The sequence below is a fragment of the Xyrauchen texanus genome, chromosome 41 (assembly GCF_025860055.1).
Source record: "Xyrauchen texanus isolate HMW12.3.18 chromosome 41, RBS_HiC_50CHRs, whole genome shotgun sequence".
Classification (NCBI taxonomy): Eukaryota; Metazoa; Chordata; class Actinopteri; order Cypriniformes; family Catostomidae; genus Xyrauchen; species Xyrauchen texanus.
Window position 1 is genome coordinate 19796084 of NC_068316.1, and position 241734 is coordinate 20037817.

The following is a 241734-nucleotide window of genomic DNA, read 5'->3' on the forward strand; positions in this document are numbered from 1 at the left end:
TTGGGGGACGGCAGAAAGGGAATGCCATCTCCAAACAGAGGCTCGCCCACTGGGTTGTCGACGCCATCACACTGGCTTATCACACCCAGGCCGTGCCCCTACCCTTGCGGGTCCGAGCTCACTCATCAAGGGGTGTTGCGTCCTCGTGGGCACTGGCCAAGGGCACCTCCCTAGCAGACATCTGTAGAGCCGCGGGTTGGGCAACACCCAACACCTTCGCGAGGTTTTACAATCTCCGCGTTGAGTCGGTTAGCGTCTCGTGTTTTCTCAGGTCCGAGCCCGTGAGAACTCGGTAACACGTGAGACCGACCGGCCGGGTGGATCGCTTGCGCCCAGCGCCCTTTTCCTGATGTCATGGTAAAGTAGTGCGCCTTCTTCCCAGGGCGCCCCACTCCGAGTCAGGCCCCTGGTCGATTCCTCCCCAGCCCTCCGGGTCAGCGGTTCAGCGGAGGAACTCGCCGACCCAAGCCACTGCGGGTACCCTGATGGCTACCCTGTACTGGTATAGGTGCTCCACAGGATGGCCTCCTGCTCGGACTCCCCCTGTGTGTAATTCCACGGTTCTGTCCCCTTACAAGCGGACCCCCGTGTCTCCCTTAGGCAGTAGGCCTCCCCCCTTTCGAGGCTGGATCTACCACCGCACCATACTTTCCACACGAGCCCTAAGACGGCCGTGTGACATGTCTACCACTTTTCCTCCCCAAGAAAAAGGGCAGGTGTGGTCTCCGCAGGGTCTGGGTAAGACCCCCTTCCCTATATGCGTGTAAGGGCCCCGGCCGTGATTGCTCTATGCGAGAAACATAGAGAGAAAAGAGGCCCAGCCAGGCTGGCCCGTTCCCATGTTGGCAAACATCGCCTTGTTCCCCTCCCAGGGTAACTAGAAGGACTCCGATGTTCTTATGGGGCATTGGGGAAGGGTACGTGCAGCCAGGTACAGACGATGCGTGGCACTGGATGAAATCCCTGCCCGCCTCTGTATCGGTGGTCCACGTACAAGGTTCAGCGCATGGCAAGATTGGAATGGGTCCCCTAGTGTCGCTTCTCCGACACAACGTGGAGAGAGCGACAGAAGGGGAACGTTTGGTTACGTATGTAACCTCCGTTCCCCGAGGGAGGGAATGACACGTTGTGTCTTTCCTCCGCCATGTCGCTGAACCGAGCCACTGTTGTGGCCGGACCATTTCCGGCTCCTCAGAAAAATCCTGAATGAACTCCCGTATTTGCCCCGCTTAAATACCCGTATGTCCGTGGACGGGGTATGCAAATACTGACTGCCAACTCCCATTGGCCCTTTTCAATAAGATCAGAGGTGAATATCGGCGCTCAAGAGAGACCCCTAGTGTCGCTTCTCCGACACAACGTGTCGTTCCCTCTCTTGGGGAACGGAGGTTACATACGTAACCAAAAGATTTCCTCACTCCCTGGGTCTCTCTTATCACACCCAGGATGTGCCCGCCCCCTTGCGGGTTCGGGCACACTCTACAAGAAGTATGACATCCTCGTGGGCACTGGCCCATGGCACCGCCTTAGCAGACATCTGCAGAGCGGCGGGCTGGGCAACACCCAATACCTTTGCCAGATTTTACAATCTCAGGGTTGTGTCGGTCTCGTCCAGTGTTTTGACAACCGCCCGGGTGTTCTGTGAGGTCCGAGGTAAATCCGAGGCCTTTAGAACTCGGTAATGAGGCACAACCAACTGGGTGTTCCACTTGCACACAGTGCCCTTCACCAAGTTGATCCAGTGCGCCTTCTATCCCAGGTTAGCCACTAAGCGTCGCTCCCTGGATGTTCTCCTCCCTAGCCTTCTGGCCTGCGAATTCAGCAGAGTCACCCACTACGAGTCACAGGTGCTCTGAACTGGGGTCAGGCTCCACTGGCTTAGTACCCTTTTCAGGCAAACTCCCGGTGATGTATTTCCCGCAGTATGGTCCCCCTGTCGGCGGAACCTGTGTCACTTAATTCGACACAACGTCAAGTGAGTGACAGAAGGGGAACGTCATGGTTACTGTTGTAACCTCCATTGTCCCTCCTGCCACAGCACTAGACCTACCCCTGTAAACTGTACGTTTGGTGTCCCAGGACCCCTTGTGTCCCCTTGTGTCACTTCATTCGACACAACGTCTCGTTCCTTCCCTCGGGGAACGGAGGTTACAACAGTAACCATGATGTTTTTCTTGGTTTTTGGCAGATAGGATGTTCCAAGCTTCTTGGAGAATTTGTCACAGTTCTTCAATCTGTTTAGGCTGTCTCAATTGCTTCTGTCTATTTATTTAATCCCAGACTGACACGATGTTCAGTGGGGGCTCTGTGGGGGCAATACAATCTCTTGCAGAGCACCCTGTTCTTCTATTCTAATCTTTTCTTTTCATAAAAGTAATGTTTGGGAGTCTAAAATGTATATTTCCTATTGACACATATAGCTGAAGATATAAATAACCATCTTAATACAAATGTTTTTGTGAAACTTTGGAACAGTACTAAGCAAAGGTCCGTATTTGATCTTCATTTCACCTAATTTCTGTCTAGGAGAAACAACTGAGGTGTTAAAGAGATCTCATTTGGGATTTTTCTTTCCATTGGTTGAGCAATGGGAAACAAAATAATCAACACAAGGATCTTGCTCTCAGCAAAAGGTATCTAAAACTTTCATCACATCAGTACTCCATGAAATACTCTCAAGTAGAGAGAAATATTTATAAGGTTTGGGCAAGTGCATTTTAGGCAGCTGTTCCTACTTTATGATTATTTATAAACATAAAAGAGAAAGCTAAACACAGAGGCATACTCATCATGCTTGTATTTTTTACCATGTCAGATAAGGACAAACAGATTTTGCCATATCCATCCATTCCACTTCATGTCCATTCAAATGTTTGTCCCTTCTTTATCATTTCAAATGAGCTATTATGATTGTTATAATAAACAGGATAATAGTTACTTATGCACAACCATTAGTATATGCTAAGGTGTAGAGACTTCTATATTCTATATTTCAGAGGCACCCACTACGAGTCACACCTTAGCTGGTTTGTATTCATTATCTGTTTTTCAGTTTTGTGGAAACACCTGTCCACTGCATGTGCAAAATCATCAATGAATGTTTGCTTTGGTCATATTTCAGCAATTTCCTCAGACAGTTTAATTACTCTACACTAGTATTCTTACCACGTGACATCGCAAAGTACACAAAATCATACTGGACACCATAAAAAGTTGTAATTTCCTTTTCATTATGCTCCAAACAACCGGCACTAGTCTGGCATATTAGAATTTTCTAAATCAGTTGTTTAGCTTCAGGACACAGATTTAACAACATGGCCCAACAATATATACAAATATTCACATGACATAGGCTAAAAATTATAATTGCACAATTTTATTTTGATGTTTCATGCTTTCAGCAGCCAATAATTCACTGCACTAAACAAATTGTGGTTTGCACAACATGATCTCAACCTGTTAACCTGTAATTTATGTAGTCTATGTGTATTTCCCCTTATGCAGAGTTTGTCGTGGACTATCTTCCTTGCATGCCCAGAAACTCTAAGCAAGTTTAAATGACTTGGCATTACCAGCTTCATGTTTAGTGTATCTCAAGAGAGCAGGGAATACTTTGTGGAAAGCTTTTTGCCTGCTTGGTCTCAACATGACACAAAGGCACAAAATGTCTAAAGAGAGGCTGGATTGTTTTGCTATTAATATGTACCAGGGGAGAGCAAGTATAAATGTAATATTGTTAATAATTTAATACACAAAGCAATAACCATTTTGTGCACAATCGATGTCATCTTCTGTTTGTTTTTCTTCCCAAAACATCAGAAAGTTTTAATAACAGTTGACTCAAAATATATATATTTTTAAATACCTGTTTGGAGTGAATAATATGTAAAAAGTGTTATGCAATGTTTAGTTTAAGATCATAATTGTATTTACAATGTATTTTACATTGATCATATCATGCATCATTTTAAACCATTATTTTTCCTTTCAGATTTGTATATGATTTTGTGTTCTTATCTGGTCTGATTTGGTAGCATGATCATATAAAATTGCCTCTTGGCCAGTGGCAATATGGGCTCAGTGCATATACAGTACTGCTGAAATTGGCATGGGAAGAATGCACAGGTCATACATTTGTCATGGCTGTTCATATTAAAGCGTGTTGATAGATAACTGCTGTCATATTCCAATTATGCTGTTGTGTGTTTAAAAATTTATTTTTGGGGTTTAAAGTTTATTCACATATGGGTAACACTTTACAATAAGTGATTAATCAACATTAGTTAATGCATCAGGTGCCATGAACGAATAAAATATTTTTAACGCATTTATTAATGTAGGTTAATGTTAATATATAAAAATACAATTGTTCACTGTTAGTGTTATGTATACCCTGTCTTGTTCCACTGCTGCCCTTTTGTTTACCATTTTTGTCACTTTTGTACTCCTTAGTTTTCACTTTTGTCCCTTTTGTAGCTCCACAGTCTTGTTTTCCCTCGTGTTCACTGTTCATTGTTTTCACCTGCCCTTGTTAATTTGCCTTTGGTTTCTGTTAATCACCTTGTCATCTAGTTTGTGTTCTGTTTGTTCATTGGCCCCTTTGTCCCAGATTCTTGTATTTAAACCCTGTCTGTTTGTTCAGTCTCTGTCAGTCATTGTTTGATTGTTTGAATGTGGTTGGATGTTCCTCCCAAGCCTGTGTTCCCGTGTTTCTAGTTCCTGTGTTTTCTAGTTTTATGTTTGTTTCCCCGTCGTGGGTGTTCCTTTGTGTTTGTTTAATAAATAAAGGTAACTGCATTTGGATCCTCATCCTTCGTCTGCCTTCTCCTACTTCCACAATTGTTACAGAACAACTGACCTAACAATGGATCCAGCGGTTCAGCGAGCTAACTACCACCTGCTCTGCTTAAAGCAAGAAGACCGCCCTATAGAAGACCACATCCGCGACTTCCTGAAACTGGCAAAGATCTCAGACTTCCTGGACTCAGCCTTGGTGGTCTTCTTCAGGGGCAATTTAAACACTTCACTGAAGGAGCGGTTGCCACAGGCAACGCGCGGCTGGACTCTCCGCGACTTCCTGGAGGCAATGTTGCTGGTCTGCGGCTCACTGTTCACCGTGGGCATCATTGAGGAGGACCCTACCTCTCCACCCATGGCGGTGACTCTCCAGTCGTCCCTAGCGCTTCCTGTCACGCCAGCCCCTCCGGTCAGAGAGCAAACCCCCACGCCTGTCGCTGTCAATGAGCCAGCACGGCCAACTTCGTCTGCTCGAAGGAGGAGGAGAAGACAGGCGTTCGCCTTCCGGTCCACGCCTGCCCCGGTCTGCGAGCCTGAGCCCACGCCTGCCCCGGTCTGCGAGCCTGAGCCCACGCCTGCCCTGGTCTGCGAGCCTGAGCCCACGCCTGCCCCGGTCAGCGAGCCAGAGCCCTCGTCAGCCACGGTCAGCTAGCCAGAGCCCTCGTCGCCACGGTCAGCGAGCCAGAGCCAGCGCATACCACGGTCACCCAGCCAGTGCCTGTCACCTCAGAGGTCAGTGAGCCAGTGCCTGTCGCCTCAGAGGTCAGTGAGCCTGTCGCCTCAGAGGTCAGTGAGCCTGTCGCCTCAGAGGTCAGTGAGCCAGCGCCTGTAGCCTCGACCGTCCCTGAGCCAGCGCCTGTAGCCTCGACCGTCCCTGAGCCAGCGCCTGTAGCCTCGACCGTCCCTGAGCCGGCGCCAGCAGCCGTGACCGTCCCTGAGCCGGCGCCAGCAGCCGTGACCGTCCAAGAGCCGGCGCCAGCAGCCGTGACCGTCCAAGAGCCGGCGCCAGCAGCCGTGACCGTCCAAGAGCCGGCGCCAGCAGCCGTGACCGTCCAAGAGCCGGCGCCAGCAGCCGTGACCGTCCAAGAGCCGGCGCCAGCAGCCGTGACCGTCCAAGAGCCAGTGCCAACAGCCGTGCTCGTCCAAGAGCCAGCACCAGTAGCCATGACCGTCCAAGAGCCAGCACCCCTCGAGCCTCCAAGGGCTCCTCCTTCCGAGCTTTCCAGAGCTCTGCCTTCTGAGCTTCCTGAGCTTTCCAGAGCTCCGCCTTCCGAGCTTTCCAGAGCTCCGCCTTCCGAGCTTTCCAGAGCTCCGCCTTCCGAGCTTTCCAGAGCTCCGCCTTCCGAGCTTTCCAGAGCTCCGCCTTCCGAGCTTTCCAGAGCTCCGCCTTCCGAGCCTCCCGAGCTTTCCAGAGTTCCGCCTCCCGAGCTTTCCAGAGCTCCGCCTTCCGAGCCTCCCGAGCTTTCCAGAGCTCTGCCTTCCGAGCTTTCCAGAGCTCTGCCTTCCGAGCTTTCCAGAGCTCCGCCTTCCGAGCTTTCCAGAGCTCCGCCTTCCGAGCTTTCCAGAGCTCCGCCTTCCGAGCTTTCCAGAGCTCCGCCTTCCGAGCTTTCCAGAGCTCCGCCTTCCGAGCTTTCCAGAGCTTCGCCTTCCGAGTCTTCCAGGGTCCTCTCGAGCTTCCCAGAGCTCTGCCACCCGAGTCTTCCAGGACTCCGCCTCTCAAGTCTCTCGAACCTGCCAGAACTCCTCCCGAGCTTCCCCGGGCTCCTCCTCTCGAGCTTCCTAGTACTCTGCCTTCCGAGCCTTCCAGGGCTCCTCCTCCCGAGCCTCCTAGGGCTCCACCTCTGAAGTCTCTCGAGTCTTCCAGGGCTCCGTCTCTCAAGTCTCCCAGGCTTTCCGGAGCTCCTCCTCCCGAGCCTCCTAGGGCTCTGCCTCTCAAGCCTCTCGGGCCTCCCAGGGCTCCGCCTCTCAAGTCTCTCGAGCCTCCCAGGGCTCCACCTCTCAAGCCTCTCGAGCTTCCCAGAGCTCCACCTCTCAAGCCTCTCGAGCCTTCCAGGGCTCCGCCTCTCAAGCCTCTCAAGCCTCCCATGGCGCCACCTTCATTGGCTCCACCTCCTGAGCCTTCCAGGCCTCCGCCTCTAGAGCCTCCTACGGTGCCACCTTCCTCGGATCCGCCTCCTGGGCCTCCCTCGGCTCCGCCTCCTAAGCCCCCCACGGTCCTGCCTACGCCTCCTTCAGCGCCGCCTCCCAAGTCTTCTACGGCTCCGCCTCCGAAGTCCTCCTTGGCTCCGCCTCACGTGGCTCCGCCGGTCCCTATCCTGCAGCCACCACCCAGGTCCCCCAAGCCTACCCACATCCCGTGGTCAACTCCCAGGCCTCCTGAACCTGTCCCTGCCCTGTGGCCAGCTCCCAGGCCTCCTGAACCTATCCTTGCCCTGTGGCCAGCTCCCAGGCCACCTGAGCCCGTCCTTGCCCTGAGGTCAGCTCCCAGACCTCCTGAACCTGTCCCTGCCCTGTGGCCAGCTCCCAGGCCTCCTGAACCTATCCTTGCCTTATGGCCAGCCCCCGGGCCATCTAAACCTGTCCCTTTGTGCCCCCGTGGACTGCCTAATTGCCCGTTGTGCCCCCATGGACTGTCTCATCTCCCTTTGTGCCCCCGTGGACTGTCTCATTTCCCCTCATGGCCCCCCCTTGGACTTCCTGCCTGCCCTTTGTGCCCCCTTGGACTTCCTGCCTGCCCTCTGTGCAACTTGGACTGCCTCCTTGCTCTTGTGCCCCCCCTGGTCTGCCTGTCTGCCCCCGGTGCCATCATTTTGTTCTTTGTGGGTTTTTTGTCTTTTTGTCTTTTGTCTTTGTTTTTTAGGATCGTCTGGAAGCCAATCCTTTGAGGGGGGGCTCTGTTATGTATACCCTGTCTTGTTCCACTGTTGCCCTTTTGTTTACCATTTCTGTCACTTTTGTACTCCTTAGTTTTCACTTTTGTCCCTTTTGTAGCTCCACAGTCTTGTTTTCCCTCGTGTTCACTGTTCATTGTTTTCACCTGCCCTTGTTAATTTGCCTTTGGTTTCTGTTAATCACCTTGTCATCTAGTTTGTGTTCTGTTTGTTCATTGGCCCCTTTGTCCCAGATTCTTGTATTTAAACCCTGTCTGTTTGTTCAGTCTCTGTCAGTCATTGTTTGATTGTTTGAATGTGGTTGGATGTTCCTCCCAAGCCTGTGTTCCCATGTTTCTAGTTCCTGTGTTTTCTAGTTTTGTTTGTTTCCCCATCGTGAGTGTTCCTTTGTGTTTGTTTAATAAATAAAGATAACTGCATTTGGATCCTCAACCTTCGTCTGCCTTCTCCTACTTCCACAATCATTACAGCTAGTTTGCGTTAGTTCATATTGCATGTACTAATGTTAACCTATTCACATTTTTTTTTAAGTAGTTACGTAATTAACATTGGCAAAGATTAATAAGTGCTGCAAAAGTATTGTTCATTTTTAATTCATGGTAAGTTAACTAATGAGTTAACTTACCATGTTTACAAATACAACCTCAATGTAAAGTTCAATGAAATATGTCTTGCTTGATTAATTAATTAATCTTCTGCTGATTAAATGTAGTCTGATGTCATATCTAACGTATCATATTCTGCCTCTTTGCTTAGTGTCTGATCCTTGAATTCACTGCAGACTGAAGTTACAAGTAAAAGTTTAGAAGTGTGCAGTCTACACACATTCGACACACACATTTGTGTTCACTTGCATAACATTATCAAAGAATAGACATACTACTGAGGTTAGATCAAAACTTAATTGGTAACACTTTACAATAAGGTTCAATTTGTTAATAATAGCTAAAGCATTAGGTATCATGAACAATGAACAATATATTTTTTATAGCATTCAGTAATCTTTGTTAATGTTAGTTAAATAACAAGTTAATAAAAATGCAATTGTTCATTACTAGTTCATAATTGTTTTAACTGATTTTAGAAATGTTTTACTATTTGTTGAAATGAACATTAACCAAGATAAATAAATGCTGTAAAAGTATTGTTCATTGTTAGTTTGTGTTAACTAATGTTAACAAATGGAAATTTATTGTAAAATGTTACCTCTTAACTAGATAAAAAGGTTTGTCAATACAAACTTTGATGTTGGTTTGAGAAAGCCTAGCATGAAAGTTTGAAGTATCTGTAAAAGCTTGAAGCTTGAAGGTTTTAAGTTTGAAGTAGTTACAAGATTAAGTAGTAGTTTTAAAAGTTCAGTGTTAAAAGATTATAAGACCATTCAGTCTATCAGACAGACAGACAGACAGACAGACAGACAGATAGATAGATAGATAGATAGATAGATAGATAGATAGCTCATTTGTTTGCTAGACAGTTTCCAGAGTGATACTAACAAGGCTGCTAGCTAGCCTGAGTCAAATGAATGAAACTGGAAGTCTCTACAGTGTTCTGGTGCAGAGATATGTGAATTGTTACTTGGTTGCTAGGGTAAACCGATCTCATTGCTAGGCAGTTACCAAGGTGAAACTCAAAATGCTCCTTGCTACCCTGAATCAATTGAATGAAACCGTAAGTCTCTACAATGTTCAGGTGCAGAGTTTTTGGTTTTGTTACTTGGCTTCTAGGGTGAGCTCACTTGGTTGCTAGGCTATCAGAGTGATACGAACAAGGCTGCTTGCTGGCCTGAGTCATACGGTTCAACAATTAAGTCTCGATGATATTCTGATCTGGAGATATCCGTCTAAGCTAATTTTTATGGAACTCAATGGGGTTTGGTTGCTAGGGTGCACTAAATGGTTGCTAGGGTGTGGCTAAGTATTGTCCAGCATGATATTTAAAGGGTCCTTGCTAGCCTGAGTCAAATAAGCCAAAGTTGAAGTCTCAATGATGTTGTGGTGCAGATATATGTGTTTTGTTATATGGTTGCTAGGGTTAGTCCATCTGGTTGCTAGGAAGTTGTCAGGGTGATCCTAAAAAGGCTGCTTGAAGGACTGAGTGTATGAGTCAAACCTGAAGACTCTATAATATTCTGATCAGGAGATATCTATCTAAGCCATTTTGAATGGCAGTCAATGGGTTTTGGTTGCTAGGGTGCACTTAATGGTTGCTAGGTTGTATGCAGTTGCTAGGGTGTTAAAGTGGTGGAGTAAAAGAAAGAATAAAAAGAGTGGAGTGATGGAAAGATAGAAAAAGAAAGTGGTGGAGTGATAGATAGAAAGTATGAATGGTGGAGAGATATTATAAAATAGTTATTACAGAAAAAATCAAAGAGTCATGAGGCCTTTTCGGAATACCAGAATTCTGATCAGTTAGAAAAGATAAAGCACACTTTTCAGGATTAGTCTAAAGATTTGTGCCAAGTTTAGTGAATGTAGCTTAAAAGCTCTAGGAGGAGTTAGAGTCAGAAATTTTAGTCTTGGAAGAATAATAATAAGTTTAAATAGAAAATCAGTATGTTGGCTACATAATTATAGATGAACAACTTATAGATATGGCACAGTAAAGAGAGTATTAGCTAACTACAAAGCAATCAATCAAATCTTTGCCAAGCTAATTGGAAACTGGAGGAACTGAAAGTTATTTAGAAACTGCTTATTGAAATATATTAAATGTCAAATTTAAATATATAATATCTTAGTAATATGATTCAAGGAACATGAATATAAAAGAAGAAAACTGAATTCATATTTATATTTATCCAATTATCAGAAACATTTATCCAATGCAGCTTACAAAAATAATACAACACAGGTGACTCATCATACAAGGAGACAATAACATTCGGTCAATTCGATCTAGTCCTACCAGTGAAAATATTTGCATAATTAATACACATATATGATTGTTAGCAGGGATCATAATATACACAATGAAATCATGAATCTTTTCACATTAAAAGGGGTGAATGGGTAAAATGAATTCTATATACATGAATACTGACAAAAAAGCAGATGCAGGCTTTTCTAATATTTCTGTTTCTGTAGCTCAACTGGCAGAGCATGGTATAGCCACATCAACTTCATTGGTTTGATTGATAAAGTATACCTTGATTGCACTGTTAGTCAATTTGGCTAACAAATTCCAAATGTACAGGATAAATGTCAAATTTAGCGGAACAAAACAAACAAAGTGGTGGTCACATAATGGTTGAGGATCTAAACTGCTATTACACAAAGGTTGCTAGCGCTTTTCCAAACAGACGAGAGTCAAGAACTTGAGACTCACAACAGGGTCAAATCCTACTAACTTCATTATACATGAGCATTAACCTCAAAATATTCTTTCGGGACCCCTGTACCTACAGTTAGTGTAAGTCACTTTGTATTAAAAGTGTCTGTGTAACCAACAAACTTACAAAACAATTCTTCACACTTTAAAGCTTTGATTATATATATACAGTCTATTACGAGAATGTAATGTTACAGATCGTATTGTGTGGAATTGGAACTCTGAGAAAGAAATAATGCACAAAGTCACCTGGACCTTGAAAATAATTTATTGAGAATGTGTGTATTGAACGTGGACTATTGTTGTGGTTAATGAGTGTTTGTGCTTAACACGGACATATGATGTAGAAACTACAGTGAATGTCAAGATTGGTTATGCATTGAAAAAAATGTAATGAGAAGAAAATCTATTAAGACGACATTCAATTAAACGCTGCCAGAGCTTGCACCAACTTATCGCCTCATGGTATTTCTCTCTCTTGCTACAGTTCATTATCCAACTTTAAATTATCCACTCATGCCACCCTGGCCTGGGGTGGGTAACGCATGCACTAATAATGCATGTCCCTTGAGTCTTTTTGTGCTTCATTTCCAAAACAAGGAGCCACATTAATTACTGTATCGATAATACAACTTTTTAATGAATTATTTGCACTAATTAGTGCATTATCATTTCATCTCCGATTAGCAGCCGCAAAGCTTTGTATATGCCATCTGTATTCAGTTGTGTTCAAAGCTTGGTTCACTTAAAATGTGTTGTATTGTCAGTTCAAATGTTTTTTCCTATATATACTATCTATATAATGTTGTTATTATACACCGTTTATGGAGGAATGGCTAGATCAGATCAGTAATATTACTTAACATTTCTGCAAGAAAAGACATTTCTGTCTCAAATGACTTTCTGCATTTGTCAGAGGACATGAATAAGTTAAACCCAATTTGTCAAAAACTTATTTTGGTTCCATCCTCAAATACTCTGTTAGACTATTCATTCTCTTTATGGTAGTAAATCATAGAAATATGGATGCTTACATCATTTACCCTATTGGCTATGCCTTGTAAAATCTAGCAGATTCAGACAGTGCAATCAGTGCAGGGGCGGGTTTAGAATTTCTGAGGACCCAAAAAAACGACCAACCAGGGGCCCCATTTAGAAAAATATTGCTTAAAAATAACAAAATGCATTTTAAATCATAATTTTACATTAATTCTATCAGAAGTTCTTTCAAAATGATTAATGAAATAAAAATCTAGTTAAAGATAATTAATGCATGTTTTCCAGTTTTCCAAAATACAGTGATAAAAAAAGCAATATTTACTTACACATATTTTTTACAAAACACTCTTCTTTTTTATGAACAGGGTGTGCAAAGCCTACTACACTTGCTAACATTTTGGAATTCAGTTTTTATTTTGTTATTATTAATTATTTATTATTATCCATTTTATCATTATACAGTGTTTTTGTTATTACTTTGAGGATTTGTTGTATACAATAGTAATATATTCATGTCTTATTTACTTTACTTTCAGAATGTCCTGGTGCAGAACATCCGTTCACATGTATTTGTGAGTGAGTGCACCTGGGTTAAACAAGTTCAAAAGATCTGTATATTTTTTCATAAATTACAAACCCGAACTAAAAGTCCTACTTGAAAAACTGACCCAACCCAGTGGACCTCTAGCATGAAATGCTCTGAGAGCGCTGACAATAGCATTTTTGCACATGTACACAGAACAGCATGTCACCCCACAGCATGTCACCCTTTTTGCAGAGATTTTCTTCCGGGGTGGGGGGGGCCCCCGACATCAGGGGCCCCACGCAATTGCGTGGTTTGCATGGTCGTTAAAACCGCTACTGACTCACTGAACTGTTTCTATTTTCTTTGAGCTGCATGTGGCTCTTCTTGCCTACGTTAGGCCTCTCTATGATAGTGTTTGTTTACTTGCTGTAAATGAGACAGGTATGTCTCCAAAGATTCTGTAAAACCACCTCCCTCCACTCTCTGACTGCTTAATCTTTTTTTCAAGACCTATCTGTGATATAGTTTGGTGGCCTCTCCAATTTCTATCCCAGGCCACTTACTTGAAAGAACTAGAAACAAAGAGAGTGACTGGTAGTACTTTTAGTGGCTTTATAACCTCTGCACATTTGATGCTTGACCTTATTTATCAGGAAAGGTAAGAATGAAGTGTAAGATGTCTTGCTTATGAATGGCATATTCCTACTATACTGAACCACTCATGAAGTTCAATATCAGAGGTCATGACTGAACTCAAGCGGATTATTCCCTTCAAGCTTCATTATGAAGAGAATGGTGTATAGTTTCAGGACATTGGATGGCAACTGGATAGAAAAATACTCCTTAAGATATACATATAGAGCACTGAGTGAAGCTTGGACTATTTATATATTTCTTTAGGAAACTAATTACAATCAGAAAGAGTTTTATTTGCCAAAATATAGCAAAAATAACATAACAAACAGGATTTATTCAGAGAGACAGACACAAGATAACATATGTACAGAAGAGTTGCTATGTAGAGAAATGTGAAAAGGTGAATGGATTTGCACAGATAGTATAATGTATAAACTAATATGTTTTTACATATAGAGTATTGCATATACATACATAAGTGATGTTTTTTAAATGTTTTTCCAGTGTGCTGAGTAGTAGCCTATACACTGAAATCATGCAGGGTTTTGATAAAAACATCACATTTTATTAACCACTTTAAACTATAGACATTAAAATCATCTAATGGCTTTGAGCTTTAAAATGGCTAATGTCAAGCTAATTGCTAATGGGCACATCTCCACCTTGTGGACGTTGCACAAATTTGGAAGAGGAGTTTGTTTTATAGTTATGAGAATAATTGAAAAATGTAGAATAATTTACAGTACATACAGTAAGTCTGAGTCCACATCAAAAAGTTGGGATTTAAAATCTAATTTAAAATTTGAAAAGAACAGAAAGATTGTTGCTGTTTGACATGCAGTGCATTTGGAAAGTATTCCCTTCATTTTTTTCACATTTTGTTATGTTGCTGCCTTATGCTGAAATGCTTTAAATGATTCATTTTTCACATCAATCTACACTCCATACCCCATAATGACAAAGCAAAAACCAGATTTTTGTATTCAGACCCTTAGCTCAGTACTTAGGTGCTTACCTATGGCAGCGATTACAGCCTCAAGTCTATTTGGGTATGTGCGACAAGCTTTGCACACCTGGGTTTGGGGATTTTCAGAAATTCTTCTCTGCAGATCCTCTCAAGATCTGTCAGGTTGGATGGGGACCATCAGTGGACAGCCACTTTAAGATCTCTCCAGAGATGTTTGATGGGGTTCAAGTCCACGCTCTGGACCAGGTTTTCAGTAAGGATATATCTGTATTTTGCTGTGTGCAGCTTTCCTTCAACCCTGACTGACACAAGTAATATTTACATATTAGGAACTGGCCCCCACAGTGAGTCTGGTTTCTCCCAAGGTTATTTTTCTCCATTAATCTACATCTTATGGAGTTTTGTGTTCCTTGCCACAGTCACCTACAGCTTGCTCACTGGGTATTAATACAATTATCATTTAATTATTTTTAAACACGATTAAGAATCGTATTTTATCTAAATTGCACAATGATGATTCATCGACTTTATAGACATTACAGTTTTATCATCTGTTAATGCTGATCTTCTGTAAAGCTGCTTTGAAACGATGTGTGTTGTGAAAGGCCCTCTACAAATAAAATTGACTTGACTTGACTGACCAGCCCCCCAGTCCCTGCCACTGAAAAACACCCCCACAGCATGATGCTTCCACCAACATGCTTCACCGTTGGGATGGTGTTGTGCAGGTGATGAGTGGTGCCTGGTTTTCTCCAGATATGAAGCTTGGAATTGAGGCTAAACAGTTCAATCTTCATTTTATCAGACCAGAGAATTTTGTTTCACACTGTCTGAGAGTCCTTTAGGTGCTTTTTTTATGTGTCTTGCACTGAGGAGAGGCTTCCGTCTGGCCACTCTGCCATAAAGCCCAGATCGGGTGAGTGTTTCAGTGCTGGTTGTCCTTCTGCAAGTTTCTCCCATCTCCACACATGATCTCTGGAGCTCAGCCAGAGTGACCATCACATTCTTAGTCAGCTCGCTTACCAAGGCCCTTCTCCCCTAACCGCTTTGTTTTGCTGGGCGGCCATCTCTAGGAAGAGTCCTGGTTGTTCCAAACGTCTTCCATTTAGATTTATGGAGGCCACTGTGCTCTTGAGAACCTTCAATGCAGCCAAAACATTTTTGTAGCTTTCCCCAGTTCAGAGTCTCAACACAATCCTGTCTGTGAGCTTTGCAGGCAGTTCCTTTGAACTCATGGCATGTTTATTTCTCTGAAAATAACTTATATAGACATCCTTTCCAAATCACGTACAATCAATTGAATTTTCCACAGGTGGTCTCCAATAAAAGTGTAGAAACATCTCAAAGATGAGCCAGAGACATGGGATGCACATTAGCTAAATGTCAAGTGCCATAGCAAGGGGTCTGAATACTTATGTCAATGTGATATTTCAGTTTTTTCTTTTTAATAAAATTTCAAAGTTATCAAAAATCTGGTTTATGCTTTGTCATTATGGGGTATGGAGTGTAGATTTATGTGGGGAAAAAAATATATATTTTAGCATAGGGCTGAAAATGAATAGAAAGTGATTCTGCACTTTTTCTATGTCACTGATAAAATAAGCAAATGTGAAACACTTCATATGTTAACATCTTTGTATAAAAGACGTTTGGCAGATTTCCTTGCTTACACTGAAGTACACAAGATGCTCCTAGGAACATTCTTAAATCATGTTGGATTTTGCACTAACTTGTTATGCTGATCATCTAAGTTGTAATGAGAGTAGCGGCATTACATTAGAACAATGCTAAATAATATATAAGAACACCACTGTAGGTTTTTCGAAACTTTTAAGGAAAAACTAAAATTCTCTCATCATTTTCTCACCCTCATGATTTTTAGAAGAAAATCTCTGCTCAGTAGGTCCATACAATGCAAGTAAAAACTCTGAAGCTTCAAAAACCACATAAAGGCAGCATAAAAATAATCCATAAATCTTCCGAAGTAATCCAATTGATTTTGGGTCAGAACAGACGAAAATGTAACTGCTTTTTCAATGTACATCTTGCCATTGCAGTCTCTAGGCCCAATCATGACTTCAAGCTCGAATACACTTGATGTATGAGCAGAGCGCTAGATGTTGCTAGGATGTGTAATCGATCTAGAAATTATGATTGCCAAGAAGATTGCTGATGTCAAGATTTATCGTATAAAAAAAAATTATAATGTCACATTGTGGGCTGTTCTCACCCAATACCAACTGGATCACTTCAGAAGACATTGATTAAACCACTGGAGTCTTATGGATTATGTTTATGCTGACTTTATTTTGCTTTTTGGAGCTTTTGGTCACCTTACACTTGCTTTGTATGTACCTACAGAACTGAGATATTCTAAAAATCTTAATTTGTGTTCAGCAGAAGAAAGAAAGTCATCTACATCTGGGATGGAATGAGGGTGAGTAAATGAAGAGGGAATTTTCATTTTTGGGTGAATTATGCTTTTAATTTAGTGGATCTATGGAGGTTTTCTGTGCATAAATATCTGCATGTTTTTCCCCCCCCATAAAAATCCATATCTGCAATTCAGATAGACCCTAAATTAAAAGTAACTTTTTTTTCTGAGTGCTGACTCAGTGTGGACACTTTGTTTGTTCCATCTGTGCACTCTTTCAAATTGCTGCTTAAACAGTATATGCACAAACTCATAAACACACCGACTGGCTTCTTAACATCAGCATCAAAGACAGTACGCGTGACTAATGGGTGACTAATCTCTCAAGGAAAAATCCTGACAATCTGACACATTTCAGTACAACACTTTCCAAAATAAAGAATGGAAATATTTTATGGTAATGTCTCAAAATACTGGACAATAAAAAATGGAGACAGCACAAAAATGTGACTTTTGAATTATAAAAGTTCTGAACCAAGATACAAAAACGCATAAAACAAATCCTTAGCATGTTGTAAATAATGAACCTGTTTGTATTTTAGGTATATTTACAGTCTTTCATATGTTCCCCAGTCCTGCAAAGGGGGGCATTGTGTTATTACTTCTTTTCATCACATAAATAATCACAAGCATTAAAGCAGCAGGAGATTACTGTAGACTGACTAGACAATTCTTGCAGAAAGTGTTGCTATGCAATAAAGTATGAAATGCAGTAGATCTGCTTAATTTTAGTGTTTTGGTAGGGATGGTACTCATCTCGATACTGCAAGCAGCTTCCCACATACAAAGACCAGGCAAAGGTTAAGCAAAGCATCCTGGTGTAGCATCACTATCCAACCCTGTAATAAAAAGCCTTATAAAATCAAAAGTTTAAGAAGATCAGTTTGTCTCTATGTGTGTGTGTGCAGTACGGGCAAGGTTGAGTAGATGACCTTTGTGTGGGTATGTTCTTCCTTGTGTGGGATGCAGTATCACGGGAGAAGACACACAACCCAGCTGACCTTGCAGTAAAACATGCAATAATTTATTCATTGCTTATTGCACTATTTTTGTACATGCTGATGCAATAGAAATGTGCTTTTTTCACTAATTTCTTCTACGTTTTATTGGGTTCCATTTGAATTGTTCCTTGACCCGGTGCGAGACCTATAGATCGCTCCATCACCATATCTTTGGTTGAGAAAACCCAGATAATAATCTTCATTTGCAATCTAATCTATTTGTTTTCAGTGGCTTTTCCTCCATTCGAGATTAGGTGAAAACTGCCTTTTCCCTTTAGCACACGTGTATGCTCACCCCATTGTAAAATCTAAAGTCACCTTTCGATCCAATTACATGTTTAAACTGCAGTACCTCATGGAACCATTAAATTGTCCCTTATCTGAGAGTGTCCAGCTGGCAATGTCAAATAAATGGCATGCCATGAATCTTCAAGAACCTTTTTTCACAATTTCCATCAAATGAGCTCTCAACCATGTCGCAGTTAAATAGAGCATAGCAAACGTACATTTTCACAGAATAATAAAAGTTATATAAGAATAAATGTATAACTTCCATAAATGCTTTACCACATTAATGCTTGTAATTAAAATGATTCCAGCTACAGCATCAGTTTCCCTGGTCAACATGGAATCAAAATACGTCCTATTTACTTTCTTAATGCATATTCCTGATCTCATTGTGCACATGTGCACAAAAAAATTATAATTTTCTCTTGGTAGTCTTTTATCAAACTATAATAAATTGCCCTCCTGAAACAAAGTCTGAAACAACTCTTACTTCTTCAACACCTCCGTGCCTATCACCTGTCATTCAGTACATTCAAGTCGGACTCCATTCTGATATAAAACGCCAAAATGCCACAATCCAATCAATTCTCAATGTATATAATATGTCCCAACATTTATTTTTTCTCGCCCATCTTGTTTTACCCAGATATATTTCAGAATATGAAAGCAAAATGGGTTAAGAATGTCATTTCATCTATGCCTTTCACATTTGATTTTTGTTTGTTTGTTGTTGATGGCTAGCTTAACATCTATTTCAGCATCAATTGTTAAAATAAAATGCAGCCAATTCTTACACGAGTAATGACTGTTTCCATGACTTGAAAATTTTATGATACAAGTCTGTTGCATGCAGAATTGAACACCAAAATAAACATTTGATTAAACATTCAGGGACACGCACTTTGTGTAATTAAACTGTATTAGGTTAATTACCTCTCCCTTGACAGCCTAATTAAGTAGACAGTGCTTGACATTCTTTCAGGTATGGGTTACACAATTAGGTGTACTCTTACAATTATGGCACAAAGTACACAGATAGGTGGCTTCTTGCAAAGTCTTTGATCTTTGAAACTGTCCTTGAGGCAAAATTTCCCAGAAGCTACCTCCACTCACAGGATGTCATCATAGATCACTCCAGGCAATTTCAAAATGTCCAGTACTTTCAACAGTGTTAGTTATAATCTTATTGCCCGATATGAAGGTTAATTCACATTGACCACTGAACTGTCTCTCTGCGTCACTTTTGTCAGTGATGACAATATAATATAAAACCATATAATTCCAGATGAAAGAAGGTTATTCTGTTGACTCCAAAAAGCTGTGGAGGTATTTCCTTTTTTCTAAGCCAGTGGTTCTCCACCGGTGGGGATACTCTCCCGGGGGGGGCGCGATACGGTGGAAGGGAAAAAAAAACTGGAAAAAAAATTTTTTGGGCACATTTTTTTTTATCACTAAACTACTGTCATAAAAAGTTATAGTTTTGTATATACATAACTCCTGAATAAAAATTAAAATGTGTTTGGACTGATTTAAAAAAATAGTTTTGAACAAATTTGATTGGTTTGTCGATAGTGAGTGCAAATGCAGGTGATAAGCGGTTTCATTAAGCGAGTCATTGTGTCGTTCATTCAAACGATTCGTTCAAACGGCCGATTCATCAAGAATGAGACAGATGTTTGTGAATGGGTCATTGAATCTTTGACTCAACCGATTTGTTCACAACACTGAATCATTCAAAACACGATTGAGTATTGCTTTGAGATGCGCTATGGCTATGCTGTGATCTTTGTTTGGATTCATCGGATCTATTTTCGCTGCTAAAATAGACCAAAACAGTCATTATTTCGTCTAAAATGTAAGTGACTTAATATTATTAACTTGTTTGTTGAACTGTCATATGAAATCAGTGTCACATTTTCAATCGTGAGGGGATGGTAAATTAAGTGATGGTCAGTTGTCAGCTCTCTTGGTCGTCAGGTCGTGTGATGTATGTTGCTGAACTGTATTCAAATGTTATAAATATAAAAACACCACATTTTGAAATTTAACTGCAATATGTCAATTTAGTTTATTTGTGTGTGCTGCGCTCATAGACTTTAGAAAATGGCGCTTATTTGTTTGATTTCAACCTGTCTTTGCAAGGGCGCGAAACTCACAAAGTGCACGCCTTCACACAAAATCTAGACCTCTGGCATGGCCGCATCAGTCTAGGGAACTGCGACATGTTCCCCAGCTTTTCAGACTTTATCACTGATGCAGTCACGTCACACGATTTCTCCTCCCTATTTCAATCAGCGTCTGAGCACCTGTCAGCAATGAGAAAACAATTTGCGACGTACTTTAAAGAGGATTATCACTCTTTTGCGTGGGTTCAAGATCCGTTTGTGTTCACAGCAAACAAGCTATCAATTGATATGCAGGAACAGCTTATTGAGCTGAAGAGTGACAGTAGACTGAAGGAACTCTTTAGCTCCTGCCCTCTTTCGTCATTCTGGGCAGCATTGATGCAGGAATACCCTGAACTCTGTGACGTCGCCTTGAAGATTCTCCTTCCTTTCGCGTCGACATATTTGTTTGAGGCAGGATTCTCAAAAATGACTGCACTCAAAACGAAATACCGCAATCGTGCACAAATCGAGGATGATTTGAGGCTATGTTTATCAAACATTGAGCCAAGAATTGAGGATCTTTGCAAGGCAAAGCAGGCTCAGGTCTCACATTAACATTACCTACCAGCAAGCTTCTGTAAAAAATGCAGATGATGCCTACTATTAGGCCTAGTAATAATAACATTAATAAAGCATAAATTAATATCAGAGGTCTGGTGCCAATTCCCAATTATATCAATAGCCTAGTAATGATAATAGGCCTACTGATGATGATGATAATAATAATAATAATAATAATAATAATAATAATAATAATAATAACAACAATAAAGCATGTAACCTCATATAATTATATAGCAATAGCCTAGTAATGATAAGAGGCCTACTGATGATGATAATAATAATAATAATAATAACAACAATAAAGCATGTGTTACGAATGAGGCAGACTTACTTTATTGATTAAGCAAACTAACAAACACAAAGTAAGGCAATGAAGGCAGACGAGGAGAGCGGATCTAAACGCAGACTTACTTTATTGATTAAGCAAACTAACAAACACAAAGGAAAAACCCTCAATGGGCAAGGATAGGTTCAGGAGGTCTCGGAGCTGGCCACTGGGCAAGGATAGGTTCGGGGAACCGGGGAGGAGGCCACTGGACAGGAACAGGGTCAGGGGGCCTGGGAAGAGGCCACAGGACAGGGGCCGGGTCAGGAGGCCTGGGAGGAGGCCACAGGACAGGGACTGGGTCAGGGGGCCTGGGAGAAGGCCACAGGACAGGGGTCGGGGGGCCTGGGAGGAGGCCCTAGAGGCGGTGACCTGGAAGGCTCGGGAGGCGGAGCCGTAGGAGGCTCTGGAAGCGGAGCCGTAGGAGGCTCGGGAGGCAGAGCCGTAGGGGGCTTGGGAGGCAGAGCCGTAGGGGGCTCGGGAGGCTCTGGAGGCGGAGCCGTAGGAGGCTCGGGAGGCTCTGAGGGCGGAGCCGTAGGAGGCTCGGGAGGCTCTGAGGGCGGAGCCGTAGGAGGCTCGGGAGGCTCTGAGGGCGGAGCCGTAGGAGGCTCGAGAGGCAGAGCTGTAGGAGGCTCTGGAGGCTCAGAGGCCTCAGGGAGCGGAGCCATAGGAGGCTCAGGAGGTAGAACTGAGGGAGGCTCAGGAGGCAGAACTGAGGGAGGCTCAGGAGGCGAAGCCCTGGAAGGCTCTGGAGGCGGAGCCGAGGGAGGTGGCGCCATAGGAGGCTTTAGAGTCTCTGGGAGCAGAGCCGTAGGAGGCTCGGGAGGTGGAGCCGTAGGAGGCTCGGAAGGCGGAGCTCTGGAAAGCTCGGAAGGCGGAGCTCTGGAAAGCTCGGAAGGCAGAGCTCTGGGAAGCTCGGGAGGAGGAGCCCTAGAAGGCTCGGGGGCCTCGAGGGGCTGACGCCGTAGGAGGATGAGCCGCTCTGGAGTCTCTGGGGACAGAGTCGGAGGAGGCTTGGGAGGTGGAGCTCTGGGAAGCTCGAGAGGCAGAGCTCTGGGAAGCTCGGGAGGAGGAACCCTAGAAGGCTCGAGAGACTTGAGAGACTTGAGAGGTGGAGCCCTGGAAGGCTCAGGAGGCTCAAGAGGAGGAGCCCCGGGAAACTCTGGAAGAGGAGCCCTAGAAGGCTCGGGGGCCTCGAGAGGCTGACGGCGTAGGAGGATGAGCCGCGGACGGCGGGGCCGCGGCGGAGCCCAGGAAGGCTCTGGGACGGTCGAGGCCACAGGCGCTGGCTCTGGAACAGTCGCATGCGTAGGCGCAGGCTCGCTCACAGTGACATGCGTGGGCGCTGGCTCGCTCACCGTGGAAGGCGTGGGCACAGGCTCGCTGACCGTGGAAGGCGTGGGCACAGGCTCGCTGACCATGGAAGGCGTGGGCACAGGCTTCTTGCAGTAAGCCGCTAGATCCATTTGTGGTTTTATCGTTCTGTTACGAATGTAAGGCAATGAAGGCAGAGGAGGAGAGCGGATCTAAACGCAGACTTACTTTATTGATTAAGCAAACTAACAAACACAAAGGAAAAACCCTCAATGGGGAAATAAACATAAAACTAGAAAAACACGGGCAGGGGAAACATACCAGGCTAACAACAACATTCACAAACATTCAACGATAGACAAGGACTGAACCAAAAACCGGGGTATAAATACATGAACAAGGGACAAAGGGGCCAATGAACAAACAGAACTCAAAACAAGATAACAAGATGATAACAGAAGCAAATGGCAAACTAATGAGGACAGGTGAAAACAATGACAGAAAATACGAACGCTAACAAGACTGTGGAGCTACAAAAGGGACAACAGTGAAAACTATGGAATAACAAAAGGGACAAAAATGGAAAACAAAGGGGCAACGGTAAAACAAGACATGGTCATACATAACAGCATGGAACCTCATATAATTATATAGCAATAGCCTAGTAATGATAAGAGGCCTACTACTACTCATAATAATAATAATAATAATGCCTGCAAGCTCACATTAGAAGTCTGGTGCTACTGCCAATTATAATAATAATAATAATAATAACAACAATAAAGCATGTGGCGGGGCGGGGGGCTCTGGGGCCCCAACTGCAATGAACCAGCTTTGGGGGGGCCCAGCTTGCAAAAGGTTGAGAACCCCTGTCCTAAGCCATTCACTTTTGTAACCATTGAGGCATCCACTCAGGCTACTAATTCATGTCAAGCAATTCTATTTTATAAAATGGATAGTTCCAACCATCAATTCTGACAGCATGTAAATTTACAGTCCTTTTAACAGAGTTAGTTTTCATCTGATTGCCTGATATGAAGGTTAATTCACATTGACCACTGAACTAACTGTCCTCTGCATCACTTTTATCAGTGATGACCTCTTAAATTGCAGTGTTCAAATTAGTCTTCTTTCATGGCTGATCTCATCTAGTGAGATATAGATTGGAGGGATGAACTAGGGTACAAGGAGCAAGTTGGCATCATGACGATAGATAGATAGATAGATAGATAGATAGATAGATAGATAGATAGATAGATAGATAGATAGATAGATAGATAGATAGATAGATAGATAGATAGATAGATAGATAGATAGATAGATAGATAGATCATAGATTTATTTATTTTGGTCATGTCATTTTGGCAAGCTATTGAACCATTTGAACCAGGACCACCACTGATGCCCCCTTAAAAACATTTTCTAAATGGCACCCCTGTCTCTGTGTAGAAGAATTATAAAAAATTAGATCAAGGACATGAACCTTTAAGGTGTGTGTCACCAGTTGTAACAGGATGATCAGCAAAAAAACCGCCACCATACAGGTATCATTACATGTGTTGTTAAGGCCATAGATCATGTGTGTTGGATTATATACGCAGAAGAATTCCACCAACATGATTTTAATCTATGAAAAAACCCAGCCTTTCAGTTTGGAATGTCAACGTCGTAAATCACCGGCCTTCAACAGAACTCCCACCCAGTTAAAGCAGACTTTTCTTCTTTACAAGATTACCATCAGATTTGCACAACTCTAAAACATTTTCATCTTAATCCAGGAATATTTTACACAAAGTCACAGTACTTTGCTGAATCAACCTTCTAACTTGTATAACTGACAAATGAATTATTACAGACTGATGGAACTCTTTAAAATGTGTGTAGTGATGTGCAATCAACTATAATTGATAAATATAATCTTTAATTCTGTATTATTTATCTCATTCTACTAAGAATGGTAAACCAGAGATGAATGGTAAAAACCAATATGATTTTGTCATGTTTAATTACCTACATGTATAACATCCATAAAAACATGTTATGTTTGGTATATAAACATTTGTCTGATGACAATGAATATCATGCCTTTTGTACCATTCTCAAGATAGAAAGCTCATGATTAAATATGCACTATTTTTTGAGCGGGAAATTCTTAAGAGTCTGAAACAAAGGACCATAACTCAACTGTCGGAAAAGACAGCCCAGTTGACCACGTGACTCTGAAAAGTCACTTCTGACTCAACATCCTGAGAAGGAGTGAGAAGGCCTCACTTCACAGCTAAAATCATCATCTCATACAGACATTACATTTTATCATACAAAGAGATAAAATCATCGACGGAACGAACTTTTGACCAAGAACCGAGCAACATAAAGGATGCCAGGACACGCAAGTAACACCTCCAGTATTGTGCTCAAAGTGCTAGTGAATTGAATATTTCAGCAAATCGATGTAGACTCAAAGAAGGATGAAATGGTTCTTAAGGCATTGTCAATAGACTCCATAGAGTTCATCTTCACTGTACTGATCAGTTATTTCACATTCTCTCACTTTTCACCAACCTGTCTTATGTATATAAGTGTTAGATTAGATTTATGTTTAGAATAGTAATAAAGACGATTTGACATATATATTTTGATAAATGAAAGATTTAGCTTCAAAGGTGTACCTTAAATACATGTGATATAATTTTCAATAAGCCATGAGAATAATATCACTACAATAATTGTTACCCTACATGTGTCAATATGCACGAGCAACCTGCTCACGTATAGACACGTTATCAATGTTAACGAGGTAAGCATTCAGCTCATTCATTTTAAATGTATTAATGAAATAAGTATTCTGCTGATTTGTTTTCAATTGCTTTACTCATTCTTGCAGTTAGAATGTTTTATCCAAGTTTAATGATGCTTGTTGCAAACAAAGTTTTTTGAGAAGATTCTGCTGAGATTTGATTTTTAAAGGTGAAGTGTATAATGGTTTCAATGTTAAAATACGTTCACCTGTCCCAGTTTAATGTGCAGAGACAAATATAAGATGGGACTACCTTTTTGTCCAAACAATGGTAAATGGGGGCTGGGGTGGTAAGAGTCTGTAAAACCTGTTAAAAATTATTATTAGTCGTGCATTAGTGGTAAAGAATAACAAGGCACCACTATTACTATTGATCTGGCCTTTGTTCAGGCATTTAAAGATGAAATGATGCATGATTTGTCCTCTATTTGTAAGCCAGGCCCAGACAGACCCTGGTCAGATGGCAAAAAATTCAAGGGGGACCAAAAAAAGAAATATCCTGTGTGATCTTACCTCTGGATCAGAATGTCAGGGGTAGCCCCATTGGACGCAGGCCATCAAGCAATCATTCAGTAACAACCTAACAACTGCCTGGCCACACCCTAGCTAATATTCAGAGCACACATACAACCAAATAACAACATGACCCAGTCATATCTCGGCACCAGAACATTGTAGAGACAAGGGACTGGGCATGTTTTGCAGTGTACTGAGGCCCTTGTTAGGCCCTGTGAGCCCCTGAGGGCCCCAGCCATATCTCTGCACCAGAACATTGTTGGGCTCTTTCTACTTTAGCAAGTGTACTGAGGCAATAGGTGGGACATGAGACAACAAGTTTTGACATGACAAGCACCACTCAAATTTTCTTCAGAAAATGTACCTAATAATTATTTTTGCAATTCTGTTAAAGTACAAGTATGTTTTGTTTAAAAAACAAACAAACAAACAAAACTCTTAATACTTTAATCTGAGTCATTTATTAGCATATCCATTTACTTTTGCAAATATAGGTAGCAATTGTAGGCCTTAGGCAATATTGTAAGTCTTTGCCTATTACCAATTTGGGTCCAAAACTGATTATTATTGCCGTAATTGATTGCTACTTACCCAGATGAAATGTCTGAGACTGAAATACACAAGTCATTTTCACCCTAATCCCCAGATTCAGCCATCATTTTTACAATAAGCAATTATCTCAAAATGGAGGACATTACTCAACTAAATTAGATAAAAATGAGAGATGACATGATCTTATCTTCATCTCTAATCCTTTTGTAGCCTAAAATGTTTTTGTCAACCACAATTAAGTTTACAAACAAGTATCTCACTGATATTTTGTCCCCAGAGATAACTGTAATTGCTTTTTGGTGAAAAATTAAATCATGAAAATTACTTCAAATTAATGTACCTTAATGAGTATTTAGAACTATCGCTTTCTTTTGAGTTCATGAAACTGACACTGAAACTGTTTTAATGTTTTGAGTTTAATGAACTTGTCTCTATAAATTTACAGGAACTTAAATTTAACTGAATCTGGGCAGGGGATTTCTATTTCCCAGCATGCTTAGTACGGCACTCGTCAGGGAGAGTAAATGTTAAAATTTAGTGTTATATATGTTATTGTCTTTTGCAAGATGAATATAAAGGGGGAGACTTGTTAGTGTTTAATGTTTTGTTGTGTTAAGACTTTAGAATAATAAACCCCCTATAGTGAATAGTTGAGCTTAGCTTGAGGACACGTACAATTTAAAGTTGTTCTTCAGTACATTGCTTTACGCAATGAGCAATTGCTATACTAGTCAAAGCATATTGTTTCCAATTAGTATGTGTTCAGGTATTCAGGTGAGGCTGAAAACTGCAGCATATTCATCTCACATTGTTCCCTGTTCTTTACGTTGCAACCCTCCACGTTTGCCTCGGACACCATGAAGGTAGCTTGTGTCATCACACTCCTCACCGGTAGGGCTGGTGAATGGGGCACTGCTATGTGGTACAACAGACATTCCTGCAGCAATTCATATCGGACATATATTTCGGAGCTCCGCCAAGTTCTTGATCACTGGCTCAAGGTCAGGAGGTGGTGAGGATTTTGTCTGGACTCTCCCAACGAGGTCGATGTGTTGTGGATTAGATCGAGTTTCGCACTCTTGCTGCTTCTTGTGAATGGAATGATCATGCTATGAGTGATCACTTTCTGCACAGGCTTTCTGATGACATTTTGGATGAGATTTATTCATATACGAGTCACATTGTGTCACGTGAGTGTACGCTGTACCTGTTTGGCTGCAGCTTTTCACTGGCGTTCCTGTGTTGTTCTTGTGTTTGTTTGTTGTTTTGATTATTGTACTGTTATCTCTGCCTTCTCCAACTGATCAACTTTATTGAACTCTGCTCTCTTTTGGATTCTACACTGTAAAGGATTTACTTCCTGGACTATACTGAACATTTGATCACTGCTGGCTGTATTTGGAACTTTTCTCTGTTGGAATCTATAAACCTTTCCTGCCCTGATGAGATTATTTCTTTATACAATGCAACAATTACCTCCATCTTAGATGACTATGCACCTGTCAAGTGTAGACTGGCTCCTTCCTCTTATTCCTCTCCTTGGTATACTCCTGAATTGCAGGCTAGGAAAGGAATGGGTCGACATCTGGAACGGCTTGTTTGTTTGTTTATTCTGTGGCTCTCTCTAATCATCTTGTCCAATACAACACTTCTCTTAACACTGCATGGGCAAACTATTTTTCTTCCATTATCAATAATACAAATTGTCAACTTAATACTCTCTTTTCAATGCTAAGAAACTTACTCAGTCTCCATCACTGTCTCCACCTGCATCTGTTGAGTTATGTGAATCATATATCCAGTTTTTTCAAAAACAAAACTGACACAATCTGCAGTTCCCCGTCTGTCACTCACGTCGACGTTGTGTCGAAGAAGCGACACTAGGGGTCTCTCTTGAGAGCCTTTTGCATCTCTGATCTATGAGAAAAGGCCAATGAGAAATTGGCAAACACAATTTGCATATCCCGTCCCTGGACATACGGGTATAAAGGGAGGGAAATAAGTCTGTTTCATTCAGAAATTTTCTTCGGAGCCGACCGGTTGTGTATGCAGCGAGCTGCAAATCCCACACTGTTCCTCCCATCTTTGAGCGATTGCTGTTGGATCTACGGCGCATATCAGTGGCTTTCTCCTTCTCTGCACGGCAGTGCAGCTTTGCCCCTGGGCGCTTCGACAGCGCAGTCAAAAGAGTTATTTCTCTAAAAGAGTATATAAACAGCTGGCGTTTAACATCCTTTTCAGGACGCATCTTTATAAAGATGCCCTCCCGCCCCGTGTAGTTCCTGGATGCGGTAGAGTGCTCTCCGCTCCTGAAGGTCACAGGCGCTGTCTCATGTGTCTGGGCAGCGATCGCACCGAGGCAGCATTTGTGGATGGCTCATGTTCTCATTGCGAGAACATGACCATGGCAACGTTGCGAGAACATGACCATGGCAACGTTGCCGTCGCGGCTTTCCTTCCTCAGAAGGAACGCCACTCCAGCCGCCCCCTGTGTCGCTCCTTCTTCCCACAGGATTGAGGATGACCCAGCTGGCGATGGAGGCGATTTGGGGATGGCAGTGGACGCGGTTTCGCCGGTACGTACCCTGTACTGGAATTGGTGCTCCACAGGATGGGCTTCCACATGGAATTTTTCCCCTGTGCGTATTTTCTGCAGTATGGTCCCCTTGCATTTCCCTTGGGCAGTCCTCACGGACCCCCGGTCGCCGTGTTTGTAGCAATTCCTCCTTCCCAATGAGATAGGATCTACCACTGCGCCATTCTCCACATGTGACCTAAAAGCCCATGTGATGTATTTCACCACTCTTTACCTCCCCCAGCTGGGCAGGTGTGGTCTCGGCAGGGTCTTTCCCCCATGAAAAACTGGGAAAGATCGCCTTCCCAGAGTGCGTATGATAGCGTTAAGATGGCCCCAGCCGCTTTAACTCTATACGAGAAACATAGAGAGAGAAAAGGCGCGGCTGGCGCGGCCTGCTCCCATGCTTAGCATGTCGCATTGTTCCGCCCTGTCGGAGGTAAAGAACCAGAAGGCTTTGACGATTTTATGGGGCATTGGGGTAGGGTACGTGCAGCCTGGCACAGCTGGTCACTTTGGCACTTAAAATACCTGCCCGCTCCTGTGTCATGAGTTATATGGATTCCTAATGTAGCTTCTTCGACACAACGTCGAAGTGAGCGACAGATGGGGAGCGTCTAGGTTGTGGATGTAATCTCCATTCCTTGATGGAGGGAATGAGATGTTGTGTTCTCCCGGCCACGTCGCTGAACCGAGCCACTGTTGTGGCCGAACCTCATTGTCGGATCCTCAGAAAAATCCTGAATGAAACAGACATATTACCCTCCCTTTATACCCGTATGTCTGGGGGCGGAATATGCTAAATCTGTCTGTCAATTTCTCATTGGCTTTTTCTCATAGATCAGAGATGCAAAAGCCTCTCAAGAGAGACCCCTAGTCTCGCTTCTTCGACACAACGTCTCGTTCCCTCCATCAGGGAACAGAGGTTTCATCCGTAACCTAGACGTTACATCCGTTACTTTAACCCTTCTGAGGCTAGTGAGTATTTAAAAAAATTTCAAATCCACCCAGTCACCAGACTTACTACTTTTTCCCATACCACCCTGTCTTATGTTGCTGAGTTGATTAATAAATCACTCTTCAATGTGCCAACTTGACCCTGCACCAACTTCTCTCCTTAAATGTTCTATTCATGTTATCACTACTCCTATCTATCACCTGATGAATACATCTCTTGCTTCTGGTATTGTTCCATTAGCTTTAAAAATAGATGCTGTCTCCCCTATACACAAGAAACCTGGTGCCTGCCCTTGTCTTTTGGAGAATTATAGGAATATTTCCGACCTTCCATTTGTGGCAAAGATCCTTGAGAGAGTATTGCTTCCCAAATCTAATAATCTTTTCGAGCACTTTCAGTCAGTTTTTTGCACACTATACAGCACGGAAACAGCTCTATTAAGTGTAGAAAATGACCTTCTCATTACTGCAGACACAGGTTTACTCAACATTCTTCTTCTACTCAATCTTAGCTCAGCTTTTGACACTATCCCCCATAAAATTTTTTTACTTGTCTTTTATCTATAGGCATCTCCGGCTTATCATTGGTTCGTATCCTATTTATAAGGTAGGCAGCAGTTTGTCTCAATACAGAATTAAAATCATCAATTGCTTCTGTTTTAAGAGGAATCCCAGAAGTGTCAGTGCTGAATTGCTCATTGCCCACCCAGCTCGCCGAGAATCAGCAGCCGTACCGCCCGCCGACAGAGCGAGGAAACTGCCTCCCGTCATCACACGAGCCCCGAGGAACCGAGTCGGAGTCAAACGATGGATGGACACACGTTCTACATGCATCCTCACGTTATCCAAGTAACAGGTTAACGTCTGGGCAGAGATAGAATATTTAGGTGTGTTATTCTTGTGGATCAAGTTTATTGTTTGTACAGTTTACGGACCGCCGAGTCCGCTCACTGTTGCTAATAATAATCAAGGTATTTATGTAACATACTGTTATTACAAATGAGAGTTTGCTGTGTTTTAATCCAAACAAGATGGACTGTTGTGTATTTACGCCATCGCGGATGCACACTGTGTTTATTAAAGGACCAAAGGCTGCGGGACGGGTTACGAGCCATTCACCGCGTCTCTGAGTGATAAACTAACAGCTGCTTTCTCTACCACGATCGCAAAACTGGCTTCAGCGCCACCACTTTATTCTCTCTCTCTCTGTCGTACTAACCACACACACACGCACACACACGCTTGACCCCTCACAAACATTTGGCTTGTAGATAACTTTGTGATAAAGCTCAGCTTTGTCCCCAAGTTATCGTACAAGCTGAGACATGCGGCAAACAGGCAGATGCCATTAACCGGCTCCTCACCGCCCACATTCGCGGCCATACTCTCTGGCCAGAAATCTCGCGTGACGTACTCTCCGTGAGAGTCACCTCTGTTTTGAGGTTTGCGTCACTCCTTACACACACACGCACACACATACCATCCTCTCATGTGTTATAGGCTTATTTTGGTTACCATGACCTAATCACATCACTGTTTAGTTTGTAGTTGTAAGGCGGAAGTTTATTGACTGCATTGTATTGATTATTAATTGATATTACTGAATCAATAAACTTTGTTATATTTCAAAGAGAAGTGTTTTGGTTTGTTTTGCATACACATGTGTCAAAGACTGGCAAAGGATGCCAGTGCTCGAATTCAAACCTTTGTTGTTTCCTTTTAAATTTTGATGATCTATTTTCCTAAGAGAACAATCTAATATTGAGACTGTTATACTGTCTGGTTATTAGTCCCTGATTCCAGGGTGGTGCCCCATCGACATTAATTCTTATTAATATTCTATTGATTTTGATAACTGACAATTATCTTTGATGATTGTTGAATTTGAAGGATCAATAAGCTAGTGTTAAGTCTAATCAATGTTCCGTTTATTTTAATAATTAATGATTATATTTGATAATTAATATTCTATTGAATTTTATGTTTGTTGATTTAAAGGATTAAAAAAGATAACATTGATTCTAATCAGTGTTCTATTGATTTTAATAATCTATGATAATTATTCATTATTGCTAATAACCAAACCCGCTCCAAAACTGTGAGCCTTACATAGTGTTGGGGCATCCTTGATTGGTAAAGCACAACCCACACATATATTGGACAGCCAACACTGTTCTTGCTTGGAGTCCTTATTGTCTGTCCCCTGTTCAGTCTTGTGTTTCATTGTTGGATGAACCAGCAGACTTATCCAGAGTGCCGTCGACATACCTTTATCTGAGGGTGGTGTTCAGCAAGTCCCGCGCCATTACCCTTCCTCCTCGTTGCCTGTACGACTGTGCTAACGAATTGCTCCCTGGCACATCTCCAGCTCGAGGATGGCTGATTCACTCTCGGATCCTGAGAAGGAGGTCATAAACAGGTACATCAATGATTCTCTAATTCGCCCTTACTCCTTGCCTACAGAGGCAGGGTTCGTCATCGTGGAGAAGAAGGATGGCTCACTTAGACCCTGTATAGATTATCAGGGCTGAATGACATCACGGTAAAGAATCGTTATCTATTGCCGTTAATGTCTTTAGCCTTCTAACTCTTGCTGGGTGTGTCCGTCTTTACGAAGTTGGACCTACATAACGCTTATCACCTCTGAATTAGTGAGGGGGATGAGTATAAGATGGCATTTAACACCCATAGGGGGCACTTTTAATATTTGGTTATGCCTTTCGTATTGGTCAGTACCCCCGCCGTCTTCCAGGGACCTGTGAATGATATGCTTCGAGACATGGTTGATCGGTTCATGTTTGTTTATCTAGATGATATTTTGATCTTCTCCCAGAATATCCAGGACCATGTGAAGCAGGTCAGACAGCTGCTCCAGTGACTGTTAGAGAATCAGCTTTTTGTCTGAGCAGACAAGTGTGCTTTTCATGTACAGTTGGTTCAATTTCTGGGGTTCATCGTTTCATCTGTGGAGTGGTGCTGGTGTAGTGGTCTAAAGCACATAACTGGTAATCTGGTAATCAGAAGGTCATTGGTTTGAACCCCACAGTCACAACCATTGTGTCCTTGAGCAAGGCACTTAACTCCAGGTTGCTCCGGGGGGATTGTCCCTGTAATAAGGGCTCTATAAGTCCCTTTGGATAAAAGCGTCTGCCAAATGCATAAATGTAAATCTTAGAGGGAGTGTGCATGGACCCGACTAAAGTAAAGCCTGTTTCTGATTGGCCAGCCCCATATGCTTGCAAGGCCTTGCAGAGGTTTCTGAGGTTCGCTCATTTTTATCTGAGGTATATTAGGAATTACAGTCAGCTTGTTGCACCTTTGACAAATCTCACCTCCACAAACACTAATTTTGTTTGTCCCCGGTAACCGAGGATGCTTTTTCAAAATAAAAGAAGTCGTTTTCTACCGCACCTGTTCTAATTACTCCCAGTCCTGTAAATTAGTTTGTGGTAGAGGTGGATGCATCCAAGGTTGGTATTGGAGCAGTCATGTCCCAGCACTCCCACTCTTTTTCACATCATTTAACCCCAGCTGAACGGAATCAAGATGTCGACAACCAATAATTTTTGATGGTACGATTATTGTCTGATAAAAAAATCACGATTTCACAATTTTTACGATTATCTGCAAAATTACATATTATGCAACAATAAAAACCTCCACAAACATTTCACAACTTAAGCTTTATTGCAGCATTCATTAGGACATGCAGTTAACATATTCAGTATATTCCTACTTTTAACTGAAAACAAGTTGAATACAAGTAGGTAAAGTACTTTTATTTAAGTTTTTGGAATTTTCTCTATCTGCCCTCTGACAACAAAACATACTGTACCTTTTCAACAAAAAAGTATGTATACCCTTTCAATAAATACAAATTCAATCAAATAAAATTTAATAAATAACCCCAAAAAAACTTAAACCATATGTTTAAAATAAAATGGTGTCAGGCTAGGAGAACCTTCTTTATTCAATAATCTAACGATCAGCCTGATAATCACAGCACTTTATGCTCACTGAAATCTTATTCAAGTAGGAAAACTATTTGGAGGCATCGCATTCAGAATATAAAGCTGAACTATTCCTCTTTTAAACTTAAAATAAACAACTCTTCAGATTTACAAAGGGTGCTTGCACCTGAGCTAAATTATTGTCTTAACACCTGTCTCTAATTCCAGTGAGCATGGGGAGAGTGGCATATAAATGGCCACGCCACCTCCAGAAGAGAGAGAGAAAGATTTACAGGCAGCTGTCCGAGACCTTTGTATGTTTGTCTTTTTGTTTAGTTCTTCATTAAACTATTATTTACAGTACATCGGTTTTCGCAGGCGTGCTCGACTGGCATGATTGGCGTTTCCATGGGAATATTCATTATTCGCAGGGCGGTGCCAATCAAGCTACTGATTGCTTGTCGAGCAACACCTGTTCCAGCCAGATTGCACTCTCTACATATGCCCTCATTGTTTCTCTGTTTCTTTGCCAGATTATTATGCTAAATTGAGTACTAACCTCGCTCTCCTTGTCTAGCAGGTCCTGTCTTGTCAATCTGTTGGTTTGCCCATGTTGTTCGGGTTGTGGTTTGCCTTCCAGTTTTTGCTGAGTTCAGCCTGACAATCCACAAAGGAATTCCTTTCTGTGCCCATGTGCCAGGGATCTATACTTTTGCTGTTGCACGCATTGTCCACTGGACATCTCTGAACAAATTTGACCCAACAGCTCAAAATACAATATATTTTGAAATGCTTACCATAGTGAATTGGGGCAAGGTAAGGACATTGTTTTGAACACTGATTGCTTATGTACACAATCAATAATGGTAATTTGTTCATTTTTAACCCCAAACAATTTTGTGCTGCTTTTACTTTAAAAATTATTTATTTAACTGGTTGCCTAAAACTTTTTGAGTTCTGTTACTTTATTAGGTTTTACAGTGTGGGGCACAGAACTGGCTGTCCGTACAAATGACAATTGCCAGCAAAAGAGCAGAGAGGGATGGCAGAATGTCAGGAAAAAAGTTGAACCCTGTGATATGACACTGATCTGCTGGCATACCGTAAATAACAAGATCTCACTCATCAGAAACCAGATCGCCCTTGTTTTGTTGCCTGGCCTGACCTTAGTAGACAGGTGAGATTCAAAGAGTGAAACTGGACCCTGTTGATTTGTGTTTACAGTCAAGCGGAAGTTAACTTTTTAGGGTCAGAGATTTTGATGAGTGGAGAGAAATTTGTAAACCAGAGCAGAGACTGAATACATGAATACATAAATAAAATTACATTCACCCAAGCACATACAAGTGCAAAATGAATGGAAGAATTATTTAGCACAGAAACAAGAGAGGACCCCAGGGAAAAAGATAATGTCAGGCCTGTAACTGCACTTTTTAGAGTAGCTTACGGTCATGATCTGGCAGTATATGGACAAAGAACAGTCAACAAACTGATTCGATCAACTTTTCTGTTTCTCTGTAACTTTTCTCTATTCCTCTCTTGCTTTCCCTTTATCTTCAAGCCTTTGAATGGACACTTAAGATACTTAAATCTTAGTCTGCATTCTGCTAGAAATACTTTTCATAAAAACATGCTCTTTAATTCCATCACTTGTTCTCACTACTTTAAACATTTTACAGTAAGATTAAAACATTGTTCATTGGGTATTATTTATTATCTAGTTAATTATCCATGCAATTGCTCAAGCGGCTGTTTATTCAAGGTTGAAACAAATTTATTTGCTTCAGTATCTCATGTCAAAGAGCCAAGCCACACTTTGCCCCTCTGCAGGGCATAATTTTGCAAGATTATTGCACTATTATTGTACTGAAAGTTTCGGAAACAAAATGCAGACTACACATGTGATCATGTTGTTTTTTTTCCCCCTAACATTTCTTGATGAAAACAAACTCCTTATCTATTATAGTGAAAACACATTTAAACTCTTGCACCACTCCTAGGCGGAATGGTAACTCAAATTCCTGTTTTTTAAAGTGCCAGCGTAACATTTTAGAACTAGATGATTTGTCTGTGCACACCGTATGGACTATAAACTTTATTATTTGATTATTTGATTTAGTGAGTTGTTTTAAGCTGTACATGATGAAATACAGTGAGGAAAAATTCATATTTTCTAAACTGTAGCATCAGTGAAGTTATAATGTAATTTTAGGGAGGAAAACGCAACCTTCAAATCGTGCTCTTCAGGTAACTTCTGCTTCAGGTTGCGCCACAAGAGAAAGTAAACACGTTTGAGCTGATGCAAACATGTCTAATGGTAAATGGTATAATACCATCATATTAATTTATCTTTTTGTAACCAGGTGAAAAAAAGACAATATTTCAGTTGTGAAGCTGTCTATTACAGCCCTTAATTAAGTGTATATTCCATACGGTGTGCACAGACAAATCATCTAGTTCTAAAATGTTACGCTGGCTCTTTAAAAAACAGGAATTTGAGTTACCATTCCGCCTAGGAGTGGCGCAAGAGTTTAAATGTGATCAGCACAATTTGCAACACGGTCCATGAGGTGCTGATGCGGTGAGAAATTACTGCGTTAAAAGTTGATAAAACAATAAAATAGCGAGTAATATGAACTTATAGTGACATATAAACTGTTTTGCAGTGTGTTTGTGACACAAATGGATATGGGTCTCGCCGATTGATGCCGATATCAGTTGAGATGCTTCTCCTCGTGTGAGAGCAAATATAATCATTATTTCTCAAAGAGTGTTGAAATATACATTTTTAAGTGACCCTGAAAGCATTTTGTGAACAAATGTGGAGTAGTGTGTTTAAGTGTATTTTTCTTGTTTGATTAAGAGGGTTGGAAAACTTGCTCTATAGGCCCTCTGTGTGTATTTCTGAGCAGCGGTGAAGCATCAGAGTGAGTTTTATTTAATTTTATTTGTATTAAAAGTGTGTGTATTCATTAAAAAGTGTATTTTCCTAAAATTAATGGAGTAATGTTCCTGTAACTTCATGTTTTTCGAAATGTTAAAGGAAGTTTTTGTATTTTGTTTTCTACTGAATGCAGAGAGAGAGAGAGGACTTCATCAAATGCTGTGTGTCAGTGTGTACTTGAGCCAATGTGTTGATGAACAGTAAGTGTACATTGTTACATTAATTTTCAAAGTGGCACTAGCGTGTTTATTCACTACTGTGAGTGTTTAAATAGCAATATGTGTGTAGTGCTCAAAATGTATTAATAAGAACAGAAAAATGGAAAGTGTGAAATATTTATTTCTGATTTATATATTTTGGTTGAATTGAAGCAGCCTTATGTGGTATGTCATGCATACAAAAGTAGTATTTTTTTATGTATGTTTTTCTTAGGATAAGAGGCTATTACATTCTCTATTCTGTTTTTGTTCATTTGTTGTTTGTACAAATCACTCTCAATTCTGTAAATCAATATAAGATACATTTTCCTGCCTGAGTTCCAAATTCCCCAAATACTGCATAATTAATTCTGCGCTGTTACAAGTGCAGTCTGGAATAAAACAACCCCAATTTATAATAATTTAACCTGTGCTCTGTTGTTGTCATTTCTTCACATTGCAATGTATTTTTATATATATATATATATATATATATATATATATATATATATATATATATATATATATATATATCAGGAATGCTGTTAGTATTCACAGAAACAAAGTTTGTGTGGGCAAATCCACGTGAGAGCCTTTCTGTGAGTGGCCCTCACTTTGCCTGTGTATTTACACACATGCATATTTGTGTGTGTGTGTGTGTGTGTGTGTGTGTGTGTGTGTGTGTGTGTGTGTATGTGTGAGCGTGTATTTATCACTTTGTGGGGACCAAATGTCCCCATAAGGATAGTAAAACCCGAAATTTTTGACCTTGTGGGGACATTTTTTTGGTCCCCATGAGGAAAACATCTTATAAATCATACTAAATTATATTTTTTGAAAATGTAAAAATGCAGAAAGTTTTCTGTGAGGGTTAGGTTTAGGGGATAGAATATAAAGTTTGTACAGTATAAAAACCATTATGTCTATGGAAAGTCCCCATAAAACATGGAAACACAACATGTGTGTGTGTGTGTGTGTGTGTGTGTGTGTGTGTGTGTGTTGAGAATTAGAAAGAGAAAGGGAGTGTGTGTTCAATGTGGTCATGTTACTACAAAAGTGAAACGTGTTAAATATGCTGGTTGGGTGCACCTTTCTGGTCCAGTGTTTTACAAATCACCTACATAAATGCATTGCTAATTATGTGAGGCAGGTCTGTATTCCCCATTGATTATTGTTGTTACCAACATTTGTAATATTTACAGTAGCAAACTTAGTAGGTACTGTATAAATCTGGTATGTTTTGATGTTTTAGCCAACCTTAGACTCCAAAATGTTTTTTGAATTCTTCAAAATTAATCTCAATATGCAAAAATGAGTGTGAAATAACTCAAAATGTTAATCGCATTAATGTTTATATTGCTTGTTACGTAACAGGTTATGATAGTACTGATTTGTAGGAATTTTGGTAATATAAATGTACATGGTATGGATTAAAGGGTTAGGGTACCTGCATAATTTTGAAGGGAAATTTACAATGGAAATTGTTGTGTTAGACAACCATTATAAGAAGGATAAATTACAAATAATTAGATTGTTTGTCTGAATAAAATTCTCCACCATTAAAATCGTAATACAATGGCTCATTATATCTGCTCACAATTTATATTGTAGGGAATTAGCTTTAATAAAGGAATTATGATTAATTCACTTATTGGAGTAATATTATTCTCATGGCTTATTGAAAAAATTATCACCAATATTTTAGATATGGTTCTGAGCTTTGAAGCAAGATCTTTTAAAATCAAATGACAAGAATATTTATCAAAATATAACACAGTCAAATTATCTTTGATTACAAACAAGACTTACATATCTAACACATACATAAAACATGTTGGTGAGCAAAGTGAACAGAGTGACTTGAATGGAAATTATCTATACAGAGAAAAGGAAATGTATGTAGATATTCAACTCGATATTCAATCAGGTAACTCTAATTATATTAATGAGACACCAGCACTTTCAGCAAAGTCTGGAGATGTACTTGCCTGTCCTTGCATTGCTTGGTTCTTTGGCTCTTTTTAGAAAGTTCTGGTTGTTCTATCAATGTTTTGGACCTCTGTTAAGATCGGTGATGTCTGTTGCTGGGATGATGAGGCGGGGCTTTGAAATGAGGACTTGTAACTCCCCATCACGTGGGTGAGTCATAGTGCAGAGAAGGGAAGGGCTTCCTCTGATCATTACTCCGATCCTTCCTCGACTTCTACATTGCATGGAACTTGAGAGGCACCAGGGCGAGGCTGCAAGCCATGAGGGCAAGAGCGTGGAGGATGCAGAGCTGTGGAGGAAGTGAAGAAGCAAGAGAATAGAAGAACAGGGAGCGTTCCTCTTTGGTACCAGAGTCTTGAGTGTAGACTAGCTGCACCTCAAAGGTGTTGAGCCAATCAGAAGTGACTTTTTGGAGTCACATGGCCAACTCCTTCCTTCCTTTACAAAGTTGAATTTACAATCCTTTGTGTAAAGGATTCTTAAAATTCCAGCTTGAAAAATTACGTTTTAATCATACAGTTTATATCTTGAAAACGGTGCAAGAGACATGACATTCGTTAACATCAACATTATATTTAAACAAGCAAGCATTTACATACTAAATACAACATACTTTCATGAATATTCATCATGTAAGTAACAAAACATGAAAATACCTGATTAAAAACATTATATATAACATTCATTCATTGGTTTAAAACATGGAAAATAAAAGATTATGGATTATAATCATTGTTTTGTTTTCAGTTAAAAGTGATTACAAATCAATAAACACATTGTAAAAGGTACATCAGGCTATAATCATTAAACCTTTACAGCCTGAGCCCAAAATTCCAAAAATTCAATTCAGAATATGATATCATATTCATATAACATCACACACCTGAAATGTATATACCATATTGAAAATAGGAACTAGGGCTTTCAAATTATGTAAATATATGTATGATTATTTAAGGCTAATCATCCTTTATCAATAAGATTTCACAAAGCAATTTTTACAAAAATCTTCTCCGGACACCATACTTCATCAGACAACTGTCTCAACCATTTTTGTTACAAGCTAGAGGGGAACTTATAGTGTATGAAATATACATAATTTTGTGGGCAATGTAGAATAGCAGACAGATTAGAACTATAATCTATTATTTAAAAGTTGTGACCATTCTAGTGATTAGTGGGAAACAGAATAAAACAAACATTTAGAATGTTAAGATACATTTCACATGATAACACTAGATACTACCACGGCAGTCATTTTGACCGTTTTTAAATTTTGCAATGTAATAACTTTGTTGAAATAAAACCCATATAACCATAGCGCCATGACTTTTCATAAATATGTGTATATTTTATTCTATCATTGTTATTTTCTAAAAATTTATAAAATACTAAGAGTTCTTAGTATTTCTACCTTGAATGGACATAACGGTCATTTTGACCACACACATTTCAGCGTTTGCTACTTAAAGGAACAAAGGGCGCTGTTAACCACGGAGGTGCTGAAAAGTGACAATGCAATGCTCTCAGTCTATCAGTGCACAAGAAGTAAAGCACTGTCCACACAGCTGTTGCCATCACAATTGGTCAAAAGGCTAAACCAGAGACAGACACATACTACTATAGAACCAAGTTCGGAGTAGATGTGCTAGATCAAATGGTGAGGAAATACTATGTGAAAGCACCCACACGTAGATGTCCGGTGGCTGTGTTTTATAATATCATTGACCTGGCTGCGATAAATGCTTCTATCCTGTTCAAGAAAAGCCCAAATGAGAGAATGTCACGGAGGAACTTCATAATGCGACTGGCATATGAACTTCGCTATGGCCATATGATAGTAAAAGCCACATAGCTGATGGTGTAGATAGCATAGGACCCAGAGAGGAGCAGTGGCAGATAGAGAGGAGAAGGCAATGTCAAGTGCAGAGAAACTGACGGAAAAACAAAACTAAGGACACTTGTTACAAATGTCAAAAGGTAGTGTGTGGGAGCTGCACATGGAAGGTAGAGATTACCTGTGTTGACTGTGAGTAATCGATCCACATAATATTTTCATATAGTTTTACATCATGATATTTTTGCTCACTGAAAAAAAAAATATTGCTTTTTAAATCAGTTCGTTTTCCCACAGTTTAGCGAATGTTCATAATCTTTATTAACTGTTTTGGCCATTTTGGGTTAGGCCTATATGTGTTTCATTCATGTCCAAGGTTTTTACTATGCATTGAAATACACATTGGTGTATGATGTTTTTATAAGCTATTGTATCCTAAGATTTGTTTTTATTTTACAAAGAAAATAATAGAATATAAATAATCAAATTTGTATCTGTAATTAGCTACAATAGCATTTTCTGTGGTTGTTGAACTAATACATTTTCACATTCACTAGAATTAAAATTTAGTCCTGGTGTTTATTATTAATATAACAGATTAATTTATTTGTGGATTTTGATTTACATTTACATTTATGCATTTGGCAGACGCTTTTATCCAAAGCGACTTACAGAGCACTTATTACAGGGACAATCCCCCTGGAGCAACCTGGAGTTAAGTGCCTTGCTCAAGGACACAATGGTGGTGGCTGTGGGGCTTGAACCAGCATCCTTCTGATTACCAGATTACCAGTTATGGTGCTTAGACCACTACACCACCACCACTCCGATTCCAGTGGTGGCTGCATAGGATTGTTTCCGATTCGTGTAGTCAAAACAATTCCAATAACTCCAGAGCCTTGTAACGTCCAAAAGTCAACATATTTTGAAAAAAGATAGATGTAATCATTTCCAAAATTCACAACATGTTTTTATCTAACGAAATATTCTGCCTCAAACCATGTTTGTTGGAGTTTAGACTTTAAAAAACATTTTCAATGTGGTAAAAAAACTTGCTGGACACAAAGCGAGACATGCACCTTCCGGGGCAGTCTAGCAGCTAATATAGCTAATATATATGTATAGTCTAGCACTATTATATATTACAAAAAAGATCATATTATGTAGGACTATCTGCATTCGCTTGGCGCTCTGTGCTCCATTTAATCCATATTATTCTATTTTATTCGAATTGAGGATTTTGTTTGAGGATTTATAAATTATTTAGGGTGATGACATCATAATATATGACGACAGACATTAGAAGCTTCCTTCTAAAACCTCAATAGAAGCTTTGAATGTAAATATGACATGAAAAAAATGACATTTGGTATAGTTTAGTATGAACGGTCAGAATGACCGCCATGGCCATTCTAGTAGTTATAGAATTCCGGTAGTTCAAGTGTTAAGCACCTGTAATAATAAATTGAGATTGCATCTGAAATTGAAGGACACAAACACTGAAATATACATTTTATGTGTTCAATAAAACACACAATTTATTTAATTTGAACATTAGAATTACAAATTACACAACAAAACATTCAAGATCAAAAGTTTAGTAAATACATTTTTTAATTAAGAGTGCATGAACAGAATATATATAAATTCATAAATACTCAACAACAGCAATACCTGTGGAGAGAAGAGAGGGAGAAAAGAGCAGAGGGGGAGGATGACAACACCAGTAAACACAGCCCAACCTAGGTCTCTTCGCAAAACTGGTCAAAGGCAGCTGAGTGCCAAGACTGAAAACAGTTGCTATCAAGAACCAAGCAAAGTTTTTTGCCATTACATTCCGGCACGCAACAAGCTACTTTAGTTTTATATTCAGTCCTACCTTTCCAATAGCATAGCCAACATCTCTTAGAGGACTCTTCAAATTTAGGGACATGGGCTGTGTGGAGTGCTGACGAAGGAGGGACTACAGGCTTTAGTGTATGCAAAGGGAATATCGATACCTCCCAGCTGACAAGCCAGGTTTTCTCTGAAATCTAGCTGGGTTAAGTTCACCTGTCTATGCTCATCCCCTGGTGCCACATGAATGTGTTGCCATTCTTTAAACTATATGAAACTATTGATGACGGCGATGTCTATGAAGTGGAAAAAAAAGGGTCTTCCACCACTTCTGAGTTTTTTGTAGGACGTCGTAAGATTTTATAATTTGGTCTGACCTATCAACACTGCCCATGTTTTTGTTATAATCGCTGATGACAGTGGGCTGGATGGCTACACTGTAAACCCAGATTTTGTTTCTAATTAAACTTACGAGCGATCATTACTTATTCTTTTATGTTTAGTAAAAACCTGCTGTCACTAAACAACATTAGTTGTTTGTACTTTTTAGCAGAAAGATTCATTACACTAATCAGGTTTAGCGGAGATAACTTGGTATGTTTAGTTTCAAAAGGAAGGGGAGGGGGCTAATTCAAAAACCTGCCTGGTCACGTGAAAAGACCCGCGTCGGTCTAACGTGCGTCCAAGGGGATCTACATCTACACCTGGCGGGACAAGCACAGGCCTCGACAGCAGACGATACCCTGACTAGGAAGCAGCCTTACTCCAAGTGGAATGGTTAGTATGTAAAATAACTGTTGTTGCCTAGTTGTCTTTGTGGGAATTCTAATACCCAAAAACTTGCAGATAAATTGATGACGCAGCTTTTTTTCCGTCTAATGTTAACGTTACTGTTTGAACCTGTGCATGGTGTTAATACATGCTTATTGCTAGTAACACTACTCAAAAAAGTGTCAGCTTAAAGTTAGCTTAGTGTTAACAGTCTGAGGACGGCTCACATACCGGAGAGTTTTCTCAACTGTATCATTTATATAAATGTCATTTTTTTGCAATAGAAAAGAGATTCAACCATTTTTGTAAAACAACTTCAACATGGATTTTTGGATGTTGTAGTTTAAATCCATGTTGCTTTCAGTAACGGTTTAGTTCATCAATAAGGAATAATGCCACGGTCCGTCTGATTCTTTCGTCTGTATATTAAAGTCTCAGATGTTTAAGATGCCGAATACGCAGTGTTCGCATACTAATAATAATCCTGTCGACATGGCTCAATGCTAATAAAATGTCTTTGTGACTTAAACCGAGGAGAAAGATCAGTTCAGTTAAATATGCCATGACTTTTCAGAGTTCATTTAGGCCTAGGCTATAACGTTACTGTTCGTTAAATTTGCCGCACCACTTACAAAATATGTTGTTTTAACAATATAATATCTCGTTATTACAAGAAAAGATGTCGTTAAAACGACATAACATCTCGTTATTATGGCATATTGATGTTTGAAATTCTCTAAGTTTTGACATAAATGCAGATATAAATGTAATTTAAAACAGTGACATTGCTGAAATGAGTCGTTGAGCTAAACGTTTTCTTGTTTTCGTTTTTTTTACAAATCCTTTTGGTGTAAGGATGCTGTGGAAGTGTAAGTACTGTGAGTTTTTGTGTGAGAAAAGGGGTTACCTTTTAAAACATTATCGGTTAAAACACAGAAACTATGGTAGAACTGTCCCATTTCCCTGCTTACACCAACAATGTGTGTGCACATTCAACTCCATTAATGCACTTAAGGTCCACTTAGCAAAGATTCACCAGAAAATCCAGGGTGCACAACTGAGTGAAACTGCCCAAGTAACCTTTCACTGTCAGTCATGTGATTTTTCTGCACCCTGTATGTTTAAGAAAGAGAACATAACATCTTTCTATTATTATATAATGTGTCTAGATGTATATATTCTCTTGTCCTGTTTAAGGAAAACATTGGTATTTTCAATTTGGGGCATGATGTTTTTCATCAACATTGCAGATGGCTTAGCTGCCTTGTATAGTTCAGTTGTTCTAAGTTCAGTTTTTTTGTTCTCTGTGTTTTTCAGGTGTTCATGGAGTTCAGCAGGATTGTGGGCAAGAACCTCAAGCTGGAATTCTATGATAGCATCGATCGGCACAGTCCTCGTCTCCTCGAGTTATTTCGATCCAAGAGAGGGAATGTTGGACAGTTGTTGACACAGATTTCACAACAGACCAATGTAAGTCTGTTTTTTTTTTTTTTCTCAGGTTTTGTTTAAACTTCATATCACAATGCTACTCTATTAGTTGTATAATTCAATCCAAACATTGCTTGTTTTTTTTTTTAAGCTTTATTTTTTTATAGATTATTATTTGTTTTTTATTTTAGCTAGCTAATTTATGGTACTGTGTTTAATTCTCAAAAGACTACAGAGCCAACTGCGATCCGGACACAGGTGCTCAGAGGGCTTCCTATCATCCTTGGGGACAACCCCACAAACTTCTTCAAAGCAGGCTTTGTAAGTAAGCTCTTGCTTTCTTATAATTTTTATCATTATTTATGTTTCACCATGACACTCTTATATTGATTAAAGTTTTTTTTTTCAAATGAGAAATATAATGTAATGATTTTGCTCTTCTGTTATTCTTTATTTAGGAATCAGATGATGATGATTATTTTCGTGACCTTGACGTTGGGATACTTCTTATTGAGCGTGAAGGTGCTGTGCTCACATCTTCCCAGCATCTCAGTCCAGCCTCGTTGAAAATCATCATTGAGGGAGAAGTCGTGATGGAAAATATTCAAGATCTGCCAAAAGCAATGTGCATTCTGTTTGGACTCATGTATGCACTCCATCTTAACTACCCCAAGACTATGAAGCTCACATTTCAGTTCATCCAACAGGTATTGTTAGGCCACACTGACCTAAAGCCAAAGCTACAGACTTTGAAAAATCAGCTTGCAATGTAAAGAGATGGCAAGTCTACTGTAAGAAGCTGTTGACTCCTTTTTTTTGCCACACTGGCAGGTGCGGGTTTATGATAGTAACGTGAAGAATCCAGAATATCTTTTGCCCCGACCAAAGATATTCTTAGTCGACTAGTAGTCGTTAATTTAAGCCATTAGTCGACTAGTCGTATCATGTTTATGATATTAATTTAATTGCTATTAATTAATTAAAAATCTATGTTTTTTAAAATACTTTCTTACCTGTGGGGTAAACCTTTTTATTTTCTGTAAAACAAGTGGACGAACAGACACACGTAAAACGCAGACACACACAAACAACAGACACATTCAGCACCCACACACAATATACACGTACAACACCCACACACAACACACACAAACAGCACTGACACACCTACACACACTTAAGTGCTGTAGGAAGCATGCTGTAGGATGTGACTTGTGGGAAAACTTGAGTTGTAGCAGAAAGACAAGACATTATTGTTTCAGTTCTTAATCAGTCTATGTAGATGGAATCAGATTTTGTTCTGATATGATAGTCTGTTGGTTCAAGCTCAGGCCTCTCTTCATTTAGGCAGATGAAACAGATCCTGTTTGTTTGCGTTTCTTGTACATTTGAGTGGGTGTTTCTGGTCAAATTTGTTTTGTTTATGGATTTACCACTTTAATCTCAGGAGACATCTATGTTTTTTTCTTGTAAATTTGTGACACATTCAACACCCAAACACAGACACGGACAACACACACAGCAACATCCACACACAACACAGACATGGACAAACCACACACACAACACAGACACGGACAACACAGACACACACACAACACAGACACGGACAACACACACAACACAGACACACACACAACACAGACACAGACAACACACACAACACAGACACGGACAACACACACACAACACAGACACGAGACAACACACACACGGATAACACCCACACGCAACACAGACACGGACAACACCCACACACACAAACAACACAGACACGGACAACACCCACACGGACAACACACACAAACACATACAACACCCACACACACAAACAACACAGACACAGACAACACCCACACGGACAACACACACAAACACATACAACACCCACACACACAAACAACACAGACACGGACAACACACACAAACACATACAACACCCACACACACAAACAACACAGACACGGACAACACATACAACACCCACACACACAAACAACACAGACACGGACAACACATACAACACATACAACACCCACACACACAAACAACACAGACACGGACAACACATACAACACCCAAACACACAAACAACACAGACACGGACAACACACACAAACACATACAACACCCACACACACAAACAACACAGACACGGACAACACATACAACACCCAAACACACAAACAACACAGACACGGACAACACACACAAACACATACAACACCCACACACACAAACAACACAGACACGGACAACACATACAACACCCAAACACACAAACAACACAGACACGGACAACACACACAAACACATACAACGACCACACACAATTGTTTCAATGATTTTAAATGACCTTTTTCAAGATTATTCATGGATGTGTTGATGTTGACCTGATGTTAAGTTTGTCATAACAAGATTGGCTGTTTTGCCATTTAAAAAAAATAAAATGCATGGAAGCATTAAGAAGTGTTTCTTTTTTTCCATACAATTTAATTGAAACAATGTTTTATAACGTATTTAAAAAAAAAAAATCAAAAGCTAATTAAATTATAGGAAAATAGAGTAATTGTGTTAAATTATGAGTAGCAATAACAAGTCATAATAGCTAGTTTTATCTAATGATTTTGAGAACACACTACTAATAAATATAAATACTAAATTAAGGTTTCATGTTAATACAGTTCAACATGTTTAGTTTCGGTTTGTGTAAAAACTAAAGTGGTATAGGGCAACGGGTTTCCACGCGATTTGCGAGTTAAGTCAACTAATTCGGGTTAAGAGTGTACTTCTTTTGTCCAGTAACCATCATTTTTTACAAACCTGGTAATTTCGGTTGAGCCATTCGCATTTTGGCTTGAAATTGGAGAGGCATGTAACTGCATGCGTGTCCATCCACTGAATTACAAGTATATTCCCCTCAATCCTACACCACCTCATATACCCACAAGCTGTCTTGCGTTCTCATCTTTTAATGTCTTTAAATTCTGTAGGAAACAGTTTACGATTCACCCTGCATGTCCCACAGGCATTAGTTCCCATTTCTAACAACTTAACCATAAGAGCTGGGGATGTGTAAAAGTTGTCGAACCAAACATTGTGGCCCTGGTCTTTGAATGGCTGCAGTAATGATTCAACTACATTGGTGGCCAAGTCAGTGACACGCCCATCATGACTACCTGTGTAAACAATAATGTCGAGAGTATACCCTGAGTCTGATGAAACAATTACCAATAATTTAAAACCCCACTGAGTAGGCTTGCCCTTCAAATCCTGTTTAAATCATGTCCGAGCTTTAGACTTGACTATACTTTAGAATTGAAAACCCCATATAAATAAGAAACCTAAGAAATTTCTAAAATTAATTGGGGGTCACTTCCATCCAAGCTCTATATGATGGACAGTTTAGGACGAGCTTGCACCCCTGATGGTTTGTAATGCTGCATATCTCTGAAACTACACATTTCTCGCAACATCATAATAGAGGTTGTCTGCACAGCTTGACGCATGCTACCTCAGTCAATACCGAATGGATAGCTAGGCTTAAATGGGAGAGGTTTTGGTGCATGTGAATCGATGTCAGAGTATGAGGGATAAGAGTCAGCTAACTTGGTACATGTGTGAGAATGCCTAGCCATACCCAAAATAATTAGAGTAACAGTGTTAGTGTTACTGTGACTATCAGTCATGTGAGAAATAGAAACAAACAATACATACACATTCATATATACCCAGTTGATGGTCTTGGCTGGGTATCACGTTCCATCTCATCCTTCATCTCCTCATGGTTCGGCTCTTCCTGCAGTAGTTCCTGGTCCATCAGATCATCCTCCTGTGTACTCATGCCCTCATGCCATGTCCCGCTCTGCTATGAACCTAATCTCATCAGCAGCCAGCTCCTCTTGAGGGTGCTGAGCACAGAGCCATAGTCTCTATCCAACTCTACAACAGAAAAAATTACACTATTGGTATCCAGCAGTGAGTTCTTCCCAAATCCGTACACTGATTAGTCGCCAAAGGTCTGAACAATGTCTGCCTTCTGCCTCACGTTACTTCAGGCAGATTTTTCACAAGCGACAAAATTGGCAAAAAATGTTATTGATATTTACTTAAAAATGTACATAGTATTGCTAGCTAATGTTTATTTAGCAAGTTTCACAGAAACTGCCAAAAAAAGGTTTATATAAAAAGAAGAGGCTTGCCAATGACTACAAATAAATGCTTCATAACTAAAAAGGTTTGACTATCTTCCAAAAGCGTCAAAATTGGCCAAAAAAGTTATTGATGTTTAGCTAAAAATGTACATAATATTATCATAAAACAGAAAATCCCTCCTCCGTCCACCATTTGGCAAATCAGACCACTTCTGCCTGCTTACAGGGAATCAGGCTGGACTAATCAGACTATGCTACAAGACTGCTTTGAACACGCAGACTGGAAGATGTTCTGGTCCGCCTCAGTTGACGACATCGAGGTATACGCTGATAGCGTAATGCGTTTCATCAGGAAGTGCATAGATGATGTTATACCGACCAAAACAATACAGATCTACCCTAACCAGAAACCATGGATTAATAGCGTTATATGTTATAATAATCTTCGCCAGTTATGCCATCCGCAACCAAATGCCAGTACAGGGACAAGATCGAAGGACAGTTAAACACCACCAACTCGAGAAGCATGTGTCAGGGAATTAATATAATCACGTAATTCAAAGTAAATAAAAACTCTGCTTGAACACTCTCTCCAAGTTGACCTAAATACTTGTCATGCTCTTTTCGAGGGAAATAACACCGCACTCGCGGAGAGACCTCTCGCGGCTGAAACTACAGAGGTTAGTTCACTCTCTGTCTCTGTAGCAGATGTAACCCGATCCTTCCTCTGGGTGGACATCCGTAAAGCCGCAGGTCCAGAAGGCATTCCAGGCTGCATCAACAGAGAGTGCACAAATCAATTGGCTGGTGATTTTACTAAAATGTTCAACCGCAAAGCCATATATACCAGGCGGTGTGTGAAAAAAGCTTTGAGGATCATCAGAGGCTCTAACCACCCGAGCCATGGGCTGCTCTCACCGCTACCATCAGGCAGGCTATATCGCAGCATCAGGACCCGCACCAGCCGACTCCATGACAGTTTCTTCCCCACAAGCTATCAGACTTTTGAATTCTTGATCTGTCAAAATCAAAATACATCAGCACTGCACTTTATTAATCTTACACTGGACTGTCATAAATGATATTCTCTCTTAACAACACACTAGCAACTGACTATCAACCGACAGCCTGAATGTTATTACAGCACAATGCAACCTACTATATATTTAATATATACTATTTTTATTGTGTATATACTATTCTATTTTTATTGTGTATGTGTATTCTATATTGTGTGTTTTGTATACTGTACATTGTATATTATTATTTGTATATTCTGTTGTGTGTAATTATGTGTATATTAGATTTGTAAAATGTGTAAATCTGATGTTTATTGTAAATTGGTATATGTCTCATCACTGTCATGACTGCTGTGTTGCTCGGAACTGCACCCAAGATTTTCACCCATTGTTGCACTTGTGTATATGGTTGAGTGACAATAAAGGGATATGATTTGATATGATTTTATTTGATTTGATTACATGGCTTAGAAAGGCCACAAGGTTTTTCCTCCAGAAGGTTTTGCTTATTGCTTTGTGTGTCCTTTGGAATGTTTGCTGCCTGGTGCACTTAAAATGCACCATCTTTGGTAGTCTCTTAGTTTTATGGCTTTGAGGAATTCCAGGGTTTAAAGGTTGGGTTCCCCTGGATTCAAGTTATTATGCACAACAATTGTTGTAATGCTTTAGATTACAGCCCGCAATTTACAGCGTAAGAAGTCCAAATTTACAGCATACCTTTTTGTAATTATAATGTACCTATTAATTACTTACGTGTAGGTGTAAAGGAACAATATGCAAAGTTTGTGGAATAAAGGGGAAGCAACCTGGAAAATTAAGTAAGTATTTGTATAGTATACTGTAGTATTTTATAACTAAGGTGTAACTATTCTAATATTACGTAGTAAGAATTACCTACTTTGCTAAACAACAATCTAAAGTTTGCGAACAATTTAGCAAGAAAATGCACTGCATGCCTTTTTGTATAATACGCCGGTATTACATATATATATATATATTAAAAACGATTAAAAACAATTATGTAATACATGGCCTCATGTGACTCAGTTTTTATTTTGTTTTGCTTTTTAATTCCTGTACAGAACATCATGTGATATCGCTAAGAATGAAAGAGTGCTGAGATTTGGACAGGTTCCATCATGTGTTTGTGAAGGCTTTGACCCCATATTAGCCTACCACTTTTATGGACACAAACTCATAGCAATCCAACCCAGAGCTGCTTCTTTTTTTAGCAAGAGGTCCTGCAGCGATTTGGCACTTGTTAGTAGAATTTAACTAAGCGGCTCCTCCCTCCTCTTCTTCCTGCAGACATTCACTTAAATTATAGCTATCCACCTCCTCCATCTAACCCCCCCACTCCTTTTCTTACTCCCTCCTCAGCTCTCTTATAACTTAATGCCATGCACACAAACACACACAAAAATACACACATACAATGAGTAAATAAACAGAGTGGCCCACTATCATCAATTGTTTTGTGTGACCTCACAAGCTAGCTGCACATTACTGAAGGGCCTCTGTGCTTCAACAGTGTCCGTATGGATCTGTTAGAATTTATGTGTATATGTTTAGCTGTTTGTTTTGGTTTCATAGATACGAGAATTTGCCCGACTGGGCATCTGGCATTGTGTATAATTGGCACGGATAGCAGAGCAGGCAACATTATAACAAATGTGAAAATAAAGGACTCGCTGGGGAAGGCACAACTGTGGACCAGGGAAGACAGCTACCTGTTACAGGGTTATGCTATAACTATTTTATTATATTCAACCATTAACACTCCCACTATAAACACCCACCCACAAACACACAAGCATGCACATGCCAACACTGGCATGTGTGTACACATGCATGACACATGCATGGAATATGAATTGCATATTCTTGCATATTTTTTTATATGCGTACTTGCACATACACTTTAATACAAACATGTATAAGATTCTTTGTTGCTTTTTGTATAAAATCAATCAGATATATTTATTGCATCATGCAATTCTAGCTTTAAGGCATAACCCTTTTGCTGTGCCAAAATGTTACTTTGCTCATGATGCTAGGATTGGTGTTTCTATGGTAACTGCCTACACACACATGCCCACATGATACTGAGTATTAAACATGCATTACATTCCCAAAATGTTTTGTAGTCTTGGTAACACGAAGTGTTTTGACACAATGTTGGCATAAAGTTTATAATTAAAGATGCAGAAGCTCAGTGTATTTTAATCATTGTTTACAAGGGCCCAAAGTGCCTCTAGACAAAAAAACCCAGCCTGCCTTATTTACATAATAATAATACTGATATAAACACAGGCCACTAAATACACATTGAGCTGTATGACTTTTCTGAAAGGATTGTGACATTTCTTAAAATTATTATCTCTTTTTGATTTTTATTTCACAGTGGTGCACATTCAGTGTTCTAATGAGTGGGAGTTTCGTTGTAGTTCAATACTGCAGCCAATAGAAAAACAACACTTTACAATAAGGTTGTATACATTATCATTACTCAATACATGAACTAGTAACAAACAATTACAGCATAATCTTAATTTCTAAATTTTGAACATTACAACTATTTATATTTGTTAGTTATAATTAACATTAACCAAGATATATTGTGTTTACTGTATGTATATTGTATGGTACATATAAAGTCAAGCCATTTTTATTTGTATAGTGCCTTTCACAACACACACTTTGTTTCAAAGCAGCTTTATAGAAAATCATGCATTAACAGAAATATCTATAAAGTATTAGGGTCATCATTGTGTGGTTTGATTAAATACAATTATGAAGTGTGTATAAAAATAGGTGATTAAATAATAATTGTGTTTAGAAATCCAGTGAGCAAGCCAAAGGCGACTGTGGCAAGGGGCACAAAACTCGTTTATGTTGGTTAATGGATAAAAATAAACTTGGGAGAAACCAGACTCACTGTGGGAGCCAGTTCTCCTCTGACTAACATCATGAATGTAATGCAATATTACTTATTTATGTGCAGTGCAAGTCATGGTTTAATTTAGTAAACTAAGTAAGTTTTAAGGGACAGTGTTTAAACAAAGATTTTGTAAGAACTATAAGATTAATGATTAATGTCTTTGAAGTTCATCCTGGATTAATTGCAGAAGTTCATATAGCTGCATTGTCCTTTGTTATTTGGCTGATGAAGGAATTTGTTGGCGATTTATTGATAATCTATGTATTCCATTTCAAGAGTGTAGTCAATCATTAGACCAATGTGATGAAGGCTGAGATCAGTGAGGTGTTTCGCAGTTCAACCGGCGGGTAATTTCAGAGATGTCTATCCTAAATCCAAGGTTCAGACAATGGCATATGAAGTATCCCATGTCTTATGGTTGGAGTTGGCATCAGTTCATCCTCTGAGGTCCATCGTAATAGACTGAAGTGATGTCTGGCTGGCACCGGCTGCAAGAATATGTTGACATGGCAGCTTTTAGTGCCTGTCTGTAGCTACAGAAACTATCCTTCCATGCACCATGAAATACCTTTTATTTTGTATTCTTCCACTAACTGTATATTATAGTGTAAATTCTTCATATTTTCTCAATACTGTAAATGCTGTAAAAAAAAAAAAATATTGTTTATTGACATATACAAGTTTATTGTTAGTGAAATAACATATCATGATTTTTAAGTTATGGAAATCATGTATGTACATTCACTTAGCACTTTATTATGAACACATTATGGTCCTAATAAATTGCCCAGTATGGGATTATGCTGTTGTAGTCCATCCACCTCAAGGTTCGACATGTTGTGTATTCTGAGATGCTATTCTGCTCAATACAATTGTACAGAGCTGTTATCTGAGTTACCATGGCTTTCTGTCATCTCAAACTAGCTTTGCCATTCTCTGTTGACCTCTCTCATCAACAAGGCATTTCCATCTGCAGAACTGCTGTTCACTGTATGTTTTTTGTTTTTGGCACCATTCTGAGTAAATTCTAGAGACTGTTGTGCATAAAAATCCCAGGAGATCAGCAGTTACAGAAATACTCAAACCAGTCCGTCTGGTACCAACAAACATGTCACGGTTGAAATCGCTGAGATCACATTTTTCCCCATTCTGATTGTTGATGTGAACATTAACTGAAGCTCCTGACCCGTATCATGCATTGATTCTTAAATCGATGTGCCTCCCAACATGAAAACCCCATGTTTTCCACTCGTAATTACGGCTTTGTGGTGCCGTTCATGCACCATCAGCTAGTAAAAAGATCCTTCCGATATGACATGAAGGCACCACACATTTGCGCAAACAATACCTGAATAGCTTTTTGAATATTGGTTAACATTATCCAATAGCCAGCATGGCTTACATGGTGTAAGCAGAAAAGTAAAATTTTTAAGAAGAACAGCATGTTATTACATGCTGATTAATGATTAAAAAGACAAACAACAACAACAACAACAACAACAACTATATGATAAACTGAATAACATACACATATGAATTGTTCACAATGCAAGAAAGTAAATTTTGATTTCAAATTTGACTTAAAAATGAAAGTAGGCTAAATGTAATGTCACCCCTTGTTTCCTTAAAAGGATTATTCACAGACATACACTACCAGTCAAAAGTTTTTTCTCATTCTTTATTATAATTTTTTTCACATTTTAGAATAATAGTAAAGTCATCAAAACTATGGCATACCATGAATGGAACTATGGGAAATATGTTGTGACTAATCAAAACCCAAAATTAATCAAAACTGTTTTATCTTAGCATCTTCAAAGTAGTCACCCTTTGCTTAGAATTTGCAGACATGTACTCTTGATATTTTCTCAACCAACATATTGAGGTATCAGCTTTTTAAACAGTATTGAAGGAGTTCCCATCTATGTTGGGCACTTATTGGCTGCTTTTCTTTATTATTTGGTCGAAGTCATCAATTCCAAAAAAATATTTTTATTACATTTTAGCTTTATAATGAAATAAATTACTATGGTGGAACAATTATATTTTTGTCTACAAAACCAATTTCAAACATTTAAGCATACACCTTGAGATCGAAATATTTTTAAGATCATGAGAAACATTTCAGGGCGGCACAGTGGTGCAGCGGTTAGCACTGTCGCCTCACAGCAAGAAGGTTGTGGGTTCAAACCCTGGTTGCCCCGGCCTTTCTGTGTGGAGTTTGCATGTTTTCCCCGTGTCTGCGTGGGTTCTCTCCGGGTACTCCGGCTTCCTCCCACCATCCAAAAGACATGCAGGCTAGGTTAATTGGTGTCTCCAAAAAGTGGATGCGGATGCGATGGAGGTGAGTGTGAGTGTATGTCTGTCTATGTGTGGCCCTGCGATGGACTGGCGACCTGTCCAGGGTGTCCCCCGCCTTTCGCCCAATGTTAGCTGGGATAGGCTCCAGCCCCCTGCGACCCTGTACACAGGATAAGTGGTTGACGATGGATGGGGAAACATTTCAGTCAAGTGATTCAAAACTTATGACCAGTAGTATATGTCACTGAGCTTCAACATAATGTCTATTGAAATCAAGCTATGGCCCCTTTGATAAATAAAGAATATATTTATAGCACACAGTTGTTCCTTAACAATTGTGTCTACTGTAATCCTGACACCTCATGTGGATATTGCTTCTTTTCATCTTTTTCACTTGGCACTGTTTAAAAGACAAAGCAGATGCATTTTTACAAGCTTAATTACTATTATGTAGGGAACTTTAATAGTATAAACCCAAGCAGGTCATCCACAAGGACTGAAACTCAATACAGATGCTTCATATCAAACCATTTCTGTGACTACATACTCTCACGTATTGTCATACATATTAAATCACAGTTTATACTGTACACATGATTCCCTAAGGCAAACTAAATAAAAATGGACCCACTGCATACATTGTATTGAAAAGTGTAAGGGGATTACTGGGTATGTTTCCTACCCTGTATAATATCTGCTTGCAAGGCACTGCCTATAAGGCCTGGTGCAAAGTCATGTATAACTATTGTCTGCTGTCAGTCGTAAAAAGACAATAAATATATATTGAATATATATATATATATATATATATATATATATATATAAATAAATCTGGCTGAAAATATTTGATAGTGTAATCCAGCCTATTGTGCTGTATGGTAGAGAAGTATGGGGTCCACTCAGTCATCATAGCTATACACGTTGGGACAAACACCCAACAGAATCTTTACATGCAGAAGATGTAAGATACATCTTACATGTACACAGAAGTACACAAACAAATGTATAGAGCAGAATTAGGCAGGTACCCACTGATAATTATCATTCAAAAGAGAGCACTTACATTTTTTACTCACCTTAAATCTAGCCCCGAGACACCCTTCAATCCAAAGCCCTCCAAATCCAAGAGCTGAGCTCAGAAAAGAATCCCCTACATCAGTTGGTGCTGAGACTAATTGTTCCCCCTCAAACACACTTTGACCATTCTCACATCAACACTGTTTTCCAAACACAAATTATATCACAATGCAAAGAAACCTATTTGGAACATTGGAAAGAAATAACTAAAAGCCAAAGTAGATTAGAATGTTATCTGGCCCTAAACAGAGAGTATGAGTTGGCAAAATATATCTTTACTGTCAGAGATAGAAAACAGAGACAGACCCTAACCAAATACAGGCTCAGTGACCACAAATTGGCAATTGAAAAAAATCATGGCAACCAAAAGAAAACAGAATATGTGGTCACTGTTCGACAGGTAAGGTCGAGACAGAAATGCACTTCCTCCTAAAATGTGAAACATTCAGTGAAATAAGGAATGTTTACCTAAACAACTTTAACTCTGAAACTTCAGACTTTAAAGACCTAAATTACCTCTCAAAATTAAAAATACTGCTAGGAGAAGGAGACAGGGTACATCTTGCTGCCCACTATGTATCAACATGCCACAACCTGAGGGACAGTGAAGGATCTGGACAAACACACACACACACACACACAATGAGATGTGGTGAAATAAATAATAATAGTAATTTATATTATATTTTTTTTATATATTACTAATAATTATTTGATATACTGTCCAAATTATTGGACAACATTTATTTTGCTTTTATTTAATTTAGCCCATTGAATTGAATTGAATTGAAATATAGTGCATCTTGTTGACACTGACTTTAGTAAAGCTGACATGGCTGGCCAAATCTCATTGCAAAGTGGCATTGAGTTCCCTGTCTGTCACTAACTCGACCTTGTGTTGATGAAGTGTACTAGGGGTCACTCTTGGGAGCCCGAGACACCTCTGATCTTTGATAAAAGGCCAATGGGAACTGCCGAGTGGTATTTGCATGACACTCCCCCAAACATACAGGTATAAAGGAGCTGGCGTGCAAACCGCTCATTCAGATTTTCTCTTCGGAGCTGAGCGATCGATGTTCATTGAGCTGAATTCCCATGGCTTCCCATTCACCTCTTCTGGATTTCTGATGGTGCATTACAGTGGCTTCTCCCCCCTCTGCACTGGTGCACTGCAGAAATGTCCCCTGGGCACTTTGGAAGAACAAACTGAAAGAGTATATTCTAAAAGAGTTTAAGTCATAAAAGAGTATATTCCAAAAGAGCGGCACACACGGAAACGTCTTTTTAAAGATGCCTTTCCATCTGTGTGTTATTCCTGGTTGCGGTCGTTATCTCTCGCCTTCTGACGGCCATGATCGCTGTCTCCACGTGGAGACATCGTTCGTGGATGGGTCATGTTCTCACTGGAAGAACATGACCATGTCAACGTTGCGGTCACAGCTTGCCTTTGTATGAAAGCAAGCAACCCCAGCGGTTCCCCGACTCGGTCCTTCTACCTATGTGTATGAGGCCAGCTAGCCCTGGGGGTGATTTGGGGACCTCAATGGGACCATCTCCGCCAGGCATTCCCCCACGGACCTCCCATTCCCCAGCATACTCGTTGCACTGATCGGTCTTCCGAATGAGTGCCCGAAGCTCCCATCCTGGGCCTGCAGGCTTATGTCGTCCCTGATGGCCAAGGCCTATGGTGCCACTGGACAAATACCACTCGCCAATTCCCATTGGCATTAATCAAAGATCAGAGGTGTCTCCCAAGCGTGACCCCTAGTGTCACTTCATCTACACAACGTTTCGTTCCCTCCATAAGGGAACGGAGGTTACGGAAGTACATTTTACAGGTCATTATCAGTATGGATGTATTCTATATTTCCTGTCTTGCATAGACTGATAAATGTAAATAACATAAACTTGAGACTATGTACTGTAGCTTTCTTTAAGACTGAGATTTCTTTGATATTGAGATTTAAGGATACAGTATACATTTTGCAGGTAGTTATCAATATAGATTTATTCTTTATTTTCTTTCTTTCCATGCATTGCATTGATTTATAAAAGCATGGAACATAAACTTAGACTACAGTAGCCTTTATGATATTGAGGTTGTAAGGGTTGTGCTATTTATAGGTAGTTATCAATATAGATTTTTTTCTTTATTTTGTGTATTTTCCCTGCCTTGCATAGACAGATGAATGCATGTAACATAAACTATTTAAGCCAAACTTTGAGTCTATATACTGTAGCCATTATGATATTGAGTTACCCTGCTGAGAAAAACAGCTTAAACCAGCCTAAACTTGTTTGCTGGTTTTAGAGGGGATTTGGGTACTTGTTAGCTAGTCAAGCTTGAAGACCAGCAGGCAAACCAACTAAACCAGCTAAATACCAGACTGACCAGGCTGCGAGACGCTAGATGAGCTTAAACCTGCCAAGACCAGCAAACTGGCTTAGACTGGTTTAAGTAAAAAAAATTCCAGCAGGGTGGACAGAATTTGACAGGAGGTTATGAAAATTAATGTAAGGTACAAAGGTGCTAAAGGCACAACTTAAGGAAAATTTGCTTTTTTTACTGGTCCCAAAGTGTACTGTATAAAGATTGAAAAAATGTATGTATTTTTATTGAAAATTAATGGAGCAACATAATTTGTGTGAAAAGAAATAATAAAGAAAGGTTTTTTGATTAAAATAGTTTTTTTTACGTGTGACGAGGGAGCCTTTCACACTTGTGTAAAAGGCCCCCAGATTTGGGGTAAAAGGCCCCCACATTTGAGGTAAAACGCCCCCACACTTGGTGTAAAAGGTCCCCACATTTGGGGTAAAATGCCCCAACATTTTGTGTAAAAGCCCACCACACTTAAGGTAAAAGGCCCCCACACTTGGGGTAAAAAACAATCACATTTGGGGCAAAAGGCCCCCACACTTGAGGTTAAAGGCCACCACACTTGGGTTAAAAGGCTCCCACATTTGAGATAAAACACCCCCACACTTGGTTTAAAAGGTTCCCACATTTAGGGTAAAAGGTCCCCACATTTGAGGGAAAATGCCCCCACACTTGGTCTAAAAGGTCCCTCATTTTTGGTTTAAAGGTCCCCACATTTGGGGCATAAGGCCCCCACATTTTGGGTAAAGGGCACCCATACCTTGGGTAAAAGTCCCCCACATTTGGGGTAAAAATGCCCCACATTGGAGGTAAAACACCCCCACACTTGGGGTAAAAGGATCCCGCACTTAGTGTAAAAGACCCCCGCATTTGGGGTAAAAGGCCCCTACATTTGAGGTAAAACACCCACACATTTGATGTAAAAGGTCCCAACAGTTGGTGTAAAAAGCCCACATATTTGAGGTAAAACGCCCCCCACACTTGGTGTAAAATGTCCCACATTTGGTGTAAAAGACCCCCACATTTGGGGTAAAAGGCCCCCACATTTGAGGTAAATGGCCCCTCACTTGAGGTAAAAGGACACCACACTTGGGGTAAAAGACCCCCACATTTGAGGAAAAACACCAAATTTGGGTTAAACGGTCCCCACATTTGGGGTAAATGGCCACCACATTTTGGGTTAAATGGCCCCTCGCTTGAGGTAAAAGGACCCCACATTTGGGGTAAAACACCCCCACATTTGAGGAAAAACACCCCAACACTTGGTTTAAAAGGTTCCCACATTTTTGGTAAAAGGCTCCTGCATTTGATGTAAAACACCCCCACACTTGGTGTAAAAGGCCCCCAAATTTTTGGTTAAAAGGTCCCCATATTTGGGATAATAGGCCCCCACATTTTGGGTAAAAGGCCCCCACACTTGGGGTAAAACGCCAGCATACTTGTGGTAAAAGTACCCCACATTTGGGGTACAAAAACACCCCACTTTGGAGGTAAAATGTCCCCACGCATGGGGTAAAAGGCCCCCACACTTGGTGTAAAAAGTTCTCCACATTTGGGTTAAAAGGCCCCCATATTTTGGGTAAAAGGCCCCCACACTTGGCGTAAAAGGCCCCCACATTTGAGGAAAAATACCCCCACACTTGGTTTGAAAGGTTCCCACATTTATGGTAAAAGGCCCCCGCATTTGAGGTAAAACACCCCCACACTTCGTGTAAAAGGTCCCCACATTTTTGGTTAAAAGATCCACACATTTGGGGTAAAAGTCCCCCACGTTTTGTGTAAAGGGCCCCCACACTTGGGATAAAATGCCAGCATACTTGGGGTAAATGTCCCCCACATTTGGTGTAGAAAAACGCACTACATGGGAGGTAAAAGGCCCCCACATTTGAGTAAAAATGCCCCAACACTTGGTGTAAAAGGTGCCCACATTTGGTGTAAAAGATCCCCACATTTGTTGTAACAGACCCCCACATTTGAGGTAAAATGCCCCCACACTTGGGGTAAAAGTTCCCCAGGGTGGTTAAAATAATACTGTGTAAATATAGAGACAATAGTTATAGGACAAATTTGCCAACTTATGCAAATACTTTTGAGACAGGAAGATGTTTTTTTGAGTAACAAATTAAGATAATACTTATTCAAATAACCACTTCAGAAAAGGTTTAACCATTTCCTACTCATTTCAACGTCATTTGGCATTTTGTAACATATCAAGTATTCTGTAAACAAGTTAATCTACATTGTGATTAGAACAGTCCATTTGAGCCCACTTTGATTTTTCAGAACAAATCTTTTTGGACAGTTATTAAAATATATATATATATATATATATATATATATATATATATATATATATATATATATATATATGTAATCACCTTACACAAAATGTAATCACAAAATATTTTGTCTAAAAATACATTTTACAATTTCATGGATTCTCGTTAGCTACATACATTTGCAATAATTCAAATACTCTGCATAATTTTGCATTTTAAAATGTATTAATTATTACTTCATTACTTCATGTATTAAGATAAACGTACCTCAAAATCAAACTTTAGACATTGCACACAATGATCTCATGTTGTATAGTGACAATCAAGTGTCAAAGAAAGTAATGTGGTGTATGTTGATGTTCAGTGTTTTGGCAGAAAATAAAATCAAAAGTGCCTTTTACCCCGGCGATCTTCAGCCCTATTGTACCATTATAATTTGTTTTCTTTCCTTGTCTTGTAAAGACTCACAAACTACTATTAAAGAATATCACAGGTGCTTTTAAGCCTAAATTTGGCATAATACTGCAGAACTGGGAGTTCTCACTTTTGTAGGCTTGTGGTCCACTGAACTCTGAGAGAGGAAAAAAAAAAGAGAGAGAGATTTCTTACTGAAGTTGATCTGCTGCTCTCCTTGCTGATGCAGAACAATCCAATTAGGTTTCACCTCTAGGCTGTGATGCAGCTCGCGCTTCACTCTATCCACACACACTAACACACAGGCGCGCACAGTGTAACTCTGCACTCCGCTCCTTACACAACGCGCGCTCCCTCTAAATTTACGCGTCCGACATCTGCATACATCCCGTCTCACCATATCAAGCCATCGATTGAGGCAGCGCTCTCAACGAGACACCCGGACCTCTTTTAGTTGCAGATATTTCCCAGTCGACTGTGAGATCTCCTCACCTTTTAATGTATTACAATATGTGGAACACATGTCCAGTTTTAAATGAAGCTTCCGTAGAGAGCTGGGGATCTTGAACGCCGGGCGAAAGGGGAAACTCGCAGCCGTCTTTTCTCCCGTTTGCGCACAGAGCGGTTTGTATATGCAAAAGGTGGTTTATTTCAGAAAGGTAAGAAATATAGCTTGTTGTAAAATATAGCGTGTTGGTTTAAAACATGTGTAAAACATTGTTATGACAAGTCGTGATGCATGTCACTTGTTTGAGTGGAAGAGCTGAGATGAAGTGAAGCTTTGTTTTGTTTTTTCACATTCATCTTTTTACACTAGTGAAATTCTCGGGGGGTCAGGGGGGATGATGCGTTTGACAGCTCATTATTATGAGGAATGTAGTGATAGAGACGCACTGGACACGACAAGAAGTTGTAAACGTACATCATTTGGGGAAATATATTCGTTGATATTACTTTATGGCATTTGTATTTCAACTTCTTACGGGATATATGGAAATGCAATTATACTGCAAATAATGAGAGAGATAAAAGTGCCATCATACACAAATATTATACTGTAGTGAAGTATACAGAAACCAAAGTTTGTTCTTGATTTGTTTGTACAGTATGTACTGTAAAGGACATGGTTGGTGATGTAGTGATGTAAATCAGATTTAAACGTGCCATTTAATTGTGCTTCCATATATACTATACAAAACCTTCCAATCTGACAAACAGGGATCCTTAATTGATGTCAGAGGTGGGAAATAACATTTTGGTTGAAACAACAGGTGTCTATGGTGTTGACAGTGACATTCATTCTTACAGTATCTTATCAAAGCATTTGAAAAAATATTCCAGTCTTTCTTTTGTCTTTTTTTTTTTTTTTTTTTACAGTCATGGAGGGACTTGTCTAAGGAGGACCCAACATAATTGTCCTTTTCACAATTCCTTTCCGGTCTGGTTAATTTCTATTTACCACTTCCTGGCAAGTGCTGCCTATTTCCCTGCACACAATGGCAGAGATGGCTGGTCTGGGGGTTCCGAAACCAGGGGGCAGATCCACGACTTTGCTTCCACCTGAGCCTATCGAGATTATCCGGACCAAAGCCTGTTCCCGGAGGGTCCGCATCAATGTCGGGGGCCTCAACCATGAGGTCCTATGGCGGACTTTGGACCGGTTACCCCGAACCAGATTAGGCAAACTCAGAGACTGTAACACCCATGAGTCCCTAATGGAGGTTTGTGATGACTACTGCCTAAATGAGAACGAATACTTCTTCGACCGACACCCGGGCGCGTTCACATCCATCTTGAATTTTTATAGAACTGGAAAACTGCATATGATGGAGGAAATGTGTGCTCTGTCTTTTGGGCAAGAGCTTGATTACTGGGGCATTGATGAGATCTACCTGGAGTCGTGCTGCCAGGCACGCTACCACCAAAAGAAGGAGCAGATGAACGAGGAGTTGAGGAGAGAGGCAGAGACTCTGAAAGAGAGGGAGGGCGAGGGGGAATTTGATAACACCTGCTGCCCAGACAAGAGGAAGAAACTTTGGGACCTCTTGGAGAAACCAGGTTCTTCTGTCGCTGCTAAGGTAAAGTGTCGTAGTACACAATGTGTAAGGGGTATTTGACAGCTCTCCAATAACCATTTTCATCTAAATCCAGGGATTTCAACCAGGGATCTATAGGACTGATCCTGACTTTAGGGGCCTTTAAACAGATTGTATCTGTCTAAATATATCTATATATTTCAAAACGTAATGATCTGTTAAGTATTAAAAATGTAATAATGTTTGTTCAAGTCATTAATGAAAGTAAGGTTTCTGAGAAATTCTAGTGCTGAAATATTTGGGGCTCCTTAGTTGGCTTAGAGTCCATGGGTCTGTAGAGGTCGAAATCCCCTGATCTAGATGTAAAAGTGCAGTTAAACTTTAGTGTGTTGCCTTTTTTCTCAGTACACTGTGTTATCTCAGTTTGTGTCTGGATGTTGTTAATCCACCGCAATAGTGTAGTTTGGCAAATCGGATGTGAGGTTACGTTTAATAACAGGGAACGCGAGTGGTACAGCATGATCAGTGTTAATGTAAAAATTTAATAGACCTGTTGAAGACAATAAAAAGTTGTGATCCTGTATTTGGGAGTAGCTGGAAAGGTTTTTGTCGGTTTATGAAGGCCTTGTTATGGATCACATTTGGCAATGATTGGCAGTTAGTGGTTGAAAACAATGTGCAAGGGCAGCATTACTCATTGAGTTTGCCATGTTAAAACTTGAATATACTATATTTAAACATCATGAGTATGATTTCCATAGTTGCTTTTCAAAGGTGACAGATATTCATTGCTTACTTAATTTTTGCTTTTTCATTTTGTGTTTGTCATGATTTTATTGTTGTACATATGTCATAAAGGTCACGTTCTTTTGAAATGGTTCTTCTCAAACAATACCACATCTATCCTACTACATTAATTTGACCATTCATTGTATTTGCGTACAATGCATGGAGAACAACTGTTTTTATGTCCCATGTAGCTTCAGTTGTGCCTGTATCTAAGTGTTTACAGTGTGCTCCAAGTCATCCATTGGCTTGAGGGAATGCTGATGAAATTCAATCACTGATAATTTACGAGGAGCATCCAGGATAGAGCTCAGTGCATGGAAGGATTATGTTTCATGTCTGATATAGTGTATCATAAAAACATCCTCTCAAAGAATGACAAAAGCACAAGGCCATATGAAATGTAAGGTACATACGATATCCAGAAAGCAGATATGCCGATACAATGCCGATATGTAACACAATTTAAAAAAATAATCATAATAATAAACTCTTATTTAGCACTATATTTACTCAATTTCCCACAAAACTTTAAAAAAGAATCTAAATAAAATATTTTGCATTGACTACTAGTTTGTAAAAACATGAGTGTGATTAAATAATGGTAGAATTATAATTGTTAAATGGACTATTCCTTTAAAATATGATAGAAGTAAAAAGCCATGTGAGACGTATAAGGAAAAATATTGTTAGACATCCTGTAGTGAATGTTAGTGTTTTAATTTGTTAGTTAAATATTTTTTTACCACAAATGCAGTCTCATATGTTTTGTTGGACATTTTCTTGACCTATATGGGAGAAATGCGTTATTCAGTTTCAGCTTGCCTCCACCCTTTTAATTTATGTCACTGAATGAGCAAGAAGACTGTGATAGTACAGAAAGCATTGCTTGTTTCCAGCATTGGGTGTGTAAATTATAAGAACTGAGCCACTCACTGTGGTCTGTGAACGCTGTGGTATTACCTTGATTTACCTCACAGGCAACTGAGGGGAGAGTCATTTGTGATTGTCAGTGTACAAGGTTTTGTAAATTGCATATAAAGGCACAAAAAGAAGCAATAACATGCACAAATTGTAATGTTTGTATGTATGTATGTATGTATGTATGTATGTATGTATGCATAAATGACTGCTTCTGCAAAGATGCTTCATGCCGTTTGAATTTGGGAAAGCCTCTTTAAATTCACAGGAAAGACCTAAAATCAAATATGTGCATTTTGCTGCTGAGCAACCAATTTAAAGTTGAAGGGTATATATATAAATTGTGCACCAATAGAGTCACCAAACATAATATACGCTCACCACACACCAGCTATTGGTTGAGAGGAAAGAATAGACTTATAGAGCCAATGTATGGATGGGGATTATTATGAGGCCATGATTGAGAAGGGCCAATGAGGAGAATTTAGCCAGGACACCGGAGTTACACCCCTACTCTTTACAAGAAGTGCTCTAGGATTTTTAATGACCATAGAGAGTCAGGACCTCGGTTTAACATCTCTTCCAAAGGACGGTGCCTTTTTTACAGTATAGTGTCCCCGTCACTATATTGGGGCATTAGGATCCACACAGAGCACAGGGTGAGCACCCCCTGCTGGCTTCCCAAATACTTCTTCCAGCAGCAACCTTAGTTTTCACCAGGAGGTCTCCCATCCAGGCACTGACCAGGCTCAACCATACTTAGCTTCAGTGGGCAACCAGTCTTGAGCTACAGGGTGATATAACAATAAACAATAAACAAGAACAGAATTTCTTCCTTACTAAATTGTATTTGACTAACACGAAACCTAAGCCAAAGGAGAGATTTTGTCATAAAAACCTTATGAACTACACCTGGGCATAGCAGATGGACTAAGAAGTGTGAAGTGTAGTTGTGTAAAAAAATGTATTGTTTTGCATTGTATTGTATTTTATTCTCATATTCTATTCCATTTTTTAAATATATTAAAGTTACAAACCCCAACTCTAATCCACCCACCACAGACACAAACCTGGTCCATAATATCCTCATTTTAGACAACCACAATATGGTCATCCTAATTTAGAATGTAATAACATGGCACATACCTGTTCAGTCGTGTAAGCTCCAGTTTACATGTCTTGACAAGGCTTCAGTAAACAACATCCATTAGAATTTTTATCTGAATGTGTGCACTTAACAGATAAATATTACACACTTCAGTTGTTAGCTACAGAACATATACTGAGAGAGAAAGACACAAAAAAAGAAGAGGAATAGACATGCAAACTTTATTAGGAAATTGTCCTGTCTTTTCCTGGCCAGTTAAGGGCCATTACATGCTCAAATCACTCTCCCACCACTGCGACAGTGTTCCCAGCATGCATACAGAGATCTCATTACATCTCCTCAGAGTAATCTCCACAAATGTGTCCAAACATTACAACATCGAGCACTCATTCACCACACGTCCATTGCAGGGAACAGGGTTAAAAATGGAAAGGGGATGACTTGACTGACACATTGTTTTGGGGTTCCACCAAAGGTAATATTGCATGAGTACACTACAGCGTGTATTTTAAGAAAGTGATGAAGGTGAAGAGAGAGAGAAACGGAGAGAGAGAACTGTGGTAATCTAAGTGATGCCCCAGAATGAATCACTTATTTAACATTCATCATGAATAATAAATGCAATGGTCAGTTCTTACACAGGAACATATTCATATTCAGTACATTCAACATGATCTTGTGTTGTGTTAGCAACTTTGGGGGTTTTTTGGCACCCAAATTCGGTACTGATGTGCTAAATTACCAGAAACAGAAATTCTGAATATATATATATATATATATATATATATATATATATATATATATATATATATATATATATGCAAGATCTCTCTGATTTCCCACTAGATCATTCATCTATAGGGTAGAGATGGGTAAAAAATATAAATTTTCCTATTAATCGCAATCTTCCTTTGAATGATCCCGATATCGTTTCTTAAAATTCCATGATTGATCTTTTACTCTATGCTCAACCCTCAACAATTTGAGTAAATCACTGCAACCAAATTTTGCACTATGCAACTGACAATGTCTATGATTAGCCACTTGCTGTTCAATTTTCAGATTTCATTTTCTAGTAATTGAGAAATTTAGCACCGAGATCCTTTCACTATATGTTGAGAGTAAAAGTTAGTTTTTTCTCATTCAGTGTAATGTGTCCAAAGATATGATCCATGCAATCCATTTTTCATTGAATAATTTCTCTCTTAATATCCTTTCTGTTCTTTGCACTCAGCTGTTGATCAATGACAACAACAAAAAATGGAAACATTCAATTTTAATCGCACATAGCATGGATGGGGTAAAGAAGCCATTCGACTCCACTCGTTAATGAGACACTCCTGAACTGCCTATTCTTAAAGAGACGGTTCCATTTTAGCACTTACAAGTACTACATATCAATGTAAATACTTGTAAATAGTATTTATTTCATATGTAAGCAAAATGGACATAACTGAATACCCAAATTAACTGGAATAGAATAACATCGGAATCAAATCCAATCGAGGGCCTGTGAAATGGAATCGAAACTAAAGGTGTAATCAGTATATATTTAAACCCAGCCCTACTGTATACTATTCATATGTTCACTATTCATAGGACATATCATAGATGCAATTATTTTTTATACAGAGGTGATGATATTTGCTATACCACTAACGCAAACCCACCCCTAAACCTAACCCTCACACAAATCTTTTAATGGCATTTCATATAGTGGGGACCATTGAAAATGTCAAAAGTTGGTTTTCAACAATATTAGTAAGGACATTTAAAAAAAATGGCCCCACACAAGTACTGCCAAACCTGTCTGCACACTTATCTGGATGTTGTGTTGTGCTACTGACTTTAGAGGTCTGCACAGGCCTTAAAGACCCTACCCGGCCCGAACGATATCATCAGATTTTAAGCCCGAACCCGACTCCTAGCAAGTGTGTGTCGTGGAGACGTGGTCATGTGTCGGTCTGCGGGAGAGAGAGAGAAGTAAGGCTTCTCACCTGGTTTGTTATTAACCCTAACACCTGTGTCTTGTTATAGTGATGCGGAGCGAGACATAGGTGTTAGGGTTAATTACAAACCAGGTGACAAGCCTTATCGCTCTCTCTCTCTCCCTCAGACCGACACATGACCACGTCCCCACGCCACAAAGTACTGTTTGCAATAGGCTGTATTTCATGTAAGCATTTAGGCAACATTCGTAACAGTAAACATACACAGTTTTAACAAGGCCTGGCAGCCCTTAAGTACACTAGAACAGAAGGGAAAAAAGTATTGCCTTTTCATTTATACTCTGAAACTTCACTTGGTGCAGAACAGTCTGGAATAATATGAAACAATGTAATCATCCCCTCTATGCAGCTTGAACTTGTTTAGAATGTTGAATCTTTGTGACAACTGCACTAAAAACAATCTAGATGCAGAACAAAGAATGAAACAGAGTGCAGGTGTCTCAACATATGTTTTTGAAAATGTGAAGTTCTTTTTAACTTGACACAGTGTTTAAACAGTGCCGGTCATGCACGAGACGCTGGAAAAAAAGGCACTCGTCCAGCATGTGTTTACATAGGAAAACAATGGGAAAACAGAACACATGCTTCCAAAAGTTCGGTAAACCTGTTTATTTTTTCATTGATTACAAACCCGACCCAAACCCGAAGTCCTACTTGAAAAACTGACCCGAACCCGGCCCCAACCCCGTCGGGTTCTCAGGTCCCATTGGGCCCGGGTCGGGTTGCAGACCTCTAACTGACTTACAGAGGTAACATTCACAGTGTAGAGAAATTCCTTTGAGAGAGTTGCTCCTTGGCTCTATACACCTATAAATAGGCAGCCTGCTAAAACAACAGTAGCCTAATGTGAGAGTACAATGCTTTTATTCGCTATGGGGATTGTACCAAAGGATGAAAGCTATAGGAAGTCCTTCACAGGATAAACTGAGAAGGACAGTTAAATACAAAAGATGCATTGATCCCAATGAAAACAATAAATATTTATAATGACTCTCTCATTTGTAGATTAAATAAAACAGAATAAAGATAATATGAGGCTACATCAATAAATCAAGGTTGAGGTAACTGAAATATTGACACAAGGGTACACATATAGTGGATCGCTTGTGTGGTGTTACAGTACATGAGGTCATGTGTGTTTAACAGTATGCTTATGCACATCTGCTAAATTTTCCTTCAGGAACTAAAGCACATGGATTGACAATAGGTATGGAGAAAGTCTTCTATTTTAAAATTTTTTGTATCAAAGTTAAGAAGTTGTTTTTACAAAAGTAAATACAGTATGCTAATTGTTGGTAGTCACATCCTTACTTGGGATGCACCGATGCGATACCTGGATCTGTATCTGCTCTGATTCTGAAGCTTTTAGATGGATAGAGTATTGGTCCGACGACCCCAATCCAAATCCGATACTGTGTGTTAGTCATGGTCGTTACAGTCATGCTCCAAAACATAAAAGAACCGTTAAAACACCATTAAAGTAGTTCATATGACTTGTGTATTTTATTCAAAGTCACTTGAAGACATGCAATAGCTCTGTGAATCACAAAAGACTGTGTTTAATAAGTAAATATATAAAATGCATGCGCATCTCCTGCACGTCAGTTAATGGCGCTTCTCTGTTTACACACACACTCGCAGATATTTTTAGCCTTCATGCGGTAAGTAATATTTTAGTGCTACTCATCTCAGGTGTAAATGCTCAAAATTTCGGGTCACTTATAATATGCATTTAGAATGGCACCGGAGGTGCATTTAATTTTTTTACCAGAATTTGAATAAGAAGCGATTTAAACTACTGTGAACTTGCCTAAAAACAGACACTTACAGGACTTCCTGGAGAGTTCAGAATGTCAAAATAAAAGTGTGAGGGTTTAAAAGTTATTTACGCGATTGAGAAATATTACTATATATTATTATTATTATTATCATATCTTTACAAATTATAATAATATTTAAGTTGAATGGGTTCCAAAAAATAAATGAGTGAATGAAAATTGAGCCGATGTCTTACAACTTAATTAAACCAAAAAGTCCAGATACAAGCTGAAAACATTTTGCAAAATAAAATGTACTGATGACTTATACTGGAATTCCTGTTAATATTGCTGCTGCATTAACCAGTATACTAGTTAACAATAATGTTTTTCATAATAAGCTATACATTTATATTGAAATAATGTGTAGTTAGAGTACACCCAATTAGTTTCACACAATAATGTGATAAAGATATTCTAAACTGCATAAACTGATTATGCAAAAAAACAACACTGGCCTTGGATCGGGATTGGCCGATACTGAGATTTCCAATATCAGAATTGGATCGAAAGAGAAAAAATGTATCGGTGCATCCTTAATCCTTACCAGATGCATAGCTTAAGGTGTTCTTCGCAAACGTGTCACTGAATCGTTTCAGTTTCCACTTCATTTAACTTGTCTTTCGAGGCATTCTTTGCCAAGTACATTTTTTTCAAATGCACCAAACTGCCTTTAAAGACACCATTAAATCATACGTGGAGTTGTCTTTCAAACCATGCACACAACTCCTAGGCCAATTGTGGTCCGTTTTTCATGTATACATGCTAGATGAAGCCGAGCTGCAATCGCATTATCTAGCTCTGTTAGTACGACATCATAAAAATCGTACTTTTAAAGTGCATGTAAACATACTGTGTGTCTGTTAGCTTTGATGCTAGCTTATGCTAGTGTGTACTTCTTGACAAAGCAAACTTTAGCAGGTATACACAGATTTTCTTCTGGGGAAAATGGACCTGAAATATTGATGTATTATCCTGTTCGCAGGGGAGTATTCACATTTTTGTCTAATAAATTATCTTTAGAAAGAGCATAAGCAAACTTTCTGAATACTAGCAATAGCAAGCAGCAAATGCTTTTTTCTGTGCTTTGACGTAAACATAAGGAACTAAAGGACTGAAAGAAAGAAATTGCATTTTTAAAATGAATTCACTATGTCTTTAAATAAATGAAGACTGAGATCCTGAATGAAGCTCACACAATATTTGGTTGGGTTACAATATTTGATTTATTGAAATTTTCAGCTGTTGTCTCACATGCGAATGAAAGAGTATCTTTGTTATTGCAGTGACTGAAGCAGAATTGTAGAACTCATTCAAATTTAAGATAATAAAGTTATTGAGTATTCATGCTAGAATTTGCATTTTTACATGTTCTGCTAATGGTCCTCTTGTATTTATATTTGTGTTTCAAACAGAATTATGGGGCTGAAATATGCCACATATCGCCCAGCACACTGGAGCTCACGCTCAAAGGCTGATTTAGAGGGGGTTTAAATGAACTGGTCTGATTTAAAAGAGTCCAGGCCCAGTTAATGTCAAGCAACAGCATGTTTGCCACTGCTTTAAATGTAAGAAATTAGAAAATCTTTACTGTGTGAATGAATTTAGATCAGGTGATGCAGGTACACATCTTAGAGTTGTCGTTATTTACTGTGTATGTACAAGTGACTGTGATCTGTCCTCAAGAGAGTTCATTCAGAAGTCAAAATGGTTCTTCAGTGTTGTCATGCTGGAATAGCGGAGGGCGTGACTGTTTCGTGATTCTGCACACCCGGCTCCTAATTAGGCTGATTAAACCTGAGATGGATAAGGTCAACCGGAGACGGCAGTGCGACAGAGAGAGAGTTACAGACAGCTGTCCAACCCCTGTGTGTAACACTGCTCCGGTCGGCCTTATCCCTCTCAGGCTTAATTAGCCTAACCAGGGGCCGGATGTGCGGAATCATGACCCGGCCCCTCCCTCCGCCCTGCCACACTCACATTTTAACCCTGTGTGAATTTTTTGTTTGTTCTAACAAAAGCTAATCTTTTTCAGTACATGGATCTTTTCTACCACCTTTTCCTGCTGTTGAATGAGCTTTGATTGCTGAAGTTTGATTGTAGTTATTGTGTTTTGTCAAAGTCATTCATTTTATGTAATGACTAAGATCATGTTACATTATGTTTAATTAGTGTTCCATTATATAATTGTGTTAGATATTACATTTCAGTTCCAGAGGTGGGTAGAGTAGCCAAAAACTGTACTCAAGTATACATTTATTCAAGTAGAGAGTAACTTGTTACTTACACAAATGACAAAATGGACATTAACACCCCTATATTCCATTACATAATACACATTTAACATGCATTACAGAATTATTATTATTATTATTAATGTAAATGCCGTCATTGTTTACCATCATGTTGTTCCAAACTCTTATGACTTTCTTTCTTCCATGCAACACAATAAGGATATTTTAGACAGATGTGTACAGACTGTGTGTAGATCACTAAGGGGAGGAAGGTGGAGTCTGTCACCAGTCGTGGGCGAGGCCTGCTCTGACGTCACTTTAGAGCAGAAACAAAAACCGTTCATTTTGACACACAGATTTTGATAATTAGAAATATAAGAAACAGTAGTGGGTGGACTTTTAGCATTATTAAGTTGTGTACACACACTGCCGACACACATTTATGTACAAACACCATGTAAAAGTGAATTTTGCATAATAGGTCCCCTTTAAAGAAATAGTTTACCCAAAAATGAAAATAATCTCATAATTTACTCACCCTCATGCCATTGCAGATGTGTGACTTTCTTTTTTTCAGCAGAACACAAATTAAGATTTTTAGAAGAATATTTAAGCTCTGTAGGTCCATAAAATGCATGTGAATGGGTGCTGAAATTTTGATGCTCCAAAAATCTCATAAATGCATCATAAAAGTAAACCATAAGACTGTTCAGAAGAGATATGATATGTGTGGTTGAGAAACAGGTCGATATTTGTAATTTTTTTGCTAGACTTTGTTCTCCCTGCTCAGTAGGGGGAAATATGCAGAGAAGAATGTGAATCACCAAAACACAAGAAGAATGTGAAAGTGATCTGTTTCTCTGTTTCTCATCCACACATTCTCATATCACATCGCTTCTGAAGATATTGATTTAACCACTGGAATCTTATAGATTACTTTTATGTTGACTTATTTTTTTTTAGCTTTAGAATGTTGGCACCCAAAAAGAGACCAAAAGAGCTGAGAAATTCTTCAAAAAATCTTCATTTGTGTTCAGCAGATGAATTAAGTCATATACAATGCCATATGATGAAATAATTAAAATTTTTGGGTGAACTATCCCTTTAAGGGCTCTTGTCAGATCTGGATGAATCTGTCAATAAGAAGAGAGGTTTGGAAACTTTCTAGTAATTAATACTGTAAAAATGTCACACAGGGACATTATACATAATGCTGAAATATAAACCAAAGCAAAATCGTGTTTTATTAATGCTTACTTTTGATATTTCATGGCTTTTAAATGCCTCCGCTGATACTTATTTTACAATAGTTACAGTTTCAAGTGTCAAAAGAATGTAGCTAATTAGTTCTGTACAGTAGTACCAACACTCTCTAAACGCTGAGTACACAGCCTGCGTAGGGCACCAGCCCCGGTCGCAGAACACTCGCTGTGTCTGAAACCACCCCTTATCCACTATATAGTGCACTAATTTTGGTGTCTGCCATTTTGTAGGAGTGTCTGAATTGTGAGTGAGCATCTCATTCCCTACTTTTGTTCACTCATTCTTACCCACTAATCACTCTAATTATGAGATGTACACTCAACGACGGTTAATTGCCCATAATCCACTGTGGGGAAGATGTAGGACGAGAGTTTACTGCTTCCTTCACTCCTGCAATGTTTTGTTTCGTGCTGAATGTATTAAATTACTTTTTGACAAATCATTACTTGATTAAAATAACATTATATCATATAGACAGGCAAAACATACAAATACATTTTAAAATGACTTCTTTATTTATATTAATACCAAATTTTAACATTAAGCTGAAGAATTCTTTATTTACTAAATAATTCACTGAGGTGATGTTATTTTAACTCAAGAGACTGCACACAGTGCAAGTGATAATTCTGTGGATGATTTAAATATTCTGTTATAACATATAGGTTATGATAACTGGTGCTGTTTATGGTCAGATGAGTTTGCAAAATCTGTTTAAAATACTTGGGCCTTACTTGTTAATCTTATTAAATAATGTATTAATACAATAAATCTTCATTTTTAATATATATATATATATTAAAAATGAAGATTTATTGTATTAATACATTATTTAATAAGATTAACAAGTAAGGCCCAAGTATTTTAAAAGTTAATCTGCGACAGCCCCAGAGCTCCGACGCTCAGTGTATACGTCAGCATCCGAATTCACTCATTCATTTTGTTCAGTCAATGCTGAGATATAGTGCACATACTGCCATTCACTATATAGGAAATAGTGAATAAATGAACGATTTCGGACAGCCACTCACCTCACGTCTGCACATCTCTCACTCGTGTGCCTCACTGTGCACGCGCAGAAATGCTGTCGGTTCGTGCTCTAGTTGTCAATTATGTGAACAGCAGAGCAAAAGGCATTTACAGTTAACTTGGATGTTTACATTTATTTATACTGTTAATCAGACCGAAGTAGATACGATAGTTTCCAGTATCCCCAGGAGAGCACGGGGTAAAATGTGTAAATATTGCTCATGACATGCGGTACGTGGGACAAAGCTTACTGATATATTGCTGCACTGATTTAAAAATGTACACTTAAAAACTGATGTCATATGTGCCCAGTTATAGAATAATTCTGATAATGACCATCTCATTACACAGAAAAGCCCACGTTAGAATTAGAGCCAAAACTTTACTTGATGTGGTGCCTTAAGTTGAAGCTAATGTTTTAATCTTGAAATACCTGCATGTCATGATGTTAAATGAAGACATTACATGACAAAACTATTCTTTTTCACTGTGTGGGGTGAAGAAAGTGTTTCATTTTGAAGAGCATGATGCTGCAGCAGACAGTGATGGACTCGAGTAACAGTCAGTGACAGCATGCGCAGCTGTGTGAACTTCTGCTGTCGTAAAAGTCCCATTCATTAATCTCTCAATAAATTAAGCATTAATTAAAATTAAACCCGGTAAAGTAACAACAGAAACTTTTTTCTTTTTTTTTATTAGAAAATAGTGAGTGTAAAATGCACCCCCTTAGTAACCTACTATAAATGTATTTGTTTTTTCCAAAAAAGTAACTCAAGTAAGTGTAACTTGTAAATGTAGTGTGTTACTAAACACCTCTGTTCCGTTCCGACCAATCTTCAGAGGATTCATTTAGATTTCTACATCTCTAGTGATATGTACGTATGTAAAAGGTTTTACATTTTAGCTGCTTTCAATACAATAACGTTGTACTGTACATTTCAGTGTCCAACCAGACTTATGTGCTCACCTGCAAATACACATGAGATCTCCGCCAGATGTTCAAAGGGCTTTTTTGTGACACTAAATTGACTTTCAGCACTGTGCTGTCTTTAATTTTGTGGACCTCTCAGGTCCAACTATCATTTGTAGAGCAAAGTCACCACCATCTAAACTGCAGGAGTCTAGTTGCATAATTCTTTCTTCAAAGACCTAATCAGCATAGGCTAACATTTAGGTGCCGTGTCATAAATCCTTTTTACCCCACATTCATAATCAGATAAGAACTCTTTGGATTATGTGTAACTTTGGTTCCTCTGACTTTGTATTGGTTGCTGAGCATCTAGCTTGAAGGGGATGTTCTAGAGCACTTTGTCCTTTGTTTGATATGTGTTCAAAAAAGCTTGGATTTCACAATGCTCTTCGTAATGTTTTTTAATTCTTTGGATAAATGCATTTACAAACATTTAACATAAATTATGGATATGCAGTAATCCTGTAATCCAATTTATGTAGTGCTCACATATCCATTTGATTTGATTATAGCCATAAAATCTTTGGCCCTAATGAATAAATTAAATATTGAAGCAAAATGTCAAACTCTTACATATTTTAAAGGAATAGTTCTCCCAAAAATGAAAATTCTGTAGATTAACTCACCCTCAAGTAAAGTGTTTCAGCATTGCACAAAAGTAGACATTTTTTAAGCGTCATTACTTAGCTCTGGCATACAACAGCAGTTCATAGTGACCACATATGTCAAGCTCCAAAAATTATAAAAACCAGGCACGTTTATGTCTTTGACACAAAAACAACAATCGTGTGTAGTAACCGAATATGACATGTCACTTTTTAATTTTGGATGCAAAAATGAACTAGAAGCGAGCTTTAGGAGAGAGTTTATTATTATTGTTAGTCAATAACAAAAAAGCTCACAAAAAGCTATAGCTTATGACTTCAGAAGATTTTAAAAAGCCCATATTATACCAGCTCTATCCCGAGTCCTATAATAAATAAAATAATTAAAGTTTGAAAGAACAAGCTGATCAACCCAAACTACCTTCACAAGCATGACTTGTGCAGGATGTTTAGCAGTGGTAAGTTTTAATTTAGAAGCTTTCTTACAAGTACACTATTGATTATTGTGAACCTAACAAAGCTTCAAGTAAAAGACACGTAGTGCATCTAAATTAGTCATATTTGCTGGAATGGCTGTAGCCGAACTTTTGTTGCCAGAGCTATGAACGGAGAACAGAGGCCTACTCCCTGTTAGTGAGCAAGATTGCAGTGAAAAACAGTGGATAGCGGCATTAACATTACAGCTTGTAATTTTATAATTATATAAGACTGTTGAGATCGACCATTTTGTTACACAGTTTTAGGTAAATGCCGGCCCACAGCTGAATAATAAACCCTTACTTAGCAAGTTAGCAGAGCACTACCGTGGATTGCAGACGAAAAATGACCATGCGTAAAAATAAATCCATCTCCACACTTAATCCCCATTCATAATAGTAAGAACGACAAACAATCTGCATAATTCTACACAATTGTAGGTAAAAGTGGGCTCGCAGCTAATTATCAAATCTATTTCAACACAATAACATTAGCTAGCAGGTTAGCAGAGGCCTACAGCTGTGCACTGGGTGTACACCATAGCTACAACACAAAACTTGGCATTTGAACTCTCGGAAGCAGATAAATCCACAAATAATCAAACTTACATACAAGTTGTGATCCTGAAGGTGCCAGATTGTCCCAACAAACTGCACCATCTTTCAGGAGTACCGTAATTTCCGGACTATTGAGAGCACCTGAATATAAGCCGCACCCACTGATTTTTAAATAAAATATTATTTTAAACATAAATAAGCCGCACCTGTCTATAAGCCGCAGTACATTGAAACAAATGAACTTTACTCAGGATTTAACGAAACACGGCTTGTAACAAAAATAAATAGGCTTTAACGAAACACGGCTTGTAACAAAAATAAATAGGCTTTAACGAAACACGGTGTGGCAGTGGGGGCGTGGTCAAGCGCCCGTCCGGGAGAGAAAAGCGGTAAGGGCGCTTATACCTGAGCTAAATTATGTCTAACACCGGTGTCTAATTTCAGTAAGCATGGGGAGAGCGGCATAAAAAGGCAGCAGCCACAGAGCTGAGAGAGTGACACACGTCAGTCTAGTGTTGGCGCATAGAAGAATTGAGAAACTTTATCAAATTGATTGTAAACATTGCTGTGGCCATTAAAAGCCTTACCTGGAACGTCAAGTGCACTTGAAATTAGACACCGGTGTTAGACATAATTTAGCGCAGGTGTAAGCGCCCTTACAGCTTTTCTCTCCCGGACGGGCGCTTGACCACGCCCCCGCTGCCACACACGGCTTGTAATAAAACATTTGCAGTAAACAGTAGCCTACCAAGAAAGTCATTGGTCACTATCTTCCTCGTCCTGTGCACTGAAACCACTGAAGTTATCTCCTTCGGTGTCGGAGTTGAATAGCCTCAGATTTAGTTGTCTTTTTGCACTGAGTCAATTCCTCACGCTGCTGTTTCCAGTGTCTTATCATCGACTCATTAAGACCAAGCTCCCATGCAGCAGCTCTATTTCCTTTTCAACAGCCAGATCAATCGCCTTCAACTTGAAAGCAGCATCATATGCGTTTCTCCATGTCTTTGCCATGGTGAGGGTGACAAAATTACTACCGTAATCAGAATGATCGGAAGTTTGAGCGCTTCGATTTAATCTAAACAGTAAACAAAAAAGTTGTTTTGACCTTAACCCGTTCGGCAATTTCATTGGTCTAATGAAAGCTTCACGCCGCCAAAAAACTGAGCACGTCACAGAATGTTTTTTTTGGTTTTTTTTTGTATAAAATTTGAAAGCGGGAAAAATCCATATATTAGCCGCGTCATTGTATAAGCCGCGAGGTTCAAAGCGTGGGAAAAAAGTTGTGGCTTATAGTCCGGAAATTACGGTAACTGTCTTGAAAGTCCGGCATTGTTTGTGGTTGTACTGCTGAGAAATAGTGGTAAAAATACATTTTAACTACTGATTCTTCAACTTGTCTGCCTTTGGAAGTCAAAACAAAGAGGTTTTTCTTTTGCAGTGAAGAAAACAGCATCTTCTTGACATGGAGACAACATTAACCCAACTTATCCTGGCCTCGGCTATAGCTACCATTGTTTGAGGACAGGCCAAAGTAACCCTTAGGTGGGCATTATGCAAATGTGTTACATAGTGATACTTTAGATACTTTACGGAAGCAATGGCTGGACTACAATCCAGCCATTTCATGTAGTTCTTGAGCAGTGTTGTCTGTGGGAGAGAATAACTCTTGCACAAAGAGCTATGTTACACACTGAAAGAAAGATAAAATCCCAAAAAGCATAATAGGACCTCTTTAAATAATGCAAGAATGTAATGACTGCTTTTTTATATGATTTTTGTGCTTTTAGTGCACATGGATTGTCATTGTATGGCAAGAACTGCATAACGATTCTTCAAAAAATTCTACTTTTGTGCTTCACTGAAAAAATAGCAGCATGTGAGTTTTGAACAATTTGAGGGTGAGTAAATAATGGCAGAAATTTTATTATTGCATAAACGATTTGTTTAACCATATATCATTGTGTAAAGATTCTTAGGACAAGTAGTAGAAATTGCAGAGTATTTATAAAATGGTTCTTGGATAATGCCAACCACCACAAAAAGCATTAACAAACAAATCAGTAGGGCTGCCCCACAACCAAAGATTTTCCTAGTTGACTAGTAGTCGGTAGTTTAAGCCATTAGTCAGCTAGTTGTCGCATGTTTATTACTTTAATTACTTAATTCTCTTGGACAGTCAGGTAAGCAAATAGGTCGATTTTTCAGTAGGAGGTACTTTTTCATATTGTAACCAATAAAATACATGATGCCTTTAGGCAATTAAAAACATACACATCATATTCTGAAATGCATAACATATGATCATGCATATGTTTTTGTATCTCGTATCACTTCTTGCATGATGTGAAACGTAATTTGGAGTCCAGGCAGAGTCGTCAGGGATTTGTCAAAAGTGAAATGTTTTTAATGTGTTCACCCCTATCGCCGATTCCTCGTGTAATTTGAAAAAATCTACGACTTCCGTGACAAGACAAATAGTTGTGTAATATGAACGGTACCCCAATTCGATGTCTTAGAAAGTCTTGTAGTGTGTAGGAGGCATTAGCTTCCAAAGAGATGTTGCCCTTCACAACTGTTGTAAAGCCATCTTTCAAAAAGTTGAACAACACACATTTGAATTGCACTTAATATTTTTCTAGTTTAAATTATAATTTTTTGTTGTAATAAATAAAAAATTCAAAGTTTGAAATTAAGGTGCCTTGCTTTATTGTGTAGGCTTAACCCTAACCCTGCTTAACGAAAATTACCCCATATTACCACCTAGTGTCCAACCAGCGGTAATACCGCTGTTCGTTGGTTTCCTGTGGAGTTTTGTTTTCTGCGCCCAACCGACCAATCAAAACTTGGTCGACCAAGACTCTTCTCATCGACTAACGTTTGGTTGAGAAATAGGGGGCAGCCCTACAAATCAGTATAAATTACATGGGGATATGATTGAGGATGCTAAGATTATCTCAGGAGCTTAAGGCATCTGAGATGATCCCACTTGGCCCATACAGGACAGGTATTTAAGGTAACAGAATGTTGAATGTTAAAGCTGAATAGTGTATTTTTTTTCTGTGTTAAAATATTTTTGAAATGAGGAACATAAGCAATTTGTCATACCACAGCCAACAATATCTGTTGTATCGCACTGCTAAGTACTAATCGTATCAGGAGAAGTACATAAGTTAGAGCAGAAGAAAGTAGAAGAAAATATTTTTTTTGATATAAAATATAGAATGCAAATGCTTTGTGTCAGTGGAGCCTAATGTTCAGCTGTTTTTTGAATGTTGAGTAGGTCTCAATAGATTGGGTGGGGGTTGGAAGCTCATTCCACCACTGAGGAACAGAGAATATGAATGATCTGGAGAACGACTTTGTGCCTTGTTGCAATGGAACCACCAGGCGTCGCTAACTATTTGATCGCATGGAGCAAGAGGGGACATTGACCTGGAGGAGTGAACTGAAGTAACAGGGTGCGGTTCAAGTGGAGTGAGATCAAAAGGGGGGTGTAGGCCCTCTTTGGTTGGTAAAAGGCCAGACGCACTGCTGCATTCTGAATCATCTGCAGTGGATTAATTGTGCTAATGGGGAAGCTGGCCAACAGAACATGGCAGTAGTCAAGTCTTGATATGACAAAAGTTTGGACCAGGAAACAATCACTATTTTTAAAACTCCATTTGGTGACATTAGTCATGCTGAACTTACACTTCAGCTTTAGAAAGACATGAATGTACAGTACTTGATATGAGGAGTATGTGAGGAAAAGTGTTATTAAAGTAGAGAAAGAGTGGAAATATCACTTGGGAAGAAAAAATTGAGGAAGTTCTTTTTCCTATTGACTTCACTTATTGATTTGCACCAATTAAATACTTGGCATTTCTGATTTGCAGTTTTAATTATTTCACACATAACCCAGAAATCAATGGCCCTAGTAATTACAAAAGCATGGCATTGGAAAAAAACAAAAAACTTTTCACCCCAAGCTCAACAAATATGCTTCATGCTTAGTGCTTTGTTTTCATGGCCCTACATCTCTTAAAGATCTTGCAGTCGAGAGACATCAGAATCACTAGTCGAGGTTCATAACATCCCCATGAGATGCCGTGGCATTGCATAGTACAGCTTCATTTTATGTGCTGCCATGACTAAAGATGCCACAAAGAGGAGCCGACAGTGAAAACAAAGCACTTAAACTGTGTCTAATGTGGATGAAAGACTGCTGGTAATTTGCCGATTTGTCAGAGCAGTATTAATCTGCCAAAAATAACATTAAAAAGATGTATTAAGTAATATGTGATGTAGATTTCCCACTAAAAAAATGTTTAAAGGTGCTGTAAAGTCAAAGGAGGAAAAAGAGGGAGGAAAACTTTTAGAAAATGTGGGAAAGTTGACAGAAAGTTCTGAAGTGTTTTGGGCTGAGACAGAGAGGAATTTAAGAAAGTTAAATCTAAATAAGGAGATGATCTAGTAGCTCAATCGAAGCCCTAAAGAGACCCAGTATTGAATTCACTGGATCCCATAGTGGGAATTGAGATCAATGATACATTTTGAATTCTAAAGGGGTATTTCACCTAAAAATGGCGTTGTGTTAATAGTTGTTCATGTCACACCAAACCCATATGACTTTCTTTCTTCTGTGGGTAATTAGACATTTTTTTGATATTTTGAAGAATCTCATGTATTTTCCTTACAGTGACAGTTCATAGTGGCATACAGTAGCTACTAGGCTTTAAAAAATAACCAAAAAATCAAGTCAAATGTATTAAAAGAACTGGCTCATAGGAATGTTTCGTTCAAGAATCATACTGACACAGTTCTTGAGTTTAAAGGAATAGTTCACCTAAAAATTATAATTTTCTCATGATTTACCCACCTTTAAGCCATCCCAGATGTGTATGTCATTCCTTCTTCAGCAGAACCCAAATTAAGATTTGCGAATGGTGCCATGAGGCTGCTGGCTGTTGGACGGTCCAAAAGGCATATTTAGGCAGCATAAAAGTAATCCACATGGCTCCAGTCAATCAATTAATGTCTTCTGAATAAATTAATAGGTTTGTGTAGGAAACAAATCGATAATTAAAACTATATGAACTTTTTAAAAATGCCTCCTGCTACCAGTCGACCCATCAGGAAGCTGTCACGTGACGTAAAAACCTATCGATTTGCTTCAGAAGACATTCATTGATCGACAGGAGTCATGTGAAATAATTTTATGCTGCTTAAATATGCCTTTTGGACCATCAAACAGCTAGCACCCATTAACTTGCATTGTATAGGCATACAGAGCTGAAATGAGCTTATAAAAATCTTAATTTTGGTTCTGCTGAAGTTCTGTTGTTTTATCGTATGTGTGGCATTGTAATTGTATCTGTAGTAGATTTCTCAAAACTCATATGTTAAATTTATTACACCAGGTTGGTTGGAATTGATGAGTTTACTTCCGATCGACAAAGCCCTGCCATCCATGGCTGTTGCTTAGAGTCCCCCTATTTGATTTTTGGAGGGGAACTGTCATTATACAAAAAAAGAGAAAATTCTTTCAAATTGAAAATTATACAGCTTTCTGGTTTGGAAAGACACAAGGATGAGAAAATGACGGAAATTCACTTTTGGGTGAACTATTCCTTAAAAATTCTAGCAAAAACTGCATTTGAAAGTAGTGAAAGCATTCGTGGTTAGTTCATAGTTGGCCGTTTGTCAAGATTATTTTTACATTATTGCCCTCAACATCTTCACCCTCAAGAGACACAAAAAGTGCTCTGGAGAGTGAGACAGTCATAGCGATGCAGACTTTTGAACTTTTCTTTCATATGGTCTAACACATCAAGACCAAATGTCAGTCTGCAGCTTCCCTCTGAACTTAATTTGTCTTGAGGCGTGGGCAGATATGAAATCTTGCGCGCCTAGTCATCTCTCATGCATGAGAAGACACTTTAGTATATTGGCACCTGATGCAGCTCTTCTATATTTATCCGGTAGTCAATCATGTTTGTGATTCAGATTGATGCGGTGTTCCTCTCAGGTGTCTCTGCTGGGATTGGACACCTGCTGTTGGTCATTGTCAGAGGGCAGATGGTGTGTCATTGACTCATTCCTCACCGAACACTCGCAGTAGGAGTGATGGGGATGATTGATGAGTTAATTGACTGGGGAAAACATCACGTTAGATGTCAGCAACAGTCCCTCTGATTGTTTCTGTCCTTACTGGCAAAATAAAATAGAGGAAACAGCTGAGAAGGAAGTGAGAGGGTAAGAAAAGAAGGAATAATAATTGACTACATTTTTCACCCCTCTCTGCGAAGAAAGCCCAGTGTTTGCAGTGTTGCCATGGAAACTGGGAATGGTTTGGAGCAAGGGTTTTAGTGGTTTTGCTAACACCCTATATCTTAAACTAATGACTGGGCAAGATTCAGCTTACAAGCTTGAAATAAAAAGAGGAACATTTACAACAATAAAATGGATGAAACAGAAAGCAAAAGGATAAAGTGACTGATGCTTGTTTTTTATTCTACTTTATACCATTATAAGATTTTTAATTAGGAATCAAAAAGTTTCTGCAGCCCACTTCTGTTACAAAAGGGCTTGTATATTTAAAGGTGCAATATGTAATATATTTAATTTACTAAAGCATAAAATTATCATAGTATGTTATTAGAGATTTAGGAAATACTGTTATATATGCCAATATTCATATATATAATAAAGTTGAACTACTGGCTTCTCCGAATTTTTTTTTTTATAAATTTACAATTTAAACAACAGCCAATTTATTCTACTTTGATATGTCTGTTCCAGGCCAGAATTTCTGTTGGTGTTTTGGCCTGTGTGATTCCGCCCACTGGCGATTTCCTAATAATATTTCAACACCCTGGGTTGCCAGATTTGAAAAAAGTTAACGTGCAAACACAGTGCGCTGCAGCCATGGAAGCCAGCTATACATCTAGCTAACATTGAAAGAGTTTTAAAAACTTCACATGAACTGGCAATAAAAACATTTACAAACTTATACTGTCCATTAGCTTATCAACTTACTGTGTAAGGTTTGTCGCATGCCATTGTCAGTTTGCTCATTCCTGTTGCATGACCTGGCAACCCGTGTGAGCTTCGAGACTGGGGAGGAGGGGGCGGGGGAGACACCTCTCTCAGATATTTTGAATTTGGACTATTTTAAATGCTTGATGTCAATTTTACATATTGCTCCTTTATTTAAGCAATAGAGTGCTGTTTTTCTGGATATCAGCTATGATGATATTCACTCACTGAGCACTTTATAAGGAACACTATGGTCCTAATAAAGTGCCTAATGTGGTCTTCTGCTTTTGTATCTGCCTCAAGTTTCGACGTGTTGTGTTTTCTGAGACGCAATTGTGCTCACTACAATTGTACAGAGTGGTTATCTGAGTTACAGAAGCCTTTCTGTCAGCTCGAACCAGTTTGGCCATTCTCCACTGACCTCTTTCAACAACAAGGCAATTCCGTCCTCAGAACTCCCGCTCACTGTAAGTTTTTTTGTTTTTGGGACCATTCTGAGTAAACTCTAGAGACTGTTGTGTGTGAAAATCCAAAGAGATCAGCAGTTACAGAAATACTCAAACTAGCCCGTCTGGCACCATCAATCATGCAACATTTTTCCCTCATTCTGATGGTTGATGTGAACATTAACTGAAGCTCCTGACCAGTACCTGCATTATTATATGTATTGCACTGCTGCCACTCAATTGGCTGATTAGGTAATCACATGAATAATTAGAGGTACATGTAAAATTTGCAAAAACTCTGGTCTATGCACTGTACTCATCTGGTTTTGAACTAGTGGCGTTTCGTTCATAAACAAATCAGTATTTTTGAACTAAACGCTGTCATTAACTTGTGTTTTTAAACAAATCAATGATTGAATGACTCACTCAAAACACAGAAGACGATCAAATTGTTGCTACCTACTGGTGTAAATATACAATCTTCACAAATGGTCATTGAACAATTTAGGGAAAGAAATAAAAATGAACACACAATCTCTGTGCTGTTTGACCGTATATCAGCACTCTTGGTACGCCGTTTGTCCAATCAACATTGAGGACCTGATGTAACTGTTGCATAATTAACATTTTACAAGATTCCAACAGTCATGGCACAAAATTTAGCTTTCCAGACCTGGAAAATTCTTAGAGATTAATCAAATCTTAGTCATGGTAAATTCATAAATCTATGTACTGTGAATATAAAATGTAGTTATGTTGAGCTCTAAGCTATTTCTTTGGCTAGAAATTGCTGTTTGTGAGGGCAGTCTCTATACAATGACTTTAAAAAATATATATTATCTAGTAATCAGAAACAAATGGAAATGGCTGGGAACCCTGCTTTTTGGCTGGGAAAAAAAAAGCCTTTTAGAAAGCTTGGTGGTGGATGACAGCAGTACTTTGTGCTTTACATTTGATCATTTCTGCAATTTGATAATAAAAACAGAAATTAGTGGAAAGGGTCATTTTTGTAATCACTACTTATAATCATCTGCATGAGAGTCTGAAAGGGTGCGAGAAAATGAACAGCTGATGAAAACCAGCAGCCCCCTCAGACATACATACTGTACACGCGGTTGTTCTGTTTTCCTGGCACCTACACTGCCCCATCCACTCTATAACCCAGTCTCCATCTGCCAGGCAAAAACAGTGGTTGAGGCCAATCATCCTTGTGTAGGAGAGTGATTAAAGTGGGCTGATTCCTGTTCTGTATAAGGAGTTCAAAAAGGATTTTGAAGGGTGAAAGAGAAGATGAATTATCAGGTAAAATAAAATCCCTCATGGGAAATTCAGGAGTGAAGAAAGGTGAAATTGTGCCAATAGATGGGCACGTTGTGATTGTTGGGTGAGGAGAGAGAAATGAAGCAATAAAAAAATACAAGGAATGTTTCGGGTTAAACACAATACAAAAAATACAGAGGTATTTGTGGTGTAATGTAAATTAATTCGTCCCTCCATTTAAAAAAAAAGCAACAATTGCTGTTATAGTAAGGCACCTACAATGAAGTAAAAAGTAAACGTTGCAACGCAGTAAGTTTCAAAAGTATAGCTGCAACACTTAGACATACATTTCAACAAGAATCTAATAAAATTGCTTACTAACCTTGTCTGTGCAAAATGATACCAATATTTTTAACTCCTGTCCTGTCTACTGTATTTAAATCCCATAAAGCTGGAGCTTTCAAATGATATGCGCTAGAATTCAAGACAAGAATGTCTTGATAATGTCATCATAACTTTAGTGATGAATAACTGGAAGTTCATCCACCTTGAACACTAGTCTACAAAAATTATGACTTAGGCAACATATGCACAGTTAAAACATGTCACTTTTTAAAAGGAAGACTTCGTGGTTGCTTTTAAACCTCAAAGTGCTTGACCCTGTTTGGTTCCATTGTAAGTGCCTTACATTATGCGCATTTACAAAAAAACAAAAAATTGAGGGTTGTATTATCTTCTATTGTTAAATAATTGTTTTAATTACTTTAGTTTGTTACACCAAGGGACATAAACCACTTCTGTTTTGTGTGGGCCAATAGCGATTACTTTATATATCCTCACAGTTTTTTCAGTTTGAGCCTGTAGACAGCACTGTTACTCTCCTGGGTCCTGCACTCACGCTGCATCCAGACATATGCCCTGATCTGGTTAATGATGAGTATGGCCCTTAAGGAGCTTAAAGTCAAAGGTGCAGCTAAAGGCATGACATGGACCTGATGGAGGCAGAGAGAGTTGTCCTCAGTGCCCCCTCATGGTCAGAACACCATAACCTCAGTTAAACCGATAATATAATGCATTTTTTGTACCTAAGTGTTACTGAAAATGTCAAGTGGATGCAATGTTTGTGTGCCGTGATGGGAACGTTTGATGAGCAAAGGGAAAAATTTTGCCATCAGAATGTATGCCTGTTCTTTCTCTGCGGTTCATGGTTGTCTCTGTATGTGCACTTGGAGCTGTAGGTGCTATTTTCCACACAGGATGTGTTGCCCTTGTTGGGCTATTCACTTTTCAACTGCACGTTATGTTTCGACTCGACTCGACTCTACTCGCTTTACTTCTCTGAGCTTGCTTTTACACTGCTGTTTAGTGCCGCCTCAACATGGGTGGGATCGTAGACTGATCGTCATAGTTGCATCGCCTCTACTGCAGGGACATCATCTTAAACGTGAAACAAAACAATAAGCAATAACACGACTGCTAGCTGTTAGCTGCTAGCTCATTGTGCTGCATAAACCAGTTCTTGCATGGTGATTTTACACAAGTGTAACAGTTAAATTGGCCTGGTTTTTTTAGAATTAAACTTCCAGTTGCTGGTCAACTAAATAAAGTGAAGCTTTCAAGCATAGTATAGAGTTAACGTACCATCCTCCATCGTGGACTCCAGCCATGGCTGAGTTCAGGGCACTTTCCCTCCCATTGCTCGCCGGTCTAGATAGCGTCCATTTGGTCAAAGCACTTCCACTTTTCCTTGATGGTTCTGTAGTCACTTTTACGCTTTTCTTACACTGTTGTGCGGAAAACAGCTGAGACACTTCCTGAAATACTTTTTCTTGTCGTTCGTCGCTAACGAGAGGAACATCTGCACCCCGTTTATTGACCACGGTGTGGTTTTGCACACAGCCATTTCTTTTACAATTCGAATGTCATGTGAACAAATGATACTGCTATCGCTGTAGCTAACTTTAAAACTAGCGGGTTGATGTCCCGTGTCGACATCATCCAGTGACGCTTGTAGTGGCGATTCTCTCTGACCAATCAGTGATCTGCAGGGTTTTGACATCACATTTAGTATCGGCTCGGCTCGCTTGGAACCTCGACCGAGGTGGTACTAAAAAAAGTACCATGTACCAGATACTCTCCACAGTGGAAAACCCCCAAAAAGTGAGCAGAGTCGAGTTGAGTTGTATCGTGTGGTGGAAAAGCCCCATTAGTGGCTTCCAAAATATTGCTTGCTTTATTGACATAATGACAAAGGTAAGCCTTTACCATTATGTCAAAGCAATAAGGAAGGCAATGCCAAGGTGTGGAAGTATTGGCAATTCAATTTACCCATATCAATATCATCACAGGCTGACACTAGAATTCACTTAACAGTTGCAGTACTTTTTCATGCTGCATTTCGGTGCAAAAACCTATTTACTAACTACTTGCAATCGAGTTTAATGAGGCACTCTCTGCATTCCACCAAATGCATTTACATTAAATTAAGTTATTGTGAATATGGTGTTCAAATGATGGGCAAGAGAATTATAACTGGATATATATATATCGAGACGTGCCATGCACATATTTACTGAAAAAGTGAAAACATAGCATTTCAAAGACTATTTGGTTTTCTGGATTACAGTGGTGGAGCAATGCTGTACAGTCCAAGCATACTACTGTATGCCTAATTGCAGGGTCTGCATTCTCCACAATTTAGCACTCAAAATTGACCTGCAAACTGGGGGATTGTGCTGTGTAAATTGCATTCAATGCTTCTTTTGTTGAATGTGCTGGCACCATTACCAGATTTGCACAACATTCCTTTGTTGAATTGGGTGCTAAAACAACAACGACAGAAGAAGGGACAATTTATTATTTTGAATTTCAATGAATTCCAGTGTCACTGCTGTTGCTTTGAAAGGCATTATAGAGATAATGGAACCTTCTAAAGCTGTATCATATCATTCTCTGTTAAATTCTCTGTTAGACTGGTAAATTCCAGGATTTCATTCAATTTCCCCTTTTGACAAAGAAATAGGGCTTCATTCTTATTCAATGTTATATATTTTTAAAGAAATAGTTACAAAATAGACAAAAGCCATTATGGATTTTCCAAGAACAACAGACCAAATCTTTTGAACAAATAAAAACAGTTTTTATTCACAGACACATGCACATATATATGTGTACATAGTCAATCTACTGTAGGATAATGCGGATTATAGCAGGCTTTAAAATGTGAAAGTCCAAAAAGCATCTCTCATATTCCTTCACTGTAATTATTTCAATATATATTGATTCACATGTACATGAGTCACTTTCATATGGCATTTTCTTTCAATCTGGGCTGCAAACCAACCTGAACAGTTGGCATGTTCTGAAAATTACCTTGATATACGGTTTCTTCTTGTCACTCAAACAGTGGACAAACTCAGATTGAACTCATATTACAGATGTCATATAAAAGATACACTGGTATTTTGTTTAAAAGCAGATTGATCCTTAAATATTTCAAAATAATTTGAATGATTAGTGTTGCTATAAAAATATAAACTAACATTAATTAAAAAAACATTTATTAAACATACTTAAATGATATTAGTTAATGCATTAACTTTGAAATATCCTGAAAAAAAGCCCTGAAATACAAATAAAATTACTGAAATGCTAAAACTGAAATTATAAATATAAAAAATTATAATTTTCATGAATCCCAAACAAACTAAAATGTATATATATTACAGATACATTTTATGTTTAGTTTTTATACATATTTTATAAAATTTTAAACATTTAAAACCAGCCTTCATTAAACATGAATATGTCACTAGATAGTAATGACACTAGATGACAATGACAAGTTTAAATTATATTAGTTAACACATTAAAATTGGCAGCCCTGAAAAACGAAATATACGAAAAAACTAAGATTAATGTGAAAATAGAAAATACCGAAAGAAAACAGTCTAACAGTCATGAGCAAACATTTAATAAAATTGAAATGATGAATAAAAAATGTAATAGAAATAAAACTTAAAAACAAAATTCAAAAATCTAAACTATAATTTCCCTGCTGTGAATACAGGATTTCCATCCTATACTGCATCTGAATGACTGGCTGTATGGAGGTCGGGATTTGACTGGGGTCCAGGCTGGCTGTGTGGGTGGAGACACCCAACCACTCACTAGTCCTTATTTGCAGTATTATAGAGTCTGTTGCCCTTTCAGGTCTATGTGCCACATTGTTTTGGCTGGTCTGGTCAATCCTACAGTCTTCCACAGTGGTCATGAAATGTCCCAAACAAAGCTTTACGCATGCTAATGAGGCTGAATTACTCTGGCTGCAGATTGTCTGAGTTGGCCCTTTATTCCACCCCATGCTTCTTTATAAGGATAAGCTGCAGAGGGAACACAGAGACATGACCACAGCTGGGTTGCTAGGTTTAAAAAGTAGATACAGGCTCTGTCACAAATTATTGCGAGCTGCCTACATGAACAACATTATTTGGCATAATTGAAGCCAAATGTCATAAACTGTAGGCAGCAGTTTATTCCTTCTGTTGATACATTTCAGTCAACATTTGTGCATCATTTGGGAAAAAGTCAATCCCACAATGAACTGTGATGCTCCGCGAAATCAAGGTATATAGTTTTACAAAGTCCCTTTGAGGCAAGTCAGTTCACTCATTTGCCATTTTGTATGTATGGCAATAGGTTCCTATCTAATTGAATAGGGAAATAACAACATCTTCAAAATCGTTTGCTAGCTACATGCTAAGGTAATGAAATAGCTGTGTAAATGATCTCTTGTGCAAGTTGAGGATGTTGTTTGCTGAATTGATGTTAACAACATTGCTGCCTATGAAGAGTGTGTCTCAGATCAGGCGCTAATGTGGTTCATTTCAGTCAGATTGCTGTATATTTAGATGGATGCCTATATAGAAAGTAGATAGCAAGTCATCTCACTGAATTGTTAGACATGTAATCCTAAAAGAAATTGTGAATGGCTTTGAATGGTTTGTTTTAATTAATGCACATTCAGTAAGTCTCCTTTTGAGTGCAAGAAAAGACTTGTGGTTGCTTGTGAGAAAAATGTAAGCACGAATATGTCAAAGAGAGGAAAAGACTGCATACTTCTCACTGATTGAGAGACAACAAGTCTACATGCTTAATGGTTCTATAATTTGTATATATATATATATATATATATATATATATATATATATATATATATATATATATATATATATTAGATGACATAAGGGTGAGTAAATGATGTATGAATGTTGAAACTATTCCTTTAAAGTGTTTTAAAACTTTTATATTTCACAGGAATCATTATTTGTTTAGTCCAGCAAATCCTTAAACGTGTGAGTCTGCCACCATTGGCAAGATCTAAAGCAAGCATCTAAGCACTCTAAACTGAAATATTGATGTGAAGGATATTTACTTCACACCATTGAAGCACTGCAAGAGAATTTTTTGAAATTTATGAAAGTTTATGAAACATGGAATAAATAGAATATCAAACTGCAAGTGCATTAAACACAAGAATGTTTTCTGAGAAAATTCTTGAGAAATGTTTAGAGAAACTACGGTGGTTGGTTGTGAATGTTGCTTTCAGGACATGTTTAATCCCTGTAAATCCATGTTTAATCCTTGAGGGATTCCTGTAATAAGTTAATTGGTGGCCACAGACAGTAGTACACTATCAGCTCCATAATTCACAAGATCTTCCCTCTATACTGGGATAAAACATTTCCGGACAGTGTTATATGAATGTGATCCAAGATTTGTCTGAGGTTTATCCTGCCTAAAGTCAATGGTAATGTATTATAGTTTATAAGTTAAAAGCCTCCCAGACCGTGCTGAGTAAGTTTAAGCACCTTTAGTGAAGGTCATAGTTTTGATCCCTTGGCTTGATTGACTGAGGACAGACTTAAGCCTGCCATGGCCATGAAGACCAGAAAACTCATCTGCTGAATGAGCAAAAAGTGTGTTTGAGCAATTATCTATCTCTCATACATGAGGCCTATGAAGAACAGTTTAAAACTGTGTTTTGTACAGGTTTTATTTAAGTTAGAGGTGCATGACCAGTTTTGTCAGATCTCAAAAATAAAAATATGCTGCCTGTATTGACAAAAAAGCTCAAAATAAACATATTGCTTCATCAATATGCATTAATATGGGTCCCAGTTTTTTGTTTTTTTGTTGTTCATGTATCATTCATTGATTTGAGGTACAACAAAGTTACAATGCAACTTGTCTTTTCAATAAATTTACCCCAAAAATATTGACATTCATATATACAACTGGGCATTTAAAACAATGAAAAAATGCATACACACACACACACACACACACACACACACACACACACACACACACACACACACACACACACACACACACACACACACAAACAATGTTGGTGTGGCTATCCTTATGAGGACTCTCCATAGACATGATTTTATACTGTACGAACTATAGATTATATCCCCTAAACCTACCTTTAAACCTAACCCTCACAAAAAGCTTTTTTCAATAAAACATCATTTAGTGTATCATGTAATCATGTTTTTTTTTTTAAGTGATTTGAATAATGGAGACACTAGAAATGTCCTCATAAACCACATTTATAGCATAATACCCTTGTAATTACCAGTTTGTAGCCTAAAAAAATTTCCTCGTAAATCACCCAAACCTGTGCACACACATACTTACAACCCTAAAAAAAGGCCCATATTTCAATGCGACTTGAAGCAAAAACAAAGCCAAAAGCGTTTATATTAAACAGACATGGCAACACTGGGCGTCAAAGTAATACATAGTCTCATGACAACTTAATAATTTGTACAAGATGGGAAATCTTAAGATATCCTACATCTTTACTATTACAAAAAGGTATGACTTTTATTCCCATATAAAAACCAACCAATTAACAAACAGAATTTCAAATCTATACAATACAGGCATCAAATTTAAAAAAATGATGTTCTTTTAAGAAAGGAAACATTAGTGAAGCAATTTGATTTCTCACACACAAATGATTGATGTATATCAATAACCGGTAATACATTTCCCTTGTCTTGTTCCAAATTCTGATCTTTTCTTTTTTCTGTTGTACACAAAAGTTATTTTCTATTTAAAATTATGGGGAAGGGGAAGGGGTTAAACGTTTGGTTAGGTTTAGGTTAGGGTCAAACTTGTGAAAAATCATAATTCCATTGTTTGTTTGTTTGTTTATTTTTTGGGAGTTAAAGTTATAAATGCTTCTACAAGCCAATTCTTACAATTTCTTAATGAGATAAATATATAGTTTGCATGTGCTGCAAGCTTCAAATGTGAGTGCTTGTGAATGTGTGGAGCTGGTGTTGTGCAGATATACAGACACAAAGTGCTCATAACTTTTAGAGCTCCTTGGCACATTCATGGAAAACATCATCATGAGCATTGCACATTCTGTTTGTGACTTCAGCAGAATTTTGCGGTTTACTAATCACTTTGAGCCACGTAGAGATTTGCTTTTCCAGATTTAGAAGCTACCGTCACAAAAACAAAGAAACATTTCAAAATAAAAGCTCTGCCAAAATAAAAGCTACATTTAAATGGAAGAGAAATATGACAGAAATAAGGTATATCGCTATTGTAAAGTTATGTAATATTTACTGTAATACTACTACTACTACAAATATTAATAGTACTATTTCACATATTTGATGCTCTGTTGTGCAGCTCTTTATTTGACAAAAATATCTTAATGCTGTATTTAGAATGTGCTGTGAGGTCCTGTATAAAAGCAATTAATTTGATTGAAATTTATTTGAAATAAATTGTTATATTTTCCTTTGATGAAAGTTTTATAGAAAATAATTTCTTTAAACATTTTTATGATGCAATTGAAATTAACTGTTGAAGTGGAATTCAGAAAAAGTAAAACAAAACTAAAAGACAGGTATCAGCAAGTACCACATAGGAAGTATCGGTACTTGTGCTTGTTCTAAAAAAAAAAATGGTATCAGGACATACCTAATCTTAATATTGGATTGTTTCAGGTTAGGGTTTTAAGATGGAATTGTGACACCATTGCCTCTTATTCGTTGCCTTTCTATGTCTAAATCTGCGATTGTGACATATTCCTGCCAAGCATCACTCCCTCATTTCTCCTTTCTGTCCTCTCTCCACCCACACACCATCTTCCACTTCCCACAAAGCACTGCTCTACCCTCTGAAGTAATTTGGTGACATGCCCAAGACTCACCAAGAATCACTGACACACTACTAAATATTGTGCAGTGTCACATTGTCAAGCGCTCACAAGGAAGTAGAAGAGATCAAACAATTGTTGGTGATGTCTGTATGCTGTGCTGTTGTTGAAGGTAAATCGGCTGTCCTGCTGTATTAGTAAGACTGCTGCCTGCTTCTCAATAACACAGAGTATAGACGAAATCCATACATTTGTGTGTTTGAGAAAAGATTATGTATTTGAAGACCATTTCATCCAATACTCTCGTTTTTTAGTTGGTTGGGCTACCTTAGAAATCTCCATTCACCTCACTGAACTCAGAATTACAGATTCTCTGCTCACAAGTGCAAGTCACTTAACTCCATCTGATGACGTTTTAAGGCGTCGTAGGTAAATTAGGGAATGTGTAGTGTGTCTGCTGCAATCCTTCTATTTTAAGCTCAATTTCTACTGCAATAAGTCAGAATCAGAAGTCTGTAGTAAATAAAATTAAAACAATAAATTACAAGAGGCTGCACAATACAGTATTGTGAAAATAGTAATGAACAAAGTGCATTGTTGGCATGACACACATGCAAAAAACAAAGCTACTTTAGTTTAGAAACTCCTTTAATATCAAGTATTTTCACAGCATGGCCTTGAGTGCCTTTAGACAGGTAATTTGAAAGATGTACCAGAGAAACAGGCTCATTATTTTCAAGATTGCTAAACATGTAACGACCATAATGGACACTTGGCTTGCCGAAACTCTGTGGGACATTTTTAAAGATGCCAAAGGGATGGAATATCCACAACTGTGAGCCATGAGACAAATCCTCTCTTAGTCTCTTCACAATGTAATTTTACAAGACTTGTTTATTGCTGCATATCTCATATCCCATAAAGCCTCATACTCAGTGGAAATAAACACCAGCTTGCCCACTATGTTTCACTCCACTAGCCAAGACAGACAATGTCTAATGTGTTCTTCATGGTGTAGCACAATCCAGAAAGGGTCCATTAACGGGGCATTGCTCCATAATGTCCTTGCTATGTCATCTCGGCTAGGAGGACAGGATAGTTCTAACACAAACCAATTTGGAAGGCATTATCTATGATATCTGCTCCACTCCTGTGGAAAAAAACCCCATCTTAAACATGCCTGAGCTGGTTTGCTGGTCTTAACTTCTTCAACATGGTCTTAGTTGGTTTAAGTGGGTCTCCCTGCCTAATCAGGTAAAAAGTGCCCAACCCCATGCTAAAACAAGCAAACTCACCAGCCTGACCAGTCTTAGAGACCAGTTAACCAGCTTAGGTTGGTTTTAGTTGCATCATTTGCTCAGTGATATCAGCTTACACAAATGGTTGGCGCTAAACAGAGTCACACTTAATAGCAGTTGTCTTTTCAAGGGGATCCAAGACTAGCAGACACCATACACAACCTGTTGTTCCAATTAGAGCTGATCTGAGATCAGAGTGTAAAGGTAAGCTGAGCTACGTTAGGCATCCTGATGCTTATGCGTCAGCTGAATCATCACCTGCTGCAGCTGTGCGCCGCTACTTGCAAAAGGCTTAGAAGCAGAAAATAGCAGATATCGTCATCAGACTGGAAGGATTTTAACAACATGCTTCTGTCATTAGTGGCTATTGTTACACTCTACTACAGTAGTCAAAGTGAGGTTGTTGCAGGACAACAATTATATTTAATAGAGCTATATTTAACAGTATAACAAAAAACTTGACCTATTAGAAGACTGTTTCTGTTTCAGAATTTGCTGTTTCGCTGCCTACTGCCTACATAAGCAGCAGCCTTCTAAAGGGCTGTTCACACAGGGAAAAAAAAATCTAATTTCAATCTTGCTTATTGTTTTCTGATGCAATTGAAACTTTGCAGAACTTTTCATGTTACTGTCTCCTGTATGATGAATCGCTTATGTTGTATCCTACTAATTTTGTGAGTCACTTTGGACAAAAGCGACTGCTAAATGAATAAATGTAAATATAAAGCCCTAGATTTATTTACATTTTGACGTGAACGCTCAATGTCTGCATACATATGAATGGGAGCCTGTCAAAATATATTTAATTTAACTGTGCACACATACACAAGTGGTTGGTGTAGGCATGCTATGACTTTTATGAGACACTGGAGTATTTATTTTCTGGAGTTCCCCGTCTGTCGCTCACTTCAACGTTATGTTGATTGAAGCGACACTAGGGGACTTTCTTGAAGGCCTCGGTTAACTCTGAACTTGAGAAAAAAACATTGGAACATTGTCAGCAACTCCACACACCACAAAAATAGTGCTCTGCATCGGAAATTCGATTAGCTATTGATTTCAATTTAGTTTGACATTCGCATGTTGCTAAGCTAACAACAAAATACTCTAATTGAAATTTAATATATATATATATATATACCAAAAATTTGAGTCTGCTATTTATTTTTAATGACAATTCAAATTTTTTATCAATACTATTCAGAATTGGAAAAACATTCATGTCTGGAGCACGTCTATGATGTCTTTACAATTTTGCCTCCATAGACAGCTCACTAGATTTTGGACAGAGGAAATATGTTCTCTCGCATCACAACTGATCCCCAGTCTTATATTGAATGAAAGGAGAAAACTGTGATGTAACACAATGTTTATGTACAGCCTGTTTACAATACCTAGCTTGATGTAGAACTGTGTTTAAATAGCATTGTTGATCTCTATTTAAACCATGCTGGGGCTTCAAAAAAGAACATTTTCTAACGTGGACATTTGGATCAACTAATTTATACATAAATGGAAATGTTCCTGTCCACCAAACTGGTAATGCTGTAATTACCAGTTTGGTGGACAGGGTGCATGTAAGGATTTTTAAAATCATGGTGATGCAATGATTTAGTTATTATTTGGAACATGGTAAGGTGTCCTTCTTGATGAGAGCTGGACATTATATTTAGTCATTCAGGAAAGTGGAAAAAAGAAGTAACCAAGACAACTCTACAGGCAGTAGTAAGCAGTTGGCAATGTGATCACCTTCAAAACATACATAGAATACTTGTCATATATAAATTATTACATCACATACTATACTGTAGATAAATGCAAAACAAGATGTATCTTTGGTTGTCACTTGGACAAATGACTGTATGAAAAGAATTTACATTAATTGTGAATTCCGTGATAAACATGTGTTGCCCTATCTCTCTATAAGTGATATTTGACTAAATGAGCCGGAACCACCCCTTACTGTATATGCAACATGCTTGGCTAAAAAGCATGTGACTGGATGAAACACAGAGTGGGACAAATTTGTTTGGCTTTTAACTGTGGATGAGAATTGAAGGAGACGTATTGCTAATGGACAATGAAAAAGGTAGAAAAATTTAATTCGGGCCAATGCTCAAATGATTAGAAGACTGTTAGAAAAAGACTGATTATGCTTTTAATTTTGCAATTAATTTAAAGCAATCTTGGCAAATCACCTGTGACATAGAGAGAATGGGGATGTGGAGTTCTTAAACAGGAAAGTCCGAGCGACTGTACTGGACAGCAGCACTGCCGAGGTTTATGCCCCTGGCCTTTTATAGAGCTCTATGATCAATGCCAATCTCCTTATGAGGTAGGGCTCCTGGCATCTCTAAACATAATTGATTTCACCTGTTGTTATTGCATTTCGAAGTGGATTCAACAACCTCTGAGCCAAATATCTATTAGGTGGTGCTTACAGGGATTGGGTTAATGCATGTCCTTCTAATATGTATCTACTGTAATGTTCAACAGAAATGTCACAAGCTTTTTCAAAAACGATGTCTTTATTTCTATGTCTTGTTTTACGGTACCTTTGATTACAAGTTCTATCTAAACAAATTACATTCCATCACCACGAGTGCAACATCACTGTTAGGTAAAGGTTTTTGAGGAGGTGAAATAAAAGACGTTGTTCATTAAAACAGGCTCCTGTGGCGAGGATTCAGCTTCTCTTGCATTTAAGCTCATTTACAAGTCTTGAGAGAGAATTTAAGGTTTGCAGTTTTTGTCAGTGTCCTTGGCCCATCACATCCGATTCTCAGGCTTCTCTTTAGATAGTGACTGAGTTGTGCTGATAGTGCAGTCTTCATTGACAGTTGATTCCTCATCCAAGACTTCAGCTACCATTGGCCTATCACAGCGAGTTTATTCTTCGGTCTATCCTAACAGTTTATTTAAAAGAGGAGATTTTCGAAGTTAAACAGAAGGCCTTTACATGTCTTTGACGTCTCTCTACCTCAGCACACTTTCTGCTGACAGAAATCTACCCAATACTTTGGTAACTAAATATGCTTGAACAACCTTGTTTAGTGAAAGAATTGTTTTTCAAAGGCCTATTTTATACTTGACCCGTTCATTAGTCTGTGGAGTCAATGTGATTTTGTTGTCAAGTAGTACTGTAACATTTTTGGTGAATTTTTTGTAATGCAGTATTTATTGTTTGTTGGACTGTGAATGCAAATACACTCACTGAACACTTTATTATTAAATCCTGTACACATTTTTATGAATATGATTAACTTATGTTTCTAGGGCCTATTACGGATCTCACAAATATTCCAGATATTTCCATCTGTCCCATGAAGACTTCCCTGTGGGTGTTCTGGAACTGTGTTTATGCCGTCGGTCAGCTTTACCATACTGTGTTTTGAAGATATGAACAGTGTGATACTTCAAACACTCCTCTAGTCTCTATTTTCTCTTCTTTCTCTTCCTTTCCCTCTTTTATTCTTACACCTTATATCTGTCGCCCCGCCCTTCTTCTCTCTCACTATATTGCAGTGACCTAACCTTGACTCACCCTCCCTGGCCACATCATGTGGTGGTACCTTTATCATTTTGAAGAGTGTGAAACTTCCCCATATTCTGGCATTTCCTCCAAAGTCTTTGTATTGAAATTAGCTTGAACTGGGTGTCAAGGTAATATTCTTCCCCTGGTGAATGCAGTGGGACAAAGTCTACCCTTATTGTGATGTCATTACTGCAGCCCACTCTCCAGTGCTCCATTTTCCTGACATACAGGCTGTATGCATGCTTTAATGTGAGGTGCTGCATTAAAGGCCACCTTACTGGGGAGAAAAAAGCTGAAAAAAGCAGACATATGATTACTCTATTAATCAATATGGCTGGGAAATATTCTGTATGTAATATTCACAAAATATTTTTTTTTGATTTTGCTGCCGATGTAAAATTAAACAATGTTGAGAACATTGTAATGATTTTAATTCACTTAATTATTTGTTTTTGAAAGTTGAAAGAGTATGTAATTAGACTAGTTTCAAGATTGATCCTTGTCTTGCAACTCACACGTATGAGAGTATTAAGACGTCTGTTTCGTTAAGAGAGTTTCAATAGTATCTGTCATTTACCAGTAAAAACAGCATTTAGGTTGGTAAGTAATTTCAGTGAATTCGTTCAAACTGTCAATTTCTGTGAATTAATTCAAAACTTTGATTTATCTATTTATTTTTCATGTAAGTATCCTAATGGAATTGAATTAGTTTTTTTTTTTATAGCTAAATCACCTAGCTCTATAACCCAGTGTAATACTTCCCAAGGAAGGAGGACAGGAAACAGGTCTTCACCACAAGGTAAGGTTTTTAATTCCCTTTTGCTTCGTACAACTATCACACATACAATACAATACAATACACTGAGGTCGCTTGTCATCTCTCCCTCTCGTGGGGCCCTCTCGCTGCCTTTTCTAATTTCTCACTGAAATTAGAGACAGGTGTTAGACATAATTTGGCTCAGGTGTAAGCGCCCTTACCGCTTTTCTCTCCCGGACGGGCGCTTGACCACGCCCCCGCCGCCACATACCCCCACCGCCCGACAGGCCGGGGCGTCATCCGGCCTGCCTACCACTCCCCCCCCATTTCTGGAGAGGAAGTCGGCGACAGCCATCTGCACCCCCGGTCTGTGGACCACCTTGAATTTAAAGGGCTGGAGAGCTAGATACCAACGGGTGATCCGGGCGTTAGTATCTTTCATGCGATGGAGCCACTGCAGCGGGGCGTGATCCGAGCAGAGGGTGAAGGCCCGCCCCAGCAGGTAGTAACGGAGGGTGAGGACCGCCCACTTGATGGCCAAACACTCCTTCTCCACGGTGCTGTACTTAGTCTCCCTTAAGGAGAGCTTACGGCTAATGTACAGCACCGGGCGCTCCTCCGCCTCCACCACCTGCGAGAGTACGGCCCCCAGCCCTCTGTCTGAAGCGTCCGTCTGTAATAAAAAGGGGAGAGAGAAGTCAGGTGCATGAAGAAGCGGCCCCCCACAAAGTGCGGCTTTAATCTGCATAAATGCCTGTTGGCACTGCTCCGACCACTGGACCGGATCTGGAGCCCCCTTTTTAGTGAGGTCAGTCAGCGGGCTGGTGACGTCCGAATAATTAGGCACAAACCTTCTATAATAGCCAGCCAGCCCCAGGAACTGCCTCACCCCCGTTTTGGTCTTAGGTCTAGGGCAAGTCGCAATCGCCGCGGTCTTATCAATTTGGGGACGCACCTGGCCATGACCCAAGTGGAACCCCAGATACCGTACCTCCACACGCTCAATCGCAAGACTTCTTAGGGTTTGCTGTGAGCCCCACCCGCCGCAGCGATCTCAGGACGGCCCTCAGATGTTGCATGTGCCGCTGCCAATCATTGCTATGAATGATTATATCATCTAAATAGGCAGCGGCGTACGTGGTGTGTGGTCGGAGGATCCGATCCATGAGGCGCTGAAACGTGGCCGGAGCCCCAAACAAACCGAAAGGAAGCGTCACAAATTGGTGTAATCCAAACGGCGTAGTGAAGACTGTTTTCTCACGGGACATTGGTGTCAAGGGGATCTGCCAATAACCCTTTGTTAAATCCAAGGTCGAATAAAATCGAGCAGTACCTAACCAATCGAGCAGTTCATCAACACGGGGCATTAGGTACGCATCAAATTTAGACACCGCGTTGACTTTTCTGTAATCCACACAGAATCGAACAGACCCATCACTCTTGGGAACAAGAACAACCGGGCTGGACCAATCACTGTGGGATTCCTCTATTACGCCAATATCAAGCATCGCATCTAATTCCTCCCGTACTGTTTTCTTTTTATGTTCGGGTAAGCGATAGGGGCGGCAACGCACCACCGCGCCTGGCTCGGTCTCGATGTGGTGCTGTATGATGTCTGTACGGCCCGGTAGAGGGGAGAACACATCCGCAAATTCCTTTTGTAATTCAGAAACCTCTGTGAGTTGACGCGGTGAGAGGTGGTCTCCACAAGTAAGCGGAGTGTTAAGGTTGTAGTTTTTGTTTACCTCTGGTCCAAGCTCCGCCCTCTCCGGAACTACCGTGGCCAACGTCACGGAGGCCGCCTCCTCCCTCCACAATTTCAGGAGGTTGAGGTGATAAATTTGATGTGTGCCCCCTCTATCGGTACGTTTAACTTCATAATCGAGATCCCCTACTCGTCGTGTGACCTCAAAGGGTCCTTGCCACTTGGCGAGTAATTTAGAGCTCGATGTTGGGAGTAATACGAGTACCTTATCTCCCGGTGCAAATTCCCGTAGCCGAGCACCCCTGTCATACAGCCGGCGTTGGCGTTCTTGAGCTTGGAGCAAATTCTCCTGTGTTAGTCAGCCCCAGTGTGTGGAGTTTTGCTCTAAGATCGAGAACGAACTGAATTTCATTTTTGCTATTAGAAGGTCCCTCCTCCCAAGCTTCACGGATGACGTCAAGGACACCGCGGGGCGTTGCCTGTACAGCAGCTCAAACGGGAAAACCCTGTGGAGGCTTGTGGGACCTCTCGTACTGCAAACAACAGGGGTCTAGCCACTTATCCCAATTTCTAGCGTCATCGTGTACGCAATTTACTGAATCATGTTCTTGAGCGTTTTATTAAATCGTTCCACTAGGCCATCCGTCTGCGGATGGTAAACGCTAGTGCTGAATCGATTTAATGCCCAAGAGCTCGTAAAGTTCGCGAAGTGTTCGTGACATAAAAGTCGTGCCTTGATCGGTGAGGATTTCTTTCGAATCCCCACCCGGAGATTATCTTGAAGAGTGCCTCTGCAACACTACGTCGCGGAGATGTTGCTCAGAGGCACTGCTTCCGGATATCGCGTCGCGTAATCCACTAGGACTAACACGGCGATGTCCGCGTGCTGACCGTTCTAATGGCCCGACGAGGTCCATCCCAATTCTTTCGAAGGGGACCTCGATTAATGGTAGAGGGCGCAATGGCGCTTTTGGGGTGGCCGGTGGGTTTACCAGCTGACATTCACGGCACGCCGCACACCACCTGCGGACGTCACCGCCAATGCCGGCCAATAGAAACGGGCTATAAGACGGAGAAGTGTTTTCCGTTCCCCTAGGTGACCGGCCATAGGATTATAGTGAGCCGCCTGGAAAACCATTTTGCGGCGGCTCCGTGGAATCAATAATTGTGTTACTTCCTCCTTTGTTTGAGCGTCCTGCGTCACTCTATATAACCGATCTCTAATCATGGCAAAGTATGGGTATGCAATGGCGATGCCCGGCCGGAGCTGTTGACCATCAATTACTCTCACTTGGTCAAGAGCATGTTTAAGGGTTTCGTCCCGCGACTGCTCTAGAGGGAAGTCCCCCTCAGGGAATTCCCTGAGAGGAGGGGCGGCCTCCTCGCCCCTTCCCTCGTCATTCCGAGCAGCCGAGGACGGTCCCGGCTCCGTCTCCCCCGCCAAAGCATCGCACACCGCACACTTCTTTATGCAGGACCCATTCGCACAAATACCCTCTAAAATATCTTTAAAATTCGGCCAATCAGTACCCAAGATTAGCGAATGGGTGAGGCGGGAACTAACCGCTGCCTCCACACTATGTTTTTTTTCCCCCTGAATTTAATCGCCAAAGTCACCATGGGATACTTGTGAACATCCCCATGCACACACCTCACCCTCACCAGTTTAGCTAAACCCAAAGCCCCGGATTGAACCAAGCGTTGGTGGATGGTGGTCTGATTGCAGCCGGTATCCAGCAAAGCTTGGTAAATACCCCCCCTGATCCTTACCGGAATCCGGTATGCTCCAGCCCGATAGGGGGCAGCCTGCGGGACATCGGAGACCCGCACCAACGTCCCCACCTCCATTAGCGGACACTGATCCCGGAAGTGGTCCGGGTCTCCGCACCTCCAACAGGCCGGCCCAGGCGTTGCGGCCGCACTTGTGCTGGCGGGCGCCCCCACCTGAGGAGGAGTGCGGCTGAATGACGGGGAATGGGAGGGTACATTCTCCCAAGGCCGGGAAGCTGGTCTCTGGAACCCTCCACGCCTGCGCGGGGCAGGAACGGGCCCTGGGGAGAGAACAGAAGGGGAGAACATAGGGGAGGGGGCGAGGGCAGGGGCAGACACAAGGGAAGGGGAAAGAGAGAGAGACGAAGAAGAAGAGGGCTCGTCCGCCCTCGGGATCGCCGCCAAGTGGTCCTCCGCCAACCGAACAGCTTTCTCCAGCGACGCCGGGCGATGGCACTGGACCCACCCCGCCGTCTTCCGAGGCAGCCGTTGAACGAACTGTTCCAGTAACACCTGGTCGATTACTCCCTCGACGTCGCGGTCCCCCGCGAGCAGCCACCTCCGACAGGCGTCCCGGAGCCGTTGAGCGAACGCGAACGGGCGATCGGACATTCCTAGTTTCATGCCCCGGAAGAGCTGGCGATTCTCTTCCGGGCTCCGACCGACCCGCTGCAGAATAGACCTCTTCAGACTGGTGTAGGCCAGGAGGTTCGTCGCCGGCAGCTGCTGTGCCGCAAGTTGAGCTTCCCCGGACAGGAGGGGAATCAGGCGGGCTTCCCACTGTTCGCGGGGCCAGCCCCAGATTTCTGCTGAGCGCTCAAACAAATCAAGGAAGGCCTCAGGATCATCTGCTGCCCCATCTTCTGTAGCATGGGGGGGGCAGCGTAGCGCGGGTGTCCGGGGTCGTGGTTGTGGCTGACGCATCCTCCTGGCTGAGGAGGCTCCGGATGGCGAGCCGGTCCTCTGCCTGAGCCCGCATGATTTCGAAAAACCGGCGATCTTGGTCTTGCCGGAGCTCAAGCAGGGATTGTTGGTGGCCTTGATGCAGCATTGCGAGGGACTGGAGGACTTCTGCCAGCTGGGAGGACTCTATGGGATGACCACTTTCCATGTTTCCTTTTAAATTCCCGGGTTTCGGCACCAGTGTAATACTTCCCAAGGAAGGAGGACAGGAAACAGGTCTTCACCACAAGGTAAGGTTTTTAATTCCCTTTTGCTTCGTACAACTATCACACATACAATACAATACAATACACTGAGGTCGCTTGTCATCTCTCCCTCTTGTGGGGCCCTCTCGCTGCCTTTTTATGCCGCTCTCCTCGTACTCACTGAAATTAGAGACAGGTGTTAGACATAATTTGGCTCAGGTGTAAGCGCCCTTACCGCTTTTCTCTCCCAGACGGGCGCTTGACCACGCCCCCGCCGCCACACCCAGATGGTGGCTTTGTGATAAGTCTGTGGATCATGGGATGCATAGAATACTTAATGAGCACCAGGGCGTCGAGGAAAACTGGAATCAAACTTAAGATCTTGAAGCCTGACCTGGCTCTATCTTTACATGTCCTTTGGATTTAGTGCAAGTCTGGTTATTGTGGCCAGGATCGTAAAGGGCAATTGACTGTGATGGCTCTGTCACACCCCAAATAAAACCACCCACAGATGAGACTTCACACATTTTTCCTTGTCAAACACCACAATTCTTTATAAAGCACTAAATACTGGCAGGTATCTGCTAGATAGATACCATGGCCTTTAATGAAATGAGATTAAGGGTTTTACGGTAATGGTTTTACTCTCCACTGGAAAGGTGTGGGTGGAAGTGTATAAATGGGGTGGTGGGATCGTGGTTAAGTGCCGGCTTATGAATGGAGAGCGAGATCAGGAGAAGAGAATAGTAAAGATCATCACCTAGCAATGATTGTCTCTGGGTTGGATTTGCTGTCTCTCACTTTATGCTTCCCCTAACTGTGAACATTGTAACACTGGTACAGAACCCTTGGATTAAGGGAGGAAGAACACCGCCATGAATCCCTCACCTCTGGAGGACGTTGTCAAGAGCCTCACCAGCATCCACCAGACACAATATCAGGCCCTCCTCGAGCTGCAAATCAAACAGGAGCCGCAATTCATTGTCCTTCTCTAGGCCCAAGCGGAGGACCGGTAGATGTTCTGGAGCTTGCTGCACCAGGAGGGTGCTGCCACGGTGACCACTCGCCCTAGGTTCCACTAGTCAATATGGGCCCCCCTCTTCCTGGAGCTCTTTGTGTGAACGGCGGGGACATGTGGATTGCCGAGCACCCAGTGGGCCATCCAGTTAATTCCACTGCTGTCCGGGGAAGCCCAACTCCAGTTGCCAGCGGAGAACCTCCTGGTGTATGCTGACTTGAGAAAATCCATCCTGCATCAGGTTATCACTTGAATTCTGAGAGGTACGGCGGAGTGGGTCCACATGGGCATTGCTTTGTGTTGGTTCTGGTGGACTACGCAACATGAAAGCAGTGATCTCAGCACGTAGTATTGAGGAGGCACTCTTCAGAATTATCTCCCAAGTGTGGATTCCGAAAGAATTCCTCACTGATCAAGGCACTACTTTTATATCACGTATGTGAGCTGTATGAATTATTGGGCATTAAATTGATTCAGACAAGCGTGTACCAACCGCAAAGGGACGGCTTTGTCGAATGGTTAATAAAACCCTGAAAAACATGATTCGTAAGTTTGTGCACAAAGATGCTTGAACCCCCGTTATTCACAGTTCAAGAGGTCCTGCAAGCGTTCACGGGGTTCTCCCCATTTGAATTATTGTATGGGCATAAGCCTTGTGGTGTCTTAGATGTTGTGAAGGAAAATTGTGAGGAGGGACCTTCAAACAGAATTTTTTTTTTCAATACGCTCTTGACCTGAGAGCAAATCTCCACACATTAGAGAAACTGTCACAGGAGAATTTTGTCCACAGACCGGGGGCGCACTTTCTCTACAGAAATGGGGGGGGGGGGATTACTGGGCAGGCCATATGTCTCCCTGGCCTGAGACGGGCGATGTGTATTGTGGTGGTGGGGGCATGGTTGAGCACAAGCTCAATGTGAAAGGAGAGTGAGATCAGAGATGAGAATGTTAAGGATCCTCACCTGGCAATGATTGTCTCTAACAGCTGTTTATTATTGCAGTGAGAGTGGAAATGGGCTTTAAGAGTGAGCCGGACACCAGTGAGCAGAGAGAAAGAGTTAAGAGACACAAGCCGAAGAGACTGTACTGATCTGTGTGCTTTGAAAAGAGTGTTTTTGAGTGTGTCCGCTGAAATTGTGAAATGTGAACATTGTTACAGTAAGATTCAAGAATAAATGTCTGGTTCGATACATCTCAATCAATAATCTGAGCCAATTAGGTTCCTGTAGTAAAATCAGTAACACTTTACAATAATATATATATAATATATATATTACTAATATGTCCTGAAATATGTGGAACAATGTGGTCACTTAAGTCACATGCATGTTATTTAATAATGTAATCTATTAAGAATAGCCAAGATGATGAGCTAAAGAGGAGATTGGAATTTCAGGTAATCTTTTCCCATGCCAAATTTTTATTTGACATCATAGTCAGAGGGTGGGAGAGTAACTCACACTGATATGTCTTCTTTTTGCAGTAACCATCATTTTCCAGTTTCATTTGTCAAGCGAGGCACAGAGGACAGCGCTTGATTAATGTATGTTTTAAATGAGCGAACACGTGTTTGGTTCCTTTCTCGCTATAGCCCTCCCATCCCTCTCTTTCTCACTCATCCTGCTGGCATTTGACAGAGACACCTGCGTCCTCTGTGAGTTATGTATTTTTACCTCTTTCCCAATGACACTTAATACCCAGAGCTTCTCTTGATTTATGCCGTTGATTGTAGGCATGAGTGCGCTCCTGTCGCATTGGCAGACAGATGTTTAAATTATGACTGAGGGATTATAGAACTTGATGTGCCTGTGATACAGTGCTAATTGATTTTCCTCATAAAAAACTAAAATAAAAAGAGAAAGCTTGGCTTCTAATGAGTTGAGTTACCACATGCTTCCTACTTTTCTTTTTCAAAAACACAAGAGGAGAGCCCACAAGCCGCCCAGGAGAGCATGTCCCTTGTCTGCACAGCTAATGTTTGTGCTTGACACTCTCAAGCTTTTAAGTGTTGCCACACCCTTTGACATGTGTGGTCTAACCAGAGAAGACATTGTGGCAGCAATTATGAGAAACTGCAAGAGGGTAATTTGTTACCCATATTATTTATATGCAGTTCTGTGATGCTTGTATAAACATGAGAGAGTTCAAAACCCTGCTGAAAGGACCAGCAGAGCTGGTTACCAATATATTTAGATGTGACCGCAACCCTAAACTTAACAATTAATGAAGTAAAAATGTAATTTTAGCGCGAAAATGCCACCTCAAAATCACACTCACCATTATTTATATGAGCTTTATTATGTTCTTGTTCCCATGGGACCAGAACCCATGTCTCAGTAGCACTAAAGAGAAATGTGTTCATGCACGAATTGATGCAAAAATATTAAATGGGCCAAGTTCATATTTTGCTTGTCTAGCTGGACTCCCACTCTGGCCATGTTTAGCTGTTTTAACTGGTCGGCCAGTTGGTCTCCTTGCCTGACCAGCTGCTTAAAACTCCTCTAAAACCACCAAAACCAGACCAGTCTTACCAGCTAGGCCAGGTTTGGAGACCTGCTAACCACTGTTGGATGGTTTAAGGTGTTTTTTCATCAGGGGACAAGGTTGTTGTTTTCACTAGGAAAACCCAGTGACACACTTGCTGAGTATACACATATTCTTCTCAGTATTTACTCTGCTATTGAGCAGTACCCATTATTCTACACAAATGACTGCACCACCAAGGACCCCTCTGTCAAGCTCCTGAAGTTTGCAGATGACACCACTGTCATCTGCCTCATCCGAGATGATGATGAGTCTGCATATAGAAAGGAGGTTGAACGGCTGGCTGTCTGGTGCAGCCTAAACAACCTGGAGCTGAACACGCTCAAAACGGTGGAGATGATTGTGGACTTTCGGAGGAACACCCCAACATTGTCCCCCCTCACCATTCTGAACAGCACTGTGGCAGCAGTGGAGTCATTCAGGTTCCTGGGCACTACCATCTCACAGGACCTGAAGTGGGAGATACACATCGACTCCATTGTGAAAAAGGCCCAGCAGAGGTTGTACTTCCTTCGCCAGCTGAGGAAGTTCAACCTGCCACAGGTGCTGCTGAAACAGTTCTGCTTAGCAGTCATTGAGTCTGTCCTCTGCACTTCAATAACTGTCTGGTTTGGTGCAGCTATGAAATCAGACATCAGAAGACTACAAAGGACAGTTCGGTCTGCAGAGAGAATTATTGGTTGCCCCCTGCCCCCCCTTCAAGAACTATACACTTCCAGAGTGAGGAAAAAGGATGGGAAAATCACTCTGGATCCCACTCACCTTGCCCACTACCTTTTTGAACTGTTGCCTTCTGGCCGGCGCTTCAGAGCTCTGAACACCAGAACTGTCAGACACAGGAACAGTTTTTTCCCTCAGGCCATCCATCTAACAATTAACAATTAAATTGCCCCATTGAGCAATAATTATGTGCAATACACAGTTTAAGTATATTTATCTTATCCAACATATCCACTTCTGCCATTACTTACATTGCACTGTACATAATATACTGTATTTTTGTTCTTTATATAACAGATTGTAATAGATTTGCACTACGTGTGTATGTATGAAGGTGAGTGTATGTACGTATATTTATAATTATGTAATTATTTATAACTTTTTTGTTTTTAATTACCTATGTCTTGCTGCTGTTTTTGGTATTGTTTGTATTGTATTGTAGCTCCTGTCACCAAGACAAATTCCTTGTATGTGTAAGCATACTTGGCAATAAAGCTGATTCTGATTCTGATTCTGATACAGATGACTGCAACAGGACTGGTTGCTGTGTTTACCATTAAGCCATTGGAATTTGGGTGAATGGGGTTGATTTCAGGGTACATGAACTTTCGGAAACTATATGTCGATGTCCTGTGTGATCATGTTTGACAGCATGGCTTTGCTAGTTCAACAGCAAGATCATCACCAAACCGGCAATAACCAGCATGAAGCAGTCTGGAAATTCATGATGGGCTTTACAGTATGGAAACCACACAAATGTGGGATGCATGACTTACAATCTTCTGTAAGCTCTGCTGAAGAAAAAAAAACAGCTGAGCACACATGTGGTTTAATGGTCTCAACTGGTTTAGTATGGTCTATCTGGTCTTCCAGTCTGGCAAAGTTCATGATTTGCTGGTCTATCTGGTCTCCCAGCCTGACCAAGTTAATTTTTTTCTGGACTATCTGGTCTCCCAGCCTGGCCAAGTTCATATTTTACTGATCTATCTAGTCTCCCAGTCTGGCCAATTTAATGTTTTGCTGGTCTAGCTGGTCTCCCAGCCTTGTCTAGTTCATGTTTTGCTGGTCTGTCTGGTCTCCCAGCCTGGCCAAGTTCATGTTTTGCAGGTCTAGCTGATCTCCCAGCCTGGCCAAGTTGATGTTTAGCTGGTTTAACTGGTTGACCAGCTGGTCTCCTTGCCTGACCAGCTTCCCAAAACCCCTCTACAACCATCAAAACAGACCATTCTTAGCAGCTTGGCCAGGTTGGCCAAATGCTAACCACTTTTGGATGGTTTAAAGTGGTTTAAAAGTTTTTTTTCAGCAGGCAGTGGGACAGAATTGTTGTTTTCACAAGGAAAACCTTTGTTCCACCCCTCTAAGTATACACATATTCTTCTTAGTATTGACTCTGCTATTGAGCAGCACAGATGCACCTGGAGCATGTGTTATGTTTACCATTAAGCCATTGGCTCTGAGCACCGCCTAGCTCAGTGAACAATCTCATTTTCTGCTGCCGTACTGCTATCAGAATACAGAAAAACTGATGCCTTTGCAGATGAAACCAGCTGCAAAGTGAGAGCTGCATGCAGGAGTGATTGAATGAAGGCTGCAAAGCGTGTTCCTTGCCTTACTGTTGCCATGTCCTCTTATTATACACGTTTTTGGGCTTGTTTTTTCTAGTCCTTTAGAAATGTTTCCAGAATAAAGTCATGTATTTGTGCTTGTTATTGTAGACCCCCAATGAATGCAAATGCACATTTTGTTTGAGTGTGTGTGTGTGTGTGTGTGTGTGTGTGTGTGTGTGTGTGTGTGCGTGTATTTATCACTTTGTGGGGACCAAATGTCCCCATAAGGATAGTAAAACCCGAAATTTTTGACCTTGTGGGGACATTTTGTCGGTCCCCATGAGGAAAACAGCTTATAAATCATACTAAATTATGTTTTTTGAAAATGTAAAAATGCAGAAAGTTTTCTGTGAGGGTTAGGTTTAGGGGTAGGGTTAGGTTTAGGGGATAGAATATAAAGTTTGTACAGTATAAAAACCATTATGTCTATGGAAAGTCCCCATAAAACATGGAAACACAACTGTGTGTGTGTGTGTGTGTGTGTGTGTGTGTGTGTGTGTGTGTGTGTGTGTGTGTGTGTGTGTGTGTGTGTGTGAATGAACTTATTTTGGGTTTGTTTCTTTGTTAGGCCAGGTGCTTTTTTCCAGCAAGATCTGGCAACACTGTTGTTCCTCTTCAGACCAATAAAGCCTTATGTTTCCTCTGAACATAGCACTTAGATTTATACATGTATAAACAGCATAGCTCTATGAGGAGACATTCACTACATGGCTTCCACTGTGTGTAGTTTGTTTATCATCTTTATACCATGCAAGAGTCTCCTGAGAACCCATGTTTTAGGCTATAAATCACTTCCTCAAAGTCATGATTACTTTTAATTCAGTTAGATGCCTGTGCTTAGTCTATTTACTAGTCATGTATGCATAGCTGTAACTTGCTAGTGCTCAAGCATTTGAAACTGCTGAGTATTTAAAGGTTGATGTTATGTGTGCTATTATGCAAAATTAGCATCATAGCTCATGGATGATTAATTCAGTTATTAAGTATAGGAAAGTTCTGTGAAAGCTCAATCAGGAATCCATTGCATATGATATATCTCTAAACAACTTCTCCATACTATCCGTATTGGGGAAGCTACTTTGAAACTGTAGCTTAGCTAAATGCCACTCATAATTTAAAGTAGTTCAAGTACAGTCAAGCTACTCTTTTGAAAAAGTAGCTAGCAACACTAGCTGTATTGCTGTGGATGCAAAACATTTTTTTTTAAATGAATGAATGAATCGTGAATAGGGTAACAATGAAACTTGGACAGATACATTTATATTTTTTTAATTTTGTAGCATCACTACTTTTAGTTAGTTAGTCCATATCAATACAATATAGTTTGATTCAATGTGTCAGAGACACCATTAGTAAGACTGTGACTAGTGGAGCTGTTTCAAGTGAACTTTAGTAAACACAGACTGCCGGAAGGGATGATGTCAACTAATAGACCCGGTTTGAACCTTACTAAATTATGCTAGAAGCCACAAGTGGAGTTTAGAATGTCTTCCTGCCATTAGAAATGACTTAACAGTTCGCCTTCTGTTGCTCTCTCCACGTTGTATCGGAGAAGCGACACTAGGGGTCTCTCTTGAGCGCCGATATTCACCTCTGACCTATTGAAAAGGGCCAATGAGAGTTGGCAGTCAGTATTTGCATACCCCGCCCCCGCATACGGGTATTTAAGCGGGGCAAATACAGAAGTTTAGTCAGAAAATTTCTTCGGAGCCGATGGTCTGTCTGCAGTTTGCTGCGAGTTACACGCCATTAAAACGTTCCTGTTTCCTCTGACGATCTGCATGCTGTTGGATCTTGACGGCACACAACAGCGGCTTTCTCTTCTCATTGCACGGCGTGCATTGTTGCCCCTGAGCGCTTCGACAGCGCAGACACACACACACACACACTGTGTACTAAAAGAGTAATTTCTCTAAAAGAGTAATTTCTCTAAAAGAGCAAACACAGCGGCGTTGAACGTCCTTTTGAGGACGCGTCTTTTTCAAGATGCCCTTCCGCCCCTGTGTTGTTCCTGGATGTGGTAGAAGCCTCTCTGCTTCAGACGGCCACAGGCGCTGTCTCGTGTGTTTGGGCCGCGATCACACCGAGGCGGCGTTTGTGGATGGTTCATGTTCTCACTGCTAGAACATGACCATGACCACGTTGCGGTCGTGGCTTGCTTTCAACAGAAAGCAAGCCACCCCAGCCGCACCCCGCATTGCGCCTTCTTCCCACGGGATTGAGGACGATGCGGTTGGCGCTGGGGGTAATTTGGGGGTGGCAGCGGGTGCAGTTTCGCCGGGTAGCCCCCCGCGAACCTCCCGTTCCCCGTCACGCTCGCTGGTCCCCATCCACGCTCGCGGCGATAGCGGCTCGCCTCACGGCCTGGCTGTCTATCCTCCCGAGCCCGAAGCAGATAAGCTCGCCGCTGCATCGGAGAGTGCGGTGTCTGATGCCGATGACTCCCCTGGACTGCTGCCTTCGGGCCAGAAGGCCCAGGCTGAGCCCGACGCTCAGATGTCCGACATGCTTTCCCGGGCCGCCGTGAGCGTGGGATTGGAACCCTCCGTCCTCCCCACAGCCTTCACGGTTAGATGATTGGTTCCTGGGGGCAGCGCGCCGTTCGCGGCCTCGCATCCCCCCGGTCCCATTTTTCCCGGAGGTGCATGATGAGCTGACGTCTACGTGGAGAGCCCCGCTCTCCGCTCGTCTAGGTGCCACCCGCTCCACTCTCTCCACCCTCGACGGCGGAGAGCGCCACGAATACGAGGCGATTCCCCAGGTCGATAGGGCAGTTGCGCACCATCTATGCCCCGGTACCCTACCTCCTGGCATGGTCGCCCCGTACTCCCATCCAAGCCCTGTAGGACAACATCCTCGCTCAACGCGAGAGCCTACAGTGCGCTGGACGCGCTGCCTCCGCCCTGCATGCGATGGCCCTCCTGCAAGTCCACCAGGCCAACGCTCTCAGAAGCATGCACGGGGGTGGACCTGATCCTGATGTGCTGCAGGGACTGCGCTCAGCGACCGACCTCGCCCTGAGAGCGTCCCCCTGTGAAGAAACCAGCTCCTGCTCCGCCTCAACCCGGGCCCAGCTCTCAGCCCCAGCGTCGAGCACCCCGCAGGCGGCGCACACCCCCTGACGGGGGCTGTGGTACCCACATTCTCAATAAAAGAGCTATTTCCTTTGCCTCTGGGTCACCTGGCCCGCAAATGCCGTTCTCACGGCAATCTGCTTTCAGATTACGACAGTCCCGGTACACCGGACGCGGCGATCCCACCTTCCGCCTGCCTACGACTGCCCCCCAGCCGGCCGGTTCAGACGAGTCCAGAGGACGCCAGCAGACCTCCTCCTCAGTCACGAACCCGCCCCCTGCCGGGTGCGCGGAGCAAGGTAAGTGCTTTGAGTCTATTCTCAGCACCCCAGCCTCAGGCCGCAACGAAGCCGCCCGACGCTGCATTACCTGTTCCGCCCCTCTGCGAGGCCCCGCCGGGTACGTCCAAAATACTCGTCCCTTTGGTGCCCCTAGCGCAGAGCTGGGAAGCGTGGTTTTCGCTTCCCAACGCATCACGCTGGCTGCACCGGACCATTCGACTCGGTTCCACAATTCAGTTTGCCCGGCTCCCGCCCCCCTTCTCTCACGCAGAGAAATATTCTGGCTGGGGTTCAGCATCTAGATTGGTTCGCAGTGGTAGACCTGAAGGACGCATACTTCCACGTCTCCATTCTGCCACGACACCGACCCTTCTTACGGATTGCGTTCGACGGCCAGGCATTTCAGTACAAAGTCCTCCCCTTTGGCCTGTCTCTGTCCCCTCGCGTCTTCACGAAGGTCGCAGAGGCGGCTCTTGCATTCTCAACTACCTCGACGACTGGCTTATTTTAGCACACTCTCGAGAGTTACTATGCACACACAGAGACCAGGTGCTCCGGCACCTCAGCCGCTTGGGGTTTCAGGTCAACTGGGAAAAGAGCAAGCTCACTCCGGTTCAGAGCATATCTTTTCTCGGGTTGGAGTTAGACTCAGTCTCAATGACAGCACGTCTCACGAGCGAGCGTGCTCAGTCGGTGCTGGATTGCCTTGCTTCCTTCAAGCCAGGCACAGTGGTCCCTCTAAAACTTTTCCAGAGGCTCCTGGGGCATATGGCGTCCTCCGCGGCGGTCGCGCCGCTGGGGTTGATGCATATGAGACCACTCCAGCACTGGCTCCAGACTCGAGTCCCAAGACAAGCATGGCACCACGGCACGCATCGGGTAAGGATCACCCCCGCCTGCCTCAAAACACTCCGACCCTGGACAGACCTCTGCTTTTTACGGGCAGGAGTGCCCCTGCAGCAGGTGTCCCGACGCGTTCTGGTCACAACCGACACCTCCCGGTCCGGGTGGGGTGCCGTGTGCAGCGGGCACGCAGCAGCGGGCCGTTGGAAAGGGGCCCCACTGCGTTGGCACATCAACTGCCCAGGAAGTTCCTCCCGTTAGTTCGGGACAAACACGTCCTCGTGAGATCGGACAGCACCACGGTGGTGGCGTACATAAATCGCCAAGGCGGCGTACGCTCCCGCCACATGTCACAACTCGCCCGCCGTCTCCTCCTATGGAGCCAGCAGCGACTCAAGTCGCTGCGTGCCACTCACATCCCCGGCAAGCTCAATGTCATAGCGGACGCGCTATCACGACAACGCCTGCCCGGCGGGGAGTGGAGGCTTCACCCCCAGTCGGTCCAGCTGATTTGGGAACGGTTTGGGAACAGAGGCTCCCCTTGGGACAGACGCGCTGGCACTCAGCTGGCCCTCGGGGCTGCGCAAGTACGCATTTCCCCCAGTGAGCCTTCTTGCACCGATGCTGTGCAAGGTCAGGGAGGACGAGGAGCAAGTCACGCTAGTGGCCCCCTACTGGCCCACTCGGACTTGGTTCTCGGAACTCAGGCTTCTCGCGACAGCTCCTCCCTGGCGAATTCCCCTGAGAAAGGACCTCCTCTCTCAGGGATGGGGCATGCTCTGGCACCCGTGCCCAGACCTCTGGAACCTCCACATCTGGTTCCTGGACGGGATGCGGAAGAGCTAGCCGGCTTACCGGCGACCGTTTTGAATACAATCAACCAAGCCAGAGCCCCCTCTACCAGGCACCTTTACACCCTAAAGTGGCGCTTGTTCGCAGATTGGTGTTCTTCCCGAACTGAAGACCCGCAGAGATGCGCGATCAAGTCAGTGCTCCTGTTCCTACAGGAGAGGCTGGACAGGAGGCTGTCTCTGTCCACTCTCAAGGTGTATGTTGCCGCCATTGCCGCCCACCACGACCCTGTAGACGTCAAGTCTTTGGGTAAGCATGACCTGATCCTCAGGTTCCTGAGAGGCGCCCGGAGGTTGAATCCCTCCCGGCCAGGCCTAGTTCCCTCCTGGGATCTCTCGGTAGTCTTGGCAGGACTCCAGAGACCTCCCTTCGAGCCGCTTGAATCAATTGGACTCAGGGCCCTCTCTCTTAAGATGGCCCTGCTGATCGCGCTCGCCTCTATCAAGAGGGTCGGGGACCTGCAAGCGTTCTCTGTCAGCGACACTTGCCTGGAGTTCGGTCCGGCGGATACGTCGGACCGCGACCAGGCTATGTGCCCAAGGTTCCTACCACACCATTCCGAGATCAGGTAGTGAACCTGCAAGTGCTGCCCCGGGAGGAGGCAGACCCAGCCCTTTCGTTGCTATGTCCAGTGCGCGCCCTGTGCATTTACCTGGACCGCACACAGAGCACCAGACGCTCTGAGCAGCTCTTTGTCTGCTTTGGGGGACGGCAGAAAGGGAATGCCGTCTCCAAACAGAGGCTCGCCCACTGGGTTGTTGACGCCATCACACTGGCTTATCACACCCAGGCCGTGCCCCTACCATTGCGGGTCCGAGCTCACTCAACAAGGGGTGTTGCATCCTCGTGGGTACTGGCCAAGGGCACCTCCCTAGCAGACATCTGTAGAGCCGCGGGTTGGGCAACACCCAACACCTTCGCGAGGTTTTACAACCTCCGCGTTGAGCCGGTTGCGTCTCGTGTTTTGTCAGGTCCGAGCCCGTAGAACTCGGTAACACGTAGACTGACCGGCCGGGTGGATCGCTTGCACCCAGCGCCCTTTTCCTGACGTCAAGGTTAAGTAGTGCGCCTTTTTTCCCAGGGCACCCCACATATAAAGAATATCTCTGCTCTGTTAGTTTATACTAGAATGCAAGTTAATGGGTATGAAAACTTTGAAGCTCAGAAAGCAAATAAAGGCATTATTAAAGGAATTTAAATGACACTGGTTCAATCTATGTCTTCAGAAGGGATTTAATAAGTTTGGGTGAGAAACAGATCAATATTTATTCCTTTTTTACTCATAAACTTTCACATTCTTCTTCTTGTGTTTCTGGTGATTCAATTATTTGTGCATATCGCCATGCGCTAGGCAGGGAGGAGAATTAATAGTAAAAAAATTACTTATAAAGTGAAAGATATTTATCTGTTTCTCACCCACAACTATCATATTGCTTCTGAAAATCACTGGAGTCATATTAATTACTTTTTATGCTGCCTCTAAGTTCTTTTTGGAGCTTCACAGTTCTGGTCACCATTCACTTGCATTTTATGGACCAACAGAGCTGAGATATTCTTTTAAAAACCTTCATTTGTGTTCTGATGAAGAAAGAAAGTCAAACACATCTGGGATGGCATGAGGGTGAGAAAATGAGGTTATTTGAACGTTTTAGTGAACTATCCCTTTAATTTGACGCATGGAAGAAAGAAGTCATATGGGTTTGGAACAACATAGTTGTGAATGATGATAATTTCCATTATTTACAATAATATTAATACAATTATTATTGTTATTCAAGTCAAGACATTTTTATTTGTATTGCTCCTTTCACAACACACGTCGTTTCAAAGCAGCTTTACAGAACATCAGGCATTAACAGAAGATAAAACTGTAATATATATAATGTCTTATAGAGTCATCATTGTGTAGTTTGATAAAATACGTTTGTGAATTGTGTTCAAAAATAAGTAATTAAATAAGAATTGTATTCTATAACCCCAGTGAGCAAGCCAAAGTCAAATCTGGAAAGGAACACAAAACTCCATAAGAAGTTTAAAGGTTAATGGGAGAAAAATAACCTTGGGAGAAACCAGACTAACTGTGGGGGCCAGTTACCCACTGGCTAACATCATGAATATAGTGACAATATTACTTATGTATAGTGCAAGTCATGGTTTAAAATTATTAAACTAAGTAAGTGTTAAGGGTCAACGTTTAAACAAACATTTTAAAAGTTCAAATGTAAAAATAAAAACGTTTTTATTATTATTAATCATCCTGTAATGCATGTTAAATGTGGATTGTGCACTGGAATATAGGAGAGTAAACGTCCATTATGTTATATGTGAAAGTAACTAGTTACTCACTACTTGATTATTAATTTCATTGGATACGTTCTTACTCTTACTCAAGTTATTTTTATTTATTTATTATCCCCTTTTCTCCCAATTTGGAATGCCCAGTACCCACTACTTAGTAGGTCCTCATGGTGGCGTGGTTACTCACCTCAATCCGGGTGGCAGAGGACGAGTCTCAGTTTCCTCCGCTTCTGAGACCGTCTATCCGCACATCTTATCAAGTGGCACATTGTACATGACACCGCAGAGACTCACAGCATGTGGTGGCTCATGCTACTCTCCGTGATCCATGCACAGCTTTCTCTGTGCTCCATTGAGAGCGAGAACCATTAATTGCGACCACAAGGACGTTACCCCATGTGACTCTACCCCCTAGCAACCGGGCCAATTTGGTTGCTTAGGAGACCTGGCTGGAGTCACTCAGCACACCCTGGATTTGAACTTGCGACTCCAGGGGTGGTAGTCAGCGTCAATACTCGCTGAGCTACCCAGGCCCCCTTGCTTGAGTAATTTTTAACATTATTACTTTTACCTCTACTTGAGTATTTTTTTTTTTTTTTAAGTAATTGTACTTTTACTTGAGTAAAGTTTTTGGCTACTCTACCCACCTCTGGTTAAAATGTGTAGTTGATATTAAATTTCCAACAGTAACAGCTCGTATTATTACACATGCAAGTTCAACATTAAAGAAAATTACTTTTGCACTTTTTAAAATTAATTTGTCATCATATATTTTTTAGAGGTTATATGTTATTAAAATGGTTGTAAACAGAATATAAAATAAAACATGCACTTTCACATGTGTGTGTGTGTGTGTGTGCGTGCGTGCATGCATGTGTGTGTGTGTGTGTGGGCAGGTTTAAGTGGTTTACAAGGAAATGTTTTTAGGTTACAAACTACAAGTGTATTATGCTATAAATGTGGTTTATAAGGACATTTCTATTGTCCCCATAATTTAAATTGCTTAGAAAACGTACTAAACAATGTTTTATTGAAAATGTAAAAATGCTGATAGTTTTTTGTGAGGGTTAGGTTTAGGAGTAGAGTTAGGGTTAGGGTTAGGGTTAGGGGACAGAATCTAAAGTCGTACAGGATAAAAATCATTATGTCTATGGAGAGTCCTCATAATGATAGCTGCACCAACATGTATATATGCGTGTGTGTGTGTGTGTGTGTGTGTGTGTGTGTGTGTGTGCGCGCATAAATATAGTTGTACCCCTCCCCCTGTCCTGCTTACCTTAACTATAACATGATGGATGAATGAAATGAGAATATGGTCAGAGGTGTCGTACGAGATAATTTTTCAACTTTGTGTAGTCTCATGGAGTTTTCATGAGCACAGAGGCAGTATGTCCACAGCATGAATATAGGATCTTGTGTTTCTGTGAATGAAATACTCTTGTTTTAAAATCTCCCCGCTCTGCTTCCTGTTCTTATGATACCCCTTAACACTTTAAAATACTCATGATAGCTTTTGACAACTCTATATCCTATAAATACAATTCGCTAGCTAATTATATTTTGAAATCAACATAGATATCTTTATAGAGCCACTACAATAGTACAATATATTCAACTTATGCTAGTTTCTCTGGCGCATACGTTCAATATATATTGTATGTTAAGGGTCTGCTTTTCACATAGAACTCTTTGTACTTTGGTCCATTGTTGTTTTCTTGTAGCACCTTAAAGTAATGGTGTGAGTTAAACCACTTCCAACTTCATCATAGCCTTTTACATAATCTGTCAGAGATGCCCTTTTAGAAAACATAACAATGACACTTATTAAGAGACTGTCTGCTGGCACCAAGCCCTTCCTTCACTTTGGGAAGCTTAATTTAAAAGAGCAGGAGCTGCTCTTCTTCACTCTGTTGAAAAGGCCAAAACTGCATTTAGAACTAGCTTAACCAGCCAGCCTACCATGGTCAACTAGCTTCATTAGAAAGACCCTGCTTGTTGACCAGCATTTATTTGTTGTTGAACAGCATGTCTATGCTGGTCCACCTGCATCAAACCAGCTTGGAAAATTATGCTGGGAGAAATGACAAAAAAAGATAGAGAGGAAGGAAAACTCATATACTATATATATCAGTAGCCATTTCTCTTTCATACCCCTTTACCACACCCACACATGCACCACCTCCTCTTTCTCCTCCCCTGCTACAGGCTATACATAATTCACATGGTCATAATATGGACTGTGCAGTGTCCTTCTCCCTTGATGCACTGATTAGGCCCCTTGTCAATCCGTGTCCCTGAGTTAGCTGTTGCACTTGTCCCTGTGTACGGCCCAGTCATAGCTGCACAGACAGTGCTGGAGAATCTAGATTGCGCTGCTTGAAGATTGATGAAATATGAATGGACCTTTTATTTATTTGGCCAAGATTCTGTACCTTGGGATGGAGTTTGGTTGCTGTTTCTTAAAAAGAACCGAGTGAAAAGCAATTTGGCCAAAAGGGTCATTCAACCTACATTATCAATGCCAAGATCAAGGGACAGCTTAGTCAATGAATAATGTATATTTTATAGTGAATTGTGAGTAAATGTTGTGTGAGGTAAGTGTTTAATTAAATTCAACAATCTTTTTGCTATAAAATGTACAATCAGTGTTCCCATGGTCAGGGTTGGGAGGGTTACTTTTGAAATGTATTCCATTACAGATTACAGATTATATGATGTAGAATGTAATTTGTAATGTATTCCATTAGATTACTCAAGGTCAGTAATGTATTCTAAATACTTTGGATTACTTTTGAGCAGTGGTAGATATTTTCATTTGTTTTGACTATAAAAACTCTGCCAGTACAGTAAGACAAAATACACATGTTAAAAATAAATTTTCTTGTGCAGTGTTGTTTCTAAAACAAGATAAATCTTGTTAAGGATTTTAGATATTTTTACAGGAAAACAATACAAAAATTATTATCAAGAATATGATTTTTACTATACTAATATCAACGGTCTTACTAGAGAAGAAATATATTTTTTAATTAATTTTCTAGTAAAAAAATATGATCGTGCCTGGTAACATTTGCATGTAAAATGGCTAGAAATAGCATTTTAGATTAGCGTAAAGTTGACGATTTACAAGGTTTATTTATATTTTTTCTGCTCCAAACGTACTTCTCTGTCTGCTCGTATGAACATATAACAATCTGGAAGGAAGTCACGAGAGCTGGATCTAGGTGCGGCTAAGGAATTTCATAAGAAATAAACAAAATAAAGTGCATGATGTACAAATGCAATAAGTACAAAATAATGGGTAAAAACAGGAACAAATAAAACATCCATGATTGGAAACAAGAATACGAACAGGGTCAAACATATATGAAGGTCTCTGGTCAAACACAGTAGGTCAAAACATAAAACATAAAACAACTGACAAAGAACAAGCAAACAACAGGGCATTATATACACAATGACTAATGAGTTAATGAAACACAGGTGAGGACAATCAAGGACAGCTGGCAGTGATGAGGGCAGGGAATTATGGGAAATGTAGTCCAGGAGTAACAGATGACAGGGGAGAAACACAAGGCAAACAACAGTGAATCATGCCAAAAACTGCTGGGCAAAGTCCTCGACAGTGTCGCCGAATAGGCCAACTGGGAGAGGGGGATGTTGAGAAAGCAGGCTTTGCCGGTGTCCAGCATCTCGACCAGGTTCAGCCACAGATGTCGTTCCTGGACCACGAGGGTGGCCATCGCCTGTCCGAGTGCCCACACTGTGACCTTCATGGCCCGGAGGGTGAGGTCAGTTGCTGAGCGCAGTTCCTGGATCAGGATCAGGACCATCCAAATGCAGATCTTTTAATGCCTAGGTCTGGTAAACTTGCAGGAGGGCCATGGCATGCAGGGTGGAGGCGGCCTGTCTGGTGGCTCTGTAGGCTTTCGCCATCAGAGACGACGTTGTCCTACTAGCCTTGGAGGGGAGTGCCGGGCGATCCCACCAGGTTGCCGCGTTTTGCAGGCACAGGTGCACCGCAACCACTTTGTCCACCTGGGGGACCTCTGTGTACCCGTGGGCCACCCCGTCGTCGAGGGTAGTGAGAGCGGACGAGTGAGGAGGTTGGTTTCGGGCAGTAAAAGGTGCCCTCCACAACTTCAGCTCGTCATGTACTTCCGGAAAGTAAGGGACCGGGGGGGGGGCGGGGCTGTGAGCGCCGCCCTGACCCAAGGAACCAGTCATCTAACCGTGAGGGCTGAGGGGAGGACGGAGGGTTCCAGTCCAGCCCCATGCTCACACCAGCCCGGCAAGCATATCGGACATCTGCACGTCAGCCTCAGACTGGGCGGGCAGACCCGAAGATGGCAGCCCAGTCAAGTCCTCCACGTCAGATGCCACGATGCAGTGGCGACATCATCATCCAGCTCGAGACATCATGTATTAAACCTATAAACATGGAGACATCAGACTGGCCATGGGGCGAGCCGGACAGACATTGGGGCCAGACGGAAGCAAACGAGTGTGCCAGGGGGTAGGTGGTTCATGGGGATTTACCTGGCGAAATCGCGCCCGCTGAACTCCCTAAATCACCTCCATTTCCAGCCGCGTAGGCCTTAATCCCATGGGAAGAAGGCGAGGGGCGGCTGGAGTGGCGTTTCCTTTCAGAAAGGAAAGCCACGACCGCAATGTTGCCATGGGCAAATTCTCGCAGTGAGAACAAGAGCCATCCAAAAATGTTGATCGCGGCCCATACACACGAGGCAGCATCTATGACCTTCAGAAACTGAGAGATATCTGCCGCATAAAGGAACTACACATCTTTTTCAAAAAGATGTGTCTTTAAAAAGACGTTCAATGCCAATGTGTACTCTTTTAGAGAAAATACTCTTTTAGAGGTTATTTGCTCTTTTAGAAGTGCTTTCAAAGTGCCTAGGGGAGTAGACTGCACTGGCATGCAGAGAAGAGAAAAGCCGCTGGTAACGCGCCGTAAGATCATCAGCAAAGCTCTGCAGAGGTGAGTGGAATACTAGTGGAAATGTCAGCTTGCTGAATACACAACCACTCGGCTCCGAAGAAAAAATCTGAATGAACAACTGTATTGTGCCCTCCTTTATACCCATATGTCCGGGGGAGGGACATGCAAATTCTGTTCGGCAATCATTTCTCAAGTTCAGAGGCAACCAAGGCTCACAAGCGAGACCCCTAGTGTCACTACATCGACACAACATCGAGTGAGTGGCAGAAGGGGAACTCTAGTTATGTTCTGCTCTAAAATATTTAATTAGCTAGATATTGCTTAAGTACATAATACAAGTTGCTCTCAAGTCATAGTGATTTGATGTGATTTGTGAGCAATTGTTATAACCATTTTTTGAGTCTGTTATTTTTAATGACTCGGTCGAACAGGTGCATAGAACATATCGGAACAATTCATTAGTGAATTAAGTCTACATTTTTTAAATCTCCTTATCTGCTAATTAACAATTACTGGAAAAGTTTATTGGAGATTAATGGTCCAAAAGTGTGGGAATTTGTTACTATTTATCTCTAGGGGTGTTCGATTTATAGATATTAGGAGTTGTGACTCCAAATGTTGGAGTCTAGGATAGTGTCAAAATTCAGGACTATCACCAGGGGTGGCCATTAGTTGCCAGTGCCTTTAAAAGTGACATATTTTCACCCACCAAAATTGCTTGTCATGCATGAGTTAAAAATGTATGTAGTTATAAGTCAGCATTATTTTTCACTCATACCTGTATATAGCTCTCTCAGTCCACTTCCCCAGCCATTGACCCATGAATTGATGATACTACACAAAGTTCTGAATGTTTCAAAATCTATGACACACCCTCTCTCTCTTTTGCACGCATGCACATTATCTCTCACTCAAACACACAAGATGAATGGGTGTCCCACCATCCAACAGGTATTTGTAGAGAATGTATTGGTTCTTAATAACACTAATTCGTCGATTTGAGTTAATCACAATGTCCTGTCCATAAGGTTGAGGTACCCTGCTCTCTAGATTTAGGTATCGGCATCAGCCAAAGCTGACTATTTAAGACATTTTAAGTTGAAAACTGTTGTATAATGCATTTCAAGACTCTTGCATTCTGCTCCATTCATTTGTGCTCCATCTAGTTTTTTAATGCAGGAATGCATCCTGTGTTTTCACTCCTTAAGCCATCCAGTAAATTATACGTCTGTGCAGAGTGGACAATGTTAATGCCTCTTGAAGGCAGTTTGTGCATGTGTGTGTTTGTCGTGGGCTCTTAATGAGGATTAGTACAGCAAATTGGCATGGAGAAATGTTTTTCATATCTTCTTTCAAGAGGATCCAGCTTCTCTGTGTCTGGGCTTGGCTTTCTGTAAGAGCCATAATCGCGTGTTCCTTAGGGGATTATTGAAGCATTCACAAATGTTTACCCTAAAAAACATGTCAAATAACTGTGTTTGCTGAGCTGGAAATTATGATTCGTACATTAATCTGACATTTTCCTTTTGTTTTTGGTGTAAAAAATGTCATCTCTTTTATCCAAAGCTATCAAACATCCAGAATATGATTGCAGCCATCAATATTTTATGACAAAAAGGGTTCAAGGTTTATGATTGCTCCTTAGATAATTTTTTTTTAATGTGTTCCGCTTTAGTTGGTACAGTAAGGAAATGTAATGTATGCTATATAGAATACTGGTAAACATGTGCCAGTCAATATGATACTCATAATAATCCACATTTCCATTTGGAAATTACATTTTCACTGTATTTTTGTTCTAGATATAATTTTTGTCTTTTGACAAAAATGTCCGTAAAATGAAATTAATATTTCATCCTGTCACATTCATTCATTTTAGTCAATTTTACTGTAAACTAGCATATAATTTGACAAAAATAAATAATGTAGATGACAAAATGACATTTTAGTTAATGAAAATGTGCAAAATGTGTGTCCAATGTGTGTTAAATACTTCAACGATAAATAAACAAATCCATCAATATATAAAAACATATAATACTAATAATTATATGGAAGTGTTACTGTAGCTATTTTTTAAGTTACTCCATTTATTCTAATTAGAGCATTGCATTTTTAATGCACTTTTAGCTCAAGCAGAAATACCCCCCACCCCCCAGACTTATTTTGCAGTTTCTTGCCAGATTTTTCTCAACCATATGATTTCATTGAAATTGTTTGTCACCATGATGCATATTTTTTCATCTTGTCTAATTAACTAAATCACAAAATGTTTGCCATTTGATGGTAAGGGAACCAAAAACCTGACAAGTAATGCAAGTCACCTCTTTTTCTGATCATTCAGGTAATGAAAATCTTTAATGGGCAATCTTGGTTAGAGCTGCTGATCAGCACAAGTGCCTTTGAGAGACAGAAAGCTCAGGACTCACTTCATTAAGTACTAGCGATTTCCTCACAATGCAGTCAAATCAACTGCATCTGGTTTGGCACACCCTGCAATTGTAGTGTGATGAGATAATATTGCTTTCATTCGTTTTAAATCAGATTGAAGAAGCAAGGTTAAGTGACAGTATCTGTGATGGGCACACAAAGATGCCAATGCGGCCAGTTACCATGGTGATCCATGCCATAGACAAATCACTATGCATCTGTGGTTGATATGAAAATCCAGGTGGCTCCACAGGGTACATATTTCAGACCTCAAATGCAATGCATTGTGGGGAAATATGGAACTAATCCATGTGATTTTAGTGTGCTGGTTATTCTTGTCCCATGCATGTCTTGTCAGAATTTCTGACCATAGTCACTGAAGTGATTTGCTTATTAATTCCTGCTTGCTGCTGACCTTTAAATCTAAGCGTCAATGCAGGTAAAGAGAACATCTAGTAAATATTTTGAGCAGTTGGTAGCTGGAGGCATGAACTGCCTTTTACTTTGATGTTATGGGGGTATATTTTTGTTGTTTTTTATTTTGTTTTGTTGTCTTGCTGAAACTGCACATCTATGGTTACATAACCTGGGGTTTTACAGAATGAATATTTAATTTGTTGCTCTGTGATGGCATTCACAAATGTGGAGAGAGCATGCAAATGAAGAGGAGAAAGTGGGCGTGGGTCGGTGTACAGTTCTGCTGCCAAGTCCCTTCTCTGCTCCCTTTCAATGCAGAACAATGCTCCAATGGGCCTCAATCAATAATGCCATACATTGGAGAAAAAGTGTGTGTGAATATTTAGTGTGTGCTTACTTTCTCACAGTTTTTATAGAGAACAAAAAAACTTGAAAACGGCCATGAATAGGATTTTAATTCCTAAGAGATGTTTCAATCATCCCGCTCTTCCTCAGATGCTCGAAATGTCACTTAAAAAGAGCTTTCCAGGTGTGCAATTCCTTTTTTTGTTCTCTATTGTTGGATTAGTATCTTTTTGGATTCTGCACTGTATTGCTTGGCTTTGGATGTGCGTGCCTTTTTTTTGTACTTTTTTCTGACACACTTTGCTGAAAAATCACAGCATTGCTTAATCAATGGGATCTAGGCAACTGAAAAGTGTTGAAAACTCAAAAAAAAAATATGCATAAAAATCTCTTAAGGTGCTGACATGCTACACTTTGTGCTCCATTCACTTTCATTCCAATTCATCTGAACGCGGGAGACCAGAATGGCAAGGTCATTCTAAGAAATTTTGCATTCCGTTGCAAACAGAAGTTCAGGTTTGGTGAACTTTGACGTGCGACTTTGTATAATGATAGAAGTGTGTCCAAAAGAAGCTCAAAGTGTCACACACTGACCTCTGAGTATTTCTGTAATTGCTGATATCCTGGGATTTTCATGCACAACAGTCTCTAGAGTTTACTCAGAATGGTGCCAAAAACAAAAAACATCCAGTGAGTGGCAGTTCTGCAGATGGAAACGCCTTGTTGATGAGAGGTCAACGGAGAATGGCCGGACTGGTTCAAGCTGTCAGAAAGGCTACAGTAACTCAGATAACCACTCTGTACAATTGTAGTGAGCAAAACAGCATCTCAGAATGAACAACATGTCGAACCTTGAGGCGGATTGGCAACAAAAGCTGAAGTCCATGTCGGGCACTTTATTAGGATCATAGTGCTTAGTGGGTGTATTTCAAAGCTTTGTGCTTGTATTATTGTAGGAAAGTGAGTATTGTTGTATTTTAAATATAATATTATTTGTTATTTGTGATTTATTATTATTTTAAAAACCAGAAGCCCTCGTGCATGACATCACATCCTGTCTGTTTGTGACCATACCTTAAATAAAATTGCATTTACTGCCTTCTTTTTGCAGGTAGGAATAGCTAATTTGTAACTGCATCATACAAACTGTGCTGAGTTTTGTGAATAAGTACAATAAATAATGAACCTAATTTATACCTCTGTTTTCAGCTTACTAATGTCATTGCTTTCCAAAGTATGCTGTAAAAGAGAGCTTTAGAGAGCATTTTCGAAAGTATTCATTTTCAGTGAAGGAAAACTCCATTCTAGTATTTATGTGAGGCATAAACGTTGTAAAATGAATGTGTTTGCAAAAATAAAACGTATTAGTGTGGCCACAGTAGTGCTTGAGCTAATATAGAATGCCAATGATCATTAATTTAAATACTTACAGCGCAGTGCTATTTTACCATGTTTAGCATATGGTTAAACTGGACTGCAGATGCTTATTAAATAAGACATAGAAATACAGTGTGCAAAAGTGGAACAACTTCGCCCTTTTCTTTCTTTCAAGAAGACATCTGCAAAAACTGCTAATTGGTTGTTAAACTGGGAAATTGGTCTCAGAGTGCACAATAGTGCAACATGCCACACAGCTGTTTGGGCAAAGATGAAGTATAGACTCAAAATGCCTCTTTGGGTAAACAATGTGAGGTAATATATGACTGGGATCTTGTCTTGCAAAGCCTAGATAAACAACTCAGAATTCAAGAGCTTCTGTAATCCTAATATTAAGATGGCTGTATTTGCATATGAGGCCATTAACAAAATTGGTAAGTGGAGTGTTGTGATATTTGGGTTTATCTGCCCTGTTAGCTGGTACCAAGGTGTCAGTGTTTGGCTGTTTATCATGTCCCAGTTATCCCCTACTGTTAGATGATCTGGACCCTGAAATCTGTGTCCCTCTATTCAGAAGTAGCAGCCATTCAGCATTGTCGTAACATAATTTTCCTGTGGCTCCAGAGAGATTAGTCATGTGGCATTTATGGCCCAGGTGATTGAATCAAACACTTCTGTGGTCTTGCAAAAGTTGCAGATTTCAAATCCTGTACTTTTAGGAGTGTGTGCCAGCCAGCAACTGCCTTTAAGATGAATGGGAATGCTAACTGACTAACTGATCACTTTCTCCAGATATTATAGACTTCTTTGGCTTAAACTGATGGCAAGTGGAGTAGTGGAGGGAATTGCAAGAAAGATTGGTGAACAGGAAGTGGTGTTATTAAAAGTTTCAAAGAGGTGTTTCTCATCTCGTTCTAGATTCTTCATTGAGGAAAATACCAAAGCTTTACCTTTAATTATCTATTTATAGGCTTTCCAGCCCTACCCTATTTCTGAAAAAGTGAGACAGCAAAGCCCATTGAGATCAAAATGAACTTCTTTCGTCCCAAATAAAACAGCTGAGTCAATATCTTTTTACTCAGGATCATGCAAGCTTCTCCCCTGAGCAGAGGTTTTTCACATTTAAATATAGTCGGCATTCAAATGACTTACAGGTTTTTGACAGTTTCTGTGGAAAAGGCTTATAACTGGACCTTCTGTTGATGATCATAAAGCAACAGAACACTGAAGTTCAGTGCAACCTTTCAAGTGAAATCTTCTTTTCAGTAATAGATTTATAGCCTGATAAAGACACAAACAAAAATAAATCAATTACATTATACCTATAAATAAAAATACATCTTTGCCAGAAACATAACTCACACCTGGAGCATTATTATACTGTTTCAAGGTCCAATGTAGTGAAAAGAACTTTATGATGTGTATTAAATTGGAACAGAGAGTCTCATTCACTAATAATTGTGTGCAAGTCCCTGCTACAAAGACCAGCTTACCCAGCATGCTGTTCCCATACTGGTCTAGGTTGGTTTATGATAGTTAGTGCTGGTTTGGTGTGGGTCAAGCTGTCAGACCGACAGAGCCATGCTTTTCACCAGCAAAACTTACCTGGTGAAGCTGGTTGAACAGCATGGTCTTTTTATGAAGCTGGTTAAGCTAGTTTAAAAGCTTTGTAGGGACACCAGCACACCAGCATCCCTTGCTGAGGGACCAGCACCCAAAACACAACACAAGCTGGTGATCAGCTATGTTGGTCGTTTCCACAGGGCTTGAGTACTTATGTGCACAGAAAAGATTTTCACACAAAATTGCAGCTGGATGTACAACTGGTGCGTGTATTTGTTCTTACCTCACCTTGCCTGGCCTTATTGGTGCAAACTTATTGATGAATCATGATTTTTGTGTACATTTTTGTTTTTTATGCACATTTAGTGAACAAGACCTGTATTGAGCACTGATTAGGAATTAGAGGTGTGAATGAAAATGCTCTGGCTATCTTTCACTGCAGCAGAGGTTGAAGGGCTATAATTCTGAACTAATTCACCTTTAATTGCCACTCCCATGTGAGTGTGTTCTACAGCAAAGACACAGAGCTATTGATAGCAGTGCATGTGCCCTGTGTCATCCTTCTCGATGAGACATGCTGTGTGAAATATGAGGTAGTTAAAGTAGAAGGGGGTTTCAAAGGCATCACTGCATTGCGGTCCCAAAACGCCTCAAGAGGACGAGGGCTTTGCTGAACTTGGGACCTGCAGCTACAGAAAGTCACAGGAAAGTTGAGTGGATAGGATGAGATCTTGAGGGGGTAAGGATAGTAAATCTTAAAATTAAAGTTAAATTTAACTTTGATGGCTGTGCCAACACGGCACTGCAGAATGTGTTTTGGGACTATCCACTGGATAGAGTACTGAGAATTCATATGTCTTCTTCTTGTTTGAGAGATGGTGGTTTTTGATGTTGTATCTTATGGTTGGAGTTTTTTGTAACCTCGGGTTGAGACACGGAAACAAGTAGAATAATATTAGCGTAAATGTCATTACGTTTTTTGCAGAGTTATAGAGCATGATAAATGTATCTGGCTCTGGCAGACCTAACTAAAGCAGCCTAATTGTGAGTTGATGGATAAATTAGGTGTATGCCTGGCTAAATAGAGTCTTTAGCCTAGACTTAAACTGAGTGAGTGTGTATGCGTCCCAAACAGTGTTAGGGAGACTATTCCATAGTTTAGGAGCCAAATAGGAAAACGATCTACCTCCTTTTGTGGATTGTAATATTAACTGGAGGATCTATTAACAGGCCGTCATTTTGTGATCGTAATGAACGTGATGGAATATAGTGTGGTAGAAGGTCACTTCTACAGAGCTATACCATTCAAAGCGTTGTACATAGTTAACAAAATATTTTAATTAAAATGTAACATTAAAAACATAATTTAACATGTAGCCAATGAAATGATGATAAAATGGGGCTAATATGATCATATTCCTTGGTTCTAGTCAGCACTCTGTCTGCTGCATATTAAACTAATTGAAGTTTATTTATTGAACTTGCAGGACATCCTCCCATTAATTTATTACAATAATCTAGTCTTGAGGTCATGAACGCATGAATTAGTTTTTTGGCATCAGTAACAGAGAGCATGTGTCGTAACATGAGTCATAGCAATATTTCTGAGGTAGAAAAATGCTGTTCTACAAATACTGGAACTTTAATTTCAAAGGACAGATTCGAATCAAATATAACACCCAAGTTCTTCGCTGTAGAAGACGATGTAACAGTATATCCATCAAGAGTCAAATGATATATTAGTGGCTTATTTCTAGAGGTTTTGGTCCAATAATTAGTACCTCTGTTTTGTGAGCAAAACTGATCCCAGTTCCTCATTTACAGAGACAAAGTGGTAGCGGTCTGCTATATAGGACCATAACAATGCCAATGCAAGTCCACAAATGGCGACATAATTCTCAAGCCTATCCAAGAGAATGTTGTGATCTGTTGTGTCAAAGGCAGCACTAAGATCTAAAACACTAGAAGAGAAATGCAGCCGTGATCATGTGCAAGTCATTTGTAAATTTGTTCTGACTCTCTACTGTGATGGGGCTTAAATCCTGACTGAAATTGTTCATTTATACTCTTTCTCTGTAGAAGTATTTTTGACATAAACAGGAGATTTGAAATCGGTCTATAATTAGCCAATTTTACAGGATCAAGCTGTGGCATCTTAATAAGCGGTTTGAGAACTGTAATTTTAGTGTTTCTTGGGGCATGTCCTAAGGATAGCGAGTTAATAATATTAAGAAGAGGCTCTGAGATTTCAGGGAATATCTCTTAAGAGCTTAGTTGGTATTGGATCTAACATACTGTTACGAATGAGGCAGCGAGGAGAGAGGATCTAAATGCAGGCTTCTTTATTTATTAAACAAACACAAAGGAAAAACCCTCGATGGGGAAACAAACAAAAACTAAGAACTCAGGCAGGGAAACACAGATCAGGCTTGACAACATTCAACGAATGACAAGGAGTGAACAAAAAGCAGGGCTTAAATAACCAGGGAGTGATGACTGAATTAGACACAGGTGAGAACAATGAACAAAATGGCAGTGGTGATGGCAGGTGGATTCTGGGAAGTGTAGTACATTTAACAATGACAAGTGAAACCCAGGGCAGACAACAAGGGAATCGTGACATAGCCCCCCCTCAAAGGAGCGGCTTCCAGACGCTCCTCAGAGAAAAAAAATAAATGAAAAAAAAAAATCGTCCAAGGAGTGAGGGGGGGGGGGGCAAACAGACAGACCAGAGGAGCACAAGGGGCAAACAGACAGACCAAGGGAGTACAAGGGGAAAACAGGCAGTCCAAGGGGCACAAAGGGCAGACAGGCAGTCCAAGGAGGCACAGGGAGCAGACAGGCAGTCCAAGGAGGCACAGGGGGCAGACAGGAAGTCCAAGGGGGCACAAAGGGTTAAGGACAGGTTCAGGTGGTCTGGGAGCTGGCCACCGGGCAAGGATAGGTTCAGGAGGCCTGGGAGCTGGTCGCGGTGCTGTCTGAACTGTTCAAGACGTGCTTGTCTTGGATTAGTGGGAGAAACTTCCGTAGGGCAATAATTACAGCCATCAACTTTAGGCAATTGATGTGCCAATGCTGCCGGGGTCCTTTCCATGGCCCATCAGCAGCGTGCCCAATGCACACGGTGCCCCAACCCTGTCGAGAGGTGTCTGTGGTTACCAAGAATAGTCTGGACACCTGCTGCAGGGGGACTCCGGTCCGCAGAAAGCAGAGGTCTGTCCAAGGGTTGAAAGTCTGACGGGAGGAAGGGGTAATTGTCACACTGTATGTGACGTGGAGCCATGCCCATCTCGGGACTCGAGTCTGTATCCAGTGCTGTTGCAGTCTCATATGCATCAACCTGAGCAGCGCGACCGCGGCTGAGGATGCCATATGCCCCAGGAGTCTTTTAGAGGAACCACTGTGCCGGGCTCGAAGCGAGCCGGGCGAACTGAATATGGCGTAGAGTTATATTTGTAGCCGAGTCAGATGGTCCTGGCCAACCAGCGCGACAGATGGGGAAGTGAGAGCCACGCATCCAAACTCCGTGCGAGGGGCAATAACGGGACAATCGTTTCTGACGTACCGGGCGGGGCTTCACGGCGGGGGGAGCAGGTAATAATCCGTCGGGAGGCAAAAGATCGTCCCGAGGCTTGGGTGCTGAGAAAAGACTCAAAGCACTTACCTTGCTCCGCGCACCAGGCAGGGGGCGGGTTAGAGACTGAGGAAGAGGTCCTAAGGAGGTGTCTTCGGAACCCGTCAGCGCTAGCCTGCCGAGGCTGAGAAGTTGCGGGCCGGAAACAAGGGAGCTGGTCCGAGGAACCGGGACTGTAGAGTTTTATGGCTGGGGTGCCGTGAGAATGGCTCACACCAGCTGGATGACCCAGGGAGTGGGGAAATCGCTCTTTTATTGAACATATGGTTACCGCAACCCAGAGAGGGTGCGGCAAATGAAAATAAGGAAAACAAGGATTCTCCTCCCGGCCTTCCACCAGGGGATGGAGTGGTCTTGGTACCATCTCCGGAGCGAACATCCGACTGCCTGGGTTTCCTGTCTCAGGAGCGCTTCGGAGCTTTTCTGGTCCAGGAAGTGGTCCTGGAGACGGGAGGCGTACGCCGCCTGCGAGGTGCTCGACGCTGGGGCTGAGAGCTGGGCCCAGGTTGCGGAGCATGTGTCGGCCCCTACGCGTCCACCTCCGACTGGGCGGGCTGGCTGGCCCGAAGACGGCAGCCCAGTCGAGTCTTCCGAGTCAGACGCCTGGACGCTCTCCGATGCAGCGGTGATGTCATCATCCAAGCCCAGACAGAAGCACACGAGCGTGTCGGGGGGCGGGTGGTTCGTGGGGATTTACCTTTCGGAAGGAGAGCCGCGACCGCAACGTTACCATGGTCATGTTCTCGCAGTGATCTGCCTCAGTGTGATCGCTACCCAGGCACACAAGGCAGCATCTGTGGCCGTCATTCTTGGAGAGAAACCGACCGCATCCAGGAACAACACAGGGGCGGAAAGGCATCTTGGAAAAGACGCGTCCTGAAAAGGACGTTCAACGCCGCTGTGTATTGCTCTTTTGTGAGTGGAAAACTCAGACTCTTGTAGAGGAAATACAACTCTTTTAGGAGGAGACACTCTTTTAAACAGAAAGAAAGTGCTGTCGAAGCGCCCAGGGGTGTGAACTGCACAGCGTGCAGAGAGAGAGACGCCAGCTGGAAATGCGCCGTGCGCAACCAACAGCAATGCTTCTCGCTGGTAGAGGTGAGTGGAACAGGAGTGAAACTCTGCTGCTTGCTGCACAAACATTCGGCTCCGAAGAAAAATTCTGACTGGCATTCGCTGCCCCACTATGTCCGGGGTAGGGCATGCAAATTCAGTCTGCCAACTTGACATTGGCCTTTTCTCAGGTTCAGAGGTACGATTCGGCGTCCAAGGAAGACCCCTTCTGTCACTTCATTCGACACAACGTCGAGTGAGTGACAGAAGGGGAACACAGTATTGCTGCTTCAGAATTGTACAAATTAAACTTTAACAGAATGTTTTTCAACTTGAGCACATTAACAATTGATTGAACTTCCAAAAATTAATTATCACAAGCTAAAATTGTATTAAATATCAGATAACATTATTCCAAGTCATCTTTTCTCCACAAATCCATCACAATATCAATTGACATCTTGTCCCCTTGTATGTGGGGGTGTGTGGGAATTACTTTGTGCATGCCATCATGCTACATGCAACCAATGTTACACCAGATGTGCAGTAAAGATATTCTGGATGAGGAAGATATTTAAAGTAAGCATCGAAACAATACTTTAAGCTTCTTAAAGGCCTGGCATATACACAAGATTGTGTCCTTGCTTCTAAGAAGCCCCAGACTAAATGAAAAAATGAATAAACAAATAAAAAGATCCAGTGTTGTTTTTATGTTGTAAATCAAATGAAATTTTACGGTGTCTAAAGTAATATGCTGTTAACTAAAACTGTCTAATCTATACCTGTTCTGTAACTGAAAACCTTAAAAAGATCCTCTTAGACACATGAAACCAAAAGTAACATATCCTGAATTTGATCTGTGGTCAGATCTTATCTGGAGATACAGTTTCTTCCTTAATTTGTTTCTGAGCACCAGTTTTCTTTTAAGTGTAAGGAAGTTAAACTGATGTATTAAATGGTTAAATGAAGACGTTGAGTGTATTTGTTGAATGTGTAATGAGATGTCCCAATCTCTGCTGCCGTTTCCACAACAAATGCCGGCAGTGCACTTGCAAATGTGCATTGATTTGCCTTTGTTGGCCCCTGACAACGTAAGGCATCCGTAACCACATTATTTCCAACAACCTACTGTAAACTGCATTTGAACTCTGTGGCTACGTTCACACAATAAGTTTTTGGGATTGACAACCATATTTACTACCTTGAATCATCCTGTGCATACAGCATACATGAGTGGCTTGAACACTGTCTGTAACAAATAACCGAAGTCAAGCCCCTTTTCTATTCTCGTGCCAGCTTGAATAACAGCTGTTACCATAGTGTCAAGGACAAAAGTAAATATCAAAGATGGTGACTTCCATGACATATCAAGTCTTTTCAAAATTGACACGACGGCTTTGAATGCATTTATATTTTTATACTTTAGTATTTTTGGAGTATAGAGTGCAGCATTTGGGTCACGTTTAACCCAAGCTAACCCAACCCCCACTCAAAACTGGATTGTGAGGGATTTCGGTAATAGAATATAGAAAGAGTTTTAACTCTCATTGAGCTGTGTAAATCTATCCATATTTAGCACTCTAAAACAGTACTGAAAACCATATTCTGCTGTTGTTAAATGTTTACTGTGATGATTGATTTGGAAGCTTCCCACCTTTTGATGTTACAGTCTGACATGGCGAGACATTTAAGGGTCAAGCTGAGAAAGATGGTATTTAAAAAGCAAAGGTTATGTTCACATATTAACATGGTACTTCCCCTGTGAATTGCTCTCTCTCTCTCTCTCTTTCTCTCTCTCTCTCTCTCTCTCTCTCTCTCTCTCTCTCTCTAGCCCCCCTGTCATCTCTTCCCTGCCTTGCATTCTGCTCTCACTACAATTTTCTGGCTGTGTTTGCTCCTACAGCTTCAGTGTCAAGTCGCAGGAACAAAGTTTGATGGAAACAGTGTGGCCAGCAAGGGCTGGGGAAACTTTTGCTGTCAGCCAAGTTTCTAATTCAACTGCCCATCGATAGGCCTTCACTGTACCTGGGGTGGGTGGGGGGGGGCTATCCAGTGTTTTATGATCAGTCCAAGAGTGAAGAAATAAAGAGGTTGTGTCTATAGGGTGCAGCTAAAATAAAGCAATAAGCCAAGAGACTGCACGTTACAGTGATTTTACCCCAAAAAGCAGAATGTAGCAGAGGCTGTTAATGATTGTAAAGCAACATAGCAACTTGAGGCATTCACATACTGTATTATTCAATTAAAATTCAGTCACAGTATGTATTCATACAGTACTGTATATTAGCAAGTGATCAGGGTTTGGCTGGTTAGTATGGGCCAGTTATCCCATGCTGGTAGATGCTGTAACACACTTCCATTGATTTATGATGGAATTAATTGTTTAACAAGCAACATTTTAAACTGCAAATATTTCATGTTTTTCATGTCCAAACTGGTTTCATAGAATCATGGTTTCCATGATGTGGAAAACATGGACAGAATTGCGGTATCCAGTCATAAAAACAGATCAATATAAAATGAGGAATGTCATATTTGACATATTTGGCAAAAATAATAACATTTAATACATTCTGCATGTGCTGCAGCTTCAATTAATTTGTGAAGCCTTCGTGATTAAATTAGTCCGTCAGTGAAATTAAGTGAAATAGAGTCCCATAAATTCGAGGGCCCATCTGACGTCATAGAGATTCTGGCTCATCGAACTTTTAATGCAAACTGTATTAACTGCCTGAGTAAAAAACTTGGAATTATGAGGTAACAGCTGTCAATTAAATTTCTATGAAGTTTGAATATTTATATTTATTTTCCCCCAAAATAAATGTGTGCTGAGCAGATTTGTGAACATTTAAAAACCAACTTTACTAAAACCTTTACCTATTTTTTTAAAGGGGTCATGACATGAGGAATAACATTTCCCTTGATCTTTTGACATATAAGTGGTCATTGTAATATAAAAGCATACTGTAAGTTTCAGAACTGAAAACGTCCTCCTCAATAGAAAAAGAGCATTTATTTAAACCAAGCTGAAAAAAACGGCTCGTTTGGAATTGGTGGAACCTGTGACATCACAAGGACCAAATACATCTGCATATGCAACACCTATTTTTTTTTTCATTGCACCCTTGGCCCCGCCCACTGATTTTCAGCAAGTCACACAGGTGAAGAGGAGAGATGGGGCCTGTCAGGGGAGATTCATTTGGACACCTTCATGTCCCTATCTGGATTTAAATGTTTTTCTACATAAACAAGCAAAGACAGACATCTTTGACCGCTTGATAAATATCTCGGGTCGCTTTTAAAAGACGCGGTGTAAAGTTACAACTCTGAGGAGGATAAGCTCTCTGTCTTTCAGCTGCTGCCTCATGTTCTTTCACTCATCTGCACTATTTTCTTTGTTGGTGTATGAAAACATGATGGAATGATACTGGAAACTGAATGTGGATGTGTCTTTAGAATATTTTTAGACTGGATTATATGTTCGGCTCATATCATACCAGTAATAATACGATTCAAGCTTTGCAAGGGAACTGTTCATGAAGGATTCAGCAGTTAAAACACTTGGACGTGATCACAAAAACCATGAGTGTACAGTTTCATTCATGAATATTTCATATGTCATGACTTTGTGATTGTTTATGGTGCTGACATCCTGTTTACACCGGGCATGTCCATTTACGCGATGCGAAGCAATGGCTTTAGGCTCTCTACACTGGGTGCATCGACACAAATTTTCTAAACTGTTTATTTATGTTGTTGGCTGTAGTAGCACCACAGCATGCAATGCAAAATGGAACGGGACATCTGTTTACTGTTAGCGCAATGTGACATGCCGCAACGGAAACATCCATGGTAGACAGCATCATTGATTATAATAGGTTCTATTGCTTTTGACGTGACTCTCGCTTCTGGTGTAAACAGGGTGTGAGTGTTAACAGTTGTGCTTGAGGTGAACTGTTTATTATATTTGGATGCAATGTGTTGGATGTGCATTTTGTGTAAACCCTGACATTTAGTTTTATAATGTTGTTGAGCTGTTTCGTTCTCTTCTGTTTAAGTTTTAAAAAATGGCTCTATTCTAGGGGCTGCACAATGTTAATCAATCAGAAAAGTGGGCATTTACGTTGAAGTTTAAAGGAGGCACTTAGGCCAAAACTGAGCGTTTCTGACAGAGGGCCAGAGACAGGGTGCAAAATTATTATATGTTATTAAATTATGACTGTTTTAATGCAAAATAATTGACTATCATTATTAGTGGACCTCAGGGAAGATAATAAAACTATTTTAAAAAAAAAGAGCATTTCGGGCCCTGGGTAGCTCAGCAATTATTGACTCTGACTACCACCCCTTGAGTTTGAGTCCAGGGTGTGCTGAGTGACTCCAATCAGGTCTCCTAAACAACCAAATTGGCCGGTTGCTAGGGAGGGTAGAGTCACATGGGATAACCTCCTTGTGGATGCTATAATGTGTGGTTCTGGCTCTCGGTGGGCCATGTGGTAAGATTTTCTTGGATGCCTTGTGGACCTCCACACATGCTACGTCTCTGCGGATATGCGCTCAACAAGCCACATGAAAAGATGCACGGATTGACATCTCAGACGTGGAGGCAACTGAAATTCATACTCTGCCACCCGGATTGAGGCAAGTCACTACGCAACCACGAGGACTTAGAGCCCATTGTGAATTCGGCATTCCAAATTGGGGAGAAAAGGGTTGAATCCAGAATTTGAAAAAAATTATATTAAATTGTATTTCAGATGGCCCTACTTGTACGTTATTACGGCAGTTTCCTGGTGAAATGAACACTAGATGTGCTACAACAACCATGACTTTTATTCCCTTTCACACAAATCACAAGTAAAATGACAGATTATCAGTTCATAATGACTTACTTTTCACCCTGTTCCTCACACAATGCTATATTGTGACATCAAGACCCTTTCACTATAGCACATGTCTTAAGGCGATACATGCAATATATAACTAACTACATTTACGCTTATAATATAGAGCATTGCACTTGTGATGCAAAAGATTGAGGTACAAGTCCTGCAGAGCATGCAAGTCGTTACGTACACATAAAGTGTCATAAAAGCACCTCAAAATTATGTAGTTACTTCAGCAATTCCTTTTTCGTGTCACCTTTGCTATTTATGACAGTAATGATTAGGTTTAGGTTTTAGGTTTAGGGTAGGGAGGTAGGTTTTGTTTATTTGAAACTCAATAAAGCATTAACCTTAAAAACATCATCTGTTTTTTAAATCAGAATTTAACTCATTTTAAGTGCCGCTGAGTGGACTTTTCACCATGGAACTGCCTTGATACATGTAATGAACCACTTCATGTAATTTTTCAAAAATGTGACCATAGTCATGTAATTTTCATGAGATCAGGCTGATTATGTCACGGAACTAATTTTTTAGAAGGCTCTTTTAGAGATTTTAAAGACAAAATTATTTGATGCGGTGCAGTGTCGGAAAATGCCATCGGCTATTGGAAGAGTCCCATATGGGAGCAGGTCCCAAACAGTCCAAAAGCCTGAGGACTTCTCAAAATAATCCTTCTCTGCTCTGAAGCCCACTTCTTTTGTTGTCTTAATGGCAAAATTGTGTTACATAAAGCTGTAATTAGGCCATTTATTCACCAAGACGCTGTTGTGTATATTGGGATACAGATTTTAAAAGTGATGTTTATAATTTCTGAATCACTAGCGTCATCAAAATTCGAATTGATCTTTTACAAACAGGTTTCCCAAACAATCCGTTCTCTGCCAATGGTCGAAAATCAGAGAGACCTGCCCCAAAATCATGCTATTTGTTGAGCCATTGCTGTGATGTCTAGCAGTTCGGGATTCTCAAAACAAACAGTGGAATATTTCCATAGTGCCAGAGAGTCAGAGTGTTTACACTTTACAGGCAAATCAATCTACAAATGGCTCACTTAGCTGTAAAGAATTGCACACACCACCTTTAAAAAAATTTCATGCATTTTAAAATGGCATTCATTTTTTGTAAAACCCATTTATTCATCTCAAACAAGTCTGTTGGGAACGGTAGCATTATTTTCATGCTGCAATCCTTCTGTGCTGCTCCCACAGTGGAGGCAGAATCTAGCTGTATTACGGAGGACAAGACAGAGAGCTGCTGGGAGGTTATTCACAGATTTCTCCAGCTCTCTCTATTTCCCTCCTTTGCCATCTGCTCTATCTCTTTTTCTCACTTTTTTCTCACTGGCAGTGGACATGCAGCCGGCACTCATTAACATGATTGCCCTCTCCCCCAGAGAGAGTCCAGTGTTACGGTCTATGGAAAAATACATTCATTACAACCACCGGCCTTCAACTGTCGTGTTTACAACAAAGTACGTCAAAATACAGCAACCCAGGGCTTGACAAGGCTGTTTTTTATATATTTATTTTGATATGCCCAAGTTAGATGCCAAGTTTTTACTCAGATTTCACTGTGACAATCGAGGGTTGAACGTCTGTGTTGTGATTCAGTATTGTCTGGTTCAAAACAATGTCCGACAGCGTGACAGCAATTGAGTGTCAGAAATGTAATTTTTTTGTACAAAGGTGGGGTAAGATTTCAATCAAACAGTCACTTTATATGATGAACAAATTGAAATGTAATACTACATTCACTCTCAACTTAAATCAGTAATCAACTCAAATATGGCGACTCGTCAGTAACATCAAATCTCATTGGTTCTTGCGCATCATGACATCATTACACACGAACCAATGAAGTTTGATGTTATTGACAATCACACACTCAGTCTTAAAAACCCATTCTCCAAAAACATGGCACAAAACCAGAACTAGCTAAATTCACAGAGAGAGAAAGATTTTTGATTGGCTAAAAAAGTGTGAGCTCCGAAATTCTATTATTGAAGTTCTGTGTGGTGACACTCTAAACAAGAACCTGGTGATCTAAATGTTATCTGAAGAGCAAAAAGAAATGTTCAGGGACAATACTGAATTTGTCGAATTTTACCTGGTGCATAGAATGATGCCAAACAGCGGCTGAGAATAAGCTCAAAGGGGTAGTTGCAATTTTGCTTCACAAACTGTAACTACATTTCATCTAAGGATTTTCTGCTAAAAAAGGTTTAGCGCATCAAAATAAAGCTGATGGAAGTGCCGACATAATATTTTTCCTTTTAACTCTAACGCATAATCTCTATGAAGATACATCACAAGTCGCGAAAAACTGGTTTGGAAAAACATTTTGTTGAGAAAATTGGCATTAAATCAAAAATGTATTGTCACATGACCCCAATCGTTTGTTTGCCTGTGTTAATCATGAAGACAGAATACATCCTTGAAAGCTAATTTATTGCACGTGATTATGGATTGATCTTAACAGCATATAGATCCGATGCTGCCTCATGACACTTCCAGAAGTGCCAAAACAAATATCTCTTATCATGCACATCGACAAGTGCACGGAGAACAAATGAATGGCCACCGTTTGTGATTAATTTAATCGTGGTAGCCATCCGTTTTTTTATTAAAGTTCCTTTTCCACACCATTCAAAATAATAGTCAGCAGTCATAGAATAAGCTCACAATACAAAAAAAACATATAATTTCTGTGCACAAAGATGTTAAAATTACAAATAAATACACAATCAGTGCATCAGTGTGCTTTATGGAACACTAACAGCCATAGTCTATAAAATGATTGTGAAGTTTACTTTTGAAAAAATGCCGGCAAAATTCCCTGTATTAAATGAAATAAATTAACAAATGAAAAAAGCATTAAATTAAAAAAATAAGTTACCAAACTATTTATGCCTTTTCTTTGCTCTGTAGACAAAAAAAGCCGGCTGAATTACATTATCAGAATATTCTGCACTTTATTCAAGGCTATAAACTATCAGAACTATTTGCCCAATGCTGAGTTCACTTTCTGAAAATTAAAATACATTTAAATATTTTAAATCTAACCCTCTTTACCACCGATCACATTTGCTGAGCTTCTTCAGAAAATGTAAATTGCACTATGACACTAAAATAAATGTAGGTGACAATAAAGTTTAGTTGGCCGTTAATAGTTGCTGGACAAATATGCGGGACATAATGCAGTTGTGATGGTGATGCTTTAGATTAGATGATTGTTCAAAATAGCCTATTGAATATCAGGAATGTATCATATATGTAAACCCTGATATTACACAGCATTCATTTTTCTTTAATAGCTGTGGACACAGCATATACACATCGATGGATGGTCTTTATACTAAGACCAAAAGTTTCCCCCACTACTTGGTGCAGGGCAACTGCTCCCTTTTGATTGCAATTCCTCCTCTTCTGATTGTTTTTATTTGTGAAATTAAAATGACAGTAAGCTTGCTAATTTCAATTAATTGTCTCAATACATTTTTGTATGGAAATGACTTACGGGCACATTTCTTTTGTGATTTACCAAAACTTATGTGAGAAAGGGTTTTTTTGATGTCATCATGCACACCATTTTTAGCGATAAAAGGCAATTTGAATGGAAAATGTTACGCATTTTTACTTTGTTGATAACAAATATGTGTGAAAAGTGGATGTAAAATAGACTTGACTCACAATAAGAGGATGTCTCGTGCACTCCAGCCATGCCATCAGCTCTACAATTCATTATTCCCTGCTTTATTGGCAGCTTAAATAAGCACACAGTAGCCAAAGGAACGCACATGATCAGAGAGACTTCACAATTCTTTGACTGAGCTGGAAAATTACAGTGATTTCCCCCACACTCTGCCATTAGTGTCTAGTGCCTTGAGCTCAGAGACCAAAATGAGGCAGTCATCTATCTTAGTAGACAGCACAGCATACTGTGCCTATGAAAAGCACAAGACCTGAAAAGACAGTAGGTCTTTCGGAAGGAAGCAGACTAGCATCATTGTGGATTAGGCAGAGTGGATTAGGTGTGTCATCTTGGAGGCTAGCTGAATTGTGGCAGATTTGGAGTCAGAGTGGTTCGCTCAGAAAGGTATAGAGCAAGGACAGGCATTTCTCCACTCATTAGCTACAAGCTCCCTCATCTGCTGTCACAGCCCCAGGGACCACCTGAACCCACACCTAAGGCAGGATGCTCTTTGTAGCACACGTTACTCCCCAGTGTTGTGTTGAATTACTTTGGCATAACTGGGAATATCTATTTTAGTGTGTCTCAGGCCGTAGCAGTCATGCATAAGCAAGGATGCACATGCATGTATGGGAAATCTTGAAAAATGAAACTTCTTCAAATGTCCTGGAATATAGATCTGATTTATAGACCTTGATCAACCTTCAAATGGATATTGGTATAATTTGTGATGGCATGGATTTTTGATGGCAATAACATTTTCCACTTTTAAAGCCGAAGTATGTAATTTCAAGTAGAAGTAAAAGTACTAAAATAAATAATTACTTGAGTAAGAGTAAGAAAGTATCCAATTAAAAGAGTACTCAAGTAGTGAGTAACTCGTTACTTTCACAATTGACATAATAGACGTTTACTCCCCTATATTCCATTACATAATACACATTTAACATGTTTTATAGAATTATTATTATTATTATTATTATTATTAATGGAAATTCTGTCATCATTCACCATCATGTTGTTCCAAACCCATATGATTTTCTTTCTTCTATGCAACAGAATAAGGAGATTTTAGATAGAATGTTAGCCTGAGTCACTATTTAATTTCAGTGAATGTGTTTTTTTCTCCATATTTTGAAAATGAATGGTCAGTCCCTAACATTCTGCCTAACATATTTTGTGTTCCACATAATACAAAGCATCACACTGGTTTGGAACAACATGAGGGTAGAACTTATCTTATGGATTACTTTTATGCTGACTTATGTTTGCTTGTTTAGCTTTAAAATGTTGCCATCCATTCACTTGTATTGAATGGACCTACAGAGCTGAGAAATTCTTCTAAAAAATCTTCATTTGAGTTCAGTAGATGAAAGAAAGTCATAATTATCTGGGGTGGCAAGAGAGTAAATAATGAGTACATTCGACAATGGTTAATTTCCCACATGAGCTGGGATTATACTGCTTCCTTCACTCCTGCAATGTTTTATTTCATGTTAAATGTAGTAAATTACTTTTTGACAAATCATTACTTGATTAAATTAACATAACATAACATAACATATATAGAGACAAAACATATACAATATAAAATTGACTCTTTATTTGATCAAATGTGCTTACTCTTTATATTAACACACAGTATATATAAAAAATGACAAACAGAATGAAGATTTATTGTATTAATATATTTTTTAATAAGAATAACTAATAAGGCCCAAGTATTTTAAAATGTCATATTTGATGTTGTTTCTGCACCAGCACCAGACCTCTGAAACTCACGTCCGAATTCACTCATTACGTTCACTTACTGCTGAGATATTGTGCACTATCTGCCATTCACTAAATAGGAAATAGTGAATGAGTGAACGATTGCGGACACTAGCCATACTCTTCGCCATTAATCGCATCGCGCCCGCACATCTCTCACACGTGCACCCCACGCACCTCGCTGTGCACGCGCAGAAATGTGCTGTCTGTTCGCTCTCCAGTTATATTTACATTTATGCATTTGGCAGATGCTTTTATCCAAAGCGACTTACAGAGCACATATTACAGGGACAATCCCCCCTTGAACAACCTGGAGTTAAGTGCCTTGCTCAAGGACACAATGGTGGTGGCCGTGGGGTTCAAACCAGCGACCTTCTGATTAACAGCCCTGTGATTTAGCCACTACGCCGCCACCACCACCACTCCCAGTTGTCAATCACGCGAATGGCTGTAATTAACTTGGATGTTTACATAGATTTATACAGTTAATCCGCCTGAAGTAGCTGCAATTGTTTCCAGTACCCCCACAAGGACATGGAGTAAATGCATAAATAATGGATGCGGTACAAAGCGCACTGATATATTGCTGCACTGATTTAAAAATGTACAATTAAAAACTGATGTCAAAAGAGCCCAGTTACAGAATCACCCCGAAAATAACCATCTCATTACACAGAAAAGCCTGCGTTAGAATTAGAGCCTGCCTGAAGTTGGTTGATTTTAATCTTGAAAAATAAGCTTGTCTTGGTGTTAAATGAAGGCATTGCATGACGAAACTATTCAGTTTGATGCTGCTGCATTGATTGAGTGACAGTTGGTGACACTTGCTCAGCATGTGCAGCTGTGAACTTCAGCTCTTGTAAAAGTCCCATTCAATAATCTCTCAATAAATTACACATGAATAAAAATTAAACCCAGTGATGTAACAACTGTAACACCACCCATTGTAAAGAAGTAAAAGTAAAAAAATTTCATTAGAAATGTACTTGAGTGAGAGTAAAAAGTACCCACTTTTATACCTATTGTAAAAGTAAATTGAATGGAGTAAATGTAGTGTATTTAATTACACATGCATAATGTTAAGGGACATATTGATGTAAATGAGGCCTTGTTAATTAAAACTATTAAAAGTAAATAGTAAAAGACAGCAGCTTCAGTGAAGAGAAAAGCAGTTCATGCTGTCCACCAGCAGTGTCAGAGAGCATTATGCTATTAGATACTATACACTGCAAACTGGCTTCATATTTCCACCTGGAATCTGTTTTTCCACTAGCTCAGTTTACCATATGTAATATTGAAAAGTCCTGAATAAAACAGAGCAGTCAGGCAGATCTGACCGCTGTTGCTTTGTCTGAATTTTTCAATGCCTGTTGACCCCCTAGAGTCAGACACAACAGTTTGAGGAGTATGGAGTTCTTTCATCTTTTTTTACAACAGGTATGTGATGTGACATATTTAGAGGGACTACAGTAACATACTGTACTATTTTCTTTTCTATTTTTACATCTTTGCCTCTTGTGGCCTGTCACACATAGCAAGACTTCAAATATCGGCATAAAGTCTGGTTCATTGTGCATCTTATTCTGGTCAAGAACCTCTCACTTAGACAGGAAGAGTTTATTTGATTGACATGTAAGGTGAACAACCACAGTTTTTACAGGGTTTTATGGGCACGTTTATAAGACATCATTGATACCACAAAAATATGAGGTCTTCAGGTGGAGTCGTAAATATTGTAATTACAAGTTAAAAACACATAAATGACCTAGTGAAGTCGTATTTACCTGTTGGAAACTCTAGATAATACCTGAGTTGTGATGTTCAGCATTATTGCATGATTTTGCAAAGTTATTCAAATTTCATAGCTGTATTTAAAAAATGTTAAGGTGTTGTTTATGACAGAAATTTAATCATCTAAATGTACGCTAATGACTAACCCTTTGCAGTTTGCTTTATACAAATTAATAAATTTATTTTAAATAGAATGCAAAATAAATAATAAGGTTGCTTAAAAAAAAAAACACTTATGTTTAATACTCTGGTTCAACAGAAAAAAATTCCAGAGCTTTTTTCATTCTTCGTGGTTTATTTGTTACATTTTGTCTGCTTCTGTATTGTATTTCCGGATTGAATGCAGGTAAAGTCATAATAAAGAATGCCCGATTAGGACATAGGAGCTTCCCAAGTGAACTTAATTGCAGCAGTTGAAATAGAAATTAGCGGAAATGTGCATATACCTTTTTCAAACTTTCTCTCCAGCCAAAATATTATAAATACATATTACTTCACAGATGTAACAAAAAAATAAAAAAAATACATAGTTCTGCTACTGACTCAAGAATGTACAGGGCTCGACAATAACCCTTAAATGAATGAGTGACCCGGGACCTCATTCCACTCCCTTTACCTCATCCATTTTTTGGAGTTGTGCCCATACACAATCTCTCTCTTATAAATAGTGTAGAATAAAAAAAATCAAAAATTGCACACACACAAATATATATAGAGAGAGAGCGTTACCCTCTGCCTTTTGTAAAAATGACATTTATTTCATTTATTTAGGTGGTATTCCTGTAAATCTTGGATGTTCTGTGGCAAAAGTGACAATCACCATGAAGCCAGATGGAATTTGGTGCTATAGAGTTTCCTTCACATTGGTAACAGAATATATACAACTATACCAACATCCACACCTTCCCTAGTTATTTCTCATTGCATGGACTTTAGTGTTTGATTGTGAATGGAGCGTTGGTGGAACAGTATGCTTTTTTCCAGCCCTGGACAGTAAATCATGTCCATGTGCTCAAGGCTGGTAGCCTTTATCTCTCTGCCAATCCAGCTAATTGTAACTGACCTGGGTGAAATTTTGTAAATCCAAGGTGACCTTTTAGTCCTATAAACCTGATAAGCAATAATGCTTTTTATTTGATTTCTAAGCTCTCGGTAGAGCTCAAAGCAGCTGACTTGTAATCAATACAATTGATCAGAAAGTCTCATTGTCTCTGTGTGTCTGTTAAACAGGATGGCATATGCAGTTTTATTTTATTGTGCCCTGTAAACATACTATGTGGCACTAAGGCCTATGCTGAATCAACATTTTGAGTCTTTTCTCAATTATCTTTTTGTATTACTTTCCCTCATTCACACTTCAAGTGACTCATTGATTGAATCAAATCCAGTTTGAAGCTTATTTTAATGTGTGTAAAGAGCACGCTCCCAGGAACAGTATAGATTGACTTAGGGCTTTGTGTATTCAAGGCGCTTTCTGAAAAAGGTAGAAAAGACATCAAAGGCCACCTTGAAAGCTCACCTTCATAGCCGAGTTCTCAGCATCATCTTCTATCATTACTGAGGCATGGGTTTGCCCTCAGGTCTTTTCACACTACACTGTTCCTGACAATTAGAAACCACTACTCTGCCTCCACCAACCAGAAATTATTGCTTCACAGACTATGGAAACAAAATCTATAAACTTGAAGTTAAATTATCAAAAATAAAACACAAACTTAGATCAACCCTAAAGGAGTTATTTCTTCTTCACTTTGTGGCATAGAGGTTGTTGGCTGAGGGCCATCATAGCAACCCTTTTGTGTTGCAGTCATTTAGTGTAGGATGACGTCATGCCCGGCTAGTTTTCATTCCATTCTTGATCTTCCTAGAACATGATTTGTGGGTTCAATGGCTTTGTTTGTCTTATTCAGGGTGCCATATTTCCAATAAGGTGTTGGTTTTCCCTGAGCACAAAGGGTCAGTCTTTGCTTATAGTATGTGGCTCTTGCATGAGTAGCAACTTAAAGCACAGCTCAAGGAAACAGATTTCACAGCACTTGGAGAAGAGTATGAGGAACACAGCCGGCAGGGTTAGGCAAAATTCAGAATTAAAAATGTGTTCTGTTTAAGGTTTCCAAACTGCTTCATGTTGTAGACTTTGGTGTATAACACAGTGTTAGTATAATATAATATAATATAATACTTACAGCTGTTATATGAATTTCTGAGAATTTCATTCCATTTAAATTTTGCTCCCATAAAGGGATAGTTCACCCAAAAATAAAACAATCTCTCATCAATTTCTTACCCTCACCCAGATGTGTATGACTCTCTTTCTTCTGCTGAACACAAATGAAGATCTTTAGAAGAATATCTCAGCTCAGTAGATCCTCACAATTCAAGTGAATGGGTACCAACATTTTAAAGGTCCAAAAAGCATATAAAGGCAGCATAAAAGTAATCCATATGACTCCAGTGGTTACATTTATGTCTTTAGAAGTGATATGATTAGTGTGGATGAGAAACAATCAATTCCCACTTTTACTTTCACATTCACATTCTTCTTCTGTTTTTGGAGATTCACATTCTTGTGCAATTGCCACCTATTGGCAATTGCCACCTATAGATTTCAATATTGATATTTCTCACCTACACCTATTATATCGCTTCAGAAGATATTGATTTAACCACTGGAGTCTTATGTGTTACTTTTACGCTGCCTTTATGTGCTTTCTGGAGCTTGAAAAATGTGCATTGTTAGGACCTACAGAGTTGAGATATTCTTTTAAACATCTTTGTGTGCAGAAGAAGAAAGAAAGTCATACACATCTGAGATATCACAAAGGTGAGTAAATTATGAGAGAATAAAACATTTTGGGTGAACTCGATTCAAATTCAAAATAACAATTCTGCATCCTGTTTGCTACATCAATTCAAATTCAGTTAAAATTTAAATTGTAATTAACTAAATAATTTCTCAGTTCAATTATGAATAGCGTACAACCCTGCCAGCTGGTCCAAGACTAAATGAGTGAAAAGAAATCTTTCAATTAATCTGCTTGCTTCTCCTGCAGCCAGATGCTTCAAGACAGCACGGTGACATGGGTCACAGCTGTCAGCCACCTTACCATGCACTCTTGCTCTCTCTCCCTCTCTTTCGTTCTTCAGTCTGTCTTTCTTATTCTCGCACTGAACAATGGCAGTAGTGTGACTGACATCCTGTGAAGGATTCTGATATGTAGTATAGATTGTAGTCTGAACTGTAAAAGGCATTCTTGTTCAAGGAAATTAATCCATTATCTTGCACTGCCACTATTTCAGCAAATAAAAACATTGTAGATATTCTGCAATGGTTCATCAATCTAGGGCAGCATTGCAAAGTATTTTTGTCTCGCTTAGTAAAAACATTCAAACATCTGTAAAACAAGATAAATGTGCTTGAGAAGTACAATTGTGTAAGATGAGTTGTTTTCAGGGAATATATCTTGACGTTTCTTGACAAGTAGATTATCTTACAAAATTGTACTTCTGAAGTAAATTAATAAGTAGCTGTTTTTTACTTGAAAACAAGACAAAAACACTAATTAAGAAAAATATGTATTTTAAATTTTTTCAATGAAATTTTAGTCATATTCCATAGATTGCTTTGTCAATCAATGTTACAGTGCCAAATGTCACTCTTGTTGTATTCTCTTTCATAAGCCATCCATACTTTTTGGAATGACTTGTGTGTCTGAGAGAGATCATCTGTTTTTTTTGTAATCCATCATCAGCATTCTGTTACACAAGAATAGAGATTGCTCTGTTGTATTAATCTGAAATTACGTACGAAGCAATCTGACGAATTGCGTCATGGAGTTTTTTCAGGTGAACAGTGATGAAATGGGCTCTGCTATTGCAGATAAAGTCACCCCATAAAACACAAGACCTCAGGGATAGAAATAAGCTTTTGCTTGTGGTCTTGTTTTTACTGATGCATAAATAATGCGCCACTTTTGCAAAGTTGTCGTCTTTTCTCCGCATCTGTATTTACAGTGGAAATAGAGCATGCATTTTAATGCAGATCTGTTCCCTAAGAAGCGTTGTATATTGAGTACATACTTACGGCTTTGATGCAGGTGTTGACTTATTGTGAATTAATTTATTTATAGAAGCTATGGGTGCCTTTCTTCCATAAAAAAATGTAATGTGACTTAGGCCAATGGTATGAGTAGCTACAGCTGAGGTATCGTCCATGTCTGTTGCACAAACAGTGCAGGATGAGTAATTCATTCCAACAATTCATTTGTTAAATTCCCTCTCTGTTGCAAAGAAGAAAAGTCTTCCACGAGACAAAAAAGTAGACTACCTTAAAAAATTACATTAATCAGGGTTTTATTTTCTTTGAGGCTCTGGAAATGAGGTTTAAGCAAACAGAGAATTAATCTTCAAGCTATGTGAAATTGAATACATTTATACAGCTGAAGGATTAAAATAGGCTTCATATCCCTCTTATACTGTCTGTGCTTGCTTTGTGCCAAAAATAAAAATGGCTATCACAGTATTGTGTACACGCAAAAACTTAAACTTTAATAGAACCTTTTTGAGACCCTATAAACTTTGGAAATAATATGCAGTGAAATGTATGTATGTATGTGTGGTTCATTTTGTTTTAGTGTAAGTTGTTGACCAATTTGATGGAAATTCTTCGTCACTCATCTGTGGTTTTGATTATTTATTTGACAAGGTGTCCATGACTGAAAGACAAGGGTTATGTTTGAAGTAGCATTCTACCATACTGCTCTCATTATTTCTACACTATACAATATGTATACTGTACAGAATGATAATTCTCTATATGAGCAGAAGAACCAGATGACCTACTATGTTCACTAAAATGTGTAGTATACAGATAATGATATAGTATATCATGATTTCAAGCTTGTTACACTTCCTATCGCACCATCTAGTGATCTGCGTGCGATCGTGGTTGAGCTTGAAATCATGATCGTGCCTAAATTGCAAGATGTACAGTGAAAAAAAGAGTTACATTTGTGTCTGTTCTCACCCAAAACCAACTTTATCGCTTCAGAAGACATGGATTAAATCAATGGAGTCTTATAAATGATGTTTTTGCTGACTTTTGGAGCTTCAAAGCCCTGATTACCATTCACTTGCATTGTATGGACCTACAGAGCTGAGACATTCTTTAAAAATCTTTGTTTGTGTTCAGCAGAAGAAAGTCATACACTTGTGTAAATGATGAGATAATTTTAATTTTGTGTGAACTATCCCTTCAACATCTCTTTTTTGACTATCAAAAGTAAAAAATAAAACAATTGTGCAGGAAATTTGATATTTCTAAGATATTTCAACGATGAAAACTGAGAGCACTGAATAAAACATGCTACAACATGAGATCATGTCACAACAATGTAGAATACGACTGTTGGAACTTCATCGGTGCATAAGGCAATAAAGCATTTTGAGAAACTTTTATCATAGGGCAATATTTTCCTCCTGAAAATACAGTTATACCTGTGGTATAATAAACTCCAATATTCTATGAAGTGTGAATAATAATAATGAATATAAGTGTTTGGTGAAATGTTTTAATTTATAACAAATATATGTATTTATTAATTCCTTTATTTTAATAATTTATTATATTAAAAGTGTTATTATTTTTATTAATGTTTTTGAAATATATTTTTTTTATTATTTATTTGGTTAGTTTGTTTATTTATTTTACTTTTGTATTTTCATTTTAAGTATTTTTATGGTATTTTTTGAAACATTTCATTTTGTAAATTTCTGCAGGGACATCATTACAAACATTTTATTGCAAAAAATATATTACAGGTATATTTTAATTTCAGTAAAATGTTGTCACTTTCTGTGGCATTTTTGTCCAGAGTCCCTGTTAATTTCCGGCACTGGTGTACAGTATACAGTATACTATGCAATATGAACAAAGTTAGTACACCGATCACTAGTGTATTTTCGGTTCATTCTGTTTTAGTGCAAGTCAAAATCTCTCAGTAGAAAAGTATCATATTTATTGTGGATGATTCATCCTTGTATTAGAGATTATTTACACTGGTGTCTTCGCAGCTGTTCCATTGGTGGTGGCGATAAGGACTTTTCTCAGCTCTCTGACTTATTTACTGTGAATGAAAAGTTGCTTTCCCCTCATCAAAGAGGGCCAGTGACAACTGGAGAACAGATGCGTGCATCTCTTCTATCCTAACCATTCTACAAGGGGGCATCTTTCTTTTTTTCCCCTTGCCCATGCTGCTGCTTCAGCCTGTTGGCTCATTAACGACAACAAATTTGTTCTTGACACTAATTACTGCTTCCCAGGAAACTGTAAAGGAAGGTGAATGAAAGGCATTTAGGTCTTAGGTACCTAAATGTAGCTTGTCAAAAATATCGTGGTCAGCTTGGATTGGATTTGTCTTTTGTCTCTATTGACTTGGAAACTAAGGGATTTGTGAAGGTACAAGCCATGCAATCAGTTCTTCTCTGTGCGCTCTTGTGTGCAGGGCTGCTCTTTTCCCAATACAATCTCATTTACATATGCTTTTTATAGCACTTTGGGCACCCTGAGGTATTTGGCATTTATGCATTGTGTGCGGTTTGACATTGTATGTCAATCGGCATACACAAATTTGTTTAGTGGAGTGCAGGCAATCTGCCACATGCCACCGAGCAGGCCATGGGGCCGAACATGTGACGGCAGAGGAGGATGTTATAACGGATTTGCTTTCAGGCTGGAGAAAGAGTTGCAGATGAAGGAAGAGAGAGTGGGTGGATGGGCAATACTCCTCCCTCTGCACCAGATGTCAAGTGTTATTGTTTTATCAAAGGACAACAGCGCAGCCATTTTCCCCTTCAGGCAAATGCAAGAGTTACTAGTGCTCATTCAGGAGCATTACCAAGTGTGGTACAACAAACTGGCCTCTGTGAACATTTCAGTCTAGATTTGTCATAAAACACTGAAAGGAGTCAAAATGTCGGCTGAAACAGTGCAACTCATTTTTCAGCAATGCTGATGTCTATGTGGAAAATTTGATTTGAATTTGTAAAAAACAGTATGGTGTACTATCTTGTTCCGTGATGAAAATAAAATCCAGAGCTTTATTTAATAGTTGTGATCCGCACAGTCTTATTGGACAAATTAATGTATATTTATATTCTATATAACATTCTATAAAGTGTGAATAATAATAATAAATACATTTGTTATTCATAAAAATATATATTTATAAATTATTTTATGAATTCCTTCACTTGTATATAAATTACAATTATTATCATTATATAAAAATATATTATTAATTATTTTAAATGATTGTTTAATTTATACATTATTTTAAAATAGTTTTTTATAAATAATTATATATTTGGTTTATTTATTTATATTATTTTTTAGTATCTATTAACTTATTTATTGAAGAGGTTTTGGCTGTCTTTTCTCTATGCTTTTGATTATTTATTTGACCAGGTGTGTGTGACTGTTATGTTCAGAAAAATCATACTACGTCTACGATACTACTCTTAATATTTTTGCAATATATAGTATGTATGCATGCTGTATGGAGTTTAGGAATTTTCTGTGTGCACATAATACCCGGATTACCTACAACTGTTTGAAGTGTTGTTTTTGTGCAATCTGTTCTATTTGTAATTCTATTTTTAACAAAAAATGCCAAGCAGTATACAATGCACAGGGACGGATTACTGACTGGGCCAATGGGGCCAGTGCCCAGGGGCCCTTGCTTACTAGGGGGTGCCCTGGGCTTAAAGGCTGTGCAAGCTAGTTTGGTGAATCCCACAACCCCCCCTCCCCACCCCCCGCTTGAAAACCCTTTTGGGCATGAACAACAACCCCCCCCCCAACAACTTTCAGGTAGAAGGGGGCCCTTTGAGATAACTGTCCCCAGGGCCTTTGAAAGTCATAATATGTCCCTGACAGTGCATTAAGCTAATATTCTATTACAAAAATAGCCTTTAGTTTCATAATGTGGTCAGTTTGTTTTCCTACTCTATTCTAGTTTCAGAGATACAAGATTAGTGTCTTGAAAAGGGCTGTAAATGTCCATCTACAAGAAAAAAAAATCCTCATGTAACTGCATGTATAGAGATCTGAAGATAAGGACAGTAACTCAGTCTCTAAATGCATGTGTGCTGCTTTTTCCACACTTGGTCTAAATAGACAGGCTTCATATTTGCCAGGAAACAGCTGGATGAGCAAAACATTGACATTTCACCCTTTCAGAGTAGCCTAACTAAAAGCCTTAGTCAGAAACTGGTTGCTGTGGAGGAGGACACCTAAGAGCGTTCATTATATATAGATGAAGCAGTGGGAAATGTTCTGTGACTGAAAACAGGCCTCCTATATGTCTTTCTGAGAGAGACAGCTGAATACTAAGTAAACACACAGTTCTCCTTTGAGAACTGAGGGTGATGCTAACAGTGAAGAGAACAGAAGAATAAGAAACAAGATTTTTGAATTTTCTGAAGAAAATGTGAGTGTGCTTGCCTGGGTGGTTATCAGGAAGTTGATATTTTGGTTTTCCAGTTGTTCTGGGTGGTTGCTAGTGGGATACTTACTGACCAAAAATCAAAAGAGCCCACCCCAATATCTCTTTGATATTCTGGCCTCTACAGATATGGCTGGGGTTAATCCTTCAGTGTAAGATTAACTGAAGTCTCATTCATGTCTGTTGTACAAACTGTGCAGGATGAGTTACATGCCAAAGTTTAATATTTAGGATTTGGTGTTTGTTCAGTGAGCCATAGTGATAGTGCCTTAGCAAGTGCCACTAAAAATAAATACAAAATGAATTCAAATTCATGTGAATAAACAATATTCACTTAGCATGGCATGAGATATATCCACACACACATTTTCTCTGTGTGCGAATCTAAATGTGGAAACCAGGCATTCCCATGGGAGTGCAAGGAAAAGCCTGGAGGAGAGCTGGGATAGACCTGATATTCCCGCTGCTGGAATCACAGAATCACAACTGTGAGTGATAGAGGAAGGGGGAGAGAGAACAATGCAAATTATTTCATTGTAGTCTGCTAATGAGAACACAGACTTTCTAACTTATGTTTGGGCTTGGAATGTGTTGGTATGCTGTTAAAGAGCAGTCCTCTGTCTTGGCTTGTTCTAATGTCTTTGCTCGACAGACTTCTCAAACTTTGTGCTTCAGGAAATCTGCCAATGCCTTATAGTAGACAAAGACCATATAAGTAGGATGAGACAGAGCACTTATAGAAAAATGAATGGCAGAAATGGCAACACTCATGCTGCCTTTAAATCCTGCTGGGAAGTTCCTACTTACAAGTTCGGAAGTCATAATTACAGTGTTATGTGTGCTGCCGTGATTTGAGTCAGAAAAGTAATGACATGTTTGGCCATTTCATATTTTTTTCTCACTTTTTCACTTACTGACAAAGACTGGAAGTTTTTTTTAGACCTAATGCAACAAAATAAAGAGTGAAGTATTAGGTGTGTAAATGTTTTACCTATGTATTTTATGATTCTTGTGCTGCCATCGAGAATGGAAATGTAATTAGCAAGCACCTGGCCTCCTAAATTGGATTCATTGTATACATTGTACTTTGTATTGACATGTAGGCCTATCGCTATTATTAAATAATCGTCTGATCACGGTTATTTGATCTAACTGCAGGTATTTAAAATAACCGTGATTATTGTGCACTTCAAATTCCAATCACATTTTGATGAACAATTAAGGGAATTTTAAGCGAATATATAAAATACTATGAATGGCACATTTGTGTGTCATTCAGTTGAACTCCGAGCATCACTGAGCCACACGAGGACATCAACCAGAGCAGCTCCTTTCTGGAAGAGCACGTGAAGTGCTTCAAGTACTCTGATTCGACAAACTCCCGTGAAAATATAAAATAACAAATATAAACTTTGATAGAGAGCGCAAAACGATCCAACTTCATTTTAAAAGATTGTGTAATGGTTAACGCAGTGATACAATTGACGAGACACACGCTTACTCTATTACTGTGGAGTGATAAAGTGAGAAATAAAGCAGAAATAAGGCTTGTGGCTTTAATCAAAGATCATTATAATAACATGTGAAAGTGAAGAAATTAGGACAGAAATGTTTTACAATTGCATACAATAATATAAAATTATATTATATTACATTATAAAAATATATATTTTATATAATATATTTAAAAGAATATATATATATATATATATATATATATATATATATATATATATATATATATATATATATATATATTATTATTATTATTATTATTATTATTATTATTATTTTTTTATTTTTTTTTTTAAATGAGTTCCAATATTCATAGGTTTTTTAAGCCTTTAAAGAAAACATATATCCCTAATTTATTATTTGATATACAGTATATTTTTAAAGTTAAATATGTAAAAATGACTTCATGAGGTGAATGAAGCACAAATGCTTCTTAAGAAATGTGACAATTTATATGACAATTAATTGTGAAAGCCCTAAAACAGACAATTAATCATTGCAATTACTTGTTTGACAATTAATCATCAGTTAAATTTCTAACTTAAATCACAAAATGATTACAAATTATTCTTTATGAATCTTTAACATACCTTCAATCCGTTAACTTGGAAAGTCGGGGCTCAGTAAATGTCCAGCTACACTGTAAAAAATTTAAAAGTTGAGTAAACTTTAAAAAAGGAAAGCAAGCAGCTGCAAAGCATTTTTGAGTTTACTCATCTGCAGGAATATTAATTGTACCAACTTAACAATTCAAGTTTGACTGTAAGTTCCAATAACTCCAATACAATATGTTTACCAAACTCAAAAATATTAATGATTTGTACAACTAGGTTTAAGTTCAATAAACTTAAAAAGTGGTGTATGTAACAGTTACTCAAAACTTCAAATTGTCCAAATAAGCAGGCACGCTTTGGCTAAACACACTAAAATAAATTAAAGCGCAAGGGATTGTGGCTATTGCCTCTAGCCACAATGCTTCTTCAGTGGGCATGCTCACTATTTATGACATTGTGGTGGTGTGCACTCATTTCATAAATACGACCTCTATGACATGACTTGAAGGCAGAATCTATATGGTGCGTGTAGGAAAAAAGTCCTGCCAATGCACATTAGCTGGACCCACCTAAACATTTGGAAGCGGCTTATCGATTTCCTGTGTGATCATCTTGAACATTTTTAGAGATCTTATGGTCTGTACTTTCATTATTAATATATAATAGCATTATTACTTCAAAAGAGCTTATTAGTAGATTAATATTGAGGTTAAATAAGGACCTTAATTTAAGCAATTAAGTGTGTAAAACAAAATGCTCTATGTACTGTGCTGTGTGTAGAATTGTAAAAAGTAAAGTGTTAGCGTTGGATGATGTTGAATGTTAGTGGAACAGTTATGACTCACACAGGGGAGGAAGTAGCAGCCAACTTGAAACAAAAACCAAGTGATTTATCATTGTTTGGACAGACATAACACCTGAACTTGTGCATAATTGGCTTCTTCCCCAGTTATCACTGTTATAATTTAAGAGGTTACAAGGTTACAAAGGTGTTGTTTTGGAGTTTAAAGATCACATTAGGAATATTTACATAGTTAATATCCTGTATATAATTGCTTTACAGTATGTTTACGCTGTTGGCACTGCAAGAACAAGCCAGTTTGTATTTGTGTATGCGTTTATATGTGTGTATGTGTGAGTGGGTTGCCCTGCTGTGAAAAGAGCGATCCAAATATGGCCGTTCTCTAGCTCGCTCCATTTAACCAAACTAGGCTGTCACATTGTCATATAAACATGTGAAAAGCACATTGTTTATCTTGCTCAAATAGAGCAGCATGCTGCAGTGCTATGAGCCGCATGCATGGTTTCTGCAGTGAGCGTCGTCTGTCTTCGCTGTGCTTATTTGTAAACCTGTCCGTTGCATGTGATAGCCCACTGCATGTTGCAGGAAAGCCTCTGTTTCCCTACTGAGCGAGGGAGTGAGATCAGTTGTGGAATGACATCTAGTTGGTCGCCAAGGTTAAGCGGCCGGCTACCGTTATAACTGTTGTTGGACCTCTGGTTTCAACAAAATTCTAAACCATCTGAGATCCCTGAAGGTCTGACTAGCTGCTACTAGGACTGGGTGACATGACGATATAACAATAAGGGGGACTGCGGCTAGTTGTTACAAGAGCTATATCTGAATAACTTAGAAGGTTATAGTCAACAGTTCACTAACACAAAGTGTTTTCTCTACACTAAAAAAAAAAAAAATTAAGCCTATTTTAAGATTTACGCATTTAATTTAACAAAATTACATCAAACTGAACTATGTAATGTTTAACTAAATTAAATTAATAAAACTTAGAATAAATTGTTTTCATTTTGATGGAATTGTGGTATAAAATTTAAATACACAATCTTAAAAATAGGCTAACATTTTTTATGGGTGCATCTATTTCAAAACCCTATTAAATAATTTTCGTAAATTCTATTCTATTCAAGTTGTCACATTTTTATTGGATTTAAGTAAAATTAATGTGCTTTTAATTATATTTACAATATTTATACAATATAATAGGTACAGTATTTGTTGACTGAAACAATTGTATTTTAACTTTTGTATTTTAATATTTTGCTGTTTCATTCATTGTTTTTAATTAAGCCTATAATGGGTGTAAAGCTGTGACAAATGTAAACTGGAGTAAAAAGTGTGACAACTAGTCCTGGTTCCCTATCTGTCACTCACTCAATGTTGTGTTGATGAGTAGACACTAGGGGTCGCTCCTGCGGAGCCCAGATATCTCTGATCTTGAGAAAAGGCCAATGGAAATTGGCATGTGGAATTTGCATGCCACTCCCCAGACATACAATAATAAAAGGAGTGATGCTGCAAACGGACATCAGATATCTTCGGAGCCGAGCGAGCAAGTTCACAGAGCTGAATTCATCTGCCGCCTCCATTCATCTCTCTGCGCTGTTGGATCTAGGGTGCTTTCCAGACCTGAAGTACTTCCATATTGATTCTTCCTCGACACAGACTCTTTCTCCGGTTTGCCTTTGAGGGTCAGGCATATCAGTACAAAGTCCTCCCTTTGGCCTGTCCTTGTCCCCTCATGCCTTCACGGAAGTCACTGAGGCAGCCCTTGCCCCACTAAGGGAAGTGGGCGTCCGCATCCTCAACTATCTCAACGACTGGCTAATCCTAGCTCACTCGTGGGACATGTTGTGTGCTCACAGGGACCTGGTGCTCAGGCACCTCAGCCACTTGGGGCTATGGGTCAATTGGGAAAAGAGCAAGCTCGTCCCAGTTCAGAGCATCTCTTTTCTCGGTATGGAGTTGGACTCGGTCTCAATGACGTCGCGCCTCACCAACGAGCACGCACAGTTAGTGTTGAACTGTCTGCGTGTACTCAGACAGAACACGTTGGTTCCACAAAAATCCTTTCAGAGGCTCCTGGGGCATATGGCATCCTCAGTGATGGTCACACCGCTTGGGTTGATGCATATGAGACCATTTTAGCACTGGCTGAAGACCCGAGTCGAGAGACGAGCATGGCGCCACGGCACACACCACGTCCTTGTCACGCAGGCTTGCTGCCGTTTTCTCAGCCACGGTCAGACCTAGAATTCCTACGGCCAGGAGTTCCCCTAGGCCCCCAGCTGAATGATTTTGTTCCATTTTTGGGGGAGAACAATAGAGAGAACGCCACAGCTGGGCCAGCCAGTCCTTATACTTCTGAGCAGTTAGCTGTTCCCCTAGGTGCAGGGGACCCCTTCATGCCTGCCAGTGTGTTGGGGTAGTTATGCGATGGCTTGCTGCACTGGCTACGAGGCACAGAGGTCTACCCGTCTCGCACCGCCAGTCTGCGTAACTCGGTTCAGCTTTTGTGGCGTTCTCCATTGGGATCCCTAGTGTCAACTCATCGACACAACGTCTCGTTGCCTCCATCAGGGAATGGAGGTTACGTCAGTAACTGAGACGTTTCCCCTATTCAGTGTGACTGTAGAAATGTGTCAGCTCGTAGAGATTTTACTCTAATGTATATTCAACAGTATATATGTATATATTTACAAACTGCTTTAAATTATTTACATGTGAGAGTGGGATATGTCCAAAATATGTCCAGATGAAAAATAACTTGTTCTAATGTGTCGGACCAAATCTTCTTGATGCAAGTGATTCCATTTTCATAGAATCCTAGAATACACAAGACTGCTGCAGTCTGCTCCCAGCATGCAATAGCCTGTATATTTATGTATTTGAAAGCATGAAGGGAATCAAATGGAGATCGCCCAAACGCAGCTCCAATTCCTGCATACCTTGAATAATCCCTTTGCATTCGGTGTTATACCAGTGCTATTTATGTTTCAGTGGTGTCATATCATTACTGGGAACAAGGAAGGGAGAAATGGTTCAGAGAAAGGTGTCACCATGATTTGTGGGGGCTGCATTTGCACAGAATCCCCCACTACACTACAAGATCCTTATTACCAAAGAGCATTTTCTAGAATGTTCCATTAGGTATCATTCATTAATTTTAAGGTGTCACAAAAATGTTTTTTTTTTTTTTTAATTAACAATTAGTGTCATCCAAAAGGCAAAATGAAATCAATTCTAATTATTGATTTGAGTTATTTTTTAACTCTATTCTAATTAATGGTAATGTAAATTACAATTGGTGAATTGTACACAAATGCCGACAAGGCCACATTTAAAGTACAAGCTCACTAATGTTGTTCATCAGATACATTGCCTAATGGGTCTGATTTAAAAGCCCTCAGATTTTTTTTAATCACAGATTTCATTTGTCATGTTTTGCCTCCACTAAATCAACATCATCCTTCCTGCACCTCAAAATTAAGCTATGTTTCATATTACACAATGTTAAAGGATTCATGCTCATTTTAAATGCTTTTTTCCTTTACTTGTAAAGTAATAATTAGTCAAATACTGTACATTTCTGTTTCATTTACTGCCAAAAATAACACATAGGTGAATTCTGACTATATCTAGCTCTGGGATATAGAGTATCTCCAAAAAGTATTTTAACCCAGCTCAAAAATTATAAATAACAATGATATCTGCAAACACCTTTTTTCTGACCTAATTTTACTTTTCTGCCCATTTTTGCAATCACTTTTAATAAACTGCTGATTTTTTGTGGATGAAGTCAGTTCCCCTTCTAGCAGAGTGAACACAGGTGTAGTTCATCTCATTAACTATGGACATGTTCCACAATTTTGACAATTAAAAAAGTGTCTTGATTTTGTCTAGTTTTAACATTAACACATATTTTAATGTAGATCTATTGGTTTATAATTTAAAACCAAACAAGTTTACTTTTGAGAAATATTTAGGTTGAAAAGTGTGATTGTGCTCTCCCATTAAAATAAATGCCACTTGGTATAATGATACTTTGTTATCTATGCAATGACATTCATAGACTTTTAAGTGTAGCTTTTTTGGGCCACTGTAGGCTATTACAGATAAAGATATTACGCTAAGGGCAAAATACTGTCACACAGAGCTCTATGGCTCCTGTGGCCTGTCTAGAACTTGTACCAGAAGCCCTTGAGATCCTTGTAAACATTGTCAAAGCTCTAAACTCCAGGAGAACAAATTGTGTCTAAAATCTTGAATGACTGCTTTTTCCCAAAGAGCATTTAATAATGAACCAAACCACTCGTGACAATACACCATAATACAGTCATGTGGCAACTGCATGCTGTAGTTTTACAATATATTTGCAGTAAGACATGCCAAATTTCCACTCTGACATCGCTGAATGAAACAAACACCCTACAGTGCAAGGAGTCCAAGAGATGTACCATGTTAAGTGTTAAAGGGTTAGTTCACCCTATAATAATTTTCTCACCCAAAAATGCCATCCCAGATGTGTATGACTTTCTTTCTTCTGCAGAACACAAACAAATACTTTAAATTTCAGCTCTGTAGGTTCATACAATGCAAGTGAATAGTGAACAGACCTCCAAAAATCACACAAAGGCAGAATAAAAGTAATCCATATGACTCCAGTGATTAAATCTAAGTCTTTAAAAGCAATTATAATAATGGAGTTCCCCTTCTGTCGCTCTCTCCACGTTGTGTCAGAGAAGCGACACTAGGGGTCTCTCTTGAGCGCCTATATTCACCTCTGGACTATGAAAAAAGGCCAATGAGAGTTGGCAACCAGTATTTGTATGTCCCACCCCCGGACATACAGGTATTTAAGCGGTGCAAATACGGGAGTTCATTCAGAAAATTTCTTCGGAGCCGATGGTCGTGCATGCAGTCTGCTGCGAGTTACACACCAAGTTCCTGTTTAATCCTCTGACGCTCTGCATGCTGTTGGATCTGACGGCGCACAACAGCGGCTTTCTCATTCTTGCACGGCTGTGCATTCTTGCCCCTGGGTGCTTCGACAGCGCAGACAACTCGAAAGAGTTATTCTAAAAGAGTGAATTTCGCTCTAAAAGAGCAAAACACAGCAGCGTTTTTTTTTTTTAAAGACGATTTTCCGCCTCTGTGTAGTTTCTGGATGCGTTGATTCTCCCCACCTCTGGCGGCCATAAAAACTGCCTTGCATTCCTGGGTTGCGATCACACGCAGGCAGCGTTTTTATGAATGGTCTATGTTTTCAGTACGAGAACATAGCCATGACAGCATTGCAGTCGTAGGCTTTTTCTTGTAGTGAGAAAAAGCTGCTTCAGCCGCCCCCCGCGCCTCGCCTCCTTCCTACGGGATTGAGGCAGGCGCCGCGGGCGATGAAAACGATCTGGGGACAGTGACAGGCTCCGTTTCGCTGGGTGAACCCCCTCGAAACCCCCCGCCTCCCCGGCACGCTTGCTTGTTTCCGTCCGAGCTCGGGATGAGCATTCTCTGCAATGAGTTATGTTTTCAGTGTGAGAACATAACCGCGGCAGCGTTGCGATCTCTGCTTTCTCTTGTATTGAGAGAGAGCCATTTCAGCCACCCCCCGCGCCTCGCCTCCTTCCTACGGGGTTGAGGCAGGCGCCGCGGGCGATGGAGAACGATCTGGGGAGAATAACGGGACGCTTTCGCCGGGTAAATCCCCTCGAAAACCTCCCGCCTCCCGGCACGCTTGCCTGCTTCCCCGAGCTCGGGATTAGTGCGGTCCGCTTAACAGCCTACCGTCCGGTCCCTCGAGCTCCCCGGCATTGGATGATGACATCACCGCTGCATCGGAGAGCGTAACAGCGGCGCCGAATGCGGATAACTCGCCTGGGCCGCCACCTTCGGGTCTCCTCCCAGTCTGAGCCTGATGCAAGAAGGTCCGCTATGCTTCCCCGGGCTTAATTGGTTCCACGGGCATGTGCGCCGCTCACAGCCGCGCCCCCCCCCGGATTCCTTCCCGGATGTGCATGACGAGCTGAGCAAGCCCAGCTTCCTCGCTCCTCCGCTCTCACTACCCTCGGTGGTAGAATGGTCCCAGACCACTCCCCCTGCACGCCATGGCCCCCTCCTGCAAGTCCACCGGGCCAGGGCACTTCAAAATCTGCACTTGAGTGGTCCTGTTCTTGACGTGCTGCAGGAACTGCACTCAAACAGGCGATGGCCACTCCGTGGTCCAGAAACGCAACAATGGACAGGCAGTACGGGAGGCAGACAAAGCACGCTTTCTCAAACGCCCCCGTCTCCCAGCTCCGTCCATTCAGCGACACCACTTGACGACTTCACCCAGCAGTCCTCAGTGGTGAAGAAACAGACGAAGGCTATTTTCAAGCAAAAAAAAAGCGTCATGCCGTGCCGCAAACCTGCCGCCAGGGGCCATGCCTTGTCTGCTCGCCGAGGGCGTCCTCCTGCGGCTTTCAAGAAAGAAAGAAAGTGGTGCTCCGCCTCAACTAACAAGTGAGTGGGCCCAGCTCTCAGCCCCAGCGTTGAGCTTCCCGCAGAAGTTGGACGCCCATCGTCTCACGGACCCCCTTGAGGACCCAGAAGGCTCCCAGGCGCTCCTGAGATGACAGACCCAGAGACCGAGACGTTAGCTCGGAGCTGGTAAGACCACTCCGTTCCCGGTGGAGGGCCAGGAGGAGAATTTTTGTTAAATTCTTTACACTCTATAGAGCTATTTCCTTGTTGTCTCTGGGGTCACCTGGCCCGCAAATGCCGTTCTCACGGCACTCTGCTTTCAGGCCTCAACAGTCCCGGCTCCATGGACGCGGTGTCCCCGCCTTCAGCCCCACGACTGTTCCCCGGCCGGCCGGTTCAGACGAGTCCAGAGGACGCCAACATCAGACCTCCTCCTCAGTCACGAACCCGCCCCCTGCCGGATGCGCGGAGCAAGGTAAGTGCTTTGAGTTTATTCTCAGCACCAGAGCCTCGGGACGCCACGTTGCCTCCCGACGCCGCGTTACCTGTTCCGCACCGCTGCGAAGCCCCGACGGGTACGTCCAAAAAACTCGTCCCCTTGGTGCCCCTAGCACGGAGTTTAGAGGCGTGGCTTTCACTGCCCGACCCGTCACGCTGGCTGCACCGGACCATTCGACTCGGTTACGCAATTCAGTTTTCCAGGTCTCCGCCCCCCCCGTGGGCGTATATTTTTCCGCAGTACACGGCCAACATGCCCATTCCCTGCGTGAAGAAATCGCCTCCCTTCTATTAAAGGACACGCTAGAGCCTGTCCCTCCAACCGAAACGAAGAAGGGTTTCTACAGCCCTTACTTCGTTGTACCCAAGAAAGGCAGCGGCTTACGATGGATCTTGGACCTGCAAGTTTTCAATCGGACCTTGTCCAAACTCCCGTTCAAAATGCTCACCCAGAAACAAATTCTATCTGGCGTCCGGCATCTAGATTGGTTCGCAGCGGTAGACCTGAAGGACGCGTACTTCCACGTCTCAATTCGCCCTCGACATCGACCCTTCCTAAGGTTCGCGTCCGACGGCCAGGCGTATCAGTACAAAGTCCTCCCCTTCGGCCTGTCTCTGTCCCCTCGCGTCTTCACGAAAAAAGCAGAGGCAGCTCTTGCCCCGCTCCGAGAAGCCGACATATGCATACTCAATTACCTCGATGACTGGCTCATACTGGCCCACTCCCGAGAGTTACTATGCGCACACAGAGACCAGGTGCTCAGCCACCTCAGCCGTTTGGGGCTTCAGGTCAACTGGGAAAAGAGCAAGCTCTCCCCGGTCCAGAGTATCTCTTTTCTCGGTCTGGAGTTAGACTCAGTCCCAATGACAGCACGCCTCTCCAACCAGCATGCTCAGTCAGTGCTGAAATGCTTCGCTTCCTTCAAGCCAGGTCCCGCTAAAACATTTCCAACAGCTCCTGGGGCATATGGCATCCTCCACGGCAGCCACACCACTGGGGTTGATGCATATGAGACCACTTCAGCACTGGCTCCAGACTCGAGTCCCGAGACGAGCATGGCGCCGCGGCACGCACAACGTAAAAGTTACCTCTGCCTGCCGCCAAACCTTCAACCCCTGGACAGACCTCTGCTTTCTAAGGGCAGGAGTACCCTTGCAGCAGGTGTCCTGACGCGTTCTGGTCACAACCGACGCCTCCAAACTGGGTTGGGGCGCTGTGTGCAACGGGCGTGCAGCCACAGGCCGGTGGAACCGAGGCCCGCTGCGCTGGCACATCAACTGCCTAGAGCTGCTGGCTGTTTTTCTACCTGGGAAATTCCCCTGAGGAAGGACCTTCTTTCTCAGGGACGGGGCACGCTCTGGCACCCGCACCCAGACCTCTGGAACCTCCACGTCTGGCCCTTGGACGGGATGCGGAAGATCAAGCCGGCCTACCACCGACCGTCATAGATACAATCAATCAAGCCAGAGCCCCCTCTACCAGGCATCTCTACACTCTAAAGTGGCGTCTGTTCGCGGACTGGTGTTCTTCCCGAGCCAAAGACCCGCAGAAGTGCGCAGTTAGGTCAGTGCTCATGTTTCTTCAGGAGAGGCTGGAGAGGAGGCTGTCCCCCTCCACTCTCAAGGTGTATGTCGCCGCTATCGCGGCCCACCACGACACGGTAGACGGCAAGTCTCTTGGTAAGCACGACTTAATTGTCAGGTTCCTAAAAGGTGCCCGGAGGATAACTCCCTCCCGGCCTAACCTGTTCCCCTCCTGGGATCTCTCGGTCGTCCTTACGGGACTCCAGAGACCCCCCTTCGAGCCGCTTGACTCAGTTGGACTGATCGCGCTTGCTTCCATCAAGAGGGTCGGGGACCTGCATGCGTTCTCTGTTAGCGACGCTTGCCTGGATTTCGGTCCGGCAGACACTTTCGTGATCCTAAGACCGCGACCGGGCTACGTGCCCAAGGGTCCGAGCTCACTCCACCAGGAGTGTTGCGTCCTCATGGGCACTGGCTAGGGGCACTGCCCTAGCAGACATTTGTAGAGCAGCGGGCTGGGCAACACCTAACACTTTTGTGAGATTCTACAATCTCCGAGTTGAGTTAGTATCGTCCCGTGTTTTCTCAGGTACTGAGCCCGTAGAACTCGGTAGCACACCCACGATCTGACCGGGTGAATCGCTTGCACCTAGCGCCCTTCCCCCTAACCAGGGGAAACAGTGCGCCTTCATTCCTAGGAGATCTCAGGTTTGGGACACTGGTTGATTCCTCCCTAGCCCTCGTGGGTCGCAGTTCAGCGGAGGAACTAATTACCGCAAGCTACCCTGTACTGGTATAGGTGCTCCACAGGTAAGGCCTCCTTCGGACTCCCCCTGTGTGTAACACCACGGGTTCTGTCCCCTCTGGCGAGCTGACTCCCGTGTTTCCCTTAGGCAGTCACAGCTGCCTCGGTTGCCGTGCTGTATGTTCCCCCCTCTATGAGGCTGGATCCACCACCGCACCGACTTTTCCACATAGGCCCTAAGCAGGCCTCTGATGGTTTTGCCACATAAACTTGCCTCCCCTCTCGGGTAGGCGTGGCCTCCGCAGGGTCTTCTCCACCCTGAATAAGGGCTAAGACCCCCTTCCCTCAATGCGTGTAAGGGCCCCGGCCTTAGTTGCTCTATGCGAGAAACATAGAGAGAAAAGAGGCCCGGCCAGGCTTGGCCCGTTCCCAGGTTGGCGGCCAGCACCTTGTTCCCCCCTCCAGGGTAACAATAAGGAATCCTGATGGCTTAAATGGGGCATTGGGGAAGGGTACGTGCAGCCTGATACAGTTGGTCGTCCTGCACGTAAGAATACCTGCTCGCTCCTGTATCAGCAGTTCACGTACACGGCTCAGCGCATGGCACTTTTATAAGTGGACCCCTAGTGTCGCTTCTCTGACACAACGTGGAGAGAGCGACAGAAGGGGAACGTCTAGGTTATGTATGTAACCTCCGTTCCTCGATGGAGGGAACGAGACGTGTGTCTCCCCTGCCACGTCACTGAGCCGAGCCACTATTGTGGCCGGACCATTTCCGGCTCCTCAGAAAAATCCTGAATGAACTCCCATATTTGCGCCTCTTAAACACCCGTATGTCCGGGGGCGGGACATGCAAATACTGGTTGCCAACTCTCATTGGCCTTTTTTCATAGTCCAGAGGTGAATATCGGTGCTCAAGAGAGACCCCTAGTGTTGCTTCTCTGACACAACGTCTTGTTCCCTCCATCGGGGAACGGAGGTTACATACGTAACCTAGACGATTTATAGTAAAAAAGATTGAAATATTGATCTGTTTCTCACCCTAAGTGATTCTATCACTTCAGAAGACATATATTAAACCACTGGAGATGTATGGATTACTTTAATTGTACCTTTATGTAATTTTTGGAACTTAAAAGGTCTGGTCAGCATTCACTTGCACTGTATGAACCTACAGAGCTGATTTCTAAAAGAAAGAAAATCATACCCATCTTTGATGGCATGAGGGCGAGTGGGTTATCTCTTTAAGGGTGAGGGTGCTATTCAGTGAGAATACACTCAATTCTCCAAGGTAGAAACCAAAAAGGGCATTTTCTTACTGTAAACCTTGCAGAAAGTTTAGAGAAAATTCATGAGACAGCATAAGGTCTCACATTTTAAATAGAAAATAATGACTCCAGGCTATTACAGGAGCAGTATATCAACTCATGGATATAAATATACATGATGTTGTTTAGCATTTAATGGGTCCTATTTAAAATTTGCATACTAGACAAATTATTAAATGATCACAATGGAAATGTTTTAAAGAGTTGTGTCATTTTTGTCTGTAGGCTTTATGAGCTAGAATTAATATTAAAGAGAACTGCCATAAAGATGTGGCAGTTAGAGTACATAAATGCCTCATGAAGCAAACTTGAACTTTTCTCATTGTTACAACATTAGCTTTTTTCCAGAACACTAACCTGTGGCATTTGCCTACCTGTATAGCCACTGTAACTCATACACATACTTCTAGCCAGAAGAGAGACAATGTGAAATTTTCACTTAATAATTGTATCCTCCTCCTTATAAATTTCTTTCTTCTGAGCTCGAATTTGTACATTTGTTGATACTTGAATGTTATCAAATGCTGGATTTGTGAACTGACATATTTTTTTATGTCTAATCACTGTAAAAGGCTGTTGTTAGGCATGAAGTTGGTCTACAACTGTTATCCATAATTAAAAACAAAAACATGTTTTTCATGAGATAAAACTATTTATACCTTGAGTGCTGAACCTTGCCAGTTTACAGAATTCAGTAGAGACTATGCTGATATAAGTATAAAGAATGATAAACTATTTTCTCTACAACTCTTTATGCAGTAAACTCTTTAACATTGTAAAGGACACAGATAAATAGTCCCACTGCAACTCGCTGCTATTCAGTGGTAGATAATTTTGCCCGAAACACTGCTTATATGCCTAGATCTGTCTCAGCAGTGAGGTAGTGCTACTTCTAATTGCTGGCAGATGGGTCTGTTGGGCACTAGCTCCTCTTATGGTGCAATGCACACCAGTTCTTGTTGACTGTCAACTTCTCATGGATGACCGAAAATACAGTGGGCAGCAAACAAGCCTAAACTAACTAGTAACTAACAAAAAGTACTGCCAACAGTGACTTTCACTAACTACATTTTTTAGCTGTCTTCAAAACAAAGTAGGTTTTTCAGTAATGAGCTACTTTTTTCATATTCAGTACTAGCTATATAAAATGACAATAGAGCGCAATAGTCCTGTTCCAGAAGCTTTCGAAGGTTATTAGTCGATGGTATATGCTTCTGTTGAAGCCATAATGTTTTATAAAATAATGTTTAAAATAACTACACTACCCATGATTCTGAAGAGAAAACATCCGCCAACCAGAAAATCACAGAAAATAAACATTGGCAAAAGAGTCCAGAAGCAACCAACCACTTCTATGTCGCACGGTGTATGATGCAATCGAGTCGGTCTCTCTACACTTTCAAACCACTTATCTATCTTATCAATATACTTTATTAATTCTATACTTATAATCAAAATCTTTAATCAATATTTTATTTAAGAAATATTTTATTTTGATTGCATAATGCGTCATAGGATTGTAGTTCATTCCCTCATTGAAGATATTAAGGAAACAGTCTTGTACCTTTGTCTTTATGTTACATTTTAAAAAAAAATGTTTGCTTCAAATCAAATTTTGTAATGTTGTGATTCTTCTCAGAGTCAGTTGCTTTAGTTCATGACTTCCAACTCTTTTATTAATTATTTTGTGAAATCCCTATGAAAAAAAATGATTTATGAAATATACTTTTTAAACTAAGAGAGCTGAAAAAGGTGGATACTGCTATTTATATTATTGTTATTTTGTCAAATGTGCTTGACCAATTTATTAAAATAATTTAACAACAACAAAAACATTTTGTCAAATGCTGTTGTTCATAAAAATGTTTTAGACTTGATTTTGTAAATTAACTTATGATGATTTCTGGTTGGATTTAGAGTAAATTGATATGTTCAAAATGCTATCACCCTAATTGAGATCCTCGTAGTTTTGAGGCAGATAAACATTGCTCTGATAACTTGTGTAAATATTTAAATAGATACCCCCCCCCCCCACACACACACACACACACACACACACACACACATTCAGTACCTAGCTTTTCCAAATAACTGCTTTTTCAAAATGGTAGCATGACTGTAGTTGAACAACTTTAAAGTATGAGAAGGTTGTGACTTAAAAGTAGCTTCAAAGTAGCTTTCCCATTGCAACGCTGATAATGTGACATGTAATTTGTGAATGACTGTGTCGGTGAGTGACTGGAGAGAGACAGAGGGAGAAATAGTGACAGTTGCCGTCATGACAAAGGCAGGGAGTCAGAGGAGCACTGATATACTCTATCCGTTCTGTCAGGATGCTTCAGGATAACTGTAATAGGATTTTCATTCTATCTTTAGTAAGGCTATAAAGATGTTATAACCTACAGGAAGAATTGTGAAATAATCAGATACTTCTTCACCCAATAGTTAACACACCGTGGAAACTTTTGAATTTGTCTGTGACACAGCTCTGATGTCACTTCCTCTTTCTCCCTCAGAGCTGACGTCAGTGCTTAGGGAATTCAAGGACTAGTTCAAAATAAGTCTATATACTGTAGGTTTTTAATGCAGTAAATGCTTTTAATGCAGTTTTGTTAGTAGAAACCTGACAGTGCTCCATTATAAAGATTTTTCTACCGAATGTCCAATGTCTTCTGTGTGCTCATGCTTATTTGAATGAATTAAAATAAATCTCCAGTGAAGAGATAGGGCACAGTATCCAGTCTCCCTCAAGAACAGCCCTTCCATCAGTATCTATTAAAGCCATGGCAACAGATAGCACTACATGCACCCTACAAAGTCCATCAACTCTCTTAGTTCTGCATATTTTACTAATTGTGGTTAACAATTGACTACAGTTGTCTTTTGAAAACATTTTTTTCTTGTTCTTCAAGCAATTTGGCACTACATCATCAGTTTTACTTAACACATTTTGAATTAAAATTAATCTGATATATGCCATTGTATGCCTTGCAACAAAGTATCATAATATTACCATACAAATATACCATGGTGGTGTAAATGGACTGTATGCAATGAAATAGAAGAATATACATATTAACTTACATTAATCTATGTGTTAACTTCATCCTTGTTAAATGTGACGTGCTCCTTTTATACGCATGAAATATGTGGTTCAGGATTTGGATGTAGGCTCTGTTAAATTATAGAGAAAGTACAAATTTTTAATTATTTTCATCTACTGGCACACAAATCATGGCTAGTATTAACATTGATTGTATCGCCATGTACTTTACTTCTGTTGGTCAATTTTGATTTGAAAATGTTTTATTCATTTATTGAAAAAAATAAAACCAAAATATTTCTAAATTCAAATTACACTTCAAACGACATAAAAATGTAATCAAGTTTTTCTCTCCAACTTCCACCAGCCTCTTTTGCAGTGACATAAAAATCACACTTTGTCAACAGGTGGAAAAATACCAATAAAAATCAGATCATATATATATACACTTGCAACAATAACCATAATAATAATTTAAAAATAAACCATGACCTATAGATAGTTTAAGTGATTGTCAGTGATTGTCACAATTTGATGTTCCACCATAGAGTTTGGACATTAACATAATTACCACCTGCTGGTGGAATTTCTAAAACTGCAAATGCAGAAACTTAATTTGGACTTGTGGTATTTCTTAGGAAAATAGCAAATTGTGCTTTGCGCCACTTCATTACCATACATTACACCCACAGTTTGCTCACATACACCCACAGTTAGTGCAAACACTTCCACCCATCGCCACTTACGCATTGCGCCTAAAATTTAGCTAACTCACAAAAAATGTATAAGACGTAGTGCAAGGGTGTAGCCCGCGGTCATAGCGTCTAGCGTTGTGCATGTTGCGCTCCTATGAAAATGGAACCCATAGTCTGTGAGCCCTTAGTTTTGTAGGCACCATGTCAGATTAAAAAGAACTTCATCTTTAAAAAGCGCATCTTGAGACACCTGTCACGATTCCTTGTTGTCTGCCCCGTGTTTTCCGTTTCATCCTTCACTGATCACATTCCATGTCATGTTTTCCTTGTTGTCCGCCCCGAGTCTCACTGTCCTTGTAGAAAACTACAATTCCCACAATTCCCGGCCTCCCTCACTGCCTGCATTCATCATTGTTCTCACCTGTGTCTCGTTTAGTCTTTATTGTGTCCTTGTGTATTTAAACCCTGTTTGTTCCTCCATTCCCTTGTCGGTCGTTGCTCATTGTATCGTTTCATGTCATGCCTTTGCCCATGTTTCCAGCCCTTCGTGGATTTTGTACCAGCTTTGTGTTCTTTTGTGTTCTTTTGTGTTAGAGTTCATTTTTCCCATCGTGGACTTTTCTTTGTGTTTGCTTACTTGTTATTTTGTTAATAAACCGCATGTGGATCCAAACCACCTGTCTGCCTTCTCCTGTTTCCCATATCCTTAACAGAACGACCGACCGAACAATGGATCCAGCGGTTCAACGGGCCAACTACAAACTGCTCTGTTTGAAACAAGAGGACCGACCTGTGGAAGACCACATTCACGACTTCCTCGAGCTGGCGCACGTCTCAGACTTCCCGGACTCAGCCTTGGTGGTCTTCTTCAGGGGCAATTTGAACGCTTCGCTGAAGGAGCGGTTGCCACAGGCAACACGCGGCTGGACTCTCCGCGACTTCCTGGAGGTAACGTTGCTGGTCTGCGGCTCGCCATTCACCGTGGGCATTGTTGAGGAGGACCCTACCTCTCCACCCACAGTCTACGAACCAGCGGCAACACCTGCCCCGGTCTGCGAGCCAGAGCCCACGCCTGCCCCGGTCTGCGAGCCAGAGCCCTAGCCAGCCACGGTCAGCGAGCCTGACGCCACGAGCCTTCCAGGGCTCCGCCTCTCAAGTCTCTCGAGCCTCCCAGGGCTTCGCCCCTCAAGCCTCTCGAGCCTCCCAGGGCTCCGCCCCTCAGGTCACTCGAGCCTTCCAGGGTCCGCCTCTCAAGTCTCTCGAGCCTCCCAGGGCACCGCCCCTCAATGCACTCGTGTTGTCCAGGGCTCCGCCTCTCAAGCCCCTCGAGCCTTCCAGGGCTCCGCCTCCCAAGTCACTTGAGCCTCCCGAGCCTTCCTGGGCTCCGCCTCTCGAGCTTCCCAAGCCTCCCAGGGCCCCGCCACTCAAGTTTCTCGAGCCTTTCAGAGCTCCGCCTCTCGAACCTCTTGAGCCACTCAGGGCTCCTCCTCTCGAGTCTTCCAGGGCTCTGCCTCCAGAGCCTTCTAGGGTTCCGCCTCCAGAGCCTTCCAGGCCTCCGCCTCTAGAGCCTCCCTCGGTTCTGCCTCCTGAGCCTCCCTCTGCTCTGCCTCCTGAGCCTCCCTCTGCTCTGCCTCCTGAGCCTCCCTCAGTTCTGCCTCCTGAGTCTCCCTCGGCTCCGCCCCCTGAGCCTCCCTCGAGCCTCCCTCGGCTCTGCCACCTAGCTCCCACGGCTCCGCCTCCGGAGTCTCCCGAGCCTCTCCCGGCTCCGCCTCCTGAACCTCCCTTGGCTCCACCTCCTGAGCCTCCCTAGGCTCCACCTCCAGTGGCTCCCTCAGCTCCGCCTTCCGTGCCTTCACTGCCTACGCCTTCCACGGCGCCGCCACCCAAGTCTTCGACTGCTCCGCCTCAGAAGTCCACCTTGGCTCCGCCAACTTCCCCAGTGGCCACTCCTCCTCCCAGGCCCCCTGAACCGGGCCTTGCCTTGAGGCCACCTCCCTGGCCTCCTAAACCTGTCCCTACCCAGTGGACGCCCCCCAGGCCACCTGACCTGACCCCGTCTCACACCCCCATAGACTGCCTGCCTGCCCCCTCGGCCTCCCTGGTCTACCTGTCTGCCCCTTGCGCCTCCGTGGACTGCCTGTTTTCCCTCTCGGCCTCCCTGGTCTGCCTGTCCACCCCTTGTGCCTCCGTGGACTGCCAAATTTTCCCTTGTGCCCCCTTGGACTGTCTCAGTGTCCCTTGTGCCTCCTTGTTCTGTCTCTGTGTCCCTTGTGCCCCCTTTGGTCTGTCTGTTTTTCCCCTTTTCTAGCCCCTCTCTCTTTGAATATTTGTTTATTTTTGCTATCTTTTTGTTTCTTAGGACCGTCTGGAATCCGGTCCTTTTGAGGGGGGATTCTGTCATGATTCCTTGTTGTCTGCCCCGTGTTTTCCGTTTCACCCTTCACTGATCACATTCCATGTCATGTTTTCCTTGTTGGCCGCCCCGAATCTCACTATCCTTGTAGAAAACTACAATTCCCACAATTCCCGGCCTCCCTCACTGCCTGCACTCATCATTGTTCTCACCTGTGTCTCGCTTTAGTCTTTATTATGTCCTTGTGTATTTAAACCCTGTTTGTTCCTCCATTCCCTTGTCGGTCGCTTGCTCATTGTATCGTTTCATGTCATGCCTTTGCCCATGTTTCCAGCCCTTCGTGGATTTTGTACCAGCTTTGTGTTCTTTTGTGTTAGATTTAATTTTTCCCATCGTGGACTTTTCTTTGTGTTTGCTTACTTGTTATTTTGTTAATAAACCGCATGTGGATCCAAACCACCCGTCTGCCTTCTCCTGCTTCCCATATCCTTAACAACACCTGAGTTTTAATATATTTGTTGCACTGCATCTGTTTTTCTTTATGCAAGAATATATTTGGTCTAAACAGCCCTTTACGATACCATATAAATACCACGGTGTATGAATATGGTAATTAAACAGAACCATATATATTAAAGTGATATATACCATTTGATAACATCTCAGTACCACTGTAGTACTTTTTTGAATGGTCATTTTGAACATCATTACAGTGTGTAAATTACGACAGAATTTGTGATGTATCCCTTTAAGCAATAAGAGCTGCAGTCATTTCACATTCGTTTTACTGCAGGTTTTTACTGCCCCATAAAAACAGGCTATTGATCTCTCTCACAGAAATGTGCTGTCTTTTCCATGCAGATTGGTGTGCTCCATTCTGCCTATTTTCCTCACAACACCATCCATGAATGGGAGAGCCATTTGTCTGTTGCCATAGCAATGGCATACAGCATCATCATCATCATAATGCTGGGACGCCATTGTCTCAAGAATTCATGTCCTTATCTGGTTTGTCAAGTTAATGCAAACCAAGAGCTTTTCATTATACACACGCTTCTACACGTGCTGTTTAAAAACTCTTTTGAAGTGAAAATGATGCTGCACCTCTAATGTCCTCACCCAGAGTCTCATAGAGTCGGCGATTCTACCTCTGTGAGCATAATTTAAATCTGTTACAGCTAACTAAGACACAGCCACTCAATAGAGTGTGTGAATTGTACTACCAGTTAAGAATCAGCTTGTTTTTTCTGCGTATGTTAATTAATTTGGGACTGAATGCTGAGTTCACAGCCTAATAGATGTATTCATAAGAACATAATTTAAACAGATCCCATTTATACCAGATTAAAAGTGGCTATAGACTGCTCTATTCTATTCCCATTGGACATACAATATTCACCGGCTCTGTACAATTATGGTTGTGATGTGCTCTCCAATGAAACTCATTTCAAAGATAAGTGTAAGTTGACTGAGCAAAGGCTTTTCTCTTATCGTACCAGCATGTTTCAGTTGCAGGGGGTTTCAGAGATGGGCCACTTCTATTAAAATGAATGGAAATTGAAACACCTAATGGTTAATGGATGTAGAAAGAAAGTCCTGCCTTACAGGTAAAAGAGCCAATCACCTTTTAGATACAGACATCGGCTGTCAGTCAACTCGAGAACGTGTATCCATGCGCATTAGCTCTACAAGCCAGAAATATATTGTACAGCTAATGCGCATATATATATATATATATATATATATATATATATATATATATATATATATTTTAGCATAATTTGAGGTAAAGAAGCACAATTTATGATTCAAGTGTTGTCAGATTTGAAATTTTACTGCTTATTGGAAAAATTTTCTTTGTTTTTGAGATTTCGATGTTCTCACATTCAAGTAGATAGGAGCTGCACTTTCATGACTGGAAATAGCTTCCCTAGACCGTTTCAAAGATGGTCAATAGTGGACTGACTTGATAGAAAGACTTTGAAACAACTCCCCCTACTGACTGAAAAATTACTAAAATTTTAGGTTCCCTTTACAAAAAGCTTCACTACGATGCTGCACTGCTAAGCGCTACGGGGAACAACTCTAGCTGTGAACCGAGCTGAATAATGTGTGTATCACGTCAATGAACATTGGCCGGAATTTATAGCCTCAGCTGATGTAATCATTAGATGCACCTACGGCCAGGCTATGAATGGATACGTCACCAGGTGTCGTCAGAAACTCTTTTTTCAGAGCGATTCTGCTTCTGTGTGTTTCACAAACCCTGTCAAAACTTTCTTTCCTCTGTTAGGAGTTAGAATCAGTTAGGCAGTGTGCAGTGAACGCTGTTCTCTTTTCTCTTCTGTTTAGAAAATATTATATATATATATATATATATATATATATATATATATATCTAAAAAAGAAAGAAAAAAGGAGAGAATGACTGAAAGCCATAAGCGGTGCATGTTCCCCTCTTCTCGCTCTATAGCTGAAGACAACACACATCAGTTTTTGCTCTGTTTGTTTGGGGGTAAGAGCACGCTGCTCTCGCGTTGCAGCAGGGTGGGTGCGAGCACTGCGATTTTGCTTTAACAAGCAGAGTGCGGGTCTCACGAACCTTCCGGGAGTCAGCACTCACAAAAAAAAAAAAAAGATAGTTCGTGGGGCTCTTGCATGGATTTGGCTGAGGAGCAAGAGACGGGTTGATCCCTTTCTCTCACTCTCTCCCCAAACCCAGCTGGTCCTTCACATGATCTCGAAGCGTGTTCCGGCGCTTCTTCAGATCATGAGGTGGATCGCGATTCTCTTCCCGCCTCCGAGCTTTCCGTCCGCGATAAAAAATCTACAGAGGAATTGCTCGATGTTGTTACTCGTGCGGTTGCCAGATTGGACTGGCCACGCGAAAAAGAGACCCCCAAACGCTCCAAATTAGGGGATAGATTTTATCTTCCAGTCTAAGAAAGGGAACACCTCATGGGTCCCTTCCCTTCTTTGATAACCTCCATGAAGAGCTTTTTCGCTCATGGAGGAACCCCTAAAAAATATATTTTTTTAAATATATATATATATATATTTTCTTCCCGTGTTCACATACCCTCGACGTCATTATATTTGACTATCGTGGGTGCTGAGGCACGGGGGTATTCAGTGATGCTGCCGGTCGAAGAGACGCTTGCGGGCTATTTCTCGCCGGGCTCGGCATCGTCACTTAAGAAGCCCTCTCTCCCCTCAAAGCCTTGTAGGACAACCTCCACTTTAGTGGGAAGGGCTTATCAAGCAGCAGGTCAGGCTGGTGCTGCTCTGCACACTATGCTGTTTTACAGGCGTACCAGGCTGACCTCCTGGATGACCTGAGTGTGGATTCTGCGCTTGACGAGCAAGCCTCAGACCCACCTTGATCCTGACTGAAGGGAGGCTCAAAAGCAAAGCGTGGCAAGTCGTGCTCCTCCTCCCAGGGATTGGGGACAGTCTCGCCGCCCTCGCCAGCCCCCGAAGCAAGACCTCAGGACTATAAATTCTAGTAAGAGAAAACCCTGATGGTCTTGCGCCTAGATTAGGGGGTAGCTCCCCTCGGGACGGGGCGCGTGCTTCACTTCACCCCTCCCGGTACTCCCTCGAAGCCTCTCCAATCCCGCCACCTCTTGGTGTTTCGGGTTGCAGAGGCTTCCGTCAAAATTGGGTGTTTTCGCTGTTGCTGCATTTTATTCAGGACGCGAAACACTCGACAACCCCTCAACAGGAAGTGTTAAAATATAATACCCATCTCAGAGATCCTGGCAGCATGGAAACTTCTGCCGGATATATTCTTTTCTGTGGGTCTTATAAGGGCGTCAGGATTTAATTCACTCGCCGCTTTTCCTTGTTTCAACGGCGTGTTCTCACTACCGTGAACCGGATTTCTTTTTATGTAAAAACAAAAAAAACTCAATCTCCTGGTTAAAGGGGCCATGGTATGCGTTCCCCTTCCAGAGAGAGAGTTAGGTTATTACACTAAATACTTCCCGTTTCCCATGGAGGGTGGCGTCTGGCTTAGATCTTAAAGCTTGAACTACCAGTGGGTGTTCAAGTCCAAGATGATGCCTGTCAAGACGGTCGTGTCTCAAGCCCTACAACTCGTTTGGCTGATCACCGTCGATCTTATGACGCACTTCTATACTTCATTTAGAAGTTCTGCCACAACATGGAAAGTTCCTGAGGTTCACTTCCGGGGGCAAAGTCTTCCAGGGTCAGGTTCTTTCACTCAGCCTAGCCCTTTTTACCCGCACATTCACAATGCATGATGTAGCGCTGGCTCCTTGCGACTCCGGGGCATCTGCATTCTGAATTATGTAGACGACTGGCTGATCCAAGCGCAGTTCCAGGAACTGGCAGTTCAGCACAGGGACATCGTCTTAGCTCATCTGTTTCTCTGGGGTTGAGGCTCAACGCCAAGAAAAGTGTCCTCTCTCCCACTCAGAACACTGTCTATCGGGGCATCGTATGGAGTTCAATCACAATGCGGGCACAACTGTCTCCCGCTAGGATTGAGTCCATTCAGATCACCCTGAGCAAAGTCAGTCTAGGTCAAGGTTGCACTGTTATCAGTATCAACGATTTCCAGGTCTCAGGGCGACCGCGTCCACGGTGATCCCTCTGGACCTTCTGCTCATGAGACCATTTTTGTTATGGCCAAAAGCCTGGGGATTTCTTCCAAGGGCCAAAACCCCTAGGCTAAAAAAGGTTACGCGCCTCAGGCTTCGTTCCCTTTCTATGTGGTTCAGACCCCGGTTTTCTGCCTTGGGTCCCACTCTAGGTTCGTCTTGTTGTCGCAGACTGCTAACGACAGACGCCTCCCTGACGGGTGGGGTAGCAGCCTTAAGTGGTCGTCCAGCTTAAGGGGATAGGAGGGTTGTCAGCTCAGTTGTCACAGTCACTGTCTCGGGTTGATGGCTGTATTTCTGGCCCTGAAATACCTCCTCCTGAGGCTGCCATGTCTTGGTGAGGGTGGACAATTCAGCGGTAGCCTCTTATATAAATCATCTAGGAGACCCACGTTCTTGTCAGCTGTATTTCTGATACGTCGGATTCTCCTTAGGGCCCAGGGTAAGCTCCTGTCACTCAGGTCAGTTATATGCCTGGATGCCCGTATACGGTCGCAGTTCAGCGGAGGAAATCGCCGACCCAAGCCACTGCGGGTTCCGCAAGCTACCCTGTACTGGTATAGGTGCTCCACAGGTAAGACCTAACTTCTGTGGGTCTTGGCTCGGGAAGAACACCAGTCTGCGAACAGACGCCAATTTAGAGCATAAAGATGCCGGGTAGAGGGGGCTCTGGCTTGATTGATTGTATCTATGACGGTCGATGGTAGGCCGGCTAGATCTTCCGCATCCCGTCCAAGGGCCAGACGTGGAGGTTCCAGAGGTCTGGGTGCGGGTGCCAGAGTGTGCCCCGTCCCTGAGAAAGAAGGTCCTTCCTCAGGGGAATTCGCCAGGGAGGGGCTGTCGTGAGGAGCGTGAGGTTCGAAAACCAAGTCCGGGTGGGCCAGTAAGGGGCTACCAGAATGACTTGCTCCTCGTCCTCCCTGACCTTGCATAGCACCTGTGCAAGAAGGCTCACTGGGGGAAATGCGTACTTGCGCAGCCCCGTAGGCCAGCTGTGTGCCAACGCGTCTGCCCCAAGGGGAGCCTCTGACCGGGCATACCAGAGCGGGCAGTGGGAGGTTTCTTGGGAGTCAGACAGGTCTACCTGAGCCTTCCCAAACCGGTCCCAAATCAGCTGGACCGACTGGGGGTGGAGCCTCCACTCTCCGCCAGGCAAGCTTTGTCTTGACAGCGCGTCCGCTATCACATTGAGGTTGCCGGGGATGTGAGTGGCGCACAGTGACTTGAGTCGCCGCTGACTCCAAAGGAGGAGACGACGGGCGAGCTGTGACATGTGGAGGGAGCGTACTCCGCCTTGGCGGTTTATGTAGGCTACGACCGTGGTGCTGTCTGTCCTGACTAGGACGTGTTTGTTCTGAATTAACGGGAGAAACTTCTGCAGGGCCAGAAAAACAGCCAGCAGCTCTAGGCAGTTGATGTGCCAGTGCAGTGGGCCTCGGTTCCACCGGCCTGCGGCTGCGCGCCCGTTGCACACGGCGCCCCAACCCAGGTCTGTCCAGGGTTTGAAGGTTTGGCAGCAGGCAGAGGTAACTTTTACATTGTGCGTGCCGTGGCGCCATGCTCGTCTCGGGACTCGAGTCCGGAGCCAGTGCTGAAGTGGTCTCATGCATCAACCCCAGCGGCGCGGCCGCCGCGGAGGATGCCATATGCCCTAGGAGCTGTTGGAAACGTTTTAGCGGGACCACGGTGCCTGGCTTGAAGGAAGCGAGGCATTTCAGCACTGACTGAGCACGCTCGTTGGAGAGGCGTGCTGTCATTGAGACTGAGTCTAACTCCAGACTGTAAAAACAGATGCTCTGGACTGGGGAGATCTTGCTCTTTTCCCAGTTGACCTGAAGCCCCAAACGGCTGAGGTGGCTGAGCACCTGGTCTGTGTGTGCGCATAGTAACTCTCAGGAGTGGGCCAGTATGAGCCAGTCGTCGAGGTAATTGAGTATGCGTATGCCGGCTTCTCGGAGCGGGGCAAGAGCTGCCTCTGCGACTTTCGTGAAGACGCGAGGGGACAGAGACAGGCCGAAGGGGAGGACTTTGTACTGATACGCCTGGCCGTCGAACGCGAACCGTAGGAAGGGTCGATGTCGAGGGCGAATTGAGACGTGGAAGTACGCGTCCTTCAGGTCTACCGCTGCAAACGAATCTAGATGCCGGACGCCAGATAGAATTTGTTTCTGGGTGAGCATTTTGAACGGGAGTTTGGACAAGGTCCGATTGAAAACTCGCAGGTCCAAGATCGGTCGTAAGCCGCCGCCTTTCTTGGGTACAACGAAGTAAGGGCTGTAGAAACCCTTCTTCGTTTCGGTTGGAGGGACAGGCTCTATCGCGTCCTTTAATAGAAGGGAGGCGATTTCTTCGCGCAGGGAATGGGCATGTTGGCCGTGTACTGCGGAAAAATGTATGCCCACGAAGGGGGGGCGGAGACCTGGCAAACTGAATTGCGTAACCGAGTCGAATGGTCCAGTGCAGCCAGCGTGACGGGTTGGGCAGTGAAAGCCACGCCTCTAAACTCCGTGCTAGGGGCACCAAGGGGACGAGTTTTTTGGACGTACCCGGCGGGGCTTCGCAGCGGTGCGGAACAGGTAACGCAGCGTCGGGAGGCAACGTGGTGTCCCGAGGCTCTGGTGCTGAGAATAAACTCAAAGCACTTACCTTGCTCCGTGCATCCGGCAGGGGGCGGGTTCGTGACTGAGGAGGAGGTCTGATGCTGGCGTCCTCTGGACTCATCTGAACCGGCCGTCCAGGGAACAGTCGTGGGGCTGAAGGCGGGGACACCGCGTCCATGGAGCCGGGACTGTTGAGGCCTGAAAGCAGAGTGCCGTGAGAACGGCATTTGCGGGCCAGGTGACCCCAGAGACAACAAGGAAATAGCTCTATAGAGTGTAAAGAATTTAACAAAATAATTCTCCTCCCGGCCCTCCGGGGAGCTCGAGGGACCGGACGGTAGGCTCGGGGGAAGCAGGCAAGCGTGCCGGGGAGGCGGGAGGTTTTCGAGGGGATTTACCCAGCGAAAGCGTCCTGTTATTCTCCCCAGATTGTTCTCCATCACCCGCGGCGCATGCCTCAATCCCGTAGGAAGAAGGCAAGGCGCTGGGGTGGCTGAAATGGCTCTCTTTCACTACAAGAGAAAGCAGAGATCGCAACGCTGCCGCGGTTATGTTCTCACACTGAAAACATAACCCATTGGAGAGAATGCTCATTCCGAGCTCAGACTGAAACAAGCAAGCGTGCCAGGGAGGCGGGGGGTTTTGACGGGGTTCACCCGGCGAAACGGAGCCCGTCACTGTCCCCAGATCGTTTTCATCGCCCGCGGCGCCTGCCTCAATCCCGTAAGAAGGAGGTGAGGCGCGGGTGGGGCGGCTGAAGCGGCTTTTTCTCACTACAAAAAAAAGCCTATGACCGCAATGCTGTCATGGCTATGTTCTCGTACTGAAATCATAGACCATTCATAAAAACGCTGCCTGCGTGTGATCGCAACCCAGGAATGCAAGGCAGTTTTTATGGCCGTCAGAGGTGGGGAGAATCAACGCATCCAGAAACTACACAGAGGCGGAAAATCGTCTTTAAAAAGACGCGTCCTGAGAAGGACGTTCAACGCCGCTGTGTTTTGCTCTTTTAGAGCGAAATTCACTCTTTTAGAATAACTCTTTCAAGTTGTCTGTGCTGGCGAAGCACCCAGGGGCAAGAATGCACAGCCGTGCACGAATGAGAAAGCCGCTGTTATGCGCCGTCAGATCCAACAGCATGCAGAGCGTCAGAGGATTAAACAGGAACTTGGTGTGTAACTCGCAGCAGACTGCATGCACGACCATCGCTCTGAAGAAATTTTCTGAATGAACTCCCGTATTTGTGCTGCTTAAATACCCGTATGTCTGGGGGCGGGACATGCAAATACTGGGTGCCAACTCTCATTGGCCTTTTTTCATAGTTCAGATGTGAATATTGGCGCTCAAGAGAGACCCCTAGTGTCACTTCTCTGACACAACGTTGTAGGGTATCCAGGTCAGGTTTTGGGGAATGTACAATTTATTTCAATGATCGTAATCAATGATTAATCATACGGTTTGACCCGGATAACAGTACATACAAAAACGCCCCAAAAAGGGCTTATATAGTCCAAGAGTCTGCTTCAAATATATATAGATAATTAAACACAACGAATTATAATTAATTAGGAATATACATTATATGCAGACAGGCTATATTAATTTAATTAAATTCTCAATGGAATTGACCCGTAGGCTACCGCAATCAGTCAGTTCGTCCCGCGAACCGCTTTGCTAAATATTGCTGATCAATTCCCTTGAAGGTTCATTCTTAGTTATAAGCTTACTCATCAAAGCATGTTAACTTACTTTGATAATATCAGCTCGTAGCTTAAAATCGCACATTAAAGAGGCTTTGTTCTATGACCAACAACCACAGACAATCAAGCATATAATTGATTTTAATACAAGGTACTAGGATATATCACTACACTTGACAAACAGACACTTAACATATAACATAAAATAAACATAAAATATGCAAGTTAAACACAGTAAAAGCAATAAGGAAAATAGATGGATTATTATAAGGATAGCCAACTTATTACAACAATTAACCCTTTAAGAGCCAGCAAATGGAATTACACACTTTAACGCGTTTGGATTTCAGATTAAATAATACTTGCAAAATGGACCTTAGTGTGGCTGAGCAAGACTACGTGTATGTCGTGTCCTCGTGGCATTCTTGAGACGGAGGATTTCGGTTCGGTGTTTCCAGAGCATGGAGTTGAGACTCACTTGAAGAGAGAGTTGAAGGGTTGTTCCGAGAAGTTGCAATGTTCAGCAGAAGAGAAGAGTGAGGGGTGCCGGGGGGAGTCCAAGGGGAAGGGAGGAGAGATGAAGTAAGTTGGGAGTTGGGAGCAGCCAAGAAGAAGGAAGATAAGAGAGCGAAGGGCCAGTGTGGATGCAATTTATAACCTTAGAAAACGTGTCCCACCTCTCATTGGCTCGACCAATAAGAAGGGTGGAAGTTCCAGGTGGGAATTTGGTTTATTGCTCTTTGTTCTAAGGGTGCTCCTTGGTGTGCACCCTGGAGGGGTGGTAGCCAATGAAGAAACTAGGAAATATTCTTGTAATACTAATATGTTGTTGTTATCGACATATCATATACACAGTCATTTCGATCTTCAAAATACCAAGTTATAGAGACCAAAGGTGCCACACATATGATTTCGGTTAACCATAGTATGCAAAGTCTGAAACATTAACCCATTAGAGTTTGCAAGAAAACATAGACCAAACAACATAAAAGGAAATCATGAGATGGAACATTAGATACATGTCAATACATTTATCACATGGATATATATATATATAGAATATATAGGATTAAAAGGGTTCATTTCTCCTTCTCAGTAAGAATTAAGTGAGAATCAGCAATCTCTGCACATTCCTTTGGAGGTCGTAAAAGTCTCCCTTATTTTGGGCATGAGATGGTCCCTTTGTCCCATCAAGGCTCATTTGCATGACCGGGTCCGGCTTTGGCTTGAATAACTCAAAAGATGGTAAAACATAGCAGAATACAATTCTAAGGTAATCTTATATTTATATTCAGCTAGGACAAGTCGTAAGGTTTAATTTGATACCAAGAAATATGTATTTAGTACACTTAAAAGTGGATATACACGCTTAGGCTATTAAATATACGGCCTCACAGTTTTACTACACAACTAAACAAATTTCCACTAGTTTTGATCTATCATCAGAAATACACAACGTACAGGGATTACACATATTTCCTTAAGAATAAACATTTCAAGGTTTTAACTGAAAGACACACACACACACACGCACACATTTTTACGTTCAAAGTCTCACATGGCTTTTCTCACATGGTAAAGCACGCGGTGTGAGGCGAGTCACATGGAAAAGGGGGGGGCTTGTCAATAGCTGGAGTGTCTCTTTGTCAATAGCGCATTGTGCTGTGGAGACTAGTTGGCGCTATTTCAGTGATTAGGGGAGTTTTAACAGTGGGTTCTTTGTTATTCAGAATGATTAGTCCATTGATTCCTCCAGACGCTACAGTCCCCTTTTTCGTCAGGTGATGTCCCTGTTGGAGACATCATCGGACGACAATCATCACAATGGCGGATGGCAGGTGAATCATGAGGGTTTTGTAGCAGGTGGTTATTCGGACGGAGGGCTCAATTTGATGAGGTTCAAAGTGGTCTCTGTCGTGGTCCCTTCTTTCCGGGGGTTCCGTCGGAAACCTACAGACATGGCTTTCGTAAGCTTGGCTGTGGATGTTTGCATCTCGTTGAGCCTCTTGTACAGGATGAAGGCCAGGCCTAGTGTCAGGAGGTGGCTGATTCCCATAGAGATACACAGCGCAGTGTCAGCTGCGGTCCAGGCTTGGACAACAGGTGAGGTGGTCAAGAGGGGCATTCAAGACAAGGCTTGGAGGGCTGTGTCGATAGGAGCAATGTCAATTAACTGGGAGCCCCCCCCTTTCGATCCACAGTTCCAGTTCTGGATCTAGGGTGAGGGTTTGATTCTGGAAAAAAGATGGGATTTCCAGTTCTGATTCGTACTCTTCGCCTGGGAGATGGTATAGTGCCAGGTCATCAAGGTGGAGGATGGCACCTTTCGGGACTTGAATCCCCATGCCCTGGTTGGGCAAGGTGAGACGGGTGGCGGTGTCATGCTGGTCGTAGGTGAGTGTAGCTGTGCGCACAGGAGTGTTTACGAGCCACCTGTCGCCTACGATCTCTGCTTGTGTCTCGGTGACTTGAGTGCGAGGCTTGGCATCGGTGGGGCAGCGGGTATCGCTGCCCAGGTGTTGCAGCCCGCAGATTCCGTCAGTGTTGTCTCTGAGGAAGGGTTTACTGGGGCAGAGGTAGTGAATGTCTTTGGTAAACGTAGAGTGGGGTGGCGCTACCCAGAGAGTAGGCAAGGTGTAGTTGTAACGGGTCAGTTGCGGTGGTGATGGCGGAAGCCAGCACGGTTTGTACAAGGCTTAAGGGTATCAGGTACGGTGGAATTCTACCCATGGCTAGGCTGTCAATGGAGGAGCTTACCTCCCGCAGCATGTCTGTCATCAGGGCTGTGACCAGCTGCGTTTGAGCAAAGTCGTTCTGGAAGACAGTAAACAGCTGTTTCATGGAGTTCACTGTCTGGTTCAGTAGAACGCTGTGAGTGTTGAGGATTACCACCGTTCCTCTCAAGGTCTTGCCGATGGTCTGCAGGGATGCACTCTGTGTGGTGAGTTGCTCTTTTAGCCGTTGTTGGGCAAAAGCAAATGTTGCTTTCAGGTGCCGGTGTAGCTCGTCGAGGTACTGGTGAGTGGTGCAGGCTGTGACGAGGCTGGAGTCTCCTGGCTGATACAGCAGATGCATTGGCAGTGTCATCTGCCACCCAGTCATTAGTTCGAAGGGAGACACGCATGTCGAGTCCTGAGGGGTGGCTCTGAGAGCCATTAGCACCAGCGGAAGTTTTACATCCCAGTCCTTCTGATTGGCAGACACGTACTTTTCAACATACTGACCACGGTTCGATTTGATCGTTCCACTTGGCCAGATGAGATTGGATGATGACTGACGTGTAGTTGAACTTGGACCCCCAGGAGTCTCCAGATCTGTTGCATAATCTCAGCCATAAAGTGAGTGGCTCTGTCTGAGTTGACTCTCAGGGGCAGTCCGAACCTGGAGAAGATGTGGTTCATCAGGAGGTATGCCGTGGTCTGGGCAGTGTCGTTGGGTGCTGGAAGACACTCTACCCACTTTGTGAACTGGCACACGACTGTGAGGAAGTATTTGTTGCCCCTCGTCGACCTGGGCAGAGGTCCTACCCAGTCGATTTGGAGGTCTGACCATGGGAATGTGACTCTTCTGCGTTGCAGTGGAGCTATGTGGTTTGGGTTTGCCGGTTGAAACTGGCAGCAAACCAGGCATTCTCTGACGTATTCTGTCACATGTTCCTGCATGCTGGGCCAGTATGCCACTTGCTTCAGTGTCTCATAAGTGGCTCTGGCACCGTGGTGTCCGGCACATGGTGCGTCGTGGGCATAACTTAGCATGACCCCCCTTAGGCACTGTGGCACCACAAGCCTTGGGGCTGTGATGTCATCAGGTGCATACCACAAAATGTTGTGTATCACACGCAGCATGTGCTTTATGCCATGCAGCCATCTGAGGCACGGGTTGTCAGTGAGGTCAGACGGCGCTAGAGGGTGGTTGGTGGGGTCTAAGAGGTGGTTCAGGAAAGTCTGTATGGATTTGTCAGAGGCTTGCATGTCCACTATGTCGTTGTTTGACATTTGCGGAGCCAGCGTTAGAGGCTGTGAGGGTGGCACTGTTGCAGGAAAAGTTATTTTGCTACAGGTTATCACTGCAACGTTCAAGGTGGGTGGGAGGGTTGGAGGTGACCATAGAGTACCATGCAGTGCACCAGTCTTGGCAAGTGCATCGGTTTGGTCATTCAAGTCTTTGTCAAGGCCTGGTTGCCTTGAGTGTCCTTTCACCTTCTTCCAGTAGACAATCATGTTGTGATTTCTTGTGATGTCATCACATTCTTGGAACAGGTGTTGGTGTTTGATAGGCTTGCCGTTCGAAGTTTAAAGCCATTTTGTTTCCAGTTTGGAAGGTGGCATATGAAACTGAGTCTGGCGTAGTTGGAGTCTGTGCAGATCAGGAGTTCTCTGATGTTATGGGTCGATGCGATTTGCAGAGTTATGAGAATGGCTGCAACCTCTGCATACTGTGATGACTGTGGGCCCAGCTTGAAGTATTGTGGTGGGCACGGCAGGTTCCACCACAATACCACAGTACCCATAATACACCTGCTCCTGCTTGACGAATGCCCTCTTGGTTGAAGGAACATCCATCGACATAGGCTGTGGGCATACCTTGGCACGCATTTTCTACAAAGTACCTGTGACAGGTTAGTTGTTGTTGTTGGGGTTCTTCCACATCCACCGTTGCAGCTTGTGTGTTATCAGAGCAGTTCTGGCAGGCAGCCAGGCCGTTGCCTTGCATCGACTTGTGATTCTGCGCATATCGTGCCTCAACATTGCGCCCCTGGAGGGCCATTAACCACGTGGCTATGCGTGAATTGGTGACCACGCCATCTCGGATACGCTGGCTGTTGAGAAACATGACAGACTGGTGGCAAGTCTCTATGATAACTTTCTGGGCTCCAATGTAGTTGGAGAATCTCTGGATGGCCCATACAGTGCAGAGCAGAGCTTTTTCACAGTCTGAGAATTTACTCTCGGGTGGAAGAAGTGTCTTGCTGGCATATGCGATTACTCTTTTGTCTTGGTCATGCCGTTGGTACAGGCCAGCACTGAGACAGTGGCTGGAGAATCCAGCTTCTATGTAGAACTCTTTTTGTGGGTCCGGGTAGGCCAGGCACGGAGCGGTGCATAGGTGTCGTTTCAGCTCGTCCATGGCATGTTCTTGGACCTCTGTCCATACAAATGGGCAGTCTTTTTTCAGAAGGGCAGTTAGAGGTTTTGCAATGTCTGAGTAGCTCTCGATGAACTGCCACGAGTAATTGCACACCCCTAGAAAACTTTGCAGCTCTGAGATGTTGGTGGGTGGCTTGATTTTTTGAATGGCTTGAATACGGCTGGACTGTGGTTCGATGCCTTGTGATCTTATGAGTAGGCCCACATAGTTGACCTTGGTTTGGCACCACTTTCCTTTGTGGAGGGCGATCTTGGCGCCGGCAGTGGACAATTGGTTCAAAACATAGTCTATTTCTTTCATGTGGTGAACACTGTTGTGCTTTTCATGAGAATATCATCTACATAGATAAGATTGCCTCTTGTTCTGGCATCTGGGCATAATTTGTTCAGGAAAATGTTGAACTCAGCAGGTGAGTTGGCATAGCCGAACGGACACCTGTTGAAAGTGAATTGTCTGTTGCCGAACGTGAAAGCTAGCTTGTGCTGATCTTCTGGATGCACTGGTATGGTCCAGAATCCAGAGGCCACATCGAGTGTAGAGAAGATGGTGGCTCCTCTGATTCTGGGTATTTCCTGCTCCAGCTGAGTCATGGGCCATCGTGACAGTGGCACCTGTTGATTCAGTTTCCTGTAGTCAATGGTGGTGTGTCGTCTGTCGTGTTGGCAGGCAGAGGTGCGGCAGTGTCCTCAATCTCGCAGGTAGGCTGTTTGGAGACTGTGTATACTGCAAGGTGTTGGTCCTTTGTCAGTTCTGTTCTGCATACCTGGTCTTTGTCCACTGGCATGACTGAAGGTATGGAGATGATCTTGAAGGGGGTTGTGAACACTGTGTTGTCTGTGTACCATTCGGGTATCATTGAAGCTGGTATGGGCCCAATGATTGGTAATGTGAGTTCAAAGTCATGAAAGTTGTGGCTCACTAGCCATCCTGCCCAGTAGGCTTTTGGAATTGTGATGTCCATTGCCATGCAGTTGTTGAAGAGGATGTAAACAGCACGGGATGACACTTCAGTGAGGGGCGTGGCTTCCAGCGTGAGTCCAAGTTCAAAGCATTCGGGTGAAGGTTGAAAGAAACCCAGCGTCTGGTTTAGGGTTTGACCACAGCGCATGTTGAGCCGAACAGCGACCCCTTTGGTGTATGCTGGTACTACAGTTTCCTGTTCGTTGACCAAGGTGCAGACCTCTGGAATGGTCTGGCCTGACCGGAGGTTCGCAGTGTTGGTTGGAATCACAGGATGCTGTAAAGTCAGTGGGGCCCACAAGACCTCATTAATAATGTCTACATGAGTGTTGAGGCGAATCAGAATGTCTGCTCCAATGTAGACATCATGGGGCAGTTCTGGAAGGACCAAGAAGTAGTGGGTCAGACACCGGTAGTTCCACTTCAAGTTCAAGGCGCAGATCCTTTTGGCAGTCACCAATGTTGATGGACCTGAGTTCAAAGGAAAACGGGTGTGCTTGCTGGCAGATGGAAAGTCCGGTGTGTCTTCAATGAGAGCATTGTATAGGGAGAGGCTGATGGCTGAGTTTTCTGCCCATAGTGCAAGTATGATGTCAGTGGCAGTTACACCATTCAAGTGCAGGTCAGCTGTGACCTTGGGGCAGAAGGAATCAGAGTCTTGGGTGAGCTGAAATGTGCAGAGTAGCGAACTTGAATCTCGCTCTGGTGCTGATGCTGTGTCCCTGTGGCTGGCTGTGAGAGTTCCCGTGACCTCTGTGACCTGACAGTCTGGTTCAGGTGTTCAGGGTGGCTGAAGGGGGAGAGGTTCTCGCACTTGAGCCCACATCTTCAGCTGTCTGAAGTCCAGCAGGGGCTTGAAGCAGTCTTGCAGAGCTTTGCCGATGAGGAGGGGATATGTGTCCATTGGTGAGATGTACTAGGCTCATGGGACCAATCGTTAGGTGAATGGGAGCTACCTGTTCAAGCCGGATGTCATTTTGGCTGTATGACTGGACATTTAGCACGCAATTCTGAGATTTTAGAGTTCGATTTTGTCTCTTAGCTTCAAATTTGAGTCTTTCAAAAAGTTCAGCTGATATCAAAGTGAGGTCTGCTCCAGTGTCTACCAGGGCTTCGAGTCTCACCTCATATTCCACAGTGATGGCGAGATAGAGTTTTCGTGCAACCCCCTTTTCGATCAGATTCCCCAGGAGTTTTGGTGTTGGGGCTTGTGTGGTGATCGATAAGCAGTTAGGGTCGGTCTCGGGTGACTCGGTGCAGAGACACACAACCAAAACTGCACTTTCTGGTATCTTAGGGGCTTGGTCACTGGTGTGACGGATTGGGTTGTCCGCTGCAGGATGTGTGGTTGTCAACTGCAGTGAGTGGGTGTCGCTGTCACTTGGCGATGTGATAGCTGGTTCGGTAGTCTGTGTCTGAAGAGCAGGGCTCTGGGTGCTTGGTTCAGTAGGAGGGCAGTCAGGAAGGGTGTTGGTTTCAGGCCTCACACTTAGTCATGAGGAGTCTGACCTGTCCTCTTTGTCTTCCTTGTGAGGTTTCTTATGGAGAAGCTCTTTCAGGATTTTCAAGAGCTCTGCGGTCTCTGACGTGGCCTCACTGTTTTTCTTTGAGGGAGGCTCAGACTTGGACTTGGCTGGGGCATGCAGGAAGGGTTTCCGCTGCGGGATGTCTGGGCTGGACGTTCTCGTCGATGGGGTTCGGCTCTTTCTGGGCCGTCGGCTGGCTTCCCACGTGGCTCCACCCTTTTGGTTGTGGGGGGCCGTGGGCTGCCGTAGGATCTTTCAAAGCACCCGCTCTGGTGCTTAGGACGAGCACCATCACGGCTGCGCTGCCCTCTGCCGGCTTGCAACAGTCTTGACTCGTTGTTAAAAGTTCTGTTGCTGTGGTTGTTGGGCGCCCTCTAGTGCCAGCTCTGAGCGCTGATCAGTGACAGGGCAAATGGATGGAATTTTTACAGTCTTTTCAGAAGCAATTTTCTGCTTGATGAAAGCTTTATGGGCCAAGTCTCGCAGTTGTTGGGTAGTCATGGTGTGAGGACAGGCCAGGACCCCTAAGTGATGGCTCACTGTGGGATGCAGATTTCGGAGAACCAAGGTTCTGAAGTTGACATCTTCCATGCCCGGTTCATTTCGTGCTCCAAAGTAGGCTCGTCTGATTCGTCCGTAGTAGGCCTGTGGCGTTTCCCACCGAGCCTGCTCGAGGTTCATGGTGGCGATGAGTCCTTGATCAGTTTCTGGATCAGAGAATTCTCTGATGAAAGCCTGCCGCAGCTGTTGGTAGTCTGTTTTGACAGTCTCTGGTTGACGGTCTAGGAAGCTGCATACGTCATGGCTAGACGTAATTCTGAGCAGGTACAATCTGTCCCATGTGGTCACGTTGGGAACAGTGTGCAAGTGAAAGTCTATGTCTTGCAGGTAGGCGTGCACATCGTGGCCTCCTGCAGGATTTGGGGTGAAAGTAGGGATGTTTCTGGCCAGCTTGTCAAGTTCTTTGGGAGCCATGCCGTGGTTAGTGACCAGGCTTTTGTGGGCGGGCTCCCACCCTTTTGTTGCTGACGGGGGTTCTTGGAGGTTCATTCTTAGTTATAAGCTTACTCATCAAAGCACGTTAACTTACTTTGATAATATCAGCTCGTAGCTTAAAATCGCACATTAAAGAGGCTTTGTTCTATGACCAACAACCACAGACAATCAAGCGTATAATTGATTTTAATACAAGGTACTAGGATATATCACTACACTTGACAAACAGACACTTAACATATAACATAAAATAAACATAAAATACGCAAGTTAAACACAGTAAAAGCAATAAGGAAAATAGATGGATTATTATAAGGATAGCCAACTTATTACAACAATTAACCCTTTAAGAGCCAGCAAATGGAATTACACACTTTAACGCGTTTGGATTTCAGATTAAATAATACTTGCAAAATGGACCTTAGTGTGGCTGAGCAAGACTGCTTGTATGTCGTGTCCTCATGGCGTTCTTGAGATGGAGGATTTCGGTTCGGTGTTTCCAGAGCATGGAGTTGAGACTCACTTGAAGAGAGAGTTGAAGGGTTGTTCCGAGTATTTGCAATGTTCAGCAGAAGAGAAGAGAGAGGGGTGCCGGGGGGAGTCCAAAGGGAAGGGAGGAGAGATGAAGTAAGTTGGGAGTTGGGAGCAGCCAAGAAGAAGGAAGATAAGAGAGCGAAGGGCCAGTGTGGATGCAATTTATAACCTTAGAAAACGTGTCCCACCTCTCATTGGCTCGACCAATAAGAAGGGTGGAAGTTCCAGGCGGGAATTTGGTTTATTGCTCTTTGTTCTAAGGGTGCTCCTTGGTGTGCACCCTGGAGGGGTGGTAGCCAATGAAGAAACTAGGAAATATTCTTGTAATACTAATATGTTGTTGTTATCGACATATCATGTACACAGTCATTTCGATCTTCAAAATACCAAGTTATAGAGACCAAAGGTGCCACACATATGATTTCGGTTAACCATAGTATGCAAAGTCTGAAACATTAACCCATTAGAGTTTGCAAGAAAACATAGACCAAACAACATAAACGGAAATCATGAGATGGAACATTAGATACATGTCAATACATTTATCACATGGATATATATATATATAGAATATATAGGATTAAAAGGGTTCATTTCTCCTTCTCAGTAAGAATTAAGTGAGAATCAGCAATCTCTGCACATTCCTTTGGAGGTCGTAAAAGTCTCCCTTATTTTGGGCATGAGATGGTCCCTTTGTCCCGTCAAGGCTCATTTGCATGACCGGGTCCGGCTTTGGCTTGAATAACTCAAAAGATGGTAAAACATAGCAGAATACAATTCTAAGGTAATCTTATATTTATATTCAGCTAGGACAAGTCGTAAGGTTTAATCTGATAGCAAGAAATGTGTATTTAGTACACTTAAAAGTGTATATACACTCTTAGGCTATTACATTTACATTTACATTTATTCATTTGGCAGACGCTTTTATCCAAAGCGACTTACAAAAGAGGAAGAACATCAGCGAATCATCTTAGGGAGACAGTGGTACAAAAAGTGCCATATTACAAAGTTTCACTATCATCATAATAGTATACAAAACAGATTTAAGTGCAACAAGAAATGTAAATATATATATATATTTATTTATTTTTGTTTGTTTTTTTTTATTGACCGGTTAAGTGCTTTTGGAAAAGATGTGTTTTTAGCCATTTTTTGAAGATAGAGAGTGAGTTAGCTTCCGGATTGAGTTGGGAAGGTCATTCCACCACCGTGGTATGATGAAACTGAAAGTCCGGGAAAGTGTTTTGGTGCCTCTTTGTTTTGGTACGACAAGGCGACGTTCCTTAGCCAACCGCAGGCTTCTGGTGGGAACGTAGCTCTGCATAAATGTTTTTAGGTATGCTGGAGCAGACCCAGTGACTGTTTTATATGCCAGCATCAGGGCCTTGAATTTAAAACGGGCATGAACCGGCAGCCAGTGGAGAGAGACAAAGAGTGGTGTAACATGTGCTCTCTTAGGTTCATTAAAGACCAGACGTGCTGCTGCATTCTGGATCATTTGGAGAGGTCTAATAGCACATGCAGGAAGGCCTGCAATGAGAGCGTTACAGTAGTCCAGTCTAGTTATGACAAGGGACTGAACGAGCAGTTGTGTGGCATGTACAGAGAGGAAGGGTCTTATCTTCCTGATATTGTAGAGTGTAAATCTACAAGATCTTGCAGTTTTTGAAATGTGGTCTGTGAAATTTAGCTCATCATCAATGGTTACCCCTAGATTTCTGACCGCTTTGGAAGGCTGAAACTGTAGTTGGACCCAGCTGCACGGTGATGTTGTGTTCAACAGCCGGGTTGGCTGGAAAGACAAGGAGTTCGGTCTTGGCAGGGTTGAGTTGAAGGTGGTGTTCCTTCATCCAGGCCGAGATGTCTGCCAGACAGGCAGCGATTCGAACGGTCACTGTGGTGTCGTTGGGCTGGAAAGACAAGTAGAGTTGCGTGTCATCAGCGTAGCAGTGGTAAGAGAAACCATGTGACTGGATGATGGGTCCCAGTGATGTTGTGTATATGGAGAAGAGAAGTGGCCCAAGCACTGATCCCTGAGGTACCCCAGTAAGTAACTTGTGTGGCTTGGATACTTCCCTCTCCATGCTACCTCAAAGGACCTTTCTGAGAGATAAGAGTTGAACCAGTCAAGCACAGTTCCAGTGATACCCAGTTTAGAGAGGGTGGAGAGTAGGATCTGATGGTTGACTGTGTCAAAGGCAGCAGAAAGGTCCAGCAAAATCAGAACGGATGATCTCGATTCAGCTCTCGCCTGTCTCAGCGACTCGATGACAGACAGCAGGGCAGTCTCAGTGGAGTGTCCACTTTTGAAGCCCGACTGATTGTCATCCAGCAGCTTGTTCTGTGAGAGATAGGCGGAGATCTGATTGAAAACTGCCCTTTCAAGTGTTTTTGCCATGAATGGGATGAGAGAGACTGGTCTGTAGTGTTCTATCTGTGTGGGGTTAAGTGCAGGTTTTTTCAGCAGTGGGGTTACTCGAGCCTGCTTAAATGTAGTGGGAAAAGTGCCTGCAAGAAGGGATGTGTTAATTATGTGTGTAAGTGCCGGTAGGATGGACGGAGAGATGGCCTGGAGAAGGTGTGATGGAATGGGGTCAAGGGAACAGGTTGTGGGGTGGTTGGAGAGGAGGAGTTTAGAGACCTCAGTGTCAGTTAAAGGAGAGAACATAGGGAAAGAAGGGTTGCATACAGGAGCCAGGTGTTTGACAGGGTGTGGTGCTGTGAATGTATTGCTGATGGCTGTAACCTTATCAGTAAAAAATGTGGCTGAATATATCTGCTGTCAGTGATGTGTCAGGTGGTGGAGGGGAGGGCAGAGAAGTGTGTTAAATGTTCTAAACAAGCTACGAGTGTCTGTGGTGCTGTTGATCTTGGTCTGGTAATATGAAGTTTTTGCAGTTTTAACGTTATTTGAAAAAGTTGCGAGCAGAAGCTGATATTTACCTAGATCAGCTGGATCTTTAGATTTCCGCCATCTCCTCTCAGCTGCCCTGAGATCAGTCCGATGTTCACGAAGGACGTCAGACAGCCAGGGGCTGGGTGGTGTAGTCCGTGCTGGTCTAGAGGAGAGAGGACAGATGTTGTCTAGACAGGTTGTTAAAGTAGAGCTAAGTGTGTCTGTGGCAGTGTTCACATCAAGCATGGAAAATACATTTATTGTGGGAAGAGAGGCAGAGACATCAGTGGAAAGGCGAGAGGGTGAGAGGGAACGGAGGTTACGGCGAAAGGAAACCAAAGGTGGGGTCGGTTTTACAATGGATGGGAGAATCATGTTGAATTGAACAAAGTAGTGATCAGAAACATGTAAAGGTGTAACAAGAATATTAGAGGTGGTACAGTTACGTGTAAAAATGAGGTCCAGCTGGTTGCCCGACCTGTGAGTTGCTGTGGTGTGTAGTCTTTCCAAGTCAAATGAGGCCAGAAGAGTATTCAGTTCAATGGCCTGGGGTTTGTCCTGGTGTATGTTGAAATCACCAAGAACCACAAGTGGCCTGCCATCCTCTGGCAAGGAGGACAGCAGGACATCCAATTCCTCAAGAAAGCTTGTCAGCTGACCTGGGGGCGATAGATGACAACAACATGTAATTTTGTGGGTTGCATTGTAGTAATGGCATGGAATTCAAAAGATGTATTGTTACATAGTGAAGCATGTGGTGAAAAAGTCCAGTTATTATGAATGAGCAAACCTGTTCCCCACCCCTACCAGTATGTCGAGGGGTGTGGGAGAAGGAGAAGTTGTTAGAGAGAGCAGCAGGTGTTGCTGTATCCTCAGGACGTATCCATGTCTCTGTCAGTGCCAGGATGCTGAGGGTGGACTGCGTGGCTAAAGCTGGAATGAAGGCAGCTTTGTTCACAGCAGACTGGCAGTTCCAGAGTCCCACTGAGAACGAGAGTGGAGCAGGTGTTGAAGTGCAAAGCGGCCGTGGGTTGTGTGGGTTGCGCTTTTGTCTTGCATCTGTATCTTGTGAACGGTCTACAACAGATAACAGGGATGTGCTTGAAGGCATGTGTTATTAGTGAACTAGACATGTTAATATGTATGTATAAGTAAAATAATAAAAGAGATAGAATAGAAAAATACTTAAGTGCTTTGGTGAGTGGCCTTGTCAGTGTCCTTGCTCGGTGGACTCGCACAGGTAGACTCGCTGGTCTTTACCCAAGTAGGTCTTCACACGAGGAGGGCTTCACACGAGGGCCACCACTTCGCTGCCGCTTCAGCGTCAGCATTAAGTCCAATAAATAACAACTTTTACGAGCTGTTCAGTGGAAAAAAGCAGCCACGCCTTAATGCTACTTATCACAACAAAGCTAGTCACGTGGTCACCCGAAACCGAAACTCAGGGTTGCGCGGAACAAACGCAACTTCTGTACAGCGCAAATAAATTATGCTGCACTTAGCAATAAATAATACTCTGAAACCAGTGAAGCACTGTTTGCAGACACTAAAACGACGAAAGTTTTACACACACACAGGATAACCAACCCGAAGTCTAAGCAAATCTAGCAACGAATCCTACGTGACAAGTTTAAACAAGTCTAGCAATTCTATCAGCGAATACTATGGGACAAGTCAACACAAATATAGCGCGACACACACCAAACACACGCCTAAGCTGACCCGCGTTCAAGACAGTAAACAAACAGCACCTGATCTAGCAATGAATACCACTATAACAACGTTAAAAACAATGAAATAAACACACTTACATACAACTGCAGACTCCTGTAGATAGATCGCTTCTCCTGAATGACTATGTTTCTAACAGTTTAAATAGTTTACCTGGCGCTGGCCACGCCTTAATGCTACTTATCACAACAAAGCTAGTCACGTGGTCACCCGAAACCGAAACTCAGGGTTGCGCTGAACAAACGCAACTTCTGTACAGCGCAAATAAATTATGCTGCACTTAGCAATAAATAATACTCTGAAACCAGTGAAGCACTGTTTGCAGACACTAAAACGACGAAAGTTTTACACACACACAGGATAACCAACCCGAAGTCTAAGCAAATCTAGCAACGAATCCTATGTGACAAGTTTAAACAAGTCTAGCAATTCTATCAGCGAATACTATGGGACAAGTCAACACAAATATAGCACGACACACACCAAACACACGCCTAAGCTGACCCGCGTTCAAGACAGTAAACAAACAGCACCTGATCTAGCAATGAATACCACTATAACAACGTTAAAAACAATGAAATAAACACACTTACATACAACTGCAGACTCCTGTAGATAGATCGCTTCTCCTATTAAATATACGGCCTCAGATTTTTACTACACAACGAAACAAATTTCCACTAGTTTTGATCTATCATCAGAAATACACAACGTACAGGGATTACACATATTTCCTTAAGAATAAACATTTCTAGGTTTTAACTGAAAGACACACACACACACACACACACACACATACACATTTTTACATTCAAAGTCTCACATGGCTTTTCTCACATGGTAAAGCAAATGTCAGGCATGCGCAAGCAAGCGAGAAGGCAAGAAGGCAATTGGCTCTTTTATTTTAAAGGCAGGACTTCATTTCTTTAAGCTGCTATATTAAGAGTTACGATTCCCCATTTATTTTTCTTTGAGTAGTCTGACTTCACCCCTCTATAACACAGAGGAATAGAGTCTGTAAAACAGAGGTTAATGATGTTTGATTCACCACAGCATTTGCGCAAACATTCAAAGTGTCATTTACCCTCTGGAAGCAAGAGAGAGGGTGGTAGACAGGAAGTGAAAGTGAGAGGGCAACACAGAGGGACACAGTTTAATCAATGTTCATATAAAAACCTGCAAGCACCACATTCTCAGCTACATCAGTCATAAATGTCATGAGGACATTCAGCAACAACCATTGCATTGAATATGATGAGGTACAGTAATACGGAGTGGAATTGAGACACATATATTAGAGAGGAAATGAACAGAGCTGGATTCCATTACAGATAATCATGCCATTTCCAGAACTGTCCACACCTTAAATGCACATCTCAGGAAAGGGATGTGTGATTCGCTTTGCATTACTTTACATTACTCCTCAGCTTACTGACAGGTTCAGCTCTGCTGAGGGAACAGCTTTTCTATCTCTCAACATAGCAGGTGCTGAGTGTTACTGAAAATGACAGTACTGCAGAATAACATCTCTTAATACTTTTGGGCACTGATGACATTAACCTACATGTTTGAACCACACACTGATATGGTTTGGATTTAAAATCTATACTAAGTCAGTTTTCTTGTTAACTCTGCTTTTATTGTGCTTCTATCATAGAGGTACAATATGTTTTCTGGGAATGAAGAATATATTGCAGTATATTACACAGAAATAAGGTTTCTTAAGGTTTCTATAAAAGTAATTACACAGCAATACTGTTGATTGAAAAGGAAAAATATAATTATCCTATAAATATAAATTAAAATATTAAAAGAACTGTGAATTTTAAATTGTTACATTGATCAAAATCGAAAATTGTACAGTTTTTGATGCAAGCATATATTTGATTCATAATCTTCGCATTTTAATTTAAAGCTGAATTCTGTGATTTTTCAATGTTAAAATACTAGCACTACGAAAATATTGATGCAGTGAGAAATCATTTAATTCATAATCAGTACACCTTATTTTTTCATAATTTATGTTATACCCTTAAGTCTTTTTTAATTATAGTTTCCCTTCTAGTCTATACTATCTCTCTTTTTAGCTTTGCATAAACTGCTTGCACACTTAAACAGTAGGATGTGCATGTTTGCTGTAGGTGACATGGTGCTTGCAAGTCATAAATCCTTCCTCCATGCTTTCGGTTCCATCTCATTGTGAAGGAATTGGATAAAATATAAAATATATGACATATACGTTGCACCATCAAGCCAGAAACAGAGCTCGAATAAGCTCTGAGAACAGATGGCAGAATACAAGAGACATTATTTAAGAGGCTATCATTACTTGGAAAACCATCAGAGAACAGCGTGTGGAATGTGAAAAAGGAAAATCTGAAGTCATCCATCTCTGTGAATGCTTTGCAGTGAAAAGAAACAATAATTAGTTAAAACTTACATGGGCATCCCTTCCCACAATGCAACGTCATGGAGAGTTGGCTCTGAAATGCTGGTAGTTAATAGTCTGCAAAATATTCCAGTGGTAAAGAGAAAGGTAGGAAGGAAGAGTGAAATATCTCAATATTCTGTAAACAATATGAACAAGCAAAATTGTGTAGGATTAAATATGTTGTTTTTAGATAATATATATTTAATCAAGTATATTTTTCTTAGCCCACTGGACAACATTTTTAAGCATAAACCTCACAAAATATTGTCAGATTTATGCTTATATCTAGAAAAAATATTTGTCATTGGGTTTAGAAAAACAAACTTAATTCAAGTTACATATTCTGAGAACAAGTTTTAAAACAAGGTCTTCAACAGGGGTCTGCAACATACTGCAGGGGTCAGCCAATTATTGTTTAATCTAAAACTAATTTTTGTGGAAAAAAATAAATATGCATTAATCTAAAATATGCAAACCAAACCTAAAGTTTTATTGTTCCTCCTACATTAAACTGTATTGAAATTACAACATAATATACGGGCTGTCAAAAGTGCAGATACTTCAGTAACATGTCAATACAAAAACACAAAATATATAAGTCTTTTTCAGTACCGGAAGTACTGATTCAATTTGGTAACCAGCCAACTGGCTCACAGACTGCTGCTTTCAAATGCGTAAACATTACAAGTGTTGGAAGTGTAAATTGCGTCACTTTGATGCGTCCAGTGTAAACAGCCTCAAGCCGATGCACCATGTCACATCATCGGACACGCCGGGTGTTATATCTCATATTACATCATCATTGTCATGAACCCTGTTGTCTGTTAAATACTGTAGTGTTGGCAGATCCTTGATTTTATTACACTAAACTCTAAAATGTTATGTCTTGTGAAAGTACTGTTGATTTGAAACAGTTTGTATTTCAACATTCACTTCCATTGAAAGCAGGGCTGGACTGGGAAGAGAAATCGGCCCAGGATTTTACATTGCAACTGACCCAAAAGTTGAGCGGGGTGGGTGCTGTCCTTTTCTGCATATCACGGCACTGTTTCGTTCCGTGATGCAATTCGGCTTGTTTCACGGCCGACACACCGGCCCGCTCGGTTCTCGCGATGGCCAGTCCTCCCTGATTGGTCCCAAAGTGCGTCAGCCCATCGGGAAAATGTCTGGTATGCCAGATTACCAGTCCAGCCCTGATTGTAAGTGTCTTATTGTAACTGTGATATACTGTGTGTGTGTGTGTGTGTGTGTGTGTGTATATATATATATATATATATATGAAAATTTAACAAGGGAGGAGTCTAAATTATTATTTTGTGGTTATGCACAATTGCTGTCCATTCAGCTTAACTTGATTTGTACCTGGAACATTCTTTACTATCTAATGCAATTTTGCTTCAAATACATTTTGTCTGCTGGAAAGATATGTTGTAGATATTTTAAGGATGTTTAATATGGTGGCCTAGAAAATCAACAAAAATCCACAACACAAAGAAATAAAGTTACAATGTAATAAAATTAAGCCACATCACCAATAAATTCAGGAAGCGTTTAAACGCAGAAAGAAAGAGAAAGAAAGAAAAGAAAGAAAAAAAGTTAGTTGACCAGTAACTGGGAGTGAATCTGTTATTAATTAAGGTTCCTTTCATGTCCTATAGCCCACACAGCTGAAGAAACTAATCATGAACAGGGCTTCACATTTCAATGCATAGATTGATAGAACCCTGAGAGCCCCCTTGCATAGTTACAAGAAACAAAGTGGGAAAAAATTCTAAAGTGCCCTCCTTTGAATATAACTTTGTAAGGCCATACGTAAATTACTGTAAGTAATAATGAAATCACAGTGTGCATAGCATGTTGTGTTTGCATTGCTGAAGGGGATATGAAGGCTGACGGCACGATGCACGAGTGTAGCCTGCTTAGCATTGCTTATTCTTGTTCTCATACTTTCTTCTTTTTATCCTTTGTCATTTTACCATGTGTTTTGGGTTTTTCTGCTTTTGGGATTTTACGCTTTTCTGCTGTTTCATCTGTGTATATTTTACCTGTTGCTGCTGGCGCCTAGCTCTAGTCTGTGTTTGTAGCGTGCTAGCTTTTTTAGCATTGCTTTTACAGTGAGGAAAATAAGTATTTGAACACCCTGCTATTTTGCAAGTTCTCCCACTTGGAAATCATGGAGGGGTCTGAAATTGTCAACGTAGGTGCATGTCCACTGTGAGAGACATAATCTAAAAAAACAAATCCAGAAATCACAATGTATGATTTTTTTAACTATTTATTTGTATGATACAGCTGCAAATAAGTATTTGAACACCTGTCTATCAGCTAGAATTCTGACCCTCAAAGACCTGTTAGTCTGCCTTTAAAATGTCCACCTCCATTCCATTTATTATCCTAAATTAGATGCACCTGTTTGAGGTCGTTAGCTGCATAAAGACACCTGTCCACCCCATACAATCAGTAAGAATCCAACTACTAACATGGCCAAGACCAAAGAGCTGTCCAAAGACACTAGAGACAAAATTGTACACCTCCACAAGGCTGGAAAGGGCTACGGGAAATTGCCAAGCAGCTTGGTGAAAAAAGGTCCACTGTTGGAGCAATCATTAGAAAATGGAAGAAGCTAAACATGACTGTCAATCTCCCTCGGACTGGGGCTCCATGCAAGATCTCACCTCGTGGGGTCTCAATGATCCTAAGAAAGGTGAGAAATCAGCCCAGAACTACACGGGAGGAGCTGGTCAATGACCTGAAAAGAGCTGGGACCACCGCTTCCAAGGTTACTGTTGGTAATACACTAAGACGCCATGGTTTGAAATCATGCATGGCACGGAAGGTTCCCCTGCTTAAACCAGCACATGTCAAGGCCCGTCTTAAGTTTGCCAATGACCATTTGGATGATCCAGAGGAGTCATGGGAGAAAGTCATGTGGTCAGATGAGACCAAAATAGAACTTTTTGGTCATAATTCCACTAACCGTGTTTGGAGGAAGAAGAATGATGAGTACCATCCCAAGAACACCATCCCTACTGTGAAGCATGGGGGTGGTAACATCATGCTTTGTGGGTGTTTTTCTGCACATGGGACAGGGTGACTGCACTGCATTAAGGAGAGGATGACCGGGCCATGTATTATGCAGATTTTGGGGAACAACCTCCTTCCCTCAGTTAGAGCATTGAAGATGGGTCGAGGCTGGGTCTTCCAACATGACAATGACCAAGCACACAGCCAGGATAACCAATGAGTGGCTCTGTAAGAAGCATATCAAGGTTCTGGCGTGGCCTAGCCAGTCTCCAGACCTAAACCCAATAGAGAATCTTTGGAGGGAGCTCAAACTCCGTGTTTCTCAGCGACAGCCCAGAAACCTTACTGATCTAGAGAAGATCTGTGTGGAGGAGTGGGCCAAAATCCCTCCTGCAGTGTGTGCAAACCTGGTGAAAAACTACAGGAAACGTTTGACCTCTGTGATTGCAAACAAAGGCTACTGTACCAAATATTAACATTGATTTTCTCAGGTGTTCAAATACTTATTTGCAGCTGTATCATACAAATAAATAGTTAAAAAATCATACATTGTGATTTCTGGATTTTTTTTTTTAGATTATGTCTCTCACAGTGGACATGCACCTACGATGAAAATTTCAGACCCCTCCATGATTTCGAAGTGGGAGAACTTGCAAAATAGCAGGGTGTTCAAATACTTATTTTCCTCATTGTATATCTGTTTTCAGCCTTTAATCCTTAACATCTGGCAATTTTCATAGTACATCGGGTTTTCCCCTGCATTATTCTCTTATCGTGATTCAATTGCGTGCATTTTCCACGTGCATCCCCTTTCTATTTTTATTGCGATTAAACTGCAGGCATTTTACAGCGCGTACCAGTTTTTCTCCTCTGTGTTACACAGATTTTTGCATCAAACTCAAAGCACCGCTTATCATCAACAGTCAACAACAACAAACAAATGCATGAGGGATTTACATCGATCTCAAACCCTCACCACTTAGGAACAACCAACAACAACAAACAACTGCGGTAAGTCATGGCATCTGCTCATGTTATTTCTTCCTGCATTGCAGGTCACATGTTTACAATAGCCTCTTCCGTCAGCAGTGAGGGATTCACATGTGATAAATGTAAGGAATTAGTCAGGCTGACGGAGAAGGTTAATAAGTTAGAGACATGCATCCGAACACTAGTGGAGATCAGTGAGAAAGAGATGCCAGTAGATACTGTTTCGGATGCAGGCAGTACAGAGAGCAACAGAAACACTTTGGTTCCGGCTGTAGAGCCCTTGCAGCAGGGCATCTTTGTGGCATACTCACTCAGCAAAGCGACACCACTCTCCCGTTCCTGTCAGGGTTTCCAATCGATTCTACCCACTCAGTGATGCACACCGAGAATCATGTTGAAAGAGCCCTTGATTTAAGTGATTCTATTGTAAGAAACATGGAAAAAGAGACTCCATCCTCTATTGTTGAATGCATTTCAGGTGCCAGAGCATCTGACATCAAATAAAATTTACAATTGCTGGCTAATGCTAAACATAGATTTTCAAAAATTGTTATTCATGTCGACACAAATGATGTCCGGATCCGACAGTCAGAAATCACTAGATAATGTTAAAGAGGTGTGTGAATTTGCCAAAATTAGACAATGTAATATGCTTTGGCACCCTCCCTGCTCATCGTGGTGATGAGGTTTAAAGTAGATTAGTGTCACAGAATGGCTGGATTTCTGAGTGGTGTCTGGAGAATAGAATAGTATTTATAGACAATTGGAAGAGTTTTTGGGTAGACCTGACCTGCTAAAGAGAGACGGACTCCATCTCTCCATGGAAGGTGCTGCTCTCCTCTCTAGTAATTTGTCTCATAGTCTTAATAATGATAGTATTTGACTAACTGGGGCCCAGGTCAGGAAGCAGCTAAACTGGTGAATCCGAACGTCTGCTAGCTGCCTTTTAGATTAAAAGTGTAAAAAATCTCTTACAGGAGGCATTGAAGGACAACATAAATGTATATTAAAATCGGCAAGAATCAGTAGGTTATCGGAGCTTGAGACAACATAGGATAAATAGTCTGAAAACTCCTTTAAAAAGTAATTGTTTGATTTCGGCGGTCTGTATATCAGAGCACAAAACAATGGACTAGTTAGTTCGACTTTACATAGTAAAACCTCAAAGCTAGTGTAAACATCAACTGGCAAGAGCCTACATTTATACAATTCCTTTAAAATAAACGCTACACCCCCACCCCGGCTGGGATTTTTTAAATATCAAAAGCCTCAACATGTTGGTTAGATCCAATACCAACTAAGTTCTTAAATAGGTATTCTCTGTAATCCCAGAACCTCTTCATAATATTAGTAACTCCTCGCTATCCTTCGGTCATGTCCCAAGAAATGTTAAATTTGCAGTTATCAAACGTTTATTAAGGAGATTTCAAATCTCCCATTTATGTCAAAAATTCTAGAAATGTCCTCTAAATAGTTGTGGAGCGGAGGGGTGGGGCCGGGTCGGAATATCGCGCGCCCGGTCCCCAATCGGCCTGATGAGGCGCGCAAGGGATAAAGGCGGCCGGTGACGATGGTTCGAGAGAATTACGGGCACGCGATATTCCGACCCGGCCCTGCCCCCCTCCGCTCCACAATAGTATATATGAACAATTTCAGTCAGGATTTAGGCCTCATCACAGTTAAGACTGCCCTTATCAGAGTTACAAATGACTTGCTCTTATCAATTGATTGTTGCTGCATTTCAATTCGAGTGCTTTTAGATCTTAGTGCCGCATTCGACATAATAGATCAAGACATTCTCTTGAATAGGCTAGAGAATTATGCTGGCATTTGTGGCGTTGCATTAGCATGATTTAGGTCCTATTTATCAGACCGCTACCACTTTGTCTATGTAAATGAGGGATTATCAAACCAAATAAAAGTAAAGAGTGGAGTGCCACAGGGAACAGTTTTAGGGCCTCTGCTTTTCTCCTTGTATATGTTTACCCTGGGAGATATTATCAGGGATCGTGGAATAAATTTCCACTGTTATGCCGACGATACTCAACTTTATATTTCATCAAAACCTGATGAGATTTCACAATTCTCCAAATTGAGTGTGTCAATGAAATAAAAGATTGAATGGCCAGACATTTCCTTCTACTCATGCCAACAAAACAGAGGTACAAATTATTGGACCAAAAAGCTCTAAAAATAAGCCGCTAAAATATAATTTGACCCTCGATGGATGTACTGTAACATCATCTTCAACAGCAAAGAACTTGGGTGTTATATTTGATACCAATCTGTCCTTTGAAAATCAAATGACCAATGTTTGTAGAACAGCATTCTTCCACCTAAGAAATATTGCTAAATTACGACACATGCTCTCTGTTGCTGATGCCAAAAAATGAATTAATGCGTTCATGACCTCAAGAGTAGATTATTGTAATGCATTACTGGGAGGATGTCCAGCAAGATCAATAAATAAACTTCAATTGGTTCAAAATGTAGCAGCCAGAGTGCTGACAAGAACCAAGAAATATGATCATATTAGCCCCATTTTATCATCATTACATTGGCTACCTGTTAAATTTTGTATTAATTAAAAAATTCTGTTAACTACATGCAAAGCTTTGAATGGTCAAGCTCCGCAGTACTTAAGTGAACTTCTAGCATGCTATATTCCATCACGATCATTATGATCGCAAAATTCTGGCCTGTTAATAGTTCCTAGTATATCAAAATCCATAAAAGGAGGTAGATCCTTTTCATACGTGGCTCCTAAGCTATGGAATAGTCTCCCTAACACTGTTTGGGATGCAGACACACTCACTCAGTTTAAGTCTAGACTAAATACTCATCTATTTAGCCAGGCATACACCTAATTTATCCTTCAGCTCATTATTAGGCAGCTTTAGTTAGGTCTGCATGAACCAGAAACAGTGATCAAGATCTATAACTCTGCTATAAATTGAATGGCATCTACGCTAATATTGTTTTATTTGTTTCCATGTCTCAACCTCGGGACTCCTATCCTGAGGTCACCAGAACCATCTGGATGCAGCTCCATTCCTGCTTCGTGTTGGACTCCACTGCTACGTGTCACTGTTTAATAATGTCACTGATAGCCGCCGGTGCCAGCCAAACATCACTTTAGTCTATTACGATGGACTTCTGAGGATGAACTGATGCCATCTCCAACCATAAGACATGGTATACGTCATATCCCATTGCCTGAACCTTGGATTTAGGATAGACCTCACCGAAATTACTGGCCAGGTTGAAATGCGATGCACCTAACTGATCTCTGCCTGCATCACCTCAGTCTAATGATGGACTACACTCTTGAAATGGAATACAAAGACTATCAATTAATTGCCAACAAAACCCTTCATCAGCCAATTTACAAGGACAATTGCATCAATGTGAACTTCTGCTGTTAATCCAGGATGGACTTCAAAGACATTAGTCATTAATCTTACAGTTAATTCAAAATCTTTGTTTAAAAACTGTCCCTTAACACTTACTTAGTTTAATAATTTTAAACCATGACTTTCACTATACACAAGTAATATTGGCATTATATTCATGATGTTAGCCAGTGGGGAACTGGCCCCCACTGTGAGTCTGGTTTCTCCCAAGGTTATTTTTCTCCATTAACCAACATTTTATGGAGTTTTGTGTTCCTTGCCACAGTCGCCTTCGGCTTGCTCACTGGGATTATAAATACAATATTTTTTTTAATGACTTATTTTTAAACACAATTAAAAATCGTATTCTATCAAACTACGCAATGATGACTCTAAGACATTTTATATATTACAGTTTTATCTTCTGTTAATGCCTGATCTTCTATAAAGCTGCTTTGAAATGATTGTGTGTTGTGAAAGGTGCTATACAAATAAAAAATATCTTGACTTGACTATGAAGATTTAGGGCAGCTCATTCACATATTCTTTACTGCATCATATTCAACACACACACACACCACATGGAAAAACAACTTTTAAATGCATAGATGCAGTATGTTCTTCGGTTTATCAATTAAACATTTCTTTGCTTTTATGTTTTTTAATCCTGTATTGTATATTAACATTTCTCTTGGATTTCAAGATTTGCAGTACAACACTGCTCCTCACAACACAGAGAGTATAGATTGGCAGGTGCATTGTAGAGCACACTTGCTCTTTTCTTTTTTTTTTTTCTTTTCAAATAGATGGTTGGGATTTTTCCAAGCTTGGCTCATCTTTCAATATGTGACAGAGGATTTACTCTTCCACACACCCACACCAATCAATCCATCACAGATTCCACAATCCACAGTATAACATTACAAGGGTATTTACTGGTGTATGTAAAGAGTTACCTTGCATTGTGAAGCTCAAGGCTAAACCATTCATAGCAGCTGGTGAAAAGTTTATGAGAAACAATATCAATAATATTGGCATCTGTCAAAGAAAGAAGAACAGACATTGTGGATAAGATGGACTATAGCATCAAAATGGAAATTTAGCCACAACAGAATCAAGATTTAGAAAGAAATATGTGTGTGTTGCAGGAGAAAGAGAGAATGCACGTGGTGGTGTGAGGCACTATGCAAGTCAATGAGAGCTAATAGCTAGCACTTTCAGTCTGATTAGATTTACCCACTGTAAAGTCATTAGACTAGAAACCGTGGCTCCAGGGTTTCCCCGCAACCTTTTACAAGAGCGCATCAATTATACATGGCAGTCTTTTGTAAAATTGATTTTTAAAATGGGATGTATTGTTTGCACTCTTGTCTTTCAACGTTGTGTCGAAGAAGCGACACTAGGGGTGTCTCTCTTGAGAGCCTTTTGCATCTCTGATCTATGAGAAAAGGCCAATGAGAAATTGGAAGACAGAATTTGCATGTCCCGCCCCCAGACATATGGGTATAAAGGGAGGGAAATGCGTCTGTTTCATTCAGGAAATTTTCTTCGGAGCCGATCGGTTGTGTATGCAGCGAGCTGCGAGTCACAGTCTTTTACATTTACATTTATGCATTTGGCAGACGCTTTTATTCAAAACGACTTACAGAGCCCTTATTACAGGGACAATCCCCTGGTAGCAACCTGGAGTTAAGTGCCTTGCTCAAGGACACAATTGTGGTGACTGTGGGGCTCCTCCGGCACGCTCGTTGACTTTCATCCAGGCTCGAGGCAACAGCGGCTCGCCTCACAGCCAGCCCGCCTATCCTCTTGAGCCCCCCGTGCCGGATGAGCTCACCGCTGCACTGGAGAGTGGTCCGGCGTCTGACGCAGATGACTCGACTGGGCTGCTGCCTTCGGGCCAGCACGCCCAGTTTGAGGCTGACACCCAGACTGGAACCCTCCGTCCTCCCCTCAGCCTTCGCGGCTGGATGATTGGTTCCTCGGGTCCTAAAAGCCCATGTGATGTATTTCACCACACTTTACCTCCCCCAGTCTGGGCAGGTGTGGTCTCCGCAGGGCCTTTCCCCCCTGAAAGAATAGGAAAACTGGGAAAGATCGCCTTCCCCAATGCTTATGATAGCATTAAGATGACCCCCAGCCGCTTTAACTCTATGCGAGAAACATAGAGAGAGAAAAGGCGCGGCTGGCATGGCCTGCTCCCATGCTTGGCACGTCGCCTTGTTCCCCCCTGTCGGGGGTAAAGAACCAGAAGGCTTTGACGACTTTATTAGGTGTTGGGGAAGGGTACGTGCAGTCTCAGCACATGCCGTGATTTAAATTGAACCCCTAGTGTCATTAAATTGAACACCTCTGTTCCCAGATGGAGGCAACAAGACGCCACTGTTGCGGCCGAACCTCATTGTCGGCTCCTCAGAAAAATCCTGAATGAAAAATCCTGCATTTCCCTCCGTTTATACCCGTATGTCCGGGGGCAGAACATGCAAATTCTGTCTGCCAAATTCTCATTGGCTCGATTAACTCATTCCCTCCATCAGGGAACGGAGGTTACATCCGTAACCTAGACGTTTTCTTATGTCTTGGAATTGATAAGTGATGTCTGTATTAGTGAATTTTAGATTTTGGGCCTAAATTATAAGCGATGACATATTCACTACAGCATGAGAAATCATTGGTCATTTTGGACACATTTAAAGGCAAAAGGTTATTTTCATAAGCAATCCTTAAATGAATTCAGCAAGGCCAGTGCCTGACACACAAAGGACTCAATTTAATCAAGTTCAGCGCATCAGGTACAGCGAGGATTACATTTAGGGAATCCACAGCAGTGTTGTCAGGACTTTGAGGAAGTAGTGTAATTTTTAAACCAAGCTTTCATTGAAGCGTATCTCGGCATCCTAAAGTTAAATGAAACTCATGCAATATAATCTGTGGGTCACCTAGACTTTATTTGTCTTTGTTTTGCCTTTATGGATCAGCGATCATTTTTCTTGAAGCCAAATTTAATGGGATTGACCTGATTCTCAAGTTCCTTAAAAAACCTGTAGCTTGCACAACCAAAATATTAAAATCCCAATCAATAAAGTCTCAGGGGATCAACATTGTGGAGATGAGCCCAGGACTGACACAAGGGGATCTCTTTGTGGTCACTGCCAATCACATCCTTCATGTTTGCCATGGTATCAGACCCATACAGACCTAAAGTAACTCAGCAACATTAAAGCATTAATTTAGGTTTTAGAAAGCCAAGGGGGGACTTGGCTACATGGCATGACATGGAAACATGGTATAGCAGGATCCTGACTTGGCCATGGTAGGCGTGGATGCTGGCTCTTAGAGCGTAGGCCGGCCTTGGAGCAGAGGCTAGCTTGTGTCATGGCATGGAGCAGTCTGGGGCATGGCTGAGACATGGCATGGAGTAGGCTGATCCTGGCATGGCTGTGACATGGCCTGGAGCAGGCTGACTCTGGCGTGGCTGTGACATGGCCTGGAGCTGACCCTGGCGTGGCTGTGACATGGCATGGAGCTGACCCTGGTGTGGCTCTGACATGGTCTGGTGCTGACCCTGGCATGGCTCTGACATGATCTGGAGCTGACCCTGGCGTGGCTATGACATGGCCTGGAGCTGACCCTGGCTTGGCTCTGACATGGCCTGGAGCTGACCCTGGCTTGGCTCTGACATGGCCTGGAGCTGACCCTGGCGTGGCTGTGACATGGCCTGGAGCTCACCCTGGCGTGGCTCTGACATGGCCTGGAGCTGACCCTGGCATGGCTCTGACATGGCCTGGAGCTGATCCTGGCGTGGCTCTGACATGGCCTGGAGCTGACCTGAAACAAAAAAAGACAGAAAGAAAATCATCCAGTGAGCAGCTGTTCTGTGCATGGAAACGCCTTGTTGATGAGAGAGGTCAACGGAGAATGGCCAGACTGATTTGAGCTGACAGAAAGGCTGCGGTAACCACTCTGTGCAATTGTAGAGAGCAGATTAGCATCTCGGAATGCACAACATGTCGAACCTTTAGCTGGGTGGACTACAACAGCAGAAGACCACATTGGGTACTTTATTTGGACCACAATGTTCTTAATTAAGTTCTAAGTAAGTGCATTTTACGATGCAAATTTCAGCTCAGCAAATGCTCAACTTCAAGTTGAAGTGTTAGTTCAGGAAAAATTAGAATTTTGGCATCATTTACTCACCCTCATGTTATTACAGACTCATATTATTATATAAGTCTTTCATCAAACACAAAATTAGATGTTGGCTGAATGTCAGCCTTAGTCATCATTTACTTCTAATTGTATGAAAAGGAATTGTCACTGAGACTAACATACTGCCTAAATGTCTTTTTGTGTTCCACTAAAGAAAGTCTTATAGGTTTGAAACAATATGAAATTGAGTAAATGTTGACTGAACTTTAGTGTTTGGGTGAACTATCCCTTTCTGATTGCTGATCTTGGATTATCAAATCTATTGTGGCATTTAAATATTCCTACCTATCCCAGACAAACTATCAGTGCAATCTAATTATGATAGGATAGATGTAATAGATGTCAGTAGGTTATATCTTGAAACATTTCAGACTGGCATGCTGCCTGAACATGTATCACTTTTCGTAAATTGTTTGGCTCTATAAAGGAAGCTCATAAATCTATAATACGTTTATTTACAAAGTCACTGTCCACAATGACACTCTTTTCAATGGTCCTTTCCAGTCCCATGTTCCAAAATAAGTGCCTAATGCTCATCTGACCCCGTTAATTAGAGAATTATATTATCACGTTTACTCATCAATCAGCATTTTCCCAACTATAAGGACAGGAATTGATTGTATACTTAAGAAATAGCCCAATCTGTGCAGCTTGTATTAATGACGTGGGGACCCACTTCAAGGTGCATAAGGACCGATAATGTACAAAGTGGCCGATCAATATGGCTTGGCAGTGCTTGCTCTTTGCAGTGTCCATAATGTGATGTGTACACAATCAATAAACTCCCTCAGTTGACAGACAGGGTTGTGTGACCCAGGTAATTTTTCTTGCATGCAATGGAAGTGAGGGACAAACACTGAGCATGGGATGAGACAGGAAATTACAATGCCTTCCTGGATGACAGGTGACTAATAGGAAGTTAGAGTCCTAGCGGAAGAATATATCCATTGGTTTGGAGTGAAGAGCTGACAAGTGACTAAAACCTTGGGACCGTAAAGCTGCTTGAATGGGTTTAATGTTGCCTGCTTGAGTGGGTTTAGGTTGATTTAGATTTCTGTCGTATCCATGCTGAAAAGACCAGTGCAGACACCTGCATTAATTCCCATGCTGATCCAAGCTGGTTTATGCTGATTTGGTGCTGGTCTACCAGGTGGACAGGTATAGCCATGTTGTTCACCAGCAAAAATGTTGGTCAACTAGCATAGGCTTTCTGATGAAGGTGGTTGGCCATTGTAGGCTTGCTGGTTAAGCTAGTTAAGGAGCTAGCATACCAGCATCCATGCTTGGAACGGAGACCATGATTTTGCCAAGTAGCATATGTTCTTGGATCAACATGCTTGTTGGTCCTGGAACTAGATTTCTGTCAAACAATGAAATTTCAGTATAAGGTTAAGGGTAAATATTACAGTTAGGCTTAAGGCTTGTACAAAATTTTTATCAACCTATAATTTCCCTCTAATTTTAGGAGAAGTTTATGTTTATCAGTGTTGGGTTTAATGCAATTACAAAGTAATTAGGTAGTTTAGTTTAGAGAAGTAATTAGTAATATGTAATGGATTACTAATTTACCAAATTTAATTTAACCAGCACTGATCCTACTTAGCAAAGTCACGGTGATCTGCTGGGGACCACCATCTAAAACACAAAATTTCTTGTGTCCAGCAGTTCAACAATGTTGTTTAATGTCGTTTCATGGAAATTACTATTTTGACTAAGGATGAATTGGTTGAGTAAATTGTTTGCTTTGCACTCTTGCTTTTCCAAGGCTGTTTGTGGCTGGACAAAGAGGTCTTGAGCTTGTCTGAGCAGCCAGTGAGACTTACTGTATGTCCACATAAGTATTGGTAGAAGTGGAATTTCTTTTATTTATTTGCACTCCTCATACACATTCCAATGACACAACCCAGTCTTGAAAGACATCGACCAGACAAACTTTTCTTCCAGAGCCCTCTGATTATTTGCTCCAGTACCTGATAACTCTGGGTGAATATTCCAGTGATATTCGATTTGATTTCTGCCATGCTCTCTTTTTATGTGACATATGATTTTGTACCACAGAACGAAACACTAAATCCCAAAGGCCATGTACCTGAGGCAGTGTTATTAAATCACAGTTTGCAGGCTGTTCCCTAGGTCAGATCCTGAAGTCTGGAAATTCCTTCCAAGGGATTAATCTAACTTTGCTGAAAAGCAGACTTGGATGCTAACTGTAACATAAGCCAGCATCACACTAGCTGATTTTTAACCTTGAATTACAGTTGTAAGCATAATTCATACTGTATAGTTGTTAATCAGAGGTGTCAATGTACATGACCGCATCTCTCATTGGGGGAGCGTTAACAGCCACAGGAACTCCCTACTGAGGTAATTAACCTGCTGACTCAAACACAACTTATGACTTGCTTGAAATGATCAGCCAGTCAGTCGAGTGGACTCTTGTGACCTTGAGAGTGACCAATGAGTTTCTTCTAACACTCATCATTTGGTTATTGTCTAGAAAACATTTTCAGGTGTTCTCCACATTTAAATGAATAAGTCTGTGTTTATTGAATGTAATTCTTAAACATATTCTACAACAAGCCCAAAGGAACAAATATACATCTAACACATTCACAGTGTAAAGTCACTTCCATGAATAAAATACTAAGGGGCCGGTCAGAGTGATCGGGTTATAGAAGCATTGCAACAAATAAAAAACCACAGGTGTCTTGAGGCCCATTTTTAAAAGTAATTTTTAACTTGACATGTCGCCTAAAAAAGCAGCACCCAAGAAACACCATGATGTGGCATAGCAGTCAGAGACATACTGTACATCAAGCGCATTCTGACACTGAAAAACAGATGAACAGTGCAGGTGGATGCAATAACACATTCGGTGTTAACAGCCCCATATTCAGTCTATTACTATAGTTTATTTTGCAATATATATTATATATATATTCCTAAAGGTAGGCATTAAATTGCATCATAAGACACTCTGACACTGGCCAGATTCTATAAGGCAGTATTGCATACATCCTGCAAAGAGATCTTAATCCCAGATTGCAGTGTACTGAGCTGATTGAAAAAATACATCCAAGCTTGTGGACTAAGCGAGAGAAATGTAAATTATAAATATATTTACACTTCATTCAATATCGAAAGCTATTAGTAAAAAAATAGTTCAATGTATTATGTTACCAATATTGTGTATGTTATGTTCCAGAAAGTGGCCCACAATTTGAGCTTGTCAAGGTGATGGTTAGCTTTGCGATATGCTAAAGTCTTAGCCTCACAGAGTTGCTTCCCATACAGCTGTACAGCTTTTCAAATCGATCACTTGTGAGGTTCCATCTCTGCTAGAATGCAGCCTATGTTGCCCTGCAGTAGATAGCAAGGTAGCTCACTTGGTTTTGGGACAGACCAAAAAGTGTATAGACAAGTACATGTAGTACATTTTAAGGACACATTGTCAAAGCTGTAATCTGGTTCAGGATTTACTTGCTTGGGAGGGTAGAGGTGAGGAGACAGCACTCCAAGTTCTTAGAAAAGCATGACTTCACACTTCTTACGAAAATCCATGCTTGAGTTATTGAACATGCTGCTAATAGGTTTTCACCAAGTAGTGCTCATTATAATACTTTCTAAACCACACGCACTCTTGCTTTACAAAATGTAGAACAGCAGGAGCTCTGTGGACTGAGATAAAATGCATTTGCTCATTTCATGGCCGATTATTTGGTCTTGAGCATGTCATATATTGTAAATTAACCATGTGTGTGGTTGGCTTGTAATAGTGGACTGATTCAGTGGTTTAAATGAGTGGGCACTTAAGCCACTCCCTTTATGACATCAGAATTTCTTTATTCACAACTGCAGTGGTACTATAGAATTTGATTTGATTAATTGTAGTGTTCAAGACAAACATGACGTGGGGCATTTCCTGACAGTAAAGTTTAAAAAACACAATATATCATAAATTAAACAGGATTATAGAATCATTCAGTCTGACATGTTGTTATGACTTCCTTATACATATATACTCACTGAGCACTTTATTAGGAATGCCTGTACATCTACTTATTCATGTGAGTATCTAATCAGCCAATCGTGTGGCAGAAGTGCAATTCATAAAATCATGCAGATACTGATCTGGAGCTTCAGTTAATGTTCACATCACCCATCGGAATGGGGAAAAAATATGCCCTCAATTATTTCGACTGTGGCATGATTATAGGTGCCAGACAGGCTGGTATGAGTATTTGTGTAACTGCTGATCTCCTGGGATTTTCACGCAGAACATTCTCTAAAGAGTTTACTCAGACTGGTACCAAAAACAAAAAACATCCAGTGAGTCGCAGTTCTGCAGAAGGAAATGCCTTGTTGAAGAGAGAGGTAAACGGAGAATGGCCAGACTGGTTTGAGTTGACAGAAATGCTACAGTAACTCAGATAACCACTCTGTACAATTGTAGTGAGCAGAATAACATTGCAGAATGCACAACACGTCAAACGTTGAGGCGAATGGGCTACAACAGCAGAAAACCACATTGGGGATTTTATTAGGAACATAGTGTTCCTAATAAAGTGCTCAGTGAGTGTATAAGTTGGAGCTGTAAAATCAACATGGAATCAAAATTGAAAATTGTCTTACTGTGCACTGTTTAAATTATTCTAAAGAAAATAAATGTTTGTATCATAATCGTTCATCAAAATGTCATAACTTAACTCACTACTCAGAAGGCTTTCCTTTTTGGCTGGCATCACCTAGTCCTCTTATTTTTCAACTTCTCCCCTCCAAACACCTGTCATATAGAAACCACTTTTCATGATCCAATCAATTCCCAATTGATAAAATAAACCCATGTCCCATCATTTGTTACTCTGTAAATATGTGAAAATAATGACACATGATGCAGGTTCAAGTTTTGGACTTTGTTGCATTAGGTAAGACAGTGGTTATTCTTTATTATTTACAGTATGTTGGCTGCCATACCGATGAAAAACTAAATCGCTCAATTATAAATATGACGTCAATAGAACTACTGATTGTAGCCTTTCTAAATATCTGTTTGTTTAGCATGTTGTTTTGCTAAGAGTGTTGTACAGTAAGTAGTATGACCCATAATATTTCTTGTATGCAATGCATGGCTCATTTGTATGCAATGGATAGTAATTTTGACAGAGTGGTGAATGGTTTGGAAAAGTAAAGCAAGAGTAACGTAACGCTTTACTTTCATTAAAAAGTAAGCTTTTAATTCATTTAGTTAATTTTTAAAAGTTGTAATGCAATATTCTAACAAGTTACTTGTAATGTAATGTTCCCCAAGACTGTCTGTGGCACTCTGAAGTATGTGCTATACTGTACAGAAAAACATAAAGAAAAGGAAAAGCATAAAAGTAAAATGGGTTGTGGATGCTGCTCCTTGACTTGATAGACAAAAGATAAAACACTTAAATGAACACTTGCTGTCGATTGCATAAGTGACCTGGTTGACACAATTTCAGTCTGATCTTTATGGTTTTCTGCAAAGAAAAAGATAGCGGATGCTCACTTTTCTCCGATATGCCAAGGTCAGAGCAAGACATGTGCCCTTCAGAATCACATATTCTGCGAAAAACATGACTGAGATCACTCTCCTAATAAATATAAATCCAGCTCTCATACATAAAGACATTAGGCCTGCCATGGAAGATTTGATTCATTATCTCTAATATTCCAAGAGACCTTTTCTTGACCACCATCAGAATAGTCACCTTTCATCCGCTGCCATTTTTTGACCCATAGAGATTAATGACACATCTTTAAACTATCATTTTAGTTTGAGTAAAAAGAAAATGGTATCCACAGCAAGACTTCTCATCCTCACAGGTGAAATATTAAAATGATATTAATTTAGAAATGTAGTAGTATTTCAAAGGTAAGCTATATAAATTGTACAATTGTACTTACATTTTAAATACTACTTAATTTCTGGCCTCTTTAATAAATATAAAGTCAGATCAAGGTTGTTTTCCAAATTGCACAACTTAACTTTGTAATGGATTTAGGTAAAGAAAGTCATTGTTCCACATAAAACTGATTTCTGAAGCTTTACATCTGTACGCCGCACTGGCTTATGTAATCGAATCATGGTACACCACAGGAAATAGAGCATTAGCATGTGGTTTTACACAAGCCAAGTATCAATATGAGACAAAATGCATACAGTTGTGGACAAAAATGTTTGCACCTTTGGTAAATATGAGAAAAGAAGGCTGTGAAAAATATGTCCTTATTGTTTATCCTTTTGGTCTTTCATTCAAAATATTCACAAAAATCTATCTTCAAATAGATATCAAACAATTCCAAACACAACAAAAGTTTTAATAAAAAACAAATAGTTTTGTCAAATATATGTGAGACACAATTATTGGCAATCTTGTATTCAATACTTTGTGCAACCTCCCTTTGCCAAGATAACAGCTCTGTGTCTTCTCCTATAATGCCTAATGAGTGGGAGAACACATGGCAAGTGATCTGAGACCATTCCTCCATACAAATCTCTCTAGATATGTCAAATTCAGAGGTCCATTCTGATGGACTCTCCTCTTCAGTTCACCCCACAGGTTTTCTATGGGGTTCAGTCCAGGGGATTTGGATGGCCGTGGCAGAACCTTGATTTTGTGGTCAGTGAACTATTTTTGTGTGTTTTGGATCATTGTCCTGCTGGAAGATCCAACCACAGCCCATTTTAAGCTTTCTGGCAGAGGCAATCAGGTTTTAATGTTTTATCAGTTGGTATGTGATAGAGTTTATGATGCCATGTATCTGAACAACATGTCCAGGACCTACGGCATAAAAACAGCACCACAACGTTAAAGATCCACCAACATATTTAACTGTGGGCATGAGGTACTTTTCCATATGGCTACCTCTCTGTGTGCACCAAACTCATCTCTGGTGTTTATTGCCAAAAAGCTCTGTTTTTGTTTCATCTGACAATAGAACCCGGTCCCATTTGAAGTTCCAGTAGTGTCTGGCAAACTGGAGACTCTTGAGTTTGTTGTTGGATAAGAGCAGAGGCTTTTATTCTTGAAACCCTCCCAAACAACTTGTGGTGATGTATGTGACATCTGATTGTAGTTTTGGAGACTTTCTGACCCCAAGACCCAAATAATTCCTGCCATTCTTCAGCTGTGATCCTTGGAGAATCTTTGGCCACTCAAAGCATCCTCCTCACCATGCGTGGAGACAGTATAGACACATGTCCTCTTTCAGACAGATTCGTAACATCTCCAGTTGATTGGGACTTCTTAATTATTGCCATGATAGTGAAATTGGGTATTTTCAATGCTTCAGCTATTTTCTTATAGTCACTTCCCATTTTGTGAAGCACTTTTTTGCTGCACATCATAATTTTATTCTTTGGTCAAACCCATTGTGATAGATGACTAAGAGAATTTGGCCTGTGTGTTACCTCATATTTATACCCATTTGAAACAGGAAGCCATGGCTGAACAATTTCATGTTCCTTGTCACCCAGGTGTAATAAACAATTTAAAATATGAATGGGAATATACTTCAGATATATTTTACTCATAAGACTTTCTAGGGGTGCCAATAATTTTTTAAATGGCAAAACATTTTTTGAAGAAAAATATGTATTTAATTATGATCTTTCCCCCCTTTCAATTATTTTACTTCAATTAAAGTTAAAAATGTTGAGTATTTTAAATGAAAGATCAAAAGGATAAACAATAAAGACTTATTTTTCACAACCTTGTTTGCTCATATTGACCAAGGGTGCCAATAATTTTGGCCAATACTGTATATCAGACACTTTAGAAGCTGACTTACAATTTAGAATTATGCAAAGGGAGCCTGAAATCCTCACTGATGTTAAATCTTATATGACATAATTTAAACGTGCCGCTTGTTCTGTTCTTGTTCTCTGAGTTTATTTGTATTTTTATAAATTTTTTGCATTGCTTCACAATCTTGCGAAACATCTTAAGATGGAGAATATTAGACAAAGAACATTTGTCCCTCTTTCACCACCTTTCTAGAAAAACACTATCATTTAAGAAAACACTACCAGTGAAATAACAAAGAATTTGCATGGTCTGTCTTTTAAATAGGCAAAAAGCAATGCTTTGGCATCCTTTGTCAGCATACACACAATTTAAACTCAAGCAGGGCCATTCTTTTTCTAAGCTTAGAGGAAAGTGACCAGTGTTGCAAGTTGAAAGAATCACTGTCTGCAGATAGGGAGCAATGAAAGAATGGGTGTTGTCTTCGACCTGCTCTGTTTGAAAAAGCTCTGCCTGCATTTGGTCAATAGTGGCAGGAAAGTCTTTTCATGCAAGATCCACCCATGTATTCATTTACTGATGTCCATTTACAAGCAGATAGCTCTATAATTTCATTCATGCTCATGTTTGATATTCATACCTTATGCTTGCTCATTCATTGAGATCTCCTTCAATACCTGTAATCAAATAAAATGGTATGCTATTTTTGCACCACTTTTTATTTATGCCCTGATTTTTATGGTTTCCACCCATCAGTGCACAATCAGACAATGCCTGGAATTAGGCTTATTATACTGTTACAAAATTTGTGGTGCACCAATCAGGTAATTTAAGGCCGATCCAGATCACCACTTTTTTTAAACACTGTGAGGTAACACGGCCGTTACCTATCTGATCATTTATATTTCATTTAAAAGTTCCAAATGTTTACATTTTGCAAGCTATATGTTATATATTAATGCCCCACACTGTAAAATTACAATATTTTACATTAATTGTGAAATGCAAATTAAATTTAGTTGAATTGAAAACATTTATAAATAGTTCTGTTGTCACTATTATAGATCATTGAGACATACCATATTCGCAACCAGTAAACACCATGAGAGCATCACACACAACAGAGACACATTCATAAATAAGAGATATGTATAAAAAAATAAGAGAGATATATCTATTACAAGCTTCAAAACTGCTTCAGTGAGAAATCATTAGTAGCTATGATTTTTCTACCACCTTGAAATCTTATTGTAATGCAAATTTTTAAGCAACTCTGTGATGAAGCGGTGCTGTTTTTGAAGGGTAATCTGTTACTGCTGTTATAAGTGGTATTATGGCAAAAATATCTATCTGATTTGAATCAGGGTTCTTACAAAATAGCACTGGGGTGAGTGACTAATAAGAGATTTAATGTTTGATTTAATCCGAAAGTGAGTTTTGGAGGGAGTGTAACTGAGAGCGCAACTAAAACTTTTGCTCCACACTCCATTTTTCGCAACTCAAATTACACTAAGTATACTCACAAGATTTGTGTTTGCATGTATATTTGTTGTTTAATTCATTTTTACATCTGTTTTTCTTCGGTTCCCTGTCTAACTGTACAGCAAGTCTACCGTAATGACTCTTGAAAATGGACAACTTAATGTTCAAACACATGTAATTCATGCACATTTTAAAACAAACGTATCGGTTACCTAACGTAACCTCGGTTCTCTCTAGATGAGGGAACGAGTATTGCGTAAGCTAGCTTACGCTACGGGAAAGATTCATCTTTTCTGAGATATTGAAGCCAAAAAATTATCCTTAATTTTTGAATCCATTGTCAACGCAGTGCGGCAGCTGCAGACCTTGAGCAGGCTAGCTAGCAAGCTCATAGGTTGCTCTGTGGCAACTGCTGCAGCCTATAGACGAGCTTGGGCGAACTCGCATCCAGTGAGAGGCGTCCGCGCGCTCACTGCATCAAAGCCCGCCAAAATGGGCGTGACTAGAGTGCATATAAGCGTAGTTCGTAGGCTGGAACCCTGGTTTTCATTGACTGAAGCGAAAAGTCGCTCGTGGCGCGAGCACGGCCGGCTACGCAATACTCGTTCCCTCATCTAGAGAGAACCGAGGTTACGTTAGGTAACCGATACGTTCTCTTCACGAGAGGTTCTCTCGTATTACGTAAGCTAGCTTACGCTACGGGAACCCATTGTCAACGCCGTGCGCGCCAAGCATCCACTGTATGAGCCCCAGGGAATTAAGGGGAACCCGGGAGCCCTTATGAGTGGGGAAATAATATTTGGCCGGCAAGAATGCGGGTCATTGATTGTGTAATACATAAGCACATAGTGGGAAGGGAACGACAGAGCGGCGGTGCCGGTCTGTGTGGAATGTGTCCCATCAGTGCAGCTCACCAGGGAGCTGTAGCATATTAAACCGCTAGTAGTTTAGCCTGCAGAGCGGGCACTTCCATATTGTAAAATCTGACAAAGGTGGAGGGGAAGTCCATCCCGCTGCCACACATATGTCGTGAATGGAAATCCCGCTGGACCATGCCCACGAGGATGCCATGCCTCTAGTGGAGTGAGCCCTAATGCCCAACGGGCATGGCAGGTCTTTTGACGCCGTATGCAGCAGCAATAGCGTCCACTATCCATCTAGATAGTGTCTGTTTCGAGGCGGCGAGACCTTTGGTGCGCCCTCGAACGAAACGAAAAGCTGCTCGGAGCGTCTGAAAGCAGCGGAGCCGAAGTATACAATCTCAGTGCTCTGACCGGGCAAAGGAGATTGGCGTCGCGTCGCTATCCGGTGCTGGCAGCGCCGATAGGAAATGACCTGTGCTCTGAAAGGAGTACCGATCACCTTGGGAACATAGCCGTGTCTAGGCTTTAAAATGACCTTGGAGTCACTTGGTCCAAACTCAAGACACGCAGCGCTGACAGACAGCGCGTGAAGGTCTCCCACACGTTTGACTGATGACAGGGCAGTCAGAAAAACGGTTTCGAGTGAAAGGTATTTCAAATCCACAGATTGAAGTGGTTCGAAAGGGGGCTTTCATAGTTTCGAGAACTATAGAAAGATCCCAGATAGGAACCGATGGGGGCGCGGGGGTTCATCCTTCTAGCTCCCCTGAGGAAGCGGATGACCAGCTCGTTTTTACCCCATGACTGGCCGTGCAGGGGTTCAGCGAACGCCGCAACGGCCGCCACATACACTTTGAGCGTGGATGGGGATCTGCCCTTATCCAGCAGCTCTTGTAGAAATACGAGCAGCGACGACACCCCACATGTCCGCGGGTCCAGGTCTCTGTCGGTGCACCATTTTGAGAACACAGACCATTTTGACGCATAGAGTCTTCTCGTGGAAGGGGCTCTAGCGTGTATGATGGTGTTTATTACTCCTTCTGGCAGAGCGACGGGTAGTCGTTGATCACCCACGCATGCAGCCCAGCGCTCTGGGTGGGGATGCCAGATTGTGCCGCAAGCTTGAGAGAGGAGATCTGCTCTCACTGGGATGGGCCACGGCGCTGTCAGTGACAGCTGCGTAAGCTCCGGGAACCATGTCTGATTCTCCCAACGCGGGGCTATGAGGAGCACCGAGTGACGCGTTTCCCTGATCCTCTGGATTACCTGTGGCAATAGCGAGACGGGAGGGAAGGCGTAAAGCGGGCGTCTGGGCCAGTCCTGGGCCAGCTGCGTCCTCGCTCGAGAAAAATATTGGGCAGTGAGAGTTCTCTTTGGACGCAAAGAGGTCTATCTCTGCTCTGCCGAATAGGTGCCATAATGTCTGGACTGTTTGAGCGTGCAGGGACCATTCCCCTGGGGGAATATTGTCTCTGGACAGTCTGTCCGGGCCGTCGTTCAGGTGGCCTGGCACGTGCGTCGCCCTCAGCGAGCGCAGGTGGTACTGGGACCAACTCAGTATGCGTTTTGTCAGATGGAAGAGGTTCCTGGATCTGACACCGCCCTGACGGTTTAGGTAGGATACCACAGATCTGTTGTCCGAACGGACCAGGACGTGGTGACCCTGAATGACTGGGAGAAAGCGCACGAGCGCGTACTCGACCGCTATCATTTCCAGACAATTTATGTGAAGGAGCTTTTCCTGAACTGACCATAGGCCGAAAACCGGAGAGCCCTCGCAGACCGCGCCCCAACCCGTGTTGGACGCGTCTGTCGAGATGACTTTTCGGCGAGATACAGCTCCCATTGTCACTCCCCGCTGATACCATTCAGCCACTGTCCAGGGCTGCAGAGCTGATATGCAGGTCTGAGTCACCTTGATGGGCTGGCGGCCTGTGGCCCAAGCCCGGCGAGACGCGCGGGTGTTTAGCCAATGCTGAAGTGGGCGCATGTGCAGTAAACCCAGCTGAAGTACTGCTGCGGCTGAGGCCATGTAACCTAGCACTCTCTGGAATTTCTTCAGAGGCGTGAGGCTGTTCATCTGAAAAGATGCGGCTAGTCGCTGAACACGGCGTGCGCGCTGTGTAGATAAGCGAGCCGTCATTGCCACGGAGTCTAGTTCTATTCCCAGGAAGGAAATGGTCTGACTGGGCTGTAGTGAGCTCTTGGTCCAATTGACTGCAAGACCCAAACTGTTCAGATGGCTGAGGAGAACTGCTCTGTGAGACAGAAGCTCCATATGTGACTGAGCCATAATCAGCCAGTCGTCCAAATAGTTCAGAATTCGCAAACCCTGACTCCGCAGGGGTGCGAGCGCCGCATCCATGCACTTCGTGAAAGTACGGGTGCTAAGGACAGGCCGAACGGAAGGACGGTGTATTGATAAACCTGGCCGTCGAGGCGAATCTCAAGAATGGCCTGTGACGGGGATTTATCTGAATCTGAAAGTATGCATCTTTCAGATCGAGAGAAATAAACCAGTCCCCTGGCGCACATGCGCGAGGAGTTTCCTGATTGTAAGCATTTTGAACGGTCTTTTGCAAGCACCTTGTTCAAAACCCTGAGATCTAATATGGGTCTGAGGCCGCTGTCTTTCTTGGGAACAAGAAAATAACGGCTGTAAAGCCCCGACTCGCTCAGAGAGGGTGGCACTTTTTCTATGGCCCTTTTGCACAGAAGGCTTGCTATTTCTGAACGAAGCATGCACGCTGCTTCCGTGTTCACAGTGGTTTCGAGCGCGCTCTGAAGCGAGGGGCGGCGATCGAACTGTAGCAAATAGCCCTGTTGTATTGTGCTTAACACCCACTTGGATATCCCTGGAATAGCTTCCCACGCTTTGAAGCGTAACGCTAGAGGGTGAATGGCCAATTCGCTCTGATTGCCGCACACAGAGCGCTGAACAAAATGTGTGAGCGCGTTTAGTGTGTTCATGCATGATTGCTCGCAGACAGCATGAACAGGCTGTTTTGTGAGTGACTTCCCGATTGGAATGAATGGGGAAAGAGTCACATCTGTTACGTGATGCGCAAGCATAGTCATGGGCACGGGACTTACACACAGAGGAATGGTTGCTGGCCGTGTAACAGAGCGGGCAGAGAATGGGCGCGCGCATGCATTTGTGGGCGCATTTATTGACTCTAGCGCTCGAGCGGTTTGTAATCGCTTTATGTGAGCGTGCTCTGGTGGGGACACGAGACATGCAGTGCTTGTGTGCAGAAGTGAACACTGGATTGTGGGCACAGTTTCTACACATAGGGCTGGTCGTGTGACAGAGCGGGCAGAGAATGGGCGCGCGCACGCATTTGTGGGCGCCTTCATTGACTCTGACGCTCGAGCGGTTCGTAACCGCTTTATGAGAGCGTGCTCTGATAGGGGCACGGGATGTGTTATGCTTGTGTGTAGGGGCGAACACTGGGTTGTGGGCACTTTTTCTACACATAAGACATGTTTGCTCTTTACAAGATTTATTTGGGTCGCCGTGAAAACGGCGTTTGAGTGCAGGCAAGCGGGCAGTGTCACCGGCTTGTTGGCTGCTAAATTCACCACTGTAGTAACCTGAGAGAAGGGGACTGACAGGGGCAAAGCTTTGACGGTGGTCCGCCGCGGCAGGACTGAGCCGTCGTTTGTTCAACAAAGTTAGGAAGACTTCGGTTGCTCTGGTTTCAGCGTTACCTTAAATCGAGGCCCGCGGGGCGGCGGTCTCGCGGCGGCTGTCTGAGCGCGATCGAGGGCGGCCGCCCTGTCGACGCTGAGAAGTCTGAGTTTGTTGAACTGGGCGCTGTGAAGAGGCTCGTGCAGGAGGCTGATCACGTGAGCGGCCTGCAGAGGAGCTAGCGCGACGCGGCAGGAAGAGGTTCATGGCTTGGGTGGCTTTCTGGACTTCTGAGAAGCAGTCAACAATGCCACTCACCGCGGAGCCGAAGAGACCGGTCGGAGAGACGGTGCGTGGAACATGGAGCTCTGCTTCTCCCATGTCGGCTAGTGTTAGCCATAAGTGTCTCTCGGTCATAGTCAGCGAGGCCATGCACTTCCCTAGAGCTTGGGCTGCAGCTTTGGTAGCCTGAAGGGCGAGGTCTGTCGCGCTAGTAGATCAGTAACAGCCTCTGGGTGCCTGCCTTTCTCATCCCACTCCGAAGAAGGTCTGCTTGTAGGATCTGTAAAACGGCCATTGAGTGCAGAGCAGATGCGGCTTGGCCGGCGGCGGAATAGGCGCGGCCAACATAGGCAGAAGTCGCTCTGCAGGCCTTAGACGGGAGCACAGGCTTGGAACGCCATCTCGCGAGGACGGACAAAGGTGTGCTGCTACCGAGTCCTCGACCAGGGGATGGAGGAGTAGCCTCTCTCAGTGGCGCCGTCCACCGACGCGAGAGAGGTGGAGACGTGGGAACGGGTCCTGGCTGAAAAGGAGCGTTCCACGACTTTGCAAGCTCCGTATGTAATTCCGGCAGGAAGGGAGCGGCCCGGGCCGCAGGTGTAGAGCGGCGATGGCTTTGAAGAAAGCAGCCGTCGAGTCTGTTGGGTGCCTGCTCAGGGGCGGTGACCACTCGAGCCCGAGGCGGTCGACGGCCTGTGTGAGGAGGCGTGTTAACTCCCTTCGACTCGGCGCGGGTCCTGCTGGATTCCTGGGCCGAGGAGGAGGCTTGGGAGCCTGTCCACTCCTCGCTGTCCGAAGCCATGATGGAACAGCGGCCCTTATCCTCCGCCTCGTCATCCGAGATGGCAGCAGTGCGGCCGCCGGCGGCAACTGCGCGTCGCGGGGGGCGGGAGGGTGAAAGCGATGCTCGAGGAGAGGCTCCGGCGAGGCAGTCGCTTCAACCACAGTTTCCGGCAGCCTTTGTGAGCGGCGCTTCTTCCTGCGCGGCTGAGGGTAAGGCGGCGCGGCGGTTTCTGCTTTGACCGCTTCGAGTCGAGCCTGCAGGGTCGACATCGGTAGCTCCTCGCAGAAATCGCATCCGCCCTCAGTGAGGGCGAGCTCTGCATGCCCCAGTCCCAGGCAGAGAGCGCAGATGATGTGGCGGTCTCCTGTGCTGAGAAGGCCGCGACATGAGGCGCAAGTGGAGCGAGGCATCTTGAAAAAGACGCTCGTACTCTTTTGTGAATAGTTCGTGAGAACTAGCTTGCTGAATAAAAGGATACATCGTCGGATGGCATAGCTCGCAGGATGGCTGAAGGTGGCTGAGACGGCCGGCTTCTTCTAGCGCTGTCCACGCTTGCTAGATGCCCCTCGAACGGCGACGCGACTTCCAGGTCAGCGATGCGGAGAGCTTCGCTGAAGAGATGAAAATCAGGGTTCCAGCCTACGAACTACGCTTATATGCACTGTAGTCACGCCCATTTTGGCGGGCTTTGATGCAGTGAGCGCGCGGACGCCTCTCATTGGATGTGAGTTCGCCCAAGCTCGTCTATAGGCTGCAGCAGTTGCCACAGAGCAACCTATGAGCTCGCTAGCTAGCCCGCTCAAGGTCTGCAGCTGCCGCACTGCGTTGACAATGGATACAAAAATTAAGGATAATTTTTTGGCTTCAATATCTCAGAAAAGATGAATCTTTCCCGTAGCGTAAGCTAGCTTACGCAATACGAGAGAACCTCTCGTAAGAGAACCAGCATATTCATCTGAATTACTGCATGTCTTTACAGCATTGCTAATAAATGCCAATTGCTCACCCTTCGGTGGATGCAAAGTCATGCTTCGAGGGCTGAGCAGGTGCTCATTCATTAAGGTAGCAGTGTTTGTGTGATTTCATGCATGCTGCAGTTAAAAAAAATCAGCCCTGAATCTAGGCATGATTGGCCGATCGCTAATCACAGATTTAAGACAAAGATCGGCCGATTAAATGGTGCATCCCTACACAATATGTATTTCAATGTGTATTTCTGTTATCAAATGTTTCAGATTAAGAGAGACTGCCCACTTAGTTCTGTCTGACTGATCTCTTTTCTTAGAGATAAATCAGTAAAGTCATCACCAGTTTTTTAGTTTTACTGATGGATTTCTGAGAACAGAGATCAATCAGTAAAAAGTAAAAACTGGTCCTAGATCAGCATTTGTTCTTGGACTTTGCACATAAAGATTTGAACTTTTGAACTCAAAATATTTTGTTCAAAAGTTTTCTTTGTACATCTTGATCTATGCATGTTAAACAAACAGAGAAAAAAAAACAATGTCTCTCTTTCTTTTTTCTGCAGGTTTTGGCCATTATATCCATCCTGTTCATCATACTTTCAACAGTTGCACTGTCCCTGAACACCTTGCCTGAACTCCAAGTAATAGACGAATTTGAACAAGCCAATGACAATCCTCAACTTGCTCACGTTGAAGCTGTGTGTATCGCATGGTTTACAATGGAATATCTCCTGCGCTTCCTGTCCTCACCAAACAAGTGGAAATTCTTCAAAGGGCCACTAAATGTCATTGACTTGTTAGCTATATTACCCTACTATGTCACTATATTTCTGACCGAATCCAACAAAAGTGTGCTGCAGTTCCAAAATGTGAGGAGGGTGGTGCAGATATTCCGCATCATGAGAATATTGAGGATTCTGAAATTGGCGAGACATTCAACTGGACTGCAGTCCCTTGGATTTACCCTCAGGCGCAGTTACAATGAGCTTGGCTTACTCATATTGTTCTTGGCCATGGGTATAATGATATTCTCAAGTCTGGTATTCTTCGCAGAGAAGGATGAGGATGCAACAAAATTTACCAGCATCCCAGCTTCATTTTGGTGGGCTACAATCACCATGACAACAGTAGGCTATGGAGATATTTACCCACAGACTTTGCTTGGCAAAATAGTTGGTGGACTTTGCTGTATTGCTGGTGTGCTGGTCATTGCCTTACCCATACCTATTATTGTGAACAACTTCTCAGAGTTCTACAAGGAGCAGAAACGACAGGAGAAAGCCATCAAGAGAAGAGAGGCCTTAGAACGAGCAAAGAGGAATGGCAGTATCGTATCTATGAATCTGAAAGATGCCTTTGCACGAAGTATGGAGCTCATGGATGTTGTCGTAGACAAAATTGATGATAAACAGCCAATTGATAACCACTTATCTCCGAGCCGGTGGGGTATTACGAAGCGCTCATCCTCAGAGACCAGCCTAAGATCCTTTGACAAAAAGTTTCCTGACAGCGACCCGCATGGATCACGGGAATATGTCAGAACACCTAGTCCGCAGCACCTGAATGCTCAAAAACTGGAAGAAATGTATAACCAGATGACAAAGACGCAGTCCTTCTCTGATCTAAGCACAACTACAGCCTCAGGTCTGTCAAAACATGAGGTAGAGTTGGAGATGAAGGAAGTCCCACCTGCCACTGAACGAAAACCTAGGGATAGAACCATCACTGACGTGAGAAGCATTTCAAGTGTTGACAGCTTTGCAAGCTGCACTGCTGAATTTGGACAGGGTGAGAAGGCAACCACCCCTTCTTATACAGCAGAGCAGGTTCAGCAAAGGCAACCTAAATCACCTCCACACCTTCACCTTGGCCAGCTAACACCCTCAGACATGAGTTCGGATGTGATTACAGAAGATACTGGCCCATTTAAGGGTGGCCCTGTCGATCCAGATGGTGAGAATTTTAACGAGGTCGAGGAGACCATCAGAAGCTCCATTCGGGGAACAAATTCAGTTAAGACAAAATGCCTCAAAGTCAACTTTATAGAAACACCAGAAGATGCTCCTCCGACGCCACCCAACACCTCTTCCCCGCAGGATATCGACAACAGTCTACTGGAAGACGACTCCCCGGAGGGAGAGTGCTCTCCTCTCTGTTCAGATTCAGAGCTACTGGCTAGTATCCCAAGGAAAGGCTTAGTTCTTTCTCCAAAGATACTAGCTGGTAAATACTTTCCTGGGGAGACAGCATTGCTTCTGGGAGAGCTGGAGGATCAGGAGTATCACAAGGAAAATAATCAGAAGGAAGTGGCTTCTGCAGCCATCTCCTCACCCAAACACTCAGCACAGAACTCCACTCAGGGTGTAGTTGCTGATAATGGGGAGGAGAAGCCAGACACTAACCAAAGTGAACACAAGGTAGAGAACCACATGTTTAAACCAGAGATCCATTTGATGTCAGGGGATGGTAATCTTTCACCATCCTGTGAAACTGGTATGTGACTGTGGGCTGACATTCTGACTGAAGCTACAAACTCACTGGAGGAAAAAAGGGCACACAGTTGTGAGCTGAAAGATATTTCTGCATGGCATGAAAAGTCCATTGTAATTGTGTCATTGTCAATTGTACAAATGAATGAGACTGCAATTCTTGCAGACAAGACCTGAAGGATGCGGGTGCAAACAAGAGGCTTGTTTAGAATGTATCTACCCATGATAATAACATTGTTGGCCTACCTGTACATTGTACCTTTTCACTTGTTTGATTTTATAGACAGTCAGTGGTGAAGGGGGACAAATCTTCAAATGCATGCTTATTAACGATGCTGTTTTACGGTGCTTAGTTTGCTGAGAGCACTCCACGGTAAATACAGAGACTACAGCAATGACAATGCACATAGCCACAGAGGACATAGTGGATGTCAAATTTTTTTTTAAAGAGGTATTTATCATCAAAGACTGTGAAAAGTGAGCTGCAAAGTAGCGTCATAACATATCATGACTTTCTGTAGAAATGCAATGTGTACCTAATGCAGATGTGTGTTTTGTTAAGATTTAGGAATGGCCTATAATGTCACCAAAATATGTTTTCAGAATATTTAGGGGATTTAGTACCCCAATTAACACCATTAATTGACATCTTACATTAAATGACCAGGCATTTATATATTTGCTGATGGATTGCACCACTCTTTATCTTGATATACAAAGTTGCATATACACCTGCAGTTGGATGAGAATAGCAATCAGATTTGACAGTTGCTATAAAATGCATAGCCATATTGCAAAAGTACTAAGATAAAGTTAGATTTGAACCTTTCGGAAGAAAATGTAATGGCCTGCTTTTGAAGTTATATGCAAAAAGATGGGTACAACAGGTATGTATGTCTTAACTTATTTTTACTTGAACAACAGCGCAATACTAAAAACTAGTAGATTTCACATAGTGGTGTTAAATTAACACCAAGTAATTTGACCACGAAGCAAGTAGTTCTGGTCATTGAAACTTAAAATGTTGTTCACATACAGTTTTCCCCTTTTAAAACTCAAAACACTTAATCAGCTTGGTAAAATGTTTCTTGTCAAAAAGGACCAAAGTATTCCTCTACATAACATCACACTATATTTTCTTTTACACACAGACATCAAACCTTTTTTCATTTAGGGAGATTACGGTAATGTAAATGCTACTGTAGTTTTATTTGGTTTATTTTAGAGTTATTTGATTATTAGCCATGTTTCACTATATCTGTATCATTCATATGCTTGACCTTTTAGTAATTTCTTAGCAGAAACTCAATTGTATCCAGTATTTAATATTTACTATGAGATTTGTATTATCATTAGGACTGAAGCCCCATACATTTTTGTTTGTTTGTTTGTTTGTTTGTTTGTTTGTTTCTTTCTTTCTTTGTTTGTTTGTTTGTTTGTTTGTTTTGTTTGTTTTCTGTCACCAGAAAAATATAAATTTTATGTTGCCTTTATTCCAAGATTGCTGGAAATACATGTATATTACTTGCTTTGGCATGGCGGTTGGCTGATTGTTCAAAATTCATATTGTGTTTAAAGAATTCACACAATCTGAATGGGCTGAATCAGGATTGTAAAAAGACAAGGAGGAAGAATTTTTATAATTCAGCTGGCTCACATGGTAACATTATAGTGGGAAGTGCAATACAGCATACTGCAATCTATGCAGGCCAAGAATTATGGCACTTTATTTACAGTCTAATGGGTTTGTAAGTATACAGGCAGAGACTACAGTTGTATTTTTCAGATTATATATATTTCATATTTGAAATATCGTTGTTACCACTCAAAAAAGATCAGTTGGCATTTTACAAAAATAACATGTGACTATAGGGGTCACTAGAGTTAAATGACAAATTGGAGCATGAGGACCATTTATAAATGTCTAGAAAAATATTCATTTTAAATAAAAAAAATTTAAAAAAAACAAGCTCTATTTTATGTTTTATGAACTAACTCTGAAAGTTTTTATTTTAAACCAAAATTCTGCACGACCACAATTTCCTGCCATATGGTGGTTGAAATAATGTGTGCCTATTCATAAACACTTATTTATGAGAAGGCTACAAATAATTTGGCTTTTATCATATAGCACTGTATATAAAATAATCTACTTTTTATAGGGGGGAATAATTGGGTCTTTTAGATAAGTGTAATATTAAGTTCTCAGGTTTTGTACGACACTAATGTTCTGATGTGGTACATGTCTATGTTTTCTTTGTATAAAGAAAGCATCATATTGTTTCTTTTGTAGTTGTATTTGTTTTTCAATAATGTGTTATCTCATGCCTGTTTTGACAGACAGCAAAACGATGGCCCATCTCACGTGTTCCCATAAGACAGTCAGCTTCCCTGGTGTGCTTTACATTATATCGAGAGTGCAGTCATCAATGAAAGGGATATTTGAACCAGTTGTGTTTCAGGATAGCACTGCCTATAGGCACTTCTGATATGGTAAATTTATGGGTTTTGTTCTCAGCCTAAGAGCAAGAGTGTATTTTTTCAGCATTTGAAAGCAGTTACAAATTTATTTTGTTACTCAGTACCAAATTCACATCAACATCTGTCTAAAGGGGTCATATCATGAGCAATGCATTTTTCCTTGTTCTTTTTAGATCTTTTAAAATATTCTATGAAAAGCATGAAGTACATTTCAAAACTCACCTGTCCAAAACGTCATGGTTACTGTTGTAACTGATGGAAGGAACGAGACGTTGTGTCGTTGTAGTGACATATGGGTATGAAAGGAGCTGGAATGCCCACTCCATGCAGGTTTTGTGCTGAGGAGCTGAGACAAGGTCCGGTCATTTCAGCGGCTAGTACAGTGTTGTGGCAAGAGGGACACAATGTCTCATTCCCTCCATCAGGGAACGGAGGTTACGACAGTAACCATGACGTTCCCCTTCTGTCACTCACTCGACGTTGTGTTGATGTAGTGACACTTGGGGTCCCTATAGAAATACGCCACAACAGCTGAACTGTGTTACATGAACTGCTGATGCAGGTGCATGCAGGCTGCTGCGTGCGTAATAGCAGGTGCATCAGACTGCACGTATCCTCCCCCAATGCCCCTAAAGACATCATGTAGTTCCTCACATCCCTGAGGGGGGGGAAACGACATAACTAGCATGGGAGCAGGCCGCGCTAGCTGCAACCTTTTCTCTCTATGTTTTACTCCACAGAATATTAGATTCGGCTGGGGACATCTAACGATATCATACACATCAGGGAAGGTGTTCTTTTCCTTTCCTATTCTTTCAGGGGGAAAAGACCCCATGCAGACCACATCTTGACCAAAAGGGGAGGTCAACATGTGGCAATATGACATGAGTTGCGACATGCAACGAGAACGTACGCCACTTATATATGCTACTGTCGCTATGTTGTCAGACCAATCCAACACATGCTTGCCCTGGATCCACGGCAATAGCCTCCGCAGGGTGAGTAGTACAGCCAGCAACTCTTGGCAGTTTATGTACCAACCCAGTCACGGCCTTGACCAGGAATCGGTGGCTGTGTGCCCATTGCACACGGCACCCCAGCCCAGTTTGGAGGAATCTGTGGTGACCACAACATGACTCGACACTTGCTGTAGGGGAACTCCTGCCCATAGAAATGCAATGTTTGTCCAAGGGCTGAATAAGTGCCGGCAGTCTCTGAAGCGGTCTCATATGCATCAACCCAAGTGGCGTGACTGCTACTGTCATATGCCCCAGGAGCCTCTGAAAGTGTTTCATTGGAACTGCTGTCCTCTGCCTGAATTACTTCAGTTCAGCACCTACTGCACGTGCTCGCTTGTGAGGCGCACTATCATTGAGACCAAGTCTTACTACATGCCGAGAAAAAAGATGCTCTGAATCGCGGAAAGTTTGCTCTTTGCCCAGTTGACCCGAAGCCCTAGACGGCTGAGGTGCCTGAGCACCAAATCCCTGTGCATGCACAGCAACTCTCTGGAGTCTGCTAGAATCAGCCAGTCAAATCAAATCAAATCACTTTATTGTCACACTACCATGTACACAAGTGTAACAGTAGGTGAAAGTTTTGTGTGCAGTTCCGAGCAACATAGTAGTCATGACAGTGACGAGACATATACTAATTACAATAAACAACATATTTACACAACACAATTTGCATTTCAAATGTACACATAATTGCACAACACAAAAATAATGTACAATGTACAGTAAACAATACACACAATATAGAATACACATACAATAAAAATAAAGAGTATATAAAATATATACACTCACCTAAAGGATTATTAGGAACACCATACTAATACTGTGTTTGACCCTCTTTCACCTTCAGAACTGCCTTAATTCTACGTGGCATTGATTCAACAAGGTGCTGAAAGCATTCTTTAGAAATGTTGGCCCGTATTGATAGGATAGCATCTTGCAGTTGATGGAGATTTGTGGGATGCACATCCAGGGCACGAAACTCCCGTTCCACCACATCCCAAAGATGCTCTATTGGATTGAGATCTGGTGACTGTGGGGGCCATTTTAGTACAGTGAACTCATTGTCATGTTCAAGAAACCAATTTGAAATGATTCGAGCTTTGTGACATGGTGCATTATCCTGCTGGAAGTAGCCATTAGAGGATGGGTACATGGTGGCCATAAAGGGATGGACATGGTCAGAAACAAAATGTAGTGACATTTAAACGATGCCCAATTGGCACTAAGGGGCCTAAAGTGTGCCAAGAAAACATCCCCCACACCATTACACCACCACCACCAGCCTGCACAGTGGTAACAAGGCATGATGGATCCATGTTCTCATTCTGTTTACGCCAAATTCTGACTCTACCATCTGAATGTCTCAACAGAAATCGAGACTCATCAGACCAGGCAACATTTTTCCAGTCTTCAACTGTCCAATTTTGGTGAGCTCTTGCAAATTGTAGCCTCTTTTTCCTATTTGTAGTGGAGATGAGTGTTACCCGGTGGGGTCTTCTGCTGTTGTAGCCCATCCGCCTCAAGGTTGTGCGTGTTGTGGCTTCACAAATGCTTTGCTGCATACCTCGGCTGTAACGAGTGGTTATTTCAGGCAAAGTTGCTCTTCTATCAGCTTGAATCAGTCGGCCCATTCTCCTCTGACCTCTAGCATCAACAAGGCATTTTCGCCCACAGGACTGCCGCATACTGGATGTTTTTACCTTTTCACACCATTCTTTGTAAACCCTAGAAATGGTTGTGCGTGAAAATCCCAGTAACTGAGCAGATTGTGAAATACTCAGACCGGCCCGTCTGGCACCAACAACCATGCCACGCTCAAAACTGCTTAAATCACCTTTCTTTCCCATTCTGACATTCAGTTTGGAGTTCAGGAGATTGTCTTGACCAGGACCACACCCCTAAATGCATTGAAGCAACTGCCATGTGATTGGTTGATTAGATAATTGCATTAATGAGAAATTGAACAGGTGTTCCTAATAATCCTTTAGGTGAGTGTATATACAGTAGTTGTATTGTGGAGAATATATTTGACAGTCCAGTGTGAGATATAAGATTAATAAAGTGCAGTGTTGATTATTGATCGTGAGAGATCAAGTGTTCAGAAGTCTGATTGCTTGGGGGAAGCAGCTGTCATGTAGTCGGCTGGTGCGGGTCCTGATGCTGCGATACTGCCTGCCTGATGGTAGCAGTGAGAGCAGCCCATGACTCGGGTGGCTGGTCATTGAGGTAGTTGAGTATTCGGATGCCCACTTCCCTTAACTGGGCAAGAGCTGCCTCTGCGACTTTCGTGAAGACGCAAGGGGACAGGGACAGGCCCAAGGGGAGGACCTTGTACTGATACGCCTGGCCATCGAAAGCAAACCGTATGAAGGGTCTGTGTCGAGGTAGAACTGAAACGTGAAAGTATACGTCCTTCAGGTCTACCGCTGCAAACCAATCTTGATGCCGGACGAATGTCAAACTGTGTTTCTACATCAGCATCTTGAACCGGAGACTGTGTAAGGCCCAGTTTAGAACTCGCAGGTCCAAGATTGGCTGCAACCCACCACCTTTCTTTGACACAATGAAGTAAGGACTGTAGAACCCTTTCCACATCTCGGCTGGTGGGACAGGCCCTATCGCGCCTTTGCGAAGAAGGGTCGCGATCTCCGCACACAGGGTGGCACCGTTCTTGCCCTGCACCGAAGTGAAGTGGACGCTGCTGAATGGGGGCGAAAAACACTGCCTCAGTATGGTCGCTGCCCAGACACGTGAGGCAGCGCCCATGGCCATCGGAAGCGGAGAGATAACAATCGCATCTAGGAATCACACAAAGACGGAAAGGCATCTTTATAAATATGCATCTTTAAAAAGACGTTCAACGTCAATGTGTGTGCTCTAATAGAGAAAATATACTCTTTAGTGGGAATATACACTCTTTCAGCACTGTCGAAGCGCCCAGGGGCAAAATCTGCAGTCGTCGTGCAGAAGGAGAGAAAGCCACTGGAAATGCGGCGTACATACAATGAATGGAACAGCAGTAGTATTCCGCTCGCTGATAGTACAACCGATCCGCTCTGAAGAGAAAATCTAAATACATTCCACATTCCACAAAATCTGAATTGAGTGGGCATTCCAGCTCCTTTTATACCCATATGTCCAGGGGAGTGTCATGCAAATTCCACTCGCCAATTCTCATTGGCCTTTTCTCAAAGAATGGGAGGTGTACGGGGCTCTCGAGAGTGACCCCTAGTGTCACTACATCAACACAACTTCGAGTGAGTGACAGAAGGGGAAATCCATTTATCACATCCAAGCTGCTAAAACTGAAATACGTTGATTTCTGATGTCAGAAACCCAGAACATTAAAATATGACTACCCACATTGTCATAAAAAAATAAATTATAAGTGGGTAATATAAGGTATGATATGACCTCTTGAAGAACATCAGATGCCCTAAACAGAAGCCAGTTGAAATGCTTTCTATACATCATATCATGCTAGCGCTTACATATGCTTCAGTTGTAGCCCTTAACATATGAAAAATTCATAAGAAGTTATTTATGATTTTATTTAACTTATTAGTTGTTTTCTGGTATCCTAATGTTTTAAAAAAAAATTCATGATCAGTCTCAGTTGTTTTCTCTGGCAACAACAGACTATCATGTGCACTGTGGCATTTCAATATTACAGATTAAAATATTGCACAAATAAACCTGTTGAATTAAGGTACTGTTAAACATGGTTTTCGCATATATCTTAACACCAGGCAATCAATTGCTTTTTTATTTGTAGCATGTCAACAAATGACTACAGAAGCATCTCCCATGACCCTTTTTGGGAGCAGCAGACGCAAGGGGATTTGGGTCTGTGTGACTTTGTTCATTCAGTATGGTTTTTATAAATGCTAAAATAAACTCTGTGAGCTAACAGCTGATGGAATGTGAACAAGCATGATTCTCATCACATGACCTTTTGTGATATATGCTCATGTCAAGCATGTGATTTTATTTTATTGTTTGAAAGTGAGGTTATTACTTAACCGTGAATGTGTCATTCATGTGTCATAGCCTGTTCTCCCATGCATAATTGTGACATTTAATTTTCTCCTTTCATGTCTTCTGCCTCTTTTTTAACTATGTTATCTTGTATCTCAATGTCCATAGACACCTTAAGCGGCAGACTGTTTCTGCACATATCAGCATCTTTGAATGCATGTAGTAGTCTGTACAATTACTGTATGTGATCACAGAACAATTTGTCATGGAACATGTATGTCAATATTTCTGTAAAATGAACCGCGTTGTCTATGTTAAGTCTACTAGCATATGCAGGATTACAAATAAATGTGTAAATAACTCACTTGTGTTCTGCACCTGCCATCTCCTGTCTTTATTGAAGCATCCAGTTTCATTCTCTTGATTGATGTACAGAAACAAGGCTAGGAGTAAGTAAATAGTAACATACTGTATAAACGCTGACTTCGTAAGTTGTCCGCCAGCCAGAAACACATTAAGGATTTGGGGAAAGAGAGTAGTGTTGACATAATGTTATTTATAAAAGTTGTGAGATGAAAAATTACCAAGGCGTGCTGGCAAGGGCGTAGCAGCCGCTGGGGATGTGGGGGACACATTACCCATACTCTTTAAAAGGTGATTTTGCCCCCTGCACTTTTTCAAGCTAAACCCATACCGAGTCCAAATGGTGGATTTGTATACAGTATTCTTTGCATTTCGTTACTTTGGGCTGATTGAGCGACCATCCAGCCAATCACAGGTCACGTAATAGGCCATTGTAAAGGTATCAATGGAAAGGAGGAGGCGATCAATATAAATAATGGTTTAATGATAAACTTAAAAGAAGACACAAACACACATAAGACGGACATGTCCGCTAACGATCTCTCTCTCCCGCACGGCCCTCTGCAGTCAGCCTTTAAACCTCACGGAGGCATAATTAGCCTAATACGGGACCAGGTGTGTAGTATCACGACCCGGCCCCGCCCTCCGCCCTGCCACATTCCTCCCTCGTTCTCTCAGGCTGGGGAGCCCCCGGCCTGACGTACATCCCCCTCCCATCTTTCCCTGGGGGAGGGCGCACCTTCCGCGCTGTCTGCCGGCAGGTCATCCCCATCTACCTGGACGACGGAGGGGACAAGGGGAGGGAAACAGAAATAATTAAAATGGGGGGTACTTCCTGTAACAGTGTAGTACCCCCCAAAAAACGGTAAAATTAAGAGAGGATAAAGGCCAATGCAGAGCAACAGTGAGAGAGAGAGAGGAGAGAGAGATGAAAAAAAACTCTTACTCGCCAGTTCTCCAATACGCCGCAGCTTGTTCCTCGGCCACTCCTCCACCCTTTATCGGACGACAGCCACGCCTCTCCGAGCGGATCCGAGGCAGTCCTCCAGCTCCTGGCGGACGGAACACCCCGCCGCTTTCTCGGGGACCAGAAGGGGTCTCCCCCGCCCCTGGCAGCGGTCCTCTTGCTCCAGGCGATCGCCAGTGAGCCCCTCCCCACTCGCGGTCGGCGGTCTTAAACCCCGCCGCGTTTCAGTGGCCGGTAGGTGACTCCTGCGCCCCTGGCAGCGGCCCTGACCGCTCCAGGTGGTCGGCTAGGAGCCCCTTCTCCCCTCGCGGTCGGCGGCCATCGTCCTCGTTCAGGCGGCTGGGCTCCTCGTCCTCCGGCAGATGGCCGCGGCTGACCCGTTGGGGTGGATGGTAGTGGCGTATACCTCCTCCTTTCTGGGTTTCGGCACCAGTGTAAAGGGATCAATGGAAAGGAGGAGGCGAGAACCGGCTTTTCAATATAAATAATGGTTTAATGATAAACGTAAAAGAAGACACAAACACACATAAGACGGACATGTCCGCTAACGATCTCTCTCAAGTCAAGTTTGTATAGCGTCTTTCACAATACATTTCATTTCAAAGCAGCTTTACAGAAGATCAGGCATTAACAGAAGATAAAACTGTAATGTCTATAATGTCTGAGAGTCATCATTGTGTAGTTTGATAAAATACGATTGTGAATTATGTTTAAAAATAAGTAATTAAATCATAATTGTATTTATAACAATTGTGAGCAAGCCGAAGGCGACTGTGGCAAGAAACACAAAACTCCATAAGATGTTGGTTAGTGGGAGAAAAATAACCATGGGAGAAACCAGACTTACTGTGGGGGCCAGTTTCCCACTGGCTAAAATCATGAATATAATGACAATATTACTTATATATAGTGCAAATCATGGTTTAAAATTATTAAATTAAGTAAGTGCTAAGGGACAGTGTTTAAACAAAGATTTTGTATTAACTGTAAGATTAATTACTAATGTCTTTGAAGTCCATCCTGTATTAACTCCAGAAGTTCACATTGATGCATTGTCCTTTATTAGTTGGCTGATTGGTGTTTTGGTGGCAATTAATTGATAGTCTATGTATTCCATTTCAAGAGTGTAGTTCATCAATAGACCGAGGTGAGGTAGGCTGAGATCAATGAGGTGCATCAATGAGGCCAGTAATTTCGGTGAGGTCTATCCTAAATCAAGGTTCAGGCAATGGCATATGAAGTATCCCATGTCTTATGGTTGGAGTTGGCATCAGTTCATCCTCTGAAGTCCATCGTAATAGACTGAAGTGAAGTTTGGCTGTCACCAGCTGCATTTAGTCATCATCACACAGCAACAGTAGCAGTGGAGTCCAACACGGAGAAGGAATGGAGCTGGATCCAGCCGGTTCTGGTGACCTGAGAATAGGAGTCCCAAGGTTGAGACAGGGAAACAAATAAAATAATATTAGCGTAGATGCCATTCAATTTATTGCAGAGTTATAGATCATGGTCACTGTTTCTGGTTCTGGCAGACCTAACTAAATATAACATTTGATATGTTCTTTTTGCCAATTTAAGCAGATTACTCGATCTGTGTTAAATATTTAAAGCTATTTTTAATATCAGCTCATGTTTTTACCTCTATGTTGGTGTGCAGACAAATTATAGGAAAAAAGATCTGCTGTGTTCTTAGAACACTTCAAGTCAATAGATATAGACACACTTTTTTATATTTACATTTACATTTATGCATTTGGCAGACTTTTTTATACATGAAAACATATGGATGTTATTAAAACTCAATCATTATAAGACTATTATTGTTGTCTTTTGATAAAAGTCATGCTCAGCGGTTCGCAAACTGTAGGGAAATTATAGATTTGCTTTGTTCTTATATTGCTTAAAACCTCTACTAAAGTCTCTTTGTAGGTCTGTAGACATCTTTTGATTGTTGATGGTGACTATCCAATTTCACACAAGACACTTATTTGTCACCACCTTCTGGCATCACCAGAAATGGTCACGGAATCATTACATGGATCTGAATGAGTTTTGGTGAACATAGTTAAAACACTCGATCCACTTGGATACATTTAAATCCCACAATGCATAAGCACAGAGTAAAAAAATAATAAATGATTAAATAATTTATTCAAGGACCAGCTTGTGCTTAATCTTTTATCGTAATAAGTGAATCTAAACAAAGTGCTCCACAAAATGCCCTTTTTTTTACCAAACTCACTAAATCATTTAGAAAATATTTTAAAGATAAACATCATATAAAAATAGGGCTACTTAACATTAGATCTCTTTCTACCAAAGCACTAATTGTGAAATGATTACAGATCATAGATTAGATGTGCTCTGTTTGACTGAAACCTGGCTTAAACCGGATGAATATATTTGTTTAAATGAATCTACTCCCCCAGGTTATTGTTATAAACATGAGCCTCGTCTGAAGTGTTGCTACAATTTACAGTGCAGTTGTTGGTGTTACTCAGAGGACAGGATATAAATGTCTTTCTAACTAATAATGCTTAATGTGACACCATCAGATATAAATAAAAAAAACGATGTTGTCTTTTACCCTTGCTACAGTGTATAGATCATCCGGGCCTTATTCCTTGGTCCATCCATCCATCCATCGTCAACCGCTTATCCTGTGTACAGGGTCGCGGGGGGCTGGAGCCTATCCCAGCTAACATTGGGCAAAAGGCGGGGGACACCCTGGACAGGTCGCCAGTCCACTGATTTCCTTGGTGAATTTGCACATTTTTTTAGCAGATTTTGTAGTTAACATAGATAGAGGTTTAATTGCTGGTGACTTCAACATTCACATAGATAATGAAAATGACACATTGATATTAGCATTTATCGATATTCTCAACTCTCTTCGAGTCAGATAAAATGTAACGGGACCAATTAATCGCCATAATCATATGCTAGATTTAATTCTGTCATATGGAGTTGATGTTGATAATATAGAAATTTTGCAGCAGAGCTATGACATCACGGATCATTACCTTGTCTCTTGTATGTTGCGATCAGCTAATGTAACTCAATCTACACCACACTATCATTCAGGTAGAACTATTCTTTTGACAACTTAAAGATAGCTTCACTAATAATCTTCCAGATCAATCTCATGCACTCAGTAAACCCCAAAGCCCAGAAGAAATTGATGAAATAACAAAAAATATAAATGCAGTCTTCTCTAGCACTCTTGATATTGTCGCACCCCCTTCGATTAAAAAATTTTAAGAAATAAGCCCTGCACCATGGTACAATGATCACACATGCTCTCAAGAGAGCAGCTCGGAAAATGGAGCGCATGTGGAAGAATACAAAATTAGAAGTATTTTGTGGTACATGGAAGGATAGTGTCTGTAGCTACAGACAGGCACTAAAAGCTGCCAGATCAGCATATTTTAGTAAATTCATAGAACATAACCACAACAGTCCTAGGTATTCAGTACTGTGGCTTAATTGGTTAGGAATAAAGCCTCAACAGAACCAGATATTACGTTGCAGCTCAAGAGTAATGACTTTTACAGATTAAATTGAAATAATCAGAAATAAAATTGGACTTATGCAATCATCTGTCATAGCACCTCAGAAAACAGGGTCTAATAATTTTCCTCACGTGCAACTTCAATCCTTTGCTATCATAGGTCAAGAAGAGCTAACAAAACTAATCAAAACATTAAAAGCCACAACATGTTTATTAGATACAATACAAACTAGGCTCTTAAAAGAGGTATCTCCTGTAATTTCAAAACCTCTTCTAAATATTTGTAATTCCTCGCTATCCTTAGGACATGTCCCAAGGAACTTTAAAATGGCAGTTATCAAACTGCTTATTTAGAAGCCACAACTTGATCCTGGAGAACTGGCTAATTATAGACCGATTTCAAATCTCCCTTTATGTCGAAAATACTAGAAAAGGTAGTATCCTCCCAAATATGTTATTTTCTACAGAGAAATAGTATATGAATATTTCAGTCAGGATTTAGGCATCATCACAGTACAGAGACTGCACTTATCAGAGTTACAAATGACTTGCTCTTATCATCTGATTGCAGCTGCATTTCACTTCTAGTGATTTTAGATCTTAGTGCTGCATTCGACACGATAGATCACGACATTCTCTTGAATAGGCTACAGAATTAGGTTGGAATCTGTGGAGTTGCATTAGCATGGTTTAGGTCCTATTTAACAGACCGCCACCACTTTGTCTATGCAAATTAGGAATTGTCAAACCAAACAAAAGTAAAGTATGGAGTGCCACAGGGATCAGTTTTCGGGCCTCTGCTTTTCTCCTTGTATATGCTTCCCCTGGGAGATATTATCAGGAATCGTGGAATACATTTCCACTGCTATGCCGACGATACCCAACTTTATATTTCTTCAAAACCTGATGAGATTTCACAATTCTCCAAATTAGCAGAGTGTATCAATGAAATAAATTAGATTGGATGGCCAGAAATTTCCTTCTACTCAATTCCTACAAAACAGAGATACTAATTATTGAAACAAAAAAAACAAAAAAAATAAGCCGCTAAAATATAATTTGACTCTTGATGGATGTACTGTTACGTCATCTTCAACAGCGAAGAACTTAGGTGTTATA

The 241734-nt window shown here is 41.6% G+C and overlaps 1 protein-coding gene across 1 annotated transcript; it reads left to right on the forward strand.

Moving 5' to 3' along the window:
• Positions 1–61491: 61491 nt before the first annotated feature.
• On the forward strand, positions 61492–228305 carry LOC127633990 (potassium voltage-gated channel subfamily B member 2-like). Its single transcript, XM_052113367.1, has 3 exons — positions 61492–61810; positions 62529–63229; positions 226368–228305. The coding sequence occupies exons 2-3, from the start codon at positions 62648–62650 to the stop codon at positions 228303–228305; spliced, it is 2520 nt and encodes an 839-aa protein (XP_051969327.1). The 5' UTR covers positions 61492–61810; positions 62529–62647.
• Positions 228306–241734: the final 13429 nt, after the last annotated feature.

What these genes read in the sequence shown, in the direction of transcription:
- LOC127633990 (XM_052113367.1), top strand. Translation starts at nt 62,648, where the DNA reads ATGGCAGAGATGGCTGGTCTGGGGGTTCCGAAACCAGGGGGCAGATCC. An exon ending in GTTCTTCTGTCGCTGCTAAG is followed by an intron (nt 63,230 to 226,367) that starts GTAAAGTGTCGT and finishes TTTTTTCTGCAG; the next exon opens with GTTTTGGCCATTATATCCAT.